Below are 270,359 nucleotides of genomic sequence, written 5' to 3' on the forward strand. Positions count from 1 at the left end.
GCTTGTCATTCACACAATATCCATCTTGAATGAGCCCCAAGACTTCTCCAGAGAGTATCTGGATCTTGTTTATGTGTTTTGAGTTTTTTTTTTTTTCTATATCTGTACTGGTTGAGTTTGAAGCTTAATTTGTGGATGCAGCAAGAAACTGTTTCCTGAAGTACTCCTGATCCCATTCATTGATTTAAACTATAGAATTGAGTCTGTTTTCAATGAAGTGCTGCCTGAAGGCCCAGAGAGCCAAGCATTGGTGCAGTATGGCCTTTTCATTTGCATACTGAGGCTTTTCTGAATTCTCTAAATCTTTCTACCAAAACATACATGAAACCAAACACAATAAATCCTTTGGATTTTTACACTGAGGAACATCGTTTTTAAAGAATTTAACAATACATCTATACATTCACTGTTGCCAGTGAATTATGTTGCTAATGATTTATTTCACAAAGGACTATGTTTTGTTGCTCCCATCATTTTTTCTGTTTTATCTAAATCAAATCAAAGTAAACAAGTATTTTTCACAACCATCAGATTTTTAAAAAACTTTGTACTATTTTCGGTTAAATACAGTAATAATGATTTAAATGTTTTTTCAATGCATTGTTGTCTGTTTTTATTTACATTTTGCAAAGTCTGCAAAGTTTCTTGGAAAAGTGGTGGTAAACTACCATCCAATCACATCTGCAGCCCGTAACTTTAGTGTACAAAGTTGGACAAAGTTCTTCCATTGAGAGGCTTCACCCGAAAAGTTGTCCTTGTTCAGAGCAGATGTTCGGGGCGTTCTTGTGCCAGTGATGGGCAGTGTAAAAGCAGGCTTACACATGTTCATGTCACCATATTGTTACAACTGGAGGAGGAAGTTATGTCATTGAGCCAGCTGGCTCTAATATGCACTGCCGCACTGTGTGAAAAATATAGAGCAGAGGTGGAGCCAAACTCAAACTTGGCTGAGCAGCTTACAATATTTCTTACTTTGGGTTTAGGGTGCTGACAGGCATCTACAATGCAGTTGTTGTTTTCTTTTACATAGTTTTTACAGCTTTTCATAAATATGTTGCTAATTTAAAAACATATATACATACAGGGACATTGTCAATACTCGTTGTAGTTTGTTTTGTTTTTTTCAACAATAATTGTGGGTTTAATTACCAGGAAATGGGCTTGTTGCAGATGATAAAGGAAATTGCTGAATTCCATCACAGACCATTTGTATTTTGACAGGGAGAAAGCTGAGCCACGTGAAAAAAGAGAACATGCCATATTTGTGGGGCATGTCTGTGAGGGGCCGGTGTTTTGATATGGGCCTGTTTGGAGTGAGAAGGGAAAGTGGGCCCCTGTCTGGGAGCTTTGTTATGGAGTTTAGGTCTCCATCTACCCTAATAAAAAACACTTAAGCCAAACAACCCCCTCTCGCTCTCCCTGTGTCTGATCCTGGGAGATACCTGCAGGCCCTCCACATTTAATAATACCCTCCCCCTTCTTCCATACGATGCAGGTTTAGAGTGGCAGCACAGAACTCTGGGAAGACAGCGTTGTGTCCATATAGCACGAAGGGTGTGGCTGGACTCCCTGCAGCGCCTGTTTCTCAACAATCTATCAGCGCGAAAAGTGTTTTCAATAACGATATTTTCTGGGCATTTTCCAAACTTTCTAGATTTTAAACACACTTTAACTGACACATTTTATGTTTATTTTTCCCTCCGCTTCACTCTGTTTCACCCAGGCTTTTTAAGGAGCTGCTCTTTGATGGTGTTTATGGAGGCAGTTTGAAGTGGGCTTTTTTCCCCTTCGCCAGTGTAATCCCGGGTTTCTGTTGCACACAGACCCTGATTGAATGAACAGGAACGTAATAAAAGACTTGTGCTTTTGATGGCGTTAAACCAGAATAAAAAGTGGCATTTTTTATTTGTTTTGCCTCGTGCTTGATTCTTGGTAATGCAGACAATCAACAGGGTAGAGGAGTTAAGTGCATTATAAATTACTGAGAGGGAGCCACCTCGCTCTTGGAGCTCATCCTGATGCTGCTGCTGCCACTTTGGGTTATGTGAGGAGTAAAGTACTTTAGCAAAGACCGTGGAGCTGCTCCACAGCACTCCTTTGCATATCAAATAAACAGCAGGGCATGATGGCACTGCCAACCCAGACAGCTATGTTATATGTACACACTGCACATGCATATGACTATAAAGGTGCCATTGAAATCTATTGAATTCCTCCTATGATGCAGGTCATGGTGACACAGTGTCTGAGGATGAAGCGGTTTGTATGTGGAGTATATACAGTTCTCGTGAGATGTCTCGAAAGGTGATCTTTACCTACAGGATGTGACACTTTTCATTTAAATAATCACAGGTGAATATGGTAATTAAAACCAACCCGTTCACGGGGAATATAATCGGAAATTTTACACAAAGACACAAAAGAGATTTCGTATTAACCAAAGTGTGCGCCCGATCTCTGCTCTCATGTTTTAAAATTTCATTGTGTTTATAAATAGATGCATTTGAATAGTGCATGCCTTCACTTACAGTAAAAAAACAGTGGGGGGGGGGGGGGGGGGGGGGGTTCAAGATTTTCATGCTGAAATCCCATGTTTATAGTCCCTTTTTTTGTGTCCTCAATCCACAAGGTAAAGATCCATGACTCTTATTTTCATAACAAAGGTTTTCAGGGTCCAGCAAACAAACTGTTGTATGGATGTACTATTGATTTCACATTCACACGTCCAGACTTAAAGGGACTATGGGATTGCCCATGAATCCCAAATCTGTGTGCTACTCACAGTCTGTCAAGTTGACATCCACTCTCCTCTGTAAACTGGCAAGATTATTCACTCAACAGGATCTCTCTGCCTTTCATCCTGCAAACTACAGGCCAATCCAGCCGCTGACAGCCAAGTGATAGCATACAGATGGAAATGAAGGCGAGCGGGGGAATGGTGCTGTTTGTCAAACACTGGAGAAAGCTTCTGGGTTCAGGGAGTAGATGTCTGTGCCAGACGGGACCTCAGACTCTGATTTCAGTTAGTGTGAGGTTTTAGTGCACAAAGTCTTATACTTAACACAGTTATCACACATGTCGTATGTAGGCTGCATCTGTAATATGATATACGATCTGATTAGATCAAGATATACTTTATGATGTCGAGCCAAGTGCCATAACATAAGTCGGTGTTTTTGCAAAGAGCATTTTGAACTTTCATATTTAATACTTAACGTTACCATGGCAGAAAGTTTTGGTCAAACAGTTTTCTGATGCACGAGAATCAGTCTCTCTCTCTTTAATGTCTCCGACTCCTGCTGTATCCTAAATAGCCTGTTGCGAGCAGAAGAAGGCCAAAAGCTGGAGGAAAAAAAATCAGTCTGCTGAGGACATGTCATTCGTGTCAGTTATTTGTGGAAGTAAATTATGTACAGCCACTGCGTTGATAACAATCATATAACAACTAAACTGGTCTCAAACCTGATACGAGCAATATGCGCTGTGAAATGTATTTCCTTCTCCTTGGGCAACAGATATTATGCATTCTTGCCTGTAGTCCACCAAGCACTACAAAGAATGTATTCTGCCCGTTCAATCATAACGTTGGCTCCTGCTTGGAGATGCTCATTGTGCTCTCTGGATCACAATTCACAGTCACTGGAATGAAACCAATCTGAGCTCCTTTCAAGATAATGCAAATAAATATCAGTCCTGATTTGCCTGTTTTTTTCATGACTTTCCTCTCTTCACTCTCTTATCAACACTCAGAGCATTTCTGCCTTACTTAAGGGTCGAATGAAAGGTCTCTCTTTTCTTGAGAATCAAGGCGGAGGAGAAGCCTGGTCCAGGACTGATTCATGTCGCACACACTGGTGGGATGTTATGCATGGATAATTGATTGTCGAAGCAGCATGGCCACTGTTGGATCTTGATGGTGCTGCCGAAATGTCACCTTACTGATGTTACAGAGGCGCCGATATTAAAAAGCCTGGTCTCAAAGACTTCCATCTGAGCGCACTCCTCTCCCACTGTGTCTGGGAGAGACAGCACTGTTTGTCAGGCTTCTATTTCAGAGAAACAGATCTTGCATTCGCAACCTTATCTGCACAGGACAGTGCACCCACTTCCAGAAGTGCATTGAACATTTCCAATCATAGGGATATATCATTCTCCTTTTAAAGTGGAAATCAAAAGTGTGGGAATGGTGAGGGGGAAAAAAACAGACATAATTGAGATCTCATAGGATTTATAGTTTGTCTCCTCCAAAACCCAGAAAAATTACACTGCTTGCTGCAAATATCCCCTTCAATAACAATAAAGAATCCATCATTTTCGTGGGAATGTTTTTATACCAATTCGAAGAACTTTTATAGGAAAATTGTTTGGAAACGTCTCAGACATTAAGTCAAATAATGTGGTATGCATTTATATAAAAGTGGGGGATTAAGTGAGCGGAATCCGGTTAATTTCAGAGTTAGGGTGGTGTACCGAAAGCCGAGCAGGGACTGGTAAACTGTGTTAATCTATAAAGGCTTATGCAGGTAAAAATAGACTACACCTGCATGCTTTTTTAACAGAATAATACTTTGCAGAGGGAGACCATTGAGTATCCAGTTCCATTACCAACTAATGGAAAAGGGATTTTTTACCATCAGTTTTGGCTTCCACACAACATTCAAAGAATGAAGCTTACCGCGGCCATCAATTCAGGGGCCTGAAGAGGAAAAAACTGGACAGAATATGATTTTTTTGGTAAATTTGCTGCACTATGAATTATGCTCAGCTCTAAGTACACCACATATGTATATGAGTAATTCCACATTCAGATATGAGCACAGTAATCGAGCCGTGATAGCGTCCACTGAATTGTGAAAAGTTACAAAATATTCTGAAAATCATATATTTATTTTATAATCTGTTTTGTTCCATTTCTCCCTATAAAATCAGTCCTGAGCATTTTTTTTTATGTACATATGTTCTTAAATATTAAACACATTGTGTTATTTAGGGTTTAAAGGGACAGCCTTTTCCTTATTGTGCCTCTCTGACATACTGGAACAATTCTTAACTCGGGGATTCCCCCATAATCAAGTGTGAATGAACATGTAAACTTAGCCAAGTATTAACAGAACGCGGCCTTTCTTTCATACGCAGCAGTACATACTGCTGTGTGAATCCTGGCTGGCGTGACAGAGGTAAAAGGCAAACAGCTTGAGAAGTGAAGAGGACCCAAAACAGACAGGCGGGAACAGACCATAGTGCTGGGCAGAGGGCTACAGCTGAAAAGGGAGAGAGGAGCATTAATAGACACCATATGTCTGCATATTCGGGGGTCTCCAGCGTAAATTTCATTACCCAACGCACAAAATGGACCATCTAAAAGACGTGTGTAACGTGGCCTGAGACAGCTACCGTGTGAAAAGTGGGCCGTTATGTGTGAGAGCCATGGCCTGATCTGTCACGCTGGGGTTTTTAAGGGAAAAATGGGGGTAGCAGCTGTTTGGTTCACCTGTCCTGTCCTGTACACGGCTCTCCATCAAACCAGAGGCTACCGTCTTTGCCGGCCTGCAGACATGCACCTTCACAGTAATGTCAGATGTAACACTCCTATCTAATGTGACAACATTTACAAGACCACAGGCCCTCTGTTTGTCAGACTTGTACAATTATATGGTGTTCCATTTGTATAAGCGCTGGTTATAGTGAAAGAGATATCCATAAACAGAAAGTAAGGCCTTAACCTGCATGATCTGTATTAAACCTTGTTTTCCACCGGATGGTGAGTAGGATAAATCAACACAGAGAACCAGCGCACTGTCCTTGCAGTGGACATTTAGGATAAAGTACACGATCGTGTGTGTGGGGGGGTTTAACGCCTACTAGTAAGTTGGAACTTTCGCTCAATATGGGAAAGTGTTTAGTGAAAAGATGCTCACTGTGAATATGTGATTGAATTATATTTAACTGTTTGCACATATGTTCCCTTGTATAAGGGGGAAAAGTTACTACAGCACTGCTTAAGCCATGGATTATCTTGCTGCGTCCTCTGCTTCTTTAGCATCAACACGACTTCACCCACACAGAGTCTATCACACATCCACAGAGCTCCCTGAGAGAGTGCGGACCTTAGGGAAGCACAAGCGGGGGGGGACCTCGACAGCGCCGAGTGGATCTGAGCAGGGTTGTGGTTGCGCCCATGGGCATGGCCCTCTCACTCTCTGGCAACCACTTTGTTAGGCACACAACACTAATCCTCCTTGTGTCTTTATTGCCCTCTGTGCAGAGGAGCAGGCCGGGGCTGAGGCTGGGGGGAAGCACCGCTGCAGGGCCAGTATCATCAGCATTCCTGTTTGAAGATAGGCCACACTGTACAGCATTAAGACATCTAATAGAGGCAAGCTGAGAGCAAAACAGACTGGTACTCTCTGAGACAGAGAGTGGAGAATAAAGGAAAAAAGAAAGTCCTCAAATACACCCCCCATCTTTCTCCTCCTCCTCCTTGGATAGGGGCATAATTTGAGGATAGGCAGATTACTGCAACCAGAAATGACTGTGAGGCAATTCTGGTCCATGTTGTTACACACACCCAATAATCTAAACAACACATTAATGTGCTGCCTTAATTTATAATACTGCCTCTGTGGTTCAAAACAATTTGTCATGCATTGGATTTGGAGGAATCTCATTTTGAATAATTCTAAAGCATTTAACACAAATTGTTTAATGAATGTTGCGACGTATATCTGTATACGACGTATATATTTCCTCAATTTACAACTTTTAATTATTTGACTGCCTTTGTTGCATCCTTACAAACCAAAATTTTGTTGTTGTTTTTTCATTATATGCTCAGATTGTCAGTATTCAGACACCAATGTCCACGCTATTGCATGACCCCACACAAAGTTGAACTCACTCAACTGGCGCCATCTTGTGTCCGTACTTGGCGGACGACTGCAGACACAGGTGCAAAAAATTCAATGTCACCTTTTCCCCTGGATCTCCCCACTGTCCCCCAGCTGTCACCTGAGCACTTGGGAGCGTAAGGTAATAGCATCAAGATGCAATCAAGATTATATGCTTGTCAATCACTCCGTCCTGCTCAGTGGCTAAAAATGTGCGAAAGAGATATAAGCCTTTTCACAGATGGGAAGATAAAGTGCTTCTAATATTCATGTGTTTACTGGCAGGGCAGCAATGCAAGCCCTAAATGTTACCAGTAGATCAGTATGAAGAATAACCAGTTAGCAAAGGTTTGGACCAAAAGAAGATGAAATGTAATCATTCAAAGAAAAAATAAAGAAAAACATCTGAAAATGTAAATCTCTTTCCTGTAGAAGCAAATTTTCTGTAACCACTTTGAATTTTGTGGCACTCTCCCTTACTGGTGATCTGAAACAGGGTCTGCTGCTGTATATCTCAACTGAACAGAGCCCCTGCTTGTAAGCTACATCCATATTAGCAGTTTATTTCCATGTTTACACCGTTTCATATTCTTTGCAATAGTAACAGGATTACTTTGCGACAAACGGTAATTTGTGGAATTCCCTCATTTCAGTTTGAGGATTTTCTTTTTGCTCTGTACCCGTCTTATGAAAAAAAAAATGTTTCTGTATTCTCGTCTCCCCGGAGGTTTGATTCCAGAAGCCCTTCAGGTTTTCGAGCAGACCTCTGTGAAGGGCCAGATAAAGCAGAGCAGAGCAGGGCCTGGTGATGCAGGCACAAGGGAGCACCAGAGACATAATAACATGCCAAAGAATCCATTGATGAGTCTTGCTTTTAAACCACGGGCCAATTTGATATTTCACAAAAGGCAGAATATAGAAATATACCATACACCGGGAATGATATGCCAAATGTGTGACTCTGTGCATATTTTTTTTATTAATTTCCAGCAAACTATATATGCTTTGACTTACAGCCTCAATGTTTCAGTAGCATGCAAGCATGCATGTTAGTTATGTTAGTTAATCAAAAAAAAAGTCCAGTGAAAACACCAATTTATTAACTTCCCATAGAAACCTATTAGAGATGATAAAATTAGCTAAAAAGCTGGCCGCTCTAACTTTATTAAAAGTTGGCCATGTTCTCCTTGTTTCTTGTATTGGTATTGGAAGGACAGTGTATAAGCATATGAAAAGAATAAGCTTATACTAATGAACGTGTCAGCATCACAGTTCAGCTCGTTTTTTAGTTTCTGGTAGTTTTGGATAACAATGCAGGTCAAACAAGCATGCCATTAATCTTTATCAGACTACCCAGGCGATCAATGGTTTTGGTATGAAGTAATGGTTTTAGTAGTTTAAAGTTAAAGTTTAAAGTTTGACGCCAAGGGAAAGTGGTCAACCTCGCACTATAATCTCATTTTACTCTTTCCTGTGCTTTGTTTTCAGATGAAAAATACGTACAAACAGTTGTATAATTCTGTGCATCTGTTGTTAGTCAGACCCTTTGTTTTCAGCGTCATACTTACAACTGCGTCACAAGTCACTCTGAAACATTTCCTTGGTGTCATCATGCACTTTATGATTGCATGCTGATGGGAATTAGTAAATGTACATAAGTGAATTAATGTATGGAAATTAGCTCGAGTGCCACCGTGGGCCTGGTTCAGTTGATCCCCAGCTGCATATGTTGGTAATCACCGCTGCTTCTTGAATTCACTCACAGGCACGCAATAAACAACCTGCTGCCAGCACCCCCTACGCTTTTGTCTAATCCGCCGTTTCACTGGGCTCTAGTTTGTCTCACAAATACGAAAGTGAATCTCAGCAGCAGAATGCACAGAGGCACATTAACTAGGATGTGTGCCTGCACACTAAAGCCCCAGACATTAGGTCTAGGATTTACACTGGAATATGATTCCATAACTGTCTTAAGAGTTTAGTGCAGAAATAAGTTCTCAGGCAGATCTTGAAGAACTTTGTGACTTTTGAGACCTCATGCCTGGAGATGTTTTTTAAAACAATTCATTACTTTAGTTAATTGACCTGTTGAGCTGCTCGTTTTAATCTGCAATGAGCCTGACATTAACTGAACTAATGAGACATTTTCTTAAAAAAAAGTTTAGTGTTGCATTGATTCTTTCTCATACATTCTTCTACATCCTTCTTGAATCTTTGGTTAATGCTTCCACCTACTGGAAGAAAGAGTGCATTGGCTGTTATTAAACACCATTAGATACAGCTGCAGCAGAAGACAATGCTGTTTTTGTTAAACAGCCTTGAGATATAAATACTTGTGTTTCAAATCTGGCTTAAATCAGCATAGTAGAGACCATCAGACCCTGCCAAGGCATAGAAATAGTATAACAAGCAGCTGGAATGATGATTTGTTGGATAAGCTGTGTGATCTTGGCTTACTGTGATCGGATGTTATGAGCCACCGGAAGCACTGTGAAAGGAAGCATTACTGCACTAAGATAGTAGGGGCAAAGAACAAACACTCGCCAGTGATCTGATCTCCCGGTCATCATGCTTTCCAAGAGCTCCATCCATCATTGATTTTAAGGTTTCACTGACTTGCCCTGCAAAAATGATGCAACAATAAATAGGGATGAGAATTGAGATCTATCTTGCTACGGCTACATCTTTCACTACAGATGTCTCCCTCTGCTTGTCTACCGCGACTATGTCCATCACTAGTTTGTCCATCTGTATCTAGAAGTCCCACAGGATCTCAACTTGCTCATTCTCAACCACTCGAGGGGGCGTACAGCATTTCGACCTCAGGACTTGCAGGCCATACTGAGCACAGATGTTCCTGTACACTATGCCAGCCTCTTTGTTATGTATGCCCTGTCTGCTAGCGTCTTGCACCCTGCTGTTATGCGCTGGAGTGGTACAGTGACATGCTATGCAGGTCCTGTTCTTGTGCAAAATATATTTGTTTGCAAAATCCTACTAACAATAAAATAATCTATTTTCAAAAGTAACTACTTTACTTTTTTAATTCACATACTTGCAGGTGCGAGTAGAATAGGCACGGACCGCAGTCTAGGAAGGGGGATAGTGTCGCGCAGTCTGGCAACCCTCCTGTCAAACTCGCAGCGCGTGCAGGTTGCTTCTGGAAGTTGGAAACAGAAGTTAGCGTCTTTGCACCTAGCAGTACAGAGCTGCAAGCTAACATGGCAGGAAAGAGGGCGTTAGTAATCCTGTCTAAAGGCGCAGAGGAGATGGAAACTGTTATTCCCGTGGATATTATGCGCAGAGCTGGGGTTTGTAACATGCTATATGTTAGCATTTAGCAAATTAGCCTGTTAGCGGCCATAAAAATTAGACCCCGCTTCAGTCGACTCACAACAGTATTGGTGGCAGCATTGTTAAGATATCAGCCTGTGAAGACTGTTATAACAGCCTGATATCTTGATAAGGGTTACATACGCACTTATCATGTGCTAAAGTTAACGCTTGCTAACACTGTCGATCTAACTTAGCAATTTTTCCCCTTTGCATATTCCAGGTTATTTAAGCGCATAAGCTAAGTGTTCAGTCAGCTATTTTGGGGTTGTCTGCTAATGGTTGACGGACTCATAACCTTACTAGTGAGTGCAGACAGAGGCCAAGTTAAATGTCAAAGTCCAGCGTCGTTGCACATCTCCGCCATTTGATATCTTTCAAAATAAAAGTCTACGTCAGCCAGTGAAGACAAAATGCCACATTGAACCATCAGGATAATGATGCACTGTTGTTGTTGTTTTTTTCTTTTACTGCCCATACATGTAGATAGCAGTGACGGTAGCTGGTCTTACGGGCAAAGAACCAGTCCAGTGTAGCAGAAACGTTGTCATTTGTCCTGATGCCAGTCTGGAGGAGGCGAGGAAACAGGTGAGGCTCAGCAACTACCTGCTAACATTACATACAAGAAGGGGAAAAAAAGCGTTATTTACAATGCTTATATTATATGCTTGTATGTCTTTATTATTGGAAAAATGTTAGTGTTGATGGTTCTCCCCCCCCCTCTAGGGCCCTTATGATGTGGTCCTGCTACCAGGAGGAATGCCAGGAGCCCAGAATCTGGCAGAGGTGAGATGGGGAGAGGGTCAGTTTTTACAGTTAAATTTTTTTTTGGAAATGACTTAAGAATTAAAAACAAGTTAAAATGCTTGAATTTGCCTAAACATTAGGACTAAATAACTGACAGTGAAAAGTGTGAAACAATTTGTTTCTAAAGGTTCATCAGTCTTATGTTTGATTAAGATGTCTAAACTGAATCTTCTGTATAGTCTATGATGTAACCTACACAAATGGTTCTGCTTGTGTGTGGTGCATCATGTGTTTTATTGTCTTGTGATTGTGTCCTGGTGTTTTATATGTGGTGCCAGTGACAAAAGAAACAAGTAAAATCTTATGTTGTTGTTATTGTTTTTTTTCATAGGCAAACATATTTTCCCCTCGGGTTTTTCAAGTTCTTTGTACATTCTTTCAGGTCACTGCGTACTTATGGCATAGATTTAATGCACATGTATAAATCCACTGTTAAACGCATACGCTCTTTCTGTTAGCTCACACACTTGGGTCCTCAGTTAATACCACCTTGTCAGATTAAGTTTCATATTGATATCACCACCTTCGTGGATTTAAGTTCTCTGCTGCGGTGCCAAAATTCCAGTATTGGGACCATTCTAGATTTGTAAATCGATAATTGTATCCAAAGAAATGCTGTTGCTTCTTTTTAGCTATATGCATGTGCAAGAAATGTTATCTTGTTTTCATAGTATCACAATAACATTTTTTTTACTAAAATTGCAAATATTTGGCAGCGGTAGGACGATTATTTTTGCTGGTTAGACGTTAATTGGGGAACAGGGGAACTAACACACACGGCGTTTAGAATGAGCACACAGCAAGCCTAGTACTGACTCACAGTTTGAAGGATATTTAGGATATTATTTAAAAGGTCTACCTGATGTTCACAAGAGGTGGCAACAAAAATGTGTGCAAACAAGGAAGTGACTCACATGTAGAAAAGTGGCTAGGAATTGTCCTGCCAACTTCTTCTCTCATTCAACACAGAGTAGTGTTCTGTTATACTGCAAATTCTGGTATTGATCTGATACCAAGTAAATGCAGGGCCCGCCACTACACCACAGTAAATGCAGTGCATCATGTTGTCAGCCTTACTGTATCTTAGTCAGGGAAACTGGTCAAGCCATTCTCTTCGAAATCTATACACTTTCCCCCTTTGACTTCCAGTGGGCTCTGGCTCAGAGTCGCTCATATCTGGCTCATTATCTGATGCCATCTCCAGACCAGTGTTAGACACAACCTGAGAGGTTGATGGCTCTTTGTCAGAGCACTGGCTATCAGTTTCGAATGGATCAGGCCTTAGCTTAACAAGAAAGTTTTCAATCGTTCTTTTCATCTTTTCTCATTACCCACAGCTACATCTACTACTTCTATCAGACCTAGGCTACTCACGTCTCTCTATCCGCCTGCACTTTCAAACATACACACGTAGGCCTACAGGAATATCTTTACCACGGCCAATCAGAGGGGTCCCACCCTTGACTATCTCTGATTGGTTTAGACCACCATATGGGCATAACGTGTATCTGTTGTTGACCACACGGAGACTTTCACAGTTGCGGAGATGTTTCTTTTTTACTTGAACGGCTGGTTGCACTATTGCGACCTAGGATTTTTTTTAGTCACACCATTGAGAAATTGGTTGCACTTAGGCCATGCATCTCCATACCAGCATCAAAAATGTCTCCAGAACATGGCAGGGCTGTGCCATATCATATCATCTGCAATAACACTAGTGTAAATTTTATGTGAGTTATGTCAGCGTCAAAGCATGACATCAGTGCTATTAGCAATGCCATGCCTTTGTGTTCCATAGCATACACGTCAGAAAGACTAGGCATTTTCTGAGAGCAGGAGCCCCATGTCAGCCGCTAATGAAGATTTAATTCCTAAAAAGGGAACTTTTTCAAAAAAAAAAAAAAAAAAAGCTCACTTCAAAAAGTAACCTTCAAAAAAGCTCAATACTTTAGAAAATATGCACAAAGAATTTTGTTCCCCCCAAAGGTGGAAACAATAAGCATGTTTCACCACTTAACCACTCCAGTGTGGTATATACCAGGTGATGTTGTGACTCAAAAGTAAATTAATGACTCAACCAAGCATCACTAACTGCGCTTCATATGACAGGAAGAGAAAACGTTGATTGGAATTTACTGATGTGGTTATGTGGTGGAAAAGCCCAGGCAGAAGTATTCTTCAGTTTGATTATGTGACAGTATTGTAGAGCTCTTGAAGAGTTTCATGGCTAAGGTAGTTGTTGTGAAACTAAAGTGTGAAGCAGGCATATTAAACTTTACTTAAAATTTCCAGAGAAAACAGTACCGAGGCTACATTTGTGCTTATAATTGACTCATGGTGTGTTACTGCTGTTGCACTATAATGTTGCTGCTGCTGGCACCTTGTTTCAGTAGAATCACACTTCAGATTAGGTCACCAGAAAAGGAGGATGGGAAATGCCCTTCAGTTACTTATACTTATAAATGCTGCTGCCTTTGAGCTGTCGACATCAATAAAATGTTTTTTTTTTCTGTATCATCAGAAATGTCACTAGTGTCCTTTTTTGTAAGTCACTAAAGACAAGTAATGTAACTCACAGTGAGCTGCATTACTTATGTTTCCTGAATTCTGTTAGAGATTGTTGTCATTCTGTGATGAAATGGCAATTTTTTCCTCCTGAATACTCATCCGTGTAATACGCTGGCCTTCATCGATCTTGTATAGTATGAACTGAACCATGTGTGTTTCAGATGTGTTCAGGTTTCATGTTATCCCATCCAGCTGGATGTGGAGAGCATCAGTTGGTGTTTGCATTTATATTGTTATATCAGAAGAATTTGGTTTTTTTTGTATTAACTGCTTGTCCAATGTGCCAATGAAATAGATTTAAATAGATTAAAGAGATCCATATTTTTACTGTTCTTGTAAATACTCAGTGAAGCATATATTACAAGATTTTGTATTTGTATTGTATAAATAATATGGTAAATAACCACATTAGTTTACACTATATCAAGGATTTTTAATGGACGAGTCTATTGAATTTATGCTCTGGTTCAGATTTTAGATATCTGTCCAGTGTGTGGTGGGATCAGCTACAGCCTCTCTGTAATCATGAAAAGCAAAAATAGCTCTGTAGATTGGATAAATGGAAGATGAATAAGCCTTGAGTCAAGATAGGAATTTGTTGTGATTGTGTTTTTCTTCTTTTAAGTGATTTTATATTTAAAAAAACAACAACAACAACAACACACACATTTTAGGCTTTAGAATTTGATGAGAAAATGGCCAAGAAATTGACAGATTCTGTCTTTTTAAAAAAAAAGAAATTTAATGCACAATATGAGTTTTGATATACGAGTCATATTTATCTGATGGGTGCATTATATTATTCGTTTTTATTTTTGCTGGGTAGCTCTGTGTGTGTCGAGTGTTTTTTAAATATTGTCAGCTTATCTCAGTGATTATAATAAAGTCAGCATATACTCAGTGGAACCACATGGACTGCAAATGACTCACTGTGCATCTGGCTTTTACTCTCTCTTGCAGTCTCCTGCTGTGAAGGAGGTGCTGAAAGATCAAGATGGCAGAAAAGGCCTGATTGCAGCCATCTGTGCAGGTACAGTTTGTGGAAACAACAACAACAAAGTCATAATTACATAATTACACAGGACCAACCTTGAGTTGAGGTCACTCTCTGTGGGTTAAAGCTTCAACAGGCAATAAGCAAATGTTTTACTTTAGATAATCAATAAAAATTAAATGTTGATCACACAGACTGGTGCTGCCTTTAGATTGATTGGTTTAAAGTCTAATCTTAACATTTAAAAGCTGTTTTCCATAAGGAAAACGCCTCAATCCAAAAAAGGCAAAGAGAGAATTCTTCTTAAATTGCGGATTATGCAATTCGTGCACATATTTTGTGCATTAAAAATATTCTTCAGACTCATGTATTCTTAATACAGCTGTTTATATGGACCGTGTAATTTGGCTGGCTAAATTTGCAGCATTTATTTTCTTCCATAAGATTTCTTCCAATTTTTGTGTGTGAATAAACTGATATGATTAATCAGAACAATGCATTTGTAAACAAATGCAAACACAGCTCAAAATGTCCACTGGTATTGAATACACAATGATATGGAAATAGTGAAATAAGATGATTTTACCTCAGTTAAACGCTGCTCTGGGTCAAACCATGAAATTCTCCCTGCTGCTGACTTGTATTGAGAAGTGGATGAAACCAGTATCGGTTTCTTACTTTTCTTATTTAGAAACATCGGGAACAGCTTATCATCGGTTGACGCTGACCTCAGTTTTTTCACAGTGTGTTTTTTGAGGATGAAGTATTTGCAAATTTGCTTCTGAAAAATGTTGAATTTTGTTGTCTTTTGGCATCACGCTCATTTTGTAATGGCCTTAACTTTGGCATTTTTACATGGCAAAAAGAAAGTGTTGTTGTTGTTGGAGGAGCCAAGGAAGGTTCAAGAGTGATGGAAACAGATACATACAGACACATACTGATTGCAGGGTTTGTAAGATGTTGTGGTCATAAATGTGATCATTGTGCTATGGTGTAGTTGAACAAAAAAATAATAATGTGCACACTTTTCCAAAATATATCAAAACAGTTGACGACAAAAATTAATAATAAAAAAATTCTCATCTACAAAGATACTCTGGTTTTAGGTTCATCAAGTTAGTTTTGTACTGGCAAATGGGATTAGGAAATGATGGAGGTTTGGTAGGTTCACACGTCATTTCTGAACATTTTAGTAAGTGGATTTAGCCTAAAAAGAGGATGCATCTCATCCAGATCTTGAAAAATATACACCAATTATAAATATCCTGCTCCATTAATTTATGGAAATTTGCAAACCCCATTCACAAAGGGTGAGGTTTTGATTAAGAAGTGTCCCCCAAGTGCACCCAGAAGAGGTGACATTTTCTTTGACAGATGAAAGGACGCAGGAAGGACAATTCGAACGGGAACAGGGGACCAATGCGGCAAAGTGGATTGAAGGGTGTCCTAGAAATGACTGAAATCCTCACAGGAATATACAGTTTAATGAAACTGCCAGTTATTATCCTGACACATGAAAAAAAGTTAATTAATAAAAATAAAAAAAAGACTTGATTGAAAATTGGAGTAATAATGCACCAAACAAAAGAAACAGGACAAATGTATCTTATATATATACTTCTATTTTGAGCTAATAAGTGACACATGGATGTAAGAGAGGTCCCCAAATATAAATACACAATTTATAAAACAGCCATCATAATCCTCACACTTTTCTCTGCCTTGCGGTTCCTGGGAGAGAGAGACCTTCTGAGACACAGACTGCTGTCCTCTGGGTGGGGACTGTGTGTAACAGGAGTAGCTTGGCTCTAACTGGCAGACTGCTGTTGTGCCAGGGAGAAGTGCAATCTTTAGACTGCATGGGAAGGCAGCCAAGGAGCATAATCAATAACTTTCTATTTATTAACAGTTTTTGGATGAGCTCACTGCAGTGGTAGGGCATTACCAAAGTTAATGCAGCAGCAGTCAATGTCTTTCTTTCTCCTACCTCTCTTCTCAATGTGGCTCAAAGTCTTTGGCGAGAGGCTGAAACCATATACTATATGTAGATATACTTAGAAAAATGGTACAGTTAAGGATACCTTTGGGACACAGTGTTATAATCGCATACTTTGCAAGTCTGTCATTGATTTAGCAACTGAAATCCATAAGGTAAAATGCATCATGTTGTGTATTTGCATTTTCTTGTTGCTGTAAACATTTTCCATTGAGTTTGAAAGGGCCGGTTTGAGGATGCAGCCTTTTGCTTAGTTTACTCTTGACTCTGAGTTCTTTGAACTGCATAAAGATGAAAACGAAGACCGACACAAGCAGCTGAACACGCTCTTTAGTGTCACTTTCTAACAGGAAGCTGTTAAATGAACCTTACACAGCTTTGCCCTTCTGCAGGTCCCACTGCTCTTCTGGCACATGGCATTGGCTTCGGCAGCACAGTGACTACACATCCTGCCATGAAGGAGAAGATGATGGCTGGAGGTAAAAAACAAACAAACCCAAAAACAACAAAAACAGAAACCTGTGACTTCATGTACTGCTAAAGGCTTTTGATATTTAGTGCTGAAACTCAGAAGAGAACAGGAGGAGGTGTGTGTATTTGTAAAGGGCAGCAGATGGTGCTATACTAGCGCTTTCTTGCCTATAGAGAATCGTGTCACTCTGCAGTAGAAGAGCACACCACTCAGAGGTGAAAAGCAATACAAGAATTTGACAGAACATACTAGAAATGGCTGAAATTGTGACCATGTCTACATTCTCATAGTTCACTGTAACATCATGACATGTGTGACTTTCGGTTTGTAGCTCAAAGCTGTCATATTGTCATAATCCTTATGGTGTTGCTCTTTCTTTTTTTAGACCACTATAAATATTCAGAGGCTCGAGTACAGAAGGATGGACATTACATCACCAGCCGTGGGCCAGGAACGAGTTTTGAGTTTGCCCTGACGATTGTAGAGGAACTTATGGGGGCTGAGGTTGCAGCTCAAATCAAGACTCCTCTTATTATGAAAGACTGACTGTAGCTATGTTTTCTTGCAAGACTGCAAACAACACAGCCCCTCCCCCCTATAAAAGTCTGACAGTGCTGAGACTGCTAATCCATTATAGCTGGCATCGAGATTCAGGACTTGCTATTGAGAAAACATTCTGTTGCGAAAGGTTATCGTCTTCCTCTGCCTTTCATAAGTTGCCAATGACACTGAAACAATATGGATAATAATCACTGTTATATTGTAGCTAATTTCCACTAACTGCTTCCCTGTTATTTTGACTGCTGTATGGCAATGCCTGTCATTAAAGGACAAGTGTGATGAATCTCTGCTCTTGTTATTCCATTGTTTATTAATACTGGAGGTCACTCTGTAGATTTCACATGCCTGCAGTGCATGTTGACACCTAAATATAGGCTGCATAATGTAATGTATTGTGAGCGCTGGTTAGAACGCGGGAAGCGGAATCCGAATTGATTGACAGGCACTCTGGCCAATGAGAAACGTGGACCTAAATGCAGTTGTGTTTTAAACGGCGAATGGTTTCTCGGCCGCAGCCGATAGGGCGGGGCTTTGATGTAGCGCGTGGTAGCTGTGTCAGAGCAACAAAATCCGGAGGGTCTTCATACAGTCAAAAAGGAAGAGGAGGATTTCGCCTAAGGTAGGAGCGTTTGGGTTTTCTTTCAAGTGTTTTGCGGGTTATTCCGACTCCTGTTAACCATAACGTTCTCCGGGAATGTGCTTTGTAACTGTAATATTTTATTTAAGAATATAAACGCAGTTTACACCACATTAATCACGTTAACTAGCCACCGCGGGTGTCGAAATTAAGATTTCTCCGGCACGTTAATTACACAGCAGCATACCGGACAAAGGTTACATCATTTAAAGAGTGGGTGTTTGCAACTAGGACTCACTTTGTTAGCCGTGATTAGCCTGCTGAGTGTGGTGAGTGGTGAGCCTCAAGTTCGCGGCGATCTATAAAGCCATAATGGATTGACATCACCGTCTCAAATTGGCCGGGCAGAGTAACGTTTGCCCGAGGTAACGCGTCCACTGCTTGCTCACTGTGCAGGGATGCGTTGAACTGAAACAGGAAGAACGACGTATCTTTACACTGTGAGATCGTTCTGCAGATGTGACCTGACATGGAGACGTCAGCTCCAGAAGCCCTCCATCCTCAGCAGCAGCCGCCGCAGTCAAGACTGCTGCATACGCTTACTGTAGCTAATGCAATGCGGCACAGGCCAGGTTGTACATGACTTGTGATCCAACTAAATATGACTACAGGAAATTTAATGAGCTCTAAATCAAAGTTCCATCGATACTGATGTTGCCACTTATTGGTATGACTATACAAACTACAGCATTTTGCAGCATGAGTTTGCTTCACCAGAGATCCTTACTGACAGAGACGCCCTGTCAGGATTACACATTCATGGTATTTCTTAAAAAAAAGTGCAATCCAGAGGTGTCATCTCCATCTTATTCAGTTTACATAACCAGGAAATACACAGCAAGTTATAATTCCATAGACTCCATGCTCAGTTGTAGGGAAACTCCCTTTTACACCACTTTCAAGCAGCAGTGATTCTTAGCAAATTCTTAGTAATTCCATGCATATCCACAGCAGAGCAGTCAGAGATCATCAACATTTAAAAGCAGATCTAATGGGCTTTTATTATACAACCAAACAAAAGTTAGGGTGACACTGAGGCTTCCTTCCCGGTATTGTGCATCAAGAGAAACAACTGTTAAAATCAAATGAAAATCAACATCATCAAAAAAAGGAGTGTTTGTGTGAGGCTCCCCATGAGAAATGATTTCACTCGCTGACTACTAATTGCATGTTTAACGTATTGATTACTTTAAAATGTTTTTTTTGGTGACATTAGTTTGAGGCAAAAGAGACAGTGTTAACATTTTTCTGCATTTTTCAGTTATTTTCTGTTAGTGAGCTGTGTTGCTAAGTGGTTAATGTTAGGTTTCTTACATATTTGAGGTCATAAGCTGTGTTTGAGGTCTGCAGACCACAGGCTGAAGTTTGGTTTTAGAGCTTATATATCACCTTCTTGGAGCTATTTACCCAACCGAAATAAGCCCACAATTTGGATTTCCTGCCCGACTGTTGAATAACAACAGGGGCCAACCATGTAAACAATGTCTGTCCATGATTGACTGACCATTGCAACTTCCTGTGGAGTTTGAGGATTTTTTTTCTTTCTTTTTTTTCACTGACTAACATTTATTTAGAGATAATCTCTTGCTGGTTACGGTTTCCAAAAGTTTTTTGTTTTTTTTTTATAATCATTTTAGATGACTATTCTCATTGTGTTTAGACGTCATCATTCTATTGTCTGCCTGATCGAATTGGTTTTATTTCAGTGTTTCATAATAAACCAATTAATGTCAATTAATCCTTACCACTCCCTGGAAGATGAACATTGCTGCTTAAATGGCATCTTCCTCATAAACTGTATAGCACATTCTCATTAATTTTCTGTGTTTTTCAGTGGGGTATTTATGGAACGTTAACATTTTGCGCTCTTGCACAAAACATGTTAGAATTATTCTGCTTGAGCAGTGGTACAGTAAAGAGCTTCAGGCTTGACTCCCTATTTCTGGATGGGGCAGAGGAGGGCAGGATGGGGGTAGGGTGAGTCTGAAGTCTCTGTGACTGAGTCATTGGTTTAGCTAATGATGCAATTAGAATGCTACACTTTGCATCTCCTGATTAGCTCCCCTGCTCGCACAGACTGAATTTGCTTGCCTGAGTTGTTTTTACAGATGTGTTTCAAAAGGTAATAGGCAATTTTCAAGCAATCATGGTTTCATCAGACAACCACAATTTTTAAGGTCATAAGCGATAAATGGATAGGTCTGACTCAGACACTGAACGTAATGGGGAGTCTAAACAATAGTTGTTTGTAATTGTACAATTTGGGACAGAATGGGTAAAAGTTTTGAATAAAATGTGCATTTTATATTAAGTTACGGCTACTTAAATGTGCACAAGTCTGCATAAAATTCTATTGCAGAGAAATAAAAAAAGCTACATAGTATTCTGCTATTTTGGCGTATTTTTTTCATTATATTCAAAAGAATATAAGATTGTTTATAGCAACATTTTTGTCCCAGTTGTTTACTCAGCGGGGATTTGTTTGCAACTGACATGATTTAGAAAATTTACTGAGTTGGTATCTATAAATGTGAAGTACATGTATGATGTTTGAAGAGGTCGTTTCGTTGATAATCCGGACTCTCGAGCTTTTTTTCTTCTTAATAATCAAAGGTTGATAGAAGATTGAACTCAGAAGTTTAAAATTCAGCTTACGACTCTTATGTAATTAGTGTTTCCTTAAACAAAAGTTTCAGTTCTGAGTAGGGATCAGCATATAAGCTTTTAATCGTAATAAATATACATGTAAGCTAGGGCTGTGCGATATGACCAAAATCTCATATCCCGATATAAAACATCTATCGTCCCGATAACGATATAAATCACAAAAAATGTAATATTTTCTGTAAATTCTGTGAATCTCGGATAGGTTTAGTGTTTCCAGCTGGGCGTCATGTAGCTGGAGTTCAGTGTTTTAACCGATGCATGAAACTACACATTTTTAGACATAAGTTGTAACGGCCACCGTTTTCTTTGTGAGTATTTATTACACGGCGTGCTGCGGGGAAACTCCTGTTCTAACGTTTGAGTCTAAGGTTTATTTTTTAGCACCTGACGACTCTTTTTTTGGCTTCTCATCCGTCAATACTCTGCATACTTTTTCACGTGATTCCGTTTATTTTGAAAATTCTCAACAGGATCTTGAGCTTTATTGTGAAAAGTTTATGTGGAAAATAAACAAGCGGACATGCGATGGTTTTACCATCGTTGTTGCTAACCACAACCCATAAAAACAGGCGCTTGTCCGTCAGTAGTGTGGTTATATTAAATATAAGAGAAAGAGAGAACTTTAAGAAATTAATATAGCCACTACAGTGACCATCAAAACGATGAAAAAATATTGCCGTAAACAGTTTATTTTGCGACACCACGAAACAAACGATTGCGTAAAATGAAACGATAGACGTTTTTATATCGTCATCCGATATATATTGTTATATGAACAGCCCCTATGTAAGCTTTTCCAGCATGGCATCAATCCTTGGTGCCTTGTTTTTCTGCTTATCGTTATGTCAGATACAGTTAGCAGAAGTAAATGGGCCTGACCCAATGTACAAAAGAGGATTTTGAACTACAACAGGAACATTATTAGTTCACACAGTGTGTTTGGTCAATTAAATATTCCTTTTGTGTGCTGTATCTATGGTGAGCAAACATACGGAAAAGGTTGTGTGTTGTTGCACAGATCCCTCTGTTAACATCGCATTATCCATTTGCTGAAAATGCATCCACTTAGGCCCAGACGGAACAGCTGATTTATGTATCTCTGCAGCCCTCACTACATCTTCTGTGCACATAAAGTGTTGCTGATGAGAGCGATCAACCAGGCAGTTTATTCCCCTCAGCCAGCAAGAAGACAAGGTAACTGATCCCAATTGCAGAGGACTGAATGTTTTTTTTTTTTAAACAGCAATCAAAAACCTGATTTAAATTGGGTAATCTCTATTCAGGGTCATCTACTTATGTGCCTCTGCATCACTTTCAGCTGTGGTGCTATTTTTTAAAATTTCATCTTGGAAGCCCCACTCAGAACCATTTGTACTTGAACATCTGCATTTTCTCCACAAATATTAAAGTTGTGTAGCTGTAGTTCATTAAATTCTGTTTCAGTGTCTACTTTTGTAGGGGTCCATTTTGTTGCTGCTTGGTTTCTTGCACCTTCAGGTTAGGGGCTTAGCGAGGAGCTTTTTAAAAAAAAAAAAAAAAAAAATTTTGGTGTATTTGCTCTTTAATTGTCACAAACAGTGACACCTTACTAGTAAAACAATAACAACTATCTTGAAATTGAAAAAAAAAAAGTTTTTAACTCAATGAAAAAAAAGCAAAGTTTCACAGTAAAATAAAAATAAACTGATTTAGACAGCACTAGAACACCTCTGATTGAAGTATCCATCCTTCAGTGTCCAAGATGGTTGAAGAAGCTAAATGGTATTGAGCTCCACTAATACAACAACTTTTCAGTCAGCCAGGCACAGCATGAAAGTAGCTACTGTGATATCACCTACTGGTTTCTCAAGTCCCATTTTAAAGCTGAGCATTTCCGTTGTCACTACCTTGATCTTTTGAAAGATAATCTGATAGGAGTCGGGTTTAATTTGAGTTTTTCTCTGTGAAACTTCACAGTGATGGGTTAAAGACTTGTCAGTCATATGTTGTTGGTCAGTGACCGTAACCCACATAATCCTCTTTTCTGAAACGGATGGCCAGTATTTACAAAATGGATGTAATGTTTTATAAACTGTGAACCAAAATGAACGACTGAGCCCATTAACTCATCGAGAAAGTGTTTACGTAGCTCAGAGGCGAGGGGCATTTTCCCATTGACAACTGAATGCAGGTTTAAGCTTTACATATTGGCTTTACTTACACACAGGTGCTACGGGTGTCTTTTATACTGTCTATGGAGCTAGCTAGTAGAAATAAAACATTAGTGAGGAAGGGCTAGTCCCCAGTAACTGAACTTTCAAAATAAAAACAACATGGTTGTCATCTGCAGATTGATGTTTGTTTGTTTGTTTGTTTTTAAAAAAAAAAAAGAAAAAAAAAAAGAAAAAAGCAGTTGCCAGGTGTTTTTGGATAGATTGCTGAAGTAAACTCTATATATGGTGGTAGTTAATTGACACCCCACTAGACTTTAAAGTAATTTCAGCATGTAAATACACTCGGCATGGTTCAGCTAGAAATGCTAGCAAAAACAGAGGTAGATTATTATTATTATTTTAAGATAAGATTCATAATTAGCTTGTTTGTCTGACCCCATGCTAAATGTGTGAATAACAACAATTGAACTACAGGCTTCTCTTAAAATAGCTCTTGTCCCAGGTGTTAAATTTCCTAGTATCTGAAATGGACCGGGCTTTATTCACCTTACTAAGTTATTCATTAAAAGAATACCACAATGTCCTTTTAAATTTGCCAGTTAAATGGTTGTTTTTCCATACACCAAGAAACTGTGACACATTCCAGCAGAAAAAAACAAGATAGAGATTAATGATGCAGTTTATTTTTGTGAAATGAAAATTTGTTGTGCTGTTTTTATTTTTTCTTTCTTCTGTTGTAGCTGAACTATGTGAGTTAACATTTCTTAAACTGCCCAGCTGGTAGTAAGGAGGGCACCTGGCATGATCACAAGAGCATCACCCTTTCCTTATGCAGCTGTCTGGCAAAGCTCCAGAGTTTCTCACAGAGACTTCATGCCGACAGCATTAGGCATATACCCAGCAAAAAGCCAGCCCCTGCAGCACTGAGTATGAACATGAATCTGTATGGACATAATTTTCTACGGTCATGATTAGAGGTGCCTTTGTTGTCTGTGAAACTGTGTAGAATGGTGGTTCAAGGTCATGTGTGTCTCCTCTGTGCTACCTCCCTTTTTGTAAAATGTTTAATCTAACATGATTTTGATCAATTTCCCAAAGGGTAATTAATGCTTGAGGGATATTATTATTTGAGAGTTACTGAGAGCAGATGAAAATGTATTTAGCTGGCCTGGCAGATATCCCACCATGCTCGGTGTCATGATTGGAGAGGAGCTTGCCATGAAGCCGTGGTCTGGCTGGAAACAGAAGCTGGAGATGCCGTGACTGGGCCTAGGCTCAGCGAGAAAGGCCAGGAACAGTGGTGCGCAACAGTGAAGCTTTAGCTGTCCCCTCAGGCTCTGGAGAACACAAACACATACACAGGGCAGAAAATCTATTAACACATATCTAAGGAAGCCGGTCTGAACATCACACTGGTGCCAAACACAAACTAAAGAAGTAGAACACATATAAGAATATGGAATCATTTTAGCAATCACATGTCCTTGGAATTCAGGTGACACAAAGTAAGGTATAGAGTATAAATGTAATTATAAGTTTTATTATGCACGACATAGTGCAATTGTAATTTCTTTTTGAACTGTCCACTCTACTATACTTATATTTATTTCTTGTCTTTATTGTTTCTTGTCTAAGCACTAAATCATCTATGTGCTGATACCATACCACTGGATATTTCCCTGTCGTAGGAGTCACAAACACATGATGGGACTTGGGATGTGTTCCACTCAAATGCCGTCATCTCTTAGCCCAACTACCTGCTTAGCCACCGGTTCACTTAACCAGTGCCCAGTGCAAACCCTACAGTGGAAAACCTGAACAATCAGGACTCCACGTATCCTGATTACCCATGACATCATAATAAATATACACTATTAGAAGCTTGTTCTGGTAACATCTTCCTTTAACCTCACTTCTTGACCCCCACCTACTGTGTCTGGCTCCACAACTCACTCTTTCTCTCTCTTTTTTAGTCAGGTAGATGGCTTCATAATGTTGTTTAAACATCAATAACATTAAGTTAAACTTCCATCCCTGCTTTTTGAAAGCAGTGGTTTTATAGCATTGATTTTTGCTAGCATTACTTGCAAATACTATCAGCAAGGTGGGGTCAGTTTCTCAGAAAGTGCACTTGTGTACATTACCTTTTAAAATTCACACTGTGATAAAGGAGAGTAGAATAGGGAGGTTGATGCATGCTAAAGTGCACTGGATTTGATTAACAGCAGTATGTGTTATAACACATTGTCAATTCTTAAATGGATGTGGTGTTCAGAAGTTACCAGTCTGCTCATAAGGTTTAGAGTGCACAGCTGTGAATAAGTGGTTTCAAGGCATGCATATTGGGTGGGTGATTGGTGCTTGGTTCCAAGATTTATATCTTTATGTTCTGTTACTGTAAGATGTGATTTAAAAGTGGTTTCCTCATAGAACTAGTCAGCTAGACTTAGCAGTGTGTTTGTGTGGCTAACTGGAGTTGAGCAATTCTTAAAATTGGAAACCATAGGTCCCTTAGTCCAAGATAATAGTGTCTTGTCACTGAATTTCGAATGAACATAACTTTGATTTCTGCTTTCTCTGACCCGCCCATCTTGCATCATTTACAGCTCACTGTTTCACTGAATGCATGCTTACTCAAATGCTGACAGTGCAAAGGGATTTTGTGTGTGTGTGTGTGTGTGTGTGTGTGTGTGTGTGTGTGTGTGTGTGTGTGTGTGTGTGTGTGTGTGTGTGTGTGTGTGTGTGTGTGTGTGTGTGTGTGTGGAGGGAGGGGCATTTCCTATAACGCATCTGCTCTGCACAGTGACTCCAAGCTCTCACATTTATTCTGTCACTTCTGTCTCTTTCTTTTTTTTCCTTTAGTCTATCTTCTCTGTGCCTGTTCTGTCTGTCCTTTGTCACTTTTTTTTCTGTCTCATGTTCTCATGTCAGACATACGTGCTCATATCACTCAGGCGCATAATCGTGGTCACACAGGATCTCACATTCACCAGTCTTCTATCATTCCTCCTCCCTCTCCTCTCTCAGCTTTTCTGCTCAGTCTCTTGGATTTTTTTGGCTGCTGCTCCTCCATCATTGCTACTGTGCTCTGCATTTACTCCCTGGTTCTGCTCACTGCGTCAGGAATCGGCAACAGACTGAGGTGGGTGTTTTAAGAGCATCATCGCTAGGTCTGAGGCTATACATCTCTGGTATCTCTCTCTCTCTCCCTCTTCCTTTCCTCTCACTTTGTTCTGCCAGTGAGAGTCGGGATGATTGCGCTTGTCTGTTCCTACAGGGGAGCAAGTGCTATACTATCTGTATGCTGCAGCATTTAACACTGACACACAATATGCTAGCAAGGTAGCATATCTTTGTCTGTTTCAGTTTTGTCAATATGGTTGATAATGCTGCTGCTGCATTGAAAACAGTCTTTGCATACCTTGTTATACTGGCATGCATTTCCCCCTGTCTTGCGTCTGTTTCTACTCCATTACTTTCCTTTGTCTGAATGTCATGCTTTATGCATGCTCTGTCCTTTTGAATTTCAGCCAAATACTTACTATGTTCTAAGATTTATAAAGAAGTACCTTAAAATAGTCTGCGTGAAGGACATGGGTGCAGGCTTGCACTAAAACACACATGCACATTCACAGAGGAGGTTCAATTCCTCTTCACCTTACCTGCCCTGCTGCTGCTGCTGCAGTTCCATCTGTTGCCGTCGCCACAGTGAGCAACACCCTGAAGCGAGGCTTTAACTGTTCTTGCAGTGTTGTGATGTGAGTTGCTGAGAGGTTGTGACAGTCATTTGTGCCTGGTCGAATGTGTTACCATGTTATTTAAATGTGTGTTTGTGCGTGGGTGTTCATGCTGTGGCTGATTGTTGTGGGCCAGGATCTCCGCATGCCCGTGTGTGTGAGTTTGCGCTCACATACAGTATGTGTGCTTGCCTGGCCATGGGCTCCGGTCCAACAAGAAAGCACAGGAGAGGCAGGCTGCAGGGTTTCAGTTTGGTGCAGTAAGCTGTTGAATGCTCTGTAACGAGCAGAAACGCCAGATTCTTGTGGTGTGTCCTTTCACTCGGCAGGTACAGCTGTATTGCAGGAAAACTGTTTTTTTTTTGTTTTTTGTTTTTTTAACTGAAATATCTGCAGTGCATATGACTGCAATATGTCCTTGAATTGGCTCTGACAGAGGCAACAAACAGTACTACTAACAATTCTTCAGACAACACCCTTTCAAATAAATGCTGCGTGACATCCAGTGATAAAAGAGCGGACTGATTAATCAGTGTTTTGCAGAATTTCTTTGATTAGATGTCATTCGTAATAGTTGTTAATGTTCGCATAAAAAAAGGTATCACTGCTTCTTTTATAGTGTTCTGCTGCACCTGCAACCTGCTGATTTCAAAGGCAGATGTTTGGAGTTGTTCTATAAAGATACAAATTAAAACAGAGACAGTGTAGATCAATAAACTCCCTTGAGGTTTAAATGTTTTTTAGGCATACACCTTTCCCTATCATCTACATTAAGTTGTAACTACATGCCTGTGCAGATTATAGCATCAGAGGTGTTCAGAGAGATTCAGATGTGTAAGATCTTCAGTCATGGGCTTAACGGCTGTCGGTGGTCATTGGCAGAACTCTGACATTTCACTCAGCCTTATCACCAGTGTAGGTCCTCACTCTACAGTTTTCACATCTTGGTCTGCTGGACGCTCCAGTTGGAGTGTTTTGTAAACTGAGCTCAGTAATCATTGTGCAGTTAAGATTTAGCGGCCTGTCTAGCATCATTAACCCTGTTTTGGAACTCCTGTGGGTGTCACACTCATGCAGACACAGGAGCTTGGGAAATTTATCATATGTCTTTTTTTTCTGTTTTCTTTTCTTTTCTTTTTTTCTTTTACCAGGTGTGTTTTCCTCCTGCCTAGCTCCCATATTTTTTTTTAAATCCAATTGTGTAGGAAAAGATGTCTCTATTATGTGAACCTTGCCGAGGACTGAACTAGGAATATAAATAATAAAATATTTTCTCAGCTAATAGAACCGCTTGGGGTGTTTCACGTGACTCTGCTGTTTTTACCATAGTCCTGTTGATAGCGTGAGGTGGTGGATTTTGTTTGAAACTGGGTAATATTGATGAAATCACACACAAATACTGATTGAGTATTTCATCAAGAGTGTATGTGGATTTTTTTTCTTTTTCTTTTTTCTTTTGTCATCTTTAACAATCACTACGGGGGGGGTTGGTGTTACACTCACAATCATATCTAAGTTGGGTTTTTTTTGTTTGTTTTTTAAGTCAGTATCCCTGCTTGGTGATGAACATTTAATGGAGGCAATTGGAGGCAAAATCAACAATCTAGTTTTCAGAGACAATAATCAATATCTTCAGTCATTTCCCCTTAAAGACGACATTTGATGAGCTCCCTGGGCCCTGTTTCAGGAAGCCGGTTTAGTGGAAAAACTGAGTAAGTATACCCTGAGTTAACGAAAACTCTGGGTTTTCGGTTTCACAAAGCGAGTTCAGATGAAGCCTGAGTGAGTCACTATGACGACACACTCCGTGAAGCTAACCTGCCCCCTAGCAGGTTTACTACAACTAACCCTGACTGTCTCCGCCCCTTTGTCGGAAACCTGACAGTAGGAAGTGTCGGACATGGCGTGCCCCGTCCTTGAAGAGCCAGTAGATCGTGAAGCCCAAATTCTCCGCAGAGCTCTCCGCCGGGAGAGAGTGATCAGAGCGCGTTTGGACATTTTATCATTTCCTGATGATTTTCTGTGTGAACGTTACCGTTCTTCAGCACAATCTATAAGTTATTTGGATAACATCCTCAGGCCATATATTACGCATGTGACACATCGTGGACATCCTCTCAGTTCTGTACATATTATTTGTATTGCACTTCGGTTTTTTGCAAACGGGAGCTTTCTGTATAATATTGGTGACGCTGAGCACGTTTCCAAGGCTACCGTCTGTCGGTCAGGAATGTTACAGTTGCACTGAAACGTCTCCTGTACACGTTTGTGGTGTTCCCCGGTCACAGACCCACAAGATTCATCAAAGAGGGATTCCACAAAATTGCAGGTATCAGGATGACCAAAACTTAATTTATGATGTGGTGATACTTGGACTACTACTTAAATTTTACATTTATTTTCACGGTTCCCAGGCGTGATTGGCTGTACAGATGGCACTCACATTCCAATCATTGCTCCTTCAGTAAATGAAGGAGACTATGTGAACAGGAAGTCTTTCCACAGCATTAATGTACAGGTACATAGTTCCCTGTAGCATTTCAAACTAACAAATTATTTCATTATAGTAATGGATGCTAATTTGTGTTCTCTGCACTGTGAAGATCATATGTGATGCTGCCAACATTATCACAAATGTGGAAGCCAAGTGGCCAGGCTCTGTCCATGACTCACAAATATTCCGTGAATGTACACTGAGCACAAAATTTGGACATGGTGAGTTGAGAATACTTTAAAATATATAAAGACCAATTGCTTCAGGGACATTTGAACTGAAGTGTACCCTTCTGTCTTAGGAGAGTTCACTGGCTACTTGCTTGGTGATAGGGGGTATCCATGTTTACCCTATTTGCTTACCCCTTACCCTGACCCTGAACCGGGCCCACAGCAGCGATATAACCTGGCTAATTGCAGGACAAGAGCCAGAGTTGAAATGACTATCGGAATTCTTAAGGCCCGGTTCCAGTGCCTTCAAAGACTCAGGGTCACCCCAGAAAGGGCATGTGACATTATTGTGGCATGTGTGATTCTTCACAACATTGCCACAATTAGAGGAGAACACTGTCCTTCTGAACCAAACATCAGCAGTGATCCAAACCATGAACATCCTGACCCTCCCACGGACATACAAGATGGAAGCGCAGTCAGAGACACCATATGTCACAATCATTTCCTTTGACCCATCACCTCAACATGTTGAAAGAAGAATAAACAGATTTTTTGTTCAACTGGCTTTATTGGTCGCCTGTATTTCCTGTACACAAAGTATTAAAAGATGTAAACCTCATAAGGTGTCTCTGTTGCTTCCTCCTCTGTAACAGCTGTCAATGTTTCTTCATTATTTTCCTGTAGTAAAGAAATAAACAACATTGCTGTTCTACTGTAAACTCATATAATCTGTGGAGTATTACTCACAACTGCATGTTGGTCTGGCTCAACAGGAGGCTGCACCAGATGCAGTACACCATCACCATCAACTGATAGAATATGAGGTTTATACAGGTCACTTATAACTTACAAGGGACCAAATGGCAATTAACAAACATACCAAGCACCTTACACTTCATTGTCATTATGCTCTCAAAGACAACCAAGACTGAGGGAAGGCAAAATCAGTAGGAAAATAACTTCACTACAAAATAATCCATTATGGTGAAGAGTTTATCAAATGAATGAGTAGCACTGCAAAGGTGACTGTGAAGAAAGGATGTATGCACATCATGTATTATTTTGAATTTACCCCCTATGTAGGCACTTGTGTCTTGCGGGGTTATTGACTCAGAGGATGTCCCCGCAGAGATGCCTTCGGCCACAGGGCGCCCACTGTTTTGGCTGAGGGCCAACTGCTCAGCCTCTGTGGACCCCCACCTGTTTTTCGGGCCTCCGCTTTTTTTCTGTTGGCTATAACGGGTCACATTTGAGCATACAGAGTAAGCAAATATGTACTTGTAATGTGCTCAGATAATTTCAATAAGTGCTTACAGAAAGAAAATTAATGTAGCCTCTAACTGCAATTGATTTACATGGGACAAACAGACCAAGCACTATGGCTCATAATACAATTACACCTTACCTGTTTGGACTATATTTTTATATTTCATTTTTACTTGCTGCCAGGAACGTTTGGGGCCTGTTGGGTTGCACCTGCGCTCACATCACATCACAAAATAAAATGTATAAAATAACAAATAAAATAACATATGATAAAATAACGTGTTAAGTGGGTGGAAATCCCTAGATCAATGTTTATATTAACACTCACGCATTGACTCTGTCGGCTATGTTTTGCCATGCATGCTCACTTTCTTTTGCAGCTGTGGCTGTGTTACTTTTTTCCGCGGAATTTGCATGTTATCGGCATATGCTGCCATCAGCATTTCGGCCTCAAGCGCTGTAAAATACATTGACCGCGCCTTCTTTCCCTCCGTCTCCATGGTGACTCGCTTAATCTGTGCTCCGCTTATCAGGGCTTTATGTATCCTCGTCCGCGCGCTTCACTTGGGGTTGACGCAACTCCGCGTTGATTGAACTAATTGTTATCAGCCTTTCTGAAACCGAATATTCCGAGTTGGACAGTTCGGGGTTACTCAACCCTGCGTATCGTTTTTCACTCTGAGTTTTCTAAACCGGCTTCCTGAAACAGGGCCCTGTACTCTTAATGACGAGTTTTGACACCTAAGTATAAGTCAATAAAGTTGTGACTTGATGGCAATTAGAATAGTTTGTGTTCTTTCTGAGGGTAGAGCTTAAAGGGCCTAGCAGGCTTTCAAGGGATTAATGTGGAAAAATTGTGTATGGAGACAACCCAGTCTCCAATCTCCTTTGCTGCAATAAATAAAATAGTACAAAAAAATAAATATTAATGCATATTAACACAACATAGTATATGTTGTTTTAAAATGGACAAAATATAGAAACCAGGCCAGCACACCAACATTATACTACGTAATGGTATTGATGATAAGGTAGCTTTGGCTCTGGTTAATTGAAGAATTTGTCCTAGAGTGATCTGCAGAACTTAACATAGACCATACAGCATCTGCTCTCCTTTCTGCATTCACTGCATTCTTTAGCCACTCAGAGGGATTCTCATCATATGTAACTCAAAATGCTGGTACAAGACTCTGCAACATCATTCAGCAACTGTGCTTGAGTTCACAAGAAGGCAGTCTACAAAAGTGGCATATTCAAAAATCCCCTTAAAAAACCACGGATGATAGAACCTTAATGACTGTTGTACATGTGCCTAGCTTAATATAGATTAATTTTTATGGTAGTTTAATTTTAATGGAGACTGATTTGCATGTCACTGAGTAAAATAAGTGTTTGATCACCTACAGTTTTAAGATATGTTGGATATTTTTTTTAAATAAAGCATTTCTACCAAAGCTAAACTGGGGAGGTCTTAAAATTCAAGTGCTAGGCTATTTACTGTTGACCACTTTGCCTACAGCATTAACTGGCTTGTCTGTACAAGCCCTGCTCATGGCGTCTCAAGACTGATGTGGCTTAGTTCCAGTTGTAGCAGATCACACTAATGCAATTACTGAAGATGATGTAGTCATTGGCTTGTTGGTTTTCAGTTCTTGTAAATGTAACACTTCAGTCTTGCAACGGAAGTACTTGCCTTTCAAGAAGCAATTTTTCTGGCATTGTGATAAATGATCAAATTGCTGTTGATTTTGTTTAGTTTTTTCCCCTCCAGTTTGTCCAAAGATATTTTTAATGGATAGTGACATTAAATCTTGATCCATTAGTGGCCAGTCCTCTTTACTATAGTATGTCCTTGCTCTGTGGCATGCATTGTGTGTCCTTGAAACTTAATAAATCACTATAATAGGAGAAAATTACCCTAGAAACATTTTTCACAGAGTGCACAATAGTGTGTTGACTGGCTAATAAAAAGCATAATTTAGAGCCACAAGTGTGAAATGGGTATTTGTTGTGAAAGTGCTGCTGCTTAGTGTTGTCAGCATAAGGACAAAAATGGTTTCACAAAAGGAAGTTGGTCACCTGATGGGTTTCAAATTGATAACCTGAGTTTGAGTGGGCACTAATTTAATCGTTATTCATCATTTATATAGTCGCAGTCAGGTAATGGGGTTCACTCTTGTTATGTTTTACTTGTTTTAATTTTTTTTTTAACTTTTTTCAAAGCTGTTCCTTTGCTATTCTTCTGCATAATGGAAGTGAATTTGACAAAGAGCTGTGTAGCTTTTGTTGAAGATTCAGTGACAGTTATTTATTTCTATATTCAATATTTACACTCAGTGTAAGATGGTCATTGTTTAATTTAACATTTTGAAGCATGTGGTTTCTATTCTTAGTCTCATAAACTAAATTTGTAATATGAAACCATTTTACTCCACTACTCTTCACCCACAAGGAAAGTTAAGTAATTTGTGTGACGTTGTCATTGTTTATGCTTTTATTGGACACGTAGTCAAAGAAAGCAATTCCACATCAGACCAAAACATGCAATGTATTTCAGTTACTATCATGCATTTCATCAGTTGTGATCAATCTAGCCACTTGTTAACACTCTCTAAGTGGAGCTTATTTCCTCTCTGAAGCTTTTATTTCATAAAAAGCATCTTCTGGTTTTGAATGAGGTCTACCTCCACAAGGAAACAAGACAATCTTTGAAGTGCGAGCTAGAAAGAGTGATCTACTGCCGGCATGTTGATTTTTTTTTTTTTTTTTCTCTCTCTCACAGCACAGACCAAATTACATCTGCACACATTTGTACACGTACAATCTACTTTTGGGTCATGCGTTTCAGTTTCTCTTCTAGATGTTGCTGTTGATTCGTGACCTTAGATCAAGTGCACGCACGGTGAATTATGCTGCCTTGTTTCTTTTTGCAGAAGTTTAGGTCATGTTCATTAGAGATGATTTGTGAGTGTAGATGCATTTGACAAAAACTTGACCACATTATTCATGATGCTTTTGCAACATTGTGTAGACACTACATGTGAATTATAAAAACACCACTGCAGGTGTGAAGAATGACTTGGCGCTGACTGTTGTGGTTGACGTGTGTGGTGACTTATGAGGCACTCTGCTGTTTGTGATAGTTGAGTTATTGAGGTCATGTCTATATTTGCTGCAAATGCGAAAGATTGATTTGAAAGTCTCAAACTGAAGTCTGGTATTTATCTATTTATTTTGTCCTGATTTTGCTGCATTCATAGACATCTAGCTGTGTAAGACATGACAGTCTTTCAGACATTAGTGGAAGTGTTACGTGAGCATTTGCCTTCGGTGGTGTCCTTTCTCTTTAATATTTCCGTATGAATCCCCCTCACACGCTTTCTGCTCGAAGGCCTTCCGTTACCTGCGGATTGGTTCAGCTGACTAAAAAAGACAGTGACTTATCTCTATCAGTAAGCATTAAAAAAATGTAAATTATTCAGAAAATGAGCTTAGAGGAATCTAAGGTGTGTTAATGATGCTCACATATGACAATGGGTTGGTATAGTATCAAAACAAATGATTCACATGAATAAACTAATTCTCAACCCTCAGTTGCAAGCTTGTCCAGGCCTGATAAACTGCATTGTTGCTTATTTGTTGCTTCTTATTAAATGATGTATTGGACGGTAGCCTGCAGGAAATCAAGTGGAGTTGATTATACTTTTTGGAAAGTCCTTTCAACTTTGACACTTATCCTGTGACTCATGATATGAGTAGTCTGAAAGAAGGGCGGAGTTTATTTCCGAGTGACTAGTGAGCTGCTAGTTAAGGAAACTCTTTACATGGTAAGAATGCTGCCTGCCTGTAGAAATGGCAGCTTTGATTTTTGAACCCCTCTCAGTGCTTTCAACACACAAGCTTTAAATGGCTGGGTTTTCACAGGATTACTTTTTTTTATTATCACTGTTTTTAATTTGGTTTACTGGTTAACAAACCTTCTTGGTCTTGCTTTAATAAAAGTTTAGGTGCTGCTAAATGTCTGGCTTTGGCACATCCCATCCTCATTTTCCTAATATCCACCATGGTGGTCTGTAGCTGTTGAAGGTGTTTCTTCTTTGCTCTAGAGATTTACTATGTGCTGGAGGGCCATTTTAAACCAATGAGGCTGCAGAGAACAATGGCTACTGTCAACAGCAGCAGGATGAGAGACTCGCCAGTGAACAGCTGATTTTATTGAGTTTTGTTGTCACAATGTAAGAAAAGATGAGCTTTATTGTCTTTGTAAGCACAACCATACAACAAAATTGGAGCCATCTGAACTTGGTGTATATAGACAAACATAAACAGTCATGCCAATTAAATAAAAGAATAATAAAAGTATTTTCTATAAATAACTAGGTAATAATTCTAATGATTGCAGCTTTAGCAAATTGCTGTGCAAATAAAATACTGGTAAAGGAGAAGTTTGGGGCACACACGCGTTACCCCCTGCCACAGAAACAACCCTGTGGTAAACACTGCCCGTGCTATGGGGTTAGTCAGCAGTTGCCATTCCAACAACCCCACTGCAGGGTTAGATTTGCAAGCATAATTATCCTTTATACCTCTGATTTTACCATCTTGCTTTCGTCTGCAGTAAAATCATCGATATACTAGTGTGTAAGCTCCATTCCCCTTTAAACATGCCCATTTGTTTTACTTTGTGTTTCCAAAATGCAACTTGCTCTTCTGTTTTTGCTGCTTACTGAGGTTTGCATCATGTGGTGAATTCTCTGAGCTTATGATCAAAAAGTCTTTTTGATGGATAAGAAGGAAACATCCTGAAGAGCATTCGTGACCGTGCTGTTCAGTCATAAACTCATTAAACTCATGGGATTTATAAACTCATTATAAATCCCATGATAAATCGTCTTATGCATTCTACTTAAGCTTTGGACAGCATAAAAAGAATTATTTACTTTAAATATCTGAAGAAGCATCAGAATTATTAATATTATTTGCTGACAAGTACTGTAAACAGCATGGCATGACAGTTACCACTTTCACTGGGCTGTAGCTTCGTATCAGTCACAGGGTCAGCTGCAGAAGCCATAGCTACACCCTGGATTTTTAGGTCAGGGTGCTTTCAAACTGAAATTTTCCTGAATTTGGTAATATGATGACATTTGTGCTAGCACAGATCTGCTGATCAGTAGTTTCACAGTGACCACAAATGTTTTACTTCCTTATTGTTATACTTGATGTTTATATAGTTACTGTAGTAATATTTTATTTGAAAATGAAGGGTAAATTCATTTTGGCCTCCTGTTTGACTGTAGCATGTTAGCATTGCTAAAGCTTTAATGTTGTCACATTGACATAGCAGTCAACTTCATCCCAGATTAGCTACTTGGGAGATGTGGGTACCTGATCTGTAAAATGTAATTAGCAATTGGTATAAAAACAGCATATTGGAGAGGATGATTTCTTATTAGAAGTAAAGATGGACATAAGTCAACTGCAGAAAACGCATTGAGAAATATAATTTTGAAATTTTTCCACAATGTAAAATTGAAAGAAAGATTATGAGACTTTGAATGTCCCATAATCGACAGTATATCATATTATCAAGTAATTTAGAAATTTGGCCAAAAATTAAAAGTGAAAAGTGAGCTTCAGATGTTCAGACAGCACTTGTTTAAAAGCGGTCATAATTCTGTCATGGAAATCACTGCACGGGCTCAACACTTTCAGGGATGATCTGATATCCTCGTGTTGGTGTTGTTCCCAGACCATCATGAAAATGTTGTTCCAGGTTCAACATTGCAAGTGACCAATCACATTGTTGTGATGTTATTCTTTTGCGCGTCAAGCCATTCGTGCATTTATGAAATTCCAATGTTGCAAGGACAATATCAATTCTGCTTACTGTTTATTAAAGGGTTACGGTTAGGGCCAGGGTCCGTTGATTGGCGGACAGAGGCGGTTTCACGCAGCTTTAGAACAGTTTTTTGTTTTATGCCGCTTTTTCTCGAAGTTGCAAAAGTATGACGTCACAACATTCTGATTGGTCACTTGCAATGTTGATCCTGGAACAACATTTAGTATGATGATCTGGGAACAACACCAACACGAGGATATCAGATCAACAAAACTTTCAGAAGTCCGTGCCTGGAAACACAGTTTATGCAAACGCCAGTTAAAGGTCTGTGATAGAAGGAAGAAGCCATATGTGAGCATGATCCAGAAATACAGCTAAAGTTCATTTAAAACAGGAAAATGTTCTGTAGTCAGCCACATCCTCCAGGCTAAAGAGGAGAAGCACCATCCGGCTTGTTATCAGCACTCCGTTCAAAAGCCTGCATGTCTTATATACAAGTTTTAGAGCACAATATGCTCCCATCAAGATATCATCTTTTTCAGGGAAGATCTTGGATATTTCAGCAAGAAAATGTTGCTGCCTTCTTTGGAGAAGACTCTGGTTGCTCTCCTTCTAGAAAGCTGTGCTGTTTTCAACAGTTGAAAATATTTGGCACATCATATTGAGCAGCTAGAATCCGATATCTGACAAGAACGGGAAGCATTTTTTCCTCGAGGTCCAGAAGCTGGTCTCCTTGGTTTCCAGATGTTTACAGACTGCTGTTGAAAGAAGAGAGAATGCTACACAGCAATAAGCATGGCCCTGGCCCTTCTTTCAGATGGGTTGCCAACTAATTAAAATTTTTGAATGGTTTGAATGTCTTGTTTTAAACTTTTTATAGGTTTTCTATGTTCTGTTGTGAATTTAAAAAGTGTTTATGTGATTCATTCTGTTAATGCATTCTGTTATTTGTTTATTTATTTTTTTAGATTTTACAGTTAATCTTTCTGAGAATTTGATCTGTCTCCGTGGAATACAGCCAGTATCCATTTAATACTGTCTTACATTTGCCACTTTTAGCAGCCAGAATAATGTGTTCATTGCCAAATTCTCTCTCTGTCATCAGCAAGCCACAGCACCACCAGGAAACAGTTGGACAGGTGGAAGTTTTTAACACTTCAACCTTGGGTGAAGATTTTGGCTGTCAACATACAGGAACAGGACCCACATGATATTCAGCTGTTGACCTCCAATCTAGTTGTGTTGTATAGTATCTGACATGGTGTGTGATGTGAATTTTTTTTTTTTTTTTTTTTTTTTTTTATTGGCCACCTTGGCAAGAAGCTCTTGGATTCTTGGTAAAATTTTTGTTTTTTGTTTGGGGTTTTTTTTGTGTTTTGTTTTTTTGTACCGACAGTTTTTATCTCTTCACTTTTAAATATTCACATCCACATAAGAAAAACACTTATGCTTTACGTTCTTTAACCCCCATATTCCTGCTAGATTTTAGGAATGTTTTCATAAACTAGCAGTGTTTGGGCACTTTGTCACATCTTTGATTTAGTCAGTTCTTTAGACAGTGATGTCAGATGTTATAGTTTAGGGGGGGAAAGGATATATTTATTTTCATTGAACTCTGAAGAAGTTAAGCATACTTAATCTATTGAGTCACGCATAAACTGCATAAAACAAGGTACATTTTACATAGGAAATGTTTCAGATGTACAAGAAAGGGGTGTTTAAAATGAATAGTGAGGACAACATTGTAGGAGGCAGAGAGACAGTTTGCTAGAGAGCAAGGGTGACAAAAGCATGAGACTGGATTTCTGTTCCTTGTCATCTCTTTCTGCATAACCTCATCTAAAAGCCATCAAACTACTAGCAGTGAAAAACTTGTAGTGTCATTGCCAATACAAACCATTGTCAGAAATAATGGCTTAATATCTAACACAAGCCACGTCTGCAAATTGCTTTTTAAATCTGTTAAATAGTTCAATAACTGAGTCAGTGATGGGGAAGCAAAGTAAAATGGAAGTTCAGTAAGTCTTCCCGTGGTGGTGGTGGTGGTGGTTGTTGTTGTTGTTGTTATTATTCACAGCAGGAAAAGGTGGCCATCAAATGCCTGTCAGGCCACATAGACTCGCGTGGAACAGATGTAATATTTAATAGCAGTGGGTGTACTGATATTAGTCAAATCCCTTAATGAAACCAGTCACACTTGGGATTCCTGCAAACATTTAACAACGGAGAATAATAACTGCTGACCCCAGGCAGACACGCACAATCATTGTTACAGCAATGCTGTTTGCAGCTTTTCACATCTTCTTGGTAGCTGTTAGCCTCACGTTTTGCCAAGGTTAATGTAAAAGTACAGATGGCAAGTTGAGTCACCGTAACACCTGGACACATTGCACTGACACACGCGATCAAAACAAGCGCTGTTACAATAATACACACAGAAGCCCTCTCTTCTTAGAGCGAAGCTGCTGCTGCCTCGGGGACTCTGTTAGTAAACAAACATTTGAACTTCTACGATTATTGTCTCTGACACAGACTATGGGCAGGCCAACGGCATTTATATGGACCTGAACAAACAGCATGACGTTAACCCTTTATGCCTGGGGAAACCTGGCAATAATCTTATGGCTGACCGGGCAAACACTAAGGATTTGTGTAGGTAGTCTGATGTAATGTGAGTGTGTTTGTATTTATACAGAAAGAAAAAGAAAAACATGGATAATTGGTAACAGCCGTTCTTCCGTCTTCCTATAGAAATGTTTGTTTCAACACAGTAAGATGAATCCATACACTACTATATAGTCATTATGTGGGTACTTGCTTGTAGCAAAGGTTGTCCTTTGTTTTTTTTTTTTTCTGTTTTTTTTTTCTTCAGTGGAAGGCACCATGTATTTTATGTCCTTGCTGCACTGCTTCTCATTTGCTGGTGCTTGAGTCAGTGTGAAAGCAATTTTCTGCTTTAATAAGAGAAAAACAAACCAGTAGCTAGATGATTTAGTTGCATGATTTTTGTGTTTGCAGCATGTCTATTCAGTTTTTCTGCATTTTGATTAAGGTTGGTTAAGCAATTAGTTTCAGTGCCCTATGGAGTACAAAGGCTAGAGTCATAAAGTGAGTGATGCTTCCACTCTGAAGCCACTGTAAGGAGCAGTATGCTGTTATAAAATAGCAGCTGCCCAAGTGTCCTAAGGTGGTGTGTGTGTGCAGAAAGTGACCCTGCCAAGTCATCCATGATTGTGTCAGATCTGTACATGTGTATGTGATCACAGGGATGGAAGCCTGTGCACTTCATGCTTATATGCGGGAAGAGTGTATCGTTGCATCTGATTCTAGGGTTACAGTGATGGCTGAGGGAGGATGTAATGCTGCAAACTGTCACTGTCTCCCAGCTGATAACCTCTGAAACCTCCCTCAGCTGGCATTTAAAGTCTGTTTGAATCATACATATTATGTCAGACAGGCAGATTGTCTGTGTTACACAGATCTTCGGGGCTTTACTGCTATGTCAAAGACACAAAATGGAACCCAGCTGGACTTTAATAGTGCTAATTGTCCAGATCTGCTAACTTTTTCCCCCTCATATTTCCATCTTGACATGAAATGTTATTTTTCCTGACATCACGCAAATCCCATTTTAGTTTCATCACTGTGCTACAATCATACTCATTAGGCTTTTCTGTTTTTTTTTCTTTTTTTTCTTTCTTTAAAGCAAGGTATCAAAAATCTTGGCTTTTGGGAGCATCTGAGCTCCCACAAGATGCAATATGCTTCAAATCAACTTTTAGTTGTGTGATGTAGGGAAAACATTCTTTCATGTCATGCTAAAAGGTCACATTTTAAAAGTGTGCATTTGACACTGGTTCTTTTCAATTGGTATAAATATATTTAATATTTTTATTATTTTAAAAATAAATCTTGTTTGAGATCACATTAATTATTATAGTTATGCATTTTCTAATAAGGTTTTATTTTTATTTTGTCTTCAGTGTAGTGTCCAGAGTGGGTTTGCTTATTTCCCAGTAGTTTTTATCCCTGTGGTGTTATCCCTGGCTGTTGTTGTCACCCAGCCAGGCAGGCATGGACACCCAAGTTTGTGAATGTGATAACTCAAGAATGAGGCAACATAGGAGTCAATAGATGCTGCAGGTGTATCTACTAAAAATCTCAGATGAGATTGAATCTTAGTGACAACCTCAAGGTCAAGAACAAAGATCTCAAGTTTCTGCAATAACTCAAGAAGGAAGCCATCTAGGAATTGATACCAAAGGTCTCTGACAAGTTACAATCCCGGTGCCCTTGATCTCAAGGTCAGAGGTCAAATTTACACATATACACATCTTTAAAAAGATTTTTTAATTTATTTTTTTATTTTGTGTCCTCCCATCCCAAAGTAGTAGTAAGGGAAACACTCTGCACTCTCTTCCTTTGTTTGGAAATGCATAAAACTAAACAGGAAATACTGACATTACAGTTTCCTGCATGGAATGCGACAATTCGAATATGGGTGTAACGGTGCATTTTTGTCAATATAATATAAGACTCTTGCCTCAGTATGCCCTCTGACCCCAAAAGTTGCTGACTGAATAATGTGGAGTGGAAATTCTGTATCTTATATGATGTCTCACTGCCCATTTGGTCTTTTTTAGTCTATTTTACACTTTGTCTCTCCACTTTTTTTTTTTTTTTTTGTTTTTGTTTTTTTTGTTTCCAGGCAAAGACGAAAATAATCACAGAAAAGTGTTTAAACAGACATTATTAACACATTTACATTTACATGTATATGCATATTAGCCGCCTAGCTTAATCAATTCTGATGATTAAGGATCCTGGAATGTCCTTAATACGTTTTTTGCTCACTGCCGGCTTTAAATATATTATCTCCCCCTGCTGGTAATGCAGTTTCTGTATACAAAATGCAAAGTGTTAAGCGGACACGGTGGGCCGGCATGTCTTTTATACGCCTTGTCATGATATTGGGTTGGTACGGGGCAGTCGACTGACCACCATGCGCAGTTCACACTAAATCGTTTTCACTGTAGTACCAAAAACATATCGCACCACAATGACAAAACTGTTCTAACTTCTAAATTAAAGGTTGTTAATTTGTTGGAACACAGTGCTCATCAGTGTACAAGAAAGAGACAGGAAACCATGCTTGTGACTGTGCATGTACTTTGTCACATTACATGTACAGTAGGATCTGTGTGTGTCTGAGTGTATTGGTCATCCTTGTCAGTTTTACCACACTGAGTGGGCAAAGTAGCATAGTCTGTGTGAATGAGGAGTGTTGGTGAGTGGGCGGTCATACTGTACGTGTAACTTGCCAGTTTGTCTCAATGCTTCAGGACGATACTGTGATGCACAGTGGACAGAACAGGTGATTTTTGGAATGAAAATAAAACATATTACCAGAATATGATACATTAAAATGGAAGCCTTAAAGTAAAATATATCAGTATCTGGCATCTGTTTTATTTTCAGCAACAAATCATCAGTTTTTTATTGGAAAAAATATGCGGAGAAATTTTAATCATTTAACCAAAATGGTGTGACATACAGGGAAAGATGTGACTGCCGTGACCTTTGCAGCCACAGTGACAAACAGTGTTGTGTTACCAGCTCTTCATTCCAGCTTGTGTGTAATGTCGGACCTTTGTTCTGGGAAGTGAGTAACGCTTTTTCATGAGTGTGTGAGAAGTAATGTTAATAGCTCATAGCTGCAGCCACTGTCAAGTGCTTACCAACGGAGGTGATTGAGTTCTAAAATAAACAAGTATGTGCCTAGATGGATGCAATTTTAAGAATAAGAGTTGTGATTTGGTGTTATGATGGTGTCTTTCTGCCTCCACCTCCTCTGAGACAAGGTGGTGTGGACATGAGGAGGGCTAGAACATCTGTGACCCATGTTTCCATCCATGGAGTCGGTGTGGAGACAGTGAATGACTACATGTACTTTGGTGCTCATGTTGATTAAAAAAATTGGACATACTAAAAACACAGAAACCCTCTGCGAATAGGCCCAACATAATTTCTATTTCTGAAGCTGCTAAAGTCCTTTAAAATATGCCAGACAATGTCTGTGCCATCCTCTATGCTTCAGTGTCCTGGAACATTAGTTTTGTGGTCGCCAATAGACTCAACAAACTGATCTGTGGTTGATTTATGTTGTTGAGTGTTGATTGGTTGATAAGTAGGACAGACAGTGGCTGCAGTGGACATTTTTCACAGTTTTTACCACTCTTACATAGGGGTGGGTTTTGATTATCGATTTATGGATAACGTAAAATCGATTCATTAAAATCCTGAATTGATTTTTAAATATAATTTTGCCCGAAACACCGGAGTCTCAGGTTAAACCTCACAAAATTTCAACAACCACCAAACAGCTAAAACAGTAAATGAGAGCAGGAACACGGATTCTGCACAAAGACGTAAACACAAAGCGCAGACCCGCCGACGGATCAGAATCAGTGAGATGTGGCTTTCTCACCCGACGGCACGGACACGGTCGGGGCTGAAAGCCGACAGCTCACTGATTCTGATCCGTTGGCAGGTATGTGTTTACGCCCTTTTTGTGCCAGATTCAGAAGCTGCAGGTTTTTATCTCTCTCCAAACAACATTGACTGAACCAGCAGCAAAAAAAGATCCAAACTCTTAGTTTAGTTCTTTTGCTTCCACCACGCAAGGAAAGTCGCCTTCATGTTTTTCTGCGTTTTATCTCGCAAGTGGCAGCTTTCTTTTTATCGATATAAAAATATGGAAATGTACTGATACGTGATCAGAATTATAATATTTCTGACATTTTCACGAACCTTATACGGACCAGTTAACTTCTTTTTAATCACTTCAGATGAGAGTTTATAGACTGAAGAATGAATATTTACCTAAATGTCATCTCTAAATGTTGAGACATGTCAAAAACTTTATTTTAAGAGTATTATATTCTGTGTTTGAATGCACAAGATATTTTCATATACTCAATGTATTTTTTTTTTTTAATGTTCGTCTTTTTCTTTTTACTGATTCTTGACAGTTTCCCAATCAGACTTTAAACATATTTGTTACACTCACAGTTTTAATGTATTAAACTCAAAAGCCAACAGAAAACCATATTATAAACTTATTTTATTTCAAACTTTAAAACTTAACACATGCATGCTGTCAGTGTTCTGTACTTGACAATAGCGAGCAGAAGCTAGGCTGTATCACAGTTAAGGGGGAGGCGTGTGGAGGCTCTGCTTCCTGTGCAATGCTCAACCATAACCAGCACAACCTAACACCATGGCAGGACTTGACATGAAATGTGTGAAAAATGCATTTAGAGTCGTTTGAAATGTTAAAATTAATGCAAGATAATATCACAGAACTGTCACCTTCCTCTTACACTTTTTCACTTCTGCTGTGACCTTGCACTAGTTGGAGTGATGCGGGGAAGAAAAAGAAAGGCATCTTTTTCTACTAAAGTAGCAGTAACATACTGAATTGAGTTCCACTCATTTATTGGACAACGCCAGGATGGTTTGCTACCAGTTCAAAATTAGCAGAAATTGGGAGATTTAACACAGAAATGACCCTAAGCATAGAAGTAAATCTACTCTAGTGTATCTCTCAGCCATACACTCTGAATAAAAAATGAATGCAGCCTCCAGATATGAACAGTTAAACTAGCTCAAAGTTCTTTTAATGACACATCTGGTTGTGGAAAGGAGTAGAAGTCTATGAGAAAATGACCCTTCTTTTCTTTTTCTAAAACCTCCATATAACAATTTCCTTATTAGTCTCAATGACTAATTTTGGGTCTTGTTTGTGACATGGTCACAATACTGGACAGTTAAGTTGAGACTTCATAACCAGACTTCACAAATCGATACGCAAAATTGCAAAATTTCAAAATCCCTGGTAGCCCTTCGGGCGGGCACTCTTCAGTTTTTGTTAGCCCAAAATAAATTTAAGTAGCCTGAATAAAAAAAGAGAACATTTTTTTTGATTGATGTTTTGTTTCCTTTACAATATTATACATTTAAGTATATTATACATCAAAGTACAATATTGTAAAGGAAACAAAGCATCAATCAAAAAATTGTTAAAATCAAATTACAACAGTTGTATAAAAATTGCAACCATCAACTCAAATACTTGGTTCAAATTGAACAGAAATTTCTTTTTTTTTTTCTTTTTTTTCCTGCCTGTCCCATTTGGTTCTTTAGCCATCAGAATTGTTGTCTGAAGACCAACAAGGATACCCAATGGATTTACTTTGCCAAATGGATCATCGTGGCATTGCCGTATTGGTCCATTTGGTCGATCTTTGTTTTTATTATTTATTATATTTTATTTTCAGATGTTATAGACGGGACAGACATGAGTGAGGGATAGGAAAGGGAGAAAGAAAGAGGAAGGAAAGGAAAAACAGAAGGGGAGAGGGACAGTGAGAAAGGGAGGGAGAAAAAAAAATAAAAATCTCCTGGATCACCTGTTGAGAGAATAGAAAACAAGCAAAAAAAACAATAAAAAACAAAACAAAGCAACATACTAAACACAACACCATCGCATTAATCTAGCTAAGTGTAAACAGCAGTAAATACTAAATATTCAATGTTGTTGTGCAGCACGCAGGACAGATGTGCTTCGAAGTAGCAGCCAAGAAAGGTGTAATTTGGGTCTACGAGCAGTGAACACCCGTGTGCATACCTGTGTGGATCAGCGCGCTTGTATTCCAAAGGTTTCTCCATGTAACGATCTGCTAGGGAGTGTGGGGGGGCCACAGCCCCGTCCTCCAGGGTGTGAAGCAGGTATGGAGGAGATCAAAACTCCAGACATCCAGAGGCCCCCAGAACACAAGAGACCAAGGAAGACCAACAGAGGGGCAGCCGCGCCACTGTTCCAGTAAGAGCTGAGGAGAGTCCCAGATGAGGGTTCACTCAGCAGCCGCGGAGCAGAAGCCAGGGGGAGTTGCAGTGACGCGCCCATGAGCTCCGCCGGCCGCCAGCTGTGCCTGAGTGACCGAGCCCCAGGCTCCAGGCCCCGATAAGCGGCCGCCAAGGAGTGAGCCGGTGTGTACCTGGACGCCCACCCCCAGACACAAAGAACCACCAACGCACCGACACCTGAGGGAGTCCGCCACCGGCAGGGGAAGTGGTGGTGGGTGGAGATAGGCCTCCAAACCTTGGAGGGCCTGAGGTGTCCCCAGAGAGGTGGCGTCTGATACCCAACCTGACATATAGACACAGACATACAGGCACACACAGACACAAACATCCATTCCCCCCCTCATGCTCTCATATGCACTCACTCCACACTCAACCAACGTGGAGACAGACATAAAGAGACGCTGTACACACGATCACACTCCCCAAGCGTACTCTACAAACCGGGTCTAGGTACCCTTGCCTCTGGAGGGGGGAACTGCACCCAGACCCAGGTGGTGAACAGAAATTTCTATGAATTTGTAAGAACTGTGTAGAACATGAATCAGTCTGTGTCAGATCCTGAATCTGAAATTTCCACTGAAGTCACGGGTCAGAGGTAAGTGGAACCAGGATCTAGGCCATTTGCTTTTTGAAGTTTGGCAAAATTTAGCCGTCTTTGCAATGTTAGTTCAGTCATTGCAACATAGTACGCTGTTCTAAACAGCTTTTTCAGGAGTTCTTGTTGTGCTTTGTTTATTCTTAGTATGTTTTTTGCAATTGGTGTTTGTTCTGGGAAAGATACTGCAGACTGAGCAACAATGCATTTCTTGCATTTCTCATGGGTTCTGATGGGGTCTTTCTTAAAATTACTGGTCCCAGTAACAAAGGCGCTTGTCGACTCGGATATCGAGGGAAACTCACAACACACCCGGCAGAACATTGTTATTTAGCTCTTCATATTCCAGCCACAGAAATTCTTTTGTCCATCAAACCAAAAAAGCTGCACTTTCTTTTTGCCTCATAGTCTGATTTGTCATAACTTTTCTGTTTTGTGATAGGCTTTTTTTTGGCTGTCCCTTCTTCACCCTGACCTTTATTATTTCGCCTCTGCAGAACTAAAATACCAGCATAAATCCATCTGTCTTTACACATGCTATACACAGTTTGCGCGATCACAAAGTGAAAGTGAAAGCAAAAAACAAGCGCAAATTCAGCCGCGATTTCAATATGTCACATATTGACAGTGACTCATAGTTGCCAATGGCATAATTACCCAGCTACATTGGCGAAAGAATGCAAAAGCATGGACATATATTTTCCTTCCTATGATAGCCCGACGGGCAGGGCTGAGTTAGATTTTGGTAACCCCGGGAGGTCGGGCTAGCGATTTTGTGAGCCCTGATACGTGAAGTCATGGTATACAGTCTATGCTACAAACAAAAACGATTCTCCCTTTGGAGAGGCCCAGTCAGGACCTCAGGCTAGGGTTTCATTTCAGGTTGTGTTGGATTCGTAGTGGCATTGAACACAAGTGCTTCACTTTTACTATATTCAGTTGAACTGGCTGTCTCGAGAGCAGCATGTGATCTGTGAAATAAGCCATGATAATAAATATTTGTTTTAGTTTTTCTTTGTTTTGTTTTTTTAAACCATGTTATGAAGGAATTGTGTGTTCTGGTAATGTTTTGTGGAAACCTTGGGCAACTGTGCTTAGTAGTCACTAGGGCTGTGCGATATGACCAAAATCTCATATCCCGATATGACATCTATCGTCCGATAATGATATAAATCACAAGCTCGACTTGCGTGAAGTGTTTCCAGCTGGGTGTCGTGTAGCTGGAGTCGAGTGTTTTAACCAATGCACAAAACGATACATTTTTAGACATAAGTTGTAACGGCCGACGTTTTCTTTGTGTATTTATTACACGGCGTGCTGCGGGAAAACGCCTATTCTAACGTTTGAGTCTAAGGTTGTTGTTTTTTTTTAGCACCTGACGACTCTTTTTTTTTTTGGTTTTTTTTTTTTGCTTCTCATCTTTAAGCACTCTGCGTCTTTCACGTGATTCAGTTTATTTTGAAAAGTCTCAACAGGATCTTGAGCTTTAATGTGAAAGGTTTATGTGGAACAAGCGGACGCACGGTGGTTTTACCGTCGTTGTTGCTAATGACAACTTATAAAAACAAACGCTTGTCTGTCTGTAGTGTGGTTATATTAAATATATGAGAAAGAGAACTTTTTAAGAAATTAATATAGTCACTACAGTGACCATCAAAACAATGAAAAAATATTACCGTAAACAGTTTATTTTGCGACACCACGAAACAAACGGTTGCGTAAAATGAAACGATAGACGTTTTTATATCGTCATCCGATATATATCGTTATATCGAACAACCCTAGTAGTCACGTTAGTGTAAATCATTACCACGGGAGTCAAACATCTGAGTGGGAAGAGTGATCCATAGCGCTGATGTTTTACAGGAAAGAGTCTCCTTGGAGCGGTCTTTTCTCCGGTGTCTCCTCAGCTTTCCCTACAATCTCTACTCGACTGCAGTTTTCTCTTCCTCCTTTCTAATTCCTTATTGTCAGGCAGCGTTTTTCCCTATTCTGTCCTGTTCCCCAGAAGGTGTATGTGTTTGTGTGTGTGTGTTGCTTTCTAATCACTGCAGGCCTGCTCCTGCTGGGGCCACTCAGTCTGTTCATAGAGCCGACAGCCACTTGCTGCATTTGCGCCAGATTTCATTTGGAACTCTGGACCACGCTCGCTTTGTTTTCCCTGTCAGTTAGAAAAAGCATCCGTCAGAGTGGTGTGGAAGCTCCCAGAGGGAGACAATTTATTCCTCTGTGGCTGGAAAATACAAAACTAGAGGTATCAGGGCCTTTTATATGTGATGACTAGGGACGAACCTGTATATTGTGTTGGTGTAGATGCCGTTCGCTTTTTTTAAACTTTTTTTTTTCTCTCTATAGTTAAACTAGAAGAAGATTGGTTGGGCACTAGGGAAGACATTAAGAAAATGCATAAAAGATTGTCTGAATTATTTAGCAGTTTATTTCAGTTACCATCATAATTGTATAAATGGAAAATGAATAAGCCGAAGATTGATATTGACCAGCTCCTATCAGCTACTCTGTTATCTGCGTAGGCACTGAGCAGATAACTTAAATACAACTACTGTTACTATGTCTGCGTTTATACCATAGATGATGTTACCTTGTAACCTCTGAAGATTTCTGATTGGTCTTCTCTCTGGGTTTATATTTGAAGGAATACTGTTGTAGTAAGCCAGTGAATGTCTCTTTTTTTAGTTTCTAACTAAGACAGAGCTGTGACTTCAGACTCTATCTATCATTTATCCTTACACCCTAAGACCTGCTCTCTGTTTGGACGAAGCCAATGCAGTATTTATTAATAGAAATGTTAAGGTGTCTTTCTTTGGCTGCATCAGCAAAAAGCAAGGCCATTAGGTGTGCCACTGAGAGTGTGCACAGAGTATTGTAGTAGAGTGCCTGTGCAGGTATAGTCTGTTAAGTTGCATGTATTGTGAAGACTTAATCTTCTGGTGTCATTATATTATACTTTTAACTGCTGCGTGGGCTTTCCAAACAACTGCCCAGGTTTAGTATTGATCACCTCCTCCCTGTCGTTCTGCCCAGTTATGTTTTTGTGACGACTTAATGTTTTCTGCTCACCTATGCAGAACTAAATATTGAACTGTTCTGTACAGCCTGCCTGTGCCCATGTGTCATTACGAGTGCAGTGATGCAGACAGCCCTGATATCAACTGAGTACTTGAGCAAGGATACAAAAAAAAAAAACCAAAACAGGGCAGGCTGGCAGGCTGTACATAGTGAATAGATGTTAAGATCATATTGGAGTCACTTGTCTTCAAAGGCAAGTCAGAAGTATTTGAACCTTCCAGAAAAGCAAGGACACAAGTCATTTCAATGTGTCTGTGCTTTGAAGTGGGTGTGGGTTAGCAGTTTTCCAGCTTGTAGTTCTCCTGCTTGGTCAGGTCTCTTCGGACATTTACGCATCAAATACCAAGTGTTGTGATGTAAAGCAAAGCTGGCACAAAATAGAGGTATTTCCTCACATCACACTGAGCTCTCCAGGCCTGAACTTGATTTGATTTATTTGTCTTTGGTTTCTAGAGGGAGAGCCGGGTTGGACTGAGAACAATAAAAATCTACCGGTAGTTTCATATTTCTACTGCAGTGTTCTTCACTGTGCTCCTGGTTCACTGCAGCATGTTCTCTCCCTGCAGTGCTAACAAATGCTTCATTACAGGTTCACAGGCCCAAGTTAGCTGCGCAGTCCCTTCGCCAACTAGCCTCACAGTATTGCGCTCATTCTTCTCATATTCACAGATGGTCTGAAAACCTGACTTGTGTTTGTAGTGAATAGTATCTCTGTGGGAGCTTTTGTAGCACTATGCTTTCATATTGGGGATAGACTACAAGTCAGCACAAAGGAACGGAAATGTTGAGCTGAGACATACAAAGTGCTGATTCATCTTCATGCTGTAAGTGATAAAAGCAGCCTGGCACTATATGTCTCATGCTGTACAATAGCAGGTAGTGGCAGGTACATAATTGACTTCAGATAATCCACAGCTAATTTATGTTCAGTTACAGCAGTGAAAGCATAATGATCAATCTTATTTTTGCTTTTTGTTGTTTTATTGTTACCTGTGTTTGACCAAAGTGTTTGCGTTGGCCAATGCCAGTGAAAAACAGTAATTGACTTTTGCTGGAAATAAAAACGAACACCATATATAGTATCAAAACTGAGATTTGATAGAATTCAAGTCTTAAAGATTATAACTTGAGTGTAGAACGCCCTATATTAGACAGTTGCCTCTAAACTGTAATCTATTGAGGCCCAGTCACAGCAGCTGATGATGGACATGGCTTAAAATTTAACCATAATATGTGGGAAATGTCTGCGTGGACAACATCTGCAGCTGTCCTAGAATTTAATGACTCCTGACAGGAGGGCTCTCAGTTGCTCTTTTAGCTTCTTTTAACTGGGGGGAGGAGGATTTGTATCAGAAGTTTGCTGTATAAATAGGCTATTTATGCAAATTGCCTTAGCTATTTTTCCCCCCTCCCAGTTGGCAGGCAGTGACCTGCACTGTTTCTGTAATCAAGGGCCCTCCACAGCTTAACCGAGAGGAGGCCATTTATTAAATCATAAACTGTCTCTCTGATGATGAGGGTAAAGATGATGCACTAGCATGGATTCACATCTTTAATATGGGTTTGACTTTCATCCTTTGATGCATGTCGTTGAAGAAGAAGAGGAAATTCCATCTGAATCCTCTTTGTAGCCTGCCGGAGAACAAGGTTAGGTTAGTTTTTCTCTCTCTCTCTGCCTGACTGATCTCCCATGTAGGATATCCCCGGCAGTTCTCGTCTGTTAGCCTGTCTCCCTCTTCCGCAGCCATCTGCTCGGTTCTGTATATATGTGTGTGTGTGTGTGTGTGTGTGTGTGTTTTCTGCAGCTGTCAACATACTAGACAGGACTATACTGTGCTTTCCAGGCCAGCAATGCCTGCCTGCTTGCCTTGCTCACGTAAGCCCCGTCTCAAGAGGGAGTTCACTTAGGCTGGGTGTAGGTGGATTTATGGATGGAAAGCATGAAGAACTGCCTTTTGTGACTCAATTTTGCATTTTGTTTGGAAAAGACCGGTGTATGAGGCCAGCTTAAGAGAGGCTATGTAGATGGATGTCTGTCACAAGAGGCACCATCTCTCATTTCAGTCTCAAGTCTCTAACCACAACCTCTCTCCATATTTTAGCATTAGCAGATTTTTGTAACCAGTGCTAAAATAAATATTTACCAGTTAAAATACATTTAACTCTTAATTGTTCTAAGCAGAAGAGGATGGATGATTGGAATACTTCATTTCTCTGGAAGTCATTTTGTTGGCCTCTTTTACATCATGTTTGGGCTGAACATAACATGGAAGCTTCTACGTCAAGTCTGAGCACTTAAGCACTGAGCAATAATAAAATTATTATCAAATCTGTCAATCCGTCAGTTTTCAGCAAAACACAGATTATGGCGGTAGTTCTGGTTCTACCCAGAGTGGTAGGAGGGACTCAAACGAGTAATCCACAACTTGTCAAAATAAAATAATTTTTAAACTGCATTGTTGTGTTATCTTAGTAAGGCCTCATAAATAACTACACATAAAAATGTGTAATTTATTTAGATTTTGTGTGTCTGAAGCAGAAAAATATTGGCTAATATCATCAAATATTGGTATCAGTGATAAAAACCCTGGTTTGGTCAGCCTGTATTTGAAACTAGCTGTGGGACTCAGTATAGTCAGTATAGGCCCCAAAATTATTGTAATACATCACAGTATTTGTTTAAAAAATAAATAATTAGTACTTTTGCCTTTTTTATGTATTTATTTGCTACAGTGTCTGTTTGTGTGCATTACCATTATCTTTCAACTGTAATATATGAATTCAGTTAATTACCTCTGTGATTAGCTTCCCATGCTGTTTGCTATTTGCCACTGAGAGTTTCTTCTTCACCATGGGTTGCTTAATTTAATTTGATCACCATCAGGGGTTATGAAATATTTCTTCATAATTTTATTTTGGGTTTTGTCAAAACGACAGGGAAATTTGTTTAAAAGGAAACATCCATACTGTCGCTGCAATGTATTTAATAAATATTGCACAAGGAAACCATAAGACATATTCCCGTATCAATAGTCTGTCCCACCACTGTTGTAAACATGTATTTGGAAAACACATAACTATCGATGCTTCAGGCAGTGTTGAGATCACCTGAAACACTGCATCAGAAAAGCAAGGGGCTGCGTTGGTGTGGGTGTGTTGCTGCTTGCTACAGGGCACCACTGAAAAGATCAAATACAAACTAGGAAGTCTGTTTTGTTTGTTCATAATGCACATTGATTCCTTTGTTTCAAATGTACTTGGCATGAGCAGGAATTTTATCAGGAGCGTATTAGAGTTTGAAGGTTGTAGAGAGGACTTGACAGCAATCGTAGTAAATACTTCCAGACTTCGTCATACCCACAGTTTCTTTGCTTGTCTAATCTCGCATGTTACAACAAGAGCCATCTGGGAAATGGGACAGTTTTTCTGCAATATCACCTCCTTTTTTTTTCTCCTTTAACACTCTTTCCTTGTCTGTAGTTTTAATCTGCAAAGTGCACCTTGGCCCATTAGTGCAGCAAATCCGAGCCCTCTAACTTGAGCCTGGATGAGTCTGTAGTGTACCGCATTGCTGCAGTCAGCAGCAGCATCCTCTCCAACTGCAGCTCTCTACAGGCATCTCTGAGAGACTGGTGCATTGCTCTACAATCTGCTACAGTCGCACAGTAAAAGTATTTTCTTAATGGGTTTAATATATAATAACCAACTACATAAAACTACAAGTCAAACCTCTGTTCCTTATTTCTGCTCCCATGTTTATTGAACAAAGCAAAGCATAGTAATTTCTGTTCCACTCTTCTATCACATCACTTCACAAATGTTTGTTTTGTGACGTAATGGAGCTTGCAATTGCTTTACATTAAAATTTGGAGGCTTAACCAGACAGTGGTATCCTGATCTAAACTAGAATAGCTACCAACTGTCTGAATAACTGTTACACAGCAGGTATGCATGAGTTCTGTGCTATTGTTATGATTGTTACTTTAATTGTGTCTGAGTGGATCAGATCACTGATGTCTTCAGCATGCATTATATCCTGTCCTCGGTGTTAAAGATTTGATTACTGCTGTAATTTCCTGTCTTCTCATATTGTAATTGACAATGATAACTGTGTTGCGATGTAGCATTTGTCATAGATTTAAAAAATCTGAAATGCTGCATTAAGTGTGATGCTTGCTTTAAAGGTTAACTGAATTACGAATGTTTTGCTCTTGTCTTAATGGGCATTTGCTATTTGTGCTTGTATACAGGTCAGACTCCTAGAATGGAGCGTTGCTTTCATTAATTTTTGATTGGGTTTGACTGGATTCATTGTTACAGTAAGAGTTATGGCCAGTAAGATATGAGTGCTTTGACGATGATGATGTTCCTACATGGAGCTATTGTTCTTTCCCTTTCTAACCATTAAAACAATCTGATTTCTGTTTATTATTTCATATAAACTCCAAACTACTCTCAAAGAATTCTGAGAATCACATAAGCTGTTTGCTGTAAAGGTTAGAGTGGAAAAACTGGAAAAACTCTTACTTCTCCACATAGTGCAACATATAATGTACAATAATATATTCTTAAATAATGTTTTTGTCCTAAGCTTGTCAAATATTGCAAAATATAAGACTGCAATAGCATCGGAGTGGCTTTTTACAAATGCTCTTTACCTTCAACCTTGCTGGAAAACTTAAATGTTGATAATCATCTTACATGCAACATGTATTTATTGGCTGTCAATCCGAGTCAATGGGGTTGTGTGCAAAACAATGTGTCCTCTGATCCACATCAGTGAGAGATGATGATCCCCAAGGACTTTGCTGTGCTGTTTAGTAAATCTACTGTCATGCGTTTTGCCCATCAGGGTCATGCCATCATCATCATCATCCGATAGCTGGAATGACCTGTGATCCACTGTGTCATGATCGAAATGAATGGGCAGGGAGCGTTAAACGCGTCCTTGTGAACATGGGACATGTATTCGCTGCCTGGGAAATTGATGGGAGGAGAAAGTCACCTTCACGTTAACATTACGATGTCCGTTACGAGCCATGAGTCACGTGAGTGCAGCCACTGGTGAAATAGGGTAACGTAAGGTTCTCCGCTCACAGCTCTGTCAGGGTGACATAGATGCTTCCTCCTCTATACCCCTCTTATGTCCACAGAAAACTGGGTTAACATCAGTGCCGCTCCTCTTCATCACAGACTATGATGTCAATGTGAAATACTTTCTTGTTTTTAACTTACGGTAATGGCTGTTAATTTCAATGTGTGTGTATACATAACAACCCACCCAGGCTTTGCCCAGCTCGCTTGTTACAGACCTCTTTACAGCAATAGCCTGCTTTTCCAACAGACATGTGAATTATTCATAGAATCAAGTTGCTCTAAGCAGTGAATCAGCTGTGGTTTGCTGTAGGGAACACTGAAATGTACAGTACGAAGCAGGTTGATGAACTAAGGAGTTAGTGTGTGTGCATTTCGTTTTCTCGGCCTTAGTTTTTACTGTATTTTATCAAAGGACTAGGAGCATTTAATTATCCTGCTGTATGAACTGGTCATTTCCTGATTGCTCAAGATCTCTGTTAGGATATTCACTTTGTATCACTGAGCTGGAGGAAAATAAAGAGGTTAAATTGGTCTGGTGGTTTATTCATTCAGCTCATGTCTACAGAATGAGGACGTGACTCCATCTAGTGGTGTAGTTGAGAACAAATCCTGTGAAAATTGGAGGTGTCAGGCTTACCCAGCTACTTTGGGCGATCGTGGCTCAAGAGTTGGGAGTTTGCCTTGTAATCGGAAGGTTGCCGGTTCAAGCCCCGGCTTGGACAGTCTCTGTCGTTGTGTCCTTGGGCAAGACACTTCACCCGTTGCCTACTGGTGGTGGTCAGAGGGTCCGGTGGCGCCAGTGTTCAGCAGCCTCGCCTCTGTCAGTGCGCCCCAGGGTGGCTGTGGCTACAATGTAGCTTGCCATCACCAATGTGTGTGTGTGAATGGGTGGATGACTGGATATGTAAAGCGCTTTGGGGTCCTTAGGGACTAGTAAAGCGCTATATAAATACAGGCCATTTACTTTTGTTAAGATTCTTGTTTTACTTAATACAGGATGTTTTCTAGGTTTGGGTTCAAAGTGTAAGCAAAAGTGGCACATTTACTTGGCATGGGATAGTTGGGGCAAATCGGATCTGGAGAGGTGTTTATTCGTGACTACGTTTTACCTCCGATACACCAACCAGCTTCAGCGCTCAACTGACGTACTAATTGGATCATTCAAGGTCATTATCCAGTTATACGTGCTGCTGCTGTTCTGGGAGGGCTTGTGTGCCTTTGTTTAATTAACCTGTTTCCTCCTGATTCTTTCAGGGGTGTGTGGTTTCAGATAAAATCTATTTGACCTCATACAGTCTTTTAATGTGGGTGGTCAAACAAGTGTAATAGGCTTCTGTAGCTGGAAATGTGACATGTTGTGGATTATGTGTTTTATTTAGTGTACACAACCCAAGCATGCGGTTCTTATATTCAGCTATTCAGGGAAAAATAAAATGAACTGCAGTGTTGCAGTTACGGATGGTATTCTGTATAGTCCATCAGTTGTATGCCACAGCGCACATCATTTCCTTTTATCAATGTTGGCATGTTTCTCTGACACTGACAGGCAAAACAATCGCATCAAAATCACGGCAGTGATTCACATGGAACTCTTTTCTTTTCTGTTCTGTTTCTTAAATGTGTTCAGACACAGAGATAACAAAAGACTTGTACTGAGGCTGAAAAACTGTCTAGGCCATTTTTTTTTTTTCCATATAGATAATTGGTCTATAAGGGAGCTGATTAAGAATAAGGCCAGTTACTGGCATTACTATCGCTAAAAGAGTGCCAGTATTGTAGTTCATTTTCTGATTAGAAAACCTAAAGTTTTCTGAATTGTGTGCTTCAATTTAAACATGCAACGGATATCTGAAACATTTGAATTGCTGAGATGAAGTCTCAGTCTGATGTAATGGCTTTACAGTTAAATGAGGGTGGGATTTTATTTATTTATGTTTATTTGTTTTGTTTTTTTATTACTATTCTAATGTTGACAAAAAGCTTGTCAATAACCAGTGCACACGCTTGCTCTCTTTCAGAGGCACTGAGAAGTGATAGACCCTGTGGTCCCTGTGAAAGAACTCCACCCCCGGCAGGTTGGCCACATCCCCCTTCCCTCCTGCCTCCATGTATCCTGAATCTACCACAGACTCCCCCGCTCGCCTCTCCCTTCGACAGACTGGCTCACCGGGCATGATCTACAGGTAAGCTGATGGATGCGAACACAGACAGACAGATGCAAACACATTTTGTCACATGTAAGTTCATGTTTGTCAGTCAAATTAAGTGTATGAATTAGTATAGATATTAGACATGAAAGATTTACCTGTGGGCGTTTAATCATATTCCCTCAGACGGTATAAAAGACAAACTGTGACGTCACCTATTGGTTTGTAAAGCCTCAGGATGAGTGGTTTCACTCTTGCCATCTGGCTATTTTAAAATCAGGTGTGACGTAGGGGGCGGAGCTGAAAGTCAAGCTACTTGCTCATTTTCTTACAATTTGTTAATCGCAAGTTAGCTAAAGCTTGGGTAATTCTTCTTTCTGACACAAAGAATGAACAGTTTTACCAAAATGAACAGTGTTTCAGTTAGTATGAACCAAAATTAGTCACTTCTATAGGACTGGAAATCTTTTTGCAAACACAGATTTCGCCTATGGTGGTTATTAGAAAAAATGCAGGTTTAAGGCACTTGCGCTTTCTTTAAAATCTGTAGCCTGTGTTATTGTTACCGAGAAAGTAAGTACACAAACTGTCCCCCATTTCACATGCATGTACACAGTTACCAGTATTTCCAGTTGTGGTCAGAAGTTTACATACACTCATCATGGACATGAATGAGCTTTAATGATTTCTTTGAACTGTTCTCTTCCGAAGGTGGAAGGAGTGTACAGCATACATTTTAAATTGACTTTAAAAGGCAAGAGTTAGGTGCATTTTGGATTTTAATTTAATCCACACAAGGTCAAAAGTATAACTACACCCCCACTAATGTTTGGTTATATGTCCCATAGGAGCCAAACACCTTTGGTAGCCTTCAGCAAGCTTCTAGCATATTTCTGGCTCGCTACGCTCAGCAAGCTCACATTAACCATCTGGAGTGACCTTCACAAAGCCCAGAGCTCAGTCCTATTGAAAATTTGTGGACTACAAATACTACTGCTGAGGTGGCTATAGTTCAGGTGGTAGAACAACTAATCAGAAGATTGGTGTTTCAATCCCTGTCTGCTCCAGTCTGCGTGCCAAAATATCCTTGGGCATGATAATAACTTATTAAGTTGCTCTCCGATGCATCCACAGATACCAAAAATTGTCCAGTCAAGGAGCAACTTGCTAAACAGTGGGGATGTATTCATGACCCTGTATGTGTACTTTTGACCCTGTGTGGATTAGAGAAAATCCAAAATATTTTCAGACTTGTGCACCCACTTCTTCTTCTTCTTCTTCTTCTTTTTTCTTTTTAAGTCATTAAAGATGTAATGCTGAACAGTCTTTCCACGATGGTAAGAGAACAATTCAAAGAAATCACCAAAACCCCAAATTACCAAACATTCATGCCCAGCATGAGTGTATGTAAACCTTTTCTGACAACTGTATAATATGTGTGTGCATATATAACCTTTTACTGTTCTCTAAAAATGGCTTGTACACCTCTGCTAAAGTGAAATGGACACCTAATTTGTGCTATAGGGTACACACACACACACACACACACACACACACACACACACACACACACACACACACACACACACACACACACACAGAATTAATATATATCTGTATCTTTTATCTTTTTTATATTGAAGTGATTTTAATCTAAAAATCTACATACTGCTAATGGAGAGATGCCAAACTGTCTTTCATTGGTCTTGTAACAGTGTAACAATAAAGATCTATTCTATTCTACTCTAATGGACTAAGTTGTGTGTTATCATGTACTATGGAACTTCACCAGCAAGTGGCGCCAAATACTCAAGCATTTCATTTGTTCATTTTCGTTAATCAGTTCTCTGTGTGAATTTAACATTGCATTCATTATGAACTGATAGGATGCAGGAGCTGTAATATTCTGCGATCTGCACAGCACAGAAGTTAAAGAGCACTTTTTGGATTCATGTAATGGAACAGTGGAAGTGGATGAGAGGAAATCTTTACCTACCATTTTTGTCTTTACTGAGTTTAACTGTGGTCTCTAACTAGCTCAGCTGTGCCTTTGAGCTTTTCACCTGTACTAGCTCACGTCCACAGTTTCACAATCATCAATAAGAGTCACTGCATAAGTATTGCATTTGACTAAATTAATGGCTTAAAATGGAGCAACAACTTCAGCTGCATTATTAGTGTTGCTTTATTTCTGATGATAGATGTAAAGTAATGCCATGGTTACACTGATGAAATATTGATAGCACATCTATATATTTTTTACTAAACGGTGTTTATTTTTCCATCAGTACTTGTTTAATATGAACTTGCACAACAAAACAAAATGTACATGGTTTTTCAGTGTTATGTAGTCATGTAGATTAAGCAAACACATTCATTATGCATTCCTGCATAATGCTTCCATATAGCTCCCAACAAACAATGATTTATGATTTTAAACCTGGTGAAGGGTTACTGTGTAATTACTACTTTGGCCAAATAACTAAATTGTAATATATACTAATCAAAAATGGTAAATGGCCTGTATTTGTATAGCGCTTTACTTAGTCCCTATGGACCCCAAAGCGCTTTCAGGCATCCACCCATTCACACACTGGTGATGGCAAGCTACATTGTAGCCACAGCTGCCCTGGGGCGCACTGACAGAGGTGCCACCGGGCCCTCTGACCACCACCGGTAGGCAACGGGTGAAGTGTCTTGCCCAAGGGCACAACGGCCGAGACTGTCGGAGCCAGGGTTTGAACCGGCAACCTTCTGATTACAAGACGAACTGCTAACTCTTGAGCCACGATCGCCCCGCAGTAAAAAATGCTTCTAGTTCAGTTGTTTCATAAAACTATATTGTGTGTGTTAGGGGGTTTTTTTGGTTTGTTTTTCTTCCCCTGGTACTTGTTGGGAACAGTTTATTTCAAGGCGTAAGTCATGTTGCCTGGACTCAAAAGAAAATAAAGCATTAAGTATTGTATGTGTACATAGCTACAGTATGAATTTGTTATGATTGTTTTATGTTTTGTCCTCGAACTCGCATTAATAATGTCATCTCAATTTGAGTGTTATACATTATCTGTATACATATCCTCATTGAGCCAACATATAGAACAAACAATGTATTGGGAAAGCTCCTTATAATGCAGTATTTACTTTTGTTCCCTCTCTGGCTAACACTCAACACCATCTTAGTGTCTGCATCTAACTCTTTGCCACTGCTAACACTACTTTCCTTTCCTGCTTTTATTAACTAAAGCTTTCCTTTTTCCTCCTTTCCCTTGCTATCTTCAGCGCTCGTTATGGGAGCCCCAAACGACAGCTGCAGTTCTACAGGTACCTTTGTGTGTCTGACATTATTTTATTTTCTTATGTGTGCAGTGTAAATGGGTTTTTTTTTCTTAGTTTACTATAATATTAACCTTGCTGCAGAGACTTGCTGTTCTGATATTTAAAACCATACATCCATCCTCTGCAGTAGATAACACTTATCATCTACTATTTAGCTGGCAGTGCACTATCCAGTTTAAACCTGATAGGGGTGGTGATGGATTTCTTTGCAAGGTTGCGCATAAAACCTTTGAATCGACAATACTGGTCTTTAGTCTTTTTTTTCTTTTCTTTTCCTTTCTTTTTTTTTTCTTCTCAGCAGTGACACCCACAGTCTCACTTCTCAAGCTTCAACATACAATTACAAAGTTTGTTTTACTGCCTTTTTTTTTTTACTTTGTGCACAACATAATTTTTCCATCCATACTCTTCAACCTCTTTTGGACCCTTGAGAGCTGAACATAATGCGCCTTAGTCTAAAAAACACATGCTATAGATGCAGAGATGATGGTATTTGGTACTCACTCCGACAGTAGTGAGGTTTTAGATGGTCAGTATTTAGGCTGCTTTACTGTAGGATCATATTTTATGGTCTCATATCAGGCCATATTCTGCTGATCCAGTTATAAAAACCCCTGACTATATGGATGTGCTTGTAATGAGCTCCCTATCGGATTTTTATCTTGGCGCCTTCTACATTTCTGTCCTTTTAAAGTGCAAATGGTCCCTCTAGCTGTTCCCCTGGCCTATGTGAGGGTATTGATTAAGCCCCCCATCTTCATTTGTCAATCACTCTGACAGCCAAACGGCCTTATGCTGGGAAAGAAAGTTTCATTCCTGTCAGTAATCTCAACATTGTAGCACACAAACTGCAGGACTGGGACCATGATGGCTAGTACAACTTCTACAGTGGTACAGATGTGCTCTGCAACCTTTATTGTTGGAACCCAGAATACCCACATTCATAAGGTCACTGAATGGTTTAATGGAAATAATGTGACTTTCATAGTCACAGTTAAGATCTCAACCCAGTTGAATACCTATTTGAGATTTTGGAACAATATCTAAGTCTTCACTGTTGTCATCAAAACATCAAATTAATTAATTGTCACGTTTCTGTAGTCATATAATAACAATTCTGCTACACACAATTGATGCTGTTGATTAATATAGCTGTTAAAAACTTCCTTGTATCCACTAGTGCATGACTGCTCTGTTTTAATGTGTCAAAATTTTCTTCATTTCAAGCACAAGCTCTACTTTGTGCATACTGTTTGCATCTACTATAAGACTTAGCCAGTCCAGAGCTGGACTATGATTATATACTGAACATGCTTTTTGTTAACGCAGCAAAACTGAAAAAGATCTGTCTTGTTTTAAAGCATTTGACAGTGTTTAGCGGACTGAGTTATTTCCTGGTAAAGGTAAAGATGGTTGACTGAAAGAGAAAATGTAAATGTTTAATTTAAGCATGCATTACAGACTTTCTAAGAATATGTGCTATTCAGATTTGTAACTGGAGTTCAATGATTTATTTATTTATTTGTTTGTTTATTTTTATGAATTTTTAGTGACCCTTTTAGTTTGATAAATGAAGTTGGATAATGTGTTACTTGTAAGATCCTTTCAAATGATACGTCATGTGCATATGGAAAATGACAACATACATCCCATCCCCGGGGGACTTCACGTTTAAAGAAACCAAACAGAGTTATACATTAATGCTAAAATAAAGAAAATATTGTGTAGTGTTCAGGAGTCCATGCTCTAGTAAAAACGATCTGTTCCTTATTAGTAGTACTTACCGTACTTATAGTATTACTTATAGTGCAGTAGTGATTGTATGAAAACTTCCATATACAGATATGAGCCCCCCCCCTCGAAGTAAAACACTGCTTGGCTTCCAAAGTCGTCATCTTCAGTGGTGTCACTCATCTTATCTTTCGAGTCATTATGCCAAAGTAGCTCAGCAGGTAGATGGGTTCATAGTGGCTTTTTCAGAAAAATGTGTGACTACACAGTACAGAAAGAATGCATCCAGAGGCATTTGCATATTTTTCCAGCATATTGATGTGGATCACTTGTGTTTGCCACAATTGTGTGTGTTAAAATTGAACTTTAGACCTAAAATTTCATGTTCCCTTGTTCTTTGTAAGGCAGACACAGATATCATTGTTTAGTTCTGTGTTCAGGCGGTCATTATAGTCTAGCACCCTCTAATTTTGCCTTTGGACTCAGCACAAGGCTACTGAGATGTAGAGAGATGCTGCAAGGGTCCTTAACTGGTGTGGTTTTCATAAAGCCTTTGTTAGAGAGTACTTGAACATGCCCGGTGGTTTGTTCTTTTCTGTGCATACACATATAGTCTGTGTTTGCTTGACTGTGTGTGCGTGTGTGTGTGTTTATGTTTTGTGTGCGTGCAACACTCAGCCACTCATTACTGTCCAGCTCTTAGTATTCTTTCCTGTGGAACAACAATCAGAGGCTTTTAGTGCAAAAGCTTTGGTGAATAATTCAGGGCTGATATTATTTGCTGCGGTGAGCAGAAACAAGACGGGCCACTAAACGACATAAATGGATTTCTTCTATGAGATCTCACAGGGAGGGGAAGAGGAGAGGTGTTGGTTGCAGTGATAGACGAAGGTCCAAATGGTGAGGGGAGGGATGCACTCGCTTATTCACTAATTGGTTTAGACGTTTCCTAGTAAGACACTCCCAGTTTGGGTGGACCTGCTCCATCGCTGTCTGCAGTGTGTGTTTATAAGAGCAGACTGGCACTCCATAACCTCGCTCATGAGCCGACCTTCAAGAAATCGGGTGAGTTTGAGGAAAGATTTGCACTCATGATCACACGAGTGCGTGTGTGTTCTGTGTGTGTGTGAGGGGTTCGTGGACTGAAGAGTGTGTGGGTGTGTGGATGCATGCTGCCTAGCCTGAATTGTCTTCCTATATTTATGTCTTAGTAGTTTAAACCAGTAGTTTAAGGGAAGAGCCCGAGATATCATAATGGTGTCAACAATTTGACATAAAAAAAAAAAAACCTATATCAAAATCTCACTTATTGTTGATTTTGAGTTTGTCGATGATTAGTTGGTTTTATTGAGTTTGTTGTATATGGTGTGAGATTATTGCTTAAAAAATTTTAATTTTAGAATGAGGGTTTGTTCTTTGCGCCAAAGTGTGTCCAGATGCAAGGAGGCTACTCTTCAAGTGTATTTGTCAGTGAAATGTGATTTTTTTTTTTTAAATTTTTTTTTAAATTTTTTTGGTGGGGGTAACAGAGAAAGTACAATGACTTAGACAGAATGTAGTTAAGGATACAGAAAAGATCCGTTTGTAGTGTTGTAGGTTTTATTTAGTGTTTATTTATTTGTCCTATTAAATGTCACTAAATTACTTTTTTTTTTAGCCTTTTTTTTAGCCTTTTTTTTAAAAAAAAAAAATGTTTTTCAGCACCCATTTATTTACCACGTTGCTGTTTTGTGTATATCTAGTGTTGTTTCCTGCTTTCAGACCTATGTAGCAATAATGTTCATATAAAATTTCAGTCTGACAATGTGATACGTGGCTTTTACTGAGAAAAACTGCTTTGTGGTCATTGCTGACTGGTGCATTTGGCATTAAGTTACATTCTTGTAGTGATAGTGGACTTGATGCAGTGCTGCCCCCTGTTGATTAATTTCAGCATAATATTTTTCTTTAAGATCTGAATGATGCAGCAGTTGAATGGAGGATGAGGAAGGAGGACTGTGTATTTCCAAGGGGAGCAGAGTTGCCTTAAACTAATCTCAAGCACCTTCAATGAATCCCAGCTTTATATTAAGCATCTGTGGCATGTGTATATTCTGCAGTTGTTTCAAATTATTTTTTACATTTTATTCCAGTCCTGATCTCCTGCTTACACCTATTTTCAGTGATGTGCTCAACTTTATTGTGGGCTACTCAGAAAGCTTGGCTCTCCTTAATAGTCTTGCAAGAAGTTGGAGAAGGAATGTGCCCCCTCCTGTTGCTTGGTGCATGTTTAAATGCTTCCTCTTTTGCAGAGAGCATGTGCCCTCTTGCGTCCTGCTCCTTAATCACCAGCAAGTCACCTGAATGCTCCCTGTGTAACCCTGCCATTGTAAACCTGTCAGGGGAGGGTGGTGCTGGCTATGTTGTGCGACTCTGATTACAGGATGCATGGCCGTGTGCTGCCCCAAGCAGGAGTTCTGTTTTTTTTATGGGAGCAGGTGCTATTTAAGGAGGTGGCTGTCCCCTGTCGGCCCTTGCCAGCTTTGTCCGTGTCACTATTTTATTCTTCTCTGCACGAGTTGCCTCAGCATCAGAAGGAGGAGGCGAAGGAGGGAGGGGTGGCATGTTTGCGGGAGGGTACACCGGTGCCCCCCGGGGGGTTCCCGGCAAGCGCAAGTCCAGTTACTGTCCTCCTGAAAACCTGCAGATCACCAAACCGCCAGCGGCAGGCAGCGGTGTTCGGAAGAGCAGCAGCAGCGGCAGTGGCAAGATGCTGTCTATGTCATACAGCGAGAGCATCCGGAGCGGGATCAACCGCTACCACTCGGACCAAGGGCTGAATCAGCCACCGGTCAGGCCCACTGATCAGGCCGAGCTGCAGAGACTCCGGGAACAGAGGGTCGCCGCTCAGATTAAGAACATGGAAGACTTCCTGAAGATGAATGGCCTTGCCCTGGAGGAGTGTGTGTCCTATCAGACAGGCATGAAGTACAGGTAAGAGAGAAGCAGAGCTTGAGAGGGACTGAGATACTCACCAGACTGGGACAGTGGTGGGTGCTGAGAAGCTGCAGGTAAGAGCAGCTTTGCAGCTGGAATAGACAGATCAGGTGTGTGTCAGTGTGTGTGTGTGTGTGTGTGAACTTATAGCTGCTAGTGCTTCTGTCGAAGTTTTTTAAGTAGACAAATGAATTTCTGTCACCACAAACGTATATGTCTTTAGAAAGTGTTTATCTGCCGCTTCTTTGTTAGTAGCAGCACAGTGTTGCTGTGTCCTCTGGTCAGGCTGCATTCATGCAAAGGTACTGGGGCTCAGGTTTTATTTTAATAATCTAGGTCGGTGGCATATTTGCCCAACTGCATGGGAAGGACAGACTGCTCCGTAAGGAGTTACCTGCCCCCTTAAAATCTCACTCAGACTTCCTTTTCCTTTCCCTTGATCACATATATTTTGCCTTCTTCTTCTGTTAATCATTCCTGGTGACTGTGCAGAGAACTCTGCCTCACAAGCCAAACATGAATAAGTAACTACTTCAAGTGTGTTCAGAGTTACCTGGAGTTGCCAATTCTGCCCTTTTTAATATTTGATTTGACATTGTGTATTTGTTTTGGCTTGGGTAAAACGTATTAAATTGCAGGTTTAAATGTTTATAGAGTAATAATATTACCTTAGTCTGTTTCAGTGTGAAGTGACAACTGCCTTCTTGGCATGAGGACAATGCTGATTTCAAATTCAATTTAAAATTTCTATGATGTCCCTAATCTAAACAATTTAAACCTTCTGTGGTATATGAAAAATCCATCCTACATCACAAAAGCTTTAAATATTAATAAATATGGTACCATGCAAAATATTATCAGATTATCAACAACACTGTATGCAGGCCTTGTAACACAAATGTTGATATTTGTCACTGTTGGTCCACAGACTGACAAAAGTAGAAGGCCATGAATTAAATTTTAGAAATATTTTTATTTTTTGTTTCTAAAGTGTAAGCTTACTTATTTAAGCACTTCTAAAAGCTGTAACAGGAAGACAAAAAAAAAGAAAAATTTGGACCATTCGCTCCTTTTGTTCATGCCGTCTGCAGAGTGACAGAAAACTATTTTCTGGACTGTTGGGCTGACAGCAGCCGGTTTAGCGGCTGTTGTGTTGGCTAATATGGCCTGTTAAGCTGATGATGTTATTGTCGCGGACACGGATAGGTTTCATCACACTCAGGCACGGCTGCTGTTGTTTTTGACTCTGACCAGTGACTATGCCTGGCTGCTGTTACCGTGCCTGGGGTGAGCAGGTTTTACTGTCGTCTTCAGGTAGCGTTGTATGTCACCATATCTGGCATGTTACCTTGCCTGTAGTTACCCCCGTGTTGTGTAAAAGTCAGTCACTGATCCATGACAGGCTTAGCTGCAGCTTTGCGAGGATGCATGTAGACAGGGAGTTTAGTCATGCAGACGGCGTGTGCAAGTCTTTGAGTATCAGGATTAAAGAACATCGGTACTGATTGTAAGTTGTAGCATTACTATATGAGTTGTTGTTGTTTTTATTATTTATATTGTGTGCAGTCCAGAAGTCTTGAAATATATCTGTGGGATTTATTTATTTGTGCTGTTGTATTGAATCAATATGAATGGTTAAACAGGATCTCAGTAGACAGAGGAAATCCTGCCAGAATACTGTTTCTTGTACTGTGATCTCCTGCAATTCCTGTAATTAGGAGTGTAATTGGGTCAGCAAGTACACACAACCTCTGACTCAAACTCATCATTATTTCAGGTGTGTGGCCAATAAGGCAGGCCAGCATTGCAACTGCATCACAGTTAAACTGTTCTTACTCTTAACTTTCTGACATCTGTACACACGATCCCTCTTCACGCAGTCGAATGCTAATGAAGGGTGGATTGTTTTTCATCACAAGACAAGGGTGGGGTTGTTGTTTTTCCCAGGTTTAAATTAATTTAACAAATATCTATGGTCTTAATCAATAGACTATTAATATGTTCAAATATCCTTACTAACAGTAATGAACTACTGTTCATCTTGATTATGGGGATTTCCTCAAAGTTGTCAATATTGTGCATTTCAACTTAAGGTAAAAGGTTACTCCATTTCCATTATGTTGCCCTTGAAACGTAATACTACCACTCAGCAGGCCCATTTGGACACCGGAAAACTTTCCCTAGCGTTCATGTCCTCGGACTGAGAGCCAGCCAGTGGGTAAAGGAGCCAGCTTGAGCTCAGTGAGGCGAGACAGGAAGCCTGTGTATACGGAGCTATATGGAGGTTCACTGGATGAGTATAGATTTCTGGAGTGACCTAATACTAATGGACATAGTATTGACATCCACTGGGGGGTTCATACCTGAGAGTAACTGTTTCTTGATGTACAGTAAACCTTTCTGATTTGATATGGAGGATCGTTTTTTTTTCACCTTTTTTTTTTTTTTCACCTTTTTTTGTTGTGAATTACAACAGTTTGATTGAATCGGTTGGATAAAAATGCTGTGCTACATGTTATTTTATTAATGCCACATTGAACACTTGTTGGCCACCAGAGGGCAGACTGACATCAAAGCTGATAAAAGTGTATCACTGACACAGTAAGGTCAAGACCGTATTAAAAAGTAGGCATAGGTAATGCAGGTAATGCTGTATCAGTCACTTCCCTCTGTATAGATTTGGCAGATTTAAAATTTCTTAGGTGAATGTTTGTCTGTAGTTTCTCTTAGGAAAACTGCTTATAAATGCCAAACTTCAGTCTCCCACTTATCTATTTTTTCTATCTACTACTGTGACCAGATAGACTAAAGCCACACTAAGTCAACCACTTCAGCATGCAATTCTAAAATGAAGGGGGGGGAATCCAGCTTCACTAATGAGCAGTTTAAGTGTTTGGTTTAAAGATGATTTCTATGCAACTCTTTTAATTTGAGTGTTGCAGAAGTTTTTTGAAAGGGAAAAAAAACAAGAATTTTATTTTTGTGTATATCAAATTTCTCCCATCGTTGGAAAAAATTGAAAAGCAGATCTCGGTGTAGTCATTGCTGTCCACCTCAGTCATGTAAAAACACTCTTCTAGATGTTTTGTTAATAGCAACAGATACCCACTAGGTGGTGGAGATGTTCCACTTTCATAGTGAAGTTGAACAGTAGCACAGATGCCTCTCATTGCACTTGATGTTATAATTCAGTCACTGAGCACAGTGAGAGCATCACTCTTTGCACTCCTACACTGCTGAACATTATGTCCAGCTAATGTCTAGCTTGGTATTAAAACCAGAACAACAGATAACTAAAGCAATTTAAAAAGCCAGCCTATGATGAGGTATATCACAGTGCTGGCAGTAATGGTAATTTCTTTTCTTTTGCCTCAAAGCATTATAAACCATTTATTTTTGATATCCAAACATTTGTGTCTCATTCTTAACCCACACACTCACTTATTTTCCTCTCATGCGCATGCACAAACCTTTTTGGTGATGAAAAGGCAAATCTGCACAGAGGCAGTCTAAATGCTTATTTTTGTTCTCAATTTCAGGGCATTGCGGCATGTGTATCAGCCCGGGCATCTGTGACGTTTTTCTTCAGGCAATCCCCTACTCAAGTTCTAAATTTAGCAACAGGCTCGTATCCACAGCTGCAGCTGGAGGGAGATGAACAGGCTGAAGATTAACCTGTTCATCAACTGTTTTACCTCAAGCACGCTGCCTCACAGACTCAATTCTTTGATGAGGGTCATGCTACAGTCACAGGGATAGCAGCTGTTGTTTCGGTACTTGGAGTGATATGGATTTGGTTTCCAGTAGTGACCTCTCCAGTTCCTCTTTGAGCTATGCCCAGCTAGCCTAGTCTGACAGCTTGTCAAAATGTTCTAGTCAGAGATATAGCGTGGGCACAAGAAGTGAGAATGCCGGGGATTACACAATTGTCTTTTGCTTTGATTCATGTTATATTTTCATTTAATAGTCATTTATAGCAGCAAAACCCAGCTAAAGACCATAACTTGTGACATGTTAGTACATTATGTTTTTTTGAATATCTGGTATTGAAAGTTCTTCATTTAACAATACCATATTGCAACACAGTAAGGTCATCATATGGATTTTCAGCATTGCAGCTATCTAGTATGTAGGCTGTCGTAGATAATTACTCTTCTGTCTACTAATAACTGATTATCAGCTTTGTCAGTATAGATCCAACGCAGTAACCAGCTGGTATTCAAAGACTTTGAGTGATTTATGCCACAACATAATGAGCTACTTTTATAGAATTACGAGCAGAATAAAAAGTTACCTCTATCAATAAAGGGAACAGCTGTGACCCAGGATATTGACTGTGACCACGAATTGAAAGGTCAGTGGGTCGGTCCCCACATGTTCAGTCTGAATGTCAACACGTCCTCAAAATATTGAAGCCCCTGTTGTCATTTGTTTGCGGGTGTGTGGTGTGAGAATAGAAGATAGTCTTGAGTGAATGTGGCTCGCTGTTTAAAGCACCGTAGAATAGCTCTGTATAAAAGCTGTCAGTTTGAACTTTGATGTTTGTCAAGAGCAGTCTTAAATTAAGTAAGTGCAAGCCTTATCATTACCCTGTTGGACAATATTACTTTTATATAGCCTCTCTAGTTATTCACTATTTGTTAGAACGTGTTTTGAATTGTTATTACAAGCAGGATTATTTTGACTGATTCCTTTCTAGTTGAGTACTCTCTCATTCCTAATAACACCGCCCCGTTACTGTTACTGTTCTGCAAGTTAAATGGTAGGAACCGCCTGACATCTGTGGCCCTCCTCCATCATACTTATCTGGAAACCTTGCAAATGTGTTGCTTTTAATATTTAGTGATTATGCTTCTCCGTTCACATTGTTCTTTCTCCGCTATTTTGTGTCCTAACTATCTCAGCAAAAGTGTTTTTGCATTTGTGTTAAAGCTGCCAGGGATTAGTAAAAACCAAGTAGTGACAAGAGATAGTCCTCATGGTTTTAGACACTTTAGGATGTAGTCATTTTGCATCCTTTTAAAAATTAAGAACAATATTTGGCACACAAATCCTAAACTGTTGAATTTCATATCTAAATAAAATGTTCTCATAGAACCACGACCATTTCTTCCTGGTAAATCTCTCACTCCAGGTCCATAGGCAGCTAGAATAATGATGGGTATAAGACTTAACATTTAGTAAGTGTTACACGCATATTTTTGTGTGCCTCTATGGTTTGGAAATGCTTAACCAAAAATGTTTTTCATTCAAAGGGTACCCTATCCTAGTAAAGACTGAAAGTTCACTGAAGCTTTTAGTACATTTCTGTGGTTTTGCGATTGCTGCAACTTTAATGCATGGGGACATTTTCTGTTACACACCTGACTGACTTTTCAGAAACGCAGCAAAACTGGGTGCTCATTTGCAGGTGTTGCGGTATTATAAAATGTAAATCTCAGCTTTGACAAAATTGTCAGCTTACTTTGTGTTTAATTAAACCTTCAGAGCACATTTCTTTGTGTTGCTTTATGCTAGGACACTTCCAGGCCTTTTCCACATATTTGTCATGGTTGTAGTAGCTAAAGGTATGTGACTATGCTTTGCTCTGTTGGTTTGTCTTTTGCTTTTTAGAACAGTTATTTAGTTTCTATATCCACTGCTGCCTTAGTCTACTTATTCAAGCCTATGGATTTGTAGTTTACCTCAGAATCTTGTAATTTTTCTTGTTTTCTGCTGATAATATTTAACATTTGTGTATATTGCGAGCTATCATGCACTATATTTTTAGTTTATTTTTATAGACTGAGCTCTCAGGCAGAGAAAGGTTTGGCCTGTCAGGATGCCAAGATTGGGGATTTACTAACAACTGTCTGATAATATTATACTGCTTTATGTTCTAGGGATACAGCCCATTCAGGGTCAGCAAATCAGCAGCCAAGAATAAAATACAAACCATCTGTTTCATAAGCTCAGTTTAACTCCTCAGCATTTGTGTGACAGGACCATCAAATGCTTAACTTTGAGTGGCATTTGCTCGAAAGCGATGGTCTTTGTTGGTCTTAAGATCTGTGGATTTTCAGAGATGTCACAGTGCTCGTAGATAACTTAAAATGGGTCTCCAGTCGCAGCCTGTTTTGCATTTTATATGTCAGTGGATTTTGTGATATAATTTCAATGCACGTGTTAAATACATAAAATTTGCCAGGCAATTTCATCAGTATAGCTGCCGTTTGGAAGCAGAATGCTAGGCTCGAGTAGTACATCCTTCCATTGAAATGTGTGCAGTAGTGAATATTTCTGCCTAGCAACACTTGGCTATGTGAAGATTTCCTTAGGTATGACAAATGCACACAGGCAAGCGGGAAGATTTCCCATTGAACAGACCAGATTATTCTGCTTCCTCATCTCATCCCCTCTCTTGCCTTCTCTTTCCTACCAGATAGTGTGTAAATCAGCTATGTTTGGTTTAAGCACACCTTGTTACTCAAATTATGGGTTTGAAAGCCTCACATGGCTGTGAAATCGGTACTTGGTTTGTTTATTCCACAATATGCTCCAGAAACGTGTTATTTTGTTTTCTAGACAAGTATACAACCCATTATACACATGAGCATTGTACATGAGATGCTAAAGTTACCATGTGCCATATTTAAAATATAATAACGTGTTTTCCTGCAGAGCATTTTTTTAAATTTTAAATTTGAGCCACTATGACTATATTACATAAGAACAGGGATTTCCTGTCCTCTATTTTTTGATCGTCTTCTGCTCCGTTAGACGTGTCAGCGGGGACAGCTGAAATGACAACTCCTCCTGAGCCCAGCTGTCTGCGGGGAATCTGCCATGTTCACTGGAGAATTAAAAACTGCAGCACTCGTTGCTCGCAGATGTGACCATCGCTCTGCTGTTTCCCCAGGAAATCCCAGAATCGCCAAAGAGCTAGACCTAATTTTCTACATTTCTTTGTATTTCTGTGATGGCTATTCCAAATCTCCAGTACATCTTTGTCACAGTTGAGTTCATTCAGACCATGAAACGGTAGAGAAAGAAAACAAAGTCTTGATGCTAATATAACACATAAAGAAATTGGAATACTGCTGTTTAATTACATCCTCATCATAGTGACTCAATTAGAAATGTTCAGACACAGCCTCGGGATGCATTAAGCTGTTAGAAAAGCATCTGTCGATCAACACTGTCAATCTGTCTGACCTCACTTCTCTTTCCATTAACTCTGTTAAGCCCTTTTATACACACACACACACACACACACACACACACACACACACACACACACACACACACACACACACACACACACACCATCTTGGGGATGCTATACTTTTCACATGGTTACTCAAATCCTCACAAGTGTGTGGAGTTAAGTTACATATGATACAGGTGTGGCCATGAGCTGAGATCCCTGGTTAAGCTTTTGTAAATTAACAGTAAGATACTGAATGTGCATAGAAGAAGTCTGAGAAAGCATGAGATGAAACGCTTAAACTAGTTTTGACTTGATATTCTTAAGCTATATTCTGATTACCCATCTTGAAGGACTGGGTAATCAGAATATAGCTGGATAACAACCCTGTTTAATTGTACGCTTAAAGGGAATCCTTATTTGTGTTGTAGTCCTTATAGCTGACTACAAGAAGCCTTTGCTTGCTAAACTAGCTTGGACGGATTAGGGCTATAGACTTGCTAGTTTACGTACCGATCTTGACTCGGCGCAGACTGTCTGCCCCTGAAAGCGAATTAGTGAAAGACTCCGTGTAACACTCACGCCAGTGACAAATGTCAATTTTGGAGGTCCCTTTCCCCTTTCAGCCGCCAAGGGCATTCTTTGTATTTTGTGCTCAGTGTGTGGAATTGATTTGGAGAGCCAGTGCCTATTTTTAGAGATAAGACTGCGGTTGTGCCGAAGAATCAGTGCTCACAACCGTACCCAACAGTACTTCTGTGGTCAGAGAAATTTCTGATGCTCCGTTCATTAAAGAAGTTGTCTTAGTTGCAGTATGTGTGCTATAGTTTGGAAGAAAGCAGTTGCCTGAGCTCCTGTACGGCCAGAACAGACTCCTGAGGCTTCATTATGGCATAGCAACATCGATGGGCCTAAGCCTCTTTCTGACCAAGGCTGTTGAGTTGAGCAGAACATAGTCAATAGTTTTGATTGTGTGTGTGTGTGTGTGTGTGTGTGTGTGTGTGTGTGTGTGTGTGTGTGTGGTCTTTTTCCAAGTTTTAGTAATAAAGGACATAAGATTGTAAGAAGTGGAATACATTTTTATAGCCGTTTGTGTGTATTTGCAGCTGTTACATGGTAAATTTGAAACTGAATGTTGTTCTTCAATCTTTTGTTTTCTTTGTTGTCTCTCGCCTGAAAAAAGGTGCTGTTATTGGTTTTGGCGAATTTTAGTCGACTGCAGTCGTGATCAGGGAAGCACACATGTTCTGCTCTGAACATTCAGCTTATCTCTCCTCTTCCTCCCCCACACACACTGAATGAGGGCCGTAGCAGTCCTCTGCATTCACTCACTGTGATATTTTAGACGCTCAGTAGATTTTCTTTTTTTTTCTTTTTTTGATATCCTCAAATCAGTCACTTAATCAAAGCGAGGAGATTAAGGCCCCCACACAAGAAAGGGCACTGTAATAAGATTTGCTCAGCACTGCTAACTAACAACCAACTACTGAGTCCAGATCTAACAGTAGGAACTTCAAAGGTTTTCAGGTGTTGTTTGGTTGTTTCCTTTAAGCATTAATCCAAAAGTAGCTCTTTACTCCTGCAGAACAGTTTAACACGGTTGGAGCCACCCTACTGTGTTCCTCCTAAACATATTGTCACTAATTAGCAATTTAACAGCCACACTCTAAGGCATTATGTGAAGATTAGAGTTACTTATTTTTAGTACATCATCTGTCACGACTGATTTATCTTGCAACAAACAATGAGTAGAAGTTAATTCATTACAAATGTTCTCTGTGATGAATGAGTACAAAGCAGTTAATGCTCAGGCCAGTTTTTGCTCGATAATGGTGCTGGGGAAAGAACCCCGATGAAAGTGTGCATGAAAGACTGCAGGAGATCCTGAAAGTGCACACATTTGTTCAAAATGACTTTGACTCGGAGTTCATTACCAAGCCAGTAGGCAGTGTGACCACTGCAGTGCAATTTGATGCGTCATCCAAGTGAAAACTTGAGTAATGAATTAAACACTGAGGTGGTTTATTAAGTTATGAGTAACTGATGAAGTCTTCCCCTTTGGCATTGTCTTGACTCTGCTGCAGAAGTGTTGCATGTTGAAAAAGTGGAACTAGGAAGTCTTTTTTTGTTTTTTTTCTGAAGAAAGGATTTACTTATCAGCTCTTCACTTGGCAGCAGTAGGTGTATACTCCTAAAATATCTGTCAGGCATGCTCACAGCAATGCCTGCTAACATTTCTTAAAGAGAACAGTCATGTCATCATGCAGTGATTAGGTGTCAGTCATAGTTAATGATTTCTTTTTCTCTTCTCCTTCTCTCTGGGCTTTTGGTCCTTTTTTTTGCTTTCCAGATATAGTCAGAAGGAATAAAACACATACTGCCAGTCTAAAGAAAGTTGGCAGATGTGCCTGTGGCGAATTATTAAATCATAGTAAATGTGACAGGCGTGATTTATTGGATTGAACATATTTTTTGTTGGTGTATTTTTGTAACGGTTCGTAGATCCTGTTGTATTTGTTAATTAGAAAGCGTTGGTGTGTGTGGTGTCATTTTTAGTTTAGACATCTTACAGGTCTCTTAAAATGAACATTGAAAGTTGCAGTGTAGTTTTGATGGTGGGAGTTGGGCAGTCTGCAGAAAATGGCAGGAGGTGCAGTAAGATAAATATGATTATAGAGGATTATATTGATTCCTTTTAAAAAACATGTGGATTTCTAGAATTGAATAAGTAAAGTGTTCCCACTAACTTCCTGTGACTCTGGGAGTTTAGTCAAGGTTCAGTGTACATGTAAAGGATGATGATGATGATGATAATAAATTTTTATTTATGAACATCTTTCAAGTCACCCAAGGTCACTTTACAATAGGATAAAACACTTAGTAAAACAATGGCAGAATAAGAACAATAAAACAAAAGCACAAGATAAAATTAACAAACAGTGGATTCACAGTGAATATGCAGATTTGAACAGATGAGTTTTGAGTTGGGATTTAAACTGGGGGAGAGAACCAATGTTTCTTATTTCTGGGGGCAGAGAGTTCCACTCCACAGCCTGGGAGCAGAGCAGCTGAAAGCTCTGCTTCCCATGGTGGTGAGGCGGAAGGAAGGTACAGTAAGCTGGATAGAAGAAGAAGATCGAAGTGAACGGGCAGAACAGGTAGTGGTTAACAGGTCAGAAAGGTAAGGAGGAGCCAGGTTATGAATGGCCTTGAAGGTGAGCAGAAGAAGTTTGAAAATTATCTGGAATTTCACAGGGAGCCAGTGAAGTTCCTGAAGAACAGGGGTGATGTGCTGGTAGGAGGGGGTTCTGGTGATAATGCGAGCAGCAGAGTTCTGAACCAGTTGGAGCTTATGGAGGGATTTTTGGGGGAGACCATGCAGAAGAGAATTGCAGTAGTCAATACAGGTAACAAGACTATGGACAAAAATGGACGTAGACTGGGTGGAAAGAGAAGGAAGCAATCTGTTAATGTTACGTAGATGGAAGTAGGCAGAACGGGTGAGCTTATTGATGTGAGATTTATAGGAAAGTGAACTGTCTAGGATGACACCAAGGCTCTTAACCTGAGGAGAAGGGAAAACTGTGGAGTTATCGATGGTGAGTGAGAAATGGTTTGCCTTCAAAAGGTTGGATTTGGTGCCAATAAGGAGGCTCTCAGTTTTATCCTCACTGAGCTTTAGAAAATTAGAGGTAAACCAGGATTTTGACTCGGATAGACATTCTGTAAGGGAGGAAGGTGGGAGGGAGGAATCAGGTTTGCAAGAGAGATATAACTGGGTGTCATCAGCAAAACAGTGAAACTGAAGATCAAATTTGCGGAAGATGGTACCTAGAGGGAGGATGTATATTATGAAGAGACTGTGTCTGACAGCGTAAGCTCGTGTTCCCGGCCTTTCCCAATTGTCAGTACCTTCCACATGTCACAACTCTTGGGAGTCCTGGAGTAGAGCAGCGTGGATTGTGGCATCATGTTTCTACCACAGTGGTGGCAAATGCATAAACCATACCCTGTGCTAAAGCGGTGTCTTGGTGTATTCATCTGCTCTGTTAAAAATGAGCAGACATTGATGGTGAAGGGAATGTCCCCAAATCTCTTCCCTGTCACCCTGACATTGAGTATGATTAGTATTTTGTCACTAGAAGGTCCCTCTATACTTCTCACTGTCTTTGTGGCAGGAAGGAGCATTCACAGAAGGTCATTTGTTGCTTGTTTTCTCTGCTTTCTGTCCACAGTGTGAAACTTAAATCAGATTTCAGTTCAATTAGACCACCTTTTCCCCCTCAGGGCTCTATTTAAGTCTAGTAGACCAAAAGGTCGCCAATCTAAGAATAGAGCTGTCAGTTAGCAGCAGCCTGTTTGCTGGATTCCTTTGATGGAGGGTTTCTTCGTTGACTGCTTTACTATACGTGTCTGCTACTGATGGCATCCCTTTTAATTATCTCCTTGGCACACTCGCTGATCCACTCAGATAAGCTTCAGTATTATATTACTGAGAGTGTGCTTCTCATCTACTGTCTCACCAAGCTGCAGTCAATGTGCTGTTTACTTTTCAACCTGCAACCATTATCATGTTTCTACTGTTCACTCTTGCATGTTCCTCCTCCGTTCACCTGAGTGTGCCTGTTACTGTTAATCAGATCAGTTTCTAATACGTGGTGAATATAGATGAATTGATGACGTTTTGTTGTACTTAATCAGTTCATTCTTGATCAAGCTGAATTTACAGCAGTACACGGCTATGTGCGTCACATGCCCGTCTTATATTGTCATAGATAAAGTTGCATAATAAATGTTTCATGGGCAGTTGAACAGACCCACGTGAGAAACCCCTTTTCTGGGGCCATAGGCAATGCACAGTCTTGAGCATTCATCCTTCCTTTTTTTTTCTCCTGACAGAATAACTAAATGAAATCACACTGCAGGGCAACAGACGACAGATAGAGAGGAGCACAAAAATGCACCACCCTGTCTTTGTAGAGCTGCTGTAAACACACAAGATTTCAGTGCATTGCTCTCTCACGCTGCCGTGGCTCTCTGAATATTCCTCCTCTTAGCTTCTCTTCATATCCCTCCCACCACAGCCCCCACCCCCCCTCGCTCTCTCTCTCGCTCTCTCACTCTCTCTCTCTCCCCTTCCATCTCTCTCCTGTGTGCACCGTGCTGCTTTATGCTCAGCACAGGGCATACAGATGTAAGTTTAATCCAGGCAACAGTGAGAGGTGAATATGAGGTTGCCCTTTTACTAACATGCAGTAGTATTGAGTCGAATATGCATCAGCCAGCGTAATTGCCGAGGCGGACCTAGAAGGAGAGATGAAAACCTCCTGGATCTGTGTGTCGTGTTTTATTCTTTCAATCTCTCTGTGTGGATCTACGCGTTGCTACTCTTAAAGCTTGGCACCAAGAGGTGCAATCTTTAGCACTAAGCTCAGTTTTAAAAAGGAAATTCCAAGACTCTGAATCTGCCTGCAAGCTTCTGATTAATAGAAAAAGCAAGAAGAAGACACCCGAGACAATCGAGGAAAAACTTAGTGGAGAATCAGCGTTTTTCTTTTTTTTTTCTTTCATTCTTTCTTTCTTTCTTTTTTTGTTAATTTTATTATTACTTTAAAAGAAATTGTTGCTTTATCCACTGCATTGTGTCAGACTTGAGTTTCATGTCTAAAGTCTGCAGTGACTGCAGGTTTCTATAATGTTTTGCTTGAATTTGGACTTCGTTTGCCAGGACTTTATTTTCACCTGATCAGCAATCCATCACCATTTTCACACATTTCCTTTGCCCTCCCACCTCTTGTACCTTTTGTTTTTGTTTTTTCTGCAACATTTTGTGCTGGACAGTCACTCTAGAGACTGGGCAGTGATTTCTTGCAGAGGCGCAGTGTGAAGCTCGATTCTTGTGAGTGAACAGTCTCACATTCCCAAGAGGATCCTTGGGCTCTGCACCTCTTGGTGTTTTCCTCTCCTTATTCATAAAGAGGAGAGTTTAATTAAGGAATCTGCAGTTGGGACAGTCGGCCAGAAGCCAGGATGCAGGTGTCATTAGTGTGCACGGATCATCGTGGAGGGGTAAGCCGCAACACGGAGGACCGGCTAAATCGACAGAATGCCAACAGCCCCAGCACAGGCACCCGCAGCAAGTTCAGAGCAGTGGCGATGGTGGCTCGGAGTCTTGGACAACTCTCTGTGCAGAGTGTGCCTTCCTCCAGCGAGCAAAGTGTGAAGACTGGCATGAAGTATAGGTAGGGCATGTCTTAACAGATTTGCATCTGGCTAAATACCAAAACTTCAAGACATTCAGCATTTAAATTGCCACATCCAATCAAAGCAGATTTTGAATGATGGTGGCTGTCAAATTCTGTGACTCCACCAAGACTACTTCACTAAAAATGGATGTATTGTTTTCCCCCTTGATGTGCTAATTTGTTTTTGTTATTCCTTTCCGATTGATGACACCTGCCATGAGTAAGTTATCAAAATCAGTTATTGAAATTTACCCAAAACTTTAACTATTGAGCAATGAAGAAAGATTGTAGTTTTAACTGATTTTATTTCTATTTAAGATATACTGGAATACTCCCTCTGTAGTTAATTACTAGTACTTTCTAGTATTATCTCTAGTGCACTACTTAATACTTAAAACTACTTAAAACAATAATATGGTAGTTCCATAAGTATCACTGCAGATTGCTTTTAACTTGGTGTAACTAGGTTGATTGTATTTCAATTCACAACTAAATAAACTGATGCCAGTTGTCAATTGTTATGGAAAGAGCATGCTAATGGAAATTGCCATTGACATCATTGAAAAATATTAACACGTTGCACTTTGGGTTCTGCCTGCAACATTATAAATGTTAATAAAATACTGCATTGAATTTTATTCCACCTCCCCAGACAGCTGATTACTGATTATGTGCTGGTAAAATAGCTTCTTCTATCACTTAAGGCAAATTATTTAACCCGTGTAGTGGACATGAAGACTGATGACTGTTTGTTATCTAACACAGGACATACTTACCATTTAAGCAAAGGTTTTCCTTTGGAAATGCCTTTAAATTAAAATGCAAATGTGTTCTACATGTGCAGTGAAACGTTCAGATTAGTCCAGCTTTGACAAAAGGGCTGAAAAAGCAGCAGAATAATAGTAAATGTGGAATTGCTTTAAATGCATATTGAAGCACTGAGGGTAAAAGAGTGAATTGCAAATTGAACCATAGTACAGAACAAAGAATTCTGCATGCATCAGTGAGAAAAAGCAGTTCACCTTTCTTTTCAGCACCGTGAGGTGCAGCGCATCATGCACTGCAGCAATCTGGTCATTAATGCAGTGGATCCACTTTGCATAGGACAGTTGATTCAGTCTTATTTTTCAGTAATGACTCTCTCTGTATATTTTCCCACATGTGACTCAAAGATGATCAAAGGTTGATAAGTTTATTTAAAAGGCCTGCAAGAAAAAGCAAGAAAATTTAAGAGCCGTATGAAAATTTAAAGAAACATTTTATCCATTTTAAATAGCAAGTTGCTGTTGTCTGCTATATATAAGCACCGACTAATGTACTTTCTTCATGTTTGTAGTCTTGTGTTGCTAAGGTATACTTTCTCTTTTTAAATGTTTTTTTTTTAGGTACAGTGATTAAAAATTTAGTCAAATACTTTTTTTGACTCAAGCCACGTTTGATACGATACGTGGATGTTTGATTTTTGCAGGACAATATAGGAAAGTAAACAATACCCTATCAAGAACATATTTTTCAATTCTGATCATTTTATTAGTATAATAACATTTTGAAGCTCAAATCTAAAGGCAAGAAAAACTGAAGGTAATGTTGTGTCAGTCAGTTTACATTTTCATTAAGAAATGTGAAGTGTGATTGTTGACTGACAACATGGAGAGCTGTTTGGAGGCAACACATCTATCCTCAGTACTGTTTTCAGAAGCCACATCACAATCCTTTGCATCTAATTTGCTAGCGGCAGCCTCGTCGTCTTGGCGTCATTATTGAGGCTAATGACAGTGAATGAGTAAAATCATTTTCAGCTCAGGGGGCCAGTGGCTGTTTGTGTTCTTGTCTTCCTCATTGTAGTCCAAACTACATAACAGGCTCGGTGTTTGTGAACCAGACCCATATCTGATGTAAACTGAAGGTAATGCAGGTCTAAATGTAGCATGAGGCTCAAAGAATCATGGACTGAGGCTACAGCATAGTGTTTGTGGTTTTGTTTTGAAGAGATGCGACTGAAAGGGAAGGAAGGAAGAGAGTGAAAGCAAGAAAGGGAGATTGCTAAGGTTAATGCTGGTGTAGGCCCTTTGCCCACGAGGAAGTACAGTTGGCTGGAGTGATCTGTGCTCATGTCACTTTGAAACATGCCTCTTGGAGGTGAAGCTTGTAAGCCCTTTAACATGGCCTTGCATTTTGCTTTTTATCCTTAAGCATTTTCTCCTCTCTGTTAAAGGAAGATTGAATTTTTCATTATGCTGATTTGACAGCTGAAGAGGTTGGTGGTTTTATAACTGTGGCCCAAAAAGAATACAGTTAAAGCTGCCTTATCCACCCAAGAAAACTTCCCCGAGTATCCTCACTGCAGAATAGCAGTGTGAAATTCACATTAGCTTCATTTGCATGCTGTCCTCTCGTTTCCTTGAATGGCAACTTTGGACCAAGACGGTATTTGTTTGTGGGCAGGGATGCAGGTTGAGGAGTGACCTCTCCCCACAAGGCCAAGAAAATCATCAAAGTGAGCGTCTCCTTCCTCCGGGATGGAGGGATTGCAGCGGTTTTATTGTGCTGCCTGTAGTTCTGAAATGAGACACTTTGTCTGTCTGGTTAAAATAATCAGGCGGGACTGTGAGAGCCTGCACCTCTTCTAAGGAATGATTAAATGCCTTCAGTCAGGACTGAATTAATGACGCACACAAAATGGCTTGTGATTATGTAAAGTAGTTCTTCTCGAGGAATGGAAGAATATCTGTGAGACTGGGCAGGCAGTGCAGGTGGAGAGTCAATCCCATAAGATCCCTGCCATTCACAGTCCACTATCAGCTCCTCACTCAGTCACCCAAACCCTGGCTGACTCGCCTTCAAAAGAGATAGTTTTACATCCCACTATGTTGCAAATAAACTGCTGCAAAGTAATGCTGAGGTAAATGGGTTTCTGAACGTATCGCTTTTCCGCTGGGCTGCCATTTTTGTGCTTTGTGCAGTCAAACTGTAAGAATTCATCTTAAACCGTTGCGCTCTAGAGAGATATATTTCTAAGCATGCTCTTTGTTCTTTGCCACAGTCCGCATCAGCTACAAAACACTTATGCTGTGTTGCACTCGGTGTCGTTTACTGCATAGGCCATGTAAATCAGAGCTGACTCATCTCCTCCCCTGGTGTAAATCTACAAGTAATTCGCCTTAGCCCAAACTGTCAGTAGGATTCCTCGCACGTCTGGAGGTCCACTTTTAGTTGTAAAGTTGACAGTGAATCCCAGCCAAAGTAAATAACTACTGGCAGTGTTGTGTAAGCGAATGGCATTTAAATCCCACAATTGCGTTGTGTGAAATTGTCATTATCGATAATGGAAAAAAGAAAAAGCTTGGAGCCTGGAAGCCTGGGGGTGTCTTTGTTTAGTGCACCTTGAAGTCACTTAATGTAGCAGATGGCAGAGATACTGTTACAAAAAGCGAAATGTGAGTCGAGTGTCAATTTTCCGAGTTCTGAAAATGAAACATTTACACACTAATTATCACCATACAGCTTTAATGTTATTAGCTGTGACTGTAAGATTGAAGATGCATCCGCGGTGCTCGTTTCTGGCAACATTTTAGTCTGTGTAAGGATTTGTTTTTTGTTTTTAAGAATAATGAGTATGAGTGTTTCTTTTTTCCACTATTTCACTACACAAATACCACACCATGCATCGCTACGGCTCGGGTGACAAAAGCTGTGGGTGTGAGATTTGGGGCGTCGTGAGTGTGGGAGCCTGCTGGGACGTTTTCCTGCCTTCTGAGGGCTCTCGTCATCAGGGAACCAGCTTTCCACAGCCTGCACTCCCCCTTAAAATATGAATCATAAATAAGCCGTGGTGGTTGAACAGAACAAACATGCAGCAGTACAGTTTGGCTACTCTGAAGTAAATACTAAGCATAATCCACAGTACAGATTCGAGGCCACAGTAGCCACTTAGGTACCATCTTAAATGTGTACAGAACATTCGCCATCTGTTTGCTCTGGGCATGTGGGGAGAAACTGCCAAAGAGTGGCATGGTTCATTTATTGATGTACTCTCACATTTCAGTGTATGTACCAAGGTTTTGACTGTATCGGTGCACAGGAGAGTGAGTAAGCTTGGGCGGTGGGGGGTTTGTTGTAAGATATTTAGCCTATGTATCTGTAAGCGTGTCTTCATGTAAGCTGCTCTTTATTTGCCTCACTGATAGAGTTTAATTAGAGCCTCTGTGTGCGTGTCCTAGCTCCACTCATTTTCTCTGCATGTTATTTTCATAAATGCACTAGAAATAGCTTAGATTTATTAATTCTGGTGTACACTGCCAAGAAGAGGTAGTGTGCAACAGAATAGATTAGCATTAAAGTGTGGATTCTACTGTTTCCTGAAGTATGTTTGCAGTGATTTTTTTATAACTCCTTTCATTGTATTATTTTTTTTTTTAGCCTGAAAGGTTAAGCATAACTGTAGGGCATAGTATAATACAGATTTAGTAAAAAGTGTGATTATATTCAGTATGTACATAGTGTTTTTAAGATTATAGATTAGCTTCCATAGCTGGCTGTTAGTGTGGATACAGTAAGGAGACGGTTTATATTTCCAAATTAAAAATCAACGGACTTGCCGTGGCAGTGAAATGGCATTTAATCTCGTGTTCTGGATTAGAAACATTTGAACTGCATCTTATGTAATATGTAAAAACAAACAAACAACCAAACAAAAGTATTTCAAATATGAGGATCCAGTACAGCACAAAGCTAGAGCTTTAGCTTACCCAGCATGATGCTTAGTCATGTGTATTATGAATATTTAACCTCAACATTTTTTTTTTTTTTAATTAGCCAGATGGTATGTGCCTGCTCCTAATTGACACAGCACCCAGTGTAATCTCCTTCTTATCAGCAACATCTTTTACCAGCGTGTTTTTAAAACCTCTGATTACAGTTTGACAGTCATTTGTTTACATTAATGATTCATCTCTTTTGCTTCTGTAAAATGTCAAATTTGTGAAAAATATGTCAGTTTTCCACATTTAAAACCCGAACATATTCAGTTTACAGTCATAGACGTCTAAGCTATACAAGTGAAGTTTAAAAAATGAGCCATTGTTACAAAGAAAACCATCATACTTATCTTTATATGCTCACTTTGAGTCAGATGTCAGTGGCACACTTCAGAAAAAAACATTTGTGGCACAGTTTGACTTCCTCTTGTGTGGAAACTGATTAGAACTGTGTGCTAATTTTTGGAATACAGATGTTTATTCTGCCTGTTCAAAAACTTGTTTAAAACTACAAATTATGTAATTATTTATTAATTAAATGTCAAACTTTATTCATGTTTGATTTCTCTGAGAAGTCAGAAAACCTCTAAAATTAATGTTTCTGTTCAGGAATGCAAGGAAATGAATGCAATTTGGCATCCTAATTAAAACATATTGTTTTTCCTTTTTTTCCCCTCTTGCTCTTATGGAAAATGGTAAATGTGAAAATTCTTGGATAACAACAATAATTATATTTTAGCATTAAAGATGTAATTTAAAGTTGAAGACCTTGTGCATACTGGTAGATTAACCATTACAGAAACATAAAAAGTGATTTTGGTCACTGTATTACTGTTAATTGTGTGTTAAATGGGTGGTGGTCTAATAAATTTGTTAAGCACCGTATGTTATAATGTTTGAAAAAATTACTGTGGGTTACAGGCCAGTTTGGCACCCAGATTCATTTGTCCACAAGTTGTTGTTGAAACACTTATAGCTCCAAAATGTATGTCATTCTGCATTGTTGGTGCCTTCACAGATGTTCAAGTTCACTATGCCAAATGCATTAATGAACCCCTGCTCATTAATGGTTGCTGTTTTTGAACTATGCATTATAGTTAGAATACATAATTTAAAGCAAATAATAATAATATTTTGATCAAATGCTTTCCACCTGTTGAGTTTTGCATTTGATGACACATTGACAAACTTTGTTCACAGATAATGGGTTTCAGAGTGATTCCTGAGCCAAAGTAGTGATTTCCAATGCAGATTGTCAGTTTTAATGCAGTGCCAGCTGAATTTGCATTTACACGTTTCAACTCCTCGAGAAACAGTGTTGTAGCTGCAACAACAGAATTTAGGCTTTTAGTTCTCAAAACGGGACCGATTGTCTGTGAGACATCTTTTAATCATCGATTTATCAAATAATTGTTGTAGGTGTGTTTGTGATTTATCTTAGGTTAAGTTGAGAAGTTATTACTTTTAACAAATGTTAAAATGTTAAATTCGGGGATGGCTCAAAGGCCGATACTGCTACACTTGAGTATCTGGTGATGCCTAATACCATTGTTTCCCCTCTCTTAAACAACGAATCTGTTAATAATGCATTTGTCAATGACTGAGCTCACATATCAGCTGTGAAACCAATCATGGCAACTTTTTCCAAGGATCAGCTGTGATTAAAGAGACTTTTGTTACTCGTCTACGCTATGCTGTAATTTGGGATAATGGGTTGTTTTGGATTATGCTTTTTCTTCACTGATATCTAATCCCAGAATCGCAGCTGGTATCAGACCAATATTGGTTCTGAGTACAGCTTAGTATGATATTAAAAACACAGTATACAGTATGAACCATTGCTTGGACTTGGAATACCCCGCAGGTTCTGCTAAGCTCCCATTTGCTACTCTCCAGCACAAAGCAGAAGAGTTTCCATTCCTGTAGGCACGGGCAGATTTATCCCCAGACAAGAACCTCTGAAAATGCCTGAGTTGGATGAAAACAAATTCAGCCTTGGGAAAACCCTCTGAGCCAACAATCTGTTTAGGTCCAAGAAGAAAATAAACTGCCATTGACAGCTGTCTTAAAGTGCTTCACTGCCACTGGCTCTGTGTTTTTGGCTGTGGTGTGTAGATGTTTTCTATGCACAATATTAAATCAAATTTGACATCTTCTCAGGCTGCTGACAAACACGGCACTACAAGCAAACAGAATACAGTGTTAAACAGAATACATTCAACAAAGGAAGTTAACTCCATAAAAATGGCATAATATAATAAAATTGCAACTTCAACCTAAAAACAAATTGCATTTTTGACAGTTGGAGGAAACCCCGTGTTGGTTGCAGTTAATGTCATAAATCTTCTTATATTTTCTTGAGAACACACTAATTTTGCCTTGGCCACACGCATGGATAGTAAATACTCAAGTATTGCACCACTCATTGTACTGTTGTATGAAGACTTAAATTCATATTTAGCTGGGACGTCTATCCTGACCTGTTGTATATGTGTTTTTGCATGTAGATGGAAGGTTATGCTTACGGTAAGGTGGTTATTAAAAAGTTACGTGATAGAGTGATAGGTCAAAGATTGAGATTTGTAACGTAGATCTCTACTGTTGTCTGCTTCATGGTGCCTATATTTAAAAAATGTGCATGCTTTTAGAGAGCGTGGGGAAATTGAGTGCTGTGCTAAGCTTTTTAGCTTCATTATAAGAGACACCTATGAGAAGTTTGATGTTGATTTTCTCATTTTCTTTTAGATCAAAAATAGATTTAGCATATTGGCTAAAATGTCAGAATATTTATGTTAATTTTTTTTTTTTTTTTTTTGTTTTTTTGTTTTTTTAAATCCACCCGCCTGCAGTCAAAACTCTCCCTCACAAATCCATCTTTGGCTTTTTTCTGGAGCAACACTATGTTTTGTTTTTTTTGTTTTGTTCCAAGAAAGGTCATCCTGCTAGCAGCAATGAACAAATCCTCAGGGTGTAGGAAGTGCACAACAAAGGACTGAACATTTTCATGTTTCATACCAGTAAGGTGAATCCTGAGGTAATTTGATAATTAGGCTTAACATGCTGTATACTTCAGCTCATACAAAGCAGATAATGGTAGTGTAAATTTTTTGGCAAACCAAAGTCCTCCATCCTGTTCCTCTCTTTGTTTATTACCTGCACGTGCAAGCGAAACCACTGTGGTGCAGTGGTTAACAGTGCTGCATAACAGGTTATGGGTTTTCTCCAGTTACTCTAGCTTCCTCCAAAGATATGGTTTGACTGATGATTCTAAATTGGCCGTATGTATGAGGGTGAATGCTTCTCTGTATCTGTTGGGCCTGCAACAGACTGGCAACCCGTCCAGGGTGTATCCTGACTCTCACCCTGTGAGATCTAGGAACCCTGAATTGGATAAGGTTGCTCAGGTTTGTGATAGTTTGCTATGTTAGCATCTCTGCATATGACAGTTTTGACTTAGATGTTTCTTGCACACAATTGCGACGCAAACAAAGGTTTGGCTACCTTGCACCATCCTCATCCTCCAATTGTATTTGCAGACGACAAGGTTATCTCCACGTCTCGCCTAGTGGTGAAGTAGATGAGGGAGAGCCATTTTACATGTATAGAAAGGGAAATGAATGAGTTACGGTAAGAGTTTTTTTTTTGTTTGTTTGTTTTGTTTTTTAAAAAGGTCCACTTATGGCCAACATAGTTGGTAGGTTAAAGCATTTGTTATTCTTTGTTGTTTTGACTGTTACAGTTCATTGGTGTGTCTCTCAGCAACAGCAGTAATAGTTGGGCCCAGACAGTGAGTATTATTGAAGGTGGATAACTCTACCTTAATGAATACACGTAGTTACAAGTGTGAGTCATGCAAATTTACACTAGTAGACTAGTGGAATCCATGAATAAAAATATGCAGTTGCAAATGAGCGTAATGAGTGCCCTTAAAGCCCCCCCTTCCTCCCTCCAATTGTCACATAGACTTGAATGGAGGAGAAAAACCACCTGCAGCCAGTGCGAGCTGGTGGCATTCAGTGTGTGCTTTCTTTTGAAGTTGAAGCCACAGATGAGGTTGTATTAATAGTTCTACTCAGTTGGCATAGCTCTCAACACATTAATCTTTGCAGCTCTGTGACCTTGTTTCCTCATTCATCACTCTCAACTATGCTAGTAAATCTAAAGCACACAGTTACAGTAGGATCCATGCATTAAATAAGAATTGTATGTGTTGTACCACATTATCATATCAGTACATCAATATGTAGAGCTCATTAACAACTCAAATCTTGAGAATTGTGTTTTTGATCAGTTTCTTTTAAGGCAGTGGAGTTCTCTGCCTGATCTCTTGCTGATTTAATTGGTAAATGGTCTCCTGGCTAACTGGGTTTAGCAGAACTAATCTGGGATCAAGTGTTTCACATAGTTTGACTGCTTTGTGGAGGGCAGATGGGATGCATACACATACGCACATAAAAACAGTGAGCAGTGGAGAGGGCCAAAAATAGCACAGCTTTTTTCTTTCTTGTTGGTAGGGGGCTGTTTAGCCAACGTAAACAAGAAAAATACTGCAAAGACACTCTTAATAAGGCAGAAAAAAAACTAGCTACAGGGAGTGCAGAATTATTAGGCAAGTTGTATTTTTGAGGAATAATTTTATTATTGAACAACAACCATGTTCTCAATGAACCCAAAAAACTCATTAATATCAAAGCTGAATGTTTTTGGAAGTAGTTTTTAGTTTGTTTTTAGTTTTAGCTATTTTAGGGGGATATCTGTGTGTGCAGGTGACTATTACTGTGCATAATTATTAGGCAACTTAACAAAAAACAAATATATACCCATTTCAATCATTTATTTTTACCAGTGAAACCAATATAACATCTCCACATTCACAAATATACATTTCTGACATTCAAAAACAAAACAAAAACAAATCAGCGACCAATATAGCCACCTTTCTTTGCAAGGACACTCAAAAGCCTGCCATCCATGGATTCTGTCAGTGTTTTGATCTGTTCACCATCAACATTGCGTGCAGCAGCAACCACAGCCTCCCAGACACTGTTCAGAGAGGTGTACTGTTTTCCCTCCTTGTAAATCTCACATTTGATGATGGACCACAGGTTCTCAATGGGGTTCAGATCAGGTGAACAAGGTGGCCATGTCATTAGTTTTTCTTCTTTTATACCCTTTCTTGCCAGCCACGCTGTGGAGTACTTGGACGCGTGTGATGGAGCATTGTCCTGCATGAAAATCATGTTTTTCTTGAAGGATGCAGACTTCTTCCTGTACCACTGCTTGAAGAAGGTGTCTTCCAGAAACTGGCAGTAGGACTGGGAGTTGAGCTTGACTCCATCCTCAACCCGAAAAGGCCCCACAAGCTCATCTTTGATGATACCAGCCCAAACCAGTACTCCACCTCCACCTTGCTGGCGTCTGAGTCGGACTGGAGCTCTCTGCCCTTTACCAATCCAGCCACGGGCCCATCCATCTGGCCCATCAAGACTCACTCTCATTTCATCAGTCCATAAAACCTTAGAAAAACCAGTCTTGAGATATTTCTTGGCCCAGTCTTGACGTTTCAGCTTGTGTGTCTTGTTCAGTGGTGGTCGTCTTTCAGCCTTTCTTACCTTGGCCATGTCTCTGAGTATTGCACACCTTGTGCTTTTGGGCACTCCAGTGATGTTGCAGCTCTGAAATATGGCCAAACTGGTGGCAAGTGGCATCTTGGCAGCTGCACGCTTGACTTTTCTCAGTTCATGGGCAGTTATTTTGCGCCTTGGTTTTTCCACACGCTTCTTGCGACCCTGTTGACTATTTTGAATGAAACGCTTGATTGTTCGATGATCACGCTTCAGAAGCTTTGCACTTTTGAGACTGCTGCATATTTTTGACTTTTCTGAGCCTGTCAAGTCCTTCTTTTGACCCATTTTGCCAAAGGAAAGGAAGTTGCCTAATAATTATGCACACCTGATATAGGGTGTTGATGTCATTAGACCACACCCCTTCTCATTACAGGGATGCACATCACCTAATATGCTTAATTGGTAGTAGGCTTTCGAGCCTATACAGCTTGGAGTAAGACAACATGCATGAAGAGGATGATGTGGACAAAATACTCATTTGCCTAATAATTCTGCACTCCCTGTAGCATCATAGCTGTGTGAGAAATCGTTGTGCGTTGAATCTGGAGATTCTGCTGAGATTAATTTCTGATATTGGATGCCACCAGCTCTACTTTTTGCTCACCCAAGTTTTCCCTTTGATTTTGTTATGTAATTTTCCCACCTTAGATCAGCTCTAACAGTGGTGAGCAGTGTGAGCAGATGTATTATTTGGTAAGAGTACAGCTTTTTTTCATAGTATGTTTTGTAATATTCTGTATCTCATGAAGGCGAAACAGTACAGGACTTAGTCTTAGTCTGAGCAGGATAACCCATAAACCGGCACCACAGTGTTGCAGGATGTGCTGGAACAAATCAAATCTGTGGCATTTACAAAGCACAACTTACAGGACTTGGGTCTGCATCTGCATCTTGGTTGCCAGATAACACAGGGCACCTTTAGAGGCTTCTGCAGAGCCAGGAGATGTTTTACTACATACAAAGGACAAATAGGCAGGGGGTGGACTTAATGTTTTGTTTCATCAGTGTATATGGCTGATATGATGTTATCAAATCTGACTTTAAAAGGCCTAAGGGTTGCATGCCCTGCTCTGTATCGCAGGACATCTCTGTCTGTAGTGTCAGCTTAATTCTTAAGCTGATAGATGCCACTGCATAACATGTTAAATAATATTGATGTATAAAATTGTATTAATTGCCCCAGTGGGACCTCTAGAAAACTTGTGTTCAGGGAAATTATTAGATGGGACTGTGTTATTTATGGGAAGTTACCCATTTAAGCCTTGGCAGATAGAAAATGTGTGACTCCTTTTGACAAGCAAAGCTACAGTAACGTGACAGATAATTATCTTTTTATTTATTTAATTCATGCAATGAACACACAAAATAAGATGGTGCTATTGGAAGCCATAGTGTCTGCTGCTTGTTTTGTGATTGAAGATGGTTTTTTTCAGCTATATTTTTGTTGTGTTGCTGCATAGTGAGTCAGTAATCTGCAAATTACTATTTAAATAATTAATACACAACAAAAAGAGTCAGGGGTGGTCCAGGAGATCTCTCTGACTTAAAATTAACCTATAAATTGAAAGGAAAAATATCTGCAGTGATTAACATTCTCATCCAGGTTTTGTATCACGCTAATGTGTTGTGTAACACGTGTGTAAACAAACTCTAAACAGACTCCAGGCCCTGTTTAATCACACAAAGTGTGACACAGTGAAAAACCTTCCCCTTTCCACTTGGGCTTTGCGCATACTTCACATCTGTCCGATTCGGTGGGTCCTTTCTGGCTTTGTCCGTGTGGCTACAGTGTTGTTACTGTCCTGTACTGTACCTGTCTCCCTCATTATTGAGGAGGCTGTGAGATGGATGACTTCACTGCTGCGGTTCATGTATGCTGAGGCTCAGCAGGAACTTGACTCCTGCGTACCTGCAGGCCCTGGTGGAGGATTGTTGCCGAAATGCACAATGCAGTATTCAAGGCCACTCCAGTAAAATATTGAAGAGAACAGTGTGCTGACAAAGGTACATCCTGACAATGATGGAACGGTTATTCTTTTACTCCTCTCTTTTTGTACATTCACATCCACTGTGCAGTATTCATGTTTTAGCGTGCTCATGTGACAGTTAAGACAGAAAACTTTGCTTTGTAATACGCTTTAATGCACCTGATGGAAATGTTTACTTTGCATCTCATTTTCTTAATATAGTTGTGAACTCTAAAATCATTAAATACTCTGGAGCAAACATGCTCCACTGACAGTTTCAGTCAGGAAACTGCTCTTGGTGTTGGTTATCTCTGTGATGCCGCACAACAGCGTCCCGAGGGGCAGTTTTACTCATGCAATTAAGAGGCAGTTAATTGTTGATGGGCTCCAGTGGTTTGCCACAGTAGACTTGTACTGCGATGCAGCGTTAGGACACATGGACTCATTAGATCACGCTCTCTTCTCCCTCATGACAAACTTTGTTTGTTTATAAAGCAGGAGGCTCCTATATGTGATGTCATCTTGCTCTCTGATTTACAGTGTAACACGACTGCCAGACTTCACTGACCCAAACGGATCATTTTAATGAGGCTCTTCGTAGAAACAAGTGGAACACAAACGGCAAAATACACAAACTGAATTTTCAGTGTTGTTTGAGCTCACCCAAACATTTGATGGCTTAGAAAATTGAGCTTTTCTCAGAAACCAAAGAATAGAAATAAATAGACTCCATGAGCATCTATGTTGGTTTACTGACCCAGAAGTCGAGCCAATATTGTTGGATGGTAGTGAGCATGAAAGGTAAATCCTTAAGCTTAATTGTTTTGTTTTTGTTTATGTGCTAAACAAGTGTACAGTAACTGACTTAGATAATGTACGATAACAATGAGGTTTCAGCAGCTTTAGTCTCTGTTTCTGAACTTGGTGTTAAGAACACATTGAAGAAAGTGTGTTGTTAGTTACTGCAGCAATTTTATCAGTGCTTCACAGAACACCCACTCACATGCATGCACAGTCCCACTTGTTACAAGCAGCCATATAAAACGCACATCTACACACATGCACACCTTTGTCTCCCTCTCTACCCCTTTTTCATTTCAGCTCTTCTATACAGCCAGTCTTATAAAAATATATTAGATAGCCTCCCACATACTTACGTTGACTCCTGCACACGTTACATCATCTCTGCCACATTTCTTTTATCTTTTTTACACTGCCAGATTATCTCGTGAAGGTGTTTGACCAGAAGCAGCACGTTTGGTTTTGTATTTTTAATGTCTTAGATCAGAAAACTCTGAAGTAATAAAATATTGTAGTCGTCAGGTTTTTGCAGACCAGAAGAGATGGTTTGATTTCCTTGTGAAATGATTATATAACAGTGCTCATAACAAATCTGTTATGATACTGAGGAACCACAGGCATATTAGAAAACTTTAAAAGCTTGCACAAGCAAAAGCTTGCACAAGCTAAAGACCTAACCAAAGCTGTGATTGTCAAGCAGAGGGGTCTGTCTGGACTGTGATTGGCTCAGAGACGCCAGCTTTAGGAGCAAGTTGTTGTGTGTAGTCAAGCTTCCGCATTGCTGCAGGGGATTTTAGTCAGATGGCGGCTGAGGGATCCTGGTGTGCTGTGAGAAATTTCAGTGGATGTCATGGTGGGACTGCTTAATACTCACTTCCTGTCTCTGATTCCCCCCCCCCCCCCCCCCCCCCACCCCCGGACATTTTGGTGAGCACAAACACCTTCTCATTGTCAGCTCATACGTTGATGTGCTTCGTTAGCCATCCCCTCAACATGTGTCAGTGCTGCACTATGTTATAATAATAATAATGGATTGCATTTATATAGCGCTTTTCGGGACCCCTCAAAGCGCTTTACAATACCACTATTCATTCACTCTCACATTCATTCGGGCAAGTTACAGATCCATACAAAGTCTTGTTCTTTCCAGCTTCTGTCACTCCACTGCAGCAACAACCTAAAGATGAGAGAACTCTAGTGAAGCTCGATAGGGTTTTTTGTTTATTTTGTTTTTCAAACAGTCATTCCTGAAAGACTGTGCTGGTCACAGCCACTGCCTGAGGACAAAAGATCATAAATCACTGCCACCTCAGTGCGGCATTAGTTTTAATGTATTTTCCTCTGTTTTGACAGAAACCTCGGGAAGTCGGGCTTGCGGGTATCCTGCCTTGGATTAGGTAAGATCACAAGACAAACTGTTTGTGCGTGCTGTAGACTCAGTATGACAGACCGGGGAGGCCAATATAAAACCTGTTCTCTATACAGAGAGAAAGTGTTATTAAACAGAGTGTGAAAAAATTGAGTTTAAGTATGTCAGAAAGAACAAAAAGGTTCTTATTCTACTTGCATGTTTGTGTACTAATTCTCTGACCCCACTTCTCTGTCATTCCCTTTAGGAACATGGGTGACGTTTGGTGGACAGATAACAGATGAGGTGAGAGCAGATGCATTTTGTCAGCTTCTATCCATCAAAGCTTTGGAATGGAAACCCTCCATATGATCTGAGATATCCTAGGTTGCTCAAGAAGCCTATTTTTACTTTTCTGACAGAGTCAACAGGCAGACTCTAGTCCTGTGAAGCCAGCTTCATAATTAAAATTTACTAACACCTCACATCAGTGGTCTCACCCCATCATTTCCCCTCTCTGTTCCTTCTCCCCTGTTCTCTCAACAGATGGCAGAGCAGCTGATGACTCTGGCCTATGAAAATGGCATCAATCTGTTTGACACAGCGGAGGTCTACGCTGCTGGCAAGTGAGTATATCCTGTGTGGCGAGTCACTTAGGAGTGAGTGGTAGCAGCAAACATTACCAAACTGCTAATGTGTGATTGATTATGAAGGCAAGCAGAGGTTATGTACTTGCAGACTCCAGTCAGGTGTTTGAGCTATAGTGGTGCACAAATATTCCACATTTAGAAGTGATGTAATACAGAGTCAAGGTGCCAGCATGTTGTCTTTACTTATGGTAACTTACCAATATGCCAAATATCCATCTCACATTTCCTGAGAGCACTGAATTGTTTGTCTCCTAGAATACATAAAAACTGTAAAGCAGAATTTCTTTAAAACTTAAAATCTGGACAGTCGTCTGAGGAGGGGTTCTCTGGGTGACCTTCTTTTTATATAAGTTCATTTAAATAAAAGACAGAAAAGACATGACAATCACAACATTACAATTTAACATCGACATCATATGCAGAGGCTTGGAGACGTTCTGCAACAGTCCCAGGGTGGATGAATTTTCTTTTGGTGTTACAGGATTCATCTCTCTTTACGTATATTTTCCACGTGTATCTTAATTGTTTTTTGTTTTTTACAGCAGACACGCTAGAGCTGTTTTGTGACAAAGTGCATTCTAAACAAACTAACCTTTATTAAATGAATATATGACGATGGAAATGCATAAATGTTTTATTTCCATCGTTTATTTTCACATGGTTTGAGGTTTAACTGATGCTAATAATTATGTCGTCTCATTTTACCCTCTTCTCAAACAATAGTTTAATGGCATTCAGCCTCTGGGTAAGCTCCACAGTATGTTTATCTCGATGAATCAACTCCTCATTTTCTTGGCTATTATTAAAGGAGGAGAAGAAATTAATGTCTGCCTGGCCTGCTTTTCACAACGAAAAGTGCCATTTGTCAGGGTTCGGGTATTCGTGGCATAAATTTAGGGGATGGGCAGTGATGATACTTTAACCTCAGAAAGCATGTTGCTTTATTGCTGGATGTAGTGGATGTTTAAATTCCAGTATGGATTAGTCTGGCTTTGTAGTAGCCTGGGTGCTGTGAAATAATCTAAGGGATTATCCTTTGCAAATAGTGTCTCTTATTAACGGGAGCAAGTCTCCTGTTTAAATCCTCCTGAGATTATTCTATTTTTTCCATTATGTTTGGGGAGATGCATCAGAGTCCCCGTGTCTCAGAAAGGGAAATCAAAAGATAACAAAAGAGGAGAAACAAGCTGTAGGTCTCAGTGGTTGTCCTCGTTTCGCATCTAATGCCTCAGCAGCTGTGGTCTGATGCACGTCATCACACCACGATGTTAATGTTTTGGGGAGTTTTCAGCAGTCTTGTTGATTTATTCATGAGAGAGGTTGATCTTTGACACAGAAGCAAAACCAACTCTGGCTTTGATCATCGTGCTGCCATAAACCAGAACCACACTTGAACAGAAAGGACAAGCCTGGCACGTGCAAGTGTTTGTGACAGCACGTCACACAGCTCGAAATGTGTTGCACAGGTGTTAATCCTGACAGCTTCCACTGCAAAGCAGCACCAAGGAGCTTATATTACACACAAACACACGAGAAGGAGTCGAACAAATCACACAGTTTGCGCGTCATAATGGAAAAAGCTTTCATGTGAAGTCCTCGGTTGTGGCTTAGGATTCTTTCTATCAGTCGGGCTTGGAGGATGTGAAGTGGTGGTGTTGGTGGCTGCACAGTCAGCTGCTGTGAAGTCGATTCTGTGTGGTGAGCTTGGACAGATAAATAAATTAGATTTGTAGGCTGTTTGTTGTAGCTTAGCCCTCAACTAAAAAATTGGTCACGGAACAAAACACTGAACGCACAAGAATATTCAAATATTGATTGTGATGCTTGATTAGCATATCCATCCGAATACATGAGCTACTGTTTCTGAGAAATATAAACAAATATGTCTCTTTGCACAAACAAATGTGTTGTGCTTAACCCATGTAGCTGCTCTTATCAGCAAGCACACATGGCACGAAAGCTTTTCAAAGTATGGCAGTAATTGGCAGAACAGAATTTTAGTCTTTGTTTTCTCTCAGGCTCAGAGGCATTTTGCTGGAGATCAATATTAAATGTGTGACATGGTGAAAAACAGGTGGCATAAGCCCTGAAGAATGTGAAAGTAATAAAATATAAAGAATCCATGAGTAGTGCCGCATTACATCATTGCTTCCTGCCCTAAGTCAGAAAGCAACTCAGCATTGAAATAAAGCAAAGCTTTAATTAATGGGTGGATGAAGAAAGGCAACCTGCTCGAGGCTCAGTGAACCTTATGTTTGGTCACTCAAATTACTCACATTTCAAAGGGGCAATACTAAGAGCCAGAAACACACACACACACACACACACACACACACACACACACACACACACACACACATCATTGCTCTCAGGGGAGTGTTCATTGCTCGTTGTTTAAAAAAAGATGTGAGTCCAGCTGGCAGAGGCTGAAATCACTCGGAGTAATAATGCAGTGTCTACTGTACTTGGGCAGCTGCTGTTTGGATCAGCAGAATGTACAGAGGCACAAACACACGAGTGGGGAGGTTGAATATTTAATTTAATTTATCTTTTAATAAATGGCAAACAAAAGGTGGAGATAAATGGTACAAAAATGTTATGCAGGATTTAATATTCAATTGAAACAGAGACAAAAGCGAAGCAAACAAACAAATGGCCCCTGAATATTAAAGTAAGGCTACATTCACACTGCAGGCGAAAGCGCATCAAAGCCAAAGTCTTTACATTAAGGGCCATCAGTCAAACAATATTGTTTGGTCTGGGTCTAAACAGAGCGCGTTGTGTGTGATGTCTTCTTTTGCGCATGCGGGCTGCTTTGAGGGTTCACACTAGTTTGCTGTCACATTTTATTTGTAGTGTGAACAAGCAGACAAAAAAATCGGATTTGATCAAAAAATCGGAATTGAGCATTAAGACCTGCAGTGTGAACGTAGCCTTTAATCATTCATACATGCATGCTTTGCATACATATAGTAGCAAGTGGTACACATGAGCAGGACTGGTCATAGCTGTCGAATATTAGGATGCAGGGGAAAAAAGGAAAAAGGGTACAGCACTACAAAGTTTATTATGTGCTTATAATCTAATTTTTTTTTGAGTTATGATACATAATAACCCATGGTTATCAATCATTGGTGTATCAATATAGTTATGATTTTAAAAAATACATAAATATGAATGATTTATTTGTAACTGAAGTGCAGATTTCTAGCTGTAATTTAAGAGATTTAACAGAAAATTGTACATTAATTGGAATTGCTGATGATTTTATACATTGTTTCCCTTTTTCAGAGGCCTAAGGATAATGGGCTAACCTGACAACTGATCCTGCCAACTTTGTACTTAATTGTTGTTGCTATTATTCTTGAAAGTTCAAACAAATTTAAAAGTAATTCCAGATTTACAAAAGTGTTCTTCCACTCAAAAATATAGGTACATTTATGTTTCATACAGAAATACCAGGATATTCAAGTAATGTATAAACATGAAAAGGTTTCAAAATTATTCTTTAAAAAAAAACAAACAACTTGCACATTATTCGACTTTATACAAACATGGTTGTGCCATTCTCTTTGGTATCAGCTGTCCTTAATACTTCCACATAATTAGAGCCAGCTTATTATTTTCTGCCAAGTAATCTTGTATTGAAATATTTAGGTTAGGAATTTACCATTTGTGGCCTCTTGTCTTTTTTGGGGGGTTGTGGGTATGCCATTGTGACTCTCACTGCGATTTAAAATGCGTGGATGATCAATCTGCTGTGTGATCTGTGCAAATCTAAAACTCCTAAACTTCTTGATATTCTTGATATTTATAACCACCTCTGTAATATTCTTGATATTTATAATTGAGCTATTTGTAGATATTAGTTCCATTTCTTAAATTTGTAATATCTGAAACATATTGCACTATTTAAATAGTTTAGTCTGTTACTGTTACTGTCTTGGAGCAACTGTAACCCACACAGTTTCCTCGGGGATTAATAAAGTATTCTGATACCTTAAACTTTTGCACATTACTGAAACTGTTCAGACTGTCACACTGACAGGAGCTGTAATGTGCTGTGCTATGGGTAAATTGTGGTCCTTGAATTTGTGCACAAATCGGATACTTGCCGTAATATTTGAAAACTGTGTCAATTAGAGGTGCTAGCTGTACTCATCGGCAAACGTAAACAAATCTTAGCTGGCATGACGCTTTTTCTACCTCTACAGCCAGTTGGATTTTATGTGAAACTGTGTCACAAGGAGGTGTCTCATTATTTGTCAGAGGGAGCTGGAGAGACATCCTGCTGACAGGTTTCTGCCCAGCCCTAATGAGCCCCGTGTTGAACGTAATGTCACTCATTAGCACCCCTGTGGCTGCTAATGAGTGACTTGGTGGTGGCTCGACAGCACAGCTGGGACCGGGCGAAGAATTGGACTGCGTTAATCAATTAAATAATTAAATCTTGAGACAGTCGGATATAAGTGCTCATATCATTTCAAGACTATCTATTATTTTTTAATGTTTTTTTTAATCATGCTCTCTTTCCATCTGTTTCATAGGGCAGAGGTGGTGCTCGGAAACATCATAAAGAAAAAAGGATGGAGGTATGATATGAGGCACACTTTAATTGCATTTTGTATTTTTTTATTTATTTTATTTTATTTTTTTTAATTTCCTTCCCAGCCATCTGGCCTAATCTTGTATCATCTCGTTCCTCTGCACATATTGGGAGGCTTGTGTGTTGTGAACCGGAACAGTAAGGTGGGGAGATGAAAGATTAATGTGGGCAGCCTTGCCACACTCCAGTGTCTCCTCCTCAAAGATGATAAATAATGGATGAACTTCTAGTGGCTTGTCTTCTACTTTGTCGGTCCTGTATGGGTATTTGTATAGCTCAGGTTATATCAGATCAGGTTTATGTGCTCGCAGCACTCATTCACTGGCATTGTTTGCGTTCTGGCACAGACACCGTTATTGTAGGATGTGTGCGAGAGTGATGCTGATAGAATAAGGTAGAAACGCATGAATGACCTAAAGATTATAGTTTGTGCATGTGCATAAGCAACTCCAGTGCTTTTTTTAATGTAGTTCAGCATGTTTGCTTGGCAGATGTTGTAACAGATGTTTGCTTACTTTTTTTTTTTTTCTTTCTCCAGACGTTCGAGTTTGGTGATAACAACAAAGATCTTCTGGGGTGGAAAGTAAGTTTCATCCTTAACTCTGCTGTTTGCCCAAATGGAAAAACTACCCTCGCGTGTAATTTTTCTCGACTTGTTTGATCCTGATGCTCCTGGTAATGGGATCATGTGTCATCCAAACTGATCTGTTGTCAGGTGCTTTCAATAAAGCTGGAAACATCGCTCATATTTCATAAAGGATAAAATGAAATTATGTTACCGTCCAGGAGCCGTACCAGTCACATTTTAAATAATGGTGTCAAACACACTCTCATTTCTTTTGTATTTGTTTTCATATAGAGCGGAAACTGAAAGAGGTTTATCCCGAAAACACATTATAGAAGGTAAGTAGCAGTGCTGCGTATTATTGGATTAAATGTTGACACTTCAACAACAAAATTAATTAATAGCTTTGGGTCAAGGGAATCAAAGCTTCATTTTAAAAACTAACGCCTCCCCTGGAGTTATTGGAAAAGTTTTGGCTACAGTCAGTAACCCATTTAAAGTAGAGCTGGGCGATAGAACGATAACGATATGTATCGCGATATAACTTTTACTCGATAGAGAAATTAAGCTATCGCGATAGACCTCGCCGCTCTTGTCCTCTTAAAAAAAAAAAAAAAAAAAAAAAGGTCAGCCGATCCAAATTCAGTAGCGCAGAGCCGAACCAATCACAGCCGCAGTGTCACGTCGCGTCACTTGTTACGTACAGCACAAGTGCCAAGCCGCACATGTGTTTGTTTGGGAAGCAGCCAGCAGGTAATGGAGCCAGCGCATAATGGAGGAAATGAGTGTGCCGACTAGAAAAATCAACCGAGCGTGACCGAAGAGAAAACAGATGATGGTTCCAATGCCGGAGAGATTGTCGAACGGAAGAGCCATAGAAGTTCCGTAGTGTGAAGGTATTTCGGCTATTTCAAGTCTGACAAAAAACAGAATAGCGTGCACTGTAAATTGTGCCGAAAGCAAGTCTGGAAATACAATAAACTGGTGCATGCGTCACACTGTGCGCCACGTTATTGTTTCGGTGAAATGAATTTCTACAATACTGTTAATTCTACTCTCTGCAGTGTTTAAATGCTTACATATACACACAGTTACTGTCCCTCCACACATACGACTCTGTTCTGCTTCTATGCCCCAGCTTTGTTTACTTTTTCCCACCGAGGCTTCTAGACTTCTGATTGGCCAACATTTCTGCACGGTTAGGAATCTAGCGCCACCTGCTGCTTTGGCATGTTCATAGCAGCGTTTTCCTTCATTTCTGCCTTTATGTGTGGACGGGATTATTTTTTAAAACGAAAACGGAAAATCTCCGTTTTCAAAAATACCCGTGTACGTGTGGACGTAGCCTCGGTCTCTGACTGGAAGCGCTAATTCGTCATTCGGCTTTTGTCAGACTAAAGTAACTGTTAAAACTGTTTGAAAAGCTAAGCTATACAACAAGGAGAGATTGAGAATTTTCTTTTAGTTCTCAGTTTATTTGATATTGACAAAAGTTAGTCAGTTTTGTCTGTTCTTCTGTAAAACAAACTAAGATTTATTTTTAGAATTAATATTTTGTTTCTAAGTGGAATTGACAATTTAGTCTGTTTCATTTGTTCTATTTTGAAACTTAAACGCTTTAGCGGCTGCCTTTTGTGTAGTTTGCAATATTTGCCTTTATTTATCTGAAAAAGTCTCATGTTCCTTAAGTACATCTACCCTGTTGAACTTATTATGGGAAATAAATATTTAAAAACAAGCTGCTGATTATTTCACATTTTACTTGTGAGCAACGGCACATTTAAATCTTACAAATATAGTTATTTGGCTTATATCGTGATAGATATCGTTATCGCCTGAAATGAAAAAAACATATCGTGATATGAAAAAATCTCATATCGCCCAGCTCTAATTTAAAGTATGCAGTTTGATAATCCTCTGCACTACTTTTCTATACACTTTGATATTTGCAGTCACAGTACCATTGCTGCTCAACTGTGGTTCCTATTTTCCAGGTTTAAAAGCCTCTTTAGAAAGACTGCAGTTAGACTACGTGGATGTGGTTTTCGCGAACAGACCGGACCCTAATACACCAATGGAAGGTAGCAATTCTATTGTCTCTACCCTTTTTCTGCCTATTTATCACCTTTTTATCACTTGTTGTCATACTGTGCTTAGAGAAAAGGCATTCTTTCTGTCTCTATGACGACTGCAACGTGAAGACTCGGATATACAAATCTCTTGTAACTGAAACATCTATTTTTAAATGCTGCCTGTTGTCCTGGTGCTTCCACCTCCACACTCAGAATGAGGATGGATGCGGATGCTGAAGACCTTTAAATGGCAGAGTGCTAACTGTGTGGGGGCTCAGCTGGTCACACAGTATCCATCTGCTCCCGTGTTATAGTTCCTCTTCGGGTTGTAGTCCGGTCAGGGGCCATCTCTCTGCCTTCAGTTTGCTACTTCACTCAAGCTGGCTCTTCCAGAATACTTCAGGATCTTGTTGAGCAGAAGTAGCTGGTGTTGTTTAATGTAAAGGTTGAGGCAATTCTTACGCCCCTCTGCCCTTTAGAGATTGCACACAGTTCAAATGGGCAGTTTTGAATATGCGTCTTCCAATCTGTAGTGGTAAAGCCATCTGGTGTATTTTATGCTGGCAGTAGCTGAAGGGGTAAACAGGGTGAAGAGGAAGTGAACAGCTACTGTCAGAGTAAACACAGTAAACCCCTTAAGACAAGCACACACTCCCAAGATGAGAGGCTTGGTCTATTCGACTCTTTTATGAGAAACAGTGCATCAGTGTGATGGATTATTGATGGGTGATAGGGCCCGTCTTATTATATGCGTGTTCCTTCTCTTGTCTGGGACGCTTCGATCGCTATCTGACATTTTTTATATTTGGTCTGCAGGCGAACCAAACAAGTTATCACTTAGATCGATAAAAAGACGGAAATTACAGTCAGATAACGCAAGATATTGCTCAACAGCACACACACAAGCTGAGTTGGAGCTCTGTGATTTAATTTCTCACACGTGTTACACACACTGCACATGAAACACTACAGATGATTATCTTCATGCCACCTGGCTCCACACACCATTTGGGATAAGCATCTTTCATCAGAACTGCCGTTGAAACATGACCAACCCATTCAGGCCACCTTAAGAAAAAAAAAAAAAAAAAACCACCACCACCTCAAACAGGAGAGGCAGCAATAAACATCTCAACATGCTGGTAGCACCATCTACTCTGGAGTCGAGTGTTACATAAGTTGAAACAGCCGCAATTTTCTTTGTGACCATTTATTACACGGCGTGCTGCGGGGGAAAAACTTTTTCTAAGGTTTATTTTTTAGCACCTGACGGCTCTTTTTAGCTTCTCATCTGTAAACACTCAGCATACTATTTCACGTGATTCAGTTGATTTAGAAAAATCTCAACAGGATCTTCAGCTTTATTTTGAAAGGTTTATGTGGAAAATAAACAAGCGGACAGCGGAGGCACACGACCGTCGTTGTTGCTAACGACAACGCATAAGAACAGTCGTTTGTCCGTCCATAGTGTGGTTATATTAAATATAAGAGAAAGAGAGAACTTTAAGAAATTCTACAGTGACCATCAAAACGATGAAAAATATTGACGTAAACAGTTTATTTTGCAACACCACAAAACAAACGATAGCATAATATGAAACGATAGACGTTTTCATATCGTCATCTTATATATATCATTATATCGAAAAGCCCTATTTAAAAGCAATAATAGTTTGTCACTCACCTACCTATGTAACATCAAATAAATACATAAAAATAACTGCTTTCACCTACTACTCCAGCGGTCCCCAACCTTTTTTGCGCCACGGACCGGTTTATGCCCGACAATATTTTCACAGACCGGCCTTTAGGTGTCGCGGATAAATACAACAAAATAAAACTAGTACCGGTACCGAAAAAAAGAAGATTTATTCATAACAAACGTGAAAAGACCCAGGAAAACTGAGTTAACGATAAAAACGATAACAAAATAACGCTGAAAACCATACATTTCACACCTGAGCCTCAACTCACGCGGCCCGGTACCAAACGACTCATGGACCCCCCGGGGGTTGGGGACTGCTGTACTACTCAACTCACTGGATAACGATTTGTCAATTACAAGTCATTAGCATTCGCGCATGTGCTGGGTAATGTACCTTTCTGAAACACAGAGACCATAGACTTCTACAGATGATCTGATATCGTCGTGTTGGTGTTGTTCCTGGAACAGCATAGTAAATGTTGTTCCAGGATCAACATTGCAAGTGACCAATCACATTCTTGTGACGTTATTCTTTGGCGCGCCAAGCCATTTGTGCATTTATGAAATTCCAATGTTGCAAGGACAATATCAATGCTGCATAGTGTTTATTAAAGGGTTAGGGTCAGGGTCCGCTGATCGGCGGACAGAGGCGGTTTCTCGCAGCTTAAGTACAGTTTTTTTTGTTTTACGGCGGTTTTTCCCGAAGTCGCAAAAGTATGACGTCACAACATTCTGATTGGTCACTTGCAATGTTGATCCTGGAACAACACCAACACGACGATATCAGATTGCGCGACTTCTACAGGGCTCAGTCTTTCAGTATCCACAGCTTTCGCCCCCTGATGCCCATTAGAGTGAATTTAGGCTTAGGCTACTTAAGGATCAACCTTTGCTTTTTAGACCTGGAAGCTACATCTTTTATGCTGTCTGTGGTGAGGAGAGAGCCATATCGTTAATTTGTTACATAAAATGTAACAAATTAATTAATGTTACATAAAAACAGCTTGTATAAAAGCAACCAAGTCAAACCAAAAACTGCTTTAAAGCTTTGCCTAGAATGAGGGTTAAAGGGCTTTTCATCAACTTCTTTGATGCTCACAAAAAATACTCATTATTTCTTCCTTCATGGCTCAGGGCCGTTTATCATGGATGGCCATGATGGTCGAGTGGTTAGCACTGTAGCCTTACAACAAGCTTATAACCGGCTCGATCCCCACCTATGCCTGTGTGCGTTCTCTCATGCCTTCTCCCACGGTACAAAGACCATTAGGTTAACTGGTGATTCTGAATATGCCGTGGGTATGAGGTAATTAAAGTGCTGTATAAATGTATGTTGCTTAATGGGGGTTAAAATGGGACTTTTAGTCATTAAGATTATAAAAGAACTGTTTAAATGGGAGTGCATTTCAATATCCATACAACCACTGAACAAACCACTGAACAAATCTAATCTTAAAGCTTATTTGCATGAATGTAATTTGACTTATCTACATCTTTGTTAAGGTTGCAGATGTGCAGTAGAAGCCTGTGATAGACTTCTACTGTGCCAATGCAACATTACCCACTGATTGGGTCGTATATCCTAGTTTCAGCTGTTGACTGGCTCTTTTATGACAGGAGCTAAACTGCGGATGTGTAATCAGGATTCTTTGAGTGCCATGGCTCTCTTATCATGCCTCTGCTAATGTATATTTTTATGTTATAATCTTTAGCATAATTATCAGAATCATTTGTTTATTCAAATCTCTCTTATCATACACATAAGCATGCATGCTTTAAAAACACATTCCCACCTGACGGCTTTAAATCAAATGCAGTGCTGTGTTGACACAGTAACATGAGATTAATCTCTCTGCAACATCCAGTCATCACATTAAAGAGAAAAATAAATCACCCCTGACATATTTTCTAACCATCTGTGCTTAAAATAAATAAGCTGTAGTCCACTTTGTCAAACCACTGAAGAGGCACAATTAAAGATCTGAAGTGGTGCAAATACGGCCGTCGTCTCGTATTTATTTCACTGGATTTCCTTTCTGCAGCCCGCTGCAGATCGAAATTGACAGATTCTTAGGATTTTTTATTTTTTTTAAACATTAATGTCATTCAAGTGCCTTGTTATGAATAGATGTCATCCTCATCAGGGTGAATCATGCTCCATTCTGATTAACATAATCAGCTTTTCCACTTCTGTCCTGAATGGCCGAGGCCATTTGGATTGCAAATGATAACGAGTGCTTCTTTTAGAAGAAGAAAGAACAAGCAGATGCACATAAATTAGAGTACCAGGACACTGTTTGAGGTATTGTATGCTGCGGAAAACACCACAGGGTGAAACGAGTGTTAATGGGTTTTTTCTTTTTCTTTTATAAGGCCGGCTCTTTATTTTTATTTTTAAGCTACATTTTTTTTTTTGCCTGTCCATTTGGTTCTTTAGCCGTCAGAATTGTTGTCTGAAGACCAACAAGGATACCCAATGGATTTACTTTGCCAAATGGATCATCACGGCCTTGCCATATTGCTTCATTTGATTAACCTTTGTTGTTATTATTTATTTTATTTTATTTTCAGTTGTTACAGACGGGACAGGCATGACTGAGGGATAGGAAAGGGAGAAAGAAAGATGAAGGAAAAGAAAAACAGAAGGGAAGAGGGACAGTGAGAAAGGGCACTTAAAAAGAAAAACAAAAATCTCCTGGATCACCTGTTGAGAGAAAAAGAAGAGAAAACAAGCAAAAAAAAAACAGAGCAACATACTAAACACAACACCATCACGTTAATCTAGCTAAGCGTAAACAGCAGTAAATACTAAATATTGAATGTTGTTGTGTAGCAAGCAGGACCGACAGCGCACAATGTGCTTGGAAATAGCAGCCAATAAAGGTGTAGTTTATGTCTATGAACAGTGAACACCCGTGTGCACACCTGTGTGGATCAGCGCGCTTGTATTCAAAAGGTTTCCCCATGTAATGGTCTGCTAGAGGATGTAGAGAGCCATAACCCCGTCCCCCAGGGCATGAAGCAGGCATGGAGGAGATCCAGGCTCCAGACATCCAGAGGCCCCAGAGTGCGAGAGCCCAAGGAGGACCACCGGAGGGGCATCCGTGCCACCCTCCTGGGAAGAGCTGAGGAGAGCCCCAGATGAGGGGTCACTCAGTAGCCACCGAGCAGAAGCCAGAGGGGGCTGCAGTGGCGTGCCCGCCGGCTCTGCCGGCAGCCAGCTGTGCCAGAGTGAACCGAGCCGCAGGCCTGGGGGCCCCCCTTTGCCCCGGAAGAGGCCTGACTGAGCAACAGGCACCAGGCCCCGCCAAGTAGTCACCGGGAGCGAGCTGGTACATACCTGAGCGCCCAGCCCCGGACACCAAGAACCACCAACGCACCGACCCCTGAGGGCATCAGTTACCGGCAGGGACTCTGGTGAGGGGAGATAGGCCGTTGGAGGGCCTGGGAGTTCCCAGAGAGGTGGAGTGTAAGACCCGACCTGACATATAAACACAAACAGGCACACACAGACACAAACATGCATTTCCACCCTCATGCACACATATACAAATACTTAACACTCACCCAACGTAGGGATAGACATACATGGACACTGTACACACAATCAGACTCCCCAAACAAACTCTATACCCCAGGTCCAGGTACCCTCGCCCCTAGAGGGGGAAACGGCACCTAGGCCCAGGAGATGTTACCCTTTCCCCCGGGGTGGAGGCAAGCAGACCGCCCCAGGCTCCGCAGCAGCAGGGAGGCCCCGCATCCCAGATCCCAATCGGACGGCCAACACCTCCTCCCAGCCCCCCCGCCCCGATGGCCAGCAGAGAACAGGGGTGTGTGAAGACCCCAAACCTCCCTCCTCTCGCTCATGTGTAGCGTTGCTGCGTGTTGTTCTAAGGTGCATTTAAAACACGGGAGAGCATGGTGCTGCTGCCAGAGCTACATATTTTTATTTTTGGACTCCACTCGAGCAGCTTTGTTTATCTTAAACTACACCTTGATCCAGCATTGAAACAAGCCATTTAACACTCTACAATCTAACAATCTACCTTTATTTTGATTGGCTGCCCTTGCCTAAACACGTGGGTCGGGCTTTTGTGTTCAGATCCAGAGTTTTAACATTTTGCAGATCAAAAACCGGATCCACCAGTGGAACAGTGTGTTTATGTGTAGATGTTTGTTTGTGTAACCAAAAATGTGGGAAACTTCTTGGGGTTTTTTGTCCTCATCTTTGTTGTGTGTAACTTGCAGAAACGGTTCGAGCAATGACCCATGTGATAAACCAAGGCATGGCCATGTACTGGGGGACATCCCGCTGGAGCCCGATGGAAATAATGGTGAGACTCAGTCCAAAATACATTCCTTCTATCTTCACAAGTTCCAGTTATTTCCAGCTTCACATTATCTACTATTTCTATTCTTGTTCAGTATTGTTCCCAATACAAAATGTTTACATACTCTGCTGTATTATGTAACTCTTTGCATGTTTTTCTCTAGGAAGCGTACTCTGTTGCGAGACAGTTCAACCAGATTCCCCCCATCTGCGAGCAGGCAGAGTACCACATGTTCCAGAGAGAGAAAGTGGAGGTGCAGCTACCTGAGCTGTTCCATAAGATAGGTGAGCAGTGGTGCGTTTGTGCCTCCACGTGGAGAATTGATCCATGAAAGCATTACAAAAGTTATTTTTTACACAAACCCACAGAGCTAGAGGGATTTTTGACATGTGGACACACAAGGTTAAATTGAAGCCAGGTGTTGGATCTCGGGTCTGATGAAAATAAAAGGAAGCATTTCAGAAATGTAACATGAGAACTTCTCTCTTACTTCCTGGAGCACTGGAGATCAGTGCAGTTCTGATTATAACTGGTTAAAGTCTTGTTTGTGTTGTCATATAACTTTATTAGCTTCAATTCAATGCAGACAGTCGCCTCAAGGAGCTTTATATTGTAAGGTAGACCCTACAATAATACATACAGAGAGAAACCCAACAATCATATGACCCCACTTGCACATTGGCGACAGTGGGAAGGAAAAACTCCCTTTTAACAGGAAGAAACTGCCAACAGAACAAGATTCAGGGAGGGGCGGCCATCTGCCGCGACCAGTTTGGGTGAGGGGAGGAAGACGGAATAAAAGACATGCTGTGGAAGTGTGTGAACAGTCAGTGTGATTTAAGAGAAGTAGAGAAATGGTCATCATCAACTCAGCAAAGTTCAGCCCTTTTTTTTTAAATTTATTGAAGGCTGATAAAAATTGTTCAGTGGTGATCACATGTTTCTCTTCTCAGGTGTGGGGGCCATGACGTGGTCTCCGCTGGCCTGTGGGATCATCTCAGGGAAATACGATGGCAGGGTCCCTCCCTACTCGCGGGCCTCCCTTAAGGTAGACAAGCCTCGCTCGCTGTGCTCCTTCTTTATCCCACTCTGATCATCTGTGCCGCTGTCACTGTGCTGCGTTTCACTGCTGGTTGCTTATTGTGTGTGTTTGTGTCTTTCAGGTTCTGTTACTCACCACATACTGTAACCTTGTGTGTTTTCAGTGCCATGCCGACGCCATGCACTGCGTACCGCTTCACAAGCAGTGCTGCTACACACTGTTTGTCAGTTGGTGTCAGCTTAATATATTTTAGTCCACGCAAATGACCACAAAACACCTACGCTCACAACAATAATAGTGCGGCACATGTGCGTGCTGACTTGTGAATTTTTATTTGACACTACAGATACCAACACTTTAAAAATAAAAATGTTTCACTTTATAAATTGGCAGATGAATCGGGAATCAATTCAGTGTGTTGTGTCAGGAGAAGAAGAAAACAAAACGTCCATTTTTACTAAAAATGATTAAAGAGGAGACGCGGCTTCAGGGATTCAATCCTGTATTTGTGACAGATGAACTCAGCAGCCCTCACTTTCCATCATGTCATGTTGTGATGCTGAAATATATTTTAGCATTCAGCATGCAGACTTTTAAAAATAAGAGATCCAAGACAGCTCAACACATAAGCTTACACCTGATTGGTGTTCTGTCCCTCTGTGCTGGAGTGGCATGTTGTGTTTCTGTGGATCGTGTGTCACTGATTGTTGGTTTGAGCTCTGCCGGTTCATGAAGCAAGCTCTCCATCTTGGTGTCGTGCAGTACTTTTGGTGACTTATGTTGAATGTGCTGCTTCCCGTTCGGCTCAGTGTTGTCTGTGGATGTTTGTGGTGTTTTGGATCGTTGAGTCAGTGAATCCTTGTGATACTAATCACATCCTCTGTATTGTTAGATCTACCAGCTAGATATCAAAGCTACTGTATAACTCAGCTGGGACAAAACTAACACTTTTTTAACATATTTAATTTTTGTAATGTTTGTAAATCTGCTATAAATGAACTGACTATTATTATTTTTTTACAAAAGCATAGAGTGAGCTGTGTTTCCCTGGCTGAGGTGTAGACAGCAGGAGACAGAGTCACGTGTTTAAAAACAGGCCCTGGTGACACAGGAGCTGCAGCGCAGCGGTGTGAGCAGGGCTGTGTTTTTGAGCAGGTGTGCTGTGTTTTCGACAGGGCTACCAGTGGTTGAAGGACAAGATCTTGAGCGAGGAGGGCCGGCGTCAGCAGGCGAAGTTGAAAGAGCTGCAGGCAATCGCGGAGCGGCTGGGCTGCACTCTGCCCCAACTCGCCATCGGTACGCAGATACACTCTGCTGCTCTCTCTCTTTCTGTCTGTCTGTCCGTCCCTCTGCCTCGGACAGGCCGAGGTCAGCACCGCTCTCGCAGCTGTCTGGTTTGACACTTGGTGTGTTGTGTTGTCAAGTGTGTGTGTGTGTGTTGTAAGTGTGCAGTTAAAAAAAAAAAGTATATTTATGAGGAAAAACAAGAAAACAGGGACTATTTAAGAAATAAAGCAATAAGAAAGGTAAATAGTGCGTCTTAAAGGGACAGGAACTCACAGTATCAGATATAAATCCAGAGGATGACTCGTATCGATTCACTTGCCGGGCAGTAAATGTGCAAACCCCAAAGACGCAGAGTCCTGCAAGCGTCGTTAAAGTGGCAGTCGAGAGGGACGCGGCGAATAAATCTCGCAGTCGGTCTCCTATCTCAGCACAGATCGCAGCAGATTTTTCACCCACACAGTAATACACTGTCATAGATTTGGTTTCACGGGCCATTAGTGGACACCCTCGGTTCTCCCTCAATTACCATAAATCCTTCCAGCACTCCTGTAGGCAGCACGGGACATTTATATGCAGTCTTCTAGATCGCTGTGTCACTCCAGCATTAAATAAAAACTATAAAACAATAACAGACTGCTTCTCGCCTTGGGCTTTATCCCGAGACTCCTTGAGCAGGTGGTAAATTCAGGAATCAGGCTGCAAGTGTGAGAACAGAGTAAACAAATGTAGTCGGTATCTCAGCAGCCTGAGGGAAGGTCTGCACCTGCATCACTCCCGATGAAGATCTTCTTTTTTTGGCCGTATTCTCATGTTTATTGAAGATTTGTGTAGAATCATAATCCCACCATTTTTACAGCAGCATTCCTCATTCCATTATACTGTAATCTGCTTACCAGTGTATTTTCCTGAATTTCAAGAGCATGCAGTTGTACTGCATAATACAGTTCCCAATTACAATGGCAGACCAAGCAAGGATGGGGTGTGTGTGTGTTTGTATTTGTATGCAGTGATCACAAAAAGGCAGGTTTTCTGAACATTATTAGCAGAGAGCTGCTCTGAGATGTAGTTCTTTTATTCAGGCTTTGCACCTGAAAATGGTTCTGAAGTATTTGTACATGAGTTTTTTGCAAGTTCCTGCTTCACTACCTGTGCTTTACAAAGGGATGGGAACTTAGTCTTATGAAAAAAATATATATATACCAGGAAAAACAGATGAACATCACACAATAAATTACACAGTCAATATTTAACAAACCTAAATCCAGAAGCAGTGTTTGAAAAATTAAGTACACCCTTACTGGTTCTATAGAACTAAGATGGTAAGTCACCAACGGAGGTCGCTTATCAAAGGCACTTGATTAATTGGTCATTAGCAAACGTGATCACCTCTGTTTCATAACAGTTTGTAATCATCACACACGCACACAAGTGAATGTCCCAACACGTTTACCCCATAACAGACCATGCAATGCTCAGCAACACTGCAAAAAAAACCCAAGAGCTACATCTTAGACTCCATGGGCCTCAGTTAGCATTTTAGATGTTAAAGTTCACGACAGTACAATCAGAAAAAGACTGAAGAAGTATGTCTCGTTTGGAAGTGGTGACAGGAAAAAGACTCTTCTTGCTAAAAAGAAAATGACTGCATGGCGTAGGGCTCCAAAGCCACATCTGAGCAAAGACTTTTGGAACAATGTTCTTTGGACAGATGAGACCAGAAATGGAGATGTCTGTTCATAATACAAAGCGCTGCCTTTAGAAAAAAAACAAAACAGCACAAACATTTCATACCAGATGTCAGGACTGATGTGGAGGGATGATGATTTGAGCTTGTTTTACAGCCACAGGACCACAGCAAGTTGCAGCCGCTGAGTTAGCTATGAGCTCCACTGTATACTAAAGCATTATGGTGTTAAAGTTGGGGACGTCTTTCTAACGGGTAATGGTTTTGCTGAAATTGGGTCATGCAACAGGAGAATAAATCCAAGCACGGCAGTAAATCTACAACAGCATGGCTGAAAAAAGAGTCGGCATGTTGCAATCCATCAGTGTCCAGACCTGAACATGATTGAAATGCTGTGGGACAACCTTAAGAGAGCTGTGGATAAACAAATGCCTGCAAATCTCAGTGAACTGAAGCAACAATTCAATTCAGTTTTATTTATACAGCGCCAAATCACAACAACAGTCGCCTCAAGGCGCTTCATATTGGAAGGCAGACCCTACAATAATGCATACAAAGAAAAGCCCAACAATCATATGACCCTCTATGAGCAGCACTTTGGCGACAGTGGGAAGGAAAAACTCCCTTTTAACAGGAAGAAACCTCCAGCAGAACCAGGCTCAGGGAGGGGCGGGGCCATCTGCTGCGACCGGTTTGAGTGAGAGAAGGAAGACGGGATAAAGACATGCTGTGGAAGAGTCAACATTGTAAAGAAGAGTTGGTCAAAATTCCTCCACACCGATGTGAGAGACTAATGCTCATACAGGTGTTTCTACAATCTGCTGAATCATGATGTGTACTCAGTTTTTTTCACACGCTGCTTCTGCATTTGGTTTATTTCATTTCAGCTAAATAATGACACAGTTCTGATCTGAGATTGTATTTAAACAACTTTAGAACCAAGTAAGCACCAGATGGTTTTTTTCCATTCAAATCATTTAGTCATGGTGCAACAACGAGACTCAGTTTACCTGCAGTGAGCTATGCCAAGTTACATTTTCAACACGGCATGAGCTAAGGTATAGTACTGAAATTTGATGTAATGTAGGCGGGCATTGAGCAGCATCTGATCAGGAGTCATTTTTATATTGTGGTGTGTGCATGAGTGGGTTGGTTCTTCCATCGCTGATCCAGCGTTAGTGTAACGAGTGTCGAGGTCCTGATGAGTAATGTTGCCATAGTATAGCAGTTGGTTTATTTTATCAGGGAGCGGCTGTCATTTCATGTACAAATAGTAATCAGCGTGTGTTTGCGTCTCGGGTATTGTGTGTGTGTATGTGCGTGTGTTTAATCACGGTAGGGGTGTCATCCTTATTTACTGGTCTCCTGCAGCGTGGTGCCTACGGAACGAGGGGGTGAGCTCTGTCCTTTTAGGGGCGTCCAACACCGACCAGCTGATGGAGAACATAGGAGCGATCCAGGTGAGTGTGTTTGTGTGTGTACGCTTTGCTTGTGTTACCGCGAAACAAATCAGAAGCTTAATTTGTGAAAATGCAACCTGACCCGCTTTGTTGGGCTCGTATTCGTGCCTTACAGTCCATAGCGGCAGCCTCCTCTCCTGGGCACGGCTTGGCCTCCTGGGCAGTTTGCTGCTGCACGCCTGGGTGCTTTACTGTACTGAGTTAATAAGGTCAGAGGAGTATCAGTTGCCAGTGGGATTGGAGATGAGCTCACAGCCGCTTCCTCCTCTCCTGATAAGATGCACTCTTTAATGGGGTTTTCAGACCGGTGCGGGTTTACGTCCCCTCCTCACATTATGTCTGGCCCGAAGTAAAAAGCATTCTGACTCTCATCTACTCCGATGCTTTGTGTGTGTGTGTGTGTGTGTGTGTGTGTGTGTGTGTGTGTGTGTGTGTGTGTGTGTGTGCTCTCCCAGAATGCGTTTGATATTTCGGGTTTGAAATGCTATGCTCACATTTCCCAAGGGCTCTGCAGTTTCCCTTTTGCCAGAATTTTATATCAGAGACGCTGAAATAGAAACGGCCCCTGGTGTGAAAGACTTTCTCAGGAAGTTTCAATAAAAATATTATTTCTTTCTTTTTATTTAATGTCTGCATTGTCGGAAGAGCAAATACTTTATTATTCTCTACACGCGAAAAGTTCCTGTTTAATTTGTACTACCATCTAATCTCTTTTTTATTTTGCTTCTTTTCGGGTTAAATAGAAGATTTTACTCCTCACTTTGAAATTCAGAGTAAAACGATCTGTATTTTTATCAAAAAGGGCAAAATATCTTAATAAATTTTTCTTTTTAGTGATGTATTTTCATAAATCTTTATTTATACAGCCTTTTTGTTGAAAATAATTATTCTTTGAGTCAAGCTTCCTCAGTTATCAAGTTTAAAAGGAACAATATATTCCTCCTGTTTTCATATTTCTGCTCTGCTCAGTGATGCACTACTTTACTATAAATACTTTATGTAGTGTCTGTTTACAAAGTTCTACCCCAGTTCCAAAAATAGTTGAGATGCTGTGTAAAATATAAATAAAAATACAATGCAATGGTTTGCAAATCTCAAATATAAAACATTTTATTCACAATAGAACATAAAACATTTGACACATTATGAAATATGTTCTTTCAGTTGGTGGAAAGTTGGGCCTGTCTGCAGACAGGTCGAGCTTTGCACCAGAAAAGACGCCAGTATTCCTGTTTCATGTTCACATATGGCTTCTTCTTTGCATGAGAGCTTTAAGCTGCATTTGTGGATGGCATGATGAACTCTGTTCACAGACGGGGATTTCTGGAAGTCCATCCAGTGATTTCCATGACAGAATGCCTGATTTTAGTGCAGTGCTGCCCGAGGACGTGAAGATCATGGGCAGTCAGTACTGATTTTTAGCCTTGTCCTCTGCGCACAGAGATTTCTCCATATTCTTATTCAAAGGTTTCACAATTTTACATTAAAGAACTTTATTTTGAACTTGTTCCACAGTTTTGTTCAGACTGCTGAAACTCTGCCTCTCTAAGAGGCTGCTCTGTTTATACAGGGTCACGTTAGACCTGACCTGTTACCAATAAAACTACCTGCTGTTTCTTCAAAGTCTTCTTCAAAATGAGTTAATATTTTTCATGAAATACTAAAATGTCTGTTTTACCAGCATCCCAACGTTTCTGGAATTTATTAGAACTGAAGCCTTTTTACATATCGCTGTTTCTATAAAGATAAAAACTTGTGCATAAAGCTAATATATAAAACAACAAAGAAATAAAGTAAAAAATAAACACATGCCACTTCTGTTTTTGGATTTTGAGCTGGACTGGAGATTGCAACGTTGAGATTGTTTGTAAAAATCCTTTCAACACTCTCTATAGGTAGCGATGTGAAACTGCAACACACCATGGCGACTGCAGTGCGTTCACCTCTTGTCTTTCTGTCGTGTCGTAGGTTCTTCCAAAGTTGTCGTCATCCATCACACACGAGGTGGACAGCATCCTGGGGAACAAGCCGTACAGTAAAAAGGACTACCGCTCCTAACGCGTGGCACGGCCCCGCCCGGCAGGGCTGCACCCGGCCTGCAGCCGCAGTGCCCCACCTTTGCCTGATCCTCTGTTTGCTTGAGCTTTTACTGAGTGAGACCCTGGCGCATGAGTCTGGCCACACCAAGGCCACGCAGGGCACCTCATTTAGAGTTACAGGGATAAGATAAGAAAAGGGGGAAAAAATACAGTCACCTCCACTGGAAATGACAGGATTGACAAAGAAAGACACAAACATGGAAAAAGAGAGGTTAGAGATATGCGCTCATATTTAAATTAGTTATACATTCAATTCAGCTGAACGTATTTTAAAACTATAGAGAAAAATACATTTATTAAAAAAATTAAATAAGCACACGCTTGCTTGGCAGCCAGATTTTTTTTTTTTTCCTTTCTATTTTTTTTTCTCTTTTTAAAACCGAATACAACTAAAAGGAAGATGAAATTCATGCTGTATGAATACACGAGAACTATTGTTGCACATGTACCATAGCCATGCATTCGTTGTTTGGACGTTCTGTTTACAAACACCTGTGTACTGTCCAAATCCGTCAAGATTTCTCTGAAAGTGTTGTCGACATTACCAGAGCCTCCTCACGGGCTTCAATCAGCACTTTAGTACAGTCAGTAAAGGTGTTGGAAGGCAGTTTCAAAGAGGAGAGAGGATGGGTATTACAACAGTCTTATCTCACAGCCATTGCACTATAGAATCACATCGCCTCTTCATAATTCCCTCTCTTCATCCTCTGTTTCTTCACTGGCAGTGCGTTTGTCCAGCCTACTGCTCCGATGCTCCTCCTGTGTAAGCGTGGCTCTGACGTTCTGAAGTCATCAGGGCTTCCGTCCTTACAGTGAACCACCCGCCATGATGGAGCTTAGGAGCCAGGCTGATGTGTCTGGGCAACTTGCGTGCCACTGAAGAGATGAGCAGTTTATTCCTCCCTAACAGCAGGAACTGCAGTCGTGTTATATCAAACGCAGCGGCCTGCTTCACTGTGCTTCCCGGCCGCTTTTCTCGCTTTTTTTCAGGCTGAGGATTTTGGTGTACAGGGAATATTCATATCAGTGTTGGCTCAACATCTCATGGAAACTTCTCCTCAATCAAATTCAGTTCAAGTATTTTGCCTTATTTAGAGTTGCATCAAACTGTGCTTTGGGCTTGTAGACGAGCAGCTCGACAGCTGCCTCTCTGCGCTGGTCATGTGTCCCCGGTATAAACTGGACCGCTGAGTGGTGGAAGTGGTGTTTGTTGCTCCCTGACTGGGGGGGAAGGAGTCGTGTGTCTGGTTAATCGGCGAGTGGCAGCAGCTCAGGGAACGGAGCAGGCAGTTTCAGTCGTGTGTTGGCGTGCACAAAGTCAGGAGGTTGTATTTAGTTATCTGTTTTCGTCTCATGTGTGGACACTTTAGTGTGGCTTGAGCCAAAGATCTTCTTCTTTTCTTTCTTTCTTTGAGTAAACAACCCAACGTTTCACTATTACAAGATTATAGAAATCATCTTGACGCATGTGCTGTCCAGCTTGTAATCTATCTATGGTATGGACTTTACTCCATAATGTATCTTTACTTGACCGAGCTGTTACACTAGTTAACAAGTATGTCCTTCATATACAGAATGCGTAGTACAACTAAGTGCTTTAGGATCAGTAAGGTTTGTTTCAGGCGGCAGACGCCCCGAGACGCGTCAGAAGTATTATTGCAAACATTTTGACAACGCCCTGTATCATTTGTTGTCCTTTGGGTGCTCTTACTGTGATTAAAGCACAAGTGGAAAGCATGTTACATCTTCTAAGCATGGACCCTCTTCACCCAGCCTACAGTACCTATGGGACAAACAAGGTGATGCTTTTCAAGCTTACCAACACGTGTAGATAACAAGTCTTTACTAACAGTTGATAAACTGTTGATTCTTAGAAGGAAAAAACAAGTGCAAATTAACATAACTTATATAAGTGTGAATGATATGAATGAGGTGAAGCTGCTCAGCTAGAGTGGAGGGGATAAACATCACTGTGTGGGGTTTGTGTGGATGAGGTTTTGCTTGAGTATTACTCCTAAATCACAGCAAAGTGATTCAAGATCTGCTGTGCGTGCGTGCGTGCGTGTGTGTGTGTGTGTGTGTGTGTGCGAGAGAGAGAGTGTGAGAGTGTGTGAGGGATTGGGGGACAACTGAACTAATCCCGTGCTGTTGTATTAGTTGATCCCTGAATACGGCTGATTTGCCGTGTCTCTTGTAAGTCTGAGTAAATAATAACAGGCACAAGCTGATGCTGTTTTCTCAGAATTTAAAAAAAAAAAAAAAGATAAGAACATTTTGTTCATTAGTCTGTGGAGTTTCTGTGTCTTAATATTTCCATCTGCAGGGAGCGGAGAAGAAGTCTGAGATTTAAAAGGTTGAGTCTGACATTTTGGGAAATGTGCTTTTTCTCACCCAAAATTACAAAAGGTCTGATACTGAACTGATATTAGCTCAACACACAGACTGGAAACCAGAAGACACTCATTTTCTCTTCTGTACAGAACATATTAGCCATTCATTATTAAGCTTTACAGATAAGGGTAGTCAGAGGGTTTTAGCCTCGTTCAAAGGTTCGTACTGTGTTCACCAAGGACTGTCTGATTGAGATATTGTAAGGATAACTTTTCAGACTCTCAGTTGGGAACCTGGTTTATTTAACACATAATCGGGTGTTTGAGTGTGCAGTCAAGTCCGTGCTGTGTGTGCACTTTCATCCTGTGCTCTCCCTTTCACCATCTGTGTGGGTGCATCTCTGCTCTGCTGGATAAACGGACACATGGAGGGGAGCAGAGGAAAGGGGAGACAGGTGAAGTGACGGTATCGTTACCTGAGTCGAGGACGGCTCGGCGCTCCCGTGGCAGCGAGGACCGTGCCGTTTCTCCATCCACGTAACAAATAATTTAAGGCTGCAGTGGCAAGGCGTGACACGCTTATTTTCAGGAATCATTTCTTTTCTAAATGTATTATTGATGATGAGAAAAGCAGTTTGGCTGTTTCCAGTCTCTGTGCAGCAAATATGCCGACGTGGCATATTTCCCCCCCTAAAGATGTCAGACTTTCCCTTTGAACTTTATCGCTGTGCATTTAGTTTGACCATCAGTTGTGTCCCAGCGTGCCGACCCGCTCGACACAGATGCTGTGTCGTAACGAGCTTCACGTGCACAACGTAGAAATAACTGAAACTTTTGAAGCTTGTGTGTATTTGTCTGGTGCCCTCACCCATGTAGGAGAAAATAATGCTTTAAGAGGTCCTAGTTTCATCATATTTGCTGTTCTAACATGTTAACGACTAGTTCACAAATGAAACAGACCCACAGATGAATAGAGCTTATTTTACAGAAGGTTCTAGGTTATACAGAGAATATATTTTTATGTTCTAGCCTTTAATGCAGTAGAGAGAATTAAGAGAACTGTTTTTATTTTTGTCATCATGCTGCATTTTTCCTATCGGTATTGTATTGATTTGAAGACTGACAAAAAGAAGCAATCTTTGTGTTGTGTGTGCATTATGATGCTCAAATGCAACAGTGTGTGGAATTCACCCTGAAGACGACGTATTGAGAGCCTGGTATCTCCTGTACATACTTTGTATATATTTCTGGTTGTGATCACCTTTGCCTTTTTTCATTTTGATTTCATTTTGCAGGCGTTGCTATCTGCACTGTGCTTGAATCTGAGATTTAGACAGGATGTACAGCTTATGATCTTCAATGAAAATGAATTAATGATAAAAATAAGAATGGTTAAAAACCACCAACTTGTGTCTGTTTTTATTTTGGCATCTTTATTCATAATGTTTGGATTTGTTAGAGCGTCCAAGCCTCTTCTATCCAGTAGAAAACAAAAGATGCATTTATGACTTATTTATGAAATATAAATATGAGGCAATTTATACAAAAAATAAAAATCCTGAAAGAGGTGCAAATGATCTGAAGTGGTTTACATTGAACTTTAAAAACTGTCATTACAGCATGTGTAGTCATCAGGAGTGTGCTTTACTGTCATATAGCATAAAGCTTGTGAGGATCAATAGAATCTGTTGTACAGTAAAGCATCATAGCACCATTTACCCAAGGGTCATACTTCATGTTGTATAGACTGAAAACAACTTCATAGAAATGACAGAACTGCATCATATTCAGTAATATCGCCAACATCTTTACAAAAGTAGAGTATTTTTCTTATACAGTACCTTCCGCTGTATTTTGAGGGCAAACATATAAAAACACAATGGGCTGAAAGTGCAGCAAACCTGACCGCGACTTCCTCGCACTGCACTCTGGAAGAAGAAATGCTTATCCTGAAGGTGAGACGGGTTATGTTTGGAAATCACAACCTGCAAGTGACAGTTTAACCCCAACAGTTCAAAGGACACTTTGGCACAAAAAAAAAAAAATCATCCAGACGGGTGCAAACATGGAACTGCAGTTCTCATCAGAGCGTCCGTTTCCATGAATCTCCCAGCTGCTACAGTTCCCTGTCATGAGCTTTCACTCACTGGAGTCACTTCAGTTTAAAACTCCTGTCCCAGTTGAGATTTCATGCTGGTTGGAGCTGCTATAATGAGTTGTCGTGCCGTGATTGTCTTGAGCTGCTCCCATAGGTGAGGCGCGGAGGTCCACCTGAGGCGACGGACACAACGAGCTGAGAAATCCAGCTCAGCAAACGCACAGCATTCACATTTGATCAGAATAACAACCCCCAAAAAAGTGGAAAGTGCAGCCTCTGCAGCTCTGCCCCTCACAGACAATAACTAAACACTGTCAGCACTTACACTTGGTTACTTACTCCCATTTCACCAGGTCAGCAGATCTGTCACTTCTGTTCTCACTCGAGGGCGAGCGGAGGCCTTCACCTGCCCTCCGTGTGGATATTTTCATGACGTAAGTGTTAAAACGGCAGGGTGTGTGTGAGTGTGTGTTAGTCACTGCTGTACCTTCCTGACAGGACGGTCCAATCCAGCTGTGCAGGCAGTCGCAGCGGCCGTTGCGACGGTCGCACTGCGCCCTGTTCTCGCACTCGCAGGTCTCTAAGCAGTCAGGCCCGTAACGATTCTCTCTGCAGTCTGACAGCCAACGGTGAAAAGCAAAATCCAAGCAGTTTAATAAAGCTACAAAATGGCGAGGGCGCAGTACATTTACTCAAATATCGAGCGCAAGTATTGTTTACGGGGCAGCTGTGGCTCAGGAGGTAAAGTGGGATGCCTACTGGTTGAAGGGTCAGTGGTTTGATCCCCAGTTTCCCTGGTTTGCATGTAGACATATCCTTGGGCTAGTTTTCCCAGATGCATCCAGGAAGCATGAGTGTGTGAATGTTAGCCAAAGCTCTTAAACATAGAAAACTGGATTTAAATTTTAGTAGAAAAGTACTTCAAACAGAAGTACTGCTGACTTCACATCATCTTTTTTGTATTGGCTACATTAAGGATTCAAAATTCCCTTAAAACCCTACGAGTTTAATAGGCTTGTACACCGACCCAGCGCAACGTTATGACCCGTCGCTGGTTCACTTCTCCCTGGACTATGTTAGATACTGACCACCGCAGACCATGAACACCTCACAGGAGTTGCAGTTTTAAGAGATGCTCTGAGTCACTCATCAAGCCGTCACAATGTGGCTCCTGTCAAACTCACACCAATCCTTATGCCTCCATCTTTCCTGCTTCTAAAACAGCTTTCAGAACAAAATGTTCACTGGCTCCCAACACATCCCAACCACTCAGTGTTATGCCTGATCAGCGTATATTACATGCTGACAGTGGAGGGAAACACATTTTTGCTTCATATGTTTTCATTTGAGGTCAAAATATAAAAATGTCAAATCTTGTTCTCAAATAATATAAAACAAACACTTTTTAACACTAATATCCAAAAATATTCAGTGCAACACAAGGAATGCCCACTATATCTCCAAATATTTTGCAATTTTGGTGCATATGGTAATTTAATTAAATTATGAATAATGTCTCTGATTTTGTCTTTTCATATTGTAATATCGGTTTTCCTCTGTTTCTAAATGTAGCTGGGCACTATATATGACAGGAGCCATTTTTAGGCATCAAAGTATTTACTAAAAGTCTATTTTACCAACTCTTTACGTGCATTTATACAATAATACCTTTACTGGTAAGAAAGCTGTGTGTGTATGTGACGCCTGCAAGCTAGTTCAGGCTAGCCGCTGCAGTGAGTCACACTCGCTCTCTTCAAGTCTTAAACCAAATCAGTTTGGGTTAGGGTCTAAGCTGGAGAATTGGCCAATGCAAGAGTTTCACTCCTTCCACCGGCCCAGCATACACGTGTAGCTTTGGGGTGTTTTTACTACATTCTCCAATTTCTATATCATAGTTGCTTTTGTAGCCTTTCATCTTAACCGTCACCTGAACAAATTCTTCCACTTATTTCTCTGAAATACTCGTCTCTTCCATCCATATTAAAGGAACAAGCTGATTGTGTATGTGACTGCCATCATCACATGTATGCTGAAGTAAATACAGTGCATTCATCATAGCAGCATCTCTGTTGCATAACTCATCATTGCTAATGAGTAATGAAGGCACATCAGCTGAAAGTGATGTCACTGATGAAATGCAGTACGCGTTTGATGGCTGTGTATTCTCAAAAATGCGTGAGAGATTACCAATGTCACATCTGGGTCCAGTCTTCCCCGAGGAGCAGAGGCACCTTCCTGACACAGGATCACATTGAGCGTCGTCTTCACAGTCACAGATGTGGACGCAGCCCTGACCGTAGCGACCCCGTTCGCACGCTGAGTGAATGATTGAAAACATGAGAATAAAATAGGCAAAAACACGCCAGTTATTCTTTGATTTCAACTGGGAGAACAGATCAGACCGACCTCTGTGACAGCGCGCTCCGTGAAATCCTGGAAAACAGATACACTGACCCGACACCGGGTGACAGGAGGCGCCGTTCATACAGTCACACTGCATCCGACACAGCGGGCCGTGGAAACCAGGGGGGCAGGCTAACGAGTTTGGGAGGGAGAATAAAAGTCGACCTTTAAAGTTTAAATCCTGTGCATTAATTAATAAATGACTGTAAACTTAAGGGCTCAAATCTGACACCTTTAAAGTGGAGCTTTAAGGTTAGAGTACAAATGCTGGGCTGATTTGATCGAAATGTAAACCTTCGAAGCCTTTTGATGTTCAGTGTGTTCAGATAAATACAAGTTAAATTTCAGGATTTTATAAAGACTTCTTCTACTGTGACATCTGTGCATCGGCATGAATGATCCCATCAGGACCTTAAATACTACTGAGGTGCTTCATGTGTACATTCTTCTTCACTACATGTACTGCAATCTCTCACACAGCCTTGACTTCATTCAAAACTTCAGCAACCGTGAACAGAAAATATAAAAATAAAAAAATACAACATATACAAAAAGCATTAACAGAGCAGGATGTTGTGCAACTACATGACTTACTGATATGTTTTTGGACAACAACGGAGGTCATTCTTTGTGTTTGTGTGCGTGTTCAGTTCTCACCATGTTCACATAGATGCCCATAGTAGCCTGGACCGCACTGACACGTCCCCGTCACTCTGTCACAAGTGCCATTATTTTGACAGCTACATTTCAGCTGGCAGTTGGCACCAAATCTTCCCGCGGGACATTCTGGGACAGGAAGAATAAAACAGAGGACATGACTCGCTGTGACACCTGATTATGTTTAGATTCAACATGTTACAACAGATCAAACATGTGGTAATGGACAGATGCAATAATACAATATTTTGATGTTTTTTTTAAAAGAGTAGGTGATCACCTTTGTTGCAGTGTGCACCAGTCCAGCCCAGACCACAGGTACAATTGCCGGTCACAGAGTCGCACACGCCTCCATTACTGCAGTTACAGCGTTGAGCACATTCTGCCCCAAACCAGCCTGCAGGGCAGCCTGAGGCAAACACACACTCCAATTAAACTTAAGAAAATATCCAGGCAAGTGTCATAACATGCTGTAGCTCTGAAAGCACAGTCTTCTATTCTTGCTCATTATAAAGGATTACAGGTAAACAGTAATCTGGAGCCTCCTGTTGTATTTTCATAATGTTTTCAATGGTGTGGACTGTGGGAGGGCCAGGTTAGCACCCAGTCTCTTACTGTGGATTCATGCTCCTGTAATAAGTGAAGAATGGAGTTCGTCACTGTTGCTGAAATAAGCAGAGCCTTGAAAGAGACATCATCCCATGCTATGTGTACTAAAGCCCCCCCCCACGTAACCCCACACATTCAATGAGGTCTAGCAGAGTGAACGCCAGTGCTGTTCCTGTGCACTGTTTAAAAGCGGTGCCACCACAGCAGGTAATCTCAGAAGATTACGCCATTCAGTATTAGTTTTCAGCCTTGTCTTTTATTTACAGACTTCAAGTTTTCTATTCATTAAATGATGTACTGTAGATGATGAAATATACAAATAGTCTTTCAGAGTGACTCAGCCTTTCTAGGGTGCCTTTTCTATATAGACAACTTATCCACCGTCTTGTTGTACCTCTATTGTCCTAGTACTATTTACAGCTGGATATATGATATAATACTTACACAGCCCTTATTACATGAATGGAAACATAAAAGAAGAGTTTGAAATCAACAGAGGGCCTGTTTCCAGAGATCTAGCTCACAGGCCATACAACACAAATGTATCAGCAATAATGAAAGCTCACCATTTCCACAGTCCTCTCCTCTGCGTCCGGGGGCGCACACACATCGACCGGTGACCGGGTCATTCTGGGCTCCCTCTCCACACAATGCCACCCGGACACAGTTGACACCGTAGCGCCCAGCTGGACACGCTGTGACCACAAGGATGCATCACACCCTTTTCACTCCACACCGTAACACTTATTTATTTAATTAACGTCATCATCAAAGTTTGACTCGGACTCACTGATGTTGCAGCGCGGTCCTATAAATCCTGCTGGACATTCACAGGCTCCAGTGAAAGTAATGCATTTCCCTCCATTCTCGCACTGACACTCTCTCTCACAGTTTGGACCATACCGACCCTCTCCGCAGACTAAAAATGAATAATAAAAGGGGTAAAAATGTTTTATTATGCTCCCTTGGTTTAGTGTTTATGTATGAATATGCTGTTTATGCATACTTTGAGCACATTTGGGGCCGTGGTAACCTGGAGCGCAGTAACATGATCCAGACACCGGGTGGCAGAGCTGATTTGTCTCAGAGCACTGACAGACCTGGTTACAGTTCTGCCCAAAGGTTCCAGGCAGACAAGCTGATAAAAAGGAAAGGTTCATTATAATAATTAATAAACAGTATGCTTAAAGACATTTTTACTTTCTGAGGCACCAGAAATGTCTCTTTAATTTTGCAGTGTTTATAATTCTTAGGAAGGACTGTGGCATTGAATGTAATTTGTCAGAAAAAGTTAGTCCTGGGGAGCTCACTCTGTTCGCAGCCGTTGCCAGTGAATCCGGGAGGACAGCCGCACTCTCCAGAGATGTGGTGGCAGGACGTGCCCTGTGCACAGCTGCAGCGCTGCATGCAGCCCTTTCCAAATGTACCCGGCAAACATGCTGAAGGATGTGGAAGGAAAAGAGAATGCGACATTTAGTTCTGCATGTCCCAGTTTTAACTCTTCATGGGAATTAAAACAGTTAAAAAAAAGAGAAAAGGAGTTGCATAGGAGTGTTCACTCTTATAGGCCACACGTGCAATTAGGAGTAACATACAGTAGGTGGACATGGCCACGATAAATGGACTGGAATAAAACCTGTGTGCCTTATATTTAATAAGAAATGAATTAAAGGGATAAACATGCACAACTACAGCTCAGAAAAAAATGAAAACTTGCATAAAAAATGCGAAAATAGGTCAAGGAGCTCAATCGAAATCGTTTCGTTTTCCCTTATTCTGCCCTTGAATGCAAAAAAATTAAAATATAGAGTTAATCATTGAAACAGTGCAAGTTTCGCCCACTAGAGGTTGCAAGAGCACGAGATTTTCCTTGACTGTGGGCTCTTACCTTTATCACAGAGCTTCGCTCTCCACCCTGGTGGACACTGGCACTCTCCGGTGACATGGTGGCATGAAGCTCCATGGAGACACTGGCATCGCTCCCGGCAGCCGACGCCAAACAGTCCAGCATCACACGCTGAGCAGAAAAATGTGCAAATGAGAGGCTATAATTAACAAAACCCCTCAGAACTGCAATCAGAGTGGTAGAGTTTCCACAATGCAGCACTTCCCCATGACGTCAAAATTTCTGTAGGTGAGTTCGTTTTTCACTCGCGGTCTCACCTTTCTCACAGCGCTCTCCAATCCAGCCAGCGCTGCAGCTGCACCGTCCAGTCCGTCTGTCACACTGGCCGCCGTTCTCACATTCACACCGCTGCTGGCAGTCCGCCCCAAATCGGCCGGTCACGCATTCTGTGTAAACACAGAGCAGCGTGCACAGCAAGAAACACAAGTGAGACAGACAAAGAGAAAGAACAGAGACATCTTGATTTCAACAGCGCACAAAAGGGGAAGTTGCTCTGTCACATTTCTGCTGAGGAGTTCAAAAATGGCTTCGTTTTTTCCCCCAACAGTTTATAATTGGACTGAGTATGAAGTTGGCAATCACAGGTAGTGGCCACAGAGTTTGGAGGGGGAAGACATTCCAGCGACAGGATTAGAGGTTTCCTGAGCACAAAGAGGGGGCTGGGCCTGGCACAGCCTGATGGGGAAAGGTTGTAACAGGCACAGAGGGAGGATAGTGTGTGATGTGGAGCTCAGAGGGAGAAGGAGCTGGAATGTCATCGCCAGGTCGACAGAGACTTTTGCAGAGGAGCACGGTCTGTGGTGCAGAAATGCGCTCGCTGCCAGCAAATAACCAGACTGCAGGCAAAAACAAATGAGCTAAGGCAGCAAATTGAACTCAGTCTCATGCATTTCCTGAGCAAAGTAAAACAACCACAGGCCACTGTTTTAAATGTTTACTTCAAGGTTCAGGTGATTTTATTCTTCTGCGTTTCTGTCGTGACTAACCAACATCACTGCAGCTTCACAAAAATCAGACGTCTCTGTGGCTTCAGGGGGTGGTTTGGAACTAGATGAGGCTGAATTACCACATAAGAATCTATACAGCTATGTCAAATGATCACATTACCGCTATAGAGAAGTACAGTCTCATAAGGATGCTAGTTCACGGGCTGATCTTCTGCTTTAGCTGGAATTAAAAACAGAGGTGTGAATATATATACATCCAGATCTGTATGAGATCCTGATGTTGGTAAATCAGTCAATCTTTTCGGGGGTTGGTGTGTTTTGTATATCTCTGAATGTCATTCTTATCAGCACAAATAACGAGTATCCAAAAAGAAAATTGCTCCAATCTGGAAATATGGTAACAATGAGAAACACAAGCAAGAAGATGGCCACGCAGACTAAAACAAAGGACAGTCACACCTGTGAGCGGTTTTCCTGCACGGTGACGGATTATTTATAACATTTCAAACATGCTCATTTTTCAATTTTAGCTTCAAATGAAATTGTTCAGATAAACAGGCTTAACCTCACTGGGTTTACAACTAGTTCATGATTTATTACATCTAGATTGGACTTGTAATTCATCATTATCGGGCTCCAAAAAGCTCCCCAAAAAGGCTTCAGGCTGATCTAAAGTGCTGGAGCGAGAGCGCTGACAGCGACTAGAAAGACAGCATATTTCTCCCATATTGGCTTCTCTTCATTAGCTCCCTGTTAAATCCAGAATCTAATTTTAAGAATAATCAGACCTTACAGTACTGTAATACTTCAGCAGAACGATTCCCTCTCAGACTGCTGGTTTACTTGTGGTTTCTAGGATATTTAAAAGTAGAATGGGAAGCAGAGCCTTCAGCTTCCAGCTCTGAGTTTGGCCTAAAACTTTCTTTTTGATAAAGCATGTGGTTAGAGTTGGATCAGGTGACCCTGAATCCCCTAACGCTTCAATAGGCCTAGGCTGCTGGACATCGTGCGGTAAGTATTTCCTCTTCACAAACCTTTTTCACTCTCTGTGTTTATACATCACCCTGCATTTAATAGTTATTATTCATCTCTGGCTCTTCCACAGTCTTTATCCTGTCTCCCGCCACTCATCCCTGGCCAGTTGCAGCAGGTGGCTGCCCCTCCCAGAGCCTGCTTCTGTTGCAGATTTATTCCTATTTAATTGAAGTTTTTCCTTCCCACTGTTGCCAGGTGCTCACTGATAGGGTATCATCTGATTGTCTGGGTTTTTTATGTATTCTCTGTATTATTGTTGGGTCTTTACCTTAATAATATAAAGCACCTTGAGGCGACTGTTGCTGTAATTTTGGTGCTATATAAATAAAATGAACTGAACTGATTTATGTCAGCATTTTTTAGATTTCAGCATAGTGTTCTTCTTTTTCTATTAGCGACAGCCAAAAGTACAAAAATAAGACTCAAGTTACAATAAATCAGTTTTTTTTCCTGATCCATGTGAGAGTGCTTTAGTGGTAACACATGGAGACTCTTACTCACACCATCCTTCAGTCTTACCCAGTTCACAGGCTGTGCCTGTCCAGCCGCTGGCGCATGCACATTTTCCACTGGTCTTATTACAAGTGGCTCCATTCTGGCACAAGCATCGCTGCTGACAGTCTGCTCCATAAAACCCAGCAGGGCACTCTGAGAAAAACAACCCAAAAACAAACATCTTGTGACCTGTTCTTTACCTGTTGTACAGGTAATCACTTCTCTCTGATGTATAAACTCACCTTTTGTGCAGTTGGGTCCGGTCCAGCCCGGCGTGCATGCACACTGCCCACTGGCCGGGTGGCAGATGCCATCGTTACGGCAGCTACAGTTTCGGTTACATCCTTCCCCATAGAAACCAGCTGGGCACGCTGCCACGTGAGAGACAAACAATATCATTACCTCCTGTTGAACCCTGCTGATCAAAAGTGGAAATTCCAGTATCTGGTAAATAATACCGGCTTCTGCATGGGTAACATCAGGTTGGTACTTTCTCATGTGTGACCGGGATGGGCTTTCCCAAATAACTCTGAAACCAAGCGTGCTTTTGTTCTACTGTGATTCAGCGTCTGAAAGGTGTCCTCACTTCATATGAAGCGCCAACAGATACAACGATACAAACAAGCTGAGTCTTTGATTTCACCTTTTTCTTTCCTACAACACTGGACCGCATCTGTTAAGTTAAACGAGTCTCTGTGGTGCACCTGTTACTCACTCAGGTTGCAGAACGGGCCGATCCAACCAGCGGGGCAGGAACAAACGCCGCTGACATGATCACACGTCGCACCGTTTTGACACAAACACTTCTCCTGGCAGTCCAAACCGTAGAAACCCCCAGGACATGCTAGAACGCACACACAGATGTAAAGACTCTCTGTTACTGCCATACATACATGCTAAGTAAGAGAATTTGGCTTCATGATCAAGCAGCTCCTCTTACGCTTTTCACAGAAGGTCCCCGTCCATCCCCTCTGGCAGGTACAAGCTCCGCTCACATGGTCGCACAATGCGTTGTTTTCACACTGACACCGATGGCGGCACCCGAGACCAAACAGACCTGCTGGGCACTCTGAAGGAATATCACATACAGCACAGTTACACAATATGATGTAACAGACCACACTGACATATTACACAAATTATACAAGGAGCATTTAACAATGTTACTTTGTGCTACCTCCAGAAAGCACCAAAGCATGATCGCTGCACATGTGAGAATAAGTTAACTTGGAGAAATGTGGGCACCAATCTGAGGATGTACTGTAAGCATTATTTAAATAGTGAGTATAGTGAGAAAGTTAAAGTATAGTCACTTTAAAAAAAAACCTATAATAACATACTCTGATGGCAGTGCGTTCCAGTGAAACCAGCTTCGCAGTTGCACTGGCCTGTCACAGCGTCACAGCTTCCGTCTCCGTTTCTGCAGTCGCAGATTTGTGAACAGTCGGCCCCCCAGTGTCCCGCATCACAAGCTGCAACACAATCATATAAATGAGCTCAGTTTTTTGTATTTGGTTTTTCCACATATACGTCTCCTTCTGTTTAGCTCAGCAGCGATTGCTTCCGTGCTTCAGTATGATACCTTTCCTGCATTTGTGCCCAGTCCAACCAGGAGCACAGGTGCACCGCCCACTCGCAGGGTCACAGCGAGCGTTGTTCTCGCAGATGCACTTCATCTGGCAATTTTGACCAAAACGTCCACTCGGGCACACTGCATGAAAGAAAGAAAAAAAGACTGATCTACCACAGCCATCTGCTCCAAACTACATGAGAAAAGCACCAAGTTCCCATGACATTTCTTCACTGCCATTCAGCCGTGAGTGAACACTGAAGAGCCAGCGGTTAGTGGAAGTGGAGTTATATTTCTTCTTCCAGTGAAAACATGGCTTCAAGCATATGAATTTGTAGAAAATTACCCTTCTGACTTCTACCATGTTCCTTCACTTCACATCCAAACTGCATCATTTTAATATTCCACAGTGCTGTCGTCCTTCTCATCCGGCTCACTGTTTAGTGCCTGTTGCTATGGAAACTTTCCCTAAAATGCTGCTACTCACAATTTTGGCAGAGTCTTCCCATGAATCCTGCAGGACAGTTACACGATCCGTTGTGTTTATCACATATGCCGCCATTCTCACACCCCGGGCAGATCTCTCCACAGCCTAGACCCCAGAAACCCTCCGGACACACTGCAAAGATCATCATGAACATTTTCATGATTTTTATCATGTAAAATTTAAGTCAATTGTTTAGGTTTTTTTTATTTATATAAAAAAATGTAAGCACTCACAGTTTTCACAGTGGCGTCCTGATGTGCCTGCTGGACACTGACACTGTCCCGTCACTTTGTCACATGGTGCGCCGGTGCAGTTACAAGAGTGAACACAGCCGGGCCCAAATCTTCCCTCTGGACAGGCTGACAGTGGACACGCAGGAAGGATTCGTGTCAATGCAGGACCATGAAAACAAACACAAATAAGCCTAAAGCATGCAAAAATCAAGCCGTCCACCTTGATCGCAGTTCTCCCCATGAACACCTGGAGGGCATTTTCGTTGGCACTCTCCGGTCACGTGGTGACACGACACTCCTGAGGGACAGGCACACTTCCTCTCACAGCCGGCTCCATAAGTGCCTGGCTTGCATTCTAAAGACAATGTGAAAAGTTGGTGAGGAATCTGGGAATTATCAATACATTACAGGGTTGCCTGTTCAGTTAGAGTGTTAAACATCTTTTATAGTGACAACAGTTGGATGCAGAGTGAGGCCTGATCAGCAAATCACTTTATATATGGACAATGTGGTTTAATGTAAAATGAATTTGAACTATTTGTGTTATATTATCAGATATTTCAGAACTTTGCAAGTGTGGACAATTTTAGCCTGAGAGGACATTTGCATTACAGTGTCACTGAAACAAATACTGGATTGCAGTAACAAAGACTTACAACTATATACATTTTTTCTATTTCCTTTGTGTCAGCTCGATACAAATAACACCAAATGTGAAAATCAGTCGAAACTTTATATCATCCACAAATTTTTTATGTATCATCTTCAAACTTCACAACAATATACTAGGCCACGGGGGACACGAGTACCTAGGTTGGTATTTGATCTCGACCTTCATTGTTAGCGCCCAAGGTCAAAGTGGACCTTGAATTTTTTTTTTTAGGAAAACCACACCGAGTAATGTGTCATATTAAAGAGCATGGAGCAAGCTGTAAAACACACTTTTTATTTTTTCAGTACGACATCCTGTGACACAATGTATGGTGTCACAGTGACACCATACATTTTTTCAAAAATCACACACTGCATGAATATATCTGAAAATCTCAAGTTTTTACAGCTTTTAAAAGCAAAAGATTTCTGACAATTCTGCTCCAATTGTATGGGTAAAGATGATACAATACACTATTTTAGTATGTATTGCTTTAAGGTCAAAGGTCATAGGTCAAAACTTAAGGTCACAGAAATTAGGAAAAAGCTCTAGGTTCCCCTGAATTATCTTCAAACTTTCAAGCAAAATATAAGTCATTGGGGGACATAAGCACTCTCCTTGTTTACTAAAAAACAGCATTATAAGACTTCAAAAAGATTAACATATTGCACTAAATCCCCATATTAACAGAATAAAACATCAAAGTTTCGGTATAGCTCTTGCCCTTCCAGTGGAAGTTGCAGTTTCTGAGTTTTGTATTTGTATAATTGTAATAAACAACAAGAATACAGATAAAGACACAAACACAACTTGTGCTTTGTGACTGTGCTCACCTTCCTTGCAGGTGTTACCATGGTAACCAGCTTTACAGACACAGGTGCCGTAGCGGCGGTGACACTCGACAGTGTTCTGCTGGTCACACTGACACTCTTCAGAACAGCCGGGTCCAAAAGTCCACTTGGGACACGCTGAAGGCGAAGATGAAGGAATCATGGATACTTAAGTCACAGTGAAAGTAGCAGCAGGCCTGACCTTTTGTAATTTGTAGCTCGGCATGAGAAGCTGTTGACGCGTAAGCGGTGGGACTCACTGAGATGACAGAAGCGTCCGTAGAGTCCGGCGTCACACAGGCACGCTCCGTAGGTGCGGTGGCACCGTCCATTATTGGCACAATTACACTTCTTGTTGCACTGCTTCCCATAGAAGCCTTTAGGACAACCTGAACCAAAAAAAATACTTCTCTGTAAATGCAAGATATCTAGTGTGCCTTTAAAATAATTAGATTTTATCTTAGCAGGAAAACCTGCATTAAGTGAAGACACAAAGAGAAGCGTCTCACCGTCCTGGCACAAGTCTCCACTCACACCAGGAGGACAGCGGCAGTTTCCGTTGACGGGGTCACAGCTGGCACCATTTTTACACTTGCAGGAGAAGGAGCAGTTTTTGCCAAAATGTCCCTCAGCGCACGCTGTGGGGATGAAAGATAAAAAAGGATCCATTACAGCTTAAACAGTCAAGGTTGACAGGTTTCCATGGGTGTTTTTGTTGTGATGACCCACTCTACCCTGCCTTCCTTTCGGCCTGTGTGTGGCACGTCTCATCTGGAGACATTGCAGGATTGGTGTGGCTCGTTTCCCATCAGTGACACTGGCAACACCTGGGCCCAGCATGCCAGTGCTCTATAAAAGCCCTCAAAGCTCAGTTACTGTAAGATACCCTTCTTAGCTTGGTTGGTTCTTTGGTGTGCGGTTGGATTTTTTTGCATACACCATTTCCTCACCCATGCACTCATTTACACCATTGATCATGTTAACTACACACAACATCTTTAAGCAGCATTTGTGTGCATCTCGCTTTTTGTCATGGCTGTGCAGCCTGGCCCGTGACAGTGTGTGTGAGGAGGGTCAGTGTTTGTTTGTGGGCTCAGTCCTCACTCTGGTTGCAGATAATGCCCGTCCACCCGTCGGGGCAATCGCAGCCATTTTTCCACAGATTGCATTTTCCTCCATTAGAACAGTCGTCGCACGTCAAACTACAGTTGCTGCCAAAAGTGTCATCCAAGCACACTGAAAACACAAGAATCAACTTTAAGTGTGCAAGTTATGCTTAATCTCATTTTAATAAAAATATGTTTTTTGTGTGTTTTCCATGATATTTAACCCTCAGAAACATTTCTATTGGTACACTAACTCCAAACCACAAATGTAATAAATGAAAGCATTGCACTAGGACTGAAAGATCATACATTTAAATATTAGCAGGTGTTACTCTTCAGCTTTCAGTTACATTAAATCGCTTGTTCAGCACGTTTTTTTTTTGTCACGTTTGAGCGACAAAAAGCAGAACCTCTGACTTCCTGCTTCAGACTCAGAGCAGCTGCCAGACTATATAACCCTCAACGTGCCTGGCATTGTGGTAGTTAATTAGGATGTACAAACATTCTGGAAGCATGAAGCAAAATAATTTGCCCCCATCGTGTGATGTGTTCCTGCCATCACTGAGTAAGTCTGTTAGACAGCTTCACAGGAGCCATATAATCAGATGCAGGTTTACTGTTAATGATAATAAATCAACAGCGGTTTGAGATGAAACTCACCAAATTTTTCCGCTAGGTTACTCTCAGCCCTCAGCTCCCCTTCGTCATCTTCATAGTCGTCAAAGCGCTCCAGGGGTTGGCTGTAGTCCTGCAGCAAGGTGAGCTGGGGGCGAATGAGTGGCAGCTCAATAGAGCCTCCGCTGGACAGGGCCTCGACTGCATCTTCAAGTGCTACAGTGAGAAAAAAAAAAAATTATACAAAATATACCAACATCATGTGTTTTATATCATTGCATTTAAATATATTGTATGTATAAAAAAAGATAACTATAAGAATCTTTCATTTTTATTCATGTGGCAACTGAGTAATATTGTACATGATGACACGATTGTATGCTATGTAAATCAAATGAAGAGGGCAGTAGTGATGCAGATTATTCATTGTAAGAACTGATGGCTTTTTAAAGCTACTCTGTGTAGTTTATTTGAAATAAATGGTCCTATTCTTGTTTGCATGATCCATAAAGACATCTCGTTTGTTAAATTCTTCCACGGCAGCACGGTTCTCCACCTACTATAATCAGTAATCCATTCCTGAGACACTCCAATACGTAGAGGAACTCAGTTTTTGGTTTCATACCACTTGTCAGACTGTCTTGGATATTGTTGCCCCTCTAAAAATTAAGCATCCTAAGACAAAGCTTGAACCCTGGTTGAACGATGAAACCCGTGCTGCGAGGCGTGAATGTCGTAGGGCTGAGCGGAGATGGAAAAAAGATAACTTACAGGTCTCTTTACAAAGTTTAAGAGAGTGCTGGGCCTTATATCAGCTTACAATAAAAGAAGCAAAGCGGAAACACTTTGCAAACATTATTATGGTGAATCATCAGAAACCACACATATTGTTTAAGTCAATCGAGACTATTTTAAGCCCTCCCTCTTAGTTTTGAGCCTTCACTTGAAATGTGTGAAAGGTTTCTGCACTTCTTTATAAACAAGGTAGCCTCGGCTAGGGCGCAGATTATTTTGCCCACATCTGACCCCTCTGATCTTCCAATTTGCTCAGCTGTCTTTCAACAGTTTGAGTCGGTTACTCTTGCAGGAGTACTCTCTACAGGAGGTGGTGGATCATTTAAAGCCTGTAGGCTCACCTTATGATCCTATCCCTCCCCTTTTTCTGAAAGAAGTTTTTTCTACCATAGGTCCAACTATTTTAACCATTTTAAATAGCAGCCTTACTTCAGGTATGGTTCCAAAGAATTTCAAAGATGCAATTGTGCAACCACTTCTTAAGAAACCTGGGCTAGATACAAACGCTGTTGAGAACTTTAGACCAATATCTAAGCTGCCCTTTTTATCTAAAGTCTTGGAAAAAATTGTATATGACCAATTGATCTCATACTTGAATGCACAAAATGTTCAGGAGATTTTTCAATCTGGTTTTAAAGCAATGCATATGCCTGAATCAGCACTTTTAAGAATTTTTAATGATATACTTTTATCATGTGATTCTGGTGAAAGTGTCATTCTTATTTTACTCGATTTAACTGCTGCATTTGACACTGTAGACCATGAAATTTTAATCTCACGTTTGGAGCAGTGTGTCGGTATAACAGGTGTGGCTCTGAAATGGTTCAGGTCTTACTTAACAAACCGAACTTTTTCAGTTCGCTTAGGAAACTGTGAGTCCTCCCGTGCTCCGTTGTCTCATGGAGTGCCACAGGGTTCCATTCTGGGCCCTATCCTGTTTTCACTTTATTTACTTCCATTGGGCTCAATTTTTAGAAAACACAGACTCTCGTTTCACTGTTATGCAGATGACTGCCAGATTTATGTTCCTCTTAAAAAGAAAGATGGGTCGTCTGTAAATCGTTTACAAACATGTCTGGAGGACATCAAGTCGTGGTTGGCGCTAAACTTTCTTTGTTTTAATGATTCTAAAACTGAAGTAATGGTGTTCAGACCTGCCTCCACTGCTGTTCCGTGTGTTGATTTGCAATCCCTGAAATCATTCTGTAAACCAGAGATTGTTAATCTGGGTTTTAAAATGGATCCTGAGCTTAAGCTTGAAAGCCAGATTGGGTTGGATGTAAGGTCTAGTTTCTTTCATCTGAGGCAACTGGCCAAAATTAAGCACTTTCTTACAAGACAGCAATTTGAAACAGTAATCCACGCTTTTGTAACCGTTCGGCTGGATTACTGTAATTCTCTTTATTTTGGGGTGAGTCGATCTTCTGTTTTTCGACTGCAGTTAGTCCAGAATGCTGCTGCACGCCTTTTAACTGGCACTCGTAGATACGAGCATATCACCCCAGTTTTATATTCACTTCATTGGCTGCCCGTGCATTTTAGGATCCATTTTAAGCTGCTTTTATTTGTTTTTAAATGTTTGTCCAATGCTGCCCCTGTGTACCTCTCTGAGCTTCTTCATCCATACATACCTTCCCGGTCCCTCAGGTCGGCAGACCAGCTCCTCCTGAGCGTGCCCAGGACTAATCGTAAGCTCAGAGGGGATCGGGCGTTTGCTGTGGCAGCACCAAAATTGTGGAATGAGTTGGCTTTACATGTTAGACAGGCACCTTCCTTATCTGTTTTTAAATCACGTCTTAAAACATATTTATTTACCTTGGCTTTTAGCACAGCAGGACTTGTTGATGTCTCTTAATACATTTCTTATTAATTATATTATTTTTAATTTTAAGATATTTTATATGTAATTTAAACTGTTTCCTCTCTGTTTTATATTTGTAGCACTTTGGTCAACATTGTTGGATGTAAAGTGCGTTATAAATAAAGATGCTATGCTATGCTATGCTATGCTATGCTATTATCGAAACAATTATCAGAAGATGATTACACTGTCGTCACAAAGGGATGGACACGGTCAGCAACAATACTCAGGTAGGCTGTGGAATTTAGAAGATGCTCATTTGGTACTGAGGAACCCAAAGTGTGCTTTCATGTTGTTGGACTCTGCCAGCTGAAAGTTGCAGCAGAAATCAAGACTCATCAAACCATGTCAAGTTTATCCAGTCGTCCAAGTGTATTGTGCCTCAGTTTCCTGTTCTTAGCTGACAAGAATGGCAGCCAAGGTGTTCTTCTGATGCTTTAAAGTTCAACGTGTTGTGCATTCACAGATATTCTTCAGTGTACCTTGGTCATAGCAAGTGGTTATTTGAGTTACTGTTGCCTTCCCAACAGCTCAAAGCAGTCTGGCCATTCCCCTCTGACCTTTGGCATTCCCTACATCACCATCACAAGAAAGACAGGATATTTTCTCCTGTGTGGGAAAATCTCAGTCTGTGTCACATTCAAAGTCACTTAAATCACCTTTGTTACTCATACTCATTATTTAAACTTCAGAAAATCCTCTAGAACCTGTTCAACAATCACTTTAAAAGGTGTGCCTAACAAAGTGGCCGGTGAGCATATGTTACAGACTATTTGATATTCAACTGACCAGTGGTTAAGGTGTGCAGAATTGCTCGAGAGGAATAAAATCAGCTGCTGGTGAACTTGGACGTACACAATGCAGATGCAAAACTTTGCAAATATTTTATAACAAAGTAAATGCATTCAGCATGTTTGTCAGGCCACAGGATTACAAAACATAGTCTCTGTTTATAGTTAACTCCACAGGGATCCATTACTGCATATGGAAATAAATCCTTTGACAATTCCAAGTGCGCTTTAGCCAATCTGAGCGTTTACTTGGAGTGAATGTAATGATATGTTAAAAAAAGGAAAGGAAAAGCTGGAACACATGGAAATTGGTTGGTTAGTTTCACTGATGTCAGTATCATGCTATTAGTATAATGTTATTACTTTAAAAGGTGCTACTTATCATTGGTACAGCTACTATACCATGTGTCTGTAAAACACAATGGTGGTTCAAAGGAACGCTGTTATTTCTGTCTCTGTTCACCTCGACACACAAACAGCATGAAAAGGAAGAGCTGGGTTCTTGTAGGTTGGAAAATCACTGGTAGAAGTGCAACACTGCAGTCCATGTGAGATTTGCCAGTTGGATGCATAGAAGGCTATCAGCTGAGCCATCAGCTGATGTGGGCTGGCAGTGAGATCAGCTGATCTGCCAGGATAGCATCTGAGCTTGATTTGCTTGATTTGGTTTTCTCACACTAAACACTAAATAGGACAATGCTACTGCCGCTCTAATTTTCTGGCAATACCAGTATCCCACTGATTCTTCCAGTTTTGACATCAAATTTGAAGCTGGCTCATTAATGTTTGTTTAAATACTACACCTATGCCAAATAAAGTTGGATTTCCTTGCATCTCATTGTAGATTACACTAGTCCTAGCCTAGCTTGACATTTCCATTCTTCATATCCTCTTTTTAAACTTTTTGTCTAAATGACTTTACTGCACAACAAGTGTCAGTTTGCCAGGATTTTCCACTGGAATGTTTCTGGTGCGATTCCCGTTCGCCCACGCTCTTACACATGATTGCTGATACTCACGGATGCAAGAATGCCGGTCCTCATCCAAACGGAAACCCCGGCGGCAGTAACACTGGAAGGAACCGGCGCTGTTCTGGCATGTGTGATCGCAACCACCGTTAGCGGCCAGACACTCATCTACATCTAAACAACACAGACGCACCACAGAATCAAATGCGTCAGAAGGAAAAACTTACAGCGGCCACTGTTTTTCCTCACTAAAACAAAGGCAACATTGTGCGTGTCAAACCGAAACTTTCCTTTTGAATTCAGCAGGATTAAACATTGCGTCTCATTTAAATGTAAGTGCCGTCCACGCTTGGACTGAAGGTAAAACATTACCATCGCAGCTACACCCGTCTGAGTTGAGTCTGTATCCTGCAGAGCAGTAGCATTCATAACCCCCGGGGTAGTTGGTGCAATCCTGCTCACAACAGGAGATCTCCTCTCCACACTCGTCAACATCTGCCAAGCACAACAAGCAGCAAGACAAAAATTATGATCCAACTGTAGTGATATGCTTCCCTGCTCCATGAGGGAAAATTTATGAGGTAATTTAAACTGTGTGGGTTTAACAGCCAATTAAGGCTAAAATTACAAGCGAATTTGCTCATTTTCTTTGCAAACTCTGGCTTGTATGAGCAAAGACCTGTTTTCCAAAAATACTCTTCCACCTCCTGACCACAAGGACATTTTTCTTTTATTAGAGGACTAAAAATATATATTTTCGAGTTGTATAAAGTGTCTCGCTTTCTCTTGTTTTCTAGTTTTATTGTATGTGAACTTCTACGCCGACTGCGCCGTCGTCTCCAGTAAATGCAAAAATGACTATTTACGCTTGTCTGCAATTACAGTTATCACACACCTTCTCCACATTTTCTCTGGTGCAGCAAACTGACTGGATTAGTTTTAATTCAGTTTAATTCACAGCATTGCCATAAATCACAAAAAGGCCAATTCACAATGCGGTTATGTTGACTGACGTCATTTAAAAACGTGTCTCCAAAAAAAAAGAAACTAAAGCTAAACAACGACCTTCATGCAGTTTGTATATTTTCTAGGATTACTCCAGTAGACTTAAAGTTTAACATTACTGCTCAAAATACACAGGAAGATGAGTATTTGTTGGTTTAGGTCTCAACAGCTTAATAGATAAATGTTTAATAATAAATTAAATATATAAGTTTAATAAAACTGTTGGAATAACAAATTTAGGCCACCTGTCATTAGAACAAAAAACCCCAAACAAACAAACATTTTAGAAATCTGTCAAAAATCATGTTTAAAATTATAAATTGTATTCTTATTTATTAGAAACATAAAAAAAATATTGTTAACTTAAAGAAGGTAACCTACATCGGATAGTTGTCTAATAAATTCATTAGGCATTTTAATAATTAAACTAAAACTAAAGGACTAACAAATGAGTTCAAGGATTGACATTTATGCATGCCCAATAAGTCCACTTTTGAAAGGTGTGGCGTAATTGATATTTGCACTTTAATTTAATAACAACACAAAAAAATGTCTGCCAAAAACAAGAAGGACAGAACCCCTAAAACAGACGGCACAGAGACACAGACACTGAGCGACAAACAAAAACGAGTCACTGTGAAACTGTCAAAATCACCAAAGTGGAACTCCAAAGTTTTGTAGTTTCTTTGCTGCTTTGCAAATTCTGATAAGTTGGTAAAACAGGTGTTTGTTTGTTTTTAAATAAACCAGTTACTAATAAAGGAATAAATTATAACATACACTAATAATTTCATATGCGCTCAATACATTATTGTTTATCTCCCTTAATTTAGTAAACAACTAAGTATTGTTAAGTTTATGTGAGTGCATCACACTCTCTTACCAATGCAGGTTTTAAGGTCTTCATCTAGCGTGTAACCATGGTTACAGGTGCACACAGGTCCGCTGGTTGAATGTTGGCAGTGATGCGAACATCCACCGTTGCTGTTCTCACAGCTGTTCACAATTTCCATCTCAATTCCTTCAGTACACAATAAAATAACCGACGTGTGTTAATAACACGACATGTTTTATAAACAGAAATTAAAGGTGCTGCAATCCACTCGTGTAACTATATGCAGGCATGAGGATTTAAACTGACTGTAACACTGCTTTCCATCAGATCCCAGCTCATAGGCAGCGTTGCAAACACAGACGTAAGAGCCCAGAGTGTTATGGCAGCCGTGAGCACAGTTGGCCTCTTCTGTCTCACACTCATCAATATCTGGAGGAAAATGCATTGAAAAAAACAGAGTGAATTATTCCATCTCCGTCAGCGCTTAAAGATTATTCCAGTTATTTTTGCACACTTTAAAGTCATTGTTGCCCAACACTGATGGTATCCAAATTCTGCTTCTTCTGCTCCTCATTTATTGGCTGTTGTTCTTTAAAGCTAATTATTTTCTTTTCTTTTAAACTTTTAGAGCTACATGATGTATGATGCTCGACCTTGAAAACGTCAGTTGATGGAGCAATTTTACCATCAGGGAACATTTTCCTTGCGAATGTATGAATATTTGTTAGCAAACTAGTTTCACTTGCCACTCAATTTACTAGTTTACTCACTACTGGTCAGTTTACCTTCACAAGTTTTCCCATCAGCAGCAAGGGTGTAGCCAACTTTACAGTCACAGTGGGCCTTGCCACCATCAGCTCGACACTCGTGCATACAGCCTCCGTTCTGATCGGCGCAGGGATCCTGTACTGTAACACAAAAAAGCTCACGCTCATACACATAAACTCGCACGCTGACAGTAAAGTGAGGAAAGCTTCAAACACAGCAGAGGGGAAAACTGTAAAAACCGAATGTTTTGCATCTTAAAGCAGAGTATAGCAAGTGGAGGGGGTTTACATCCACCCAGCACCTCCAGCTCTTTGCTCTTCATAGCTGTATGTGTGTGTGTGTGTGTTTAACTTGTGTAAGCCTGTCCAGTTTGGATAAGAACCTTCCTGCAAAAATTAGAGGAAGCTGTTTGCAGCCAACAATTACAAAGTAAAAGCATCTAGAAGACAGCAATTTAAAATACATATATGTATAATTTTCCACCCTCTGAGAAGCATATTTGACTTAACGGCCTCAGAGATCGGAGTGATTAAAACGAGCAAGGCCATCAAAACACAATTTGAGAAACAAAAACAACGAAGACTGCTGTGACTCATTCCAATTAAATATCTTATCCCATGAAAGATAGTTAGTCATATTCCAGCTCAGACATCCTGTAAGATAATTATAATTGGCAGCAGATGCTGAGGCAATGTGTTTTTAATGTTACGATCAAACCTGCAGGATCACACCTTCATAATCATCCAAAGTGCTCAGTTTCATTGGCGTGCTTTTCTACATCATCCATCAAATTATTATTCCTCTAGGGCTTTTCATTTTTTTGCAGTGTGTCATATGAACGTGTGATTTTAGTGCTTCCTACAACAGAGTTCAGAAACATGGGCACTCACATTTACAATGCTTGCCATCCTCCGACAGCGCGTAGTTCAGTTTGCAGCGGCAGCGAAAATGAGCAACAGACTGCTGCACACAGTAGTGCTCGCATCCTCCGTTGCTAACGGCACATGAAAGGACAGCTAAAAAGGCAAGAGAAAGAAAGATGTGATACGATAAAAGGACAACACTGAAAAAAATCCAGCATCTTTCAGAAGCTAATCAATCCACCCTGATTTGTCGTGTTAGTCTTTGTGACTGATGTTTCACACCAACAGAAATCTTAAATTTCTCAGAGCAGTCACACTCCTGACATTCCTACACTCAGAGAACACCTCGGTGAGCCGCTATGCTTTGAGCAATGAGAGATCTATCACAGCAGAAACGCCAAAAAACACAGAGGAACTTGAATGGCAGCGCGCCTGCGGTGGACAGCAAGCATATGGTGAAGAGGCAGAGAGCGGTGTGAGCTCAATGCGCTTCCTTGTCTGAGTCTCCTCTCCCTGTAGCAACAGATCAATCTGGATCTCCTCACAGAAAAAAAGCAAAAAAAAACAGGTTGAAGCCCAAACAGCCCGGTGTTCTCAAAAGGCTGTTTTTCATGCTCACAGACCAGAGTCAAGACCCACCCATCCCAAGCACATGTCAAACCACAGAGTGCTTTCCAGCTCAAATATTATGCAGCTTCACGCTAAGTGTGTGGGATACGTCTAACCTCTGCTGGCTGATCAAGAGCTGGATGAGATGAGCACAGAGAGGGAGACTGACTTGTTGATTGCTATGTGTGGTCCTTTATCCTCCAGTATGTATGTTTTCATGCTGTTTGGCACATAGTTGAAACTGACATAATCGTTTACTCGCTTGTAATGGACAGTGAGATTTCAGCACCAAATGTATTTTTGAACATGGACACAATTCGCAGTTTTAACAGACGGATATGAAGCATCCCAGAAAAGCAGCATTTGCCTGGAGTCAGTCCACTTGTGAACTGTTGGCGTAATCAGTCATTTCTTAATGCAACAGCTGTCACATAAGAGCCTCTCAGGGACAGATGTGCTCTATAAGAAAATTAAATAACTACTTTACGAAGCCAAAAAACACATAATGATTTTTCCTCTGAATGTCATCCAGGACACTCTGTGTGCATTCCTGACGTAGAAGCCAGCGGCACGCTTATATTTTTTTGTCTATTAGATGTTTTTTTCTTCTAAACCACAAATATCTGATATTAGAGGAAAAATGCACAGGTACTGAGTAAACAGTGCACAGGTCATATGACAGTCGCCACACAGGCGGCAGGAATCAAGCTCAGGTGAGCGTTCGGGAAAAAATGACCCATAATAGCATTCTAACTTATTGTAATCCCTGCATCACTCAGTTTTTTTAAGTACTTGAAGAATATATGGATTCAGGTCTTCTTTATTTTCTCTGACTTTGTCACATCTAAATAACTTTATTTCATTTTGCGATGCCACGAACATAAACATGAACTAGCTGCAAAGAGCAAAATGTCCATTTTCTTTTCTTTCTGAGCACTGAGGCTGTGTAAAACATATAAAGAAAGGAAGTCACTTTGGTTAACTGCTATTACAGTTTAATGCTAAATACTACTTGATGTCCGGAGGAGCTGAAGTAGATCCATATGGTCAATATCGGCAATGTTGGTTACACAGTAAAATGGTAGGATGCACTTATTAGTGGCCTTAAGCTATTTTATCCAGTCACGCAAAGCAAGAGCAACAAAATCATTAAAAACACTGAACTGATGCAGCAGAGACAGCAGAAGCTCTGCAGGACAAATTCAAACAACTTCTTTAAATAGAGCTCTTGTACACAGAAAAGCAGTGGGATGGAGCTACATCATGATACTCAGTTGTGAGAATCTGCTGCTTTTCTTTGTCCTATGTGATTATAGCCTGAATATCTTTTGGGGTTTGAGAAGTAACTGAGAAGTAAACCAGCACATTAGCCCTCTGCATCCCAGAGATACACAGAATTTAACTGTTTGTTGCCGTAGTTTGAGGTTGATGTTGCGTAGTTTGTGTGGTGGACAAACTCATCTCATTTTCAAACCAAAGCATGTAAAGGTTAACCTTACATTTGAATAGTTTTTACTGTACTGTACTTACAATGAAAATTGATTTTAAGTGGACATGAATAAATAAAGGCCCAAGAAGTTAAACAATAATAACAATGGATGCAACCATACTACAAGCTTTCTCCAGGATGGGACGTTGGGTCTGATTCTCTCACAGGAGAGCTTAAAAATGGCTTTTGTACAAGATATCCAGTTAAAGGAAAAACTTCATGAACCGACTAAATCTGGCTTCACCACCAAATGTTATTTGAACCGCACCACAATGGGGCTTTTTGTCAGAACCAAAGGGGTCGTCTGAAACATAACTAATGTGGTTTAGATGATTAAGTACCCATGTCAAAAACCATATGTGGCTAAACTTCAATGAAATAATGACCAAAAGAAAAAAATAACACTCAAAGACTCAAAGAAGCTTCCAGTAGCTCAGTTCCTCCAAACCACTGTCTCATTGTTTGTGTGAGTATTGAACTACATGAGGTTAGATTACAAAGTGCCTTTGGACGTCTTCACATTCTGCCTCTAATGGGATTAAATAAAGACCTTCCCCATCATCATTATCGTCATGTTACTGTGTTTAAACTTTTATAAATGATGTTTTTAGACCTTTTTGCACTTTCATTGACATACATATTATGATTACAGCACATATATGGTGCTGTAACCCTACAATGCTATTTCTGTTATTCATCTGCAGCAAACCAGCAACAAAATCACTCACCGAGGCAGGTGCGGCCATCCACGTGAAGCCGGGAGCCCGGGTGACATTCGCAATAGTAGGAGCCCCTGGTGTTAATGCATCTGTGTTGGCAACCTCCATTGTGGACCTGGCATTCATCAATATCTGCATGGAAGGAGGGATACAAGTGAAATACTGAAGCGGGACAAAAGACAGAAATGAGTGCAATTTAAATAAATCTTCTCATTATGGGAGAAAACGAATGGTTACCAGACTAAAACCAGATGAGATGCCAAGCTGAGCGAGGAAGTTAATACGGGTTTTAGGGTAAAGATGTACCCCAGGAGGCGAGGACGAGGTGATGGATGAGAAGGAAAAGTATTTTACAAGCGTGTTGCAGCTCAAATAAAACAAATCCCACCATGTGGTAACAACTACCGCACATTTAGAACCAAATTGAAATTCCTGCGCTTCTTGTCAAAGCCCCTCAGGTGGAAAAACATATGGAAAGTTAAAGTGGAGGATGCAAAACATACACATTCCTCTCAGCCAAGCATGTGGATGGTAAGCAAACAAAAGAAGGCGGAAGCAGCGGTGAGAGAAACACGATCACTCACAGTGTGACCAGATTTCTAATGAAACAAACCACATTCTTAAACACTTCTTATTTTAGGAGTCACAGGCAAATAAATTGTTTGGTGTGTTTCACAGCAGACCCCCCTGTGAGTCCTGAATTATGAGGTCTGTTTGGGGTTCTGCTGGACGCTAAGTCAACCCCCAGGCTGGTGACAAGTCACCCTTTTGCTTTAATATTACTAGAATCATCACAGTGGAGTTACTGGAAAGGTTGTCGACTGCAACAAGTGATGTGACACATTAAGAAGGTGAGTGTGAATGTTTTTTGGCTGCCGGATGATGCCTGTAAAAACAGCCAACACATCATTAAATACTATTATTCAGCGCCAAGTTAAATGTCTGGTTGAGAAATGCATTGTTCCGAACAGTCCTGGCCTCAGGCGGCCATCCAGCAAGGAACTATTTCAAGAATTCACTGGAATTCCTTTGGAAAGAGTTTTCTGAAAGTTTCCCTAAACTAGCTGATTATTTTAATTTACTGAACGTAAATATTAGTTTAATTTCATTTATTTCACATAACTGACTGCCTCGTTTCACAGACCACACATCTGGTCTTCAAGAGACATTGTAAACAGTTAAATGTAAATAAAATCTAGAAATAACTAATCAACATTCATCATGGTGCAAACTCTCCGTCACATTAAAAATAGACACTTTCATTCTCTAGGTGAAAAGAAAAATGTGGACATTGATGCATAAATGCAAACGCCTCTATATATGGCTTTGCTTTGCATTGACTCCCACAGTTGTTAGATGTGCCAAATAGGGTAATTTGCAAAGTTTAAAATGGCCTTTGATGTCAACATAAGCAGAATATATGCACAAACCCTTTGATGGACTGGGAAGCTGTTTAAGTTGCAACTTCTTTCATGGGAAATGTAAATGGGGCAAGAACTATGCATTGGGTGGATGGAAGAATAAAAATTAGATAATAGACTGAAAACGAGATGATGGATGAGGATTAATTATTCTTCAAGTGCACTTAAACTAAAAGAAGGATCTGAATATAAACTCATGTATACAGTGACACAATTATGGTCCTGCTGCATCATTAATTTTTAAGTTAAAATGCCAGACTTATGTCTGACTGGGATTAGTAGAGGATGGATGAATGGATGGATGAACGGCGGACGGGTGGATAACAAATTTGGCGAGATTTAGGACACAGTAGTACTTGGTTAGAGGAAAAGATGATGGTTTTGGGTTAAACAGACTGTTTATTTTAGCTCATCTGGTGAATTCAAGTTCAAAATTCACTCTGTGTTGTGTTTTGGTTCTCACGTACTCCTAAGGGATATCTGTAAATGCTAAACGCTTCAGTATGTTCTCCATTTACAACTACTGTGGGTTTATCAGAGCTTTTTCTTTCTTTCTTTCTTTCATTTCTTTTTTTTTTATTTTTTACCAAAAACAGCTGGCTGTTGCGTCTGAAAACGAATAATGCGGGCCAAAAAAACAAAACAGCTGTAGCTAAAAGCTGACAGAACTACAGCTTTTAATAGACCTGAGGGGATGTGCTGAGCTGGGTTATGAATCTCTGAGATTGTGTGAGCCAGTAAACCCTTTCACAATAGACGTGCACAAAGTCTTTTAGTACAATATGTAAAAATATTGATCATGGCAGCTGAGATAGTACATTTTGTGGTCTGTGAAAAGAGTAAGTACGGATATCAATCTCTAAATCAAAATTTGGTCTCCATGTGCTCGTGTCACACTGTGTGGGATACAGGCAGTGTGGCACCCTCACAATCCAAATCTGAGCTTCACGCAAACACTGTATTCAAGTTTCCACAGTATAGACTCGTGACACATAAATCAGAACCCAAAGTCTGTCACCTGACGTTATAGCACACGATGGTGGAAAGCTGTGTTGTAAATTATGAAATCTCAGTGGTTATTATGATAACAAAAAAGGATAATAAAAAGAAGCATATGATTAGAATAAGGACATAAATGAATGATATGAGCATAAAGGGACTAAGATATTCATGCTTAATGGTTCTTATGAAAACCAGCCCAAGAAGCTGAATTATAGCAATATCCTTCAGCTGAACTTATCCACTCTCCGTAATATCCCACAACATCCTCCGTTATAGTGCCCGGAGCTGAAAAATGGTTCTCAAGTTTCGTTTTCTTGCTCTCTGCTGCCCACTTTAGCTTCATTTTACTCAGAAAAGCTGGCAGAGCCCCTACTTTCATTTTTCCGTCCATGCTGCATGTCGTCCTCTGGTTTGGTTTTGCATGAAACGGGACCAACACTGTGGAACTCCTGTTCCTGTGCCGACTGCAGCACACAGGCAGCGGATCAACTCCAGCCTGCTTTCCACATCCAGAACATAATCCTCCTCGATCTCCAGCCAAAGCCTCAACAGCACTTGGCTTTTAAACAGGGTGTATTAATTCTCTGCCTGTAGCTACCCACAGCACGGTGTTGTCTTCAAGGAAAATTACTTAGGATCCATTTAGGATAGATGATTTTTTTTTTTTAATTTGGACATTAGAACAAATATTTTTGAACAGTCTTGACTCACCACCAAGAATTACATAAGGGACCATAGGGATTATCCCTCACTGCAATAGTCAATGAAGCTCATTTTTTCATGTGCTGATAAAAGTGAAGCATTTATCAGAGAGAAAAATTAGCTGAACGCTGCCAGACAGAGCAGACACATTATCAGTCAGATGGATTAACTCCTCCTGCTACTGTAAACTCCCTACATGTCCATTTAGCCCTCTGTAAAAAGAAATGTGCTTAAAGATTTAAAAGAGAAATGCAAATTGTTGAATTTTCTGTAATATGATACAAAACGTTCATATTGTAAAATAACACAAAGGTGTGCAATTTAAATATCGGCGCTGCTAAATAAGTAACCTTCGCATTTCTTTAAAATTTTATTCCAAAATCAGCATTAGAGCTGCTGCCACTGCTTCATTTGTATTTTGGCTCAGAAATGATCACTTACCTGCAGCCAGGTAGCCAAAGTTGTAGCCACGGTATCCATGGTAACAGTGTGGCCTATAGCAAATCCTTCTATAGTGACTGTATGGATAGTTTGCAGCAGAAGTCAAAGACACCACTGCTACAATGACCACCAAAATAAAAATCCAGCTTCCTGGTGACAAAGCCATGGCTTAGGTTTAATAAATCAAAAACTATTTAAAACAAAAGGGGAAAAAAAGATTTTAGAAATGCCCAAAGATCTGTTGCAAAAGATCTACTGTCAACATTTTTGTTAAGGCTAATAAGTTTGTTTGTTGGCTGGCAATGGACGACCATGCTCCAGTAAAGACTGGTCTGAAATAACATGGTAAGTACTTCTTTTTCACTCTGTCTCCTGAATTTTCTTTCCCCCTCCCTCCATCTCCCTCTCTCTACTTCACCCTCCCAAACCTCGATGTCCATCACACCATAGATCCTCCTCTCCCTCCTTTTTCTCTTTCCCACTCTTTCCCACTTGTCCCCACATTTCACTATAAGGAGCACATCCAGTACTACATTAACTACATAGATAGATTTAGAAAAAAAAATCTGTATTTCACAAGCCAGGAGTGATTGATTTCTTTGCCTCATATTGCTCACTCAGCCACTGTGTTTTTACATTTCTTCAAAGAATATTGTGTGTGTAAAAAGGATTTATGAGCGCTCATAAGTCAGGTGTTGGAGAAGGAATGTGAATCGTCTAGAGGATGTGCTGACTAATATATTTTTCTTTTGATACTGACATGTATCAAAAAAGTCTGTCACCAAAGGAACGTCAAATTTGACGAGTGCCAGAAGTCAAATTCGGTATTTTCAATCCAAACATCTGAGAAAGGAATGCATCTCACTGGCTATTCAATAGCAGATCCATTGTGTTCTCTCTCATCTGATGCCAACACATACAAACACCGCAGCACGACCCCAACAGTGCTGTAAAGAAAAAGTGCAAAATCATCCTTATGATCAGAATCCCATCACCCATTGGAAGAGAAATGATACGAAGAGGCTTCTTTTATGACTTTTATAACTCCTCTTTTTAATAATTTATCCTTAAAGTCTTTGTGCAAGCATCTAAGAAGTTTGCAACATTGTACATTTATGCTAAACAAATATTAGAATCACTGGGACAATGAAGCCAGCCAGAAAAGAAAATAAGCCTGATTAAGTAAGGAGTATGCATAATAAGCCCAAAGCCTGTGAAAACAACTCACCAGAGTAAAAAGGAAATATGGATCGAGTACCAGCAAAGAGAAACTTGGCAACACCAAGGTGTTTTCCTTTAAAAATCATCTTTACAGTAAGCGCTCTGTTCTCTGGGTTAGCGTGGACATCTAGTACCTGCTGATTTTAGTTTGGGATTATTCTGGCGTGTGCTAAGTATTACTCTTCCAGTTTGTAATGGTCCGAGCTAAAAAGTTAATTTGACATGACGGCTAACGTGTTGACACTACGGCTCAACACTCAACATGACAACTGTTACTGTTGGCTCTCTCAGCACTGTTTGTGTCAGTCCTGTAGAGTCCTAACAAATAAATAAAAAGAAATTTGAGCATTTTGCTAACTGTTTAAAACGAGGTTCCCCAATGCACTAACGGGCTGGTTTACAATCCTACCCAGAGTGATTTATTCTTGAGGGCCATAGACTGTAAATAACAGATGGACATTGATACTCTGATGCCATCCACTGCTTCGAACTTTGCATTTTGGCAGTTACCATCTTCTTCTGTTAAAAAACAGACGTCATGAGTGGGTGTTGGATTTGCTGGAGAAAGAAATAATCCTGCATGTTTATATCTGGGTTATGAATCATACCCTGGTTTATTATCTATTTTTGTCTACTATAATTTATTAAATGATATCCTAGTATATTAAATGAGACTTGTGACTCGCCTCCTTTAGGCCATTAGAAAGAATAGAGCCTTAAGGCAAGTCTGTTCCTACCAACAAGTTATGTCTCTCTTTCATATACAGTGCATGTGAAAAGCTAACTGAATTGATTTGTCTCTCATCTGGACTCCTGCGCCTCTGCAGCCCTCTGAGCTTCGGGCTGTCATCGAAATGAAAAGCAGATCACTTTCCACAGACAGTGCGAGACACACACAACTCTAGCTTCAATATCTAAAGCATCGAACATTGAAAGCTTCTAGCCAGTTTCTTTTACCTCTGTTAATACTCCTGTCAGTTACAGACAATTAGGGCATTAATGCTGAGGGTAGCTGTTTTTCTCCAGTACACACCGGTGGCAAAGACAGACAGCTATGAAAGCCAACTGTGACAACGTTCACATCAGCTCTCCTAATAACCGTGACCTGGATCAGATCTCTCTCTGGTTCCTCCTGCAGCCGTAGCACCGAGCACTCCAGCGTCTCTCCTCTGGGCTTGGCTGGTACACACAGGATTCATTATTCTGATTAAAGCCCTTGCAGAGATTTCCTAACCAGAAACATCAAACTATCATGAAGTAAAAACAAATCTCATGGGAAAATATCAGTTTTGATGAAATACAGGGCAGAGATACTGGGCTTCATGATAGATAGCTACAGTTTTCTATTTAACAGACACTGAGTCATGAAGAGCAGATGTCAAGATAATTTTATTATCTATGATGTGCAATGTAAAAATAGCTGGTACTGTGGTTCACTCAAATTGACAGATTGTTTTGGTATGAGGTGACATTTCCAAGTAGTATTAAACTAATAAATGGCAACGAATGTTCCCTTTACAAGGGATCATTTGTAATGTCAGAGTAACTCGTGCTTTTAGGCGTTATCTACACAGAGACAACTACAAGTTAAAAAAGAAAAAAACAGCTTCACAGCTGATTATTTTGAGAATATTTGTATCAGAAAACCAACCATATGACAATCAGAACCTCAATGTTTCCATCATAAATAATCTCATTTTTTATTTTCATATTTTTCATAATGTTTGTTTATGAGATGAAGTGTTACTGAGAGCACAGCTCTTTTCTGAACCCGATTCTTTTAGAAGTTTCCTCCTCCCCATCGTTGCCAACTTCTTGCTAATAGTGCCTTGAGGCAACTGTTGTTGTGATTTGCCGCTATAAAAATAAATAACTTCCAGGGTTAAAAAGCTTGCTCAAGGGCATCCCGTTGGAAGAAGTTCACTACTTCTTCTATCCTCCTGCCTGGAGCTAAAACCACCAACCTTTAGGTCACAAGACCAATTGTAGCCCATACAGACATTAAAGGGAAAGTCTTTGTCACCTACCCCAGGTAACTTTGCAATAGTATCCTTCACTGTCATTTAGTTCAATCAGTTGCCTTGACATTTAACTTCAAACCATTTAACTTGCCCACTTTGGGCCACCAGCAGTCATTTCTCTTGCCTGATGTCCCTGAATGTAACTGACTTCTTGTGGCCTCTGGTCATTCCCTTACTCTCCAGACCCACAGAGGCCATCATATAACTGTTTTAAGAGACTGAATCTGTTAAGGGGCATCCACACATTGTTACATATCACTTTGTTGCTGACACTTGGATACTAGTGTACTTTTCAGGCTACAGTTGCCTAGGTAACCTTCATCATTTCCTGTGTGGATGCCCTGTAATTATGATAATTTATGTGCCATTAATGCACTTAAAATGTGTCAAATTCCCAGAGCGCCATTTTGAAATTAAACACCACACTGACCTTGACATGTTTTTCCATCTTCGTTCAGTTTCTGTCCAGGAGGACACCTGCAGTAGAAACTTCCAATGGTGTTACAGCAGAGAGCTTCACAGCCTCCATTGGTCTCCTCACATTCATTCACATCTGACAGGGGAAAAATACGACAAAGCACTGATGAAATGTTTATTCCTCGCTTTTAATCTCCTTATTATTATTTACATGTGAACTAAAGTGAAACCTCTGAGAAAGAAGAACAAAGGATAGATCATGCTAAATGAAAAGGATGTACTGAAATAGTGTCTAAGATAAAACAGGGTTATGCTTCTTTGAGCATGAGAGACTCTCACTTCCTTTTCATGTTGTTCTATTGTGTTTTAAATGTCGTGCGCGAATAAACTTGGACGTGTCAAAAGTACTGAAGGGCCTGGAACTACAAGAAAATCGCTGTGGTAAACTCGGTGCCCTTTTTCCATCCTTCAGTTTGTTTCTTGGTACCAACTTGAAGGAAAATAGGGAAAAAAAGAAGAAAAAAAGAAAAGGTAGAATATATCCAGAAGAGAATCAAACTATAAACAGCGATTAATTAAGCGGAACAAATGGAAATATGAGGCAGTAACATGTTGCCCTCATTCACTCTTACCTGCAAACCTACTTCAACATGAACCAGAGTAAGGATTTGTCCTGTTCATGCAAAACATCCTGAACACTTCCACATAAGCTCACTGCTTTCCATTTCATTCCCAATCGTTAAACGTGCTGCCAAATCTGTCATCAACGACACAAGATAAAATCTTTCCCTGCAGTTCCCAAACTACCCATAATGACCAGGGTCAGATACAGGCGCTGACAGTCCAGCGTATCATAACTGAAGCAGCAGAGATTCCACATAATGAGGAGATGTTAAAATTGAGAATAAACAGATAAATGTGTAACAGATTATTCAGTTTACACCACAGTTTAAGGACACGGATGCGGATTCACTGCATTACTATTAAATTTAGTTCATATGGAACATTGTCAGCAGAGATCATGCTCGGAGCAAAGTTTTATACCTGATGACACTGGGTGTTTTACTTGCCATGCCAGCAGAAGGAATCTTGGACTGAAAACTGAAGACTATGGAAAAAATTAAGGGGGAACATTCACTTGGAAGTTGGCACCTTGTAAACTTTCTCCACGTTCATAAAAAGAGGAGAGTTACTGTACAGACTGACGACTACGAATGCAGAGAAAATTGCTTTATTAGAGCTTTTTTCCCCTTTACTAGCAAATCTTGCTCACGTCGCAGTGCCAGCGTCTAACCAGCTAATTATACCATTTCCCTCTCGGTTTACAACATCTGGAAATGTTCGGACTGAAAACAGCGAACTCTCTGTTGGCAGTGAGATGTCACCTTTAACATTAATACAATTTTATTACACAGTGAAACGTAATTTATAATCAGTTTATTACACCGATCCTTCTTTGAAGCAGTACAGCTAGAGACCTAATTTGTGATCCTTACCAATTTTTATATGGGACCTACATCACAAGAGCTTAAATTAATGGGTCTGGGTCCTGGGGTAAGAGAGAGTGCCCACCTTTTGCTACAGTTCATTTAGCCTGTAATATATGGACCATGGAAAACAGCAGTCTCGATGCAGAAAAACAACCAGGCAACTTGACCTGAAGTCAAGGTCAGAACTGAGCACTGACGACCCCTCTCCATCCCCAGGCCACACACCTGTGGCAGCTTGAGCAGGGGTTTGAGCGGGGTCACTGTCACGCTCATCATTCTCCCTAGTCTTTCTGCCCAATAAGAGAGCAGGAATGTGGAACTTCAATGGGTCAGGAAGAAAATACACAAAGCAGCAGTGGAATACTGAATGTCTCCCCTGGCTCAGTAACATACCACATAGTCCTTATTTCTCCATCAGGATGGCAGTTTTAATGAGCGAGACTTTGGATGGGCTGCACACAGAAATGGAGCTTTAATTACATTTTAGGTATATAAATATTAAACACTGTATATATTTTCCTTTTGCAATGGAGAGTATTTGAAAACACAGTAGATAAAACAAACTCCAAAATCTCTATGATAGCGTTCATACTAAACCAGGGGTCCCCAACCCCAGTCCACGAGGGCCGGTGTCCCTGCAGGTTTTAGATCTCACCCTGGGTCAACACACCTGAATCACATGATTAGTTCATTACCAGGGCTCTGGAGAACTGAAGACATGTTGAGAAGGTAATTTATCCATTTAAATCAGCTGTGATGGATCAAGGACACATCTAAAACCTGCAGGGACACCGGCCCTCGTGGACTGGGATTGGGGACCCCTGTACTAAACTAAACTTAATCCAAAACTGCCACGTAAACCAGCCACAAAAGTTATCTCAGATTTTTAAACCTAATGACTACTGAGCTGAATATGGTGGCTGAAACAGAGGTTACAAACCTACTTTAACCTAGATGGGGGGTTGGTGATATATTTTTCCATTGCACTTTAACCCATCTATCAAACCGTCACCAGACTGAACCTCCAGCAGAGGTACCAGACACTGAAACAAGAGCTTTAAAGTAGGGAAGCGTTTAAAGATCAACGCCATCCCGTGAACATCAGATCACAGAGGTTTCTTCTGCGCCTCTGTGGTGGGGATGAGTGTGTGTGTTTTTTCCAAAATGAGATCAGATGCCTGGAACATAGCGGTGTGTCTGCAGCCCAACTTCTTCCCTCAGTCAAAGGGCAGCGCTCAGGGTTGAACCCATGTGGTCTCTCATGAGACGATTTCACCATATGGTAGATACCTAACTGTGTCAGTTATGCAGCACACACTTCTCTTAGAGATAAACCAATTATACGTCAATTTTAACATCACTGAATTTACACCAGAAATGATATGATAAAATAAAAATCATTGAGTTGATGGTAAAATCTCATCTTTGGATGTATTCAAGGAGTTAGATGAGACAATCACTTAGCTCAGTGTTGCACAACAAAAGATAACAGCAGCGTATGTCAATCATATCTTGTTCTTGGTTTAAAAAATATATGCCTTTAATTATTTTATCCATAAAATGTTAAAAATGCCAATCACAATATGCTAAAGTGATGAGTTGAATATATAAAAAAAGGAAAAGGCACTGAGCTGCACAGACGCATCTAATATGCTTGATTTTTATTTCCTTTTCATCAAATTTGGTAGAATTACACTGAGAATTTTTACCACCAAGTTCTCCCCTCTTGCTGGTAGGGCATAGGCAAAGCACCTCATGCCCAAGTCACCCAGAGGACATCCTACTCAGTTGCCTGAGTCACCTAAACTAGATCTTTCAATATGGAGAAGTGACGGCTCTGAGCCCCTCACAAAAGACCAACCTCCTCATCCTGCCTCAAACAGAGAGTCCAGACACATGTCTGCCATTTTGACCAAAGTACAAATACTTGTTTTGCCAGAGGTTTTTCAAATGTCACTCAGTATTTCACCCAATCCTCTTGTCCAAGGCTTTTCTTACAGTTGTGGAGCTGTTACTGAGTAAAATTTGAGATATTCATTGGTGGAAACTGAAACAACGTACATCCTGAAAACAAAATACATCTAATTTACTACGGCTTACTTTCATATTAGCCCGGCAGCAGAGTCACTGTGTTTAGTTTTATTTAGCCCTCTAACAAAGACGTGCTGATCCAACTGCATGCTAATTTTGGAGGCTGTAGTTAGTGGTTCGGTATTTTATTGCAGTGTACTGAGAGCTTCCTGATGTTTATAGAAGAAGTGGGGCCACATTCCCCAAAACCAAGACCATCTCCTCTAACACCATGAAATAAAAAGCTCATAAATTATTACATTACCATTAAGGCGACGAGAGAAGAGACACTATTTTATCAAATACTTATTTTTAACTTATTTACTTATTTACTCATCATGGACTAACTACACTGACTACAAGACACCCCGAGCATAGGAATGACTAATAGCATCATTAAAATTAATTTCAAGCAAACCCTGGAAATGGTTCTTACCTTCTAACCTCTTCAAGTATAAATAAAGGTGGAGTTTCTTCTCATTGTTCTCTGAAGTCAACACAGTCATTGCTACATCGCCATGAAAGACAAACTGAGCTGTTATGTCTTCTTGAATTCTAATAAAACACATCTTTGGAAATGTATGAAAACTATGTATTTCCTCACAGTGGACACTCTGTGCTAAAGCAACCTGTAAAGAATAAGAAAATAATGAAAGTTCCTCTAAAACTTTTTTTAATGCCTCTTCAGAAGGACATATCTCTTCTATGAAAGTTCAGCTGCAGCAGATCTTCGAGTTTACATTTTTGCGCTGTATTGTGTGACTTCCTCAGATAAAGATGACCACTGCTCCCAGTAGGTTGAGGCTCATGTCTTGCTGGGCTAGCTGTGCCAAAGAAAACCACCAGGCCTATGATATTATCTTGAGGGGGTCACGGGCTGGAAAAATTGCAGCATTCACTGAAGATCGGGGGGGGGGGGGGGGGGGGGGACACTGTGGATATCACTAAGCTTTTTCCTTTTAGGGCCCTGATCTAAAACCCTGCTGGTGTAGAAATGTGCTTTGCTAGTGTTCATTCTTCGCTGTATTCCCTACAGTCCTCACAGCTGCTTTCATTTACCAGGTGCCGCAAAGATGGGATTGGCTCGAGGTTGCATGAGATGCATTTGAGTCAGAAGTATCACTGAGACTGAGCTGCAAGGTGAATCACAGTTTACAACTGAGAAACTCACTGCCTATGAACTCACTGCCCACTTCACACTCTTCAAAATCATCCTCTCCTTTGACCTCCAGTTTAACCAATCGATAAAATGTTTATTGTAAAAAGGCTCATTCGGAAAGGCAGGAGCACAAACCTGAACTGGTGAAATGGGCTCAACAAAGCTCACAAAAATATCATCAAAGTTCGCATTTTATAAACACAGTAATTCCTTGGAATGCCAAGTTTAATCTCAAGAAGCAGGCAGTGTCATTCTGATGTTTAGTCCTTCGGTTCAGGTCTAAATAAATCAGTTAATAGATTTATAAAAGTCTGATATTTCATGCATATTTATAAATATTGCTGAGAAACTCTTCAGATGAGTCCTGCTGCCCAGATTTAATACAAAGCACGTTTAATATAAAAAATATCAGATGTAAAAAAGAAAGAAACTCCACATACTTATGTGTCTTTCTTTCCTTCACCTCTGCAAGTCATCAGCTCAAGTTCAATACCGCCCCCTACTGGTAGCCTTCTGCTACATCAGTAGCATCCAGGTGTGAAGCCATTTCTTAAGCTGACACGCTGCGATCCAGCTCTGCTCCTATTCATCCTGTAACTAAAACACAGCTGCTACAATTCACAGTCCAAGAAAACCGCACGCATCAAAGTGCCTGTTCTGATAAAACATCTTTCACTTTGGCGTGCCACACTGGCTTTTACCAGAAAAAAAGTGCATGCCCTATTAAACATTTTATAATTTCCACCCTTAGTCATATTTAATGCATTCTTAGTGCCAGTTTGAGGCATGGGTTTCTTCCCAAAGCCCTGTAATTGTGGCCAACGTGCTGCTGAGATTTTGTTAAGTGGCACTGGCAATAGGACGTGGTGTGGCTTTCCTTAATCCAGAGAAGTAAAAAAAAACACCCTTTAATGAAAACCACACAACGACCTCTATGATGTGTATTTACTTCTATTGACAAACCGCTAACGTTTCCATGAAGTCATTTACAATCTGAATCAGGTCTTGAGTAGAAAGTTTTATCATGGAGGAAAGTGTAGTTAAAACCTTTTAAAGTACTTCTAAAATCTAAAAAGAAAAAAAACATCCTCGTAACCAGGCAAGAACTAAAGTCAAAGTTTGCTTCAAGATGAATCATTCAACTTGTGGAGTGAACAGACTCTGTCCACTCTCTCTGGGCCCAAGCACAAAAAGCCTCTGAAAGTCATGAATAAATGCACCTCCAACACTGACCCTCCAGAGCACGACAGCACTTGGTTCCCAGTCAGTTCGCTATGGACACCGAGGAAAGAAAAGTTGCTAACTACTGTAAAAAAGAAGTATAAATGTTTATTGGTTGAAATAATTCTTGGTACCAGCTTAAAAAGAAATGACTTTTGTTGTCTTTACTTCTTTAAACAGCTCATAAAGTCAACAGTGGTGTTTTTCTCATGTTCTCATGTGAAAACAGATGATCAGAATGTAAATTCACTGCTTATCTGTCGACTCCAACAGTTGTGTTTTGTTGTTGTTCAGTTTCTGTCCAAAGGCATGTGTTGACAAGAGGAAGAGACAAGCAGCAGATAGCTACACTGACAGAATCACTGAGAGGCTGTCTGACTCTCAGGTCAAAAAACGAATCAAATGACTGTAGTCTGCAGCACTCTGTGTGCAGCTTATCACAGCATATGACTGCTGAGACCTGTTTCCTTTTCTTTTTTTAAATTCTTGCACATTTGACCACAAGAGAATTCTAAGCGATATCAAATAGACTAAATCCAGTGTTTACGTTTGTTTAGTGAACATTCTGCACTACTGAGTCCTAAACTCCTCTAATCCCTCTTTTGATGATCCATTTCACTGCACTGATAGGCAAGCTTTTAAATGTTTGTGCGTATAAATGTGCAAAGGTTTGAGTGAAGTGTTCCTAGTGTGTATTTATGTGTCAAGGGATGACTGAACTGCTTTGTTCCCAGACATAAACAGCTGAAGTGACATTAGTAAAAATCCCAAAATCATGCAATAGCCAGTCACCCCAAACTGAAGTGTTGCAACCTGATTTAGACAACCCCAATCTTCTTCCATAGTGCTGTTTCGACTAATGATCCGATGGAAGCTAACAGAGCGGAAAGCTCTGAGAGATGTCTGTCCGTTCAAAATAAAGATGTTAATTAAAGGTTTCTGGCATCTGTCACTCAGTCTTACTTTCAGTAAAAGTTACAGATAAAAGCAGAAGACTGCAGCTGCATGAAGCCACGCATGTCTCTGGATAACATTTTATGATGTACACAGCTGAACAAGAGGACTTTGAGGGATTGCCGTCTGACCCTTATGCACGTGCTCTCTCACCGCTCTACCTGTTAGGACCTGTCTTCTCAAGCTTTGACCCAGGAGTTTAGAGCGCCTGGGAAAGCACACTGAGGTCTGCAGGAATCCAAAAATTACTTGTTGTGGTTTCCAGCCTGTCTCCGTCTTGGCTGCACACACTACAAAGGTATGCACAGGGCATGAGTGCAGGGAAAGTCGCCCAGAGCCAAGTGCTTTCAGGGCAAAAGATGGCAGGTACGTGACAGGCTACCATGGTCAAGAGAAGGAATAAACACTGAAAACATTGACGTTTGGATCGATTGATGCACAGCTGTGACATTCTGCATAGGACATCTTGGTTGATTAATATGTGAGTCGACCAGCAAGCTGAGTAATGCTAATCTGAAATGACATATATGTTAAAGAACATGAATGAACAGCTCAAAACCTTTGTCATTAAGATCAGTGATTCATAGGCCTTTTTTGGTGTTGCGATTGTTTAAAATTGAAATGAAAATTGAAATAGATGTTAACATAAACAGGATGCATCATAGGGTCTGTTGGCTGTTTTAAAAAAAAGGTCAGCTTCTGAGTCAGCTCGCTCTGATCAGCTCTGAGGGCGACTCAGCTGTACGACCAGTCCACACATTAAAATTATGACAAATGCTAATAAACTAAACAGAGAACTGGATAAATCTTTCTCCATCGCACTTGCACCACCCTCTCACATATATTTTATAGCGTCTTTTCTTGTTTTGTGATTCCTATCGCTTTTTAAAGCTTCAACTTAGATAAAGAAAATCAAACTACAGTCTGATTTTTTTTTAAATACAGCCTTTGTATATGAAAGGGCCTTTTCTTCACATTTAACATGTGCTTTTCACACCTCAAGTAACATCAGCATGAATGGCAGCGCAGTGAAAGATAACACTGTTGGGTGAATGCTTGCTGAAGCTAAATGGCTTCCATATGAACACACAGCAGTGGAAATAATGTCACAGATGGAGGAAAAAACAGAGATTTGGTTCAAAATGTTGAATAAACAAGGAGCTGATAAGAAAAACAAAGGCCAAAAAAAGCAAAATGAGAAGAAGATATGAGAGTTCATCTGAATTAATAGGTAGCCCAGATCAGGAGAATCGGGGCACCGCTGGCAGATGAAAGGATCAGTCCACACTGATTACGCCTTTAACTCTGTTTTGCAAACTCTTGTCACTTCTGATTTACACAAACTAGATGCAGTCGGCCCCTGAGAGACCAGGAGCGACCTTTTATCAGGAATGCTGTAAAGACTCTAATGAGATGGGGTGGGAGCCCAGAATCTCGGACAATTATGGGAGATTAGGGTACCGTGCAGGATGCAATGGCAGGTAGGTAGGCAAAGATGTGCCCCTCCTCCTGACTGCACTCCCTCTCATTAGACATGTCTTTCAGGACTTCACAGGAACAGCGCTGTTCTCTCTCAGGGCTGAACGTAAATTTTTGGTTTTCAGTGTGGAACAGAAGACAGGACGTCCTCTTGTGTGAAAGAGAGACCAAACAACTGCTCTAACAGAAAAAAGAGCCGCCCTCTACTTTCAATATCATTGTTTTAATCTGCTTTGAGTCAGCTGCACTGTGTCTTTCTTATGTTGTTGTTTTGGTTTTATTTTTTATTTTTTCATTCCTGTTTCAACACACAGTCTGGTTGTCATAAGTGGTTCTTAAAATGGCAAAAATGTTCCGGTAAACGAAGTCCAGGCTAATCACAAAAATGCATCATGTGTGTCTGTGAGGGCAAAAAATGTTTGAGAAAGTTTTCTTCTTGAATTTTATAAATTCTCTATTGTTTACATCAATATTTATTACTGGATTTCTTTACCCAGTACTGTTGCCACCTGTGAGAAACCACTTGTGTTCATCTTTGCTATGCCTTTAAGTTATATCTAAAAAGAAAAAGCCAAACATTTGCTGGTTTTATTTTCTTAAACGTGCCAATATGTTTTTCTCATATATGTATAATTTAACCTTCAATAAAATTTGGTTTTGACTGTTAGGAAGACACAAAAAAATGGATGAAGGTTAAGAAACATGGCGACCATGCAGACCAAAGACTTAGCCATTATTTAACTTTAGCTACAGCTTCTAGAATAGATGCTTCTTAGACAGAAGAGACAACTGAGTTTGAGCTTGTGAGAGAAAGAGAAAAAGGTTAGAGAGGGGAAATGAGATGGATGTAAAGAGATAAAAGAACAAAGAGGTGAAAAATGTGTGAGAAAAATAAAAGCTTCTGCTGCTGTTTTCCTGAGCCTGTACTGCACAGCATCCCTCATTTGAGCCCATCTAGATTTCTCGCTATGTTGGTTGCTAACAAAGCTACAAGAACAAGATTAAACCTTCAAATGCTAAAAAATGTAAAACATGCCAGTGACTCTTATTGGTACATTTAAACTCCACTTTAGAGAGAAAGTGTTTCGTAAATTTTTTTAAAAAGAAGCAATAATAGCAAGATTATGCAACCACCTGACCTTGTTCAGTGTTTTTAAATCAGATCTGATTAACTTGTTTTAACCTTACGTTTGTGTTTTTGAGAAAAGAATGAAAGACATCACAACTCTCTCCAAGCAAAGTGAAAAAATAGACTTCAGCTTGTTCGGTCCTTTCAGCTGCAGCCTGTTAAACCCATCACAGAACAAAAGGGAAACCCTGCGAATGATTTAAACTGTCAGAGATTCCCTAGACTTTTACAATGCCATTGTCAGCTGTTTGACTTTTACAGCTTTCTTTTTTTTGTCCAACTAAAAAATGCTCTAAAACTAAAACGGTAAGATTATAAGCAGATAAAACAAATGTTATGAGTCCCTATATGAGATAACTCAAGGCTTTTGACCTCGTTTTGGAAGATGGACACACCAATCATAAGTGACAAACTGCTGCAGCTGGTCATCTCGCTACTTTATCTTCTGGTGGATTTACAGTCTTTCACGGTCGCACTGACCAAAATGAGGGATAATCGTATGAGTTATGGGCCATTGTTAAAGGGTTCCAACCGATCCATTCGTTCCCAGTTGTGATGCAGTTTGAGAGCAAGGGAACAAAAAATTAAGGTGCAATATTCCAGGAATCCCTTCTGTGATGAATTTGCCAAAAGCGAAAGAGGATTTTGCACTAGTCATAACAATATTGTACTCAGTATTAAAGCATAACAAATTGTCAAAATGGCAGTACTACACCAAACAGTCTTTAGAGCTTTACTGTGAAATCTTACATTTTTCCTAAACTACCATGAACACTCTCTTCCTTTTCCTCCTGAACCATTTACCAGCTCACTGCACATCAAAAACATCTCCTGGGCCTTAGTTAAAGAAAGCCCAATCTATATTACGGCTAGTCAAACAATGGGATTATGTACTAAGTCGGTGTTTCGAGCATTTAAGCTATCTTATATCCAGACCATGGTGCACACATGACTTTCATTTTGGAGCACTTTGTCGCTTAAGCACTTAGCTAGCTCAGCATGGAGGTTTTGCAAATATTTTTCTTGATCCCAAGTAAAAACCATTCAATCATACCCACCATTCAGGGATTTATTTTTACAATGGGAAAGGTCTGAAGGCCTGCATACCGACAGCAGTGATCTCGTTACATTCCACAGTGCTCCTAAACACGAAGGGAAAAGATCAACTCTATGCAGAGACTTGTAGCACAAGAAAAAGACCAGTCAGCAAACGGTGACAAACAGTTACCCAACATTTTCAGGCATGGTGAGATACCGTGCAGCACTTCTGCTGTGAGTCCAGCTCAAGTTTAAAAGGGCACAAACTGCATCAACATGCTGGCTCGACCTTGGCTCTCTCTGCTCCCTCGCAGTCTCCAGCATAGAAGGACACCATAAAAGTCAGTGGTGTCACATAAATCAGATTGTTTAAAGACACAGTTACACTAATGATACTCTTCAACTTTGCACAGCAATGCCTTGCTGCATTCAAATGTAAAAACAAAACAAAACACGTGGTCAGTGACTAAAGCCCAGAAACAATTATAGACCTTCAACCAAACAGCCACTAATGTGGTTACTCACATCTGGGAGCCCTGAATAACAATCATTTAATCTCACTAAAGAGAAATACATCTTGGGTTTTTGAGAAAGAGATGCACTTTTATCAAAATTCAACAGACATGAACCAGGAATAGAATTCCTGTAGAAAAACGACATTTTTGTGCAGCAAGGGGAGGAGAACAAAACAGACAACTGGACTGTTGCCTATCTGGTTACAGTCTTTAAGGAAAGACCAGTAACAAAGTAGAATGGCTATGAGAAGAGGAACAATAGTACTGCAAAAAGAGCTAAATTTAAAATCTAAAGCTTGATGATGACAACAGATAAACTGTAGCTTATACTTTACATGAAAACCAGATTCATGAATCCCTCTGAAGAGCTTCAGCTTCACACAAGGATGTCAAACTCATTTTACATCGTGGACCACATTCAGCCCACTTTGATCTTAAGTGGGCCAGCCCAGTGAAACTCATTTAGTCTTAATATGAGGAAAATAATTACAATTTCAACAGTACATTTAATTTTTTCTATATGATAAATGTGTAAAATTACAGAAAAGGCTATGATAGCCCAACGCATAGACATATTTTCAGTAGATCTTTCTATAGTAGGTAGTGAAAAACAGGAACTTTTCTGTTATCTAATTGTTTATCTATTACTTTACTTTGTTTAGTATGAATGGAAATTGGCGAGGTCTTTATCAATAGGAAAAGCAGTGAAACTTTCCAAACTACACTTAAATGTTCAAAATCTATGAACTCCTTCCCATTTTCCACAGGCTCTCAGTGGGCCAGACTGGAAGTTTTGCTGAGCCTGTTCTGGCCCCCGGGCCTTATGTTTTACACTTCTGACTTAACAAAAAGACAGTGAGAGATGGTCAGAAGCAGCAAGAAAGACATGAGCAGATAAACTGTATGGAGACCATATAACTTGTTAAAGAAAAGCCTGTATGTGATATGGTCTGAAGGTTTCTTCCTTCTATGATTTAAAGTTTCCACTCACGATCACATCCCTCTGAACTGCCAAGGTACCATGACTTATACTTTAAAAATGAAAAATATGACATTTTGGTTACCTTGTTATTTTTCTATTGTTCTTTCTTTAAATGCCAGAAGACACTTAAGACATTTTCTGCTTATAGCCCCTTGACCAGATGGCTTTAGTTCAAGTCTGTGTACATCACCAGCTGTGTGGAATTCAACAAGTGACCTTTAACAAGACTATAAATTCCAACAATAGCTCCAGGGTTGCTGCTCCGACCTTGAAACATGCGACCAAAAAACTTCACAAAGCCAGAACAAGATTAAAGGAACAGTAAAGGTAAGAAGACCTCTGCATTAAAACAAATGAGGATTTGACCCATTTGGTTTCCTCTCTGAAGTAAATGTCCTGCATTTAATGCAATACTGAGGGAAAATTACAAAAGCATTATCAGAAAAATTCAACTTTTAGTACATAAAAAGTACTGAGCATCAAATACAGATGCAGATATACAGCACAGCGTTATAGTAGGTAGATAATCCTAACAATGTATTTACTGCCAAAACATATAATAAAGTAAAAAAAGCTTCATGTTTTGCTATTTAATTTGACTGTGTAAAGTATTAAAATTGTACTCGATTACAGTAGAGTTGTTACTTTTCACCCCAGTTTATTATACAATCATGACCCATGTGATATGACATCACAAAATATCTCAGTGAAAGATTCAGAAAACTTATGAAAAGCATACTCAGTGGAAAAATAATCAATTATGTCAGATAAGCTGATTAGAGTGAGCTTCTCAGTGTGTCCCCGTTGTATTTCAGCACCAGCCACTAGACTGTGGAGGACGCGTCATGCACCGAAAGTCCCCACAGAAATAGCTGACCTCATTATTTAGAGCTTTAATCAACTGTATAAGCCACACTAAAACCTAGGCGAGCTCTCTGACTGAAACAGACTCTGTTAGCAGTATTAGGCTGTATGTATTACTTTTTACAAAATCTCCTTGTTCTAACTGATCCCTTTGCTGTTCTATTAAAAGGAGAAAATAATTGTTATTTAACTTTACCCCGCTCTGAATGGATTACTCGAAGAAACTTGGAATGATTGACTGAAAGCATTTGGATTGACTGAAAGCTTAACATGGCAGTGGCTGAGAAAAGCATGCCTTAGAGCCTTAGAGAACAATGTTAACGATGATAGCTATCAGTACAGTACAGTTCTTCTTGAGTGATGTCTAGAACAAGCTGGTGCTTCTGGCATCGCAGTGACCACAAACTGAGGCAAGATATGAGCTTATGGCTCAGAACAAGGCCCTCCGAGGGCCGACGCAACAGCTGCCTGTGAGAAAATACACACAGTCACAGCAAGACTTCAGACACAAAACCCTGAGGCTTTCATTATTATATCTGGAGACTTTAACCATGCCACACTGGACTCTACTCTGGCTGCTTTTCACCAGTTTGTGAATTGTCCCACAAGGAGCAACAGGACAATTGACCTACTGTATGCTAATGTGAGAGATGCATACAGAGCCACCCCCCTCCCCCCACTAGGGAAGTCAGACCACAACCTGGTTTACCTACAGCCACAATACACACCCCTCGTCCAAAGGCAGCCGGTCACAACGCGCTCCATCCGGAGATGGACCCCAGAAAAGGAGGATGCTCTGAGGGACTGTTATGACACCACAGACTGGGATGTGCTCCTGAGCCCACATGGTGAGGACATAGAGGGGGCGACACACTGTCTTACAGACTACCTCAACTTTTGTGTGGACACGGTCGCCCCTGCTAAGACGGTACAGTGTTATCCTAATAACAAACCGTGGGTAACACAGGAAGTCAAAGCTGTCCTCAACATGAAGAAGAAGGCTTTCAGGAGCAAAGTGAAGGAGGAGATGAAGGCAGCACAGCGGGAGGTGAAACGCTGCCTGAGGGAAGCAAAGGACACCTACAGGAGGAAGGTGGAGCAGAAGTTGGAGAGGAACAATATGAGGGAGGTCTGGAATGGTGTGAAAACCATCACAGGCCACAACACCAAGAAAAGCACAGTGGGGGGGACTGTGGAGAAGGCAAACGAACTCAACAACTTCTTCAACAGGTTTGACCAGCCCACAACCCCCCCACCCTCACCTTCTCTACAGAGTCCAATCCCCACTCTCCTACCTCCCTCGCTTCCCCCCCTTCCTGACACCATGACACCCCCCTCCTCCAATCCCTCTCTCAGCAGCAAGACATCTCCCCCCCTCCCCTCCTCCCAAACATCTCCCAGTGTCACAGTGGATCAGGTCAGGAGACAACTGAGGAAGCTTCGCCCCAGAAAGGCAGCAGGCCCAGACAAGGTGTGTCCTAGGATGCTAAAGGCGTGTGCTGCTGAACTTGGGGAGCCGCTACAACGAGTCTTCAACCTCAGTCTGCGACTGGGGAGAGTGCCCGCCCTATGGAAGACATCCTGCATCGTCCCGGTCCCCAAAAAGAACCGGCCCAATGAGCTGAATGACTTCCGACCGGTGGCACTGACGTCACATCTTATGAAGACTCTAGAGCGGCTCTTCCTCAACCTCCTCCGACCACAGGTACAACATGCCCAGGACCCACTACAGTTTGCATACAAGGCGGGTGTCGGAGTGGAGGATGCCATCCTGTACCTCCTACACAGAGCCCACTCACACCTGGATGGGGGAAAAGGCACGGTCAGGATCCTGTTTCTTGACTTTTCCAGTGCCTTTAATACCATCCGGCCCTGTATGCTTCAGGAAAAACTGAACAGGATGGAGGTGGACCCCTGCCTGGTGGCTTGGATCTCCGACTACCTCACCGACAGACCACAGTACGTCAGGCTGAAGGACATCACGTCTGACACTGTGGTCAGCAGCACAGGAGCACCACAGGGAACTGTGCTGTCCCCTCTTCTCTTCACCCTGTACACCTCTGACTTCTGCTACAACTCTGAATTATGCCATATTCAGAAGTTTGCAGACGACACAGCCATCATGGGGTGTATCTGGGATGATCAGGAAGAGGAGTACAGAAGTCTGGTGAGGAACTTTGTCGCATGGAGTCACACAAACCACCTGCAACTCAACACCTCAAAGACTAAGGAACTGGTTGTGGACTTCGGGAGGTCTAGAGCAGGTCCACTGCCGGTTCAGATAGAGGGGGAGGAGGTGGAGGTGGTCAACAAGTACAAGTACCTCGGGCTGTGGGTGGACAATAAACTGGACTGGTCATGCAACACAGAGCACCTGTATAAAAAAGCCCAAAGCCGACTGTACTTCCTCAGGAGGCTGAGGTCTTTTAACATCTGCAGGAAGCTCCTGAGGATGTTTTACCAGTCGGTGGTTGCTGGAGTACTTTTCTATGCTGTGGTGTGCTGGGGGAGCAGCACAGCAAAGAGGGACTCATCCAGGCTGGAGAAACTGATCAGGAGGGCTGGCTCTGTGGTCGGCATGAAGCTGGACACTCTGGTGACAGTGGCAGAGAAAAGGACATTAAAGAAACTGCTGGACATTATGGACAATGCTGGGCATCCTCTGCACACGGCCATTAACAACCAGAAGAGTCTGTTCAGTGACAGGTTGCTTCTCCCCAAGACAAGAACTAACAGACTTAAAAACTCCTTTGTCCCACACGCCATCAGACTGTTTAACTCCTCTCTGGAGGGGAGAGGGAGGGGAAACAGGAGGACAAAGGAGGGGGGAACAACTAAGCTGTAGTGCCTCTTCACCTCACTGTGCAATACCTTTTGTGCAATACTTTTGTAAATAGTCAATAGTGCAATAGACTCAATACTTGAAATGTGCAATTCACTTGTATTTTTATTTTTTATTCCTATTTATTCTATTTATCCCCTTTGTATATTTTATTTATATTGTCTCTGTATTTATATGTGTGTGTGTGTGTGTGTATATATATATATATATATATATATATATATATATATATATATATATATATATATATATATATAATATTCTGTAACTCTGTAACTTCTGTCGGTGCTGTGCTTTTTTTGGAAATCGAATTTCCCAGAGGAACCCACCCGAGGGATTAATAAAGTTCTATCTAATCTAATCTAATCTAAATGAAACTCATACTGTAACACAGAAAGAGCTATTTCAGCTCTTCTTTGGACTCAGCAAAGAAGTCTACCGCACACGGCATTATGCACATTGTGGGAATTGAGCAAACACCATCAAATCTGGAAAACCTTTTACATCGCTTTCAACGGTTTTACTTTAATATCACAGACTCCTCATATTTGTGTCAAATAACTCTAAAACAAGTTGTCACATGAGCCATTGGTTCAGTGATAACTGCATCGCCTTTCACCAGATGGATCTGATACAAAAAGCATTTTTACAAGACATTTAAAGCTTCTTCAACATAGTAAAGTTTCATGTTACAAAGAGTGTTTGTCAGCCTCTCTGTCTATCTGTCTGTTTCTAGCTGAGTCAGATGTCAGCTGGTATGAAGACATCTGCCTTGCCAGGGGTCTGAAAGCCTTGGACGCCGCTGATCCCAGAGGATACCACTTGCCTACTGATGACAGGTGGGATATAAAGTACATCAGGGACCAAGTGACTAAATCCCTTTGGATATAGACAAGATGAGTAGAAGAGCTGGGTTTCTTTTTTGTTTTTTTGTTTTTTTAAACGGACCTTAGCTCATACAAAAAAGAAGGTACGCTATAAGTTTCCGCTTCACTGCTGAAACGCTCCAACATTTTCATACATGTTATTGACATGAAATGAAAGTGATACCATGCTTTCATAAGGTGTTATAGGTGGACACATTCCAAATCTTTTGGATCACTTTACCCTGTTGGACGGTTGGCTGCTGGGGAACATAATGATGTCCTAATATCAGATACAGATAGCAACCTTCGGAGGCCTAAGATGTACGCGTGTGCCAATTTGGTTGATGTCTTGTGGACAAAGACAGAGATTTATATTATAGGTAGTTTTTATTTGCATTATAGACCTCATTCTGCTTTAATTGGGAACTGTGTTGTATTGAGGAGTAAATAAACAGTCTAAGTAAACAGAAGATTTACTCATAAATTAGCCGAATGATGTGGCTGTAAGCAGTGTAAATACAGCCTTATAAATCAGCTGCTTCATCAGAACTGCTGTCAAATTTTGATTGGTTCTCAGAAATATTTAACGCAAACAAACAAACCACAAAATTACAGGACATCGATTTGCAAGCGAATATCACTGGTCTCCATCAGTCATGTCAAATTATGCAACTATTAAATATAACACTGTATCCACTGTGTTTTGTAAGTGGAGGCTGACCCTTTCAAAAATGTGATTTACTATCTATCAAAGGACTAGGAAGGCCTCTGGGCACCAGTTCCTGCTTAACCACATAGTTGAGGCACAAACACAAAAAAATAGTAATTATTGTCTTACACACAACCAGGACACAATGCTGTCCTAAAAACAAAATAGATGACGGCTACAGACAACTATTGAGAGCAGAGGACTAATTGGCCCCTTTGAAGACATAAACACAATCCAATTGCTATACACAAACACGGACAAACCACATCAGAAGCTCTCCAAGGGGGAATCACCACGTGCAGCTGCAGAGGAATGCTGTTGAGAGCTGTCCGAAATGATGAGTGAATCTTTGAGTGAAGTGTGGCTACACACATTCATCCTTGGCCACATCCTCCACTGTGGCTTCAAGGTTGTTGTTTTTTTCTTTTCTTTTCTTTTCTTACATCTTAACAGAGAGCAAACAGGGGCTGACAGCTGTGAGAAGCGTGTGGACCGCAGCAATAAGTGCGTTATAATGGCAACTTGTGTGAGGAGCACGCTCAAATCTTTACAAGGGTTATTCATCCAGAGCTCAAGAACGTGACAACGACGAAAGGCTATGTGTTTGACCACCGCAGGAATGCTCGGAAGGACTGATCAATATATCAGAGCAGTCACTCAGTGAACAGAGTCATTCATTAAAGCGATCCTATTAATGAGCCACCAGTCTCCAATGATCCACCTTGTACTCTTAAGTTATTGTCTTTGGCCTTTGGACTTTTTGACCTGACCCGTATTTGGTACATGTAGTACCACCAATAGCGCCTGTGTCCACCTCCCACCAACTTAAGCATTGCCCCTGGACAGGAGGAATCAACTGACAGCCTCACACCCTTCATCCAGCAGCTCATTTAGGGCCAATCACAGAGAAATATAGCTGCCTGAGTGCTTACAGGCTAATAATCTCTAAATAGCTACCCACCAGCAAATGCCCCCTAGGTATCCACTGATGACAGTTATCATTCACAATGAAAAACAACAGTGGCGAGTCAGAGTGTTTGGAAATGGAAAGAAACAGGCTGGATCGAAAACAGGATGGGCCTTAAAAGTGACTTTTAGGTTATGTGGAGAGTTTATTGGTCCAAACAAAACATCCAACATTATTACTATGACTGTGTGTCTGTGTGTGCCTGTGTGTAAAAGCCACAACAATCATTTCTATTTAGCATTTTACGTCGTACATGAATGAGTGTGTTTGGGGAACAATGACAGGGATAAAATATGTCTGTCTTCAAAAAAAGAAACTGAAGGTAATCTCTGAAGGTTTCTTCCCCTCTTTATGCACCTTGTTAGAAGGTGAAGGACTGCCAGAGCCCCCATATTGGAAACATAAGAGAATACTCGAGTGTCAGATTAATGTTTTTTAAATCCCATATTTATGTTTTATTTCATAACTTAAAATGAGTAGATAAATCAGTATTAAAATGTAGCAACAGGAGGGGTGAGACTGTGCGTGTTGTATATTTTCAAAAGCCAACTAGTGCAGTGAACAGAGGTGTTTTTACTTGATTGCATTTTTTGTTCTGATCACTTACTGATCCACTAAGGACTTATTTAGACATCAGCTGTGTTTTTCATGATTAAGTCTTGCTGATTGCCACCATCATTCCCACAACTTCATACTATTTGTTATAGTGAGGAGCAAAACCTGTGCATTGCACCATGCTGTGCGCACTCACCCTCATTTCAACACTCCATATCTGTGATTTATCATTGTGTGTTACTAAAAAAACACGCTACTGCTCTGTTCAGAATGACTGATGAGCTTCTACTACGGAGACAAAAGAGGGCGAGCATCCTATCATTCATAAACATAACATAAAAGAAGCCAAATACATGTCATTCAGATACATTATTACATCCACAGAGAATGCAGAGCTATAAAACAGAGTCAGCGGGTTTCTAGTTGTTTATGCTGAGACGATCATGCCTCTGAATATGTTTATATGCTCCATTTTAGGCAAACCTATACTTTTTTTTGCATGAACACTGATGAACATCATCCTAAGCAGATGGTTTCAATATTCTTAAAGCCCTCCTCTTTAAGGCACCGAGTGGTCCTAAGCTTTGCTGGACAGGATCTCAGTGGGCATGTGTATTTACGGATCCCTTTGTCTTAATGGTTAATCTCTCATTCAAGTATGAAGTAATCAGAAGTGAGACAGGTCAGCTTAGCTGCCACCGAAACCTTTGATTCCTCAATGGCTAATCATGAGCCACAGCCAAGAAGGCTGTAAAACTACACGTTCCACCAGTGAAGTCTTGAGAAAATCACGTGTTGATTAAGAAGTGGGTAAGTTTGAGATGAAGGTGAAGGATTCTGGATCCTGTCCAGAGTGCGTAAAAGCAGATTAGACCTAACAAAAGCGTGATGTTTACTCGGCCTCTGCAGTTAGAACTTGTGCAACAAAGTCTGTAACATTTGGGAGGGTCTGAATCGAGGGCGACACGGACAATTCTAACAAAAACTTGACACCGAAAAGGAATTTCCTGCCGTGTGGTGTTATCCGAAAAACAACAGAATCTTCCACTGTGTTACTTCAATAGCTCAAATTTAACAATGGAGATGCTGATAAAATACTTAGGTTTCTGGTAAGTAAGCCAAGTGCTGATGTGAGGAGATTCCCTATTCACTCTACAGAAAGGCTATCACTTCAACAGAGTTCAGGGGGAGGCCTGGCAGTCTGACTGAAGTGGATCAGAAATGTAGGCTCCAGAAAACAGTCAGGGGTTGCTGTTTTTTTAATTAAATAGTGACCTACTAATCAATTTCAATCTGTCTGTAAGGTGTTTTCTTGATTCCTGCTATTACTGTAGTTACTTTTCAACCCCCAACCTCCGTCCAATGAGAGCTGAGAATGGGTTCTTTAACTCTACATGTTGCTTTATTACTAAACTCTGAAAACATGTAACAAATGTAAGAAACACAACAACAAAGAATGGGCAATAAAACAAGCATAAAAGAAAGAGAAGAAAAGAGAAGAATCTGAATATGAAACGCTACAAGGATGTCTGTACTCACCGTACTGACAGCTGGGGCCGCTGAACCCTGCGGGACAATCACAGAGCTGGGTGGATCCTTCCCGACACTGGCCCCCGTTGAAGCAAACACCGTAGCTACACACCGCTGTATGTGGAAAGACAAGAGGAAAGAATAAATAGATGAGAGAAGCAGAGACACCTGGCTGTTGTCAGGACACGTCAGCATCTGCGATTTCTTAAACTGACCTCTTTCTATCAAAAACGTATCACCAGCCTATTAACGTCTGACTAAAGAGGAACCTGAATTCTCCTCCATTCACACTAACAAATGTAAGTGGAATCTGCCCCTTGGCTTTGAGAAGACAAACAAGGTTTTTTCACCAAGAAATTTCTAAACAGTAGTTTCCGTGACTTTTAACTATGATTGATCACAACAGCTTGTATGACTTTCACGGGAAACTGCCCTCTTCCTCATGCAGTCAGAGAACATCACCTGGAAATGTCATCGATCGCAGAGCTGAACTTTTGTTTATTGTCGTAAACTGTGACTGTACAGATGTGTCGTGGTGAGTTACGATTGAAATTCACAGAGGCACAGGTCAGGCTCATCCATCTCTTTGACAAGCGACCCCGAGTCCTTAAATCCCCGTGAGTCAAACTGTTAAGGAATCCCAGAACTTATAAACAGTGGGAGCCACTAGGTAGCTTTGAGCATGTGAATTCACCTCAAAGGTAAACGATCACATTCCATAAACTCTCACAACACTCACATTAATCATGACAGCCCTCCAGCTCGAACTGTGCCTGTACTCATGTAGTACATGGGTGCTGCAGTGTACCTGTCTACATGTATGCTCATGTGTGTGGAGAGTAATATCTATGTGAAGCCACACACAGCTGTTTAAGCCAGACCTGCACTGTCCTGAGCAGAATACAGTACTTAGTGATGACAGGTTCAAAGGACTTATGCCTATCATTGCAGTTCCTGCAGCATGTGGACACTGGGAGTCAACAAAACACAGTCGAGCCAGCTAATCATCCAAGGAATCCAAATGGCAATCCTTCATAAGATGATTGCAAAGAGGTCAGCCAGTTTAACTTAGCATCTTGTGCCACGTGTGCATTTTTGTCTGTTTAATCCAACCAGAAACAGCATATCCAATCATCATCAGGCTGGTGGTTCCGATGCCCTTTATTAGCCATATACGGTCATAGTGAGGGTCTCAGCATGCCCGGTACAGCTTAAACAGAAACATCAGTATGATTTCCAAAAAAATAAAACTGACAACTCACATTTTAGTTGTGTTATGCACTGTACTTTCATACTGTGTTTTACATTTCAACTAAAAAATGTAACAGTCAGAACACCAAAAGATTCGCTCTTTTGTTTTCTGTTTAACAGACAGCCAGGCAGAAATATCAAAATGAAGATGTGAGGTTGTACTAAAAAACAGGATTTGGGTGATGGTGAGGTAACTTTGGATTTAATCTCGGTCCTTTAGTGTCATGGCATTGGTTCACTTCTTACTGTTTGAGCAACAAGCAGTAAGAAGTGCTACACACTTAACCTGTTCTTAAGTAAGTTAGTGAGATAACAGACACGTATCAGTATCTCCTACTCACGAATCAAATGGCATCACCAGTTGTAGAAGATCTCAAGGAGTTTGGCAGCCAGAAGGCGAGATGTCTCTTAGGAATGCAAGACTGTTCCCGGCCTGTCTGAATACTTTGGCTTTCTCTGAGATCTACATTCTCAGTGAAGTGCTTATCTTTGATTAAAGCAGAGACTGACCTAATAACATTTGCAAGAAAGCCAACTTACCGGTTTCAATTACCCTTTTATTTTTGTTCTTTACTTACTTGATTCTCTGAAACTGTGTTGAGCATTTTCCAGAATTTCAAAATATTATTGGACTAAATTACTCACTCATTCTTTTAAAGAAAATAATCATTAAATGCTTAATCAATCATTTAGAACGCCAGTAGTTGCACCCTTACTCAATAACATTCATAACATTTACTAACTTTCAACAGATGTACGATAAAAAGACAGAAGATCAGCTTAGGCAAGGGAGAGATGCCTCGGGGTGTGAAAATATAAGATGGCTTATGTGTATCTGCAATCAGGCTTTAGCTGCACTTTGGGGAGTAACATAACCTTTCCAGACAAAGGCGATGGATGTCAAGAAGCAGTTTCTCCAATAAACACAGATGAGCCGGAACAATTTCATGTATGTCTCTCAGCAGATTCAGATGGCTCTGTCAGCCTAAACATCCGCTTGTCATCTGGCTCTGTTTGCAGACACCTGCTTAAAAGTTGGATCATCCAGATCACTTGCACCACACATCCCATACATATACACCAGAAACACATCAATGACTTTTTCTTGCTTATATCACAAAATGCACCAGCACTCTAAATGCATCTATGTTGTGCACATCATCTTATAATTCAACAGTATCTCCTAAAGCTGAACATACCTTCATCTGTACCTCTGTTATTATATAATATGCAGGAACTCTGATGTGGTGAAATTAACAGGTGACAGACAAGCAGTAACATTTTTTGGACACTGATATTAGCACCAGCTGTGAGAGATCAAATTATTTTGATATCCCACATTCCTCATTACAGTTGGGAGGGGAAAGTGTTAAATGTACAAAATCACCAAGCACAAATGAAAAGGTCAGGTCTCTCAGAGAGACTTCAGACTAAGCGACGACAAGGAGACTGTACATTCCCTCTTCAGAGGTTGCTGGCAGCTAACCAGGGCATTTATGGGCAGCCCAATTCCTAAACCCCTTACGGTGCTTAATCTTCCCTGAAATAATTCCTTAATGTGGCATGCAGCGTGTCTCTTCTAGCCCAATCTCATCTTTTTTCCTGTGAAAGCCTCCACTCTTTTACACAGACACCTTACAAAAAAGGAGAGACAGAAAGAGCGGGAGGTCAGCGACTCGCACGGAGGAGCTGAAAACCAACAAGCAGGTGTTGCCCTTACAGCTCCTGAGTGAATCAAGACCGAGGCCCCCCTATGTTTGTTTAGACTCTGTCGATCTGTTTGACCCCAAGAGCGCAACCCAGTTGGAAACTGGAGTCAGGGTGATTCATGGACACAAAGGCCTGTGCATAAGCCTGAGTTTGGGGCCATAAATGGTACAATATTCTGAGGCTGCAAATCCCATTTTGCTATTCAGTGAGATGTGTCATTTCAAGGAGCTCTTGTGAAAAACAGGGCTATGCCAGATATTCTCTAACAGGTTTCTTTGAAAAACTTTAAATATCATTTATTATTATTATTACTACTACATTGTAAGTACTGTGTTTAAATTTAGTCAAGGAAGAGAAGTCAGAAGGCAATCTGTGCAGCATCATGCAATTCTGCTCTCTCTTGCTTTGTTTGGGAGCACCATCCCACTTTTTCTCGTAAGACACAATAGTGAGCAAGAATAGAATCAGCCGTGGTGAATCATAATGCCCATTTGAGCTGGATACCAGGTCAGTTTGACAATAAACAATAAAAATGCAGTAATCAGCTGTGTGACAGTAAAACACATAGACAGACATAATGTTTAGTGTTCGTATTTACTGGTACGTAGAGGAGAGTGTCATTCAGTCCCATTCAGGGTAAAAAGATCCCCATAATGGGAAGTATTTGGCCAACTCAAACTTACTTTCACTTTGCACTGTGCAGCACATGTGAGTTGTGTGATAATAACATGTGTGTCACTAAGACTAAACAGGAAATATTGCATATACATACAGAGCACCGTAGATCTGCATTCTTCCCCATACTAATTTGAATAGTTAGCTATACTATGAGCTTATTGCAGTTTTACTTATTGCTGATGATTTCCACTGAAAAACAATGTTATGGAATATAACACATTTTTTTACAGCCTGACTATTAAATACTGTACCAATTCTAACCTCATAGCAAGACTTAACTATATGCAACTTAACCAACAAAATGATTTTAAGGAATGATGTCTTTGGTGAAGTCAGTCTTCCAACACCGACCACATGTTACTGATTAGATCAAAAGGAATGTTGGGGTAACCAAAGGCAGCGTTTCAATGAACCAAAGAATCTGAACTACACTGTGGTTTTGTTGTGTATTACACCAAGTAATGTCTCCCTTAATTTTGGTCTATTTCTCTGCATGTGTGCGGGTCTGTGACTGTTCGTGTTCAGATAACCAAAAAGTAGTTCCACCGACCAACAAAAAAGACCACCCATGGGTAGACAGAAGACCATTTTGACTTTTTCTGGCCACTGAGTTTTTTTCACTTGTTGATACTTTGGCCAGTGTGGCCACAAAAGAGGCCAGTTCCTATTCAGCAGTTAACGAGGACGACAAACTGGAGAAGCCATTGTCCCTGCTCCTCAGCCCCTTTCACAAAGCCTGCTTGTTGCCGTCAGTCAACATAGCTGCTCGTTTCCACTGCTGGATAACCCTGTCCATCCTCAACCCTCGTGTAGCTACTTGTGGAGCAGTTTAATTTACTGACTGAGTGGCTCTCCAAACACGTAAGTAGAGGAAGTCACCATCGCTGAGTTAAGAGGGCTTCAGTTCACAGTAGAACCAAATACTCATTTGGAAAACTGGAGCCTTTTCAGAACATACAGACGTCAGCCAGGCACAATAATCTGTACCTTTATTATTAAACATTGCAGATCAAACAGCACGTTCTGCCTCCACAAGCCACCTGTCTGACTTTTGGTAGAGAACAGCCATGAAATGCATTAAGAAAAAAATAGACAGGGGGCTCTAAGATCTCAGAGAGAGGGGCATAAAGTGAAAAGAGTGGCTTTAAAAAAGGTTTAGTCTTTCAGTTTGACTCTCTCCTGTGAGCATTCTTTGTGCCATAATAGTTGAAAACACCAGACCTTGGAGAGACTTGGAAAGCAAAAATGCCAAATCTCAGGTATTTGCAAACTGCACAAGAACTATGAATCAATGCTATTATGTGAATGGAAAATACATAAACCCATCATAATTAGATGATAATAGCCTGAAACTAAAAGATATGGAAAACAAGAGGGAGGGAGTCAAACTGGAAGAACAAAACGTAAAAGCAATCAAACGTTTTCTGTGCTGTGGTATACTCGTTCTCCAAATATGTAATTATGTTAAGTGAAGAATGCTGGAGCGCAGAACAGCTGAGACCATGGGCTGCAAAACTGTGCAGGGGATGGATAGAAATGGGACACAATAAACACAGGTGAATTTTAATGAAAAGCCAAGAGGGGGACTCGACTTACACACAGAACCAGACCCTTAACTGTCTGACAATAAAGTGAGGTCAGTAGCATAATTACCTTACAACGACTGACTGGTTGATTTTTATTGGGGAACACACACAGAGAAAAGACAGACAACAAAGGACATTTTTTTTAAAAACCCTCAAAAGCAGCAGGCAGTAAATCACTATCTGAACTCAAAGCATTCCCATCTTCCACTCATTTGGGGTTTTCAGAGGATTTGCTAAAGCTGTACATTTCGCAAAGCAGATTTTCCCTTTTGGATGTCGGAGGTGCTGTTGAAAACAGACACACAGATTGCATTGTGCTGACTGAGGTACAGTACAGATAGCACATAGCAAAGTGTGCAGGAGTGGGAGGATTGTGGCCTGAGCTTCCTTTTATCCCAGTTCAATGGCTCAGAGAATAGGGTGATTAGTTTGTCCCATCTCAAAGTGCTGCCTCGTCTTTGGTTACCGAGATAAAAGCCCTCCCTCATGTTGAAGAGACCGACCATTGTCACGCGAAACAGAGAAACAACCCCCTCCCTGTCTAACTTAAGTGAGGGGAGACACTTTGCAGTCATGAGGAATGTCTCTTTAAGACATTTCGTTTGGATTGTTTTAAAACAAACCAGGCTCATTTAGGAGCGACTGTGCAATGCCTCCTAATATAATTTAATAATGCAACATTCTCCCTGGAAACAAAGAGGCTCTTTGAAAAGGACATAGAGACCATAATAAGGCACTGATGAAAGGAACATCCAGGATATCTTCTCCAACTCCCAGTCCCATTCACTTCCCATCAGACGACTATCCCACAGAGTAATCTGCCTGTGCTGTGGGTGTAAGGGGCTGGGCATTAAGAACGTGGTTCAGTTCCAGGTGGGGAAGGATGACAGGAAAGTGGGAACTTTCTTGTCAGTCTACCTGACGGGGACTAACTGTTTACAGGAAGGCTTTACCAAGGGTCTCTGTGTGGTATGCAGGCTATGCGATCTGGATCACTGGCTGTAAAATCCCATCAAAGGAGACTGCTTGGTCCCAGTGGTGTGAAGCTAAGCTTAACCAGGAGGAGATGAGCTGTTGGCAGTCTCAATATGACCAGAGGAACTACTTTTCCATACATGGATTTGGTGGTGGGAACATTCATTTGTTTTCTTTGTTCTTCTTGTGCAAATCAGAAGGTGGTCTCTCTAATCTTCGGGAGGCCTTAAATGCGACAGGTCGCAGGTGCTTTTGACCTGCACTACCATGTCACACATCTAATTGAGAAAAGAGGTGATGTCTACAACAACAGCTCTGTGGATGTGAGCCAAGAATTAAATGTAGGGTCACAGCTCGACCAGGTGGAGCTTAACTAGGCTGTAGTAAATATCCAGCTGAGAAAGAGTGGACAGCCAGACAGGCTATCTATCATAAACTAAAGTAGCACTGTAGAGCCATGTCCTCATTGAGACTGTAAATGTCTTTTGCCGAGTGCAACCACTACAATGGAAGTCCCAGTATCCACATTTGAACCTAGCTGGAGTACTGCAGTGACACAAGTCCATGACACTGACCGATAACATCTGCTCAAAAGTGGGTGGGCAAAGAACCTCTAGACCTTTTTGACCTTTCCTTGAACCCTTTTGATTGAGAAGTCTGGGCGAGTGGTTAGGCGATGTTTAAAGCTCCCTTCTTCCTGCTTAGTCAGAAAAGAGATATTGTCTCTTCTACCTGCCTGTCTGCAGACGCTGTTTCACACAAGAAGGTCAAAGTCAATGGAAAGAAAAAAACAAACCTCATAAAGGATAGAAAAACTGATGGCACTTACGATAAAGACAGCCCGCCTCTCCGTTTAGTTGGGACCATCCAGGGCAACACTTGCACACAGTCTGGTAATCCTGTTTGTACACTTGTCTGTATGCAGTGTAGTAGGCTGTCCTGTTAACACGACAAACTTCATGTTAAAAAACGTTCAATCACATTCAGTCTGAATTGCAGCCACGAGCGATACTAAAACTAACATGTCATTACACAACAGCAGAGCGCTGCTTTGTGCGTGTACAAACGAACAGGAGTATCTCGCCAAATATTTATGAGGGTAATCTTTAATTTTTTTCGCGTGGCACACTGATCAAACAGCTCAGGGCCTTTGAAGTATCATGTCTTATAATGTTCAGCACAAATCCGCTTCAAGGCGCTGTTTTAAAGTGTGAGAACGGCAGACTGTACTTCAGAGAACAGTGCCTCTCCCTTTACTTTGGGACCCTTGTCATTGCTCCACAGTTATTATGCATTGTGAAAACGTTTTGTTTACAGCGGGTAATTGTGGGCTTAGCGGCCTTTAAAGCAGCCTTTGAATTTGTAACCCAGCAGCTAATGTGGGGAAAGCAAGCGTGAGCAACACAGCAGAAGACTCCCAGAGAAGGACGAAAATGTTAGGATTGGGTCTCTCTTTTAAAGGAATGTTTGCTGCCAAGACGTCCGTATGTTAAATAGTTGCTGATGTGGGGCTACACCTTGCACTTAACTCTATAACAGGTTGAAAAGCTGTGATTACAGAACAGGGGTGAGAGAGATGAAGAGGGAAGTGGAAGGTGGATCTCATGTTTGGAAATGGAGTTTAAACGAAGAATCCTGGCCTCTCCGATAAATTCTTTCGGTTGCATGAGTCACAGAGACTACTTCAAAACAAGTAATTAATGCTTTGCTCTAGCCAGAGCTTAATCAGCAAAGCACTACATCCCCTGCAGGTGAGGTCAGGAGTGCTCACAGAAGAGGAGAATCAGAGGCTTTGAGTACAGAAAGGGGGGAGCAGACAGATGAGAAATAACAAGTCTTACTTACCTTCTCTCATAGCCCATGCACCACGACTGCCCCACACAGCCTTGCTTCCAAACTTTAACCATGCGTGTGAAGGCCTGCACACATGGCTGCCTTTGGGCGACCAGCGTCACCTCCTTCTCCGCACACACATTGGGCCTGGAAAAAAAAAGATTGGTAAAAAAATACTTAACATGACAAGATGTTGAGCAGTGTTTTCACAGATGTACAGACGACAGCAGAGCAATTTATGAGCACTTAAAGAGATGTTGCAGCAAAGACAGGCGGGAAAAAGAAAAAAACTTGCTTGAGGCGTTTTCTAGTTGTCAACAATGCAAGTCCTGTGAGGGCATTACCTGTGCTAAGGTGTGTGATGACCAGTTATTGGTATTTCTAAAGACTTAAGGGGAATTCCTCGTGCATCACCTTTCAGGATGATGAGCTACAAAGTAAACCTGCTCTGACTTAAACTCGATATTCAGTGGAACTGTTAAAGTGTTTACGCAGCAGCATCACTCCAAGACAGAAAGAAAGAAAGAACACAAAACAGATCTCAGCACAGGTAAAATAAGCCTTGAAACACTTAACTTAAGTTTAAGTTAACTGCACCATTCACTGCACCTCACAGGCCTTCTTAAAATAAAGTCCAAAACGATCTTTGATACGTTTACTTTTTCCATAACTCTCCAAGGATAGAAAGAAAGCCTCAGCACATGGAGATCAGCGGGAATCCTAAGACAACATCCAGCTGCTCGTCTCATAAATAACAGTGATCACTATCACCTTCAGCTGTACACATAATTTAATGTGAAAGACCTTATTGTTAGTGGCAGGGAGCAGCACAGAAACCACTGTCACACAATTATTATTATTTTAGGGTTTAAAATAGCAGTTATACTTCACTGGCTCATCACTGTGAAAGAAACAGTCATGGACAGAGTTAGGAATGCTTTGCATGCCACACAGAGCCACATGGAGTCAGTGCATTCATATAAAATACACTGGCAGCATTCCTGCAAACCACTAAAGACCGTGATGAAAGTGCACGGCAGCAAAATTTATTGGATTGATAAAGCACCGATACATGATGAGCCAAATAATCAGTAGTGGCTGACACTGTTAACGGATTGGTCTGTGTGCAAATTAGCTTATATTTACAGAACAGTAGGTGATATTTATCTATTGCTTCACACTGAGTGTGCACTGAATAAATGTCAGTGATAAATAGCTAAAAGAAATAGCCTGATATTTCTTTATGATATAGTTTCATTTCCCTGGATCACTAGTGGGAGTAATAAATAACATAACATACAAATAACATTGTGCTGCACTTTATAATAATGTTACACTGTTGACCATTATTTAAGTATTAATAAGGTGTTAGCAATTTTTTTTAATTTATCATTCATATAGCATTGCTCCCCTTAGTATGCTATTTATAAACATAGACATATTTTTATAACAATGACTATGATTATCACTAGCAGTGATTTAGTAGCAGCGATAGCTGTACATGGTGTTATAGTAACAGATGGATAAACATATCTGTATTTATAAATAGTATACTAAAGAGGAGTAATGATATATAAATGATGAATTAAGCATTGGCTAATACCATACTAACCTTACTAATGCTTAATAGTTTAACATTATTAGAAAATGCTACCAAATATTGTTATTGTGCCAGAATTTCACAATTTCATCACTTTAAATAATAATAATGATGATAATAATAAAAAGAAGAAGAACTTCCTAAGCCTCTGCTTTCTACCTCTGGTTGAGTCACAGATTTATGGATGTGCAGGTGAACCGGCAGTTATGTCGAAGTTCAAAGGAAATGTGAGTCTGTAAAAAAGTACCTGCAGCTGGATACAGTGAGCGCCACCCTAAATGCATACCTGTGATTAAATAAATATATAAGGATGTGACAAAACTTTACTTACATAAAAGGCTGGAGGTTATTGGCAAAGCCGTAACGGAATGCGTGCGCCTCTATAATAAATACGATGACAAGGGAAAAAATAACACTGTCCATTTTCCTCTGTTTAGGTCACTCTACAGTTTCAAAACTGTAAAGTCATTCATGAGTGTATCCCATCACTACCCAGGACTTAAAAAAAGAGAAAAAAATCTAAAACAAAAAAAAAAAACTCCCAACGTGTCAACTTGAAGAAACCTAACATGCGCTTAAAAGATCTTCCTCGTGAAAATGCCCAACACAGTCCAAAACTGACACAGCCATCCCACGCGTGTAGCGTCTCCGTCGCAGCCGCTATCCGACTCAGAAAATTCCTGCGCACCTACAACAGGTCGCTGCAGATGTTGGACTGACGCGCAAAAGAAAAAAAAACCTCGTGTAGGCAGAGCGCATTCTGCCTCCCTCTATTGCCTCCCTCTATTGACTTGGTAATGTTGGCAGGGATTTGGGCTGGGTATGAGGGGGCTCACAGGGAGCCATCTATTATTCAAAGCGTCAGCAGCCCCTGCAAGACACCCTGCAGCCACCGGCACAGTGCGATCATAGTAACAGCTTTTCTCTCTCATGACTGACAACTTTCAAACTTTCTCTGGACAGTGTCACCATGTCTCCACGGGAGTTGTGATGTGTGCGTTAATGTGTTATGATGATAGGTGGTTAAATGCCTTAAAGACAAAATGATCACATTACCCACGTGCACAGAAAATGGTTTTATTATACGTATAATATTTGCAGATTGAGCGAGCAGGAGCGCATTTGCACGACATAAGATGCGCGTTCATTACAGCCACGGACGTGCCTGAAAACGAAGTCACATAGCCTACCATCACGAGTAGAGGATGTTGAAGGTTGTTGAGGTAAGGGAAGCAGCTAGCGGTCACACTGCAGGGCAAACAGCTGATGGGGCGGTCAAAGGGTCAGCAGCCAGGCCTGCTGCTTTCTAAACAAAGCTTTTATAGCATGTATGTGTTCATGACCCGAAAAAGTCCGGGGTCAGAGATGGTACGTGCAGCCTCTGGGGCTACAAGCTATATAAAAACATGCTGTTTGAATTAGGCAGAGCTCATCTATGAAGTCTGTCAAAACTGGGACGGGTTCTCATTCTTCCTTTCCAACAACCAAAACAAATCTAATATTAAATGACTCTGCTTATGTTTATTTCAGGGACGTAACTTGTCCAGGATATATCTGTTGTTGACCGTGAAGAAAACGCCGATATCTAAAATAAACAAATTGCGCAGATGCAAAGATTTGATTTAAATGTTGTTTTTCCATTAAAAGTCACAGAGAACAGAATAGACCCTGGTCCTGAGATCCTTATAGGCACGAAAGCCAGACAAATATTTGTCTGGTGATATGACTTGTTACTAAAATACTGAAGACGGCAACTAATGCGATCTGGAGACACTGTGCACGTCTTGCATATCCTAATGTGCGTTTATCTAATTACACCACAGCAAGTGGTGTTTCAGTAATTGCAGTTTCTTTTGAGACTGGGGAAATAGTCTGGGTAAATTTGAGTATGTCAGAGTCCTAGGCCAAGATGTGGGTTAAGCCAGTCCTGAAGTGGCACATTTGGAAAACAAATATATATATGAAGATGCACCGAAAAACCAAAAACTACACTCATTATATCTCATTTTATCTGACTGTTTATATCAGCTTATCTGATTGACACAAAAGAATGGACGGTAATTTGCTGACACCTTGTGGTCTAAGTTAAAACTTACACAGTATGACAAGTCCTGTTAATATTAACCAAAAAAACAACAACAGGAAGTAGTTAGAAAAGGCGAACTTTGCACTGCCTGAACTACAGCCAAGAAAAGCGGCCTAATAAAAGCTGTACTAATTGATCATCTGAACAGCACTCTCCGCTTTAAACGGTTTAAGGAACTTTACGACGCTCCCTTAACATACGACCTTTGCCCTCTGTCGCCTGATCGCAGTGCTATAGTAGCATGCTCTGGGTAATAACACGACCTCTGTGCACACTCCGACAAAGTAAGGCTATCAAAGACGTGCTTGTACATTTGCCGAAGTGTGTGGCTCGCAGAAACATGTCGTCTCCAGCTAAAAAGCCGGTGTCCTTACTGGGAACTATGGGCTTCGGGGGGCGAGCAGACGCCGAGCAGAGCCTGGAAATGGTGAAGGCTTTCCTGGACAGAGGACACAACCAGGTGGACACAGCCTTCATGTACGTCGATGGGAAGTCAGAGACCATCATTGGAGGCATGAATCTCCCCAAAACAGGTATTTTATAAGCACACAGTAATGCTGCATGTTCCTAGCGTGCTAACAACAACCGGGTAACCAACCAGCGTGCCTGTTGGTTTCCCCACCTTGAATTGTGGGTAACCAAGTTTGTTTATAAAGCATACAACAAACATCGACCAGGGTGCTGCACAACATCAAACATATGTTGTGCAACATATTGTGCAACATTAAAACATATGTTTTAATGAAGCCATTAAAACACGTTTTTAAAAAGTGTTTTTTTAAAACCACTTCTGATTGTCTCAAAACTAAAATGAAGGTTTTGGAGCTGCTTAGTCAAGGTCCATAGCCTTGACTTGTATATCAAATTGAAATACTTTGGTGTGACCTCATTCTTGGTCTCGTTAAAGTTTTGTTTTTGTGTGTGTGTTTTGGTTTTGTTTTGTTTTTTAAATGAAGGCCATACAGCTTTGATGTCACTGAAACATTCTAGCAATAATGAATCCAAAGTTTAAGTGCTGCAATAAGAGCCTGGCTAGCTTTCAGTGTCAGTCTGTCTCAGACACTGAAGGAGCAGTGCTGTGTTAACCTGACTACTTCTCACTCATTCACAGTAAGCATAGCTACCAAGGCCAATCCCTGGGATGGAAAGACGCTGAAGCCAGAGAGCGTGCGCTCCCAGCTGGAAACCTCCCTTCAGAGGTTGCGGACAGACTGTGTGGACCTTTTCTACCTCCATGCCCCTGACCACCAAAACCCTATCGAGGATACTCTCAGAGCCTGCAATGACCTCCACAAAGAGGTTAGCAGACCAGGGAATATATAAACATATAGCTAAATAACTTGCTTTAACATAACACACAGGAAAAAAATAACTTTATTGTCCATCTGTAGTCCTGAGATGTTTTAATACTAAATGGAAAGTATCAACTCCCCAGGGAAAATTCAAGGAGCTCGGCCTTTCAAACTATGTATCCTGGGAAGTGGCTGAAATAGTATGCATCTGCAGGCACAACAACTGGATAGTTCCCACTGTTTATCAGGTAATATATCCTGTTCTAAGGATATTCAACTTTTATCTAAATTCAGTAGCCTCATCCTATAATAATCAGACTACTGATTACAGGAGGGCCATACTAGCCATCTTGTGTTGAATGAGAGTAAACTTTCACACTTCTTCATCTCTGTGGTTTTTGTTCAGCAAATCACTGAAGATTTAATCTTTCATTAGGTGTTGTAGACTGAACATTTATATGTCTGCTATACTGTTACTTGTTTTTCACCTGTTTCTAATTCAGATTCTTCCAATCTTTCACAGGGAATGTACAATGCCACAACAAGACAGGTGGAAACAGAGTTGCTGCCATGTCTGAGATACTATGGAATGCGATTCTATGCATACAATCCTCTGGCAGGTAGTCTTTCATGGTACACCTTGCAGTTCCATTTTAAAAAGTTTTATTCAAAAGAAAGCACTTGTGATTGTGAAAAAGATGTCACTTAATGTGGAGGGATAAAAGCTATCCTCGAGTTATCCCAAAATGAATATATTATATTAAAATATGTTCCATACATGCATTCATGTCCCCCTGGAGATGGATTTTATTCACTTTGGTGATCCCTTTTTGCTAGCACACAATAACCTGATGCTGAATAGTTAGTAGTTGCTTTAGTTAGTGGTTTTTTTTTTTGGGGGGGGGGGGGGGGGGGGGTTTGCTTTGTTAATGTTACCTGTGAGCTAAAATGTGCCCTGGGTGAGTGACAGCATTAAGTACATACTGTACTGAGTTCTGACATTAGTCCTCTGCCAGGTGGCCTTCTGACAGGGAAGTATCACTATGAAGATAAAGATGGCTCCCAGCCTGCAGGACGATTCTTTGGTAACAGCTGGGCTGCAGCATACAGAGACAGGTGAACATCAGCTGACTGCTGTTGAAATATGTACCAACAAATTGTTTTATGTTGTTGAATGAGATTTTTGTTAACCATAACCGTGATTGTGCTCCTGCTCTGTGGAAGATACTGGAAGAAAAGTCATTTCCAGGCCATAGAGGTGGTTCTGCAGGCTTTGGAAACAGCGTACGGGTCAGAGAAACCCTCGCTGATTTCTGCTGCTATGCGCTGGATGTATCATCACTCTCAGCTTAAGGTACCCACATGGACAGCTGCAGTGACAAAAAATGTTATGCTCATGGTAATTTATGTATTCACTGAGTAAAAAGATTAGCCCTACCCTTAGTAATAAACAGAACATTTCAAATTGCTAGTATTGAAAACCTGAAAATTAAGAACTGTGAGTTACCACTGAAACACTGTGCTTTGTGGTGTACCAGTAAGCCGGAAATGAAGCCTTTGATTTTTTTCAGTGCTATCCCAACAGTCAGTAGTTACACAGCCTTTGAGGTTTTTCACTGAAAGATTTTAAGATCTATTTTTTATTTCCTTTAATTATGTTAAGTGCAGTGAAAATGCCCCCAAACTTTCACCATATGCAAAACCAGAGGTAGAACAAAGCACAGCAATGTTTTTCATGTTGTCTACAGGTTTGTAATATATGAAAGGGATTCTTTTAGAAAAGAAGTACCCCAAAAGTGATTAAATTAACATGTATTGTCAAAAAAATGCCAAATTCTCTACTCACCCAGATTTTCTTCTTCTTCTTCTTCCTTTTTTTTTTTTTTTTAAATAAATGTAACAAATCCTCCACAAATACAAATCTCAAGACATCTACAGACGTCCAGCTGTGTAATTCCTGTTTTGAGTAATTTTCTCCAACTCATGTCTCCAGGGTGATCTTGGAGATGGAGTCATTATTGGCATGTCGAGCATGGAGCAGCTTCAGCAAAACATGGCCGCTGCGGAAGAGGGTCCTCTGGATGAGAGAGTGGTCGACGCCTTCAAAGAAGCCTGGAATCTCGTAGCCCACGAGTGTCCAAACTACTTCCGATGAGAACCTTCTTGATCATCACTTTATATGTAATTTTGCAGAAAAATGTTTCTCCTAATTACACCTAATTAGGGTTTTTGAATTCTCCCCTGAAATGTACATTTTTCCTTCTTTGTATTTTTATCAAAGAACACATCATTGTTAATGTAAAATAAATTAATAGTGTTTCATGGAAAAATAACTTCTTCAAGAATTTGCATTAAATTTTGTCAAATCAAAAAACATTTTCCCATACATGTGTATTATTCATCAGTGCTGGTTTAGCATGAACAGTGATGTAGGTGTTTGAAAAGAAAGGGATAAAAAGACCAGAGAGACTACAGACTGCAGCGCTGGCTGTTACGATAAAATGGCCAAAATTTAATGTCTGGCAAAAGTTTTTAAATCGTCCTGAACTGCAAAAGTTTCATTCTACATTGTCATCCCCGTCTATATCACCATCTTCCACATCCTGCATAGGTTCTTGTATTTTTCTTCTAGTTATTATTCCCACTATTGAGCCAGGGAAACAAAACTATATTTGAAAGAAATTAGTAGCCTATTTTAAAGCATTTTAGCTCTTTATCACCCAATATTTGAACATTTAGTCAGTGCAAAATCAATGTGAAGCAACAGGTGAATATCACCCACTGCAGATAGACCAATATCAGTCAACAGTATCAGTCACTACTAATTATTTGGCTCATCAGATATTGGTATTTCATTAGTTCAGATCATTTAGCTGCTGTGCACTCTCATCATGGTCTTTGGTGGTCTTTGATTGTTTGTGCTCTCTGTGTAATTTTAATGAATATATTGGTGCCATGTGGCTCTGTGTGACATGAAATGCATTCCTAACTATATCAGCAACTGTTTCTTTCACAGTGATCAGCCAGTGAAGTACAACAGCTGTTTAAAATAATACATATGTGGGAAACTGGGATTATGTGACAGTGGTTTCTAATATCCATCCCTTGCACAGTATTGCAGCCCATTGTCTCAGCTGTTCTGTGCTATACAAATATACAGCACAGAACAGCAAACGTTTGGTTGCCTTTTCATATTGTTCCAGTTTGACTCCATCCTTCTTGTTTCCGATATCTTTTAGTTTCAGGCTAATATCATCTAATTACGATGGGTTTATGTTTTCCATTCACAATACTCAGGCATGTGGAGTGTAGAGGCAGAATGTGAGGTTTGATCTTCAACCTGAGTGACTTTTGTATGTTCTGAAAATGTTTTCCAGTTTTCCAAAAGGAGTTTTTGCTTCCACTGCAAACTGAAGCCCTCTTACCTCAGTGATGGTGACTTCCTCTACTTACATGTTTGGAGAGCCACTCAGTCAATAAATCATAAAAAGTCTAAATGGTCTTACGTCTATCCATGGGAGGTCTTTGGTAGTTGCCTTGACCAATACAAATCTACTACTATTACTTATATGCACTTTGTGTGCATATCTGAACACGAACAGTCACAGCCCGCACACATGCAGAGAAATAGACCAAAATTAAGGGAGACATTACTTGGTGTAATACACAACAAAACCACAGTGTAGTTCAGATTCTTTGGTTCATTGAAACGCTGCCTTTGGTTACCCCAACATTCCTTTTGATCTAATCAGTAACATGTGGCCGGTGTTGGAAGACTGACTTCACCAAAGACATCATTCCTTAAAATCATTTTGTTGGTTAAGTTGCATATAGTTAAGTCTTGCTATGAGGTTAGAATTGGTACAGTATTTAATAGTCAGGCTGTAAAAAAATGTGTTATATTCCATAACATTGTTTTTCAGTGGAAATCATCAGCAATAAGTAAAACTGCAATAAGCTCATAGTATAGCTAACTATTCAAATTAGTATGGGGAAGAATGCAGATCTACGGTGCTCTGTATGTATATGCAATATTTCCTGTTTAGTCTTAGTGACACACGTTATTATCACACAACTCACATGTGCTGCAGAGTGCAAAGTGAAAGTAAGAAACACTTTTTCCCCAACTGTAAGGAATGTGGGATATCAAAATGATTTGATCTCTCACAGCTGGTGCTAATATTAGTGTCCAAAAAATGTTACTGTTTGTCTGTCACCTGTTAATTTCACCACATCAGCGTTCCTGCACATATAATAACAAAGGCACAGATGAAGGTATGTAGTTGCTTTAGTTAGTGGTTTTTGTTGTTTCGTTGTTTTTTTTTGCCTTGTTAACGTTACCTGTGAGCTAAAATGTGCCCTGGGTGAGTGACAGCATTACGTACATACTGTACTGAGTTCTGACATTAGTCCTCTGCCAGGTGGCCTTCTGACAGGGAAGTATCACTATGAAGATAAAGATGGCTCCCAGCCTGCAGGACGATTCTTTGGTAACAGCTGGGCTGCAGCATACAGAGACAGGTGAAGATCTGTACCAACAAATTGTTTTATGTTGTTTTTGCTAACCATAACCGTGATTGTGCTCCTGCTCTGTGGAAGATACTTTGGAAACAGCGTACGGGTCAGAGAAACCCTCACTGACTTCTGCTGCTATGCGCTGGATGCATCATCACTCTCAGCTTAAGGTACCCACATGGACAGTTGCAGTGACAAAAAATGTTATGCTCATGGTAATTTATGTATTCACCAGGTAAAGATTAGCCATACGGTTAAAATAATAATAATTTCATTTCAAATTGCTACTATTGGAAACCTGAAAATGAAGAACTATGAGTTACCACTGAAACACTGTGATGTACCAGTAAGCCTGAAATGAAGTCTCTTATTTTCTGAAAACTATCCCAAGAGTCAGTAGTTACACAGCCTTTGTTTTTCCACTGAAAGATTTTAACTAGTTTTTAATAACTGTAATTATGTTTTAGTGCAGTGGAAATGCCCTTACTGGAGGTAGAACAAAACACGAGTGTTTTTCTTATTGTCTGCAGGTTTGTAATATTTGAAATGGATTCTTTTAGAAAGAAAATACCACAAAATACCAAGTGAATAGGAGATGCTGCACGTAAACTACATATTCTGTAATGACCAAGATTTTGTTCCTATTTTTAAATTGTAACAAATCCTCCACATATACATCTCTTAATAAATTAACAGACTCCAGCTGTGCAATTCCTGTTTTGAGTATTTATATTAAATAGCTACAGCTGCTCATAACCTTACTACGAGCTATAATCTCATGAAACCCTTGCCATAGCAGTGTCGGAATCTCATAGCCCACGACTGTCCAGACTACTTCAGATGAGAACCTTCTTGGTCATTTAATTTTACAGAATTTTTTTTCCCTAATTACACTTAATTAGGTTTTTTGAATTCTCCCCTGAAGTGTACATTTTCTGTCCTTGGAATAGATCAGTACACCTTTTCCATTTTTAATCAAAGAGCACTTCATTGTCATGTCTATACAAAAAGAAAACCCCATTAATACTCTTTTGTGGAAAAATAACTTTCTGAAGAATCTGGATTAAATTTGTCACATCAACAAAACGTGTATATTATTCATGAGTGTTGGTTTAACATGAACAGTGATTTACATTGGTGTTTGAAAGGAAAGGGACTTCCACACAATATCAGTCCCTCACTGTGCTGAGGGAACTTGGAGAACAATGACATCACAAACGATTTAATCCTCTGAATACAGTCCACATTGTCCAAAACTAAAATTCAAGATGAAGGACAGAAGTTCATGTTTTGTAGGTATAAAAAGACCAGAGAGACTACAGACTGCAGCACTGGCTGTCAGGATGAAAGCTAAATGAAATGTCCGTCTGCTTTTGAAAGCAGGAATTTTCTTAAAAATTCTCCCGCCTTGCAGAAGTTTCATTCTGCATCATCTTCATCATCGTTATCATCTTCCTCATCCTGCATAGACTCTTCCTCACCAGCGAAGTTCTCAAACTCGCCTGTTTCTGAGTTCCACATACACTTGATCTGCACCTTGAATTCTGCCATCTCAATACCAAAGAGTTTCTGTGGACAAAAAACAACCCTCAGTCAACAGAAATACATTTAGTGTGTGACAGTCAACATTTTTAATCAAGTAAAAAACAAGAACTCACCAGAATACGAGCCTGCTCTGGAGTGAGCGTGTCCCCCTCTTTACAAACTTCATAGTCCTTCAGCAGTGTTACCACTCCTGTAGCACAAGATAAAAGAAGTTGGCTTTATATTTAAAAGCAGTGAATTCACACATTTCGTGAACACACTAATACCGACTCGGACCTGATTTGAAGCAGAAGCCTGATATTGCTTACATAGACTGTATATACTGTAGCTACAATACATCTCCCACTTATAGTGAAGCCTCAACCTGCTGTTGCCATCTTTCAGTATTGAAATAAGATGTGAGGGGTGGAACTAAAACAAAAGACTGACACAGCACCGTCACACGATGGCCACTTGTCAGTCACAGGTTTGGTCTGCCCTGTTCTGTCTCATCGTCCTTTTTCACCTTACATGCATCTTATTCACAAGCTGAACATCATTTGACAGAGGCTATAAACTCACCTATACTACGGAAAAACGATTTGGGGCTTATTAAGCCAACTTCAAGTTTTTACATTACAAAGGTTGTTCACGTCTTACTACGGTATATCGCCATGGTAACATCAGCCCTAACCTGCTTTGTAGCAGATCATGTTTAAGATAAGAGATCAACACACAAAACCAGTGACCAATCATTTCTCCAGAATATAGCACAGATGCAAATATCAAGTCTGTCCTTCCATGAAGGTCCAAAGAAATTCCTCGGAGCAACTTTATTCATCCATTTTTTCTCTCCTGCTTTCTACTAACAATTTTATACGGGCAAGTAATTTGACATTTTCTACAATTGTTAATACAGCAATATCCTAAACCTTGAACTTATTGACTTCAGAAAAATGAGTCCACTTACTAGTTTGAAGTACGATTTTGTTTTATGCACACATACAGCCTGTTTCAAACCACTGGGGTTGCAGCTAAACCACTGGGGAAAACTACTTACACTTAGGCAACACTTTAATTTAACTGTAATTACAGTCAGAGCTTGCCATGTTTAATGACAGGGCAGTTTTACTGATAGGTCTTTGCCACGTTTCCCCTCCTGGGAAAATAAATAGATTTTACTTCGCACTTTTACAATCTTGCTAACCACACCACTTAACGCACAGATATATTCCTCGAGAGCTTTTGAACCTTTTTTGATCTAACATATTTTACTTTTTTTATTTGTAAAGTATGCCAGTCTGCTGTAACAATACCTGTCCATGTTTGTGAGTGACCATATGCTGCAAACATTGCCTTTTTTGGGTATTGATGGTGGAAACTCTGGGCTGACTTTACTGAGCTGATAATCACCTTCGTGCGACTTCTGAGCATAATTACCAATGTTAGGGCAAGTAACAGCTCTGTAGTACAGGGAAGCATTTACTTGGACTTCTGTACAGTCTTTTTTTTTTTTAACCAGATGCCACATGCTGATCATTATAAAGAACGTCAGTTTAAGCCACTTCCACATTGATTACACTTTTCAGTCCTGGAAGCTACAACCATCTTTTATATACAGATTGTGATTTGTCAAGTCACAGACCTCCATTAATTAATACCAATTTTAAAAAGTTAAAATCCATTGAGCCACGGTGTTGTAGTGGGTGACGAGAACAGTCCTTTAATCTCACCTTTCTTTAGAGCAGTAGGAAGCCCTAATTGCCTCAACTGGGGTTCCATTGAGTGAGTAAACTGTTCAAGGGGTCCCTCATCCAGCGTCACATCCATCTGAGCCTGGTTTCCTGCGCGAGCATAATCCACCTCTTTGAAATGACTGAAATATCTGTGGGTAAAGAACATCGCTTAGTGATTCAATGAAGACATTGGAGGATCACAGCAACAAAGATGAATTTAGCAAAGCCTTACTCTTGTACTTCCTCCTTTGTTTTATTTGTGAATAGTACACCCACTTCTCCACGCAGATGCTTGCCGACCTGAACATTATCAAAAGGAATAAACATATTGAGTGGCGGCAGTAAACCACAGCAGTAACTTTTCAAGTTTGTCTGAGATCTTGCTTACCTTGTGCAAATTATCTTTGTATTCATCTGTATCTCTTTTCCCCAGAGCAATAATCATGACTTTATTTTTGCCGAAGAAGAATCTGTGGAACAGAGATGAGATCATTTACGCTGTTGAATAAATATAGGCTCTTTCCAAATACTTGTTTAACATTTTTGAGAACTTTGGTTCATATCAACATGCTGCAAGATAGGATTCATAAAAAAAACAAAACACAAATCATAATGATGCTGACTTTTTAAAAAATGATTGATATTTAAGCTGATTGCTGACCAATAACAATCAATAGACAAGATGTTTAACTATGAGATAATATGGTTACTTTTCTTCTAGAAAAATCCACACTATTGTACCCATTCAGTAATGTTCCTTATCCCATAGTCAACGTGTATATTAATTGTACTATTTTACCAAAAACTTTAATTTCCATACTTAAAAAGGAGTTATAAGCAAGAAACCCCCAAAATAGTATCTCTTCTACACACAAAAGACGAACCTATAGAAAACTCTGTTTCATGCCTTTAATTCAATTTCTCCTCCTCTTCTCTTTGATGTAATTTTACCTCCACTTGACTGTAACTGCAGAAGTGCATCCTACTTACTGGCTCTGTTAAAATAATCAAGCCTACTAACAGGCAACTTAAGATGAGGGGGAAAATGTAGTCGTTAGAGACTGTAACTGATGCCTCATACTATACGACAGTGGAAAACTGACACCTAAAGAAGAACACATGCAATCTAGAGGAAATTGGCCACAAAATCTGAATTTTTTAAAGTTTCTATGACCTTGCCATATACCTGCTCGCACTACTGCACTCAAATAAAATTAAGACAAGGAAAAACCTAAAGCAATATTTTGCAAATTTCATGGTAAATGGACTCCTTCTTGAGCATTCAAAGTGCTTTATACAACATATATAATTCAAATAAACGTTCATACATGCACTGTTTTCTGTCTCTAAGTGTTTTCTATCTAACATTAACACATTCTTTGTCATATTTTTCATGTCAAATGCTTTTAGTTGGTCATAGGTCTACATATTAGACAGTCTACTTTAGCGCCCAGACTGTTCTACTTATTAGTCATGCTGTTGTAATATATGCATTAGCATTTTCTTGCTGAAACATGGATGGATGGGAGTATGTTTAAACCTTTATATACCTCTGAGTACTTTCCAAACATGTAGACACTGATCCAGGTTTTTACCCAAGTTCTGATAACAAGTTCTTTAGTCTGGAAAACAGGGCGTCCATATTTTGCTGCTATCAAATTCAAACTAAGCTAGATTTTTACCTTTTTTCAGTTCAAAAAATTTGATACGTTTTCTAAGTTCTATTGTGGATATGGGTTTAGGTGATTTACACGTCATATCTATATTTTACACAGCATCCCAATATCTTACAAATTGGGGTTGTCCATGTAATAATTTCTTCCTCGAAGGGCTCCAACATAAGTAGAGGTGGCAATGCCACCGAGAAAACCAAGTGCAACCCGATCCTTGATACACACACACGTACAGTGGGGCAAAAAAGTATTTAGTCAGCCACCGATTGTGCAAGTTCCCCCACTTAAAATGATGACAGAGGTCAGTAATTTGCACCAGAGGTACACTTCAACTGTGAGAGACAGAATGTGAAAAAAAAAAATCCATGAATCCACATGGTAGGATTTGTAAAGAATTTATTCGTAAATCAGGGTGGAAAATAAGTATTTGGTCAATAACAAAAATACAACTCAATACTTTGTAACATAACCTTTGTTGGCAATAACAGAGGTCAAACGTTTACTATAGGTCTTTACCAGGTTTGCACACACAGTAGCTGGTATTTTGGCCCATTCCTCCATGCAGATCTTCTCGAGAGCAGTGATGTTTTGGGGCTGTCGCCGAGCAACACGGACTTTCAACTCCCACCACAGATTTTCTATGGGGTTGAGGTCTGGAGACTGGCTAGGCCACTCCAGGACTTTCAAATGCTTCTTACGGAGCCACTCCTTTGTTGCCCGGGCGGTGTGTTTTGGATCATTGTCATGTTGGAAGACCCAGCCTCGTTTCATCTTCAAAGTTCTCACTGATGGAAGGAGGTTTTGGCTCAAAATCTCACGATACATGGCCCCATTCATTCTGTCCTTAACACGGATCAGTCGTCCTGTCCCCTTGGCAGAAAAACAGCCCCATAGCATGATGTTTCCACCCCCATGCTTCACAGTAGGTATGGTGTTCTTGGGATGCAACTCAGTATTCTTCTTCCTCCAAACACGACGAGTTGAGTTTATACCAAAAAGTTCTACTTTGGTTTCATCTGACCACATGACATTCTCCCAATCCTCTGCTGTATCATCCATGTGCTCTCTGGCAAACTTCAGACGGGCCTGGACATGCACTGGCTTCAGCAGCGGAACACGTCTGGCACTGCGGGATTTGATTCCCTGCCGTTGTAGTGTGTTACTGATGGTGACCTTTGTTACTTTGGTCCCAGCTCTCTGCAGGTCATTCACCAGGTCCCCCCGTGTGGTTCTGGGATCTTTGCTCACCGTTCTCATGATCATTTTGACCCCACGGGATGAGATCTTGCGTGGAGCCCCAGATCGAGGGAGATTATCAGTGGTCTTGTATGTCTTCCATTTTCTGATGATTGCTCCCACAGTTGATTTTTTCACACCAAGCTGCTTGCCTATTGTAGATTCACTCTTCCCAGTCTGGTGCAGGTCTACAATACTTTTCCTGGTGTCCTTCGAAAGCTCTTTGGTCTTGGCCATGGCGGAGTTTGGAGTCTGACTGTTTGAGGCTGTGGACAGGTGTCTTTTATACAGATGATGGGTTCAAACAGGTGCCATTCATACAGGTAACGAGTGGGGGACAGAAAAGCTTCTTACAGAAGACGTTACAGGTCTGTGAGAGCCAGAGATTTTCCTTGTTTGAGGTGACCAAATACTTATTTTCCACCGTAATTTACGAATAAATTCTTTACAAATCCTACCATGTGGATTCATGGATTTTTTTTCACATTCTGTCTCTCACAGTTGAAGTGTACCTCTGGTGCAAATTACTGACCTCTGTCATCATTTTAAGTGGGGGAACTTGCACAATCGGTGGCTGACTAAATACTTTTTTGCCCCACTGTACCTTAGTGCAGTACTAGGACTGAGCCTTGAAATCAGAACCCTAAGATGTCATTACCTGAAGTGAAAAGGGAAAGACCATCTCTGAATCGAGGAGGGGGCCTAGGGGTATATCTTTCGCCATCGTACAATGCTGTGATTGCAGCCATTCCCCAACTCTCTGTGAATGGTACTCATGGCTATTGATCAGTGGGCTTTGATCAGTAGTTGTTGATCAATGGTCATGAGAATTTGCATAATCATGATGAAGGAACTGACCTCCCACCCCATTGTTCCTTCAGTGGGCTGGTTTCGGTCATTATGCAAATGTACTGTTTATAAGACTGGGGAAACCGGCAGTCAGCTGAGACTGAAGAAGTCACTTGGATGAGTGACGAAACGTTTCTCCCACTGAAAACGCTACGTCCAGATGAACAGAATCAACTTTTGGAGATGTCATTATTACCTGCTGTGTTTCCACGCTGTCCGGATGTCTTTCAGCTTGTTATTCCTCATATTAGCCACCGAGAATATGAACAGGTTTCTGTAGGTGTCCACACATTCCCGCAACTAAAGAATAGAAATGAGGTTTAGGTACTTCAGGTGTTTTGGAACAGACCTAGCCTAGCTGAACTTAACACGTACAAGATGGTGACTGCAGCACTGAAAATACTCACCTCCTGAATTAGCTTCTGTTTTGACTCCAGCCCCTTCTTGGCTGTTTTCGTTAAAGAAACTGAGGAGAAAAATGCGAAAACTCACGATGAACAAATGTCAGCCAGCAGTTTGCGTATACACGTGCATGTATCAATGAGCAGCCAGGAGTACAACCATGCTGAGGCAGTTAAGCTAACGCTAGCTTTAGTTAGCTCACTTTTGGTAGCTTTCACTAGTGAAAAAGAAGTTTTACAAATACAACATCACTTAAAACACTTCACCGACGCCCATATGCTTTTACACTTGAAAAAGATGTACTGTGCTTTACTCACTCTTCTTATCTCTCTTTGATTTCGGCATGATTCCTCCTCACGATGCCACAGCAGCAGACACACACACGTGAAGTGGAAGGACCCCAAGTGTTTCTGTTTAGCATGGCTGACCGTGTACTGCCTGACATAAAAAAAAAGCGTTATATATGTATTAATAACAATAAATGCTTGACTTCTATAATTTTGTCACCTTAAGATATTGTGATTTGCTGCTATATAAATAACACTGAATTGAAATAAATTACACAGTAAGATTAAATGATATGGGCAGCACGGTGGTAAGCACTGTTGCTTTACAGCAAGAAGGTCCTGAGTTCAATCCCACCATCAGTGTGTCTGTACGTTTGCATGTCCTCCCCGTGTTTGCCTGGGTTCTCTCCGGGTAGTCCGGATTCCTCCCGCAATCCAGACATGCAGCTAGCGGGTATAGGTTAATTGGAAACGATAAATTGCCTTTAGGTGCGAATGGTTGTCTGTGTCCGTGTGTTAGCCCAGCGACAGACTGGTGACCTGTCCAGGGTGTACCCAGACACCAGCCCCCCCCACCTACCCGCGACCCTGAAAAGGATAAACTGAAGAGGATGGATGGATTAAATCAGGGGTGTCAAACTCAAAAACACAGTGGGCCAAAATTCAAAACTGGAACAAAGTCGCAGGCTAACGTTGATATTTATTGAAATATATTTATTCCTCCAGATATAAGAATGAATCTTTTCTTATGGACTCAAACACATTTTGCTAAAAAACTGAATATGGAACAAGCAAAGCTTAATACTAAACAGTATATATATTTGCTGTATAATACCAGTAGGCCAGCTCTGATAGTAATTTGGCCCGCGGGCCAGAGTTTGACACCTTGTAACAGCCTATGGATTAAATAATACATTTCGCATCAAACTAGGCACAGTGATGGTGCTTGATAACATGTTATACACGCACTGGAGGAGCCAGGGATCGAGCCACCCTCAATCATATGTGAACCCAGGGAGGAAAAGGTCCCTTTGAACAGGAAGAAACCTGCAGGAGAACCAACCAAGGAGAGGCAACCATCTGCCACTATACCGGTTAGGGGTTAGTAGATGAAGACAGATCAGAAACATGCAGTGAAAGAGAACCAGAAATTAATAATAACTAAATACAGAGAGCTGTATAAACGCATAGTAAATGAAAAACGTGACTGAAGAAGAAAATTCAGTGCATCATCTGAATCCCCAGCAGCCTAGACCTATTGCAGCAACTTCATCTATCATCGATTTTGTTATGTGCTATTGAATAACTTTTGGAATAAATAATGTATATAATGGAATACATGAATTAAATAAATTACTAAAGATCTAACACCAGTGTTCATAGCAGTTTATAAGCAAGACATTCGTCTCCTCTAGAAATACATGAAATTTGGCAGCACAACTTATTTAAGATAAGTTATTTAAAATGGCTTACTTTGTAGCAAAAATAATAAGCCAATAGAAGGAAAATTAATGAGGAACCTGGTCTGTTTGCATCACTTATTTCTGAACTAAAATGTCTTTGGACTTGGATGAAGATGCAAAGTTAATTCTAAGATAATAAGGACAATGGACGGAATAATCCGCTAGGTGGCGCATGAGCAAAACAACTTCATAAGTGTAGTAGCCGAATGTGACAAATGTATAAAATGGTCAAAGGTGCATACTTGCTTGAGCCACTTGCTCTTATAACCGTGTCTGTCTTTGGGTTTTTTTTGCAAAAGATTTCCACTTGTTCAAGTTTGGGCCTTTATGAGTTGTTTGGGCACGAGGGGCATTTTGTCAGCTTCGGAAATGATGTAATCATAGATTTATCCACTGTGATATCACCCTTTCACATAATGATCCTGATAATCCTACAGACTATAGGTGTATACTGTATGACATAATAATAAAGAGGTAACATCAAAAAGGCATAAGACATGTTAGGACAAGACAAGAAGAAAGGAAATCAAAACGAAAGCAAATAAACGTAAAAAAACATACAATGTTCGAATGATTCCTTCATAAGGACATAATAGCCCTCTCTTATTTCTCTTCTTTGCACCGATGCTGTAAATGCAGGTCCTGTGTGTGTGTTTTTATACAATATTATACAATTATTATTATTCAAATACAATATTTTGGAAATATACTGCAGGCCTATGGAATTTGAAAAAACAACAACAAATCAGACTGTGACTTCGCTAAAACTCAAACATATCACATACAGAGTAATACAGTAATACAGTGCAGACAGAAACTGCCACATTGTGCGTCCCTATAAAAAATATACACGTTTATTATTGTGGTAAAGGTTTCATATTGATACTTGTTTAAATAAAAGAAACAATTCATTATTCTAATAAACGCACAAAAACGCCAGGCCTGACTTTAAAGCGCATAAAAAAAGAAATTAGGTTATAGTTCACTTTATCCTATTAATTAGACTTAAGCCTTCCTCAGCCCGTCGATCCCTCTCGTCAGTGTGTGTGTGTGTGAGAGAGACAGGGGTAGGGAGGTGGGAGGGGCTCCTAGAGGTGATAGTGCCTAGTTTAGCACTTTGCAACATGATCCGCGGAGAGGCCGGGCTTTGCGGCGCTGCATCCTGCCACACCGCGCCACATGGAGACCGGATACAGCCGCGGTAAACTGGGCATGATAAAGAAAGAAGGTGGACCATTTTCCTCCTCTGTCGGCTGGCTATATGTACTCGCACAGCATCAGCAGCTCCTGACAAAGCAAAGGCAGACGGAGACATGAGGGTGACGGGAAGTGCTGCTGCTGCTGCTGGAGATTCTTGCGGTCTGCGTCAAACCTCTCGGTCCTTCAGAAGATGATGCTCGCTGTGTCTCTTAAGGGACTTTTCTGGTTCGTTGTGTGAACCCACGCCACGCTGAAGGGGGTCTTTGTTAATATCTCGGGTTTAAACGTCCAGTAGCAGCAGCGGGGATAGTGATGGTCAACCCTTCTCCAGTTGCTCAATCACTGAATCACTGTCTGCATCTGCATTGTAAAGAGAAACTCACCCCGAGGGAGTGAGGGATTTTCAAGCAATATGCAGCGATAAAGAAACCACAAGTGTTGCTGTTTTATTTAAACCAGACAGAGCCATAGGTGGATGAACGGAGTTTTGTTATTTACCAACATGAGCTCGCTGTTTTTCTCCGATACTCCGTCCGGTCCGGTCTGCAGCGCTCCCACCGGGTCGGGCGCGGTGACCAGCGCCCTGCGAAACGACCTGGGCTCCAACATCCACGTGCTGAAAACCCTCAACCTGCGTTTCCGCTGCTTCCTCGCCAAAGTGCACGAGTTAGAGAGGAGAAACAAACTGCTGGAAAGCCAGCTGCAGCAAGCTCTGCAGAGACCGCAGTACCGCCACCTTTACACCCGTGAAGTCGCCGTGCAGACGGACGGTCCCGAGTCGAGACTGCCGGGCACCATCTGGAGTTTCACCCACGTCAGGAGGCAAGGGGAGCGCTTTGAGACCCTGCAAGGGCCCGGGGTGACATGGACGCATCCGGACGGAGTTGGTGTCCAAATTGACACAATTACCCCAGAACTGAGGGCTCTGTATAACGTGCTGGCCAAAGTCAAGCGGGAGAGGGACGAGTACAGGAAAAAGTGAGTAAAGTAAACACTATTAATGTGAAAGTTGTGTGCGGGTATTTTATATGCTCAAATAATCTCACGCTAGGATATGTCCAGTTGTAGTTTGCAGGGGAGCAGCAAGAAATTTAAGGCCTTGAGTGAATGGTGAAGCCCCCACCACCAAAATGTATTTCTTGATAAAAAGCTGCTAATAGGGAAGCTGTTCCCTTAAGCTCTTTCCTTTGCATTTACATAGATGCACAGACACAAAGATACTGAAAAGTTTAAAAGACATGTCATATCGTAACGGACAGACACACAATACCTGCAATTATTCCATATTATACTCTAGATTGTAATCAGTTACACAAAAGGTCTGACTCATTCAATGAGGGGAAACATGTTTTCCTTTACAGTAAATCTGGGAATATAATTGCTATTGAATACACTTCTCACATGTTAAATAGTTCACTTTTGAGCAAAACTGTTTCTCAGTATTTGGGAAGTTAGGCAGGAACTCAGCCAGTTTTCAAGTAGTCTTTAAAGTTTCCACAAGACAAACCACACATTTGTCTCTTTATAAACTTCTACATTTACTTTGGATTGAAGTTAGCCGAACACGAGGACTGATCTGTCTGTCAAGGGGGAAAAAAGTTTATTAAGAGACATGATTGGTAATTTTGGCTCATGTTGTCACTTCTAACTTATTATTGTGGCTTTTCTTCTCCCTTGTGGACGTGGTTAGACAATATATCCAGATGCTCATCTGACAGGTATAGAGGAGCGTGATGACAGCTATCACAGTGACAGAGTGTCACTTGAGCTAGTACATCCCATGAAGTATTCAGAGCCGAGTGGCTGTTTGGCACTTTAGTTAACCAAACACGTTTTTCCATGAATTTAACTGATCCCGTTTTTTTCCCATTTCTGCGGAAATTCCTTTGCACGGCTCAGTTTTCAGCAATTGTTCTCTTTTTAGTCATACTAATTGTGTCCGCCTGTGGACTCACTGTAGGATCCCCAGCTGACTGTGAGTGTGTGACTGCTGGCCGTCTTGGCCGGCTACTGGAGGGGTGTGGGGATTGCCAAGCAACCGCCTGCTTCTGTTTGGCGTCATGATTCAAGCAGAGAGGCATTTTTACAGGCCTCTGTCTGGTCGGTGAGGTCGTCTATGACGAACGCTTACTTCCGTGTGAGCACACTGACTCAGTGACACAGAATGTGTGTGTTCTCCCACTCCTCTGGGAAACTGGATATCCTGTCCAGTCATTCCTGTAACACCAGCATATCCTTTTTTGTGCATTTCTGCTGTGGACGATAAAGTGCAGTGACTGGGAGAGTGGCCAGATTTAAAATTCCTGCAGCTGAAATCCAAGATCTGGATCTTTTTTTTGGCAAAAATGACTTTACATGTTTGCTTTTAAAATGTATATTAAATCACAAGAGTTGTGGAATTTCTTTTACACCTGGATAAGTGACAAACAAAGTGCATTCCAAGCATGTTTTTATGGGCCAATAATCATTGTTATCGATTTGCCTGCCTCTCTCTTTCCCTCCTTGCTCTGAGCTTGATAATTGCATCATCGCTGAGTTCACTGCCCTGCTTTTCTTTCTGTCTCCCAGTCTAAATCCTCTTTACTACTGTCACGTTTCAGCATTCAATCCCTGAGCCCCATCCTGCCATGCCTTTTCTGTTCTGTGTTCTTTGTGTTCAGCCATTCCTTCGCTCCACCCTTCTGCAGGCCCTCCACCCCTTCGTCCCTCTCTGTGTGGTACAGACTGCTTTGTAAGGCGTCTTCATTCCCCATGGAGGCCACCACAGTGCTCTCCCACATTCAGGGTGATTTATTAAAGTTTTAGCAGTGTGGACACGCACAAAAAGATGGATCGGCAGTTGTCTTGTTTCTGATTTGGCCGCTTGCATTCCAACATGGTTACCATGAGCTGTTCAGATGTTTACTTCTGACATTTTACAGTGAAGCTCTTTCTGACCAAGAGGTAAAACAATGCACTCTGAACTAATTTCATGAGAGGTTATGTTGCAGAGGCTGCTTGAATACATAGAAGGGAGATTAATGCTAAACACCAGATTAACAGAAATAGAAAAAAACCCTGGTCAGAATTCCAAGAAACATCAAAATGAAACTTAAGTAACAAATTTTAACAATCTGTCTAATCTTTGAACTTAAATTTCACCTTAAATTTGAACTTAAGTAATTATAAATTTGCAAAAATATTCACAGGTTAACAGCTACAATATAAACAACCATAAACCTGCTTGCAGATGTTGTAACTCTATTGTTTTATAGACTATACTATATAATGTTTTAAAAAATCCTTTTTCATCATCTGTTATGTATGTGAGCAGTGCTAATGGAGACCATTAAAGCATCTAAGACACAGAAAAAGAATGTTTTTCTCAAAGAAAATATATGAAATACAACAAAAGAGGTAGAGATAACCACTTTGTTAGGTACATCTGTTTGTCTTCTAAATGCAAATAGCTAATCAGCCATTCACAGGGTAACAGCGCAATGAATTTGGGCTTGTAGACATGGTCAAGATGGCCTGCTGAACTTCAAACCATCATCAAAGCATCAGAATGGGGAAGAAAGGTTTAAGTGAGTTTGAATGTGATGTGGTATTGGTGCCAAACGAGCTGGTCTGAGTATTTCAGAAACTGCTCATCTACTACTTTAAAGCAGTGAGCGGCTCTAGGTGAAAGCTCTTGTTAATGTCAGAGGAGAATGACCAGATCACTTCTGGCTGATAGGAGAGCAACAGTAACTGAAGTAACCACTCATTATAAACAAAGTATGCAGAGGTACATTTCTGAATGCACAACAACCTGTTTAGCAGCAGTAGAGGCTACGTTTCGCATGGACTCACCAAAATTTGACAATAGAAGACTGGAAAAACATTGCCTGGTCTGATGAGTTACAATTTCAGAGGTAGGGTCAGAATTTGATGTAAACAACCTAAAAACAAGGATCCATCCTGCCTTCCATTAGTGGTTTAGGCTTGTGGTGGTCATACAGTGTGGTTGATATTCTATGGTACCCTTAGCACCAAGTGAGTATCGTTTTTTTTTATCATTGTATCATCTGCTGATGGATGCTTCCAGCAGAATAATGCGTCATGTCACAAAGCTCAGATCATCTCAAACTGGCATCCTTAACATGACAAAAAGTTCAATGTGCTCAAATCATCAGACATCAGTCCAGTAGAGCACGTTTGGGATGTGCAGCTGACAAATCTGCAGCGACTGTGTGATACTAACATGTCAATATGGACCAGAATCTCTGAGGGATGTTTCTAGCAACCGTTTGAATCTATGTCATGAAGAATTAAGTCAGCTCTGAAGACAAAAGAGTTTCAACTCACTTCTAGCCGGGTGTACCGAAGGTGGTCGATGAGTGTATAGTTAGTGCAGTTCAGCAACCAAAAGTGTGAGTTCATTAAGGAATGATTTACATTTAAGAAAGATCTGCTGCAGGTGCAGACTGAGACAGAGAAGAAGAAATCGAGTTGTTGTGCGATGCACTATCACAAATAAAATGTTCAAAATTCATTGTTCCAAAAATCTCAACTGGCCTCAATCCTGTATCCAAATCAGTTTCTCTCCATTGTTCAAAATCCTATTTGTATAGAGAACAGCATGTTCTTTCAAAGCTAATCTGTATTTGTGCATCTGGAAAAGCTCTTAACTTCGTGTGGATTTTATCCAAAGTCTTACCTAACCTATCAGATTCTTTCTTTTAATTCATTGCTGTCATGTGAAAAAGTCTCCCTGCTCAAACACACACAGTCCCACTGTCTGTCTCCCGCACACTAGCATACTGCACCTATTGTCAAAGAAGAAGCGCTACAAATCAGACAACCAACTTAAATGAGTATCCACGTAATGCCACAATGTCGGGACTGTGGGGTTACATTTCTGTCACAGCCGTGCAAAGGAAGATGGGTAAGGTCATTGCCAGCACACCCAGTTCACACTGTTTTTATTCCTCCTTCTTCATTATGCTTTTATCACTTGGGGGTGTCAGTGTGACTCTCCCAGTAATTGCCGTCATTATGTGATAATGTTTGAAAGGCCATGAGAAGCGTTGCTGAAGCCGATGAGCATATCTGACAACCGGCAACACACGCTAAGAACAGATAGTGTTTCCAGTTCACTGTGACAGTTGTCTTGTCTTCATAGGCGGTGGCAATTTGCTTAAAGTTTTGCATTTTATATTTTTTGCACAGAGATACCCCAGATGGCTTTAGCCATTATGCAGATTGCCGCACAGGAGGACAGGCAGGGAGTGAAAGACGGCAGTTATTCTTGGAAATAACGTGCTGATACATTTTCAAATAGGTGCATAAAAATATAAGATAAAAGAGAAGTACCTAAATGATACTGTAGACGGCATGCATTTATGTTAAGTAGAGCTGATGAATACAAATTCTGAGAGCTGTATAATTTGCATTATTATAACCAACTTTTCCAGTGTAGTTCCCACTGCAGCGTTAAAGGACATGTCAGTGAGAGGCTGAGCTCCAGTTGAGATATGAGATCGGCGGTTCCCAGTCGTTGTGGTGGCCACTCCTAATTGGTTGTTTATTTCATCAGTGATCTGAGGCCAAACAACTGTCCTGCTGGATCACAGTGTGGAGACAGGGGGAGGCAGAACAGTCACTGGGCCTCCAGGGTATGATCTTCCGGCATGAATAATTCACGTTGCTGAATTTAGCCGTGCGTGGATCAATGCGATGAGAATTCAGTAAAGACACTTTTCCCGAGCCTTTGATCTCGGTTCCTGTGCGTCAAAGAGGTGAACATCGAAGCTGAGCCTCTCCTTTGAAAATCAGTAAACTACTTTAACAAATTACAGGGAGAGGTAAACTGCAATTCCAAAGTCAGCGCCTGCATTGCGTTTCAAATATCATATTTCCTGATGAAGAGCAAAGCGCTGTGCTGATGAGCTCCTGAGCCTTTGTGTGTGTCTGTGGTGCTGACCTGCCCTGCTTATAATCCAGGCCGTCTATTCAGGAGAGGGATTTTCTCTAAGCCGTCACCTAGCACCAAGGCTTCAACATCCAGCCAGCCCTGCGCCACATCCTGGCAATCAGCCGCTGCACTGAACTGGGGCCTCTGAAAGTGGAAGGCACCCTGCTGCTGAGATACAGAGCAAGAGAAAGAGAGATCAGTTCTCTCAGGCTACTGAGCTCCAGAGTAGAGTCTGTACTGTTTGTCTATGCTCCTTCTTAGTTCACAACATGTTTTTTTTTATCTTTCAAGGCAAATTGCTGACTTTAGAATCGTAGGTCGTATCCATTCTGTTGGGTCTAAAAGCTTTACAAACCTGGATTATACTCAGTGGAAATATGTAAAGGAAAAGAGCTGCTGATACTGCTTATTTGTCTTTGCTGTACACCTCAACTTTTATCCAAAAGTACATTAATGATCAATGATTCCCAAAATCACAGATAAGTTGGGAAGGAAGAGAAGAGGGACCTTCTTCTCAACACCACAGAGAGTCTGTGAAGGCAACAGATCCCCAGATGAATGCAGCTTGTGACGAGGTATTTTAGGTATGAGATTGTTTGGCTGTAAAAGATTATGAGCCAGAAAGGTCAAGTAGCCACTACACAGGAGTACCAAAAGTTTATCAGTCTGAACACCCTGAGGATGCCTTACTTTCTACTGTGTGAGTAATGTTTTTTAATGGAAGCACTGGCCTATTTGATAAAATCATGAATAATTTTGGATTTTGGACTGCAAATAAGTAATTTGCTACTGGTAACTTGTTACATTTGACAGATTTATGTAGATACATAATATTGCTATGTAGTTTAAGTCAGTGTTTTTCGTCTATTCATGAGATTTGTTCACAATAATTGACTGAAACTGTCACTTACTGTGAAAATGCTATAGCAACGGCGTTGCAAAAAAGGAAACCTAGTTTATAGTGTTTCCCCATCTCCCTTCACAAGCCTTTCTTCTCTCAGTGTCTGGAGCTGCTGCTGTGCTATGCAGCTGTGGTTGATTATTCATGGGTATCGATACAGCTGAGAGCAGTGGCGCATTGCCATATTTAAAAGTGCAGGAATGCACCTGTCGGTGGTAAGCAGCTATGGCAAATATAGACTGAACTGACTGTGCAGAAGGGTTTTTTTGTAGGTTGGAAAGCCTTGCGACAGTTGCAGGGAAAGCAGGAGACAGATTAAGTTATTAATCAACAGACCTAATCTTTATATAGACCTAATAATGTGCCTTTGGCTTTCGGTTCAGATCTGCTCAGTTTGCAATGCTTTTGCAGCTAAAGCTCCTAATATGCTGGCACAGCGTGCTGACTTAATAATGTCTGTATTTCTAAAGCTTGTTATTCGAGAGGAAGTGCTGGTTTACCAGGCACTCCAAAAACATATATGGGCACTTTGGGCACTATATATAACATACAGAGCATGACAGCGGCGTTAAATATGTTTCAGCGCTTGAACTTCCAGCACAGAAGGCCACATGTGCCCTCCCTTTGAACTCGGTGGAAATCTTAATGTAGTGTGAGACTCGTCTGTCTTGTGTCAGTGACGTAAAAGACGGATCACACTGATGTTCACACTGTCATACCATGATCAGATATGGGTCGCATAGGGTCAAAAAAGTCAGATTTGATACGCTTTCGCATGCAGTGCGAACGTAGCCAAAGTGCTTTGACATTCTGTGGCAACGTTTTCATTATCAGCAAAAGAAAGTAAATGTTTGTTTAAACTAATGATTTTAACACCAATTTTTAGTCATGACCTGTTAAAAAAACACGCAGAAAATTGAATCTCTAAATACATCCGTTTCAGCTGATAATATTGTAACTTTTTATTCAAGCATTCATTTGTTGTTGATTTCTCTGTTGCTAAGACCATCAAGGGTTATTAAAAATATAAATCAGAGATGTGTTTTGACACTGCAGCATTTATTTTTTATTTTTTTATTTTTTTAAATTAAAGCTGCTATTAACAGGTATTTTCATGTCTCCCCAACTTCCCTCACATGAGTAGGAGGAATGAGGCTGAAGCTGTAGCTCTGGCAGTAGATATTTCAGTAGTACAGTGCAATACTTAATAAGCAAGTTACCCCTGACTTTAATTTAGCATCAGCTCTCATATGAAAGTCAGCTGGCTCTTATATTTGGCACTGAAATCTCATGCTCTCCTTGTTATGTAAATGTTTCATTGATATAATTTCCCCTTTATAATTGGAGGAGATAAGGTACTCTGTCTGTCACCCTAACTTTGCAAAGATTGAGGAACCCTTTGTGGGTTGAGGCAGTGCCTAACAATTTCATTTCTGTAGATTTTGAGCAGGGTTGGTTAGTAACGAATTAACCATAGTCAGGACTGCATATTCAGATTACAACAAAATAACTGAAATCTACTTGGCAAACATTTGAAATTTGTAAAAATGTGAAGAAAGTGAATGAAAACAATAGCTACATGGAGTTAAAGTTACAGTCTCAGGAATTATTTACTTACTTTTCAAATCATTTTAAAATTTAAAATATAAAAATTGAATTTATGAAACTTGAAAACACACACTCACTCAGAGAACCCTTAATGAACTTTTTTTTTTTAACCGTTTTTATTGTAAAGCTCTTTGGTTTTTAATGCACAATATAAATAAATTTTATTTCCTTACTTACTTTATTATTGCGATGTAAGTCCACTTTATTTCGAATGAGATGTAGAAATCTAAATTTTGCTGTCAACCTCACCATATTTAACTTTTAAATAATCCAAAACAGTTCTAATCAACATATTAAGCAGTGTTTTATCAAACCATAGCTGTAATTTGCTTCTGGTGACTGACCACTTGTAGAGAGACACTGAATACATTATTCTTGCTTTGGCTCCCCACAGCTAACAGACTCTTTGTGTCTCTGTTTACTTATTTTCAATTCCTGGTTTTTGTTCTTTGTTTCCTTTGTTGGACTTTCCATTGAAGTAGCAGTGGGTATTCCTTTCTCAGGTTATTTTGGTACACAAGTACATTATGCTATTGCTATTTTAAACTAGGTCATACACCTAGCCTTTGATTTTTTTGTACTTTGACTATACTCCATCAGCCTTTCATGGCTGATGGAGTATAGTCATCACCCCGCTGTGCGGGCGAGCGGCATGGACACCTACGTTTGTGAATGCGATAGCTCAAGAAGAAAGCGACGTAGGAGCTTTAAATTGATACCATAGGTATATCTACAAAAAAATCTTAGAAGAATTTGAATCTCATTGATCTCGACCTCAAGGTCAGAGGCCAAGTGTTCAAGTGAATGTTCTTTTATTTCTTATGTCTTTGTGTTTCTTCATGGAAACACTTTATATAATACATGAAAACCATAGTTTATTAGTGATTGATCTTTTCATTTTTTTTTCTTGAATAAGTCATGCTGGTTTATGTCATTCAGAAGTTGTGATTATATTTGACACATCAGTGCAGCAACCCAAGTAAAAAGGTAGCCAGTTTACAGGGATAGAAAAATGAAGAAAATCAGCAAATTACTTTTAACATTGAAGTGTGTTTCTAATAAAATACCAGGGCAGCTGTAATTCAGGAGGTAGAGCGGCTAGAGCACACATTGAGATGTTAAACTGTAACATAGGTGCTACATGCTGTCAGTGTTGTATGCTTTTAAAGTTCCTTTAATGAAAGTGGTGTATCATTTACATCCATTATAAACTGCATCAGTGCATTATGAAACAGTGTCATGAACTGTAGGCCGTTAGATTCAGATTGTTGCAACTGATTTAATTGAAATATGACAGTGATCGTGAAACAGGTGTATGTACACAGACGTACAATACGATGTTTGTCTCATAGTTCTATTATGTGTCACATAATTTCACTGTACACACCCTGGCTAGTGAGGATTTGTGCCAGAAGTGAATATCTTGATCTTCTTTATTTCTTTGATGGGATGTCACTCCCTGTGTACTCCACCCAAACATGGCCCAGACTTGTAAGCTGTTGATTGTGGTCTTATGCACTTGCAGTGATTCTAACAAATCCACATCATTTGCACAGCAGAACCCCCCCCCCCCCCCCTTCCCAAAGTTATAAAACTGTTAGGACATGGATTTAATGAGATGTTTTTACCAGTTAAGTCTTTACAGTTCTTGTGCAACGAAACATCTTTGTGTCTGTTAAGTCAATAGACAGGAGCCCAGAGCTATTATGAGAGCACTATAATAGGGCAAGAATAAATCAGTGGGAACATAACAACTTAACAGTAGAGTAGTGTTCTTTGTAGGATGTGGGGTGGGGTCAGTTTGCAGTGTGGATTATGGAGACTGCAGGGGAAACTGATTTTCTGTCACAATGCTTTGTCGCTCCCTCTCCTGCATACTGCACAAATATGATACGCAGGCAGATGAATCCTTGTATTCTTTCCTCTTTTGAGTTCTGAGAAGAAAAACATTAATGCGGCCAATGAATTGCATAAGAACAATTAAGAAAAAAATAATCGACTTCACTGTAAAAATTTCACTTTCAGGTTCATGTCAGTAATTATGAAACTGTTACTCATGGAAACTCTTCGGTCTTTCCGCCAGACATTTAACTGCCAACTATTGTAAGCATAAACAAACTATTAAGTTGGGGTATTTTCACAGTGGCAACACCTTTGCAAGTCCATGCAGTTCATAAAATCACTGCCTTCATAAACACCTCGCTTTTACAGCAGTTATTCATTTTTTCAGGGTGAACTTGGGTCAAAGAGTTGGAATCTGCTGATAATTACCTGTGAACGCCCATTATATTGGTTGTTCTCCTGTAGTATGCCTCAGGGCAAGGAAAAGGGGCCCTTGACTGGCTTTGAGAGTTAAGCAATTAGATAATACATGTGCTTAGTGCAAACAAGTCAAGTTTACACCTTGGAAAAGCCAGTGCAGCAAGGCTTGGGCACAGGTCAGACATGTTACAACACTTGCTCCCAATTATCTTTCAGTCCATTAATGTGAAGGGAGGACAAGTGGAGTTGCACCAAGCCTTCTATTCAAATAGATGCTTTGATCAGTGGAAATTACTTTAAGTATCCAAGAAAAACAAAACCCAGGAACATGAGCTATGCACAAGCTACATGGTGCCCTGTTGTGGTGCAACAAGTTCATCTTGAAAAAGCTGGTCCACCGAGTAAAGACATGCAGCAGCTATATGAGCCGTGAAACTGCCCTGACGTAAACAAAGCTTATAGAAGCTTTAACCATGCTTGCTTATGACGATGCTCACTGCTTTTGTAGGAATTTAAACTAAGACTCAGATGTCTGGTTTTAGGCAGAACATCCATCAAACTCGCTAATTATATTTTCCAGTACCTAACCTCTAATCCTAAATGTTATTTGTTTTCCCAGTCCTTTTCCAAAGAAGTACTACATCTCTGGACTAGTCTCGGTGTAATAAAAAAATGCTTTATTAAACGTCTGCAAGTACAGAACTGCAGCGTGTTAATGCCTAAACATATTTCAGCATCAGTTAATTAAATAGTGGATGAAATGTTACGTGTGTTATGTGTGAATTTCTTTACCAGTTAATGTAAATTAATGTTAAAATGTTGCTGTAGTGATATTTCAATATAGTGTAAATATACTGTGACCAAAAAAAAGTACTAAAATTGAAATGAAAATTTTTTTTTAATAAAAAAATGTCAACGCATTCAAGATAATAAAATAAAATAAGAGAAGATAAAAAGACAAGTGTTGAAATGTTAGATGCCACATGCACTGTGGTTACCAGATAACAGACGTGTGTGCGTAGACACCATGTGATGATGTGTAACTGTGCAAAGTAAATAACTGGTTTGGATTTCCCCATCCAAGCACATGTGTGTATTAGATAATGCCATGAATAATCTTAGCTAATAAACTAATAATAATAAATACATACGAATTTGGTGAATAATTTGATTATAAAAAGTTCTCAATACAAATTCTTTGATTCGATGTTTCGTTTGATGCACGCGATGTAAAGAACAATGTAAACGTGAGCGTTTCACCCACATTTGCGACTAAAAACAGACCTGCAATAAAAAAAGTATTTAGGAGCAGCGTGCGAATAAAATCTGCAGTAAGTCTCCAGAAGATGTATGAAAATATGCAGATGAACCAGTGTCATAGCAGACTGGTTAAATCATACAGACTGCTGAAGGCTGACGCTGGCCGTCCTATTTTCCATGGAGGTGATGCCAGCAGCAAACAGGGGTGAATCTAAAGGGGGCCATCGGGTGTACTAGACCAGCGGTTCCCAACCTTTTTTGCGCCACGGACCGGTTTATGCCCGGCCTTTAAGGTGTCGCGGATAAATACAACAAAATAAAACTAGTACCGGTACCGAAAAAAAAAACATTTATTCATAACACGTGAAAAGACCCAGGAAAACTGAGTTAACGATAAAAATGATAACAAAATAGCGCTGAAAACCGATAAAAACCCTGAAAACCATACATTTCACACCTGAGCCTCAACTCTCGCGGCCCGGTACCAAACGACTCACGGACCAGTACCGGTCCGAGGCCCGGGGGTTGGGGACCGCTGCACTAGACCATATTAACTTCAAGGCTCTTGTAACATTTTTCAGATTGAAAGTGAAATACTATAAAATATTGCATTAATTCAACTGCATAAATGTTTCAAAAATATAGAAATAAAAGCTTTTTTATACAAGCCAATAAAATGTACATGGGCCATTAAACTCTGAGCCACGGACCTGAGGGTTAGTAGGTGGAACACTGAATTATTATTTATATTAATTATTAACATCTAGACCATCATGTCATCTGTTTTCAGCAGCACAAATACGTGCCTCCTGTTTATGTCAGAAAGCTTTTCAAGAAGACAGAGTAAAGGTACATTTATGCCTTAGTCTATTTTAGATTTTTAGATTTTGAAAGAACGGTGTTTTTGTTCTCTTTTGAATATTTATTATTGCTTATTAACAAGACAAAGGTATTTCTTATCCTGTTACACAAATAATCAATGGAATAATTGATGGATTACTTGATTACTAAAATAATCAGTAGCTGCAGCTAGGGCTGCTCAATTAATCGAATTTTAATCACGATTACGATCTGGGCTTTCAACGATCATTAAAAATGACTGAGCCGATTATTAGCCCCTCCCTCGTTTATCCGCGACACCTTAAAGGCCGGTCCGTGAAAATATTGTCGGGCATAAACCGGTCCGTGGTGCAAAAAAGGTTGGAGACCGCTGATTAAGAGGACCCGAGGGAAGCTCGGAAAGCTAAGCAGAAGTTATTTGGAGAGTGACTGCCGTTGGTTGAAAAGAGAGTTTAAAAAAAAACAAAACTTCAGTGGTGTTGCACACTATTTTATATTATTTTTTAAAGTCATTGTTAACCCTTTAAAGCCGTCAGAGCAGCACGCTCCGTTTTGTGTAACTATTTTTAAATCCCTGTAGAACCTGGACCATATAAGCTAGCAATAATTTGTTTTGCATATGAAACCGGAGGAGTTGTACTTACATCTCATACCATCAGCTTGTCCTCGGTCACGGTTTCCTTCCACATAAAGCTTTGCAAAAATTGCATAAAAAGCGCTTGCAGGAACAAAAACATAATATTCCAGAAACGCTGATCCGATCAGCTGTTCCTAACACTTCCCACAGTGAAACAGGCGTCAGCGCGAACTATCACATGTCCGCCATTTCCTGGCCGAAACCGGAAGTGACGTCATTTTCGCGGAAATGTAGTTTTTTTTACTTGTAGGCCTTAAAGGCCTATACTGGTCATGTTTGACTTTTCTGAATAGTTTCTGGGATGCTTAGAACTCGAATTGCACTGCTGGAAATAGTTTATTTTGATGCACCTGCTGTTTTCTTTGAAAATTTGCATCATAGGATTGTTTTTTTGTTTTTCCTGCAGTATATAAAAATTGGTGTATCTCCAAAATAAAACTATGAACACACTCAAAATAAGTTTCCTGTTGTTGTAAACTATTTTTTGCAACTTTTTTGTATTTAAAGTTTTGAGGGATAAACCTCTTAAATTTCTCCAAGTAGAAATATATGTAAAAAAACAAAAATGATTTTCAATTTTTTTTTGTAGTTTATTGCACTTTTTTGCAATTAATGTAGTTACTATGGACTTAATTCATACATATTATTAAAATATGGGCTATAACAGTTGTATAGCAACTTGAAATGCTCCCATAAATGGCACTACAACATGTAAAAAAATAATATAAGCTCTGGCGGACTTGGTTCTATAGTAGGTCTTAAAGGGTTAAATAAATATCGTCAAATAATCGAGATCTCAATTTCAGTGAAAATAATCGTGATTATCATTTTTGCCATAATCGAGCAGCCCTAGCTGCAGCCCTAATTTGGTGTGATCATTCAGACCTCTCACTCTCTCCAAAGTACATTTAAGACCAATTTGGCATAAAGGTTGTTTCTATTTATTTTTTAGGTGGATTTCGGCTTCATCATTGTCTTTTGTCTGTTTTTGTATTCCCAGACAGACCGGAAGATATTTAACTTAAAATAAACAACTGTACTAAAAGAAAATGGAGTGTTAAAATTATCATTGCCAGACGATTAACATAATTTGAAGTTGAATAAACTCAGAGAAATGTGCTTATCTCAGTGAGAGGTACTATATGTCCAAAAACTTCGTAGTGCTCACAAAAATAGCGTAAGAATCATCTAAATCATCTAAACCAAGCAGAAGAAACCCACTGCTCCCACGCCCCTGCTCAAGGAACATGACAAATACCCCAAGACAGATCTCCAAACACGTAACCTTTCAATCCAGCAATCCCACACCAAAACCCATGGGACCAAAAATATCTGCTACCAGTGTCCCTGCATCAGACCCTACATGATCAGACACCACAAGACACCATCTGATGTCTTTTGGATTCATGAGGGGTACCTACCCAAATCATTTGAATCGTTCATCCATTCATCCATGTGCTTTTGTAGCTGATTATTATTAAATATGTGTTGTAGGATTTTATTTGTCAGTTAGTTTTTAATAAACCAGCGTTTACATTTGGTACATAGATTTGTGGTCCTCAGGGTTTTAAAAATGTTCAGCTAATTTAATAACTACAGCATAATGGCAGTCCTCTCAGGCTCATCTTATAGCTTGCATTGAGTACTAATTAAAAATCTTAGCATGGAAACACTGTATGTTATACCAGCTCAGCATGCTAGCGTCAGTATTGTTAGCATCATCGTCAGGTTAGCAGGCATTGTTTTTGAGCACAGAGCACTGCTTAAGACAACATCATGGATGTAGAGTCTTCGTCCTCTGTCAGGGCTGTAACTGTGATTCACTTTAATAAATTAAATAGTCCCTGCAAGGACAACAAGTGGAAAACTAGAACTTTTACATTTTTTTTAAATCTTACCTATAAAAAAATATAAACATATTCAAGGAGGAGGAGAAGATAATCCATCACAACATGTAATTAAAAAAAATCAGTGACAAAAAAAGTGAAAACAACAAAACCCCTCTTATGAAAAAAAGATTCTGAGAAATCAAAAGAACTGAAACATGCTGTGTTTCCTGTAAAACATAAGCATGTTCATCTGTGGTCACTTAGCAACACTGGTGGCTCCTGCTGGTTTCTGTGCCCTGTCTGGGTTAGGAGGGCTATATTTAAGACACAGAAACAGAAAAATCACCAGTCAGTGAGCAACGGGCCTCTCTGTGCACAGCTTACATGACAGTAGAAGACAAATAAGCGTGTGTGTGTGTTATTGACATGTACTGAGGTCAGAGAGGAAGGTGGTTAATTGGAACACAGAAATGAAACGCGCCTCAACCTTGCAGTGGTGTCTTGTCGTCAGTGGGCCTCTGAGCTGCTTTACGTGCTGGCCCTGATCCATTTCATGCAACTGCTTCATTTGCACCCCACATATGTCTCTCAGTGGAGTCTGGGGAAGCTATAGATTACAGAGTATCACCAAACTTAGTCGATGATCCCAGTGACAGAGTAACGAAGATCACATTGTTCTCTCTATTTTGCATAACTGCGATATAGTCATGTCTTCCCAGGAAGCTGATCCTGTCAGGGCAATTTTCGGGGGGGGGGGGGGGGGGGGGAATAATGTAGAGACACTAGCCTGCTGATTCAATGTTAATGAAAATGGCGAATGGTTGTGTCATCTAGAAGACATCGCATAGACACCTCTAGCTGTCCACCGGAGGAATCACAAGTACTCAGGACGTTTAGACATGATTTATCAAAGCTGTCAGCGGCCTCATTTCATACAAGCAGCTCAACTAAATGGCTAAGTGTTTGTCCTGCACGTAGTCCCATGTATTGATCCCTCACTCTGTTATCATGCAGGGCTTCCTGCTTTTCTCTCTCCGCTCGCGTGAGAATTTATTGTCACTGTGCCATTAAAATCTCTTAATAGAGTTTCGCCTAAGGTTCCCCTTTGCGGAGTTAGTTGAGAAAGCAGACACTGATTTGTGCCCTTATACATTTAAACTTTATTAATAAAGAAGGAATGTGATTTATAGTTTTCACAATTCAATTACTTAATTGTTTTAGATAATATTGTGCTAAACATACAGGAATTCAGTCAGACCAACATATCTTTTTGTAAATCACTGGCACATTTCTATGTGTTGCATCTTTGAGAAACACATTTTTACTAATTTCGAAGTCTCCCTCTTATATATACCAGTTTTCAAGTGATATATAGACCTAACATAGAAGAAAGATTATGAAACAAAAGAGCAAGCCGCTTTTGACTTCAGAAAAATATTCTGAATAGCAGGATTTTAATCTGCTCTAATATGTAGAATTGGTGCTTGAGTCTGTAATTTGTTGCCTGGTTTCTTAAAGCTTCCACACACAAACACTTTCCAGTATATCACATACTTGAAACAGGGTGTTGGCTGAACTAAAACTTTATTTGCGATGAACGACGGAGGCTTTGTGGTATGATATGCAACCACACCTCAAAGTTTTCCCTATGCTCTCTTTGGTGTTTACTGCATATTCCATGCTCTCTTTAATAGTTACCGCCTGTTGCATAAGTGTTTAGGACCTTTCTGATGAACATTTAATCATTAAGATAATAATCTTTGGATAGTCACCTCCAATTATTTTCACTCTGACAGTTTCACCAGTAAATCACTACGAGTGGCATAAAACTATCACCTTGAGCACTATTGTTACAAAGAATCAGGTGCGGATCAAGACTTGGATGGGTGCATGCTCCGTGTCCTCGGGCGCTGTAGTGGGAAAACACTGAGGCAATTTGCGTGCAAATGTAACTCCCAGACACACCACACAAGGCAGGGAGGGTTATTTGGCAAGCTGTTGTTCAACAGACAAACATATGAGAAATGTCTGTTTGATGTGATACACTTCAGGTTCCTCTTTCAGTACCACACTGCAGTATTCTCTTAAATCACTGATTTACATGAATCACGAAGAATCAAGCAACTTTTTAAAAATGTTCTACTCCAGTGCAAAAAGCATGTAGTGCTGATTTATATTACTCTATGTTATTAGATTAGATAGAATGAAATCTTCCATCCATCCATTCATTCTCTTCTACTGATCCTTTGCAGGGTTGCGGGGGAGCTGGAGGCTATGCCAGCTACCATAGGACGAGAGGCAGGGTACACCCAGGACTGGTCACCAGTCTGTCACAGGGCTAACATATAGAGACAAACAACCATTCACACTCAGATTCCCACCCACATTCACCCATATGGGCATTCACCCCACTGCACATCTTTGGACTGAATGAAATCTTACTTAACATAATTAAACTCTTGACACTGATGCCAAAGCACCAGTGTAGAGTGCTTTTAATGGCTAAGCGAAGTGAAACTTGCATGCAGAAAATATTTTCTACTCTCACATTATAGATATAGATAGATATAGATCTATCTATCTATCTATCTATCTATCTATCTATCTATCTATCTATCTATCTATCTATCTATCTATTAGGGGTGCAACGATACTCGTATCGATATTGAACCGTTCGATACAGTGCTTTCGGTTCGGTACGCATATGTATCGAACAATACAAAATTTGTAATTTATTTTATCAACTTTCCTTCTGACGATGCTGTCTGTGTTGAGCGCTCAGTGAATCTGCGTTTGACTACTCCGCCTAGGCTGCACTGTCGAGTGCAGAGCCACTGAGCCAACACAGACAGCATTAGGGCTGCTCAATTAATCGAATTTTAATCACGATTACGATCTGGGCTTTCAACGATCATTAAAAATGACTGAGCCGATTATTAGCCCCTCCCTAATTTATCCGCGACACCTTAAAGGCCGGTCCGTGAAAATATTGTCGGGCATAAACCGGTCCATGGCGCAAAAAAGGTTGGAGACCGCTGATTAAGAGGACCCGAGGGAAGCTCGGAAAGCTAAGCAGAAGTTATTTGGAGAGTGACTGCCGTTGGTTGAAAAGAGAGTTTAAAAAAAAAAAAACTTCAGTGGTGTTGCACACTATTTTATATTATTTTTTTAAAGTCATTGTTAACCCTTTAAAGCCGGTCAGGGCAGCACGCTCCATTTTGCATAACTATTTTTAAATCCCTGTAGAACCTGAACCGTGTAAGCTAGCGCAATAATTTGTTTTGCATATGAAACCGGAGGAGTTGTACTTACATCTGATGCCATCAGCTTGTCCTCGGTCTTGTTCCACATATAGCTTTGCAAAAATTGCATAAAAAGCGCTTGCAGGAACAAAAACATAATATTCCAGAAACACGCTTTGCCGTTCCTATCAGCTGTTCGTAACACTTCCCACAGTGAAATGATGCACCTGCTGTTTTCTTTGCAAATTTGCATCATAGGATTGTTTTTTGTTTTTCCTGCAGTATATAAAAATTGCTGTATCTCCAAAATAAAACTATGAAGACACTCAAAATAAATTTCCTGTGGTGGGAAACTATTTTTTGCAACTTTATTGTATTTAAAGTTTTGAGGGATAAGCCTCTTAAATTTCTCCAAGTAGAAATATATGTAAACAAAACAAAAGCGATTTTCAATTTTTTTTGTAGTTTATTGCACTTTTTTGCAATTTATGTAATTACTATGGACTTAATGCATACATATTATTAAAATATGGGCTATAACAGTTGTATTGATGTATAGCAACTTGAAATGCTCCCACAAATGGCACTACAGCATGTAAAAAAAAATAATATAAGCTCTGGTGGACTTGGTTCTATAGTAGGTCTTAAAGGGTTAAATAAATATCGTCAAATAATCGTGATCTCAATTTCAGTGAAAATAATCGTGATTATCATTTTTGCCATAATCGAGCAGCCCTAGACAGCATCATCAGAAGGAAGAGCACAGGGCAAGCTAGCGAGACAGAAGTTAAGCTCTCCTTGCAAAATGGCAAATTGAACCTCCCCCACCCTCATTCAGATCTGGCGTTTGGAATTATTTTGGTTTTCATGTGACGTATGACCCTGAAGGTAAGCAAGTCATGCACTAAAGTAAAACAGTATGTTGGATGTGCCGCGCAATGGTCAATTACATGGGTGGGAACTAGTGTGTTAGCGCAGTTAGCTCGTTAACGTGTTGGCCGTCTAGCCTCACGCACGCCCCGTGATCAGGGGTAGCTCGTTAACGGAGATTTGCCGTGTTGTGGCGTTAACGTCATTTCAACGAGATTAACGCTGACAGCACTAGTGGGAACACAACGAATATGACTGCACATTTACGCCAACATCATCCTAGTGCAAAGACAAGTGGAAGCAGACAAAAACAACAAGCATGCTACAAACTTTATCCGAGTCATTTAGACAGCCGTTAGCACATGATTCTCCTTATGGGGACCTGATATGTTTAATATTGTGGCGAGCTCAGAGAAGGTGGAGACGGAGGTGTCGTTTGGTCTTGCTTCCCGTGAGCTAGCCAGGGAACACAGCCGTTTATTGACATCTGCAGAAGAACACTGCCGCTAGCTAACTGCTCAGCGCGACAACCGCACAGCAACAACAACAACACACAGGGCGCCCTCTGACCCCGGAAGTACACACCGTCGCAGCGAGAGGGCGTCACCCGTCACTATGGCAACATAAACAAAACATAACTGTACAAACAGAATCCCGAACAGCCCTGACCCGCTACATAGCCCCCACCTAAGGCGTCAGTCGTCCCCAACGACCCCATTACCCCACACAAAGTCCTGCAAATGTCCAAGTGCCTTCTTTTGGCGCACCGGCCGGTCACGACCGGCGGGAGAAAAGTCACTCGGGTCAGAACATGGGGTGCTACCATCATCCCACTTCTGACACCAATGTGGCAAGCTCAGACAAGGAGGAGACGGAGGTGTCGTTTGGTCTTGCTTCCCGTGAGCTAGCCAAGCAGCACAGCCGTTTATTGACATCTGCAGAAGAACACTGCCGCTAGCTAACTGCTCAGCGCGGCAACCGCATAGCAACAACAACAACACACAGGGCGCCCTCTGACCCCGGAAGGACACACCGTCGCAGCGAGAGGGCGTCACCCGTCACTATGGCAACATAAACAAAACATAACTGTACAAACAGAACCCCGAACAGCCCTGACCTGCTAAAATATGCTACTGAGAATATAGCCCAGAAGAAGCGTATAGTATAGCTTTTATTTTGGAAAGAGCCATTTCTCTGTAATAAACTCTCTTTTCCAAAGATGAGTGATTCCTCAATCAGATACATGGCTTGCAAAATCGCTAGCCCGACATCCCGGGGCTAGCGATTTTTCCAGTCGGGCTACCAAAATCTATCTCTGCCCTGCCCGTCGGGCTATTGTAGGAAGGAAAATATATGTCAATGCTTTTGCATTCTTTCGGAAATGTAGCTGGGTAATTATGTCATTGGCATCGATGAGCCACTGTCAATATGTGACATATTGAAGTCGCGTTTGAATTTGCGCTCGTTTTTTGCTTTCACTTTGCAATCGCGCGAACTGTGTATAGAGAGCGACAGTACTGATTGGTGAGTGATGATAATTTGCGCACCAATTCCTCTGACATCGTCTTATCAATCGTTAGCTTACTATGCAAACATGACAAGTGAAATCTCCCGCAGCAAGCTTAAACATATGAGAGGTTGATCGCGCAGAGAATCGCTGACCGTTATGTGTGTGTGTGTGTAAAAGCAGCAGGATATATATATTTTAGTTCTGCTGAGCCAAATGAGACAGGTCAGGGTGAAGAAGTGACAGCCAAAGAAAAGCTTACCGCAAAACGGAAAAGTTATGACAAATCAGACTATAAGGCAAAAAGAAAGTGCAGCTTTATGGTTTCATGGACAAAAGAATTTCTGTGGCTGCAATATGACGAGCTATATAACCGGGGCTGCACATAAGTGGTCCGCAGCTGCGCATTCGCTGTCAAAAAAAAAAAACGCGCACAAGATATGAAGTTGCAACGCGTGTTTGCATACATAAGATTTTCTGGAGGAGGACAGACATTTGTTTAGAACTCTTAAAGATGTCGAAGAAGCTCCTTTAAGCAATTACTTTGGTGTTCCTCCACCTCCAAAGAAATGTCAGAAGGAGTCCGAACCACAAAAGAAGCGCGTATTCTCGGAAAAGTGGTTGCAGGGGGTGAGCTGGCTTCAAACAAATGATGAACGCACAGAGATGTGGTGCGGAATGTGCCGTGAAAATCCCACTCTAGCGGACAAAAACAGTGCTTTTTATATGGACGCAAACGCGCGTTGCAACTTCTTATCTGGTGCGCGTCTTTTATTTTGACAGCGAATGCGCACATGCGGACCACTTATGTGCACCCGTGTAAATAACATAATGTTCTGCCGGGTGTGTTGTTGGTTTTCTCTCGATTTCTGAGTCGACAAGCGCCTTTGTTACTGGGACCAGTCATTTTAAAAAAGGCCCCCATTAGAACCCATGAGAAATGCAAGAAATGCATTATTGCTCAGTCTGCAATATCTTTCCCAGAACAAACACCAATTGCAAATAACATACTAAAAATAAACCTGAAAAATCTGTTTAGAACAGCGTACTATGTTGCAAAGAGTGAACTACCACTGGCAAAATTTAGCCGTCTTTGCAAACTTCAAAAAACAAATGGCCTAGATCTTGGTTCCACTTGCCTCTCACCCGTGACTTCAGTGGAAATTTCAAATTCAGGATCTGACACAGACTGATTCATGTCCTACACAGTTCTTACAAGTTCATAGAAATTTCTGTTCAATTAGAACCAAGTATTTGAGTTGATGATTGTAATTTTTATACAATGTTGTAATTTGTTTTTCAACAATTTTTTGACTAATGTTTTGTTTCCTTTACAATATTATACTTTAATGTATAATATGTATAAAATGTATATAATCTATCTATCTATCTATCTATCTATCTATCTATCTATCTATCTATCTATCTATCTATCTATCTATCTATCTATCTATCTATCTATCTATCTATCTACCTACCTACCTATCTACCTATCTACCTACCTACCTACCTACCTACCTGATTCTGATTTTAGGACCATTCTTTGGACATATATATATATATATATATATATATATATATATATATATATATATATATATATATATATATATATATATATATATATATATATATGTCCAAAGAATGGTCCTAAAATCAGAATAATACTGGCAAATCTCAGATGTCAGAATATGACAGAAATGAAATCTCTTTGATATATTGCTAAAATTCAAGCTGACGTTCTCAGCAGAATAAACACATCTGTAACAGCATACCTTTTAATTTATTAGGCGGTGATTCAGAGCCGGTGTCTGGCAGTAAACAGATGTGCATGAGCTGACACAGACTCTAATCCTCCTGCTGTCTTTGTCCTTGTAAGGAGACTCCCGGTGTTCATCTTGATTAAGTCATGCCAAAGGAACATGAAAAGCAGAGCCACGGCTATGGCAGACGGGTCAGATGAAGTAACTTTGCTGGAATGTCAGCTTTGTTTGGGTTAGCCATTTTTATCTAGAAGCTTACAATGATGGTGTCTGAGGTCGGTGAGGTGTACTTTTATGGACCGGTGATTTGTAATGGCTCCAAATAATGTGGAAGCAACTTTGATAGGTGATATATAGCTTTGAAAAATGTATTTCCTTGATTTACTCCTATAAATCAAGGGAATCCTATATTCCCATGATTTCACCAACAGTCTGAATGAAAAGGTTCTAGTGTGCATTCAGGAAGTGACAACACAAGTAAGACAGCGCGTAATGCAGGTGCTGTTGTGTCTGCAGAGGATGTGATGCAGTTGTGAACCTCACTGACCTTAGCCAGAGTTCTGCTGCAGACGGGCAGAGTGTTGTGGACACAGTAAACACCACTGCCAGCATTTTTTAGAACAAGGCTTCAATCACGAAGCATGCTGGCACGCCCTGCCAGGGAATACTTCTCTCTAATTAGACAGTGTACATTCACTGGATCCTGAATGGAAACAAGGCCTATTTTGTTGGAAAAGTGAATCTCTAGTGACGCATGTTCTGACTTTTGGCTGTGGTGTGCTTCTCCATTGTGAGGGCTATAGATGATCTAACCCACAATGAAGCAGTGTTCATCCCATGTCAGCTTTCTCTCTTACAGTAAACATGTATGGTTAGGCATGTGCTGCTTACACCGCTCTTCCCACTGGCTTATTCGGTCTCTCGCACAACCTCACAGAAATCCCCTCCTGTTTTTATCCTCCTCTGTGGCCCACAGTGTCTCATACTGTGCAGCTACTTCATATTCCTGAATGAGTGTCTTGTTCATTCTGAGTGGCTTTTGGAAAGCATCTGTGACTCAGCATATCTGCTGTCTCTCATCCTGGGGCACAAGAACAGTGGGTATTAGTAGGACGCTGAACTGACCGACGCAGTAGCCTGAGCCTCCTGTGCTTTCTGTGCAATAGCTTCATACTGCAAATTGAGCAGGCTCCTGATTTTGTTTATACAGAGCTGCCATGGTGCGGAAGAGTTATATGACGAGAGAGACAGAGGAAGGGAGGAAAGACCTGCATTGCTAATCATAGCTTTCAGCTAACAGGGGGGGTCTGGTGGTTTATTTTTAGCAGCACTGGTGGTGTGACTCTATAGATGGCAGTGGCAGTTGGTGTGATGGTAGAGTCACCATTTGTAGGTTTATTGGCACTGAATGCTGCAAAGTCATTAATAGCAGACAGGTGGAAAATAATTTGACCATGAGGTTGTTATTGAGCAAAATGTTCTTTTATGTCTGCTAAACATCATATTTTTTTCTCCTAAGCACAAGCGTGACTTATCAGCCTAGATTGTTTGGTGTGAATTCAGCCCAGCTTATCTTTAATACATTTTGGAATTTCAGTAAGTGTTGATAAGTGTCTTCAAATGTATAATGACCAAACATTAGAAACATTAAAACACATTTCTGACTTCACAAACTTGGGATTGACTTGGGACAGGACTGAAGCATGGTGGCATGTCAGTCATGTTTCAAAGACTATTCACGAGCAGTGTTTGTAGAAGGATGGGACTCAGTTCTTCCTTATTGTCTTCATTGAAGCAGCGTGGTTGTAAAGACACTGTTTAAAGAAGAAGGAGACAAAAGATCGAAAAATGGGGTGGTGGGATGGTGTGTGGGTTGTGGGTGTGGTCCCAGTCTGTCAAGGACGTTTTGTAATCAGAGATGGGAGTATTAACTCCACAAAAGTACCATTACACTGTCTGCTGGGCCCCTGGGGACAGGCCGACGGTAACTGACCCACCTCTGTGCTCTGTGTTGCAGATGGGAGGAGGAGCTGTCCAAACGAGAGCAGCTGGAGTCAACGGTGACATCCCTGCAGCAGGTTGGGAAACACTAAGAACACACAAACAATAACATATATTCTACTAACATACTGATGCACAGCTATTTGATGGCTTGGTAAGGACAATTTAGTACATGCAGACGGGAATATATAAAATAATCTGGAAAATGGCATGTGCATGCATGCATTTGCATTTGCAAAACTGCTATACAACATATCCATAAACATACAGTGTTGTGCTGTGTGAGCACAGCTGGACTAGAAGCAGCTATAACCAGGAGGATGCTTGATTGGTTGTCAGATTAGAAAAACCTGATTACAAACCCATCAAGAAGAGCCTGCTGGCCTTGATATAGATACGAACGTCAAATATCACCAACAGTCCACCATTATGTTTCTGCTCAGAGGAGTTGAAAGGAATACATGTAGAGGTAAAATCAATTTAAAGTGTCACACCTTGAGGCTCTATTGACACTGCAACACACACAGTCCCAGCTACTGTTAGTGTCTCAACCAGCTGGCATCCATTGCTTTTTTCGGCTTTTGCGCAAATCGATCTGGGACAGCATCCGTGTATGTCTTAGATTCTGGGTCAGCAAAATCCCAGATAGAGAGGTGGAGTGGTATCCCTCTAGGGGCTTTAACCTTTTAGAGTACACAGGCTGATGTCGCTGTATGCATAAGAGGTGGGGATTTCTGCAAAGGCAGTAAATTCTGTGCAAAAGCACCATTTATATTCAGGGCCCAGAGCCAGAGGGCTGTATGCTACACAGAAACAAAAGCTGGTACTCCTCTGGTGGTGAATTAAACCAAGGCGGGCTGAACTGTTAGCCTTTCAGTTCTACTTGCTAAATAGTCATCTTTGTGGGTTTGTGAGATTTTAAGAAAATACTATACGAGTAGTGAACGTAATGTTCAAAAACAGGTATAACTACCAGTGCAGAGTTTAAATGGATGGGTTGACATTTTGGAAAATACTGTTATTTATTTGTTTGCTGAGAGATAGATGAAAAATAAAAATTATCCTACTCCCACACTGTGTGCTTCTTGTGCTCTACCTGAAAATATACAGTGAGGATGAGACTGGGAAATAGTAGTACAGCACATAAAGGCCCGAATAAAATAACAACTTTGTGGTGCTTGTAGGTACAGTAAATTCATGGATTCTTTTTGAGCCAGTAAGCTGGCTGTAGGCAGGAGAATGGTGTCAGTCCCTTTATCTGAGTAAATAAGGTTCTTAAATTGTTAGTCAGTTTATCTAGTTTCCTGTCCTTATACACTGTGGTCAATATCCTAAAATGCAAATAGCCTCAAGTGAAAGCAAATGTTTGATCATGCAAATATAAACCTCCTGGTCTTGCTTTCTTCTCTGTGACATCCTTTTCAGAGCGCCCAGGAGGCAGGAGAGGTTCAGGATGATCTTAATGAGAAAGTGGACAGACTGAAGGCTGAACTTGTGGTCTTCAAGAGTCTCATGAGTGACGTAAGTGTTCGTTTAGCACCAGGGTGAAGTCATTATCAGTTTTCCTTTCACTGTGTTGGCTCCCAAACTTAAATAAATCAGGTTAGTGTTCAAGAGTTGACAACATTGACAGTTACTTCCCTGCATGACCCCTCCTGTAGCATACAGGTATAAAATTTATATATATATCTGTGATATATAAAATACTATAAATCATCCAAGACAATATTCCTGAAATAGCTCAGACAGCAGCTGTAGATCCAGAGCACTTCCTGTTCTGTGCAGCACTGTATTGTTCCCTGGCAAGTCTGCTCAGACTGATATACAGTTCACTTGTGATAAACTGCAGGGGGGCACGTCACAGCTCGCAATTGCTTGGGGATAAATATATGCACATGCTGTTTTTGTTTTGTAAAATACTGTTGTTTAGCCTGCTTCTGTTTCATGGATTTTCAATTCTTTGTCTCTTTTTGTGTGCTTTACATTACTCCCTGTTATTTGCATTAAGAGAAGGGTAAGTGATGCAGAAGTAGAGGATGTTTTAGGAGGCATAGATTAGTTAAAGCCTTACAATGGTTAGACAGTCTGTATTTGTGCCTCTGGATATAATTGCTCAGAAAAAAATATCCATATTTCCATGCTCCATGTCTGCCTCTGCATACTTATCAGACCAGAATTTGCATATTTTTTATTAGATAATAAATAGGCCAAAGTATAGTTTTTGAACTGCACATAGATGAATGCACTAACATTATTTTGCAAGTGCTTGTTGAGATGAATAATTCAGATAAAAATGACAGTGTTATGTTGGTGTGGGTAGAGTCGGCATGGAAATGTGGGACGCAATTTAACACCAGCTGATAATCACGACGGTATGAACGTCATCTAAAGAGCCGCTCTCTGTCCTCATACAGCAAATGTCTGACCTGGACTCCAAGATTCAGGAGAAAGCCAGGAGGGTGGACATGGACATCTGCAGGCGGATTGACATCACGGCCAAACTGTGCGATGTGGCTCAGCAACGCAACTCAGAGGACATGTCAAAAATGTTCAACGTTAGTCCCGCAAGGTCGCTTCCTGAGAAGGCAAGTGTCCATCTGCCCCGGATTCATTTGCTCTCTCCCAGTTTCTTAGATGAGCCGATAGTAAATGCAGGAAGAAGCTAAATTGTATTGTGAAGGAGAAATTCGGCACTGATGAGATGAAATCTGCCAGGTGCTCGCTGTGTGGTGACTGTTACTTTCCTTCTCAGCTGATCATGCACTGAATGACACCCCCCGCCCTAAATGGGCATCAGTCCATAGCTGCATGTTCGCAAATATGCTCTCATGCAAACACGTAAAAATAGACATGGAGAAGACTTATGTACAGAATGCACGCGCACACACACAGACACACATAAACAAAAGATGAAATGCTGACCTGCCAACTTTTCGCTGCACACAAGGTTATCACATTGCGCCGACATTGCTGGCTGAAGCCCAAGAATAAATCCTCCGTGAACCAAGCTGGTGACTTCTCATGTACCACATGTTATATACGATCCTACCTTTAATGAAATTTGTCAATTTACAATTTTTATATGCCAATAAATATTGATCTGTAGATGAGTTTATGAAGCCTGCTGTCAGCGTAAAACATTTATGCATGTTTGTAAAATGCATGCGAACAAGAGATACATGCACATGTGCAGAAAAACACAGTCTGTTCTGTAGTTTTTTTTTTATAAAATATGAATTTCTACGTTATTTTATTAGCTGTATATTAACTTTAAGCATACATGTCTTGCACTGCGTCTTTCTGGCTTCTGATGAGTGCAGGCTCATGACTGAAAATGAGGCCTTTTGCTCAGTATTTGACAGACTTCTGCGTGCTCTAAATTGCCATTATTATGCTTAATGAGATATATTAGGTTCTCTGTAGATGCAAACGGTCTTTGTGTTTTTCAGGGTGCCATGGCCTGCTGCAAGAGAAAAGAACGCAAAGCCGTGTCCGATGAGGAGAATTCAGAGATGGATGCCGAGCCAAGTACTTCAGAGGAGGAGGTCCCCGGGTCTCTCAACATCACGGATGAAATGAAACGCATGCTTAACCAGCTGTAAGCGACACTTTTCATGGATACATGCACCAAAAGTAAAACTGGTATTTTGTTTTGAATCAAATTAAATGAGCTCTGCACCTTCAGCATGCCAGTATAGTTTCTGGCATGTTCCTTCATCTCCCTCTGGTGTTCACAGTTTTGCAGCTAACAGTCAGTGTGCTCCTTCAGCAGAACACAACAGATATAAATATATGGCCATTTATTTACCACCAACACTTAGAATATTTAAGAAACATTACAGTTTCTGCCTCTTTCCTTTGCTACTTCTGTGTTCCTTCTACTTCCCTTTTTTGGCTACCCTAAGAGCACTTCTTTTGTTTCCAATGACCTTTGCTGAATATGTTGGCTTTTATGGTTTCCTCCATCTTTCTCTTTCTTTTCCTTTCCATTCTCTGACCTTGTCCTACACAGACATTGTTCAGATAACTCCTTTGTTGCCAGGCGTGAGACGTTCGAAATCGACGACGACTGCGACAGTCTGACGTGGGAGGAAAACGAGGAGACTCTCTTGCTGTGGGAAGACTTCGCGAACTACAACATGCCATACACCCTCGCGGCGCCGACGAGCACCTGCCCCCGTGAGGGCACCAGCGAAGCTGCGGATCCAGTGAGTCCTGTGTGCATTTAGATGATTTGACAGCATGGGGTTTTTAAAGTCATGCAATTCACAGTATAGATCATTGCTGTGGCTGCTGTATAAGACATTTACTCATGCATGATGAATGAGGTTTCTGTCTGTGCTCTCTAAGGACTCCCAGGATGGAAGCCTTGGCAGCCTCATTGACGAAACAGAGTCACTATTTAAGACCAGAGAGCAGGAGTACCAGGAGACCATCGGCCAGATCGAGGTAGGCGGACCTACCAGCGACCACACAACACATGCTCATTCAACCACTAAAACATTTTTTCTCCTCAGGAATGAAAGGAAAAAACTGTAATTTGGCATCTTAATCAAAAAAATAATAATGAGGTTTTTTTTCTTATCCTTGTTTTTCTAAAAGAATAAATTGGAAATTTCAAGGATTAAGAAAAATTTATAATAATTTAGCATTAAAATGGCATTTCATTTCAAGAACTTGTACATCCTAACCAGTAACCATTAATAGATTAACCATTACAGAAACATTCAAATATATTTTATTAATAAGCAATACTGTTAATTTAGGGCAGCTGTTGCATGAACCTTACACTGGGTGGTGATCTAAATTTATATCCCAGAAAGAGACAGCGTGACTCAAAGGAGCCTTATTTTGTATGTTAGACCAAATGGTAGCAGGCAACAATCAAGAGAGATACAAAATAAGTCAAATGTGGCTAAATTTCTCTTAAATTACCTTTAAATGAGACACTGAAAGGTTACAAATACATAAAAAATGTCTAAAATGTGATAAAAAACTGCAACACACCACATCTGCACAATCAGGGTTCCCAGAGAATGAATCAGCCCAGTTCTGATTCATTCTTGGAATAAGGCTGATTCATGCCTTATCAGGCATAAATGTCATGCCTGATAAGTAAAGTGCAAAGATTCCTTTGGCTTTGATTTATTTAGCTACCAGACAATTATAAACTTATGCTCTTGCATGTTATGACTGATTGAGACCAAATGAGGTGAAGACATATAAACTTTGCTAAGTTTTTGATTTGATTAATTTTATTATTTCAAGTCATTCTTCTTTGGAATTGGACCTGCCTTAGAACGAACTGCAGTAGCTGTTTCTTATTGCCCCCATCAACAGTAGAAAATGTGACATTTTTAATTGTATTTCCAGAGAGTTCAGCTTTGTTTTTACAGTCATTAGCAAGGTTTAGCATCTTAACATGCTAATCCAAGGTGATGATTCAAGAGGTTTCTACCCACCTATAAACATTTAGTTTGGCCTCGTCCTTACTCTACTTCTTTCTTCTCTGTGTTGAATCTTGTTTTTTATGCTTTCAGATGGAACTGGCCACAGCAAAGAGTGACATGAACAGACATCTGCATGAGTACATGGAGATGTGCAGCATGAAGAGAGGCCTTGACGTTCAGATGGAGACCTGTCGACGGATGATTAAAGGCGGAAGGAACTCTCCCTCTGTCAGCTCTGTGGCCAGCAGCGACTCAGGGAACACAGACGAGATCCAGGATGAGATTTCGGACAAGGACGCAGAAGCTGAAGTCGCCGTTAGTTGATGACTGCATTGCTGGGCTTTGTCCCATCTCCACTTGTCTCCCCGCCCCTGGTTATCACAGGATTTAAAGGCCCGGCTAGAAAGGCGGACCAATCTAAATCTGGGCCCGTTTGACCTAGTAATTAAAGTTCTCTCGGTCGTCCTCACTGGTGCAGACCCAGAACTGGTGCTTTTATACTATTTCTGTTGTTTAGAAAGTGGTGGTGGTGGGGGGAACGTCTTTGCTTGGCAAAGAGATAATGAGTGCGTAAAGAAACCATGCTGTGCTCTCTTCCTCACTGCTGCCTCGCTGGATCCTCGTCCAGAGCTTTAAATCATTTTTGGGATAAGAAGAAGAAATATTTTAAATGGGCCGAGAAGTTTTTTTCTACCCTATTACGATCCTTTATTTCTAAAGGAATTGACAACAGTACATATTGTGCTCCTTGTTTAGTCGAGAACGAATACATTATTCACCAAAAATATATCCACCTTTTACATTTTTGAATATTTATTTTAGATTCCAAAATGTTGGGTCTTCTTAATTTGAACATTTTATATTATTATTTGAGCCCAGCTGGGCTACTTGCAATCCAAATTAAACTGGGGTTTTGGGGAATTTAAGTGTCTTCTGCTGGGGAGACAAAAAGAAGTGGAGACAAATTGTGTTGGGTTTTCTGTTGGTTTCTGAGGGAACTCTGCAGGGTTTGCCAAAGCTGACAGAGGAAAGGAGCACAGCCTTTTGATGCATCAGTGCACTATTCAAGTTCTATGCAATTTAGCTGGCCTTATTGTTTGGACTGGCTTTCACCCTTCCTTGTTTTTCTTAAGACCACTAGCCTTTTAAATAAAGCAGGTGTTTTTCTATATATCAGTTTAAGAACTTGTGTTTATGTATAAAAATAATCTTAGTATCAGACGTTTGTTGTTGTTTATTTTTTTCCTCAACATCAGTAGTAAAACAAACTGGAACAGCATCTTGTGACACCTTCATTCATGGCAATAAGCACTGTAAGCATTTGTTAGATGTTATGCTGCTGAAGCTGTTCAGATTTACTTTGTTTAGGAGACGTTGTTTCTGTCCTGCGCACTTTGTGCACATTAAGGCGGGTCATTTAAAATTGGATCACATCCAGAAGTTCTATTAAAAGTTATCGAGTAAAATGAATCATCAGTGTAATCAAAGCCGAACAAGTTAAAACCAAAGGTCACGTCATAAAAGCGCGTCGCTTTCACATACGTCTAACACGTATACATTCAGTTCATTCATGTGCTTTAGTAGGAAGAAGTTTTTGTTGTTACATGTGATTTCGGTTATACTCCTGATTGTAGACTATTTCATGCTGTCCTGTAGTCAGGTTGCACATCCTGCTTTGTCTCTCCTGTATTGGGGCTAGAAACATCAGACCTTGCATAGAGGGCTGTAGGCATGTGATCGTAAACCCCAGAGGCCTTTTCTGTGTTTGTTTTATTTTGTAGTTGTCTTTCTGCAACAGATTAAGATGTCTCGCACTCACAAGCTGACTGACGCATGGGGACAGAAGTGATCTTTTTATCACCTCTTTGTATGATAGTGTATGTACGGTTTGCTAGATCAAAGATCAAGTGCTACTTCTATTTTGAAGTTTTACAGAAACAGAACGTTAAAATACTGGCCTTTTGTTGTTTTAGCATGCTTGTGGGGGTAAAAGGAGCTCTGGGTCTTTTTTAAAAAACATTATATTTTGAATTTTAAAAAGCTGCAATGCAGACAATGCGCTATGTTTTTAATCAAGACAGTGTCTCTGTAAAATGTATTCGCGGCAGAAAGAAAGTGTCTTTTTCACCGTTTTTAATCGTTCTGGGTTAACTGCAAAGTTATGTTGCCATATTCAGCTGTTTTTAAACTAGTTCCATATGTTTTCGGGTCATTTATTTACCACAACACAACACCCATACTAAAACAAATTGACTATATCAGACAAGAGTGGGGAGCAGCCTTGCTCACAGAGAAAACATCATACTCTTATTGCTGATAAATAAAACCAGCCTGATAAGCATCAAGGAGCCATTGTTTTACTGGGACTGTACACAGAGCATCATTTTGACATGCAGGAAGAGCAAGTCCATAACAACAAATGACAGTGTTTCACCCCACTGTCGCCATCACACTAACCAGCCAACCAAAGCAAGCGTGTACAGTAACATGACAAAGACATATATCAAGCTCTGAGTACTACTAACTCGGGAAAGTTGCGCAGCCTTAGTGTTTGTACCACAGATCAGTGTCAGTTTTCCACAGTTTGAAAAATAGTCAGCCATTCTTGCAAACCATTATTATCACCTTCCCGTCACTTTGAAGCAGGTTGTAGTTCAATCGGTTGAAACTGCTGTAGCAACTCTCTTTGTTGAATGTAGCTTGAGCAAAAACAAAAAACATGTAGCTGTTATTTTAAAAAAAACAACCCAGGGATACATGGTGTGCTGTTTGCTTATTGGAGACCTTGTTATGTTTTGGTGTACTTAACAGGTTTTTAAGCTGACCGACTCACAGTATGTGGTCTAGATGTATGTAAATTAGGTCCTGGTGGATGTGAATGTTTCATACTAATAAAGGGGTTTTATACGAGCGGTTTTTATCTGCGGGACTATGTGGTTGTGTTAATTGTCCTGTCAAGTTTTACACTACATACCTGTGTTTGCTGTTAATATCATTATTAACCTCATAGACATGGCAGAGTGATAAAGAGCAGCCGTACTATGGTAGAATCTGCAGAGCTGTAGTGGTTACTGTTACTGGTCTTTGTGTTTCATTTGCTTCAAAGGTTGCATCCTGTTGTTTCAATTTTAAGTAGCTGATTTTATTTACTTCAGTTTTTTTATTGTTTGGATTTGTACATTCTTTATTATTATTATTATTATTATTATTGTTTGCTTAAACTATTGAAACAATGTATTCATGCGGGTGGAGGGCTGATTCAGTTTCAAAATTATGAATGTACTCAATTGATATTGGGATAAAATGGAATAAAAGGTGTATTGGATACAAATAGAGGCTATTTTGACTTTTTGAATATATATAGATATATATATATATATATCTATATATACAATATTTTGGAAGTTGCTTTTGTGTCTGTTGGTGTACTAGGATATTTTGGAAAGACTGCTTTTTACAATGAAATCTGTGCCACCAAAAACAGTTTTTGAACACACTGATTCATCATAAGAAGATTTCAAAAAAGTATGTTACTACTGGTTGAATCATCTTTTAATTAAAGTGTAGAGGATCTTTTGGCAGTTTAACATGTAACATGGACTAAAAATCATAATCAAGCAGAGAAGCCAAGTTTTAAGAAACATTTACATAATTAAGGTGTCCTTTCACGTAACGAGTCCTATTAGGGTTATTTTGTCACACCCTTAAAGGACACTTCATTAGGAACACCTTGCTCATACTGCATTGGGCCTCATTTTGCCTTCAGATTTACCTAAATTCATAAAGTTGCCGCTGATTTGTCAGCTGGACAATCAACCTGTCAACTTAAAGTAGTCTACCCATTCTTTTTCGGACCATTCTCTATGAAATCCACAAACTTTATGTAGATGATCAGTTTCTCAAGTACTCACAGAAGCCTGTCGAAAACAACAACTGTGTCACAGTGGCCTACAAGCGTATACTGTTAGAATGGTGGGTGCTTATTTTAAACATGGGATAAGTTATAAATAATGAGGTCGAAATATGTTTAAAAAAAAGGATTCAGGCTGCTCTGAACTCTCAGTTTTTTTCTATTCTTGGAGTTGGGGTCAGAGACATCCTCATGATATACTGTGATCTGTACTAACACAGCTCTGGTTGTGATAACTGAAGCCTCACGCAGCGGCTGTTCAAATGTTGCATTTGGAGTAAAAGAATAAAAGTATGGAGCTGCAAATGAGCAAAGCAGGTCATCGTGAAATTACTTTATTCAAACTAGTCACAGAGAACATCATATCACCAATACCAGATTAAACTGCAGTTCTTTTATTCTGAGCAATATGATCTGCTGCTAAAGTTAAAAAAAACAAACCATACATTTAAAAATGGCACTCGTGTGTTCTTGGGTGGTGTTTAAATATTTATTATACAGTTTAATGGAAGTAAACATAGTAAAAGTAACATTAAAAACACAAAAGATGTGTTTTTAATAAACGCATCTTATTTAAACAGATTTTCTTTCTAAAATGCTTCAAAATTGTGTTTTTAAAGAGAAATAAAAGTCACGGCAAATCTTTTATGCAACTTCTGAATAAAAGTTTACATTTAGTCGAGTAGGAGCTGTACTGAACAACCAGTTTACACGAGTTTGTCTGTTGCGGGTGACAACCGAGAAACAGAAGTGAGAATTTAAGCTCAATTGGTATCAACTAACCAGTTCAGTCTTTGCACAGTGTAAGTGCAGATAGTAATAGATGACATTATGTCTTATATCTATCTTTTGTCATCCCTCCACCTCGAGAAACACGATTCTCTTGGCCACCATCTCCTCGCCGTATTTCTCCTGCAGCCGTTGGATGCTGATAGGCTCAGCCGAGAGCAAAAGTCTGTCGTCACAGCGATTCCAAAACGGTCCCGAAATGGAGGGGGGATTCAAGAGCAGGTCTTTTGCAGCAGAAAAGTCTCCGCTGGTCTTAAGTAAAGCTTTGGTCACACTAATTAAGTCCTACAAAAAAAACAGCAAAGGATAAAAATGACTTAACACAGAGAAAGCTGCAAGTTCCACAGTTAACCCCTTTATATCTGAATAAGCAAAATAAAGGTTGAAAGAATATAATGGAGAAGAAAAACAACACCTCACCTTATCTGTCTGGTTCATGAGGTCTCTGATTCGCAGCTTGTCCTCCTCTAACAGGTCCTGAGTCAGAGAAAGTGCAGCATCTTTGTTCACTGTTGGCTGTGGTTCTGAAGGAGCTGCTGGACGGTCACCGCTGACAGACTGAGAGTCGTCTTCCTGAGGTTCACTGTCGAATATGAACAGGTGGGCCTTGGAGGTTGTACCGACAGCCTCGGACACTACAGGCTCAGCAGCTGGAGGCAGGCAGCTTTTCTCAGCTGCACAGTTGTTACTAGTGGCCTGGGCCTGTTCCACATTACTCAGAGGGGTCTCAGTGGGTCCAGGTTTAGTGCAGGACTGTTTGGAAGCGGGATCTGGAGTTGTGTCTGCAGGCGGAGGATGAAGGGAGGTCGATGCAGCTGCTGTTTGTGCAGGGTTTTGGAGATCTGGAGCTTCGAGATCATCAGACTATGAGATACAAATGTAACTGTGTTAAAGAACATATATAACACAGAAAAGTATTATAAAACACTGAAAAACAATGATGAAATACTTGGATTACATCATGTACAAAGTCGAGCTACATGTAAAGCAAGAAACAACACAGTGTAGCAGATGTTGGGAGTACAGTTAAATGAAAACAGGAACTTTCATGTGTGTAAAAGAAGCAGCAGAAGCTTTTGTGGTCAATAACCAGCAAAGAATCTAGAAATTCTCTTCTATGGCTTCATGCTTTAAATCAGAACTATCATGTGGGGCCTGTGGTTCTCTGACATCCCACTATTTATAGAAAAGTATTTTACTACAATTACAATCTGTTAAAATTTTCAAATGGAATGCTTCTATTGTCACAACTCCTATGCAATTTCAATTTAATTTGATTAATAGTAAAGACCCTACAATAATATATAGGATCAGAGGATACAATCAGAGGATCCCCTATTTTCAAGCATTTTGGCAACTGTGGGAAGGAAAAACTCCCTTTTTACAGCAAGGAAACTGGCAGCATGAGGCTCAGGGAGGAGCAGCCATCTGCTGCGACTGATTGGTGATGAGTGGAGGGAGACAGGACAAAAGACCTGCTGTTTGTTTAAAAAAAAAATGAACAAAGCTAGAAAAAACATTAATACTGAATGTTACATTTTTAGGTCGCAGGTCCATGAAGCCCAACAGGAGACACCAGCACTCCCAGTCAAACTGGGAATCAAGAGTGGGAACTGTTGCATGCTGAGGCACTGAGTGGTGATTTTACAAAGTGTATCAAAACCAGCATCCTACCTCACTGTCATCTTCAAACTCCTTCGTTGCCAATTCAAGAATCCCCAACTTTCTCTTCTCTTTCTTCTTTTCTCCTTTCTGAGGCACTGTATTGGTTTCATCTGAAAACCACAAAAAGTATAAAAAGTGTAAAAAGAAGGGTTGTCAAAAGAATGAAAACGGCTCTTTGTTTTCATGACATACCTGCTTGTATTGTTTTAGATATGGCTGCGGGTGTACTCTGCTCCTCGTCACTCTCTGCCGCTGCTCTCGGAGTTTTTCCTCTGGCTTTCTTGGGAGCCGGCTGGTCTGTGGCCGTATCTTGTTGAAGAGCAGACTTAGTTTTTTTCAGGGGCTGGGGAGATGATGTGGTTCGCACTGCTTGGGTTGATGATGACCTCAGTTTTTTGCCATACGGTTCAAGCTCAAGCTGCCTGCGAGTTGTTCGACGCAACGGTTGTTCCAGCACCGGGGAGGCCTTCTGCTTCTCGTTTGTCTTTTCTGATGAGGAACATTTGGGCGTGGGCTTAGGCTGAGCTGGTGTGGAGTCATCCCCTGACAAACTTTGTTTTTGTGGGGAGACAGGCTGAGGTTCACCTGTTTCTGCGTCTGTGGTCTCTGCTGTTAGCAGTTGGGTCTCTGCCTGTAGGTCCGCACAAGGCGCCGCAGTTTGAAAGGCCTGAGATACTTCAGCTTCTAGAGTTTCTGATTGTTTGCTTTCAGTTTGTTGTTTATCTGTTTTCTGACTCACATGTTGCTCTTGGTCTACATTTTCTGGTGTGCTTCCTGTTTGTACTAACTGGACATCCATCTGTGGAGACACCCATTTCAGGTTATGTCTTTACAGCAACTATAACCTCATACAGCACCCTTACAGCATACAAGCAGTGAGTTCCCACCTGTGTTAGGTCTGTTTCTGAAACATCTTCTTCACATGAAGATTTCTGAGCATCTGTCTCTTGATGCTCTTCCACCTAGAGGCAGACAGAGGAAATGAAAAGCTTCAGCATTAAAGTCTATTAAAAAAGTGACTGCCAGCAGCCTGAATTTGGTTGTCTGATTTTATTTAACCCACTGCTGCCACCCAGTGGCAACTCTTCACCCTACACCTGGTAAAAATGTTCCAGATTTTTATTAAAGCTTCAAGAAGTTTAGGAGGTAGCTTGTGACCTATTTTACTACACGTGACAGATTTTTTTCCCCTTTTCTTCTTCTTTTTTTTTTTACAATAAAGGTGTTTTAGTAAAATGAACAACAGGATTCTAATGTAAATGCAGGTAAGACGGTTTAAGTATGCTGCTGAAACCAGCAGTAGACACACTGTAAAGTTCACAAATGGGATGTGTTCGAGGAGTAGAATTTGCATTTTATGTTAATCGAAGTGGATAAAAAACAATCAATAATATCTCATATAGAACAATAAATATAACAACATATTCCAGCGGTCCCCAACCCCCGGGCCACAGACTGGTTTAGGCTCATGTGTGAAATTTATGGTTTTCAGGGTTTTTATCATTATTCTTTATTGTTTTTATCGTTAACTCAGTTTCCCTGGGTCTTCTCCCGTGTGTTATGAATAAATCTTCTTTTTGTTTTTTTGGTACCAGGTTTATTTTGTTGTATTTATCCGCGACACCTTAAAGGCTGGTCTGTGAAAATATCGTCCGACATAAACCAGTCCGTGACGCAAAAAAGGTTGGGGACTGCTGATACAGTGTATACTATAATATACAATATTCAAACCACAAACATGCTACAGAAGAATTCCCTCATTTTGGAACGAGCTGCTCAGTTTGTCGGGGCTGACCTTTCTCCTGTTCACAGACGCCCAGCTCAGTCTCACCTTTACTCATATTCATGTTTCTGACTGCATCCACATGGTGCTGTGTAAGACTTTAAACAATCATCCAAAGGATTAAAAATTTTGAATTTTCTTATCTGGTACATCTCCTCCTGCTGTACAGTCATAATGTAGATTCTAATATCATTTTGCCTGTCAGTCGTGTAATGTTAGTGGATGCTGTTGTCACTGCTGTGATGTAAATATGTTGATATTTTGGATAAAAATAACAAACTTTGTTCAAATGGAACAACACTGGTTTAAAAACGGTTTCCTTACTTTTACTTAGCGTCTCTACGTGGGTTCTTTTACTCATAAAGCTACTTTCTGCTGCGTCCTTTTTCACAAGGATTGCCACAGTTGGTAGCGCTGCATGTTTTCACTGGCTGCCTTTCCTGATACAACTCCAAAGGGATTTGTGTCTCCTCCCAGGATCAAACTGGGACTCTTTCACATGTTAGGTTTTTAAATCTCTAAATGGTCTGCCACCTGTTTGTCTGATTTGTTGAAGCCCCATGTCCCCGTTCGTTCGCTTCAGTCAGCTGAGCAGCTGTTGCTTTCAGTCCCTAAGTCCCGGCTGAAACTTAGAGGAGACCGAGCGTTCTCTATTGCGGCTCTGATGCTTTGGAATAATCTTCCTCTCTATATTAGCTACATCAGTGCCAGTTTTTAAGTCCAGATTAAAAACCTATTTTTATTCCCTGGCTTTTAACTCTGTGGGCAACTGACATTTTTATTCATTTTATTGCTATGTTTGGTTTTTCCTATTGTATTACTATATTTATATTTGTATTGTACAGCACTTTGGTCTACCAGGTGTGTTTTTAAAGTGCTATATAAAACGATGATGATTAGGCAAACGTGTAAGCCATCACAGTATGGAGCCACTTTGTCTTTCTGTCTCTGTCACTTACTAAATACTGTTTTAATTTTATGATGTCGTGGAAATAGTCTGTGTATTTAAAGTCAAACTTTACTTTGAAAATTCTAACTAAAAAAAACAAAGCAACAGTGGAAACAGACTAACATATGACAAAAAACACAACTAAAAATAACAAAATCGTAACGACAACATCCAGATAGTTAATCACCTCTGTCTTTTCTTCTGCTGTCTTACTGTCTTCTGGCTTTTCCGCCTCCACGGCGGCTGTCTGTTTCTTAGCCAGTTGTGCTTTGTAGCGGTGTTTCATCGACTGCCAGGTGTGTGCGGTCACATGCTGTTTCTCCATCTCTTGCCAAAGCCGGTTTCCCCCAGTCTCCGTCTTGTGCTTGCTGACATAATTTAAAATGGCAGCATCTTCTTCAGTAGTGTAGGCACTTCTGCCTAGTTATAAAAGATTGTAGACATAATGTAGAAAACGGAAGCAGATTAAACTATTCACCAGATTTACACACATTTCTAATTGTAACTTGTAAACAATTCAAGTAATAAAAAAAAATGTAATCTGTAAAGTGCAGACGTGTTAGAACACAATCCTTCAGACATGGAAAGTCTGGGGTTTAGTCGTACCTCCTGTGGCTTGAGGCGAACTGTTTTTGCTGTTGTTGAGTCTAGCAGAATGTCTTTGGACCTTTTCAGGATTTAGCCTGTAGTCCTCTAAATTCAACTGTTCATTCTTCTCAACACAGTCATAAATATACTGGGTGGACACGTACCTGAAAAGTAAACAAGGGATATAAGTAGATAATAAGACTTCCAGGTATGCTCCAGTGCTGCTGTTGTGTGTGTGGGATTCATAAGATATGAATCATAAATGGGTTGAATAAATTTATCACCACCACCAAACTAAACTGAAGAAGCATTTTCTTTTTTATCTTCTTCTTATTGACTGAAAAGAAAAATCGCATTTCTTTAAATGTAAACACCTGCCGATATTAACATGAATTCTCAGTTCAGCACGTACCAGTGTGCAGTGGATTCAGGAATGACACTTCTGTCCTCAGGATCAGTCAGCAGTATTGCTCCTGGTTGCTGGACGTTGCACAACATTCCTCCTCCAGCTGAAACGAGCGGCTGGAGTTTGCGTTTGATGGGACCAGGTCGCAAGAAGAAATTCATCGGTTCACCCTCCACAGTCATGAAGAGAACTGGAGAGAAGGCAGGCTGGGCCACAACTTGTCTTTTGGATGGCATCTCACCTGCTGGAAGAGATTCAATAACAGCCAGTACTATAAATGAGCTACATGGATGTGATGAGTGTGAAATTCTGGACAAACAGCAACTTACATTTTCTGTATATTTTAGTTTTCGGGGTTTTTTTGTTGCTGTTGTTATTAATTTCCTCTTTTGCCAGGAGGAAAAAAAGTCAGATTATTATAAAATGATTTGTTAATTTTTTAGACTTGTCAAGTCTTCCATGTCTTTATCACACACAACAAATAGAGTTCATGGCCAAAGGTAAATATCTTATTTAAAATTGGTCAATACTGGCAGTATATCGATGCATCACTATTCTGTTAACAGTTACACAATTTGTGATCATTTATTTTGTCAACTAGGCAACTTTTATTGTCAACACATATAAATCATCTACCTAATGAATGTCAAAATTTTTAAAAATGTTTTATTCTTACAGCAATGACTCAGTTTCAGGACTATCTCATGCAATCATGTCTTTTACTAGATACCGAAAAAAACCAAAAAAGTAGTTAAGTGTGTTTCACAAAGAGAGGAGCTTGACACTGCAAGTTCAAATTAAGTGTTAAGTTCAGATATTGTGGGTCACACTGGACTTAATTTAAAAGTCAAGCCGAAAAGTTAATATCAATCGTTATATCTAATTTCTAAAGTCTTACATTAATTGGGCCATTTGTGGCTCTCATTGCAACCAAGATGTTTCTATTTTTTTAATTCTATTTATTTATTTGTATTTAATTTTTTGAGCTAAAATTAAAAAATAACTATGCTTGTTTTATATACAAAGGTTTCGTGTGTACAGTATTTGCCCACTTTCTCTTTCGTTATTAAAAGGCTGCCCACCATAGCCTTTTGAGGTGGTGGTAATTATCACTACTAAAAGCCTCTTTTCCATCCAGCTATCTTCCTTCAATTTCAAATTCTTGAAAGAGTAGTTGTCATCAACTGTTTATTTGAAGGGTTGCAGTCAAGATTCAGAAAATCTTAACAGTACAGAAACGGCACTAGTGAAGGTTGTGAATGATCTTCTTATGGCTTATGTCAGTGGATTCATCTCTGTGCTTGTTCTGCTAGACCTCAGTGCAGCATTCGACACTGCTGATCACAATATTTTACTACAAAATGTAGGTATGAAAAAACTGCACTGCAGAAATTTAAATCATATCTATCTGATAGATGGACAGTTAGTGAGGATCATTACTGTTTACATTATACATCCCTTAGGTAACATTATTAGAAAAGACTTTCTTACATGACTACTTACATTTATTTTAATGCATTATTGTAATGGTAGATGATACCCTGCTTTAATTATTCATGAAACTACATTATACAAATCTACTAGAAAAAAAGTACAGGCATGTCTTAAAGACACCAAGGCCTGGTTTCAATCCAGATCACTACAACAGTTGCAGGTAACCACTAATTTCCTGCTTTTAAATTCAGACAAAACTGAGCTTTATTGTACTCTTCCCTAAAAATCTTAGGAACATGGTGTCCAACCAGATACTTACTCTGGGTGGCACTATTTTAGCCTCCAGTAACACCGAGAGGAACCTGGGCATCATTTTTGATTAGGATATGCCCTTTAATGCATGCAGTAAACAAATATGTAGGACTGCTTTTTTTCATCTGTGCATTAGCTCTAAAATTAGAAACATCATGTCACTGAGTGATGCTGAAAAGATATTTCATACATTTATTACTTCTTGCCTGGTCTATTGTAATTCATTAATATCTGGTTGATCTAAAAGGTTTACTTAAGGTTCCTAGAGATGGACAAACTGTAAGTAAAATTAATACTGAAATAGCCCTTAGCAGGACGTGCTCTGTGCCACCTTTCTGTGCAGCAGATTCTCCTCAGTAATTAAGCTAGAGTACTTAAAGTCCGACTTGTACACTTATGTGTGTATTTACTACACTTCAGATCAGTAGAGCGGTATGGTGTGTTTTTGCATTATTTAACCATTTTAACTTACTCTATTTGGACCAACTTTCAGGTTTTGTTATGATCATTGTTTTTGGAAGGTGTCAGCAACTTGTCCATGTCACCTTTCAGTTTAATTATTGAAAAAAAAACAAACAACGATTTTATGGCCTCATTCTTTCCTTTTTTGTCACTTACCCCAAATCCCCTGGACATTTAGGCGGGCGTAACGCTAACTATAACAAAGGAGTGGTGTACCCATCATAATGTAAGGCACATCTCCAACAGTAGATGGTGGCAAATCAGATCTATATACGTTAATTTTAAGACTTCATACTACATTACTTTACTTATCTATTGTCTGTTATGAGTTGTATACTTGTATATTTTATGTAATCTGCCTACGGATTTAAATGAACTGTTTTGCTTATTTGTATAATTTCCAACATCCATTGTTCGTGCTGAATTTTCTTTCTAAGCTATTTAAAGGTTTACGGTGTTCAAGCTTGGTTGAAGCAACTTTAAAATGATTATTTTGTGAGATGGTTGTTTGTTTTATTGATTTAAGTGGGTTCTTGGTATAGTAAATATACATCAACATTATTTTTGCGTTTATGTTTATATTTTTTGTTGTAGTTTACAATATAAAACGGTCACTTAAATTCACTGTGAGGTCGTTGTGGCTGATTTTCTTATAAGGGAATATTATATAAAAGAAAATCAACCGGAAACTATGCAAAGCTGGACAGATTCATCCAGTGTGAAAATATGAGGCACAGAAAACGCTACGTGTACCGCTCAGACACGTTTTTCAGGCTCACATGAACAGCAGGGAGGAGGTGTGTAACATCGCTAGCCCGTCAAATGGCAAACTGTAAAAAAAGCAGTCGCCTAAATAAATGTCATCTTAGATTAGAAATAATGTTTTAAACTTACCGTGCACTTTGCCTTCTTCCTAGCTAGTCTTTCCCGCCCCAGAAAAACAACAAAGCTCACTTCCGGGTCTTTTTCTTCCTTGTTGAATTGTTAGAGGTTAGAGGCTCCGTATCGCCCCCACTGGTCGCATCCATATTATGCGATAAAGGAAAAGTATGTAAAGAAGTAAAAGTAAGTAAAGATCTTGTGAAAATCCTCATTTATAAGTAAGGAAAGGAAAATATACATGTTGTTGTGAAATAATACTTAAAATATCATAATGATACTGAAAATTATACTCATATAATTATAGTGGCAAAAGTAGAAGGTCAAGAATAAAAAGTAAACAACAACAATAATAATAGCTTTATTTGTACAACACTTTTCAAAATATGGAGTTACAAAGCCAGACTCAACAACATTAAAGCTAAGTATACACATTACACCATACAGACTAATAATCAACCCCAGGATCACACATTCATTCCAACACTTCCATACAGGCAAATACATATAAACTATGGCCTAAAATAAATGGGAATGAGTAAATGAGGCTGTTCCAAGGTTTAGGGTTACAACCTCAAAAGTGTGATTGCCTCTGGTTTAAAGTAAGACAGTGGGAACTTGATGATATTGTCTGAAAAGCCAGCTGCAGTCATATGGTCTCACTGGCTTTCAGTGTTGGGACTAACGCGTTATTAAGTAACGCGTTACAGTAACTACGTTATTATTGTGGTAACGAGCACGGTAACTAGTTATTATGCCAAAACCAGGAACGCGTTACTCGTTACTGGGATTTAGATAGGCTCGTTATTCGTTACTTGTGTGGTGGCTATCGCGGAGCTTCCACAGATTCAATAATATTAGCAAGTGGTGGAAGCCAGCAAGTGGATGAAGAAAAAGGGAGGCAGGAGGAGAGACCCGAAGCGGCCGCTGGTCCGAGAGTATCAGGTGAACTGAACTTCAGGTAAGAAGTTATAACCTGCAGTCCATCTGGGTCAGATATGAACCAAGTTTAGGTGGAGTTTATTTTAGTTATGCTGACTTTTTCGTACTGCGTGCTAGCTAGCATGACGGAGTTTCTATACAGCTGGGTGGGTGCTATGACACTGATGTTGAACTTTATTTTGTTCATAAGGTTAATTATTAGAGTTGCCAACCGTCCCGTAAAAAACGGAATCGTCTCGTATTCAGAGAAAATATTAAGCGTTTCGTATTGAGGTGAAAAGGAACAGTTTGTCCCGGACTTCAGCTACAATGAAAAAGACACAAAGCTGGAGTTATTCTGTGTTTACGCCGCACAGCTGCCTCTTCTTCTCTCATCCTCTCACCCTCCCTCTCCTGTTTCTACTTCAATCATGAAACTGATCAATGATCAGCTGATCGGCTTTTCTCTCTTGTTTGTTTATCGCCCACTTTGCGCCAGAAAGAGGAAACCAGCGGATGTCGCGGTAAACAACAGCAGCACTTTTAAGCTTGATCAGCTGTTGTTAGTGTTACGGGTCCCAGATGTGAAGACCACAATAACAAAAAGAATACAAATCTGTAAAAATAAAGGTAGAGTCTCAGAGAAAGAATCACAGGAGCACTCGTGTCTTTTCCCGAATTGCATCTCTTATTTCAGATCAACAAATATAATTTACATCCAGTGCTTTCACTTGTCAGATATGCTCAATAACTGTAAAAGGTAAATAAAAGGCATTTGGCAAATATATGCATCTATGGTCATTACATTTCTCCAGTTTACACTGTTAACCACACTATTCCTTCACTCATTTACATCAGCAGTGCAGATAGCATATAATGCCTTAAACGTCTTATTGCTCTTTCTCACATATAGGGCAAACTCAAAATAGCTTATCCACAAATCTGATATAAGTGCATAAATCTTACTAGATTAGACAAAACACACCTGGATGTATTACTTTGCAATGTAACAACATAAATGTACATTCATTCTTAGCTTATTCTTAACATTTTCACATCAATTGAACCATAAAGTATATATAAGATATTTTAATCTCGAATAATCTGATGTCAGGGCCTTTACAGTTAAATTGGAGCACCACACACACATATTTGCTTGTTAAATGGAGTTTACCAAGTTTAAATACATCCCGCGGGCTGGCGAACTCTCGCGGTAACTCTCGCGATAACTCGCGGTAACTCTCGCGAGACTTGGGGCTGCGCGGCTCGGCTTTACCACCGCTGCGGTGCCGCGCTTCAGTAATTTTCAACTAAACCCCACTTAAGGTTACATCGGCGGTGTCAACATAACTCTCAGTAAACACCGAAGTAGAACAAGGCACAAAACCCTCATACACTGTATTTTTAAGACGATACTGACCTGTAAAAATAAAGGTAGAGTCTCAGAGAAAGAATCACAGGAGCACTCGTGTCTTTTCCCGAATTGCATCTGAGAGGACAGGAAGTTGGTCCGCTCTAGGCAACCGCGGGCGAACGACTACAGTGTCAACAGTTCCGCTTATTATTTCTCACTTTTACTCTCCTCAATTGTTATGGACTACACGTAATGAATGTAAAATAATAATTGTCTTAATTGCTGACATATGTTTTTCTTAAAAATAATAAAATTTCCCAAAATGTGGTAGCACATTTGTGTTCACCACACGCTCCCCAACAGCAAAAGTGGCTCCTGACACTTAACTTGAATTATAAAAAAACCCTCTAAACTAACAAAGTCTCTTTACAGAAGTCCCTGGAATATTCCTCTTGCCCAGGTGTCCTTAGACTTCAGGCATTCTTCTTCCTGAGATTTCTGTTCGATTCAATAGCAAGGAACAACATATGAAACAGGTAAGTAAGGGCTAAGGGTGAGGGGAGAGGGGTAGGGGGGTTGGGAGTAGAGAAGAGGGTAGTAGAGGGAAGGATATGGCGAAGGTTGGACGTTGATGGTGTTCACCGCAGGATGAGCCTGATAGGCTGGTTGACCCAAGGATGGGTAGGTGAAGAATGTGGTGGGACGTCTCTGCCTGCTGGACTGCCTAAGATGAGATGGTGGCTCTGGATGGATGTCATCCCCTGGCTCCACCCTGGGTTCTGGCTCTGGGTCAGGAAGCTCTACTGGATCAGGACTGGACTCAGTGACGTCAACTTCTTCTTGAACCTGAGGCATCTCCTGATCGTCACTTAGTTGAGGTAGGTCTGGGTCTCTTAACACAATTAGATCCTCTTCCGGAACCATGGCACTTTTTTTTCTAGGTTGGACACGAGCCCTTAAGACTTGTCCTAGTTCACTTGGACCGGAGCTCCGTTGCACTCCACTTGGAACTGGTGTGACTGGAGAATGGCCCCCTCGAGGGTATCTGGGTACACCAAGCCAGTACAATGGCTCACCCTCTTCCGAGTCAGTTGTGTCAGGGTTTGGCTCTGGTGTCATTGGTCTTCCGGTGGACTTCTTGTTTCTCTTGTGTGGTCTTGTAGCCTGACTTTGGATAATGTCCACTGGCAAGTCATTCACTTGTAACAACAAGTTCCTGTGCAAGGTGCGAACAGGACGGCCTCCCGCCTCTGGACTCACTTTGTAGACGGGGTTGTCGCCCACTTGCTCCCTCACAATGTAGACCGTTTGCTCCCAGTAGGGTCTCAGTTTGCCAGGGCCCCCCCTTTCACTCAGGTTTCGTACCAGTACTCGGTCTCCTGCCTGTAGCATTACTCCTTTGCATCTTTTGTCATAGTTTGCTTTGCCTTTGGAACTTGACTGTTGACTGTTTGCATTTGCAATGCGGTATGCTTCTGTCATCTTCCCTTTCCATCTTTCTGCATACCCATGTGGTGTCTCAGTGTTGTTTTCTGCCATGAGACCAAAGAGAAGGTCTACTGGAAGACGAGGGTGTCGACCATACAAGAGGTAGTACGGAGAGAAGCCAGTCGATTCATGCTTGGTACAGTTGTAAGCATGGATAACATGGGGTAGATGTTCCTTCCAATTTTGTTTCTCCTTTTCTCCCAGTGTACGCAGCATCTGTAACAGGGTGCGATTCAGTCTTTCAGTAGGGTTGCATTGGGGATGGTAGGGGGATGTCCTTGAGTGACCAACGCCTGCGAGTTCTCTTAGGGACTTGAATAACTGATTCTCGAACTCGCGACCCTGGTCGTGGTGGAGCTTGGAGGGGTAGCCGAATTTGGGAATGTAGTCATTGAAGAGGCGGTCTGCCGCGGTCTTTGCGGCCTTATTCTTGGTGGGATACGCTTGTGCGAACCTGGTAAAATGGTCTACAACAACCAGTATATATTCAAACCCACCTTTACAAGACTCTAAGTGCAGGAAGTCAATGCAAACAAGCTCAAGAGGGGAGCTGGATGTTATACTACCCATGGGTGCTCTCTCGTGTGTCGTTGGCTTCTTCTGCTTGATGCACTGACACTTCCTTGTGACGTACTCTTCAATTTCTCTCTTCATGAAAGGCCAATAGAACCGCTCTCGAGCCAGGTTCAAGACTTTCTCCACGCCGACATGGCCCATGTTGTTGTGGAGGTGTGTGAGAGCTACCTGTCTGTAGAGAGTAGGTAGGACCAGCTGCTTGCGTCCTGTAGTCTTTCTATAGAGAAGGTCATTCTCCATGTGCAGCCGACTCCACTCTCTCAACAGTCTCTTTGTGTTAGTGTCAGCCTTGTCATCTTCTGTTGGTCTTATGTCCTTCTCTACCATGTCAATGACTTTTCCGATTGCTGGATCTGCTCTCTGCGATTGTACAAGTTGGTCATGACTGATTGACTGTAGGGGTTCTTTGATGGGTAGGTTTGGTGCGGTGAGGTTAAGGGCTGCAATCCATGCTACGTCTCCTTGCTTCGCTCTTCTGCTCCCTTCCCAAACTGCACATACGGCTTCCTCCGACAGTTCCTCTGAGCACTCTCCCATGAACCTCTCAATGTCAAGTGGGCAACGTGACAGCACATCTGCATCAATGTTTACTTTTCCCGGCCGATATTTGATGTCGAAGTGGAAGTCTGCCAATTGTCCGACCCAACGGTGTCCAACTGCATTGAGCTTTGCTGTGCTGAGGACATATGTCAAGGGATTGTTATCTGTAAAAATGGTGAAATGTGGAGCATAGTAGAGGTAATCCTTAAACTTGTCACAAACTGCCCACTTGAGGGCGAGAAACTCTAGTTTTCCGCTGTGCAAGTGGTAGTTTTGTTCAGCAGGTGTGAGCGTGCGAGACCCATACCCAATCACTCTCATCTTGCCTTGTTGGTTCTGATATAGGACGGCACCAAGGCCCCTCTGGGATGCGTCCGTGTGCAATATAAAAGGGCGGGTGAAATCAGGGTACGCTAACACTGGTGGCTGAGTGAGCATGCCGATCAAGCGCTCAAGGATCTCTTGGTGTTCTTTGTTCCACTGTATCAGGGCTCGAGAAGGCTGCTGAGTGTGTTTTGCTCTGCCTCTAGTTGGCTTTGGTGGCAGTGTGTTGGACGGGACTTGGAGCAAGTCATACAACGGTTTGGCTATGCGGGAGAAGTCCTGCACATACGTCCGATAGTAGCTTAGGAATCCCAAAAGCTGCCTGACTTCTCCGACGGTCTGTGGCCTTTTGTGTTTGAGTGCCTGTACTGCCTCGGTATCTTTGGGGTCCACCTTTACTCCATCTGCAGATACCAATCGGCCGACATAGCGAACCTCTTTACGGAACAGCTCACACTTCTCGGGTTTTAGCTTTACACCATGCCGTTGTAGGGCTTGGAGGACTTTCTGTAGCACTTGGACATGTTCGTCAAACGACTTGGAAAAACAAAGCACGTCGTCAAGGTAAGGGATACAGCACTCGTCTCTGAGGGTGTCAAGCATTTCTTCCATGCTCCGTTGGAAGGCTGCTGGGGCATTAGACAGTCCAAAGGGTATCCTCACCCATTCATAGAGGCCCCACGGGGTAGTGAATGCCGTCAGGTACCTTGAGCCTTCTGCGATGAAACCTTGATGATAAGCTTTACCCTGATCCAGGATCGAGAACCAGCTGTAACCACCTAGCGAGTCTGTGAGATCCTGGATCCGGGGGAGTGGGTGTCTGTCTGGCACAGTCTTGTTGTTTAAGAGACGATAATCGATGCACAAACGTAAAGACCCATCCTTCTTCCTTACGCAAATGACTGGAGCAGCATACGGCGACTGTGACTTCACTACCCATCCCTTGACAATCAGCTCTTGAATATACTCCTTTACTTCCCTGTAGAGGGGTTTAGGGATAGAAGCATAGGCCCTCTGGACTGGTGTATCATCTTTGAGCCTGATTTCCATTTGTAGTGAAGGGATACAGCCTATGTCTGTGCTGCTACGAGAGAACGCCTCACACTCTTCCCTTAACACCTTTTCAACTGACTTCTGTTGGTCCGGACTCAGGTGGCTAAGATCAACTGGGGGTAGCCATGACTCAGTGGACAGTTCAGAAACCGGGGTGGCTGCGCTTACCTCAGCTATGGTGATGGGGCTCTGTGTGGGTTGAGTCAGCTCTGATGTGTTTGTGGGTCGGTCTGCCTCAATAACTTTAGCGACATGTTGAATAGTACCCAGGGCTGTTCTCTTCGGTATAATTATTTCGTGTTTGGAGTGGTTAGAGATGGGGACCTTAACAAATGGCCTTTGAGGGTTGTTGATCTCAAGGAGCCCTTCCCCAACACTCAGGTGTCTCAAGGCAGTGTTCTCGTCGGGTTCGTACAGCACCAGGGGGTCACAAATGTCAAAACTTTGGGGTACTCTGCACCACACTTGGACTGCTTTTCCAGCAGGAATGGTCACATTACTCTTCCCAATTCTCACTGTGGCTGGGTCACATTCTGCTCTTTGTGGTACTTGTATGAAGTTTACCATAGCCATCACTTGCTCTTCGTCTGTACCAAAAGCTTTGCGTAGGAGACTATACAATAGAGCACTGCCCTCTCGGTCTGACTCTTGTGTTTGGATAATGGCGCCAAGCACGTTCGCTCCCAGGAGGGGCTGAGGGAGTGACAGCTTACTGACAAGGAAAGGGGCTTGCACAGTAAGATTGGGATCTTCGTGACCAGCGAGAGTGACTGTAAGTTCAACCCACCCATCATAAGGAACTGCTTGTCCGTTAACCGCATAAACTTCAAGTCCATCATTTAACAGCTCTTGGAGGGGTCGCACCTGATAGTTAGGAATAAACCGCTGAACCCACTGTCTGTCCACTAAACTCACTTGTGAGCCAGAATCAAATAACACTGTCACTGGATAGCCACCAATCAAACACTTGAGGAGGCTTTTCTTTCCAACTAGGGGGACTTTACAGCTGTTTGGTGTTAAACTTTGGCAAGAGGTTACCTGTTGCTTTCTCTGGTCTCGCTTTGGCTGCTTTCTTTTTAGCTTACTGCGACGTCTTGCACACTCAGTAGTAAGCTGTGCAGAGGAGGACCTTACTGGCTGGGACTGTGACTCTGCGCCGGCCTCTGGCTGTCCCTCGACAGAGACCGATTCCAGTTTCCCTGAGTTTTGGTCCGCTTTAAACATCCCACCGCTCGGTGTCCTGACTCGCAGCATACAAAGCAATGACTACAGTCCTGCAAGTTCTGTTCAGTACACTTTGGACAAAGGAACGCTTTCTTTTGAGGAGGTCTGTTGGGGTTGGCTGGGGTTTGGAAAAGCGGGTTGGGAGGTGGTGGTGGGGACAGCTGGCAAGGCTTTGCCTCCTGTTGTTTAATTAGGCTGGCGACCATGTTAGTTAGAGTCTCTACTTGGGCGGCAAGTTGTTTGATTGTTGGTGAGGATTGTTCTTTGGCTATCTTGTCGTTTGCTTCGATCCCAGCACTTTGGGCTTGTGCACTCTTTTGGCGGGCGACTTGGCCTAACCTTCGCTGGTGTTCATTTTCATCACTGATAATCTTTGTGACCTCACTAAGAATCTCTTCGTCAGTGACATTGTTGTTTGAGGTGAGAGGTCTTAGTCTTTGTCGCAAGTCTGCGTACTTAGCCCCCAGGCCTTGATAGATTGTGTGGAGGAAAACTTCCTGGACAGTTCTTGGGTCATAGGAGATCTCAGTGTTGGCCTGCTTCGACTGAAAAATAAGCTTCTGTTTAAGTCCAATCATGCGATACAGAAACTGCTGGGGCGTCTCTTGTTCACTTTGTCTAGCACACATTAACTCCTGGAGCATTTCAGTTGTCGCTTTTTCTCCGAGATGAGACCTCAGAAAGCCCTGAAGTTCATGGAGAGACAGGTCATCTTTGAGCATTAACATGTCCCGGAAAGTGCCAGGCTTCACAATTCTCAACACACCTCGAACAATTTCAGCCTCCACAAATCCTTCTTTAACTCCTTCATTAATCTGCTTGGTGAGACTGTTGTAGCTGATTTCGGAACTGTTGTCTCCAATCTGTCCCCCAAAAACTTTGAATTCTCTGCGTGGTAAGTACGAAAAGTCTCTTACAGTGACTGGCTGCTTAGGGCTAATCTGTATGATTGGTTGTGGTTGCAAATTGCTCTGCTGGCGTGCTACAGCAGGTGACTGGGCCCTTACAGTTCCACATAGTCTTAGCCTCTCACCCAGTGTCTCATACGCTTTCCTCAACTCCTCTAACTGTTGTGTTTCTGCGTTTGCATAGGGGTTTGGTGATATATCTGGTGGATCTTCCGGCGGTTGTGGGTCTAGCACGGTATTGGATGGTTGTGGACTGGGCATGGCATGTACTTCATTCTCACCAGCTGTTTGCACGGCAGGATTACTTCCCTGGATGACTAGATTAATCAAATCATTCAGCGTCAACAAATGACTCATGCCCTCATCTTCAAGTTGCAGTAGTGTGTTTGACTGTATGTAGGAGGTGATATAGTCCATACAACCTTCTTTATCATCCTGACTGAGCTGTGTAGTGTCTTTGTTTTCTGATGCGAGGCTCTTAGCGAGTTCGAAGAGGTCTTGACCTTGGAGTGAAAACAAGCGTCTCCTGATATTCCAGGCGAGTTCCTTTCTCTCGGTCGACATGTTGTATGTATTTCTGATTATCCTTCAGCTCGATAGTGACTAGGATGCGTCACACTCCCCTCACTGAAGTACGGTTCCACGTTGAGGCAAAGGTCCCCTTTTCACCTCACTACCTGGACACCTACTCGCTGGCTTGGCTGGAGTAACGGCCTTGTCACGATTGTGTCGTGGTTCTGGTATCACTGGATCTGCCCTCGACGACTGTAGAGGAGAGATCCCGGACGAGCCCCCACAGTTTGTTACGGGTCCCAGATGTGAAGACCACAATAACAAAAAGAATACAAATCTGTAAAAATAAAGGTAGAGTCTCAGAGAAAGAATCACAGGAGCACTCGTGTCTTTTCCCGAATTGCATCTCTTATTTCAGATCAACAAATATAATTTACATCCAGTGCTTTCACTTGTCAGATATGCTCAATAACTGTAAAAGGTAAATAAAAGGCATTTGGCAAATATATGCATCTATGGTCATTACATTTCTCCAGTTTACACTGTTAACCACACTATTCCTTCACTCATTTACATCAGCAGTGCAGATAGCATATAATGCCTTAAACGTCTTATTGCTCTTTCTCACATATAGGGCAAACTCAAAATAGCTTATCCACAAATCTGATATAAGTGCATAAATCTTACTAGATTAGACAAAACACACCTGGATGTATTACTTTGCAATGTAACAACATAAATGTACATTCATTCTTAGCTTATTCTTAACATTTTCACATCACTTGAACCATAAAGTATATATAAGATATTTTAATCTCGAATAATCTGATGTCAGGGCCTTTACAGTTAAATTGGAGCACCACACACACATATTTGCTTGTTAAATGGAGTTTACCAAGTTTAAATACATCCCGCGGGCTGGCGAACTCTCGCGGTAACTCTCGCGATAACTCGCGGTAACTCTCGCGAGACTTGGGGCTGCGCGGCTCGGCTTTACCACCGCTGCGGTGCCGCGCTTCAGTAATTTTCAACTAAACCCCACTTAAGGTTACATCGGCGGTGTCAACATAACTCTCAGTAAACACCGAAGTAGAACAAGGCACAAAACCCTCATACACTGTATTTTTAAGACGATACTGACCTGTAAAAATAAAGGTAGAGTCTCAGAGAAAGAATCACAGGAGCACTCGTGTCTTTTCCCGAATTGCATCTGAGAGGACAGGAAGTTGGTCCGCTCTAGGCAACCGCGGGCGAACGACTACAGTGTCAACAGTTCCGCTTATTATTTCTCACTTTTACTCTCCTCAATTGTTATGGACTACACGTAATGAATGTAAAATAATAATTGTCTTAATTGCTGACATATGTTTTTCTTAAAAATAATAAAATTTCCCAAAATGTGGTAGCACATTTGTGTTCACCACATTAGAATTTATTTAATATTAATTTCTAGTATCAGCTGATGTTTGCTGGAGCCACAGCTGTAAACCTGCTGGTTATGATATTGGTTTGGTTATGTGATGAGAGGGAAACATGAAGATGAAACCAGGAGATGTCCTTACTGAATCATCAGAGCTGAACAGGTGATGGAGAAACAGGTTTACCTTTTAGTTAACATGAATGAGTTGAAGGGAAGTTATGAACTGTTTCTGAGAGACTAATAACACCAGGATCCTTTTCTAAGCAGCTGACAGCTGGTAACTGTGCAGGGGCGGGTCTAGCAAAGTGTTGCCAGGGGTCCATGTAGGGCATTAAAAGGGAAAGGGGGGGCACAAAGAAATACTTTCTTATTCTCATTTAAAATGTCTCACTTTTAAAAAAAATAATTATCTGAGTCTTGCAACAAACAATTGATAGATTGATACATATATACCATCAGAACAGTGTACATCACTGTCACAACAGTGTTTATTTTCATTCAAAGGCTTTATGATTTTTCCTATAATGGTGGGCCGGTCTCTAGTCAAAATGCCCAGGACGATTTTTTTGTCCCAGTCCAGCCCTGTATGCAGCTCATCTTCAGTCTGGTGTTACCTACATCTTCCTATTCAGAAGGCAGAATTTCCGAGTTCTGAGTACAAGCACCACAACTGCAGTTTTCGTGTTTGATGTAAAAAGCAGGCTAGGATAGAATCAGGTGTGGGATTTCTCTTGTGGAAATGTGCACATTATTTTTTCCTTTCTATTGGTAGGTGGCACAGAGCACTTGTGGCAAGTAAGCAAGCTAGAAGACCGGCAATCTTGCTGGGTATCCAGTTACGGAAGCAACACATTAACAAGAGAATTCTGAGTAAAACCAAAGTTACTTTCCCTAGTAACTAGTTACTCTGAAAGTAACGAGTAACTTGAAGTAATTGAGTTACTTTTGATAGAAGTAACTAGTAATGTAACTAAGTTACTAATTTAAAGTAACTTACCCAACACTGCTGGCTTTACAGTCCATGTAGTGCTTCATATGTTTATAACAGAATTTTGATTCTGAATTTCACTGGGAGACAGTGAAGTAAAGCAAGAATAGGTGTGATTTGTTAGCTTCTATTTGTATCGTGCTGCTGCATTCTGGAGATGGGCTATGGAGGGTTCAGAGATCTACAGTATTTAACTGCATTTTTTCAGTAAATGTGTGGACTTTACAAATGAAAAAGAATGGTTTATCTGCCATTAGCTTTTCAGTAGAACTGCCATGGCTTTGAGTTACTGTCATATGAAATAGAAAGTTTTCACAAAAAGTGCAGCCCATGATTCAGCAGCTTGTACAACCACCTTTAGCAGCAATAACTTGACTAATAATTTTCCGTTTCACTTTATTTGGCTCTCACATTATTGTGGAGGAATTCTGGCCCACGCTTCATAGAAATAGTTTGCAAACTGAGGTTTGCAAACTATTTCAAACCGGCTGAGGTCTGGACTTTAGCTGACCTATTGCAACACATTGATCATTTTCGCTTTCAGCTGTTTTGTTGCAGATTCACTGCTGTGCTTGAGATCACAGTTTTATTGCGCAACCCAGTTTTATCTAAGTTTCATCTGTTGGACAGATGGCCTCACATTTAACTCTAGAATGTGAGTTAAAACAAGCCCAAAACAAGATTTGTGCTTGTTTTGTGGCTGCAAAACAAGCCCAAATCTTCACCACTCCACCACTGTGCCTCACAGTTGGTTTGAGGTGTCTGTGCTGATATGCTGATTTAGGATTTCTCAAAATGTGGTGTTGTGCATTAAAAAATCGCCGCTCTGGTCTCATCTGTCAGCGAGGTTGCAAGGTTGGTTGTTTTACCACTTTAATATCCACACAATTACATAACTAACTAACTAACTAACTAACTAACTAACTAACTAACTAACTAACTAACTAACTATAAATATGAAAATATAAGGTTTACATTTGTTTTATATATGTTTATTTCTCCAAACTTAAGCTCAACAATGAGCAAAAGTTAAAAACTGAATCGTCCTTTCAGTTTGTGAAAATATTTAGTCAAACCAGGGTTGGGACCACAGAGACCTAAACTGATGATGATCATATGTTTACAGCAGAGAAATTTCATCACTGTAAAACTCATAAACCCTGTCAGCTGAGTGGGAGATTTTTGACCAGTCAATTGACCCCCTTGAGGCAGCTCTTGACAAGTAAAATATAAATCTCCTGCACCGGTTTCACCACCTTATTCCAAAACTGCACAAAGCAATACAATTATTAAACTAAACCTGACGTATAAAAAACTCTTCTTAGTGCTATTGTGGGAACACAAGTAACGCTTGTTTTCTGCTAAAGCTAAAGATGTGTCATGTTTGATTTCAGGCACGAGGTTTTTTTGCTGTGTAGTCTGGAAAAGTTCACCACAAGTTGAACCACAGAAGTTTTCCACATCCTTCAATTTTTGCAAGTCATGCAACTTAATAAACTTCCCATATTGCCTCATATATATATATATATTTGTCAACAATTTTTCCAGTTTTTATTGAAAATTATGCCGTCTAATGTCTCATTGCACTCTGAAATGAAAGCATAGTACAAATAAGCAATTAACTTAAAAAAGAAATCATGGACTCAATTTATAGACCAAAATGTATTCTAAAGTTTTGACTCATCTAAGTAGCCACCTTTGGCAGATGTAACAGCTGAAGAGCTTCTTTCTGCAGTAGAAATCAAATATTCTTCAGAAAGTTCTTCCCATATCTGTTACAGAAGGTCTCATAAATGTGCAGCACGTGTCGGTTGCTTTGCTTTCACTCTTCTGTCCAGTTCATCCTAAACCAGCTCGATGGCGTTTAAGTTTAAGTGCTGGCCGCTCCCTGTTTTCAAGCTTCCCATCTTGTTCTTTTTTCCTGAGGTAGTTCTGGCATAGCTTGGACTCGTGTTTTAGGTCATTATGTTGCCACGGGATGAACCCCTGACTGCTAGACGCATACCAGAGGGTATTGCATGGCACTGAAGAATGCTGTTTGGTTCAGGGTGCCTCTCACTCTCTATAAGTCACCGACCCTGGATCCAGCAAACCAGCCCCAGACCATCACACTTCCTCCCTCATGTTTGACAGTTGATGCCACACAATGTCCCTTCGCCTACTTGATGGTGTACAAGGATCCTGTGTGATGAACCGAAGATTTCAAATTTCGATTCATTAGTCCATAATATCTTCTTCCAGTCTTCAGTTGGATGGCACTGTTTCATGACGTCTTAGCAATGGCCTTTTTGCTGCAACTCGTCCTGTCAAAGCTGCAGCTTGAAGTCTTCTGTTCACAGTTGAACCTGAGACTTGCTTACTACAACCACTATTAAGCTGTGCTTGAAGCTGTTGTCCTGTGAGGCACCTATCATGCAAGCTGTTAACTCTCAGAAACTTGTCCTCTGATTCATTTGTGGCTTTTGGGTCTGGCAGACCTCTTCCTGTCAGAGTTTGCCCCAGTTTTCCGAGTGCCCTTTGATGGTAAAGGAAACTGTACTCACTGACATCTTGACTTTCTTTGCAATTTCTCTGTAGGAAAGAACTACATTTTTAAGTGTTATGATGGTCTGTCTCTCTTTCGTTGTTAATTGCTTTTTTCTTGCCATTTTTGTAGCACACCACTTTCTACAGTACAATACTGTTTAACTGATGCTCACTGGGGTATGGTACCACAGTGTGTCCCAACACTGCCTTTATGCAGACAGAGGGGGTTGTAAGTAATCCAGAAAAGTTGGAACATCTATAGGAATTACTAGTACCAGCTCTCAAGGCTCCCCCTTTGTGAGTGTGGACGCTTCATCTCTTTGCTCTTTAAATGCTTTGCTTCTTTTATTGATTTTTATTGATTTTTATGCTGATTTTTTCCCTTTTTTCCATATGAGCTTACCTGCGATAGCTTCTGGACACTTATAGATCATTAGGACTAAAGTGTTCTTAACAGAAACAGCAACATTTTTATAGTTACCTTATCCTCAGCGCTCCGTGTGTCTGTGGCCTAGACACAGCTGAAGCCTGATTACAGCGTCTGGGCACCGAGCAGCCTCAATAGCCTGGAAAGGTGCTAACCGCTAGGCTAACTAGCAACAAGATGCCTTCCCTCTCCACAGATGACTACCACAGCCTCCTGCAGAAGATTGCAGTACTGGAGACAAAAATTCATCGCTTAGAAGTAAACGTGGAGGTAAATGGACTGTGTGGAAATGTAACAACCTTGCCTTTGATTCAAAACAATGGCGATGAGCAAGCTGGTACACAGCTAAGGAGCACAGATAACATGACCAAGAAAGTAGACTTTGTGCACTATTATAAATCCTCAAGCGATAATCCCCCCTTGGACTGTCTTGGTGCAAAACCAAGACATAAATCATGTCTCCTGGAAGGGGGAGGATGTATCACAGGCAGGGCACAGCGAGCTGAAATCTCTGAAACCGACTGGCCTTCACTTCCTACGAGACAGAGAAGCTCTTCTACCCCTGTATACAAGAGGAAACAGGACTGGACAACCGTGAATAGGAAGGTTAACAACAAACCTTCAAAACAACTGAATGTGAAACTGCAGAACAGATTTGCTCCACTATCAAAGGACCCTGGATCTATATCGGACAACCATCCATCTAAAAGTAGCGAAGTAAGGCCCGAAAATCTTTTGAAAAGTAAAAGGCCACAGGGAAAGCTAAAGGCTAGGCCTGAAACTCTGATTGTGGGTGACTCTGCCGTAAAGGATGTACAAAGGATGTGCGGTAAAAACACTAAAGTCCTCTGCTTTCCTAACGATATGGTCAACAACCTGAAGGAGAGAATTCTTCAAATTGCAGATGAATATCCAACTGTGACAAACATTGTTCTGCATACAGGGTCAAACGATGTGTCCAAACAACAGTCGGAGGTTCTGAAACAGGACTTTACTGGATTACTAAATACTGTAAACTCTCTGAATGCAGCTGTATTCATCAGTGGACCTGATTACTGTGTCTGATGTGGGCCTGTCTGATCATTACTGTGTTTTCTTTGAAAGTAAAATCTCAGCCCACACAAATATATCAACAGCAGTGATCACAAAACGGTGTATAACTGAAGACAGTAGTGAGATCTTTAACCAGGTCTTCCCATTAACACCTGACCTGCCCAGAGGTTCAGTCAATGAGCTCGTCAATAGCTTCAATGCAAAAATGTTAAATGTAATGGATACAATTGCTCCCATTAAGGTGAAGGTTATCTCTGGAAGGAAAAAGTCTCCATGGAGAAACTCCACACTGGTGAAAAATGAAAAAAGAGAGTTTAGGAAAGCTGAGCGCAGATGGAGAAAAACAAACCTCCAGGTTCATTATGACATCTATAAAGAGAAACTTCACATTTATAATTTACAACTGAGGAGTGCAAGAAGGTCCTACTTCTCTGACATCAGTTGACAGGCTAACAAACCCTCCTGTGCCAGTGGCAGCTGAACTTCATTCAACCATGGCCTGCAATGACTTTGCCAAATTCTTCACAGAAAAAATCCAAAAGATTAGACAAGCAATTGGTACATCAACAGCAGATCCAGAATATGTACTGTGTCCACCGAAAAACTGCTTAAACACCATCAAACAGTTTCACCCTATTAACAGCAAAGACCTCCTCCTTGAACCGCTACCTTATCGTGGTGGAGGGGTTTGTGTGTCCCAGGGATCCCAGGGGCTATGTTGTCTGGGGGCTTTTGCCCTCTGGTAGGGTCTCCCATGGCAAATTGGTCCTGGGTGAGGGACCAGACAAAGAGCGATTCAGAAGACCCTTATGAAAAGAATATCGAGGGAACAGTTTACCCTGCCCAGGATAGGGTTACCGGGCAGTTCGGAGTACCCAGCCTTCTTAGAGTCCCGGGGGGGGGGGGGGGGGGGGGGGGTGCTGGAAGGTGCTCCACCTGGGGACTCTGTTGTCCTGCTGGGAGACTTCAATGCTCACGTGGGTAACGACAGCGAGACCTGGAGGGGCGTGATTGGGAGGAACGGCCTCCCTGATCTGAACCTGAGCAGTGCTTTGTTATTGGACTTCTGTGCTAATCACAGTTTGGCCATAACGAGCACCCTGTTCGAACATAAGAGTGTCCATAAGTGCACGTGGCACCAGGCCGTAGGTCGATGATCGATTTTGTAATCGTATCACCAGACCTGCGACCATATGTTCTGGACACTCGGGTAAAGAGAGGGGCTGAGCTGTCAACTGATCACCATCTGGTGGTGAGTTGGATCAGCTGGCGGGGGAGGACGCTGGACAGACCTGGTGCACCTAAACGCGTAGTGAGGGTGTGCTGGGAACGTCTAGCAGAGGCCCCAGTCCGCGAGATCTTCAACGCACACCTCCGGCAGAGCTTCAACAGCATTCCGAGGGAGACTGGGGACATTGAGTCCGAATGGACCATGTTCAGCGTCTCCATTGCCGAAGCTGCTGCATTGAGCTGCGGCCGCAAGGTGGTTGGTGCCTGCCGTGGTGGTAATCCCCGAACCAAATGGTGGACACCAGAGGTGAAGGGAGCCACCAGGCTGAAGAAGGAGTCCTATCGGGCTTGGTTAGCCTGTGGGACTCCGGAGGCAGCCGACAGGTATCGACAGGCCAAGCGGAATGCGGCTCAGGCAGTGGCTGAAGCAAAAACTCGGGTGTGGGAGGAGTTCGGAGAGGCCATGGAAAAAGACTTTCGGACTGCCTCGAAGAGATTCTGGCAAACCGTCAGGCGTCTCAGGAGGGGAAAGCGGTGCTCTACCTGCACTGTGTATAGTGCTGGTGGAGCGCTGCTGACGTCGACTGAGAAAATTGTCAGGCGGTGGAAGGAATACTTCGAGGATCTCCTTAATCCCACTGACACGTCTTCTGAGGAGGAAGCAGAGTCTGGGGATGAGGGGAATGACCCGCCAATTTCCGGGGGCGAGGTCACTGAGGCAGTTAAACAACTCCTTGGTGGCAGAGCCCCTGGTGTTGATGAGGTCTGCCCCGAGTTCCTGAAGGCTCTGGACGTTGTAGGGCTATCCTGGTTGACACGCCTCTGCAATGTTGCGTGGAGATCAGGGGCAGTACCTGTGGACTGGCAGACCGGGGTGGTGGTCCCCATCTTTAAGAAGGGGGACCGGAGAGTGTGTTCCAACTACAGGGGGATCACACTCCTCAGCCTCCCTGGGAAAGTCTATGCCAGGGTGCTGGAAAGGAGAGTTCGTCCGCTAGTCGAACCTCGGATACAGGAGGAACAATGCGGTTTTCGTCCTGGTCACGGAACACTGGACCAGCTCTTTATCCTCTCGAGGATACTTGAGGGTGCATGGGAGTTTGCCCAACCAGTCTACATGTGTTTTGTGGACTTGGAGAAGGCATTTGACCGTGTCCCTCGGGGTGTCCTGTGGGAGGTGTTGCGGGAGTATGGGGTGTCTGGCCCATTGCTACGGGCCATTCGATCCCTATACAACCGTTGCAAGAGCTTGGTTTGCATTGCCGGCAATAAGTCGGACTCGTTCCCGGTGGGTGATGGGCTCTGCCAGGGCTGCCCTTTGTCTCCGGTTCTGTTCATAATTTTTATGGACAGGATTTCTAGGCGCAGCCAAGTGGCAGAGGGCTTTCGCTTTGGTGGCCTCAGAATCTCATCTCTGATTTTTGCGGATGATGTGGTTCTGTTGGCTTCATCGAGTGAGGGCCTCCAGCTCGCACTGGAATGGTTCGCAGCTGAGTGTGAAGCAGCGGGAATGAGGATCAGCACCTCCAAATCTGAGGCCATGGTTCTCAGCCGGAAAAGGGTGGAGTGCCCACTCCGGGTCAGGGATGAGTTCCTGCCCCAAGTGGAGGAGTTCAAGTATCTCGGGGTCTTGTTCGCGAGTGATGGGAGAAGGGAGCCGGAGATCGACAGACGGATTGGGGCTGCAGCTGCACTAATGCAGACGCTGCACCGGTCCGTCGTGGTGAGGAGGGGAAGAGGGAGCTGAGTGTAAAGGCGAAGCTCCCAATTTACCGGTCGATCTACGTCCCTACCCTCACCTATGGCCACGAGCTGTGGGTAGTGACCGAAAGAACGAGATCGCGGATACAAGTGGCAGAAATGAGCTTCCTCCGAAGGGTGGCTGGCCTCTCCCTTAGAGATAGGGTGAGAAGTTCGGCCATCCGGGAGGGGCTCAGAGTAGAGCAGCTGCTCCTCCACATCGAAAGGAGCCAGCTGAGGTGGTTCGGGCATCTGACAAGGATGCCCCCTGGGCACCTCCTGGGTGAGGTGTTCCGGGCATGTCCCACCGGGAGGAGGCCCCGGGGCAGACCCAGGACACGCTGGAGAGATTATATCTCTCGGCTGGCCTGGGAACGCCTTGGTATTCCCCCGGATAAGCTGGAGGATGGTGGCTGGGGAGAGGGAGGTCTGGGCCTCTTTGCTTAGGCTGTTGCCCCCGCGACCCGGCCTCAGATAAAGTGGATGAAGATGGATGGATGGATGGACCTGGAGGACATCTTAGGTCAACTGAACTCCTCCTCCTGCTGTTTAGATGTCCTGCCAACAAGTTTTTTCAAAAAGGTCTCAAAGACTTTAGAGTCAGACCTGTTACAGATCGTCAACTTTTCTTTAATATCAGGTGTGTTTACAGAATCACTAAAAACGGCAGTAATAAAACCTATACTGAAAAAGGACAATCTTGACAAGACACAAATGAACAACTACAGGCCGATCTCAAATCTCCCATTTTTAAGTAAGATCATTGAAAAAGCAGTTTCTCAACAGCTCAGTTACTTCTTAAAACAGAATAACTGCTATGATGCCTTCCAGTCAGGTTTTAGACAGAACCACAGCACTGAAACCGCTCTGACCAAAGTGTTTAATGACATATGTCTGAACACAGACAGTGGAAAAATGTCAGTCTTAGTTTTACTGGATCTCAGTGCAGCATTTGACACAGTTGACCACAACATATTACTCAAACGACTGGAGAACTGGGCAGGTCTTTCAGGAACTGTACTAAACTGGTTCAAAACATACTAAGAAAACAGGAAATACTTTGTATCAATAGGTAACTTCACATCTGAGCAGACAAGTATCACATGTGGAGTTCCCCAAGGTTCCATCTTGGGACCCCCTCTGTTTAACATTTACATGCTCCCACTGGCACAGATTATAAAGAACAACAAAATAAACTACCACAGCTATGCAGATGACACACAAATATATATCACAATGTCACCAGGAGCCCGAGGCCCTGTACAGGCTCTTGGTAAATGCATTGAGGAAATTAATGACTGGTTGTGCCACAATTTTCTCCAGCTAAACAAAAACAAAACTGAAGTAATAGTCTTTGGCGCCAAAGAAAAACGATTACAGGTCACCAGAGAACTTCAATCTATACACCTAAAAACCACAAACCAGGCGAGAAATTTGGGTGTAGTGATGGATGCAGACCTAAACTTAGAAAAACACATTAAGACAATAACAAAATCAGCTTACTATCACCTCAAGAATATATCAAGGATAAAAGATCTGATGTCTCAACAGGACCTGGAAAAACTAGTCCATGCATTCATCTTTAGTAGGCTTGACTACTGTAACAGCATCTTTACAGGTCTACCTAAAAAATCAGTCAGACAACTACAGCTCATTCAGAACTCTGCTGCTCGAGTCCTCACTAAGACCAAAAAAGTGGACCACATCAGTCCAGCTCTGAGGTCTTTACACTGGCTGCCTGTCCGTCAGAGGATAGACTTTAAAGTTCTAATGCTGGTCTATAAAGCTCTGAATGGTTTAGGACCAAAATACATCAGTGACCTCCTGACCCAGTATGAACCTTCCAGATCCCTCAGGTCATGTGGATCCGGTCTTTTATCAGTTCCCAGAGTCAGAACCAGACACGGAGAAGCTGCATTCAGCTTTTATGCTCCTTATATCTGGAACAAACTCCCAGAAAGCCTCAGATCAGCTGAAACACTCAGTTTATTTAAATCCAGGTTGAAGACTCACCTGTTCTCAGCTGCATTTGAATAAAGCACCAAATCCACACTTTTAAGCTTAAATTTCAAAACTAACATTTTAACTACTGATTTTATCTATTGTTCTGATTTTATCTGTTTTGATTTTATATACTGTTTTGTTTTGTTTGTTTGTTAATTAGTTAGTTTGTTTGTTTGCTTGTTTTAATCAATTTTAAATCATGCTTTTTATTTGTTTTTGTTTCTAATGTCTCTGTAAAGCACTTTGAATCACCTTGTTGTTGAATTGTGCTATACAAATAAACTTGCCTTGCCTTGCCTTGCCTTGATCAACCCCCATTGCTGCAGAATAGCTTTAAATTGTTAACCCATTTTGTGTTCCTGCAAAAGGCCTTTTTGTATAATTCTGAAATGTACATTATTTTTCAGTTTTGGGTAACCATACCTTTTTTTTTAACCTCTGGTAGTTAACCACTTACCTTTGTACCACTTAAAGCTAATCATTGGACTTGAATGACTTGAATTCCAATAAATACCTGCAAAAATTTGGGTGTTCTCAAACTTTTGACCAGTATTGTTGGCCAATAGTAGTTGATGTCTTTAAAGTTAACCCAATAACCTTTTTCTTAAATGTTAAAAAGAGCAATTTCTTCTTAGATTTCTAAATGAACATCAAGAACAAATGATTCAAACTGAGCGAATGTAAATAGAAATATTTGGTGGCATCTATTACTCGGGATAAAAAATGGATCATTTGTTCATATAAGAGTTCTGTGAATTATGATGTTACTCCCTTACTTTGTACTAATCTTATGTGACTGTGGTATGTGTCCCGCGCTAATCCAAATGAGTAAGAAAGCCCAAAACCTAATCAGCATGTCCTTGAAATGTTTCATCAGACTCATTATTATGTTAGCCTTTGTGAAATAAAACATTCAGCTTTAACTCCGCTTCTTTTACCCCCTAACTTAAGCCAGGGGGCCATGGGAAGGAATTGGGCTTGCCTGTTTACTGTAGCACCTCACTGACCTTGCCTCCCTCACAGTCCTGACAACTACATTATTGTTACTGGCCACTATTGTTCCTCCCCCCTCTTCAGCTCAAACAGCTAAAACAATACAACAGCCTCTGAGATTTCTGCAACTCCTCCAGGTTTAATGCATGTTTGCAGAAATCTGTAATCATTAGTAAGATATGAAGGTGTTCACCCCTTGCAGCTGAATGTGCTCTTTCTCTGACCTGAACTGCTGAGCTGAAATAATCAACTCATTCCTGAGTCATTGTCATAAACTGAAAGGTTGGTTCGCTGTGTTGACATCAGAGAAATTTTTCCTTCAGAATCAGCAGCTGTAGAGAGGACGTGTGGCCAGTTCACCACAGCGTGACAGTCTGGTTTGGTTTAGCACTTTATGAGGAAAATTACCCTGTTGTAGCAGTCAACAGAGGGCGATAACACGCTACGTTTATGGAACACCAGGGCTCTCAGTCATGAAAAAACCCCCATTATTTCCAGCAGTCAGGAACACTTGTTTAGGGAATAATTGTTTGGAAACATGTTTTTTGAACAGAACAAACGTTCATCAGCACAATGCACCTTTTATTAACCACTATTTATGCTGCGTTAACTTCTTCTAGGATTGTGTAGGTGTCTCAAAATGAAGACAGGTTGAGATTTGAGTGTCTGTGTCGTTCTGCCTTTTCATTGGGAGGTTGAGATTCTACTTGTGGATATACAGCTTGTGCAAAAAGAGAAAAATGGACTTGGTCACTCTGAACCTCTGGAAAAGCTTAGTTGTATTAAAGCCACATTGAGTAACTACTGGAAATAACCACATAACCACAGAAAGCTACAAATGGGGGAAATCTTAAACTCTGGCCTTTCTGACAGCACATCTAATCTTCCACCTGGAATCCTTGATTCGGAAAAGATGCACCATCAACTACAGAAGGATAACTCATATCACTGACTGGCTCTCTCTAAAGAAATTGTATCCATTCGTCTCAGATTTTAACCTTGGAAAGCACACGATACTAATATACTAGTACATGAGTAAAAGATATTGTGAGAAGAAGGATTTTTAAAAACTCTGACATGAAAGACAGAAACGCATCAAACTGTGCACAGACTACAAGGCAGCTGCCAGTAAGAGCCGAATTTACAAGAAAACCGCACGATACTTTGATGATAGGTCTGGGGGAGAAGGAGGAGGGGGTAGGTGGGTTTAAAAAGAGACAGAACACACAATAAACAAAGTGAAAATTGGACTCCATTATTAACAGTATATGTTTTTTTCTTTTCTTTAAAAATTCATTGGAGCAATGTGATCATTACCGTAAAATCTGTATATAGTACTCATTAAGTTCAGCTTTGTTTGTCCACTTGTACCATAAAAACTTGCAACTAGAGCATCATCTTAATTATTTTGTTGCAAACAGAGGAAATAAATGCATTAACATCTGAATGGAAAATATAAAGATAATTCCTGAAGGCAGTAAATGCTGGAAACTGGGGAAGAGCCTTAACACATGATATCTCACTGGTTAAAAACCCCCCAAAAACAATAAAACAGTGTAGAGTAGGTGGGAGGGTTTTGTCCCCCGTTTCCTGTCCTTTAGCCAGTGGTTCTCAAACTGTGGAGTTGGCCGTGCTGAGAGGGGGGATTACCAAGAGGAAAAATATGGAGTGAAAATAAACTGAATGAAGATTCTTTTTTTAGTCCACAACAATAAAAGACAATAGCTGGTGCTGTTGTTACTGAACTTTTTTTCAGCTTTTGAGAGCTTACTTGCCTGAAAAAGACTGACCCACCACCACTGTAACCTAAGACCTTAAATCTATTATAAATATCTTTCTAATAATATTTAAAAATGTTTTATTTGTTTAAACATGTGCTTGTCTGCGCATGGCAAACTGAAGAAATCCTGAGACATTAATACGAGTCCTTTCACTTGAGGAACTCGGGAATGTCAGGTATGTTCATTACCTGTACCTTTGTCAGTCACATGAGAGCTTAAATCAGGTTGCACTGCAATAATTTTACGTTAGCAAATGGTGCTGAACGGTGAGTGAATCACTTGGAAAAAATCTACCTGACAAAGATAAAGTCAGGTGAAGGATGTGATGAAAGCTTTGGCAATTAAACTACAAATCACACCATTTGAAAAATGCTGGCCGACATTTAGAATCACAAGACATTTCCACATTGTTTTTATTTGTAAATTTCCATCATACCATTTCCATGCTGGGGTGTGTCACATGAGTGTGATATAATTTGGCACCACTTTAGTCATTTAAGAAACATATAGTTTCATCTCTGGGACCTGTAAAAACTGATGTGCTACAGAAAGTCACAAACGCACAAACACAATAAGATTAAAGCGCTTTCAAGAAGATGTGAACCTGAAGAAATCACGTATAACAGTCCATAAAACATTCTGATCCTTGCAGTAACTGACAAAGCAAACATCACAATTTATTAGGGCATTACCACATCAGTTTTTGTTATAAAATACAGGTCTGCTTTCTAGCTTTCTAGTTTTGTAATCAAACAAAGTCATCCATCCATCCATTAGGTTTAATGGATGCTCCAATAATAACATATAAAAGCTTCCTTGTGCACTGTGCTCTTGTTTAAATTGCTTGGCATCAGTTCATATGACAGCAGATGGATTGTGTTATAAGTGTTAAACAAGAAAATTGATGATGAAATATTGGCATAAAGCAGATTCAGGGAACTGTATTAGCCTGTGTTTTATTGCATTTTTACAATGGCTGTAATTGTTTTACAATAGAAACAGGAACTGTTGCTCCATAAAAGGCTCCAATCCATATAATTTCTTCAACTGAATGATTAAAATGTTTGCTTCACATGAACACGAAGGGCCTTAATTCCTTTGGTGTTTTCTGTGTAAACAACAGACTTAATAAAACACCGTCTTGAGAGCTCTGTTTGCCTTACAGTGGCAGGTGTATCACTTCAGAAACAGGGCTTGTTCAGAGGATGCACACATGTCAGGTATCACACACTGGTGGGAGTAGAATTCCTCTCTGACACTAAAAACAAAAGAGAATAATGAAAAATGAAGCTGCCGTATCTTAAGGAGCTCAAACGAAAACAAAACTTCCCCGTGTAAATCATGAATGCTATCTTTGGACTTGGCTCTGTGTGGACAGAGAAGGGCAGAAATATACTTTCTGAAAATTATTTGGCCGATCAGCTCGGGAATCTTGGCAGGATTCAGTCAGCAGAGACCGGACTGCAACAAAGTGAGGATATGCTGACTCGACATAAAGAACAGATTTAATTATCATCATCATCAGCCATCCGAGAGGACCATCCGGCCCCAAGCCAGAAACCCCCACAATCATCTGCCAATTCAAAGGCTTATTTTTAGGGGCCAAACGTCCCCTTTATTCAGCTATTTTCTCACGTCCTCCAGGCTTTGCTCTCAGCACTTGTGCCTGGCTTTCCCCTTTTACAACTCACAGGCATTCAGCCTGATCAGAGCTTGTAATTGTCATGAGAAAAAGAAAGGAAATATTTGGATAACCTACTTAAAAATGTACAAATACTCCGTATAAGTGCCTTATGTGTATAAGGTTATTAGAGATTAGGCTGCGGAGAAAGAGGTTTTCAGCTTTTCTGTATAAAACTGGGTGGTTTGAGATGAAAAAAATACTTAATAATCATATTTTTCATGGTATTATCTACGTGAAGTAACTAAGTAACTAAAAGTTAATAATTAAACTAATACAATTTTAATATGGTGTCAAACTAAATTACTCAAATTCAGGTCAAGTGCCTCAACTCTGCACTTGAGTTGTTGAGTAATTGGACTCTGTTCCATTGTCTGAATTCCCACACCCATAATGCAACACTGTCACTCTGAGGCAAGTGAAAACCTATTTGACCCTCACACCCTCATATTTCTAAACGTAATAGTTTTCCATGATTTGACATGATAAGAAGCTGAAGCAAGTTTAATGTCATGTTTTTAAGAAGGAAGATCATTTAATCATTTAAAACAATTTAAACTTATGTTTGTGGTGTAACTAATGGTTTAAAGTGACGACAGTGAGTACAATTTGTACTGTAATTTGTATCAATTATATAGTACTTCATATATTTCAGTACTTCACAGCTTTATTGAGCTTTAACTTTTCAGGTAATTGCATTGGTTTCTTGGACTTAAAGAAACCAACACTCTCTCTAGTTTCAGTCTTGTTGCTACGATTGTATCATTCAGTAAGAGTAAGCAGCTGTTTTAGCGAAAACCTTCTTACCAAAGTGATATACATCTTTTTCTTTAGTACACATATGATTCAGCTATGGTGTCTTTTCAGAATCGCATCACATTTTCGGCTTGAGAACCAACCAATCAATCGCTGGTTTATTTCTTGCCATATTGTTTGAGTCCATGGTTTTGACATTACATTTTTTTTCTTAGGTAAAAATGCATGCATCTTTCTCAGTGGATAATGCTACACTGAACCCACTGAACTGACCCAATGGCCAGAAACAAAGCTTAAGTTGTACTTAAATTCACCAGCTGAAGACAATAAAAGAATAATACTGATATAAAGGAGAACTTTGATTTTGTCTAGCTACCTAATGTATTTCTATACCATTGGTAAAAACATACATAGATATAGGTTGAGGTCAAAAGTTTACATACAGTCATTATGGGCATGAATGTCATGTAATTTCAGGCTTTCGCAGTGAGAGTACTGACAGGGGCTAGAAAGAGAAAGTGCATGTTTCCCATATAAAAAAAAGTATATTCTTTTCGTTGCTCCCTGTTAATTCCAGAAGTAAATTTAAAATCCTTCTCCTCACCAGTGTTGGTCAAGTTACTTGAAAAAAGTAATCAGTAACTAATTACTGATTACTTCCCCCCAAAAGTAATCCCGTTACTTTACTGATTACTTATTTTCAAAAGTAATTAATTACTTAGTTACTTAGTTACTTTTTAAAAACACGATTTACAACCTGAAGAGGTGATAAAGCAATAGATCTTTCAGCCCAATTTTACTTTTTCTACATAATCCATCATACAAAATGTAATCAAATGGAAAAGTCTCTTTTTTTTAAACTTGTTTTATCAGTTTTAATCTTTTAACTTTATGCATCAAGCAAAAATGTAATTATATGCAACATTCTCTGACTTGAATAAATTAGTTTAACATTTAAACCTATTTTCTACACATTCCAGCACATAAAATAAAATACTTTTTGTGTTTACACTCACTCTTTCAAATAGATGCAAGTAAAACACAGCAGAACATAAATAAAGTCAAAGACTCAGTGGTCCTGTTGCTCTATTTTCACCTCTAAAGCAGGAGTGGGGTAGGCGGAGGTTTACCCTGGTGCAGGTGTGCCGCGGTCAGTTGAAGAATCCGTGAGTTTCTGTGAGTTTCCCATTACGTCGAGAGGTTCTGGTGCGAATGGACCGGAGCCTCCTTGACCTGCTCCCCTCAGGCAGGATGCTCCGGTCCATTCGCACCAGAACCTCTCGCCATAAGAACAGTTTCTTCCCCTCTGCTGTTGGACACATGAACAATAACCATATGACTGTTCCCGCTACTAACACATGACCCTACGCTGTGTTCACTGCATCATTCCATGATTGGCACTGATCACCACCTGCACTCATGTATATATCTTTCAACGTAGCACTCTTAATTCTTATTCTCATGTATATATCTCATGTATAGCTCATGCACATATCTTTCTACGTAGCACTTTTAATTCTTATCCCTACTTTTATTTTTTCATGTCTATTTAAGTGCTATTTATGACACTATGTTTGCACTGAAGCACCGCAGCAATTTCCTAATGTTGTAAACCTGCTCAACATTTGGCAATAAACCCCTTTCTGATTCTGATTCTGACGTCGTTGCGCACTCGGTGCTTGCTTGGAAGTTTAGGGGTTTTTTTTCGCTGTAAAAAGAAGTTTTCTTCCCATGCACGATGAACTCTAATGTTTTTGTCACTTTTTATGGAATCAAACTCAAAGTAAGGTCAGTACTTCCACGCTTTAAACGCTGCACGCTCATACTCTCTCCCACAATCGATATGCGATCCATTGTTGATCTGCACACAGCTGTTGTCACTAACTGCGCACTCGCTTACGTCACTGTCATGAGACATTCTCGCAAAAAATCACGGTTATAGTAACGCAGTAACGCAGCGTTCCTACGGGAAAGTAACGGTAATCTAATTACCGTTTTTGCAATAGTAATCCCTTACTTTACTCGTTACTTGAAAAAGTAATCAGATTACAGTAACGCGTTACAAGTAACGCGTTACTGCCCATCTCTGCTCCTCACACACAAGGTCTTGGATAATCTCAAAGACCTTATAGTGCGGTATCTCCCCAATAGAGCACTTTGCTTTCAGACTGCAGGCTTACTCGTTGTTCCTAGAGCTTTTAAAAGTAGAATGGGTGGCAGAGCCTTCAGTTTTCAGGCCGCTCTTCTGTGGAACCAACTCCCAGTTTGAATTTAGGAGACAAGCACTCCCTCTGCTTTTAAGATTAGCCTTAAAACTTTCCTTTACAGTATGATAAAGCTTATAGTCAGGGCTGGGCCAGGTGACCGTAATCCTCCCTTTATTATGCTGGAATAAGTCTAGGCTGCTGGGGCCTTCCCATGATGCACTGTGTTTTGTCTTCACCACACTTTTTAACTCTCTATGTCTTTAATCACCATTTTGCATTTAATCATTAGTTACTCAATCATCTCTGGCTCTCTTCCACAATGTGTTTTTGTCCTGTCTTCTTCCCCTCAACTGCAGTTGGTCACAGCAGATGGCCCCGCCCCTCCGTGAGCCTGATTCTGCCAGAGGTTCCTTCCTGTTAAAAGGGATCTTTTCTTTCCTACTGTCACTGTGTTTGGTCATAGTGGGTCATCTGATTGTTGAGGTTTTTTTTGGTGTTTTGTATTATTGTAGGGTCTTCACTTTACAATATAAATTTGGCGCCATATAAATACAATGAATTATACTTAATTGAAGCTTAGGGTTAGCCTGGTTTATCTATTTCAAAACCAGTTTTTATGTGCGTTTGGGATCATTGTCTTGTTTAGTTATTGACTGGCTATGAAGCTGAAGAATTTGGAGGTTTTCTCGCTTCTTTATTATTTCATCCACTTGCAATGTACCAGTATTAGTGGCTGCAAAACAGCCCCCAAGCATGATACTACCACCACCATGCTTGACAGCTGGTACAGTGTTCTTAAATTTAAAAATCTCACTTTTGCTCACTTCACCTTTTGTGGCCAAAAAGGTCAATCAGCATAACCCTTTTCTCCAGAAGCCACTTTGCTTTTTCAGCTGCAAATTTTGGGCGAGCCTGAAGGTGTTGATTTGGAGCCAAGGCATCTTTCAAGGCCGATGCAATGGGAATGTAAAACTTGCTTCACTGTTGACGTGGACACCGGTGTTTCAGAATTTCCTGTTCATGGCAGGTTTGAGCCTTGGTGGTACTGGTTTGTTCTTCAACACCCTGACCAATTTCCTTTAACTTGAGGGGGATAGTTTAGGTCTTCTTCAAGGTCTGTGCAAAGTCGTGACACATCAAAATAACTTGTACTTGTGTACAATAGTTTGAATTGATTATCTTGGAATCTGCAGTTGTTTAGAAATGGCTCCAAGACACCTTCCCAACCTGTGTAAATCTAAAGTTTTCCCTCTTTGCTCTTTACTGAGTTCATTGGACTTTTTT

General features: G+C 40.7%; 7 protein-coding genes and 1 long non-coding RNA gene across 17 annotated transcripts; 4 read left to right on the plus strand and 4 right to left on the minus strand.

The window, feature by feature from the left end:
* The first annotated feature begins 9,633 nt into the window (after positions 1 to 9,633).
* On the plus strand, positions 9,634 to 17,901 carry park7 (parkinson protein 7). Its single transcript, XM_026167686.2, has 6 exons — positions 9,634 to 10,198; positions 10,707 to 10,808; positions 10,947 to 11,006; positions 14,556 to 14,625; positions 16,978 to 17,064; positions 17,443 to 17,901. Exons 1-6 carry the CDS (start codon positions 10,109 to 10,111, stop codon positions 17,601 to 17,603), a joined length of 570 nt encoding a protein of 189 aa, XP_026023471.1. The 5' UTR covers positions 9,634 to 10,108; the 3' UTR covers positions 17,604 to 17,901.
* A 189-nt stretch (positions 17,902 to 18,090) lies between these two features.
* On the plus strand, positions 18,091 to 117,648 carry kcnab2a (potassium voltage-gated channel subfamily A regulatory beta subunit 2a). 6 transcript variants are annotated; one of them, XM_026167683.2, is made up of 16 exons: positions 18,091 to 18,237; positions 56,313 to 56,477; positions 59,721 to 59,762; positions 92,421 to 92,464; positions 92,684 to 92,721; positions 92,962 to 93,041; positions 97,613 to 97,657; positions 98,210 to 98,254; positions 98,531 to 98,574; positions 100,231 to 100,317; positions 106,262 to 106,347; positions 106,508 to 106,628; positions 107,298 to 107,392; positions 108,562 to 108,682; positions 111,729 to 111,817; positions 113,786 to 117,648. In XM_026167683.2, exons 2-16 carry the CDS (start codon positions 56,401 to 56,403, stop codon positions 113,873 to 113,875), a joined length of 1,104 nt encoding a protein of 367 aa, XP_026023468.1. In that variant the 5' UTR covers positions 18,091 to 18,237; positions 56,313 to 56,400; the 3' UTR covers positions 113,876 to 117,648. The 6 variants fall into 6 exon arrangements, with proteins under 6 accessions (XP_026023468.1, XP_080157912.1, XP_026023470.1 ...); XM_026167684.2 differs by lacking the exon at positions 18,091 to 18,237 and adding an exon at positions 25,840 to 26,217; XM_026167685.2 differs by lacking the exon at positions 59,721 to 59,762 and having other exon boundaries at positions 18,092 to 18,237.
* LOC145428898 (uncharacterized) lies at positions 23,275 to 28,841 on the minus strand. Its single transcript, XR_013909233.1, has 2 exons — positions 26,738 to 28,841; positions 23,275 to 24,412 (listed from the first exon to the last, which is right to left on the minus strand). It is a non-coding gene; the product is annotated as an uncharacterized LOC145428898 (long non-coding RNA).
* Positions 117,649 to 117,658: 10 nt separating the features above from the next.
* On the minus strand, positions 117,659 to 181,807 carry megf6b (multiple EGF-like-domains 6b). 3 transcript variants are annotated; one of them, XM_026167678.2, is made up of 38 exons: positions 180,152 to 181,807; positions 178,233 to 178,367; positions 177,217 to 177,326; positions 170,197 to 170,301; positions 149,831 to 149,953; positions 142,602 to 142,724; positions 139,803 to 139,928; positions 138,930 to 139,052; positions 138,451 to 138,573; positions 138,193 to 138,330; positions 136,677 to 136,799; positions 136,356 to 136,478; positions 131,935 to 132,105; positions 131,273 to 131,404; positions 130,678 to 130,806; positions 130,429 to 130,557; positions 130,172 to 130,306; positions 128,907 to 129,041; positions 128,687 to 128,812; positions 128,454 to 128,585; positions 127,979 to 128,107; positions 127,737 to 127,868; positions 127,337 to 127,465; positions 127,112 to 127,240; positions 126,639 to 126,767; positions 126,421 to 126,549; positions 124,177 to 124,305; positions 123,902 to 124,030; positions 123,324 to 123,452; positions 123,020 to 123,151; positions 122,804 to 122,932; positions 122,580 to 122,708; positions 121,685 to 121,813; positions 121,405 to 121,533; positions 120,751 to 120,879; positions 120,532 to 120,660; positions 118,832 to 118,960; positions 117,659 to 118,517 (listed from the first exon to the last, which is right to left on the minus strand). In XM_026167678.2, the coding sequence occupies exons 1-38, from the start codon at positions 180,241 to 180,243 to the stop codon at positions 118,453 to 118,455; spliced, it is 4,797 nt and encodes a 1,598-aa protein (XP_026023463.2). In that variant the 5' UTR covers positions 180,244 to 181,807; the 3' UTR covers positions 117,659 to 118,452. The 3 variants fall into 3 exon arrangements, with proteins under 3 accessions (XP_026023463.2, XP_026023462.2, XP_026023464.2); XM_026167677.2 differs by having other exon boundaries at positions 117,659 to 118,960; XM_026167679.2 differs by lacking the exons at positions 149,831 to 149,953; positions 170,197 to 170,301; positions 177,217 to 177,326; positions 178,233 to 178,367; positions 180,152 to 181,807 and adding an exon at positions 146,159 to 146,499 and having other exon boundaries at positions 117,659 to 118,960.
* A 144-nt stretch (positions 181,808 to 181,951) lies between these two features.
* On the plus strand, positions 181,952 to 185,572 carry akr7a3 (aldo-keto reductase family 7, member A3 (aflatoxin aldehyde reductase)). The gene is made up of 7 exons (XM_026167687.2): positions 181,952 to 182,439; positions 183,018 to 183,205; positions 183,342 to 183,446; positions 183,722 to 183,818; positions 184,215 to 184,314; positions 184,423 to 184,552; positions 185,192 to 185,572. The coding sequence occupies exons 1-7, from the start codon at positions 182,148 to 182,150 to the stop codon at positions 185,351 to 185,353; spliced, it is 1,074 nt and encodes a 357-aa protein (XP_026023472.2). The 5' UTR covers positions 181,952 to 182,147; the 3' UTR covers positions 185,354 to 185,572.
* Positions 185,573 to 188,776: 3,204 nt separating this feature from the next.
* On the minus strand, positions 188,777 to 195,989 carry mrto4 (MRT4 homolog, ribosome maturation factor). The gene is made up of 9 exons (XM_026167688.2): positions 195,776 to 195,989; positions 195,451 to 195,571; positions 195,139 to 195,197; positions 194,928 to 195,031; positions 191,362 to 191,443; positions 191,206 to 191,273; positions 190,971 to 191,122; positions 189,372 to 189,448; positions 188,777 to 189,282 (listed from the first exon to the last, which is right to left on the minus strand). Exons 2-9 carry the CDS (start codon positions 195,476 to 195,478, stop codon positions 189,133 to 189,135), a joined length of 720 nt encoding a protein of 239 aa, XP_026023473.1. The 5' UTR covers positions 195,479 to 195,571; positions 195,776 to 195,989; the 3' UTR covers positions 188,777 to 189,132.
* Positions 195,990 to 197,460: 1,471 nt separating this feature from the next.
* Positions 197,461 to 231,522, plus strand: iffo2b (intermediate filament family orphan 2b). 2 transcript variants are annotated; one of them, XM_026167690.2, is made up of 8 exons: positions 197,461 to 199,061; positions 222,758 to 222,818; positions 224,167 to 224,262; positions 225,156 to 225,326; positions 226,191 to 226,339; positions 226,754 to 226,949; positions 227,092 to 227,190; positions 228,282 to 231,522. In XM_026167690.2, exons 1-8 carry the CDS (start codon positions 198,559 to 198,561, stop codon positions 228,513 to 228,515), a joined length of 1,509 nt encoding a protein of 502 aa, XP_026023475.1. In that variant the 5' UTR covers positions 197,461 to 198,558; the 3' UTR covers positions 228,516 to 231,522. The 2 variants fall into 2 exon arrangements, with proteins under 2 accessions (XP_026023475.1, XP_026023477.1); XM_026167692.2 differs by having other exon boundaries at positions 226,784 to 226,949.
* Positions 231,523 to 232,420: 898 nt separating this feature from the next.
* terf2ip (telomeric repeat binding factor 2, interacting protein) lies at positions 232,421 to 241,518 on the minus strand. Of its 2 annotated transcripts, none has more exons than XM_026167693.2 (9): positions 241,384 to 241,518; positions 238,288 to 238,525; positions 237,894 to 238,039; positions 237,475 to 237,707; positions 235,443 to 235,517; positions 234,748 to 235,354; positions 234,565 to 234,665; positions 233,311 to 233,754; positions 232,421 to 233,175 (listed from the first exon to the last, which is right to left on the minus strand). In XM_026167693.2, the coding sequence occupies exons 2-9, from the start codon at positions 238,515 to 238,517 to the stop codon at positions 232,954 to 232,956; spliced, it is 2,058 nt and encodes a 685-aa protein (XP_026023478.2). In that variant the 5' UTR covers positions 238,518 to 238,525; positions 241,384 to 241,518; the 3' UTR covers positions 232,421 to 232,953. The 2 variants fall into 2 exon arrangements, with proteins under 2 accessions (XP_026023478.2, XP_026023479.2); XM_026167694.2 differs by having other exon boundaries at positions 238,288 to 238,522; positions 241,384 to 241,500.
* Positions 241,519 to 270,359: the final 28,841 nt, after the last annotated feature.

The sequence above is a fragment of the Astatotilapia calliptera genome, chromosome 5, assembly GCF_964374335.1.
Source record: "Astatotilapia calliptera chromosome 5, fAstCal68.1, whole genome shotgun sequence".
NCBI classification, from domain to species: domain Eukaryota; kingdom Metazoa; phylum Chordata; class Actinopteri; order Cichliformes; family Cichlidae; genus Astatotilapia; species Astatotilapia calliptera.

Coding starts and splice junctions, on each gene's coding strand:
- park7 (XM_026167686.2), top strand. CDS start 10,109: ATGGCAGGAAAGAGGGCGTTAGTAATCCTGTCTAAAGGCGCAGAGGAG. Junction 10,199..10,706: donor ATATTATGCGCAGAGCTGGG/GTTTGTAACATG, acceptor CCATACATGTAG/ATAGCAGTGACGGTAGCTGG. Junction 10,809..10,946: donor TGGAGGAGGCGAGGAAACAG/GTGAGGCTCAGC, acceptor CCCCCCCTCTAG/GGCCCTTATGATGTGGTCCT.
- kcnab2a (XM_026167681.2), top strand. CDS start 77,701: ATGCAGGTGTCATTAGTGTGCACGGATCATCGTGGAGGGGTAAGCCGC. Junction 92,465..92,683: donor GGTATCCTGCCTTGGATTAG/GTAAGATCACAA, acceptor CATTCCCTTTAG/GAACATGGGTGACGTTTGGT. Junction 107,393..108,561: donor ACTCGCGGGCCTCCCTTAAG/GTAGACAAGCCT, acceptor TGTTTTCGACAG/GGCTACCAGTGGTTGAAGGA.
- megf6b (XM_026167677.2), bottom strand. CDS start 180,243: ATGGACAGTGTTATTTTTTCCCTTGTCATCGTATTTATTATAGAGGCG. Junction 128,813..128,906: donor TGGGGAGAACTGCGATCAAG/GTGGACGGCTTG, acceptor GTCCACTGTCAG/CCTGTCCAGAGGGAAGATTT. Junction 127,466..127,736: donor TGGAACGCACTGCCATCAGA/GTATGTTATTAT, acceptor ATATTCCTTCAG/AGTGCCCAGCAGGTCTGTTT.
- akr7a3 (XM_026167687.2), top strand. CDS start 182,148: ATGCTCTGGGTAATAACACGACCTCTGTGCACACTCCGACAAAGTAAG. Junction 183,819..184,214: donor TGCATACAATCCTCTGGCAG/GTAGTCTTTCAT, acceptor GTCCTCTGCCAG/GTGGCCTTCTGACAGGGAAG. Junction 184,553..185,191: donor ATCATCACTCTCAGCTTAAG/GTACCCACATGG, acceptor TCATGTCTCCAG/GGTGATCTTGGAGATGGAGT.
- mrto4 (XM_026167688.2), bottom strand. CDS start 195,478: ATGCCGAAATCAAAGAGAGATAAGAAGA. Junction 189,449..190,970: donor TCCTACTGCTCTAAAGAAAG/GTGAGATTAAAG, acceptor CTTGTGCTACAG/GAGTGGTAACACTGCTGAAG. Junction 189,283..189,371: donor CAGAGCAGGCTCGTATTCTG/GTGAGTTCTTGT, acceptor TTTTGTCCACAG/AAACTCTTTGGTATTGAGAT.
- iffo2b (XM_026167690.2), top strand. CDS start 198,559: ATGAACGGAGTTTTGTTATTTACCAACATGAGCTCGCTGTTTTTCTCC. Junction 224,263..225,155: donor TCAAGAGTCTCATGAGTGAC/GTAAGTGTTCGT, acceptor GTCCTCATACAG/CAAATGTCTGACCTGGACTC. Junction 227,191..228,281: donor AGACCATCGGCCAGATCGAG/GTAGGCGGACCT, acceptor TTATGCTTTCAG/ATGGAACTGGCCACAGCAAA.
- terf2ip (XM_026167693.2), bottom strand. CDS start 238,517: ATGCCATCCAAAAGACAAGTTGTGGCCCAGCCTGCCTTCTCTCCAGTT. Junction 235,355..235,442: donor CAGAAACAGACCTAACACAG/GTGGGAACTCAC, acceptor GTGTCTCCACAG/ATGGATGTCCAGTTAGTACA. Junction 233,176..233,310: donor TCATGAACCAGACAGATAAG/GTGAGGTGTTGT, acceptor TTTTTTTTGTAG/GACTTAATTAGTGTGACCAA.